Genomic DNA, 241,536 nt, shown 5'->3' with positions numbered 1-241,536 from the left:
CAATACACAGTATTTACACATTTCAAGGCAAGCTGATCTGGAGTGAATTTAGTGACTTAAAGTGACTTTGACAGGTAGTAGGAAAAAGTTATATTGAACTACCTAAGGTGCATGGACATTCAATAATAATAATAACATTGGTCCTAATGTGATTATGACTGTGCCACCGACACCCCCCCTCCCCCCCTTCCACCGCTGCTCCCCCGATCACTCAATGATGACTTGTACAGTCTGATGGCCTTGGGAACAAAAGAGTTTCTGAGTCTGCTGGTGGAGCAGGTCAGAGACAGCAGCCTGGAGCTGAAAACACTCTTCTGACTGATCGTCGTCCTGTGCAAAGGATGCTGTCTGTTGTCCAAGATGGAGAGAATCTTTTCCAGGGTCCTTCTCTCTGCTGCTGAAACCAGAAAGTCCAGCTCTGTGCCCGCCACTGAGCCAGCTCTCCTCACCAGTCTGTCATGCAGAATCCCTCTTTTTAATGCTCAGTCCCCAACAAACTACAGCATAAAAGAGAGCACTGGATACGACAGACTGGTAGAACATCTGTAACAGTTTCTTGCAGATGTTAAAGGGCCCCAGTCTCCTCAGGAAGTACAGACGACTCTGTACTTTCCTGTAGATACTGTCCGTGTTGTCTGACCAGTCCAGTTTATTGTCCAACTGCAGTCCCAGGAACTTATAGGTCCTGACCGTCTCCATGTCCATGCCCCCAATGGAAACAGGCTGGAGATGGGGTCTATTCCTCCTGAAATCTACCATCATCTCCTTGGTCTTGGAGGTGTTTAGCTGCAGGTGGTTTGAGTTGCACCATCCCACGAAGTCCTCCTCCAGGCCCTGTACTCCCCCTCCTGTTCACCCTCCACATATCCAACAGTCACAGTATCATCTGAGTACTTCTGCATATGGCAGAGCTCCTATTCATACTGGAAGTCAGATTTGTAGAGCGTGAACAGTACAGGGGAGAGCACAGTACCCGGTGGCACCCCCGTGCTGCTGACTAAAGTGCTTGATGTGCAGCTGCCCAGTCTGACGAACTGCAGCCTGTCAGTGAGGTATTCCCCAATCCAGGAAACCAGGTGTGGGACTGTACTGTAACAAACAAATTTCTCCTCAGGGATTAATAGAATATCTCTATTCTATTCTATTCTATTCTATTCACTGGAGTCCCAGATCCTCAGCTTTGTTACATTTTCCAAAATGATAAATGTCTATGACTTGGTTTTGCATCTGTTCTTGAACCTCTTCAGAACACGACAGCACGTGCTGCTTTTTGAGACACTTTAGCTACTTCACAATGCCAGACAGATTCTATTTAAGATGTTCAGATTCAGCAAGCCTGACAGTAATCTTAAGCGGCTGTAGCAGACGAAACTGAGCTCAAATGCCAAATGAATTTGGTCATTTTGTAGATTGGTTGCTAAGGGAACAATTACTTTTTATCATAAGGCAAGATGTTGCTGGACAGCACTTTTTTCTAAAATAAATAAAATCATCAATTAAAAACTGCATTTTGTTTTTTCTTGGGTTAACCTTATCTTATATTAAAATTAGCTTGATTATATAAAATATTCAAATGTGACAAATACTTTTTCACAGCACTGGAGATATAGTGAGCATAATGTTGCTCACTGGAGGTGATGTAATGATGCAATGAGTGAGCAGTGGATCTGACTGAGGAAGCCACAAACAGTATAAGCACCTACCTCTCAGTCAAACAAACCCTAATTTATGGCATAGTTTACTGTGAATAAGACCATTATTTTTAAAATGAACATGCTGTTTTCAAACAGTAAGTTCATAAAGTCATCACAAAAATGCTTGCTGAGGTAACAGATCAAGAGAATTAGGGTCATTTTCTTATTAACCATGCCTGACGAACGTTACTGCATTCGCCTCGATATCTGGCTGGCTGGGTAAGTATGTATGTATGTATGTATGTATGTATGTATGTATGTATGTATGTATGTATGTATGTATGTATGTATGTATGTATGTATGTATGTATGTATGTATGTATGTATGTATGTGGGTGTGTGGGTATGTCCGGTCAGATATCTCTGCAAGTGCTGAAGTCAGGATGATCAAACTTGGCACTGAAGATCAGTCTAAGGTCCCCTGCTCACTTGTGGAGTTACAGGTCAGCAGATCAAGGGAAGGGAAGGGAGATACGTAGGATGATCAAAATTGATACAGAGTATCATGCATGGGCATGGTTCTGCCCTCTGTTGGGGGCTCGTCTAGTTGACTTATATGCAATCTGACCTCTTTCTGCAACCAGAGGAGTAACCCCTGCTGGTTGTTAAAAAGAGTGCAGGTCTAAGGCTGAAATAAGGATTCAGTGAGAAAGTCAGTTTGTTGAGGAAAGCCTTCCAACCAGCAGGTTAACTTGACAGAATCAGTGACCATAGCAACTGACCCAGAGTTTGTGTAACCTCTCTCAAGGGAATGAAGACCTATTTATGCCATAGTTTGTCTTCGGGTTAATAAACTCTTAGTTTTTACTTAACTTTCTGAAATTGATCCTAAAAACAGAACACAAGTTCATAAAGCTAACTAAATAAAATTATTCAGGAGAACTTTCAGACACAATATGCTAATTTTGCTGTTTGTTGTTTTTTTTTTCTTTCTGTTTGTTGATTTTATCGCAGGGACAGACGTCCGGCATGACGTCAGTGGCAGAGGGGAGCGAGCGCCGCGGACCGCCCAGCTGTGTGCGTGCGTGCGTGCGCACGCGAGTTCGCTGCGCGTGTGGCTCTGAGGTGACAGTCTCGAGCCTTCACACAAGGAAGTGGAGGATATATCGTAGAACTGAAGCCACAGACGAACAGAAAACTTGATCGACTTGATCGTACAAGGTAAGCTCATCAGCAGGAACGCAGTGTTAATGGCAAATTTTGTCGGGGAACGAAAACTGCCGTTGGGGGCAGATGAACATTTGCTCCAGCTTCAAAATGCTTTAGCTAGCTGTCGTTACAATGTACAGGAAGCTAAGGCTTTGCATCAAGGTTGCAGTGTTGACAAGCTTTGTCTCTTTTCAGTTTGTACGCCACTAATGCGCGTCTATTTCGATTTTTAAATGTCCAGTATGTGCCATACAAGAGGAACAACTGAGAAAATGTATAAGTATGTATTTATGTATTAAGTATAAAATGCCCAGATTAGAAGGTCCGAACAGCCAATAAAAAAAAAAACCCGGATAGGAGTACTGTCCACGTTTTAGGTTTAAGATGCTCCACTCAGCCTCAACAAACACTGAAGCTGTGTTAGATCGTACAAAGGATTTATGAAAATTACTTCCATATCTGTCTCTGTAGCACGACTGTATTGGCTGTGTTGGATTTGGTTTAGACATTATTGCTGAAAAAAGAAACTCTGATCAAGCTGCAGTAAAATACATCCATAGAGCTGTGTTTGAAGTTACCATAAGGTGAAGCCTCAAGGGTTATACCATGAACCCAATTATGCAGATGTTTGTTGTGACTGTGATTATAAAAGTCAAGTGATCAAGGTTTCAGGACAGACGTGCAAAGATTTCTTTGTCGTAACATGGCCGTGTTCTCCTGTATCAGAAGGAGGAATATTCATGCCATTTCTGGCCCACCTGTTCAAAGCCAAATGAATATGCAGAGCACATCATCAAGCTGGTGTGTTTCACTGGGTTTAGATAAAGAGAAAAGGCAGAAATTTCGTAATTGGAGATGAAGCTTTGTGGTACAAATTCAGTGACTTGGTTGGTGGTCTTTTGAAGAGGTTGACATGTATGCATGTGTCTGACTCCTTGTCTGACAGTCATGTAGTAATGCTCCATCCCATGTTTTAAACCTATACACAACAAACAATTAAGTTAAACTTGACTTTATAAAATTCACCTGCTTATATTTTCAATAAGAATCATTTGTAAAGTCTTAAGTTTGGTGATAAAAAGTTAAAAATACAAGCTTGTGTACATATAAGTTTAAAGATGGTCATTCGCTACAGCTTCTAAGGTGCATTACACCAAGAAACAGTCAATCACCAAGCATTCTGTTCTGTGTATCATAATTGGCAATTGGAAGCTAAAGCTGAAGTACTGACAACACAATCTGAAGCTTAAATCTATTTACTAAATTCTCTTCAGTGTTATCAATTTGGTATCTCCCAGTCATCTTATTGGCAGCAGCCAAGACTCATTGGTATTATAGCACCTGGCAAAATGATTAAACAAACATGATTCCAGAGACAAAGCTGAAATAATTAAAACTGATGGCCACAACTTTTAGCTACAGCTACATCATCCATCATACATCCATCACTGATACAAAAAATGTAAGAATAGAAAATAAATGATTAGTTTTATTATTACTAGCTCAACTGTCGGCAACCTTACCTGCTCAAAGAGCCATTTGGACCTGTTTCCCACGGAAAAGAAAACAGTGGGAGCCACGAAACCCTTTTGACATTTAAAATGAAAATAACACTGCATATATCGTTTTTTTTTACCTTTATGCTATGTAGGACTTTTCCATGCTTATATAAATGTCAGGGATAGCATTGCCTGTTTTGACCACAAATTTGTCCGGTTTGAGGAGGTTTTCAATATTATTCCACTTGTGATTCTGAGCAAGAACGGCCTTCTGACAGGCAACATCTTCAAGATCAGCTGTCAAGCGCTTAAACTTGGACACACATATGTCTTTGTTGGCTATGTCGGCCAGTTCCATCTCAAGATAAGGTTGACTCACACCTGCCAGTGCAGATGTATTCAGTAGGGATGAATCGATGCTTAAGGGAGTGACAGGGAAGTGTAATGTGCTTTTTCTGCCTGAACTCACAGAACCGTTTCCCAAGTGATGTTTGCATTGCCATAATTACAGACTGCAAACACTCTGAATTTATCATGTTGTGAGCTTGTTTGAAATCTTAAATAGGGAAAGTGAGTCAGTGTACCTCTCTGTAAATTCTGGCAAACACTGTCATCTTGCGCTCAAATGCCAAAACCTCCTCTAATATTTGCAGAGCTGTGCCTCATTTCCTCTGAAGAGCTATGTTCAGCATGTTTAGGTGCGCTGTCATATCTACCATACAGTGTAGCTTTTCTAAGCCACTCTGGCTGTTCCTGGTCAAGAAAGATGAGTCCTTTGCTGCCCAGAAAAGTTTTCACTTCTTCCAGACATATGGCAAAGTGTTTCAGCACCTCGCCTCTGGACAGCCACCGGACTTCGTTTGTGCAGCAAGAGATCAGAATATGTGCTTTCCACCTGGTTCAGTAACCAGCAGAACTGACAGTGATTTAAACCTTTTGCTATTATTTTTTGGCAATCTGAACGATGGCATTCGTTACTTCTGCCCATTACGGAAGAAATGTTTGAGCACGCAGTGCTTCTTCGTGCAGGATGCCATGAGAAGTCAGCAACTTTTAGTCCAGTGACTTCTGCAGTAAAGCCATAAAGCCCTTCTGCGCTCCTGTCATACTTGGTGCTCCATCAGTAGCCACTGACACCAGATGGGAGGTGTTTTTTTCTTTGGCTCTTAAACAATCCAAGACAGCCTCCCAGATGTCCTTCCCCTGTGTTCGACCTTTTAGTGGTATCAACTCAGTCATTACTTCCTATGACCCATCGGATTTTACACATCGGCACAACAGCGGTATTTGTTCAATGTCACGGTTGTCTTTAGATTCATCGCAGGCAATTGAGTACGCCACACCTGAATTGATGTCTTTAATTTGAGGTCTGGTGATATTTTCTGCCATTTTTATGATTCTGTCTTTGACAGTCTTTGCAGAGAGGTGCATATCCCTGATTTTCTACACAATCTCACGCCTGTTTTTGAAGTCCATGAATAGATTTTCTGAAATCTAGATGAATGATTCTTTTATTTATTCCCCATCTGTGAATGGATTCCCGTTCCTGACTATTTCCTGAGCACCTACAAAACTAGCATATGTACTTGAATTTGCGGACTTCATCTACTTCTTGAAATGATTTTTGCTCAGGTCAACCTTCCGGATCAGTTCTGAAACAGCTTTTTTTCTCTCATCTTCATCCAGATATCTTTGAGGAAGGGCTTTGTGTTTATTGTGGAAATGTCTTGGGACATTTAACTTTTTGTTGTTGTCTCATCACATGTTAAGCATACTGGTGAACCAGTCTAGTCAACAGTGAGAGCAAATGAATCTGCTCATGTAGTGTTAAACATGCTGTTTTCTTAGATGTGTCCATAGTTGACCTATCTGAGGTCGAAAAGTTCAAGAAGTCACGTGCCACTGGGTGCTGCACATTGGCGGTTGTGAAACATATTTTGAGCAACAAAAAACTGTACGCGGTTTATTTTGATTTTATAAGATCACCATAATCTTCAAATTTAGAATTATATTTTAAAAACGAATGAACTAAATACAATACATTTTAATTAAATACGCATTGTTTATTTTCCAAAACCACAAGGAGTCACAGCAGAGGGATGAAAGAGCCGCATGCCCCGGAACTGCGGGTTGGTGACCCCTGTACTAGCTGATTAACAGTTATGTCTTAGAATTTAGTTAATAATGCCTATTCCAATTTTCTAGACCCACAGGTGGCATCTTCAGTTTATTTATTCAGTCCAGAAGCCAAATTAGTACGTTTACATGCACATTTTTTTCAAGATTGTAGATCAGTATTGCCTTTGCTATCGACATGCACACATGCATGATCAGGACACACCATGAACCTTATTGCAATGGGATAATAATGCACATTTCACAAACTCATGTACATAAAAAAGAGAAACAGCAGATCCTTAAATTTTAGTGGCCAGAGACTTTTATAATCTGTTCACTCAATCAGTGTCTTTGGTGAGTATAAAGTAAAAGAAAAAGTAAAAATAGTTAAAATGCATAATGGGAATTGTCTTTCACTGGGATAAGAAATGCAAGGTATTTGTGTTGCTGTTCTAATGCAGGGGAACCTTTTTGGCTGAGAGAGCCATGAAAGCCACATATTTTAAAATATATTTCCGTGAGAGCCATATAATATTTTTAACACTGAATACAACTAAATGTGTGTATTTAAGTAAGACTAACAATTTTAGAGTATAACAAGAAAAACACTCAGAGTGCAATGCTCTTCCAAGACTGTTCATTTCTCAATTTATGTATTCAGAAATCATGGCATCATAGAATCTGTCTATTTAATATAGTTTGGCCGTCAAACTAAATAAAAAATGACCTTGCGTGAGCACAGGCATGTGTTGTGCAGGCATACGTTATGTATACATACTGAATTGTGTGACCGAAATATGTAGCGAGTAGAGTGAATTGATACAAGTAACTGACATAGCCTTTACTTGTTGTCATGGTTATGGTGTTACCGTGCCGGCCGCTGTATGTTGCAAAGGGAAATCCTTAACAAATTCATGGATCCAGACTATAAGCTCCATCACTGCCAAAATCTAATGAGGTGGTTCTTGTGTCATTTCTGACCTTCCCTGAAAATTTCATCCAAATCTGTTAGTCTGTTTTTTAATAATGTTGCACACAGACAGACAGATTCACAGAGTGACAGACAAACGTACACTGATAGTCACATAACTCTGCTGCGTTCTTTGACGGAGTTATACGTCTCTGAATGTATTCTTTTTTTTAATGATGTTGTTATACTGAAGCTAACCAATAATAAATAAAATACTTCTCACCATTAATACAAAGGTGAATTCTTCTGTCCATTCGTGCTGAAATGTACGGTACTCCTCATCTTTTTTTTCTTTTCACCATCTTCTTCGTCAAACAGGTTTGCTCTGCATAAATTAGCTATTTGACTACTTGATTAAAAGGAGTGAAGTTTACTTCTTGACCTCACAATGACCCGTGTAGGCTACCGCATTATCCATTAAAAATTTTGAGTTTTGGTGTTGGCCCCTCTTGTACCACGAAGGACAGCTGGGATTGGCTCCAGCCACCTGCAACCCTGCACAAGAGTGGTAGAAAATGGATGGATTAAAATGCATGAGAATATTTTATATTTTTAACATTGTGATTTTTGTAACATTTTACTCTAAATTGTCAGTGGAAATATTCATTGCTTATCATGTTAAGCAATGTCAGCTAAGATTTACCTACGAGCCAGATGCAGTCATCAAAAGAGCCACATCTGGCCCGTGAGCCACAGGTTGCTGACCCCTGTTCTAATGTAATCAATGTTGGTGATTGCCAAAGTATGGCAAGAGAACATATGCACATAAATAATAACATCCTAAAATGAGTTATCTTACTGTAGCAGTTATAATTAGACTAGTAAATGTTCAGTGAAGAGGACAGACTGTATCATAATGTGCTTATACAAAAAATGTATTGCAACGATAAAATCACAATCTGGAATAATACGTCAGGAAATGACCTTCATTTGCTAGGATAGTGGTGCCTTGACTTAAAACATGAACTTTATGTTTTAACTGCTGTCACCCTCATTTCTCAACAACAGGGAATTAATCAGACTAAAGACAATTGGGTATGTGTAATTGGGTTTCAAACTTATCCCAAACAGTTCCATCTTGTTTTGCAGAACTGCATTAGCCGGTGAGCTGGTCGTTTTAATTTGTTGTTGTTGCTTCCCAGTGGTTTGGTAGCAAGTGACTCATTAGCATCCCAGATGCACCAATAGCCCTAAACACATAGCTGGAAAACCTAGAATTTATGGCCAAATGTAAAGTTTGTGCAAAGCATGCCACTGATTGTTAGCATGACTGAAGTCTTTGGTGCCACAATATTTTATGTAATGCCATAGACATAGGCTATCAGTCAACCAGCTAGCCCTCACATCGGCACAGGTTCATTCAATTTTTCACCTATGTAGTCTGGTTTGTGTCTGACTGGTATGCAAGCAGGACTGCTGATTTCAAATTCCATTTTCTCCTGATGCAGTGGACTTTAACCATGATGTAACAGTACCTTGCCTTTCTTATCATTGTACCTCTTCTCGATGTGGTTAGCAATTGTACCTCTTGAGTGGATATCCTGGTTAAGTTCAGTTTAGTAGTTTGTCACTGTCTATCCACCAATTTTAAAGGCTTCATACTTTTTTCCTCCATAAAACAAAGACTTAGGGCCTTTGAGATGGTACAACAAAGACATTGTACTTGATCTGTATTTGAAGGCTCTGTAATGTTCCTCTGCAGAAATATGTTTTTTGATGTTCATATTGCCTCACTATTTCCTACTTCACACCTCTTCTACCACTTCTGTGCTAGAATTTTTTTGAATGGCAAAAATGAGGTACACTGTCTTTCAGTATGTGAACTATGGGTAATGGTACACAGAATCATTGATAAAATAGTTTAAAAACCGCAATTAATGAATGAAATGGCTTAAATCTTCAGTGGAGCGACAAATGTAAGATGCCAAAAGCACTTTCATTAAAAGACTGTAATCAAAGTAGAACTCAAAATAATGCATTTTATAGGATTTATTCAAAAGACGTCAGTAAGACCATGTTGCATTGCATTGTGTTATTTAAAATTATATGAACAGTTTATATGTTCTATCCATTTTGGCTGCTTTCAACAGTTTTCTCATATCTGCTGTCCTCTTCTGTCTCCCCTTCACCCTCACTTTCAATTCAATTCAGTTTTATTTATATAACACCAATTGCAGTCAAATTGTCTCAAGATGCTTTACAGAACCCATATGCCTGAACCCCAGAGCAAGCCCAAAGGCGACAGTGACAAGGAAAACACCCTTTTAACAGAGAAAAAACCTTGAGCAGAACCCGGCTCTTTATGTGGGGGGACCCATCTGCCTGTTGGCCGGGCAGGTTGAGAGGGACAGAAGAGGTAGATGTAGATGGTAGAGAGGGGGAGGGGAACAGGGAACATAGAACACACAATCTGATACATGTATGATAAGACAGATGATACATACAGAGTAGAAGCTAACATTGAACCTGATTCATAGTTTACTGTTATGATGTACAGCTCTGGCAATAAATATACTACATATATAACTGGTAGGAAACTCAAAAATCTGTAGAAGAGCATATCAAGTAAAGTGAGGGTGATACAGAGTAGACTGATGGAAATGGGCAGCTGGAAGCAATGGGCTGGAGGAAGGTCAGCAGCAGCATCCCACAGTGGACATGATGGAGACTAGACCGGTTGGTAGGACAGCAACCGCAGACCTGAAGCATCCAGCTCTGGGACCAGGGACACTCTGAGAAAGAACACAGGCAGAAACAGAGTTAGTGTAATGCAATAACAGTATATATATTAAATATCAAGGTAGATAGTAGGGATGTGCGCGACTAGTCGTTTAATCGTTTAACCGCCCACTCATTTTCTAAACGTTTAGTATTTTACTAGTCGGTTTAACGCTGCATTAAGCATCATGCACCTTGTTCTTCGCGCCTCTGCCTCGGCTTCTTTGTAAACAGGCTGAGCAGCCAGGGAGAGAATTGCTCCTCCTCCCCTCCCCTCACACGCACACGTAGCAGGGGGCAGGGCCACACAGTTTGGGGAAGAAAGTTTGGAAAGGTAAAGTGGGAAAATGGCGACGCTCCCGTATAAGAAAATCAGCACCGTTTGGCAGTATTTTGACGCAGCAGATGACAACAAGGTCGCCTGTCGGCTGTCTAAGCAGAAACTCGCTTATAACCCCTCTATCCGGAGCAATGAGAAACCACATTCCTTGTTAACACCTTGATGTAGACCTGCAGGCGAAGATGGCAAGGCTGGACCCAGCGAGCATGGCGGTGGGGCAAGGCAGATGAGCATGAGAGCTTTTGTTCCAGCCAGACGCTGTGATGCTCACCGCACAGCAAAGATTACACAACTGATTTGTGAAATGACTGCCCGCGGTATGCTGCCACCGTCTTTTGTTGAAGGCATAGGCTTCGAAAAGTTAATGCAGTATATCGAGCCTGAATACACGGTGCCGACTCGCAAATCAGAATAAAAAAAAATAATTGCATTTTAAACTTTTAATTTAATATGTGTATTAAATTGCAAGTTTTCTGGCTTTATAGACTAGTCGACTAGTCGCAAATAAAATTTGCGACTAGTCGGTGGGGAAATTAGTTGAAATTCCCATCCCTAGTAGATAGAGAAGGACTCAGTGCGTCAAGAGAGGTCCCCCAGCAGCCTAGGCCTAGAGCAGCATAACTAGGGGCAAAACTAAGCGGCATCCTAGAGGAAGCCAGATGTTCCAAAGAAGACACCAGCTGACCCCCTCAGGATCCCCTGAGTTAGCCCTAACTATAAGCCTTGTCAAAAAGGAAAGTTTTAAGCCTGGTCTTAAAAATGGAGAGGGTATCTGCCTCCCGAACCCAAACTGGGAGCTGGTTCCACAAGAGAAGCGCCTGATAACTGAAGGCTCTGCCTTTCACTTTACTTTTAGAAATTCTAGGAACAACAAGTAAGCCTGCAGTCTGAGAGCAAAGAGTTCTGCTAGGATAATATGGTACTATCAGGTCTTTAAGATATGATGGAGATCGGTTGTTGAGAGCTTTATATGTCAGGAGAAGTGTTTTGAATTCTATTCTAGCTTTTACAGGAAGCCAATGAAGAGAAACCAGGCTTATTCCATCCCAAAACACCAAATATTCAGGAAGGTGGTTGCAGCACCATCTTCCATTTTACTGTGGGTGCTGGTGGTGGAAGATCATGATAAAAAGCTTCGTGTGCAAAATTACAGGCTTATACTCCCAATAACTTTTGAGTTATGGCATTTTCAAATTTTAATAATTTAGGCCAAAATGCCCTCCCCCCAATCCTCGCCTGGAATTTTTAGGTTTTAAAATGCTTATATCTCTGCTTCTAGGTATCACAGAGACTTGAAAGTTTTTTTCAAAACTCCCTACATGTTGGTGATGTCCTAGAAACAACACACACACTCAGGAGAAGTCTCGACAGAGCAGGGGGCTTGCCCAAAATGTATAAATTATTTGTAAAAACCACTCGCGAGTAGGGGTAAGGGTGTTAAAAATACTAGAAATCTTACAGATTAATGTCTTAGCACCATGTAGTATTGTTCTAGACCAGAATGACTTATAACTTATACAGGGGGAGCCCTCTAGGCAAATTGAGCATGATGCAGTGATGGCTAGATGTTGGGACTTTGCATGGCTATAGTAAGAGGATAGATGAGTTTCTGTGCAAATTTGCAGATCTCTACCACCTGTGCTACATTGACTTCAGGGTCCTTGAAAATTAGGCACTTTTCATGGGGGGCAATGTTTAGCAGTCCATATCTCTCTAAATAATGTGCCTCGAGGGCTCCCCCTGCTCTGTAGAGACTTCTGAGTGTGTGTGTTGTTTTAGGACATCACCAACATGTAGGGAGCTTGGAGAACAAATTTCAAGTCTCTGTGATACCTAGAAGCAGAAATACAAGCATTTTAAAACCTAAAAATTCTAGGCGAGGATTGGGGGGAGGGCATTTTGGACTAAATTATTAAAATTTGAAAATGCCATAACTCAAAAACTACTGGGAGTAGATGCCTGTAATTTTGCACATAAAGTTTTTTTTAAATCATGATCTCCCACCACTATCTTCCAAAGCCAAATTGAAAATGGTGCTGCAATCCCCATCTATGAATTCAGACGGAATTGGTCTACAGCAACCTTAAAAGAATGTGGTACATAGTCTGTTACTAGGAAGAGATTAATCAGATCCAACATTGAGGAATTAATTAAAGGTAAAGCCTCCTTGAACAGTCTAGTTGGGATAGGATCTAAAAGACATACCGATGGTTTGGATGTAGAAACTGTTGAAATTAGTTTAAAGAGATGTATAGGAGTGAAAGATTCTAAATATTCATCAGGTCTTACAGCCAATTCTAAAGCATCTGTGACATTTGCAGGAAGGGCCAGATTAATTTTTTTCTCAAATCATAGTAATTTTATTTGTAAAGAAGCTCATGAGGTCATTGCTGCTCAGAGCTAAAGGAATACAAGATTCAACAGAGCTCTGACTCTTTGTCAGCCTGGCTACAGTGCTGAAGAGAAACCTGGGGTTGTTCTTGTTTTCCTCTATTAAAGATGAATAATATGCTGTCCTGGCATTACAAAGAGCTTTATTTTTTTATAAATTACCAGGCTACTTTTCAAAGCTACATACACTTCCTCTAAATTAGTGGAATACCACTTCTTTTCCAGCTTTCGGGATGCCTGCTTTAAAGTTTGCAGCTGGAAATTATACCAAGGAGCAGGTCCTCTCTGAGATAGAACTTTCCTTTTTACAGGGACAACACGATCAAGTGTTGTACACAGTGAGGCTGAAGCATTATTAACAAAATAATCCACTTCTGTGGGGGTGAAATTAGAATATTTGCCTTCTATTTTATCAGTAAATGGTGCTGAATTAAATAGAGAGGGTATTAATTCCTTAAATTTAGGTACCAAATTGTCTGACAGGCATCTACTGTAATGATATTTATTTGTAACTCCTATACAATCTATTGTTGTAAATTGAAATGTTATCATAAAATGGTCAGAAAGAAGAGGGTTCTGGGGAAATACTGTTAACTGCTGGGTCTCTGTGCCATAAGTGAGAACGAGGTCAAGGTTGTGATTAAACCGGTCAAGGCAAATGGCCACCATCTGAACCTTTTTCTGCCAGAGGGTTCTTCGTCTTAAAAGGGATTTTTTTTCACACTGTCACTGAAATGGTTACTCAAAAGGAATTGTTTGGAATTATTATTCTTTTACTCTTTGTAATATTTTTTCTGCACATTTTTCCTTTACTTTTAAAGCGACATTATGACATTATAGTTTCGTTTTAAAGGCAAAAGAAAAGCAAATTTCTTCTTATTTTTAAATTATTAATTTGTCTTTATATTTCTGCTTTTATTAGCCTTTTCTTTTATGGATACATTTTTTGATTAATTTTGCTTTATATTGCCACTTCTCATCTACGTCTGTGACAATTACCTGTCCCTCTCAAACAGTCGCTGTTTCCTGTGATTTCGATGAAGGCGTGTAGCTACTAGCAGTCAGATTCTTTGTTTCTGGATCACAATGTAGGCTTGCAAAGTCATGCCCTCATCTATGATGACAATAAAGCTATTCTGAACACTACTTGCATGGTTATGATGCGCAAACATTGTTGAACGGCAGTGACGTACAGACGTTTTACAGTGACACAATGGCTTGGCTCTAGCTTGGCTCCTTGCCAGTGGAAAAGCAATCCGGTTCTTAGGAGGCAGGAGATTTGAACCAAGTAAGCTCCAGCACTGAACTAGCACCTGGTTCTTTTTGGTCGAAAAGGAGTATCAAAGATGAAAGAAGAAAATGAAACAAACATTAGGGAGCCTCATTGCTCGCTTGTAACAGCAGTCTGTCCTTTCTTTTTTAAATGGTCGCAGGTCTGAACTAGATGTTAAAGAGGGCTGGACTCATGAGGGACAATGGCCCCACAACCAGTGTCAAAATATCTCAAATGCAGATTTAACTTCCTGACAGATATAAAACATTACACTCCAGCCAAGTCTCTAACACGTAGTCTCTCAATTGTGCATGCTAATGATGCTCACATTCATGCTCTTTATATGCAAATGAGTTTGTTCGCTGTCCACTGGAAACTTGAGCACATTACATTAATGTGCTCTTTTCATTGATGTACTCTTTTTGCACTTGAACTGTCAATGCAGTTTTTCTGTTATTTTCAGCTTATGTGTTGCTCAAAAATGCACCTATATGTGTTCCTTTTTTTGCTTCTTCTCAACTCCATTGCCCTTCTCTCACCCCATTTTTCTCTTGTCACCTTTTCAGACTCCTGACTTTTCTATCCAGCCGCGCTGCTTCATATGAGAGCTGTCTCCCATTGATGCTGATTTCACAGCAGCTTCATCAGCGAAGGAGATGAGCTGAGAGAGCCCCACCATGTCTGCACATACCTCAGCGTCCTCCTTGGCATGAGGACATTTGTAATGCTGCACTCACATCAACTGCCTGTTAATTTGATAATTCATTATCTGCAGCCAAACATGGCTCCAGTCCCTCCAGGCGTCCTCATACTGGTGTCCTTCAACAGAGACCAATGGTAAATCTGAATCTGACTCTGACTGATTATGTGTGTCATCTAATCATTTACACTTTTGTATGAATTTTCATGTCTGACCATTTGTGAGTTGTTTGCCAACAGTTTCAGTTGTCAGTGGTTGACCTTGGGCAGTTAGAATGTGTGCTTTTCCCTTTTCAAAACTACTTCTACAAGGTGATACAATTAAATGTTATTATTTAGATATTTCAGAGAGATGGGATTGTTTCAGCTTAGCAATCCGAACATACACTACATTTTATCCAAGTGGGTGGAGCAGGAATGTCGGGCAGTCCACTTGCATAATATTTGCTTCTGTGGATGATGCATAGCAGCTAATTATACAGGAAATACTGCATTCTTTATAGGGTTTCATCAGGTATCGCACACCTTTTGCAGGGACTATATTTGGCTTGTGATTCAAACTAACTGTGAGATAGCCTGAGGCACATAGTTGCACCCAAAAAAAACCTTAAGGTGCACCTAAATTATTGTGAAGCAACTAAATGAAGAAACTGTATAAAGTTAGTTTGGGGTCCTGCTTTCACATTAACACCTCATGTAGTCCTAAGTCCATTTGTGATGATATAACAATAATTCACCTTTAGTGAGACACATGCCTCGTATACTCTGTGAATGACTAGATCTGAACTCCCTGCAGTACATACAGCAACCACTGGAGAAATAGGAGCCTGTTTAACAGGGCTTCTTACCTAGATCTTATCAGAATAAATTATAGTGCCTCTATATGCAGAGTGGTTCTTTAGACCAGTGTGCATGCTTGTGAAACCACCCATATACTGTACAACTTAAGACAGATTGAAGGCAGATTTCTGGCTCAGCTTCAAGTGTTTGCTCTCCAGCCAGATGATAGTTACTGTTCAACTCCTCATTACGACTAAATACACACACCAGGGTGGAACACAAAGCCAAATTCATTTCATAGTCAGTTCTGACCTCAGTTTCTGCCTCTGATGTATTACATTCGAGTCATTTATCTTTGTAGAATGTTCAGATTTTGTGTTCTGAGTTAATGAGCTTATTTGCTGTGATTTTGTCATGATATGAAGAGGAATGGCCTGACTCAGGTTCAGTTTGCACCTCTATTGTCTTACCTTACATTTCAGTCAGAAAACTAGGCATCTGAATAAATAAAAGAAGAAAAACATGCAGGTTACCTCTGGAAAAACACAGGACACTTGACAATTTTTGGTACAATTTTTAAGGTATTTCTTATAGGACTGTTTACAAGGCAATTTAGCCTTGTGCACAAAAACTTCAATGTTTTAGGGTAGAGAAGGATTAGTGAAATATCCGGTCAAGTGTTGTCAAATCACTTTCTAGGTTTTTGAATGATTGTCTGGTATTTATTTTTCTGAAATTGGGTGCTTGGCTTTGTAACTTGTATGTAAAGCAAGAGAGACACAAACTAGGTCCAAGCAAGACCCATGCTCTTTATGTGCAAATAAAATGAAAAAAGTTTCAACTATGTCTGAAAACAGCATATAGTTGAGTGTAAACATGGCAAAGATAAAGTAAACAAAATGATTTGCAAATACAAGTCAACATTCAACATTCAGGATATCCTGCATATGTGAAACCAGAGAAGGGTGTGACATTGAGAAATGTTGAGCAGTAAAATGTTGTGTTAGGGTTTTATGAGGAATACGGATGGGTCTGTTAGGTTTTTAAAAAAATGTTTTCTATGGTATTGCAGTCTCTGGAGATTCTAGAAAACTTACTAATGTTTACAAAATCAGTATCTGTACTGCTTAATGTAGCCGAGTTCAACCACATGTTAAATATCTTTCTCCTTGTGTGCCTAAATGTATTGTAACACATTTTCACTGTCATTTGATGTCTCTTGTAATTGTGATCAGCCACACGTGATCACATCACTTACAGAGTGCATCAAAGTTATTCTAGCTGGTTATAGTATGTGTTTCATGCATTTGATTGTTGTATAGTAGGATCAGGAAATATGAGCCCAGTAATGGTCTTTACACAACTTTGTGTATATGTTAATATTACACAAAAATCTCCAATAAATGCTTAGTTCCAAAGCATATTGGACTGAAACAGGTTCCCCTGCACTATTTTGCAATGGCACTATTGCCGTATCCTGGACTTTGCACTGCTCAAGACAATTGTTATTGGTTTAAAGAAATACAAACAAGCCAGAACGATTTTTTTCCCCCGTAGCAGAAATATATCTGACACAGTCAGATGACTCTCCACCACTGACATAGCACCATAGAGATTGGTTTGGCTATGCAAGAGTAACAGGGAACTGAAGGGAGACATTCATTTTTGTAAAATTCATCATTAAATGTAATACAGAACACTATAATTAACAAAAACTCAAAGCTGGGTTTTATTAATGTACGGCGTAACTTGAACCACACAAGCAAAGCGTTCACACACATGCTTTTCACCACTATACTCAATATACTCAAGGATAGATTATTTATCATATAAACAAGGACATAAGCAAGGCCGATAAATGTGACACAGGAGTAAATGATCTGTCAAACTATAGTCTAGTATACAACAGAGGTAGCCACACCCCTGTGCAATGCCACTTACACATGTGGACAAAATTGTTGGTATCTCTCAGTTAAAGAAGGAAAAACCCACAATTCTCACTGAAATCACTTGAAACTCACAAAAGTAACAATAAATAAAAAATTTATTGAAAATTAAATAATCAAAAACAGCCATTACTTTTGAATTGTTGATTAACATAATTATTTAAAAAACAAACTAATGAAACAGGCCTGGACAAAAATGATGGTACCTCTATAAAAGATTGAAAACTATTTGACCAGAGTGACATGATTAACTCAGGTGTGTCATTTAATTGACATCACAGGTGTTTCCAAACTCATAATCAGTCAGTCTGCCTATTTAAAGGGAGACAAGTAGTCACCCTGCTGTTTGGTGAAAAGGTGTGTACCACACTGAACATGGACAACAGAAAGCGAAGGAGAGAATTGTCCCAGGACATCCGAAAAAAAATTATAGACAAACATCTTAAAGGTAAAGGCTATAAGACCATCTCTAAACAGCTTGAAGTTCCTGTGACAACAGTGGCTCATTATTCAGAAGTTCAAGACCCACGGGACAGTAGCCAACCTCCCTGGACGTGGCCGCAAGAGGAAAATTGATGACAAATTGAAGAGACGGATGGTTCGAATTGTATCCAAAGAGCCCAGAGCAACCTCCAAAGAAATTAAAGGTGAACTCCAAGGCCAAGGTACATCAGTGTCAGATCGCACCATTCGTCGTTGTTTGAGCCAAAGTGGACTTCATGGGAGACGACCAAGGAGGACACCACTGCTGACAAAAACTCATAAAAAAGCAAGACTGGAATTTGCAAAAATGCATGTTGACAAGCCACAAAGCTTCTGGGAGAATGTCCTTTGGACAGATGAGACCCAACTGGAGCTTTTTGGTAAGGCACATCAACTCTATGTTCATAGACTCAAAAACCAAGCATACGAAGAAAAGAACACTGTCCCTACGGTGAAACATGGAGGAGGCTCAGTAATGTTTTGGGGCTGCTTTGCTGCATCTGGCACAGGGTGTCTTGAAAGTGTGCAAGGTACGATGAAATCTGAAGACTATCAAGGCATTCTGGAGAGAAATGTGCTGCCTAGTGTCAGAAAGCTTGGTCTCAGTCGCAGGTCATGGGTCTTCCAACAGGACAACGATCCAAAACACACAGCCAAAAACACCCAAGAATGGCTGAGAGAAAAGCGTTGGACTATTCTAAAGTGGCCTTCTATGAGCCCAGATCTGAATCCCATTGAACATATGTGGAAGGAGCTGAAACATGCCATTTGGAGAAGAAACCCATCAAACCTGAGACAACTGGAGCTGTTTGCTCATGAGGAGTGGGCCAAAATACCTGTTGACCGCTGCAGAACGCTCATTGACAAATACAGAAATCGTTTAATTGCAGTGATTGCCTCAAAAGGTTGTGCAACAAAATATTAAGTTATGGGTACCATCATTTTTGTCCAGCCCTATTTCATGAGTTTGTTTTTTTAAATAATTATGTTAATCAACAATTCAAAAGTGATGGCTGATTTTGATTATTTAATTTTCAATAAATTTTTATTTATTGTTACTTTTGTGAGTTTCAAGTGATTTCAGTGAGAATTGTGGGTTTTTCCTTCTTTAACTGAGGGGTACCAACAATTTTGTCCACGTGTGTATATGTAAAAAAAAAAAATCACAATTCATTAACCTTACAGTAATGAGATTGCATTCAAGTTGAGCTGTATTAAGTTTCATGTCAAATTCAAAACTAGATTTAGATTCCCTATGTCCCTACCTACTTGAATAGGAACTTAACACAACTTAAGTTTGTACACCATTCTTAAGAAAAACATTTTGATTGTTTTTCAACATTTTGTATGTCCCAGCTTTATTTTTGCTGACAGATTCAATCCTGCTCAGCATGGAGGATATCAGTATTGCACAAATTTCTGGAGAGATGTTGTGTTACTCTTTTGAGACTTTTTTACAACGGTTTTTGCTAAAGAGATTGTGTTGTGGTACCTTTCTCTGAAATTATCGTAAAGGTATTCTTGTGTAATTCCTGTGTGATTTTGGTAGAGGGCTTTGGATCATTGTCATGCTGGTATGTTCCACTTTTGCCCTGCTTATGCAGTTTGGGAATCTCATCAGCCAATGTTTTTGTAAATCCACAGACATTCTTCGTGTCATTCGTAAATGGCACCTAACCAACACCTTTTGCACTCATGAAGCCCCATATCATCACACTCCCATGTCTGTGCTTTACTGTTTGGACTGTGCATTCATTGCAGTAGTCTAGCTAGGTTAATGCAAAACATGCTGGATCCCGTCTAAGCCAAACACATTCATATTTGTTTTCTCTGACATTGTTCTAGGGGGATGGCCACTGTAGCAGTACAATACAATTTGGAATTATTTGACATTTAGGTGATATTGCAAATGATGTAGTCACTGCTATTGTATTACTGTAAATAGCTTTGACAAATAAGAATAAAGCAAAGCTTTGCAGACCAAATTATGATGTACTGAAAGGACATATAAAGAAAAGACAGAAATACAGACATACATAGAAAAAAATTATGACAGTGTTCCCACCTGTTTTGTGGAGTGTGTACCAAATAATTTTGAGAAAAATCAGATGATAGACAAAATATAATAGAAAAACTAAATATTCCACAGTGCAATTTAAACAGCCTCAGAAGTGTGTACTGTTGTCTCCAAGATGGAAGTACATGGTCATTCTGCAGTAAACATCCACTATGCAGATGTTTCATTTGGATGAAAATTTTGGGTTAGTTGTCTTTTCAGATGGTCTCCTACCATATTTACAGCTGTAAGGAAGGGTCCCTGGATTCTCAGCGTCTTGCTTCGAAATGTACCTGGCAATAAACAGTTTTTCTGCTCCTTAGTACGCTACACCAGCAAAATGGATAGAAATCGAAAATATTTCAACAGTTGGATGTCTTGTACAAACTATATGTACACTGCCTGGCCCCAAAAAAGTCACACAGTCTAATAGTTTTAATAGTGCGTTGGACGTTCTTAACCTGATTTTACTAGTGTTATAGTTTCAAAAATCTTCTTAGCTGTTTTTTGCTTGACACAGGCAGTTTGTTGGACTGCCTTTAGCTTTGAATATGGCACTCATTCGCTGTGGCATCATTTCGATAAGCTTGCGCAATGTCACAGCATTTATTTCTGTCCAGAGTTGCATTAATTTTCTACCAAGTTCTTATATTGATGATGGGAGAGTTGGACCGCTGCACGTAGTCTTCTCCAGCACATCCTAAAAATTGTCAGTGGAGCTATGGTCTGGACTCTGTGGAGGCCAATCCATGTGTGAAAATGATGTCTCATGCTCCCTGAACCACTCATTTACAATGTGAGCCTCATTTATCCTGGCATCGTCATTTTGGAACATGCCTGTGCCATCAGGGAAGAAAAACTCCACTGATGCAAAGACCTGGTCCTTCAGTATATTCAGGTAGTCAGCTGACTTCATTCTTTGGGAACATAACGTTGCTGAACCTGACCAACCCCAGATCATATCCATAGTCACAGGCTTGTAGGCATTAGGCATGAGTGCATCACTTCATCTGCCTCTCTTCTTACCCTGATACGCCCATCACTTTGGAACAGGGTAAATCTGGACTCCTCAGGACACATGACTGACCACATTTGCTCCTCGAAGATGATGGTTCACGAAGTTTTAATCATGCGTTGGACGGTTCTTAACCTGATTTTAGTAGTTTTATAGCTTCAAAAATCTTCTGAGCTGTTTTCTTTGCTTGATGCAGGCCAATAATTTGACGCTTCTGAGGCAGATTAACGTCCTTTCCTTGATCAAAGGATATGTCTTTTGAGATGGTTGTTTAAGAAATGAGAAGCTCCTCACTACATCAGTTATGGTTAAGTAACTTATTGTCAGCTGAAATTCATTCATCACTGCAGCAATTGTCGTGTGTGTGTGTGTGTGTGTGTGTGTGTGTGTGTGTGTTCTTGTACTTGCTACATTGTGAGTACCATTTTCTGCATTTAACTATCAAAGTGAGGACATTTTTACAAAGTGAGGACATTTTGACCGGTCCTCACTTTGAAACAGCCATGTTTGAGGGTGAAGACTTGTTTTTAGAGAACAGGTATGAATTGAGGTTTGGTTAGGGTTAGGGTAAGGATTAAGTTTAGGCAATCAGTTGTGATGGTTAAGGTTAGGGTAAGGCTCTAGGAAATGCATTATACCTATGGATGTCCTCACTAAGATAGAAGTACAAACATGTGTGTGTGTGTGTGTGTGTGTGTGTGTGTGTGTGTGTGTGTGTGTGTGTGTGTGTGTGTGTGTGTTCTCGTACTTGCTACATTGTGAGGACCATTTTCTGCATTTAACTATCAAAGTGAGGACATTTTTACAAAATGAGGACATTTTGGCCGGTCCTCACTTTGAAACAGCCATGTTTGAGGGTGAAGACTTGTTTTTAGAGAACAGATATGAATTGAGGTTTGGTTAAGGTTAGGGTAAGGATTAAGTTTAGGCAATCAGTTGTGATGGTTAAGGTTAGGGTAAGGCTCTAGGAAATGCATTACGCCTATGGATGTCCTCACTAAGATAGAAGTACAAACGTGTGTGTGTGTGTGTGTGTGTGTGTGTGTGTGTGCGTGTGTGTGTGTGTGTGTTCTTGTACTTGCTACATTGTGAGTACCATTTTCTGCATTTAACTATCAAAGTGAGGACATTTTTACAAAGTGAGGACATTTTGACCGGTCCTCACTTTGAAACAGCCATGTTTGAGGGTGAAGACTTGTTTTTAGAGAACAGGTATGAATTGAGGTTTGGTTAGGGTTAGGGTAAGGATTAAGTTTAGGCAATCAGTTGTGATGGTTAAGGTTAGGGTAAGGCTCTAGGAAATGCATTATACCTATGGATGTCCTCACTAAGATAGAAGTACAAACATGTGTGTGTGTGTGTGTGTGTGTGTGTGTGTGTGTGTGTGTGTGTGTGTGTGTGTGTGTGTTCTTGTACTTGCTACATTGTGAGGACCATTTTCTGCATTTAACTATCAAAGTGAGGACATTTTTACAAAATGAGGACATTTTGGCCGGTCCTCACTTTGAAACAGCCATGTTTGAGGGTGAAGACTTGTTTTTAGAGAACAGGTATGAATTGAGGTTTGGTTAGGGTTAGGGTAAGGATTAAGTTTAGGCAATCAGTTGTGATGGTTAAGGTTAGGGTAAGGCTCTAGGAAATGCATTATACCTATGGATGTCCTCACTAAGATAGAAGTACAAACATGTGTGTGTGTGTGTGTGTGTGTGTGTGTGTGTGTGTGTGTGTGTTCTTGTACTTGCTACATTGTGAGGACCATTTTCTGCATTTAACTATCAAAGTGAGGACATTTTTACAAAATGAGGACATTTTGGCCGGTCCTCACTTTGAAACAGCCATGTTTGAGGGTGAAGACTTGTTTTTAGAGAACAGATATGAATTGAGGTTTGGTTAAGGTTAGGGTAAGGATTAAGTTTAGGCAATCAGTTGTGATGGTTAAGGTTAGGGTAAGGCTCTAGGAAATGCATTACGCCTATGGATGTCCTCACTAAGATAGAAGTACAAACGTGTGTGTGTGTGTGTGTGTGTGTGTGTGTGTGTGTGTGTGCGTGTGCGTGTGCGTGTGTGTGTGATAATCTCAGGGAATCATTTTAAAACTCATAGTAGAACATTACAATGAATGCCTATGAAACTGATAATGTCATTTATTTCAGAGGTAATGTTTGGATTTGTTCATTACATTCTCAGTTTTCACTGCTGTCTTTTGCATGTTGCAGGTACAAAGCTCTTACCTTCGTCCTCACCTTCCTGCTCTACACCAGTTTCCATCTCTCCAGGAAACCTATTAGCATCGTTAAGGTAAGAAATACTCCTACAGAAATTTGTAGATGTCATTCATAAAGTCACTTTGCCTGCACTGCAACAAACACATCCACACCCCAGGCTAAAACCCAGAATCAGCTGCTGTTCACTGCGGCTTGCCACTGTTAGTAAGATATTGTGTGTTCATGTATTAAACATAGTTAAAGTGAAGATGAAAATAATAATACACTTTGATGATGTAAAGTGGAGCCAAGCCATGTAGAGATTTAACAGTGACCAACAGAATCCTAAACTAAATTCTCTGACAATTTACAGTGGGAGTAATTCTGCAATTCTGTCAGGATGGGGGTTATACATTCTGTGAATCGAGTGTTTTTGAGTGTACTTGTGTTTGAGTTTTAAATCAGCTGTACCAGAGGTTTGACATGGTGGTTGAAGTTAAGGTTATGATCAAAAATTACTCCCAAGTTTCTGACCGAGTGTGGCATGTTGGTTGATAGAGATCCGAATTAGGGGGTGATTTTGCAGAAAATGTGGCTAGGAATAATACTCAGGACTTTAGTTTTAGGTGTGTTGTGAGAAATTAGCAGCCATCTAGTCACTGATTGTGCTAAAGTAGTATTGCAGGGAATGCACTCATAGTTTTTCAAGTATATAACTGGTAGTGATCAGTTTAGCAGTGGGAGGACACAGGGGTTGACTGACGAAGAATGCAGAACCCTAACCCTACTGGCAGAGCAATAGAAGAAATTAAAGTTATACTTTTCATCGCTATGGCTAACACCGTAGCTGCCTGTTCTGGTTAGAGGGACAACAAAACAGCTAAATGGTCATCATTCCTTCTCACACATGCAACCACTTGAAATTTTGACTCACGCTCTCAAAAAGTGGTCGTGTATGCAATCATTATGGTCGCTTTCTGGAAGCCTGAAAGGTTATATTTATATAGTAGTTCTGAGCAAGTGTTTGCTTTGAGTTGAATTTCTTTAGGCAAGTCTGAATATGGGCTTGTTTAAAATAGTCCTGGACATGGCCAAATAATAGAGATGCATTTGCAATGGTAAGAACGCAGGGGGCGATAACTGCAAAAACCTTTTAGTAGTGTGTAGTCCTGTTCAAGTGGAAAGACAACACATACTGTTTTAAATTAAAGGAATCACATACAACTACTAATTCAGTGGTCATAACTAAACACTAATGGAAGAAAAAATAAATATAAATGCATGAATAATTCACCACTGGGTGTAGATGAGTGATAAATGATAAAGCAGCAGACACAAGTATGAAAGTTGTGTTATGGAACTCTGTGTACATTGACAAACACTATACTGTATGATTACTATAAAACACACATTTTAGAGGGTTGCAAGACCTGACTGAGTGATGAACTCATTTTGTATTGACAGAGTGAGCTTCATAAGAAGAACTGCTCATCCTTAAGTGAACTAGCCACCATTGCCTCCAGCAGCAGCCGTATCCAGCAGCCCTCCCTGCCATCACTCTATACAGACATAGACTGCGGCTGGAAGCCTTTTGGTTTGTATCTGCTTAACTTGAGACATTTTAGGGGTTTGTGTGGTTCATAGATGGTGAGGTTTGCACCAAAGCAACATGATGCCATGTTCTGCTGTTGTATAACTGTTCTTTATCACAGATGTTAGCAATATTTAAATGATATGAAAATACTAAACTAATATGAGCTATACAGCTGATTACATTTTTTAAATTAATATGCAAAACAAGTAACACTACATTGCAACATTTACAGCTTTTTAATTCGCACTGATTAGGTAAGAACTTGGCAGAATAAACCCTAATAAACACAACTGCAGATGAGTTACCCCTGATGCAATGTCTAATTTAACAATTATTCTTAATATTCTCAGATAAAAGCAACTACAAACAGCTGCTGGGAGCTATGGACTACTCCTTTTTGTGTGCCTATGCAGTGGGAATGTACCTCAGGTGAGTTGGCAGGTTTAAGAAGATAATTTTATTATCATTAGCACTGTAATTGGTACACTACAGCATGACTCAAAGATTAAAATGTAGCAAAACATATAATGCAAAAAAAAAAAAAAACATAAATACTACTAGCTTAAAAAGAAGGTGATTCACAATGTCCTTTCTACTGATTAAATTCAAACAAGTTCATTTTTGATATTCAAGCCCAGTAATGGTGTCCTACATTAAAACTTTAACTCAGTGTTAGGAACCGGTTGGTGAACCCGAGCAGAGAACACACAGCAGAGGCTGGGGCAGAATGTAACAGGCTTTAATAGTGTAACAGGGGAGTCGGAGGGGAGGCGAGGAGGGATGAGGGGATGGCAAAGAGAACCAGGAAGGGGAGGTGAGGAGTGGACTGATGACGGAGCGGTGGCGCCAGGGAGCAGACAGGAGCCCGGCGGCAGAGTACAGACAGGGGACTTGGGTTCCAGGAGGGAGAGAACGAGGCACGGAGAATTCTGGGACGTCAGGGCGGCTTGATGGCCTGATCGTTCGGGCGGGGGGCCGAGGAGGGGATCCAAAGCAGGGCACGAAGAATCAGGCAGAGCGGGTGGGAGTCTGGGCGGCTGGGTTGACTGTAACGGTAAGACAGGCATTGTTAGAAAGAGTGAAATGACTGAGGGGATTTCCAGAGGCAAGATGGCAAACTGACAGCAGGAGTGGAGCTTACAATCTGGCAGGGTGTGGAAGGTGAGTCCGGTCTTTATTGCCTGTGGTGTAATCACGGAGATGACACACAGCTGCCCGGATCCTGTGGAGGAGCTGATTGCTTGAGCGGAGACAGCCGTGAGGCTGCACTCCACTCAGCAACAGCAGGGAGAGCAAGAGGGGGAGAGAGAGAGGGAAAAGGGAGAGAGGGATGTCAGGTGGGGGCAGAGGAGGAGGAGGGGGCCCTGACACTGAGCGCTTGTTATTATTATTATTATTGTTTTCTAAAGTCTTTCTATCTGTTACATAGAAGATTCCATCACATCTCCAATCATCAGTTCTTATACAAAATAATTGATTATGTATATCTAGATATTGATGTGAATTTAAATTAAAAAAAAAAAAATCTCTTTATTGAAAATCACACCGCAAATACAACATCGACATTCACATCAATAAAATTACTACCGCAGGGTGATTCATTTTTCAATTAAAACAATACAGCCACGGCCATAAGTTTGAACACAAGTACCATGACGCTTGTGAATCTTAGAAAATACCACAAAATTGTCACTTACAATATACTTATGTTCTATAATAGACATCAAAACAGACATAAGTCATGCTGTGTCCAAACTTATGGCCATGGCTGTATATTGTAAGTGACAATTTTGTGGTATTTTCTAAGATTCACAAGCGTCATGGTACTTGTGTCCAAACTTATGGCCATGGCTGTATACCTGTAGAACATACAGGCAAACACAGTACCTGAGGTGTTCATTCACTTTACGCAAAAAAGAAAAGGGGGGGGGGGGGGGGGCACTTTCCAAATATTAGTAAATTACATGTGGAAAGAAAGAAAAACTAAAACATACGACTAAATAAAAGGTAGTAGGACAAAATCATGTAAAGGAGGGGCGCCTTAAAGAGATGTATGTTTTCCATAGTTCCCAATTATCTTCAAATCTAGTTTTCTGTAGCCTTAAAGAAAAAGTAATTCTTTCCATTACATAAATTTCGTAAGTGATATCGTACCAGTCCTCTATGGATGGGCTGCCTGGTTTGAGCCATTTCCTAGTAACTGCTTTCCTCGCTGCTACACTCAGTATCCCAAAAAGGTATTTAGTTTTCATATTCGTCGATGATGAGTCTGATATTCCAAAAAGAAGTTCATCCCAGCTAAAAAAACATTTTTGACCCAAATATAGCTCTTAATTCTGTTCAGATTTTCTGCCAAAATATGGTTATGACAGGACAAGTCCAAAACAAGTGAAAGTGATTGGCTTCTTTTGAGCCACATTTCCTCCAGCAATCAAAAGAGCCTGACTGATGAGATTTCTGAACTGGTGTAATAAAGTATCTGCAAAGACTCTTCCAAGCAAAAGTTCTCCATGGGGACGAGCTCGATATTTTCCACTGGAATTCACAGTATCTAAGCCAAACTTGTTCGGAAATACACGTATTTGTTTCTTGGTCCCACTTTTTTTAATATACATGGTGTTTGACAGTTTCGTCTCTTGTAGCCCTTTGTACAGCCTAGAAATGATTTTGAGTCCAGAATCTGTAGTATAAGCACAAATAAACACTTTCAATAACTTGTTATCAAACACTTTCTGACCATCAGGGATTAAAATTGTTTATGTGGTGTCGTACTTGAAGAAATCTGAAAAAAATCATTGTTATTTAATCTATACAGTGCTTTCAAGGACTGAAAATCATTCAATATGCCCTGATTAAAAAAGGTACAGTATGATGAGAGTCCCTTTTCAGCCCAGTCTTACAACTCACATCCATCTTATTTGGGGTGAAATCCAAATCGTATGAACACCATCCTAAAATCCTAATATCCTCAAGCCAACCCCTCTTAGAAATTACATGTAACTTGGTTTTTAGAGATAAAGTGACCCATTTGTTACATATTTCAATTATTTTTTTGATTAGTTTTTTATCTCCTAAACATAGGGCGACCATATTCTGTTTCTCTGAAACAGAATATGGTCCCCCCCATTTTTAGGGGTTTTCCGTGGGTCAGGGGGCTTTCTGTGCTTCTAACTCAGTTAAACAGATATTCTGAATTCCCCAGAAAAGAACACTTTACCTGGATATACAGAAAAATAGCCCAAAACACTCACAAACAGTTGCTTTATAAATATTTATTAATTAAAAACAATTCTCCTAAACAATATAATCAGTCACATACAAATATGGCATGCTCTAGTCTTTAATAGTTATTGACTCAAGTTGTGTAGGAACACATGTATTCAGATGTTTAACAAAATAAGAAATAATCATCTCTCTTACGTCTGACACTTACACCTTAGTTAGGAAAAGTGAGGTAGAGTACCATTCTTCAAAATAACCTCCCAATTATCAATTATGTAAAAATAGAAATAATGCCTCAAAATATTAAACAAAAAGAAAAAAGAGAGGTAGTCTATTCTTCAATGTTCAGTTAGCCCATTCTTCAAAATAATGTGTCTAATGGCAAATGAAAAAAATATAGAAATAATGCCTCAAGTCAACAGTCCTTTTTTCCTTCTTTTTCCTTTTCTTATTAGCCACAGAGACATAAGTCCCAGCTTTGCAGACTGTACATTCTGCCTCCCATTTGACACGACCCGGACGAAAACGGGTACTTTTTTCGCATTTCATCACTGAACTGACATTTGCGTTTCGGCATTTTCTTTCTGTTCGAGTGTTCTCTCGCAGTGTGCCTACCTGCCTGTCAGCCTGCGAGGAGTGAGTGAGTGTGGAGCGTCTCTGTACTGCTTTGTGAATGATTAATACACGTTCCGGGGTTCGGCTCAAACTCCGCCTCTCAGAGCGTGTTTCCAAAGGAACCATTCAACGTGAATGATAAATACACTGGTCTGTGACGCGCTCAAGCTAGGCAAGATCAAAAACCCGGACATTTGAAGGACTTTATAAACGCCGACCGGAAAGGCCGGACAGCCTCTCAAAAGAGGACATGTCCGGGCAAAAGAGGACATATGGTCACCCTACCTAAACATGCCTGAATTGGAATCTCCCCAGATATATTCTCCTATTTCTTTCCATCTGGCATGAAAATCAGAGTTACACAAACAAATTAAAATTCTCAATTGGGCAGCTAAATAATAGTGTTTTAAACAGGGAAGTGCAAGTCCCCCCTTATATTTCATCAGTTGAAGAGTTTGATATTTAATTCTTGGCTTTCTCCCTTGCCATACATATTGTGATATTAACTTGTCCCATTCATTGAAATGTACCTCAGATATTTCAATTGGAAGAGTCTGGAACAAATATGGTATCCTTGGCAAAATGTTCATTTTTACAGATTCAATCCGTGATTCAAAACTGAGAAATGGAATTAAATTCCACCTCTTAATATCTTCCTTTATCTTATTGTTTAATAAATTAAAATTTAAAGCATATAAATTTGTTAAGTCTTTCGGGATGTTTACTCCAAGATATTGGACTTGGTCTAGGTTCCAATTTAAATGGAAATGTGATTTTATGATATGGCTCGGTTGATAATTGAAACTCAAGATTTGTGATTTAGGGATATTTAATTTATAGCCTGTGACAGCACTGAGTGAATCTAGTATGGACCACAATTTTGGAATTGAGCTCTCTGGGTCTGACATATGAATTAAAACGTCATCAGCAAATAATGAAATTTTGTGCTCCTGATCTAGTAACTTGATGCCTGATATATTAGTGTCCTGAATAATCCTCTGACTTAAGGCTTCTATAAATACTGCAAAAAGTAAGGGACTCATTGGGCAACCCTGTCTTGTTCCTCTTTCAAGATCAAATGAGTTTGAAATGGCGCCATTTATTTTTATTGTTGCCTTTGGATTTTTATACAGTGCCTGTATGGTCCTAATAAAGGTTTGATGGAATCCATATTTTTGTAGCACTCTATACAGAAACTCCCAATTTACAAGATTGAAAAGCCTTTTCCGCATCGAGGCTCAAAAGTACAGCCTGGGTGTTATTTCCTATGATATGGTCAATTACATGTAATGTTCTGCGAATATTATCCTGGGTTTGTCTTTGCTTGATAAAACCTGTCTGGTCTAGGCTTAAAATTTGGGGAAGAATATTTTCCAGTCTTTTTGCTAAAATATTCTTGAATATCTTGTAATCTTGGTTCAATACACTTATTGGTCGATAGCTCCCACAATCGAGTCTATCTTTTCCTTCTTTTGGTATTAAAGAGATCACAGCCTCCTTCCATGAGGGAGGTGTCTCACCAGCTCCGAGAAAATGATTGAAAGTCCTTCTCAATACTGGGATTAAGAGGTCCTTCATCTCTTTGTACCACTCAGACGGAAAACCGTCTGGTCCTGCTGCCTTGTTAGGTTTCAAATTTGAAATTGCTGTTTTAATTTCTTCATCTGTTATTTCTTGGATCAAATTCTTATTTTGGTCACCTCTCACTTCAGTTAGCTTTATAAGGTCAAGAAAAATATCCATTTCTATTTTGTCTATTTTTGGCTGTGTATATAGATTTTTGTAATATGTTTCAAATGACTGTTGTATTTCTGTTAATTTATGACATATGGAATTTGTTTTAGGGTCCTTTATGTATTATCCTATCTGCTTCTTGTTTCTTTAATTTATAAGCCAATGATTTAGCTGATCTCCCTCCAGCTTTGTAATGTCTCTGTTTTAGAAAAATAAGCTTTCTTTTTATATCGTTCGAATAGATTTCATTTAATTCAGTTCTCGTCTTGTCCATTTCAATTTTTATTCTTTGATTTTGAGCCTTTTTATGGATATTTTCTAATTTTTTAAGTTTCATTTGCAGCCTATCCAAGTTTTCCTTGTTTTGCTTTTTCAAGTTGGAGCTATAGCCAATTATCCTACCCCTTAGAACAGCCTTTAATGCATCCCATAGAATTGGCGTGGACACCTCCCCGTTATCATTTTCTTCAAGATAATTTTTAATATCTGTTCTTATTTGATCCCTCATTTTGTTGAGAATCCCAGTGTTTAATCTCCAGTTTGTTCTCTTCTTGTCAGAATCTAATTGTATAACAATATAAACTGGGCAGTGGTCTGAAAGATCCATGCATCCAATACTGCAACTATGAACTCTACCCATATCCTTTTGAAACATGAAAAAGTAATCGAGCCTTGAATATATAGAGTGTGGATGAGAGAAAAAAGTAAAATCTTTCTTTGTTGGGTTCAGCTCTCTCCATACGTCTATGAGACCCAACTCTGCCATCATTAATTTTACATTTCTTATAATTTTTGTTTCCCCTGAATAGCAAGGTCTCGTAGTGTCCAGCGATGAATTCAGTCTAATGTTGAAGTCGCCACCACAGATAATTATACCCTGAGCCTCGGAAATAATCAGTTCAAATATGTTTATAAAATCTCCATTCTGATCCCGGTGGGGGATAAACATTTAAAATGGTGACTAAAACCCCCTCCAGGTGTCCCCGAATAAGTACAAATTTCCCATTAGTATCTTTCTTTTCATAAGTGCACTCAAAATTTAACTTATTGGAAATCAGAACAGATACACCTGTCCTAGTTCCATGGTTAAAAGAAGATGAAAACTCGTTAAACCCAAATCTTTTCAATTTTGCGTGTTCTAATTCTGTCAGGTGAGTTTCCTGGGAAGAGCTATTTCCACTTTCTCTCACTTTAATTTTGCCAAAATTTTGCTTCTTTTAATAGGATTACCTAAACCATTTACATTGTATGTAATAAATGTAAAAAGTTGCATTTGTGAATCTAGGACAATACGTTGAACCCCCTAAAACAGGTTTACCTGAGTGATGAATAACACCTCTTTTACCACAATTAACGGTGGCAAATAAAAACACATCAGACCTTAATAACATAATGGAACAAATGGCCATAAAGTAAAAAAACAACTGTCTCGACTTCCGAGTGTAAGGCCTGTAATATGGCCTTATGACTCTGATGGAGTGAGAGTCTAGAGCAGGGGTCGTAACCCGCGGCTCTTTCAGCCCTCTGTTGTGGCTCCCTGTAACTTTGGAAAATAAATAATCAGCGGGCTAATTAAATAAAATTTCTTTTATTTTTGATTGTTAATTTTTAAAATTTAATTCTAAATTTGAAGATTAGGATGATCTTGTAACATCAAAATAAAACGTCTTAATTTTTGTCTGTCAAAATATGCATCCCAGCCGTCAATCTCCGACACTCACTGGCCTGCGTGTATTCATTTGGAGTCCTGTTGATCTTCGGATCCCAGTCTTTGCTCTACATTCATTCAGCAGTGGCGGGTCACCATTCCTCAATCATAGCCGTCGCTCCTTCAAATTTCTTTCTTTTTTTATTGTCGCAAATGCACCACTGCCGCACGTTTCCGCCTTCACAGCAGAGTCATGCACTGTGTCAGGTACTCGTGAGTACTAAGGTAAACTACGGATAATTGTCTTGCTCAGTATCTACTCTTTGATATGTCAGGTTAATACAACGTTACTCGCGAGAGGACGGCTCGATGTCACGTCCAGCATCCAGGCAGCAGGTCAGAGTGTCGTCTTGGAAAATAGGGCAGCGACTTACCGGAGAATAGTTATTAGCTTAAGATAAAGAGATTTTACAAGTTAAATAGACATTCGCAAATTATTGATTTCCAGCTAACATTACGTAACATGTGAGGTCCAAGCACAAAAATGACATTAACCAAGTAAGATAAATATTAGTGGTAGGACACAATTTAAAAAATTTATCTATCTAATTAGAGGCTTTGTAATTAATTAATCACGACCGATTAACAAGGGCATAGAGGTAAAAAAAGCGATATATGCAGTGTTGTCTTCATTTTAAATGCCAAAAGGATTTTGTGGCTCCCGGTGTTATCTTTCTGTGAGAAACTAGTCGAAATGGATCTTTGAGTATTAAAGGTTGCCGACACCTGGTCTAGAGGGAAGGCCTCTTTGTCTCAAAAGAGGGCCCTCTCCAACCTCAGAGCTGACGCACATGTCCATCAAGTCCAGTAGAGGGTGTCCCGACATTAGTTTTAACCTCTACATGCCCATAACTTTGTCTATAAACAAAACGATTATGTCACGTTGGAAAAAAACAGAAACAAAAGCCTATAGCAAAATATGTACAGTACTGAAGAAAAACATGTTTCAGAGTAACTTCACATGATTCTATCAAGGGGAAACCTCAGTTACTTATCAGTGTCCTGTTGCCGGAATGCCTACAGCCGCTCCTTGTAGCTTCGCGCTGTGTTTGTTTTCCCTATTTCCTCGTTTTCGGCTGGTTCGCCAAGACATCTGGCTGATTTGGTCCAACAGGGAAATCGGCTTTTTCAGAACCGTTACCGGGAAGCCTCTCTCTGCCATGTTCTCCGTGGCCTCCTGTGCAGATCCATAGACCACTGTGCCATCCTGGTAGAACAGTCTCATTCTCGCAGGGTAGGGAGTTTGGAACTTTATATTTTTTTCTTTCAGCACAGCTTTTGCCTCTGCACATTCCCTCCGTTTCCTGAGCAACTCCGGTGCATAATCGTGGTCTAGTTGCACTCTTTTACCTTCAAAATCAAAACCCCTCTTCTGCCAAGCTCTCCTGATAATGTCCTCCTTCATCCTGTAGCTGGAGAACTTGACCACGAGTGATCGCGGAGGCGCGTCTTTTGGAGGTACCGATGCAAGCGCCCTGTGTGCGCGCTCAATATCAAGCACCGTAGTGGAAGGGAGTTCCAATCCATTCATTAATAAGTCCTCCACAAATGCTATCACCGATGACGAGTCGTTTTCAGCTCCTTCCATTACTCCATGTCTTCTGATATTTTCACGCCGTGTGCGCCCCTCCAGGTCTGTCAGCTTGGCCGCCATTTGCGTATGGACCTTCACCAGCTCTGACAAAACATCCTCCGCGGACTGGATGTGCTCCTCCGCGTCACTAATGCGCTCCTCCGCCTCCATCCATTCTTTCATAGATCTTATTTATGTCTTCTCTTACGGCGTTTAGTTGCTGAATAGAATCCTTTCTAAATTCTCGCAGCTCTTTCAGAATCGCGCTCAAATTGTCGTCACGGCTCTGCATCGTGTCAGTGACCGGCGGCTCGATGTCGTCCTCCATATTGCTGCTAGCTTGCGACAGTTGAGGTCTTCTTCTTCAACCTGTACTTTACTTTGTACCGTGTTTTTCTTTCCTTTCTGAGGCATTTTTGATCGCCCGCCGTTTTTCAATTCAGAGAATCGTGTCTACCAGTAAATTCGAGTTTTATCAGGCGGATTTTAGACTTTGTTGTTGGAAGCCTACCGTACTATGCTGCCATCGCCACCTCAGCTAGACCGGAAGCCTTAAATTTTTTTTTAATGATTTTTGCATTTTGGCTATTATTACTGTTAGTATGAGTGCCATTACTGTCAAGAAAGGAGGAGGAAAAAAAATAGCGCTCCGACAGATGTCCAGATGAAAATGCTTTAAAATGTCAGCGGCAGAAATTTGTTTAATATTGCAGGACAGGATCATCACTAATAATAACTTGTACAGTAGTTTAATTTAGAGCCAGTTTCACAATAATCCCTCAACAGGTTTTTAAGACATACTACTCAGTAAGTGACAATAGAAACCTAATCTCTTTAATGAAGACTATAAACAAAGTTTGCATCTAACAAAATATTTGATACATCTCTGTTTATTAGAGTAAGATGATGTGGTAAATTTAATGTCATTACTGTGTGTCCATGTAGCGGCATCATTGGAGAGCGCCTGCCCATTCGACTGTACCTAACAGTAGGCATGCTGACCAGTGGACTTTTTACCTGTCTGTTTGGACTGGGTTACATCTACAACATCCACAGTTTGGGCTTCTATGTATTTGTCCAGGTGAGATGCAGAATAATGCTTTTCAAGAATTAAATAATTTATTCACCTTTTGCCAGAAGTGTTGAAGCAAATCCTGTAAGGAACATTGAGTCAACTAGTTTTAAGACTGTAATGTAAACGGAGCCTGCAGGTTCACACACTGTATACACAGCAAACTGACTTGCCCAGGTTCATTTGCTAATTTTGGGCTTTTGACGTTAGTCAGCTGGGTACTGTGTAACTGCTGGAGCTAGTAGGATAAAATATCCTGCTCAAAGAAACCCTTTAAACAGATAAAGCATTGAAGATGGACGTGCACACAGATACATGAGGACAGGTTTAGGTATACAATGTATTAACACGACATCTACAATGTGTGCACAGGAAGTGGCAAAATATATGGTTAAATAGCAAGTAGTACTGTGAAATGATTCAATCTTCTGTAATGTTTCAGGTAGCCAATGGCTTGGTCCAGACTACTGGCTGGCCCAGCGTAGTGACCTGCATTGGCAACTGGTTTGGAAAGGGAAGGTAAGCTCTAATGATTCCTGACTGTAGTAGACTTACTGACACCTAGCAGCAGTCTTGAAAAATTACATAATGAACAGAACAAACAGTGTGTCAGGTAGCTAGATGTACCATTGCACAACAAAATGTTACACTTTTTAGATAACATTATAAAGTGCACAACATTTAGATTTTTAGTCCAAATGGAATTGTGCAAAAAATGCATAAAATTTCTGCTGATCTCTACACATCTGCTCTGTAAATCACTTGTCAAGTCTTCTCTGTACCTAAAAGAGGAAAATTTTTAATATATTATGTTTTTTGGCTGAATGGTTTTCTAGGCTCTTAACCAATGAGAATGCAGTTGATTTTCAATGTGGGTCAATAATTCCACTCAATTCAGTCTATTTTTGTTTATATAACGACAATTCACAATGTATGTCATCTCATAGCACTGAACAGATTAAGGTAAACACCTTACAAATTTAAACAGAGAACCCAGAAATCAAAGTTCTTTTTGGATTCCCTTTGAGCAAGTTGTCAACAGTAAGGAACCAAAAAAAAACCTTTAATGGGGAGGAAATAAAATGCCAGGCTCAGGGAAGGTGACTATATATCTCAACTGCTAGGGTTGTTGCGGCCAAGTCTAGATATAACAGGAGCTGTTTCCCCACTCTTCACTCTCCTAAGGAAGGCCTCCTGATGACAAATAAGCTTATTTACAACCAAGTTTATTTTTGTAGAGTTTGGGCAGAGTCCTGAAGCTAACAAAAAACTTTGTCACCAATTAAAATGAGGATCAAACCAAAGACCAGTCCCTCCAGGAATTCGCGATGTTGCGATCGCGCGAATTCACGCGAAATCAACCAATCTCTGTGAATTTTGCGCGGCCTTGCAATTTTGTCCAATCATCACAACTTTCCCGCAATTTTGGCCCGCCTCCCATGAGTTCCACCAATCATAGCAGCTTCCAGCGCAAACGTAATGCAAGTACGTCACCGAATTCACTTCCTGTTTATGGTTTGAAGATACAGACATGTGCGATACTAATGTCTCTCATTTACCAACAAAAATGATTGCTGAAGACCATGATCAACAATTAATTCACTGATGTTCTTCACCAAAGCGGAGCTAAACTGTTTTACAACTGTGCAATATTGTGGTGGAATACAAAAAAGAAAAAAATCATCGATTGATACACACTTTTTTTAACACGAAAGAACGGCTGAAATGAGCGGACAACAGACCAGACAAATCACCATGATGGAAACTTTTTCATCCAGATCCGTTAGAGAACTGAAAGAATGAGGTAAATTAGATTAATTACTCCACCAAAGAACACGGCGGAGTTATGTGACGATCAGCGTGTGTGTGTATGGAGCTAGAACAGTCTCATAACTCACAAATGCACACAGAGGAATTCACAAATGTATGCTGGTATTGATACAAAAATGTCTCAACACATAAATATTTTTTGATGCACACAAAAATGTTTGCCTTTTTGTAAAAAAAGTAAAAACAATCCTAAAATAAAGTTCACAAATGTTTTTCTGCATTCACAAACTGCTTTTGTGTGTGAATCTTTTTGAGACTCCCCTGCCGTGGTGTCGATCCACAAATGCATTTTTTTCAACACGGAAGTTTCTGTAGCCAATCAAATGTCTCCCTACTTTCGCCCAATCACAAAAACTCACCCCACGTGGGGGTGGGTGTACTGTTCAGCCAATCATATGAACGCATCCGCACAGGGTTATACTTGACCGGCTCATTGGCCTGAAGAGTGAAGCTGCCCATCGGAGTGACCATGGCGTCTGATGGGGACAATGTTTTAAGCATAGATATGAAGAGTAGATGCGCCAGCGTATGGCGTCAAATTTGGGTCAAAAGTCGCGCGCGCGAAATGCGTACCCCGCGCGAGTGGAAAAAAGTCCCCACGGGCGCAAAAAACACTCTGCGCGCGCGTGGAAATGTCTCTGCGCGCGAGGAGCCTCTTACACGCGTGTAGACATTGCTACTCGTCCATGTATGGTGCCATAATTATCCGTGGAGCTCTGATTTATGCGCGCGGGGAGAAGACTTTTGACCCTTTGTGGGCGTATACCAGTGCTCGCCACAACCTCCCTATGATTGGCTGTCTGCGACAGCAAGAACTCACCCCCCACGTGGGATGCCACTGTATACAAGAGAGGAAATGACACAGTCGGCTGGAGCCCCTTTGATGTTGCCGCCGCTGTTCTGCAGCTCCGCCGAACACACACAGAACCGAGCCCGGATCTCCAACTGCCGGTGGGTGAGTGTCTCCACGTATTTCTGGCTCTAAACAGGGGGGCTGTCAGCCTTTAGTACAGCGATTAGACGTTAGTTAGCTCCATTGCTAACGGCAGTTACCCAGGTGGACTGACCGGAATCGGCCCAGAAGCCCAGCGTGTCTACTCCAGTGATTCTGACAGGGAGTTTAAGAGTGATTCTATAATTAGGGGTACATTTCAAGTCCATGGGGTGTAGACACGCTGGGCTTCTGGGCCGATTCTGGTCAGTCCACCTGGGTAACTGCCGTTAGCAATGGAGCTAACTTTGCTGTACTAAAGGCAGACAGCCCCGCAATGGAGCACTGAGACCTCCCGTTAAGGGGCAGAAATACGTGGAGACACTCACCCACTGGCAGTTGGAGATCCGGGCTCAGTTCTGTGTGTGTTTGGCGGAGCTGCAGAACAGCGGCAGCAGCATCAAAGGGGCTCCAGCCGACTGTCATTTCCTCTCTTGTATAGACCTTTTCGCAGTGACGTCAGAGTCTGGGACACGTGACCATACCTTCCTTAGCAACGCACGCCGCCATTAAAAGAGGGGGCAACAAAGTCATTAGCAACTGCGATTTGACCGCCGAAACCGCGCAGTTTTGACCCGGAGAAAAATGTCTGCTGATTATTTCGGAAATCTTGAGCCAAAAGCCAAGCTACGGTATCAAGAAAAATTAGAACTGGTTAGTTTGCAGTCATGTCCATACCAAATTCCTCTGGTTTCATGGGGAAATGACCCTACTACGTGGCCAGATCTTCAATGGCACTCCATTTACGAGTACCGTATCAACAGCCCAGGCATCCACACAATGGAGAAGATGAAGACTTATAAAAGCCTGGACTCATACGTTTTCTTTGAGGTATGCTTATATTTATATGTTTTTGTGCATACAGGTCAATGTCAGAATGATAAATGCCTTGTAAGATACGGCTACACCAGCATTTCTATGCTAAGCTAATGTTAAGCTAACGGGGTGAGCCATTACACCTTTTGATTTCAAGTGGAAGTAGTGTATGTATATTAGTTAGATGTGCATTATCAAAACTAAGAGTCAGATACCTGTAAATGAGCTCTACCCACCCTAGGCCCAAGGGTATGAGGTGCTAACAATAATGAGGACAATGCTGCTGATTACAGCATAGTAGTTAGCAGAACAAAAGGGAGGAGAGAAGGGAGACTTGTTTGTTCAGTATTGAATTTAGGAGTGTTTAAAAATAGCAGTGTGAGTAGAAAGACCCCTGACTTTTTGTGGCTTTTTTCATCTGTGTGTAATAATGAACCCGGAAATGTGAGTCGCGCTGTGTACGTTGAAGCCGTGTATAGAGAACGGATGGATGGATATTCGTTGTTTGTCGGACAAATGTGTTTATATTACCCACTGTGGTAATCACATCTGAAAGTGGTTTATACCGGCGGATTCATGAGAATCTAAGCTTTCCATCGGCGTATAGTGTTTGTATAATCGTGTTTGCAGTTTCAGACATTTAGCAAATTGCTTATGCAGATCTCAAAGTGTACCGCGGGCGGGACACTGAAGCGTAACTGAAGCGCAACGGGTTAAGCTTATTAATTAATAATTTCAGAAAATCAGTTAAGGGGTAATAATTTCATGAAACACAACATACCATTGACGAAATGCTGACTGCAAACATAGGACCATTTTGATTGTGGGCTCCATGTGGTTCCATCATTGTTAATCCGCCTCAATGTTTTGAGCCATAAAGTCCTTTTCTGGCCCTTTCCAGTTGGAATTCTGTAAAAGGAAATGTTCTTGTTGCTCCATGAGTGAGAACTACAGCCAAAAACAGTGCAGGTTTTGGGCATATCTGCTTTTGGTCGTTAAAATTGGGTGGGAAAGGTGGGAAAGTACTGGTCGTCAAGGCAATAGCATACCCCTCTTAAAATGGCGGAATCGCGTTGCTAGGGGCGGTTACCGGCGGTGACGTTCGATGATGACATTTCGGAAAAAGGTCTATACAGTGGCATCCCACATGGGGGGGTGAGTTCTTGCTGTCGCAGACAGCCAATCATAGGGAGGTTGTGGCGAGCACTGGTATCCGCCCACAAAGGGTCAAAAGTCTTCTCCCTGCGCGTGTAAATCAGAGCTCCACGGATAATTATGGCACCATACACGGACGAGTAGCAATGTCTCCACGCGCGTAAGAGGCTCCTCGCGCACGGAGACATTGCCACGCGAGTGTTTTTTGCGCCCGTGGAGACTTTTTTTCCACTCGCGCGGGGTACGTGTTTCGCGCGCGCGACTTTTGACCCAAATTTGACGCCATACGCTGGCGGATAGAGGCAGACTGGAACAGAATACAGTTTATTTGCATTTACAATACACAGGTACATTGTTGTGTGTGTCCCTGAGTAAGTAACACTTCACCTTCATACAAAGTCATGGCTAGAAACCCTGAAAGAGGACCGTTTTGCACGATTTCTTTCTTGTACTTTGTACTCATCAGATTTAAAATGTTTGCTGCAGAGCACCAACTCATCACTTGCAGCAAACCCCACCCTCCTCAGAGCTGCTTCCCACTTCCTCCTCAGCCGAAAGTCTTTGGGAAACCTACATGGAGTAAGAACAATAGACAAAGAAGTAAATAAGTCTGTACACAACAACATATCTAAAAATATATCATGCTACTAAATTAAGGACAAAGAACAGCAGCACCCAATATACTGGAGACCAAAGCTATTTAATTTGATCAGTATAACATTGTTTAGTAACATTTCAATTATGTGAGAGCAGTCCTAAAGAATTGCCTGAAATCCCAATTGCAGGGGATTCTCAAAAAGATTCACACACAAAAGCAGTTTGTGAATGCAAAAATACATTTGTGAACTTTCTTAATTTATTTGTGGATTGTTTTTACCTTTTTACAAAAAGGCAAACGTTTTTGTGTGCATCAAAAAATATTTATGTGTTGAGAGACATTTTTGTATTAATACCAGTATACATTTGTGAATACCAGTGTACATTTGTGAATTCTTCTGTGTGCATTTGTGAATTCTTCTGTGTGCATTTGCGAATTATGAGACTGTTGTAGCTCCATATGTGTGAATCCTTCCTCTGTTACCAACATCACTCAAAAACGGACACAGGGATTTGAATGAATTTTTCAGGGTCGGTCAGAAATGACACAAGGACCAAGTGATTAGACTTCGGCAGTGATACGGCTTAAAGTTTGGATCAACGGATTTGTTAAGGATTCATAGTGGCATGGCGTCTGATAGTGGCATGGTAACCATGGCAACAAGTGAACACTACCTCAGCAGCCCGCTGACGATCACATGATTGTGATCCTACAACAAATCAACCACTGTGGACGTATCGGAAATGATACAAAGAACAATTGATTAAATTGTGGGGGTGCTTCTGTGTCCCATCAATTCCTGTCGCCCTCTGCATAGTTAGGTCACGTCATATTAAACCAGTGTCTGGCTGCTGCTAATGTCCCACCATGGTGGGCCAGCTTTTGTCGAAATGGGTTGGAACGTTAAATAATTAATTTCGGAATAAATATTGTCAATTACAGTGTTGAAACATGTTCTACAAGCTGGAAAAAATGCAGCTTTTTAGCAATTGTCACTGTCTCCCGCAATTTCATCACAACAAATAAGTTTAAAACATCGCAACTTTTATCACAATTTTTTAGAAAAGCTGCCGTGAATTCAGGCATTTTGGGCCGCAACAATCACGAAAAACGCCCGCGAAATCCTGGAGGGACTGAAAGACAGCACAACAGTGCTTGTGCTAAAATATTTATTTATAATATATTATCGTGTGTGTGTGTGTGTGTGTGTGTGTGTGTTTGTATATACGTATATACTACCAGTAAAAAGTTTGGACACACCTTCTCATGTAATGGTTTTTCTTTATTTTTATGACTATTCACATTGTAGATTCTTACTGGAGGCATCAAAACTATGAATCAACACATACGGAATTATATAGTAAACTGTGAAATATGTATGAAATAAGTCAAAAATGTCCTGGGTATGACATAAAACTGCATCCGGTGGCAAGGCTCACGTCTGAGTTGCCGCTGCTCCCGGGTCCTCTCTGACCCGGAGAGGTAGTACCTGATAGGGTGCCAGCTATGGCTTAAATAGTCCATCTGCTGCCTTGCAACTATCCCTTGGCTGGGAAAGGCTAGGAGAGAAGCCCTCCGACAGAAAACTTCAGCCTCTTGCTGTAAAACGGCAAGAAAGGGCATTCGGCTGTAAAAACCCCTGCTTCAACTAGTGTTATGGTTGATCGTAGTATAGTTAGTGTGAACAGGACCAGCCGCCCAGCTGCGGGTGTCATAACCGGTAGGGCTGGTAGGTGTGGGCCAGCCAGATTGTCAGTACGTGAAATGCCACATCAACTTCTACGCATTGCCAGCTGGAATCTATGGACATGGCAAATAACAGGGATGATTAGAGAAAGAGACTGCGAGATGCCAGAAGACCGTCCAACACCCTGGAAGGGGTTCAACGGACGTAAAATGCATGATGATGATGATGAAGTCAAACCATGTTTAATATTTTAGATTCATCAAAATCGCCACCCTTTGCTTTGATTACTGCTTTGCACATTCTGGGCATTCTCTCAATGGCCTTCAATGAGGTAGTCACTGGAAATGGTTATCACTTTATAGGTGTGACTTGTCAAGGTTAATTTGTGGAATTTCTTGCCTTCTTAATGGAGCTGGAACCATCAGTTGTGCAGAAGTTTGGTTGGTACACACTTGACAGCCCTATTTGATAACTGTTAGAATAACTCTTAGATAACTCTTAGAATCCATGCTATGGCAAGAACCAATCAGCTAAGTAAAAAGAAATGACAGTCTGTCATTACTTTAAGAACTGAAGATGAGTCGGTCTAGAAAATTTCCCAAAATTTGAATATATCCCTAAGTGCAGTCACAAAAACCATCAAGCGCTTTGATGAAACTGGCTCACATGAGGACCGCCCCAGGATAGGAAGACCAAAAGTCACCTCTGCTGCTGAGGATAAATTCATTAGTCACCACCGTCACACATTGCAAGTTAAAAGCCACACAAAGTTCTAGTAGCAGACGCATCTCTACATCACTTGTTCAGAGGAGACTGCGCCAATCAGGCCTTTATGGTCAAACAGCTGCTAAGAAACCACTACTAAGGAAAAGCAACAAGCAGAAGAGATATGTTTGGATCAAGAAACACAAGGAATGGACATTAGATCAGGGGAAATCTGTGCTTTGGTCTATAGACTCCAAATTTGAGATCTTTAGTTCCAATCGCCGTGTCTTTATATGAGGCAGAAAAGGTGAATGGATGGTCTCTGCATGCATGGTTCCCACCGTGAAGCATGGAGGAGGAGGTGTGATGGTGTGGGGGTGCTTTGCTGGTGACACCGTTGGGGTTTTATTCAAAAACTAAAGGCACACCGAACCAGTATGACTACCATGGCATCATGTAGCGACATGCCATTCCATCTGGTTTGCATTTAGTAGGACCATGATCTATTTTTCAACAGGACAATGACCCCAAACACACCTCAAGGCTGTGTAAGGGCTTTTGGTCCAAGAAGGAGAGTGATGGAGTGCTGCGTCAAATGACCTGGACTCCACAGTAACCTGACCTAAACCCAAAGCAGGCGGTTTGGTATGAGATGGACTGCAGAGTGAAGGCAAAAGGGCCAACAAGTGCTCAGCATCTCTGGGAACTCCTTCAAGACTGTTGGAAAACCATTTCATGAAGCTCATGGAGAGAATGCCAAGAGTGTGCAAAGCAATAATCAAAACAAGGGTAGCTGTTTTGAAGAATCTAAATTATGAAACATATTTTGACTTATTTCACAATTTTTTATTTACTACATAATTCCATATGTGTACATTCATAGTTTTGATGCTTTCAGTGAGAATCTTCAATGTAAATAGTAATAGTAGAGGGGATAAGTAGGGGAGATATGGCATGCTTAACACCTCTGACCTATAAGCAAATTGTAGACGGACCACATTAACCTGTGTTGCTGCCACATTCTCAGTTTTGATGATTTTCCCAAAGAATTTCACATCCAAGGAAGAACATTCCACATGCAAAGTCATGGATATATATATATATATATATATATATATATATATATATATATACAACAGCTTAAACTATCAGTGTTACTGCTACGATCAGGAGGAAACCACAACCTATCACCTGCTGCTGAGAGACAGTTGGTCAGGATGGTCAAGAGTCAGCCAAGAATCACCAAAAAGCAGGTCTGCAATGAATTAGAAGCTGCTGGAACAAAGGTGTCAATCTCCACAGACAAGCATGTTTTATACCACTGTTTTCCTTCACCATAACTGGAGGCTGTCATGCAAGAAGGAAGCCCTTCCTCTAAAAGCAGCTAAAAACTTATTTGAAGTTTGCTGCTTATCAGACAGCAATGGCCACAGCCAGTTTCAAGTCTTGAGGTTGTCTGTCTATACCTTTCACTTTTTCAAAGTGTTTTAAATTGGATGGTCAAGGTCGCTGTTACCTCACTAATGTTTTTGGGTATTACTCAAAAGTTTGTATGCTAATTTTGACAAAAAATCACAGAAAAAATGTAACACAGGTCCAGGACAAGACGTTGAAGTGATGACATTTTGTACCTTAAAGTCAAAGATAAACTTCTCTCTGACATCATTTCTGGCCATTACTTAACCGATAGCGGAAGCCTTTTATGGACTTAGCCAGGAGGGAGGAGAAGTAATTACTAACACTCTGACTGTTCTGTGTTGCTGAAATTCTGTTGCCCTATCTGTCAGGCGTGGACTCATCATGGGGCTTTGGAACTCCCATACCTCAGTCGGAAACATCTTGGGCTCTCTAATCGCAGGCTACTGGGTCTCCTCCAATTGGGGCATGTCCTTCATTGTACCGGGGCTTATTATTGCATTCATGGGTGTCATCTGCTTTCTCTTCCTCATTGAGCGTAAGTAATTACACCAGCAGAGGCTGAAAGCATTATGTTTTTGAGTTATGTATATGTCTGTTCATTGATCTATTTGTTCGTTGGTTAAATTCTTGTGAAAGTGATTCTTTAATGTCTGGAGGGAATTACTTCAACTTTGCCGCAAAGTTTTATGCAGAATCCAGGATGAATTTTTCAATTTTTTATTGAAATTCAAGTAGTTCAAGCCCAATAAATACATTGAAATGAAACAAAAGTAAGTGGTGCCAGAGGTTAAAAAAAGATAAGGTTACCCAAAACTGAAAAATAATATGCTTATCAGAATTATACTGAAGGCCTTTTTCAGGGAACAAGAAATGGGTTGACAACTTAAAGCTGTTCTGCAGTAATGGAGGTTGATCAAGCCTTGAAAGTTGGTGCTACCAAATCCTACAGGTGTATAGCAATATAACTTCCACTGCAAGCAGAGCTCTGCAATGTTTTTTTAGTTTAGCTTTAAGTTTCTAGTAATTAGCCTCACTCGCATAAGCCTGATGCTGTTTTCCCAATATATATCCAATGGATGAATTTGGAAACGTGAAACACCAAGGAGCAGCAATTTCCTTACTTTTTCGAGGGACAAATTGCTTGCGCTTCCTAACGCTGGTTGAGCTGGCATCATGATCCCTATCCCAAAGGAGCTAAGGTGAAGGTACTATGGCTGTAGAGCTGACACAATGGAGAAGGCTAGGCTACAGGCTAAGGCAGGGGTCGGCAACCTTTAACACTCAAAGAGCCATTTCGACCCGTTTCCCACAGAAAAGAAAACACCGGGAGCCGCAAAATCCTTTTGGCATTTAAAATGAAGACAACGCTGCATACATCGTTTTTTTCTTACCTCTATGCCCTTGTTAATCAGTCGCGATTACTTAATTACAAAGCCTCTAATTAGATAGATCCATTTTTAATTGTGTCCTTCCACTAATATGTATCTTACTTGGTTAATGTCATTTTTGCTCCTGGACCTCATATGTTACATAATGTTAGCTGGAAATCAATATTTTGCGAATGTCTATTCAACTTGTAAAATCTATTTATTTTAAGCTAATAACTTTTCTCCGGTAAGTCGCTGACCTATTTTTCCAAGACGACACTCCTCTGACTCTGACCTGCTGCCTGGATGTGACATCGAGCCGTGTTCTTGCGAGTAACGTGTATTACCCTATCATGAGTACTTTTGACTCAAAGACGTGTCTTTCTTGGAGTGGAGCTTTAATATACAGGCTTGCCATTCTTGAGTACAAAACGATGTGAAACTACAGGCGTTGCTTCTCCAGGAGTAAAATTTTAAAAAAGGCATGAAACGTGTGGGAATCGGAAGCTCGGTGTTCTCTTTGCGCTCTCATGCACAGGCACAGCACATCCGGTGGAGTGACACGTCAAAGTAAGAGCGGTAATTTCACAATAAAATTTTCTATATTAAAATGCATTGAAACGCACCTGAAAGGCAGAATAATGTATTTTCCAAAGTTACAGGGAGCTACGACAGAGGGCTGAAAGAGCCGCATGCGGCTCCGGAGCCGCGGGTTGCCGACCCCTGGGCTAAGGGCTCTAAGTGCAAGTTCTGTCTGTTATGATGGGAAATGTGAACTCACTGGTCAACAAGACAGGCAGAGCTGGTGGCTCTAGTGAAAAACGTGAGGATCAAATGGCAGGGCAATGTTATGTGATTTACAGGGATGTGATTTTTCCGTGAATTCTGGGAATTCCGCTTTTTTTCAGGGATGGGAATTTTCCACGGATCCACGGATTTCCGCCGATTTCATTTCAAGTTTGAACACTTTATTGTCGCTGATACTCCCGCGAGATGGTAACGACATTAACGATAGCTTGTTAACGACGATTGTAAACGGCCCAGCGATTGGAAGTCGCTGCACCGCCGCCGCCAGCGTAAACACGAGCGCAATGGTAGAGCTACCTGAATTTGCTACAATGTGGTGCGTTGTGTTCGGCCACTCCCTGTCACTATTGAGAGCAGACCATGACGCAAAGAAGACCGTCAAGCAGAGGGGTGGGGGATTTCCTCTGTTTGTCAAGAATCGCTGGTGCAATCCTGCTCACATGACTGTGAAGGGGTGACTTGTGGATGGAACATTGAACTGCTTGCGGTCAGTCTCCGACCATATTACATGGCCATGTTTACATCCTGCCCACTGTGGAGGCTTCCTCCGTGTGTGAGATGATACACACAACTATTGTGGGACTGCAGACTCAACACCCGGGTGCTTTCTGTGTGATCTCTGGTGACTTCAATCATATCATGCTTAGAGACACATTTGCTGGTTTCTTTCAGTGTGTTGACTGCTTCACCAGAAATAACAAGACTATCGACTTATTATATGTCAATGTAATGCATGCTGACAGTGCATCGCCTCTCCTCCCTCTGGGCAGGTCTGCCTCCAGCCACAGTATTCGCCATGGGTGCTGAAAATACCAGGCACCACCCGCACCTTGAGGAAGTGGAAACCAGAGGCTTCTGATACTCTCAGAGGCTGCTTCAAGTGTACTGACTGGAGTGTGCTACTGGCGGCACATAGGAATGATGTGGAGGGTATGACACACTGTGTCCCAGACTACATGACATTCTGCTTGGACAATGTTCTCGTCACCACAGTGTGCTGCTACCACAGCAACAAGCCCTCGAGAGCAGTGTTAAAGCTGCTGTCCGGAGTTTGAATCGCAGCGTCTCCCAAAACACTGGTGGTCCCTCCCTCCCTCCCTCTGATTTCGCCCCTTTATTTGTGCACGCGCGCAGTACATGAGAGAAGTGCCCGGAGTGCTGCAGCATCTCGCCTGTTTTGCTGTTTTCCCCTCTTCTACATTTAGTAAATAATAAAGGAATTACGTTAGAATGCTGTATTGAGTCTAACTTGTCCTAATACCAAAATAACATGAATCTGCTAGGACGAGCTAGTAAAGTTTCAATATGTGATTACGCTCGTGTATCCCTCTCGATGACGTTGTTTATCAAACTTAGTGCATTTACGCGTGTATATGTGTTACATTGTTTATTTATTTCTATCTAGAGTTCAGAATTGCATGACTCCTCTGACGAAGAGTATGTCCCAGACGCCCCAACATCTTCCTCCAGAGGTCGGGCATCTAAACGAAGCCGTCAGGCGGGCTATGGAGGCCGTGGTCGGGGAGCGAGGCGAGCACCCCGACCACGGCATCTAAACGAAGGCGTCAGCCGGGCTATGGAGGCCGTGGTCGGGGAGATACGCGAGCACCCCGAGCCAAAAAACGTCCTGCAGTCTCTTGGCCTGACAAGCCGTGGGATTGGTAACTTTTCTGGAAGTTGCTGATCCCTGATGCTCTCTCCTCCACAAGCAAAACAAATGTGCGCGTGGTTGCGTAGTGCGTAGCTCGCCCACCTCTGCATGGGCTTGCTTGCTGTGCGCATAACCGTTGATTGACAGCATGACAAAGCTGAAGCTCGAACTTGATTGGTCGGCAGCAACCGGCGCTTTTTGGAATAACATGGGGGTCTATGAGAGGAAGGCGGAGCTCAGGAATAAATTTTCATATCGCGTTATACTAACTTTATATTATAGTATCGAACTAGACTAACACATTTAAGCTTTGTTAAAAAATGATACATAAATTGAAAACAAACAGAAACTCCGGACAGCAGCTTTAAGGCTCTCCTCAACTAGAAAAAGAGGTCCTTCAGAGATGGTAACCAAGATAAGCTGAAGCACAAACAGGAACAGCTACGACACCAGATGAACGCAGCTCAAAGAAGATTAGAGGAGGAAGGTAGAGGAAAGGCTGTGCCAGAAAAATGTGAGGGAGGTCTGGAGTGGGATGAAGACATCTTGCTACATGCAGAAGAACAGCTCTGTGGCCAAAGGAGGCGTGATGAGGGCTGATGAACTGAACTGGTTCTTCAACAGATTTGACTGCCCGCTTCCCATTACATCACCAGCATCCCACAGCTTTGTTCACACCCCTGTGTCCTCATCTTCTCACCATCACAACCACTATCTTCTGTTGTTGCTGCTGCTGAGACTGGTGCGACCTTGGGTGCAACCTTATGGACTCCTGAAGACTGAAAGTATTATGGACTGATGAATCAATATTTGACATCTTTGGTTCATCACACAGGATTTTTGTACGCTGTTGAGTAGGCAAAGGGATGGTTCCTCAGTATGTGACAACTGTCAAATATAGAGGAGGAAACATGATGGTCTGGGGCTGTTATGCTGGATCCAGGGTTGGTGACTTGTACAGAGTGAGAGGTACCGAACCAAAATGGCTACCACAGCATTCTGCAGCACCATGCAGTATCATCTGCCCCTATTTGGTCAGGTGTTCATCCTGTAGCAAGATAATGACCTCAAAAACGAACAAGATGGTAAGCTTGAAAACATTAAGTGGCCAGCAGAGTCTTCAGACTTAAATTCCATAAAGCTGGTTTGGGATGAATTGTACAGGAGAGTGAAAGAAAAACAACCTACAAATGCCACACATTTATGGGAACAGAGTTGGGAAGAACTTTCTGAAGAATATTTGATTTCCGTTCTGGAAAGAATTCCACGAGTGTGTTCAGGTGTTATATCTGCCAAATGTGGCTACTTTAAAGGATCAAAAGTTTAGAATACATTTTGGTTTCTGAATTGATTTTTTTTTTTACTTCATTTGTTTATTTGTCCTGTACTTTAATTTCCGAGTACAATGAGACATTAACATGCTTAATTGACCAGCAGTGTATCTAATAAGATAGTCTGAAATCTCAAAGGTCCAGTTTGTGCCAACACATTGTAACGTGCATGGCAAGTTTTTAGAGGCTATTCTAAATCACCGTCATATTAACCTTATTGTATCTTTTTCCTTCTCCAGATCCTAATGACCTGAAAAGCATGTATCCTCAAAAGTCGTCTCCAGGCAATAGGGTGAGTACCCATTTTTTTTTGTGGAACAAAACATTTTCTTCCTTTTTTTCTTTCTTGAAGAGGCATACTTGTCCATGGTTGTATTTTCTATGTGTCACTAATTTTTTTGTAATCTGTAGTGCCTTACACTGCAGTTCCAACATGCCAACATGTTTATAACCTGGTACACAAAAAGCATTTCTAACCTTTTAAGCAATTGTTCCATTCACGACAACTGTGCAGGTTGCCTATTTTGATGTATCACACCAGTTTGAATTGCATTATGGTCAGAGTTCTGCATAATTTTGGGTTCAGATGCTTTAAATGACTTGTTGGTGCTGTCATGGGAAAATCCATGGCCCCACTGAACTATACCAATGCTCCGCGTATATGTAGATTAGCCCTTGTTTTTAGTTCAACCATACACAGACCACTACCAAAGTGATACTTAAGAGAACAAAAAAGCTCAGTGCTAAAGTGTCTCTTAGATTTTTAACCATTTATTTGAATTCTTTTTTGTTATTTGCTGTTCAACGCCCATGTCAGTCATTTCAATTAAATTTCATTTACATAGCGCAAATTCGCAGGATGTGTCATTTCAGAACACTTCACATAGTAAGATGAAGATCTTACTTAATATTCCCTTTGGAGTCCCTTTGACCAAGCATTTTGTGACAGTGGGAAAGAACAAAAACCTCAGATTTTCGACAGAACAATAAACACTTTGAGGTTGATGAGGCCAGTAACTGCAGATCATAGATGTGTAGCTCTAGTTCCAGAGATACAGCAGAGAGGACAGAGCACACTACTATGGGAGACAGTAAACACAAAGTTTGTGACATGTAATGGTGGTATATAATTGCATTGAAGAGAGACGAGGGTAGGGGGGAGGTGTGCACTGCATTATGGAAGTCCCCCAGCAGTCTACACCTATAGCATCATAGATGGCTCAGGTGATCCTGAAAGTGAAGGGCTCTGTTAGGATAACATGGTATAAGGTCTTGAAGATACGATGAAGCTTGGCCTTGAAGATTTTATTTGATCAGAGAAATATGATCTACTTTACTGGTTCCTGTCAGAACTCTGACTGCAGCATTTTGGAATAACTATAGATTTTTAAGATAATTATTGGGACATCTCAAGTCCAGACCATTTACCATTTAACTTGTTATGGAATTACTGAGCATTTACAAAAAAGTTCCAAATCCATGTTGTGATCATCTATGTCAAACGTAGCCCTGAGATGCAGAACAACTAGTAGAGAAACTAGTCCACTATCTGAGGCTATGAAAACATCATTTGTGACTTTTGTCATTCCTGTTTCTGCACTATAATGCATTGTAAATCCTGACTAAAGCTCCTCCAATTTATGTGTAGACGGTCACACAATTGACTTGTGATTACAGCAACCTTAAAAGCCTGTGGTTAGGGGCCTGTAGACTCTCATTGAAATCTTTCCAGGCAAAGCAAAATTCCTCTGAATTTGTGAAACACCACTGTCTTTCTTTTCTTCATAAAATCTGTTTTAAAATGCACAGCTGTGAATTATACAATCCAGCAAATTTTCTGTGATTCATTGCCTTCTTTTTCAGAGAGGCGACAGTTTCAAGTATCTAATGTAGTAAGTTTGGAGTTCTATCAACAAGATTATTCACTGTTGGGGGACTAATGTTAGAGTAGTTGCTCTGTTGTGTTGGCATAAGTCATTAAAGTAAATAAAAATAAAAGGATTTCCTTCAGTTTAGTTGCTACTTTATCAGATACATGTCTGCTGTAATGGAACCTTTTGGTAAATGCTCTGTAGTCTATAATTCATAATTAAATGGTCAATGGTCTGCACTCAGTATGTTTGTTCCTTTCCGATCCCACTGACAACTGTTTGCTCAAAGGGAATCTGAAGGTTGCTTTGGATTATTGGCTTCTCTGTTCAGGATTTGTCGGGTCTTCACCTTACTATGTTAAGTACTATGAGATGATATATCTTGTGAATTGATGCTATATAAAGAGAAATTGATAAGACTTTCATAGCACTTTTCTACCGTAGTGGTACTCAAAGCACTTTATAATGCGTTTCTGATTCACTCATTCATAAACACGTTCACCCACCAGCAACGACAGAGCTGTTTTGCAAGCCAACTTTGGGTTCAGTGTCTTGCCCATGGACACTTTGACATGTGGAGGGGTAGAGGATTGAACCACCAACCTTGTGATTAGTGGAAACCCACCTGAGCCACAGCCACCACAACTTCAAATGATCAGACAAACGATGGTCTGGAGGAAAATCAGATGTTTAATTTCTATACCATATCTCAAAATAAGTTCAAGGGTGTGTGTAAGCTCACTGTAGGCAGTGTTTAGGCAAGGTAGACAACATGCCATCTAATTCATGTGTTCCCTTGTGTTACCTCAAACCACACGTTTGAATTGCCTTTACTAAATAGAGCAGATATTTTGACAGTTGATTTGTTTTTTTAATCAGGTGGTGTTGTGTATATTTTGCAGAGAGAGAAAGTCATGGAATCTGGTTAGTGCTCTTGAGTAAATCAGGAAAATTTCTAAAGCTCCCTATACAAGAAAACCTTAGGAGATGATATGGTTTGTTTCACACATTTATTTGATGGTGTTTTAACAGCAAATCATAGCAAAGCCTCCACTTTTCTGTCACAATGGTGAAGACACATTGGATACTTGCACATATTACATTCAGGCACATTTGTAAAACTTCTGACAGGTTGCGTGAATACCATTCTTGTTTTCATAGCACCTGTCAATTGTCATTAGGCAGCGATTGAAAAGTCAGTTCTTGAAGTTGATAGGGCAGCGTAAGTATCTGAGAGATTGTGACAAAGCACAAAATTATCATTAGTAGACTGGGTCAGCAGGTCTTGTGATGTCTTGCCAGTATGCCTGGCTTAGTACCTATCGAAAAGGGTTGAATGAAGGAAAAGTGGTGAACCAGTGGCAGATGCACAAAACTTATTGATGCTTGTGAGGAATGACGACTGGCCCATGTGGTACAATTCCACGAAAGAGCTACTCTAGAACACATTGTCAAAATCCGTAGTGCTAGGTACTGGTCAGTGACCATGCTGACCTCCACTGCTGAAAGTGCCTACAATAGTTATGTGAGCCTTAGAACTGGACCATGGAACAATGAAGGACTGTAAGATGGCATAAGTATGACAAAATGACTCCATAGCACCCTCTACTAAAGTTGCAGCCCCCACATGTATGAAATTGGTAAGGCATGCAAACATGCAGTAATTCATTTCCACTGCCACCCAGTCCAGTAGTACATAGTTGCATCAACCAGCACTGACTGGCACCCCCAAAATGCATAACGGTGCGATGTTCATATCATTGCTACTTGCAGCTTTTATTTAGACATGAAACAATACATTTGTCGGCTGTTGTAACAGATTGACATCCTCAGTAAGGGCCTATGGGCTTCAGCCGAGAACCACAGTCAAAGAGGGGAAATTAGAAAGTGCAGAGACAAACTAGCTGTCAGGGCTGAGGCGTGTGGAGAACCCAAATGCAGACACACTAGACAGTCGGCCTTATTTTATGAAAAAAGGTTTATTTAAATAAAACAACGGCTAACTGAAAACAAGACTGAGATGGCTTCTATGACAAAACAACAGCAAACTAAAGAACTGAGGAAAATACTCACACACCAGGGACAAACTAACTGAAGGCCAAATGAAAATCACAGAGTCCAAAAATGTATCCAAACGGGGGAAAAACGGTGTAATCCTGTGAGCAAATAATCCAGGGGAAAGGAGGGAACAGAGATGGAAACAGGGTGAGTCCAAGACAAGATGAGCCAGCGACCACTGAGAACAATGGCCGGGCTTAAATACAGAGGGGCAACAGGTGAAATGACTCTGAGCTGATTGTGTCAGGTGACAGCAATCAGTAACCAAAAACAAAGAAAGCAGAAAGCAACAGACAGAGGGAGACAGAGAGACCAGACACAGAAGGGAAAAAACAGGAAAAAAATGACAATAAATACAGAATCCTGACACTAGCACATTTTTTGTCTTTTAATGGGATCAATTGACAGCAAAGAAAATATTGAATAACACGAGAGTTTGCCAAAAATGCCTCAAAAGTGAGCTGGAACAGATGTTTATATTAATGTGGTCATTTGTCCCTTCAACTAGGTTTCAACCAAAAATTGGAATGGAGTAAATGGCCACACCGAGGTATATCTGCAGTACAAGGGAAACAATAACCAGGTGTGTGTTCCTGTGTTTGTCTTAATGCATTATTTTGTGTTGTACATGTGACGCTAGCTTCTCTTAATATCTTTTGAATTTTTAGAAATCTGTCATGTGAAATAACTTTTTAAACTTTAGTAGAAAATCTACTTCTGATTTTTTTATGTTGTTCATATATTATTCAGCCAGTCACAGCAAGAAACATAATGTTAATACAACGATCACAGCATAACATTACGACCACCTGTCTAATATTGTATTGGTCCCACTTTTGCTGCCAAAACACTCCTGACCTGTTAATGTTATGCCTGATCAGTGTATGATGATGCTTTCAGCAGCATTATCAGAAAAATCCACCAAGAAACACTTATCACTGTTGGTGCATCTCTTGTGTAATTTATTGATCTTAGTCCAATAGACTCCAAGTTGAGAGATATTTAACTGAGTTTTATAGCCCCATTTTCAAAAAACTTTATTAGTTCATGTCTCATCTGCACATGTAAAAAAGTCACAATAAATGACTACATCTACAGATACATGTAAACATTTTGATTTGAAAGCAACCCCAGCATACATCTTGCTTAGTTCTTTCTTCTTTTTATGTCATATTTCACAAGCTCCCGAATATAAAATTAAAATGTCCAAAAAGTTTAAAAATGTAATCCCTCATTTTGCTTTACTACGCTTAAAATCTCTAATGATTACTGACATAGCTATATTACATATAACACAATCAATTCCTTATTTTTATATTATCAAAAAAACATAAGCAGTAAATGTCATCGTTTAATAGTTTAATGGCACTAAATGTACTTCATGAACTGTGCAATTTGTGAGGTTGTCAGAGGGTGGATTGCCATATCAAACAATGCAGCAAGTTTCATATTTACATGTTGTTATAATCCATTCAGGCCTACTACTATTGCGAGGATAGTGCTCTAAACGGAAAGGTCAGTTCCATCAGTGATTGCAGGACTTTAATGGTGATTTCAGTTTGAAGCCAAGTTTTCCATGCTGGGTAAAATCATTGTTTATCTGAATCCAAATGTCCCATCTCTTGACCTGGGAACTGAGTGTTCAGTCATATGAACCCTCATATACTGGCTGTCATCAAATCAACTCTGTGACACTAATTCAAAGAATAGGTCTGCGTGTCACTTACCACTATGATTAAAGGTGGATTTTTGGATATTCGTTCACATGGAAATTGGTATATTTGGATTCAGCCTCAGTTTTTTAACCTTTTGGAGAGAGCTGAGTTGGGTTTACCACATCCTTATTTATTTGGATGGATCAGTGCATATTAATGAATATACAATCTCATAATAGTAGTAGTAGTAGTTGGTCTTTCAAATTTTCACAAAGGCAAAATTGTTTTGATTATGTGGTAAACTCTGCCCACCACACCACACTGGTTAAATGGTCCTAGATTAATGTTGAAATAAATGGTGACACAAGATATAAATTATTTCTACAAATAAAGGAAGAATGTCACAATAGTTGGGGAAAAAAATCTTTCCTCTTCTAAGCTGCTTCCATTCCTTTGTTTCATTTGCTGTCACACTGCTGTCCTACAACTAGCAGAATGGCTGTTCAAAAAAAACTTCAACTCTCAGTGCTCCTGCATGAATTCCACTGATCAACAATTCTGTTGTTATTTGTAAAATTAATTCTGCAGCATAAATCGAAAGGCTGTTGAAAGGTACTGTAAATCCATTGGTCTTTGCTTCCCTGTGTTTGTCATATATGAGGTGGACTGGGTGCATGGGACAGAAGTCCTGTAACCCCAAATCTTTGCTTTGGTTATGTCTCTCTCTCTCTCTCTCTCTCTCTCTCTCTCTCTCTCTCTCTCATGTCTCTCTCTCTCTTTCTCGCCACCCCCCACTATCAGAGCAACGATACAGAGCTGCTGTTGCCCAGGGACAGTGTGTGTGTCCCTGTGCAGCCTGTTGTTGTGGTGAAGAGTGAATCAGAACCATCTGCTATCAGCTTTATGGGAGCCCTACGAATACCAGTCAGTTACACATACACACCCAAATCCTTCATGCAGTATTTATAACTATTTAGTGTTATATTTGACATGCGAGCTTATGTAGAGCCATGGTATACAACGAAGTGAATAAACTCCTGTGCAATATCACTTCAATGTCAAATGATTAAAAATTGTTTCACTGTATAGTAATTGCATGTACAGTAGGGTATTTACTTTTTTTAAAACTTTCTTTTAATTAACAGTTTCAATTTAATATCTTCAAAATACAGACCCTGCAGACAGAATTTGATGCAATATAAGCCTTTACACCTTTCATTACTGAAATTCAAATCTTTTAATTTTTAAGTACTTCTTGAGTACAGCTTTACTTTTGATTACATACTTAACCACTGCACAGTTTGTTTCAGCTGCTGTTAGCTAGATGGATTGTGTTGCTCTATCTTTTTTTTTTTTTTAATTACACTAATGTTGCAGTGGAGTCAAGTCAGGAAGTTATTTGGCCAAGTCATAGTTTTCACTTTTCTTTTTTAGAAATTCCTGTGTGGTTTTTGCAGTGTGTTTTATATCGTTACCATGCTGGAATATTCCTGTCCTTCGAAGCTTATACACATATATGCATGTCCCCTGGTCAGCCAGTGCTTGGGTATATAGATACAGACAATAATTATGCTATCTGTAAATGTGATCTATCCATCACCTTTTGCACCCATGCAGCCTCATAGCAACACTCCCACTTCTGAGCTTCACTGTCAGGACTATGCTTTTAGTTTTATAGTCCTTGCCAGATTCATATCAACATTTATCTTGTCATAATCCAATCAAAGAATGTGCTCTCAATATTCATCAGGCTTCGGTTTATTTCATTTTCTTAAGCAAAATTTAATCTTGCAGTTTGTACTAAAGAGCAAGCAAGTTTGTATTTTCTTAAAATTATCCATAGAGATTGATATGTTGATTTTACTTTGTGCTGTCTGAGCTGTCACAGAAACTCTGATTTCCAAATTGCCATTGATAACCTTTGGGGCACTTGCCTGTTTGTCTCAGTTTTCCATCTTTAAGTCTCACAATCAGACTTTTCAGTTCCTTTGAGATACATAGTCCATAGTTCCAAAGCTACCTAAGGCTACGTTCACACTGCAGGCTAAAGTGACCCAAAGCCGATTTTTTTTTGACCCTATGCGACCTGTATCTGATCTTTTCATGACAGTCTGAACGACACAGATCCGATTTTTTCAAATGCGACCCAGGCCACTTGGATATGTGGTCCTAATTTCGATAGGTATCGGATCTTTTGCCATGCGACTTCAGTCTGAACGGCCAGGTCACGTTTATCCGACCAATACGTCATTGGTACACGACAAACGTCACTATTCTGTGTTCAAGCAAAACTATTGTGCAGTAACAAGCACCTGTTGCCAGCCAATAGTGTGTGTTTGAGAGTGTTCAAAAGAGGCGCTCACATATGTACGTAAAGGTCGCCCTTGTCATCCAAAAATTCTGAATGAAGTCCGCATCTGTGAAACCTCTCACATCACTATCCCACCACTCCTGGCTGCGACTCCGCACCCACACAGTTCTCTAGACAGACTTTGCTGCCACTGCCGCACAAAACGCCAGGGCCAAAATCCTGCCTCTCTTCCTTCTTGACCTTCTCCTTAAAACGATTAAGTTATAAATATGCTGGCTCCGGCTGGACAACAACTTTAAAATGGCCAGACATGCTCTACTGTTAGCGTCCATGTTTACTTCCGTAAACACTGAACACGCTCTCTGCGTGTCGTTGTTGTGTCCTCTTCTGTGCTGCAGGACACTTTTGGGTCGTGTGAGGTTCACACAGGAGATCACATACAAGTCGCATTTAATTGGAAATGTGAACGAACTCGCAAAAAAATCGGATTTCACAAAAAAATTGGAATTGAGCATTAAGCCCTGCAGTGTGAACGTAGTTTAAGTTCTGGTGCTCAGAGATGACATAACCTTTCTCATGCAGTGACACTAATTGAAAACTGTAGGCATGCTAAAAAAATTTTCAGTAATCACAGGTTTTTTTTCATGTGTGTGACAGTGATCACAAGTGTATTCACTTGCATTAAGGTTCTGCATTGGTTCTACATTTTCAGTAAAGTCTTTATTTGGTATTTATTTTTATTTTTATGTTTAGAAGAGGATATTTATTTTTTCCTTGTCAATTTAGGAGTAATTGCAATTATTGAAAAGTAATGCAATTTTAAATCATTTGACATTGAAGTGTTTTTATACTTGTCTCAGGTTGTATATTGCATGAGAAATTCAATTTTGTTTTCTTAAGATCGAGCTTATTTTGCCAGATTTGCAGCATGACTCTGTTTTAGATTACAACAGTTTCTTTATGAGGTAATTATCGTAAAAATTTTGTAGTCGGGCAGTCCTGTGTTAATGTGTTTGATGTTTGTCTCTCTAGGGAGTGATTGAGTTCTCTCTGTGTCTGCTGTTTGCTAAGCTGGTCAGTTACACTTTCCTCTTCTGGTTGCCACTCTACATCACCAAAGCAGGTATGGACCAAACAGAATTACTGGTAGCAGCCTACTGTAGAAGGAAAATTATTCTGTTGATTGGGCAGCGATTCATTACATATCCTCATTGCCTTTTCTGTCCTTTTTATTTTTAATGTTTCCCCACAAAACTGTAACAAAGAAAACAAATTGATGTCACAAAAAGAATAGAATAGAATAGAATAAAATGTCATCTGACACCTTACTCTACTTCCTACTGACAATGCTTAACTGACATTATAAAAAGGCCTGAATGTGGGACTGGAAATTTTAGTTTAATACATCAAATACTTTCCCAGGTAAAGAAAGAAAGTGAAAAGAAAGAAAGTGGGAAAAAAAAGGAAGCCATGATGAAAAGCCCACCTTTGAGCACATCCATCCATTCTCTATACACCGCTTTATCCTCACAAGGGTCACGGGGGGTGCTGGAGCCTATCCCAGCTGACTCGGGCGAAGGCAGGGGACACCCTGGACAGTCTGTCGCTGGGCTACATACACAGACAAACAATCACACTCACATTCATACCTATGGGCAATTTAGAGTAACCAGTTAACCTCAGCCTCAACCTTTTCGGACTGTGGGAAGAAGCTGGAGTACCCGGAGAAAACCCGGACAGGGAGAACATGCAAACTTCATGCAGAAAGATCCCAGGCCCAGGCCGGGATTTGAACTGGGATCTTCTTGCTGCAAGGCGAAAGTGCTGACCACTACGCCACATCTTTGAGCACATGTTAACAAAAATAATTAGAATGTAGAAGTCAATTAGTAATTTTTTTTTTAACCACATGTAGTTGCATGTCAAAATACATTTAAAAAACATACAGAATACTTTTAATATGAAACATGAGGTCACAAAAATGACAAAAAAGTCATTTTTATTTAATTTTATAACTGATTGAGCAAGTATTACAAGCCAGACCACAAAAACAAAAATATTTGTAGATAGTCTAGTCCAGTTGGAACAGAGTTCAGAAGTTTCGAAGTGGTTCTCCAATAATAACTAAGAAAATATGTATATTTTTAATATGGGCATATTTTTCATTTTCTTACCCCATATTCTATGTTGGAGAAACAGTGAGTGAATTGTTACTTTTTCTATTATGCTGATTAAATTCATATGCTCATTTGAAAAGATGCCTGAAAGTAAACTCTTTAGCAGTTCATATACATGGACTAACACTTTAACTTTCTGTGGAGAATCCAGTCAAGTTCACTCCCAGTGGAACATGAAGCAAGAGAATCGATTTTAATTAGCCATTTTGATCAAGCAGTTTCCACAATGATTATCAGAATCCGCTTGCTTTTTAATATTAAATACTTGGCCACAAAAATGTAAAAAGAAAAAAAAAGTTCATTTTGTTGAAGTGTCATCACTGTTTGAACAGGTATTACAAGTTGTACCACAAAAACAAAACTTTTGCAGACCGCCTGATCCAAGTAGAACCGACTTCTGGAGTTTCAAAATGGTTCTTCACATACAAACGAAAAGAAGCATTTTCAAAGAACAAACTTTCATTTCAAATGTTATTTTAATTCTATACATGCGGTAGGTAAAATGATGTCTGGATATTTGTGTATTAGTTTTAGCAGTTTAATAGGAGTTTAGAAAATGAAAATGTAGAGATGCTGTTGGGCAGGTTATTACTGTAGTTATGTGAACATCTTTTAACGTCTTTCTGCCTGGTTATGCAAACAAGGGGATAAATAGCTTTAATAGATCAGACTGATCAAAGATTTTTCTCAGTATCTTAAGACAGACTCTTTCACAGTGCTGCCTACTTTATGAAAATTAATCTGTTAAGAGATGATGATTTTGATCTTTAAAAAAAAATCACTGAATTTAATTTGTCTTTCTGTATGCAGTGTGTGTTGCTGAAGCTTTTGTATTCATCAAATGCCATCCAATTCAAACTTCAGCTGTCATGACTTTCACATATAAATGATCAGAGTGGTCAGACTTGAGACTGTGTTGCTGCTACCAACTCTGTACAAGACAGAGTTGGACAGGACAGCAGGGACAATATTACTCATAGTGATGGTACCTAAATCTGTAGTAGTAGTAGTACTTATTGTTTAGGTTAGAGCAGGGGTGTCAAACTCCGTTCCTGGAGGGCCACTATCCTGCATGTTTTAGATGTTTCCCTCTTCCAACACACCTGATTCAAATGATCAGGCTCGTTATCAGGCTTCTGCTGAGCTTATTGATTAGCTGATCATTTGAATCGGGTGTGTTGGAAGAGGGAAACATCCAAAACATGCAGGATAGTGGCCCTCCAGGAACTGAGTTTGACGCCCCTGGGTTAGAGTAAGTCTCTATTGGCCTGTATTATGAGGCAAGTTCAACATACCCAGGATGTTTTTTTATTAGTATGCATCACTAAGCCTAGCAATCAAAGTCTAGCTATTTGTGTGTCTCAGCTAACCTGGATGCCAAGAAAGCTGGAGATCTCTCAACCCTCTTTGATGTGGGAGGAATTGTGGGTAGGTGTCTTCCCTCTCTCTCTCTCTCTGTGTTATATGTGTGTGTGTGTGTGTATGTGTGTGTACTTGTTTCTGCTATACCGGTGGGGACTTTGACTTGACTATTTGCTATAAAGGTGGGGACCTAAAATGAGGTGCCCACGGGTGGCAACAGCGTTTTCTTGGCCATATTATTGTTAATGTGTGTGTGCGTGTGTATGCATGTGTGTATGTGTGTGTGGCTTTTGCTACGGCTCACAGGAGGCGTCCTCATCAATGTGTGTTTGTGCGTACCAATGTACAACATGGTTACTGTAACATTATAGAAATCATTGCCTCTCTCTTTTATGTGTTTGTGGGGGCATATGTACTCACAGGAGGAATCTTGGCAGGAGTGATCTCCGATAAACTGGGAAAGAGAGCCACTACCTGTGCAGTAATGTTACTGCTGGCTGCTCCTACAGTAAGTCTCTGCACTGCACTGCAGCACTTATCCAGAAATATTTTCCAGTGTTTTGGAAGAAATGTGATGCTGATAGATTTAAAACATTGGAAGTTTGTCACTTTGACCCTGAATGTAACATCATTCCTTTGTTTTGATGAGCAAGTTATGAATGGTGGCTGACATTGTGAAGGTTTTGACCATCCTGTTTTGTTTGTCCTGCAGCTGTATGGCTTTTCCATGATCAGTAAATTCGGTCTAGGACCAACTATTGGTAAGAACCAGCTGCTACTTGTCAGCAAAATTCATTTTTCTAGTAAACTGTAGCTCCATTGTTTAGTAAGCTTTTATTACTCCTAAAATTCTGATAATTTTAATCTCTGGTAAACTTGTTGACATAACAGGCATAACATTATGACTACCTGCCTAATATTGTGTCTGCCCCCCCCCCCCCCCCCCCCCCCAAAAAAAAAAAAAAAAAAAAAAAAAAACTCCTCTGACCCAGTGGGGGCATGGACATCGGACCTCTGGAGATGCCCTCTGGCACTGGGATGGTGGTAGGGATTTCTGTGGATCCTGTGGGTCACAGGGTGGGACTTAGCTCGATCAGGCATATCATGGTACAGCCCAGAGATGCTCAATAAGATTTGGATCCCAGGTGAACACCTTTGCTCTGTTGTGTTCCCTGGGCCACTCCTGAGCAGTTTCTGCAGTGTGTTGGGGTACATTGTCCTGTGGAGGGTGGCAACTGACATCAAGGTCTGCTGTTGCCATGGGGGGGGGGGGTGAAGGGTTGGTGGGTTGCTTGACCTGCAATGTTTAGGTGGTTGGTACATGTCAAATATCAACATGAATGTCAGGACACCAGCAGAATGTTGCTTTATGGCGAGATGATCGATGTTATTTACTTCGCCTGACAGTGGTCATAATGTTGTGACTGATCAGTGAACGTATACTGTACAGTATTCACAGTACCAGTCAAAAGTTTGGGCACACCTTGTCATTCAATAATTTGTATTTATTTTAGTAATTTTCTACATTGTAGATTTATACTGAAGATGTCAAGACTATGAAAGAACACATATGGAATTATGTAGTAAACAACAAAGTGTTAAACAAACCAGAATATGTTTTAGATTTTTAAAGTAGCCCCCTTTTCCTTTGATGGCCGCTTTGCAAACTCTTGGCATTCTCTCCGTCAGCTTCATGAGGCAGTCTCCTGAAATGGTTTTGAAGTAACAGGTGTGCCTTGTCAAAGTTAATTTGTGAAATTTCTTGCCTTCCTATTGTGTTGGAGACCATCAGTTGTGTTGTGCAGAGGTAGGGTTAGTACACAGCAGATAGCACTATTTAACCACTTCTGTAATCCATAGTGTGGCAAGAACCATTCAACTCATTAAACAGAATCGACAGTCCATCATAACTTTAAGACATGAAGGTCAGCCGATCCAGAAAACTTTAAGAACTTTGAATATATCCTCTTCAGGCAGATTAATCTCTGCCTGAAGATCAACAGTGGTCTTCCTTCTGTCTCTAGTACTTCAAGTAGTAAGTAAGTAAGTAAAATTTATATTTATAGCACCTTTCACAGATACAAAATCACAAGGTGCTTTACAACAATAATAAAACAGGGATAAAAACAAAAACAGTAATTATAAAGGTAATGAATTGTTAATAACAGGGGAGCGGAAGCTAAAATAAAATGCCTCAAAACAATAAATAAAATAGAGCAGTTACAGGTCAATCAAAAGCCTTTCGGAATAAAAAAGTTTACAACTGCTTCTTAAAAGCTTCACAGGAGTCAACCGATCTCAGCTGCAGTGAAAGAGCATTCTACAGTTTTGGTGCAAGAGCTTGGAAAGCACAGTCACCATGGGTTTTGTCTTTGGAATGGGGGACAGCAAGTAATTTTTATTGGCCTGTTCTGAGAGCTCTATTCGGGGCGTGTGGGTGATGGAGGTCGGAGATATACCGTGGTAAAGACAATGAGGTGCAACTTCACAGTATTAACAACAACACTGATATAGTACAATTATCCCAGTACACATCACACATACATCAGGGGAGGCCCACCTGCTAGATGTGACACTGTCACAGAGTTGTTTGTTCTAAACTTAATCAAAAAGGTGTTTGTCTGCATGTGTATGTCTTCAGCGTTAAAATACACCGGGGTTTTGTAGATTTTGGTGGCTGTAGAAATACCATTACTGAAACCCAACTTAGGCACTTTGTCTTTTGCAGGGATGCTGTTAGTGTGTGGAGGCCTTGTGAATGGGCCATATGCCCTTATCACAACTGCAGTGTCTGCTGATTTGGTAAGTATGTTTCACTCTACTCTAATTCCTGTATAACTGTATAAATCATTATTATTCATTTAATCAGTACCATCACCCATCTCCCATTCCTATCCCTCCCTATCTTTTTGACCTTTAACTCCAGGGGACCCACAAGAGTCTGAAAGGCAATGCCAGAGCATTATCTACTGTCACTGCTATCATTGATGGCACAGGATCTGTAGGTCAGTAATGCTGATCAGCAAATATACTTTTTTCTGTTATATTTCATCTTATTCCCTCTCCAGATTTACACTGAAATTACATCTTGTCCAGAGCAGATATGTTGCAATACCAGAAATTTGGCAATTAAAATTTGGTCTGTACTAATGATATTATATGTAATATTATATGGATAATATTATATCCATTAAAACAGGTAAATGTATTTTAACACAAAAATATGCTGTATACAAAGTGTGTTGAAACACGTGAAATTATAAATAATGACAGTAGCTGCTACTAACATGAGCAGCCCAGCTCAAAACATGAGCAGTCGCTGTCTGTGTGAACATAGTCTATGGAGTATTGCCACAACAGTTGCAGCTGCCACAATTCGCATACAATAGGAGTACATTTCACAATGTGAATGTTGTGACAATTTATTTATATAAAGTTATAAACTTTTATAAACTATGGTACAATATACAACAGATACCATCATGTTTTCAGAATTTCTAGCTCTCATGACATCCATAGTCCTTAATTGAAATTTCCCCTAGAGGACGGAATACTTTTGGTCCATTTTAGAACTAATGCATTGATCTGCTGTTGTACTGTCAGATAGACAGTGACGAAAAGTTAAGGTTTGATAATTCCCACACAAGTTCTCAATCCTTATTTGCTTTATGTTTATTTTCTTTATCTTTGGTGTGTCATACTAAATGTCCATGTCCAGCACAAACAGGGGTGGGCGATCTGACAATATATTATCATTGACAATCTTGTTCAGAGGAATGGTAAAAGTTATGTACAGGGTGCCATTTGTATTTGTAAATATTTTATTTGAATGTTTAGTTCACCTGCTGATCAGCTGGCCACAGCCCATCTTGTTTTTCCTACTTGCAGGTTAGCCAGGTCACTGTTGTGGTGATCTTTGATGTCATTCAACTGCCTCTCCAATGAGTCACTTACAATGAATGGATTCTATCTCCACTGTCTCAGACTGCACCTGGTGACAGTAGTCCTGTTCTGTTCTCTGTTGTGAGCTAAAAGGTGTCAACCAGAACCTGCAGCAGATGACGAACTTGTGTGCTTCTACACCAACCTTAGCAAGGCTGCACAGCAGAGCAAGTATACCATAAGGTCAACTCATGATGAGTTATCCACCTACCATCTCCAGACAGTGAAGTGGAAATCTATCAGTGGGACAGAGAGACTCGCTTGAAGGCAACTGAATGACATCAAAGACTAACCTGGCATCCTCTTTCTTAAACAGGAGAGAGCTAGATGGGTGAAGAAAAGCAGTGAACAGGAGAGAGCGACATGCATGAAGAATACCAGTGAACACAAACATGCAGAAAGAAGCATCAAAGTGACATACAATAACGATACAAATTCCCACTGAGAACTTTTGCAATACAATCAGAGTGAAAACAGGATGCACAGATTTGAGTTGGGCCTTTAAACAAGAGTATACATAAGCAATAGTGGTGTGCAATACTGCAAGATTTGGTATCAGTTGGATACGAAGTAAATACAGGGCCAATATTGCCGATACTCCAGACTAGCTTTTTCAGCAGTCGCACTGGTGCGACAGATATTGTCAGTTAGTCACACCCACCTGATTCCACTTGATTACAGTCGGAACACTTCACTAGCTGAACATTTGCTTATTACCAGACACTACATTTACTGATGTTCCTTGAACACCTCACAAAGCAGATTGCAGTAGATGCTGTTCAGTGGCTGTGGTGCTCAGACGGTTGTGTGAGCAAAAATTACTCTGAAAAGAGTGACATAAAGTGTTCTAATTTCAAATTTGTCCTTGATGAAAGTGATGGATTTTATCTGCTTGTTGTTTTCTATGAGCAGAGAAAACAGCACACGTAACTGCACTACATCTTTTAAGAGCAGAGTGCATTTTTTAATTTTAAAGACCGTGGTCAATCGCTTTCATAAAGTGGGTTAGAAGCTAAAGTCATGATTGTGATTAATGATTATTTAATTTTGTAACCTTGCTGCAGCGCTAGTCTTTGTAACTGGCTCACCTGTTCACAGTATCTTCATGACTGCACTCTGATCATCGAGTGTGTCTCTTTTTCCCTCTCTGCCTTCTCTTTCCTCAATTTTGGTTGAGGAACGCAGAAAAGCTAAACAGCCCCTTTTACGCGTCAGGGAGGAGCAGACTGACGGAACCACAGTAGAAAATAAAGTTATACTTTCCACCACTATGATATATGATGTAGGTGGCTGAGCGTGCTTGCTAGTTTGTCTAGTGTTGCTGAGTCATGTGACGTTACAGCATGCGAACACAAGAGGGACGAGGAGCAAAGTGTGCTGTTCCACTCTGTGACAAGTGGGCTCAATTTGGACATTTCCACTTAGAGGTGTACTCACTTTTGTTGCCAGCGGTTTAGACATTAATGGCTGTGTGTTAAGTTATTTTGTGGGGACAGTAAATTTACAGTGTCATACAAGCTGTACACCGACTACTTTATATTGTATCAAAGTGTCATTTCTTCAGTATTGTCCCATGTAAATATATAATTAAATATTTACATGTGAAATGTGACGGGTGTACTCACTTTTGTGAGATACTGTACAGTCACTACATGGATTTTTTTTTATTAAACTTTTCCCTGCAAGTGGGACTAATGAGACTTTGGTACAAAGCACAGTAAAGAATCCAAGTTCCATCCATGCAACATATGCAAAGTCCACACTGAAAGACATCAGACCGAGAATCGAACTCAGAACCTTCTAGCTGTGAGGCAATAGTGCTAACCATTGCTGAACCATGTCACTTAGAACTCAAGTTGCAATTTAACATTTTTTAAAATGTAGGAACCCAACATGACCTCCAATCATTCAAACCGATTTAAGGGCTAAATTAATGCACAACAAGGATGTCTGGTGTTATTCGAAATATTACTTTCTCAACAAATCATGGGAAAAATGAAAATCAATGTGTTAGTCCTTACCCGAGTATTTTCCAATTACCCTACCTTGTTTGTAGCTCAGCTCATTGGTACGTTCTGGAAGTTCCCAAATGCTTCATTTATTAATCCGTTTTATGAAACAACTGGCCACTGTAGTTTAAATATATGTTGCACAAACAAGAGGAAATTAATTTGCTTGGAAATATGCAAGAAATCTGTATAGAGGGAATAGTTTTGGCTGCAGAATTTTGCATGAACTACAGTCTGTGTGTTAATGGTAATGAAAGGAGTGTGTCAGTCAGTAGAACAGTGTGGCTCACTGATGTGTGTTTTTAGACAACATTGGAGTTCTGGGTTTTATTACACAAGATTGTCATATGGATACATTTATTGTTGATTTAAGTCTGCAGCAAAATATGAAATATCACCAACCTTACCCTATACTTGTTTGAGGTGTTAAATGTAGTTAGGAATTTTTCAGCATATCTAAAATTCCTCTAGGATTCAACTTCTCTAGGATCCCTATCAATTTTTCATGCAAGTGTAAGGACATGCCCCAAGCAGAAATACATGATTCTGCCCGTTTCTGCAATCAGGAGCAGCACTGGGCCCCCTGCTGGCTGGACTGTTATCTGCTGGTGGCTGGGATCAGGTCTTCTACATGCTGATGACTGCTGACTTCCTTGCTCTGCTGGTAAGTGCTTTAAAACCTTACGCAACAGAAGTGTCTCAGTAACTGCTTTTGTCGACCTTTTTTCTGTAGCATGAAAATATATTACCGGAAAAAGCTCTAAAAGTGACTGTACAACCTGATATTTACCTTATATGTTTTTAAGATGAACATTACCTGTCCAGCAGCAGAGAGTAGTCAGACACAATTTCACACTAGTTAATGAACGAAGTGAACAATTTACCAGTGAAAGAGCTAGGTGTTTACCTTAGGAGTTAGTGGATATCAAAAATAGAGTTAAAAGGAATGTGAATATTGCACTTAATATTCTGCTTAAAGTTATAACGAGTTTCATTATAACATAATGTGTTTCATGTGTGGTTCAGATTTTTTCTGCTGCTCCCAAATTGCTATGAAATTGAGAAATGATCTTTAAATGCAGGCTGTTCTTACTTACTGCAGAAAAATAAATACACATCCTAATAGTTGACTGTGTTTGTGTGTGTATGTAGCTTTTGCTCCGGCTCGTGTCAAAAGAGGTGTTCTCATCTAAGTCCCATCCTATCTCTGCTGTAGAGTAAGTCTTATTTTGTTTTGATCATGATTGGTACTCATTGCCCTCTTGCTGTTTGCTCTTGCTCTCTATGCATTACTCCCATTTCACTACATAGTATTTCACTTTGATTTTTTAATTGAAATGTTAGGCTGCAGTATCAAAAACAATTTTATACTTCATTCATATTAAAAATAATCTACAACTATAATCACAAGTGTATACATTATAAACTACCATCATCTATATTTTATCAGGAGCACAGAATAGATATGTGTTCAACAATCAGGAAAACAAAATGTACCAAAGTATATAGCTGTATAGCTGTAGGAACTAAACCTAGTTGCAGGTTTATGAGTGTGAGTTATGAATTAAAACACTGGCATTGACGTGAAGCTCTTAGTGAAACATTAGTGAACATAATTTTTTAGCTCGCAGCACCACCACATGCTTTGAGGAAATGCTGCCTATAGTTCTTTTTGTAGCCGTGTGACTGCTGAAAGTAATTTTTCACCATGAAGCTCTATTCTCCAAACAACAGCTAATGTTATATCCATGACCGGAAACAACACTTCGTTACAAATATGAAATATGCATTTAAAGCAAAGGGGACTGTCTTATTAGTGGAGTATATTTCTTAAAGACCTCTGGGAAATGTTTTTCCCCTTATGATGCAGAATGTAAGCACAGCAGCATAACTCAGTTCACATGCTGTGTGTTTACATGGACCTGAGTTTTCCAGGTATGAGGCTTATCCTAGTTTGATCATATTGGAGATGCAAAGTTTAGATGTAACAGAAGTCAGTAACAAGTCATTTGCATGCAAGGTGCATGATCAATCTGTCTAAAATTTAAGTAAAATAATCACTCACAGATGGAGAAATGTTTGACAGCTTGTAGTTATTCTAGACTAACCACAGATGTTGTTTTTGCTAGCAGCCCACACAGAGTGTTTAATTACGTTATAGGCTATCATAGCCTAATGATTAAATGTAAGCATGCACCAGTTGTGCTGTTTAACTGGCTGTGTTCATCAATTCAATCTGAAATTCAGAACATCATGTGAACTGTTGATTAGAATTTCAGTTTCACTTTCAGAGCACATAGCAGCAAAATTTAGTGATTTGAAGGTTGCAGAAAACTCTATCTTAATTTCTTTTTACTGCTTCTCTGACTGAATGTTGGTGTTGGTGGTAGAGGAAGTACTTAAAGTTTTCGTCATTAAACTGTTAATATCACAGTAAAATACTGTCAAAGTCCTGCATTATTTATGCTCAAAAATTAAGAGTGAAAGAGGTTTTATCAGCACAATGTACTGATATTTACCTTATATTTTTTAAAGCAAAATTTTTAATTCTGGTATATTTGTGACAATGTCCACAGGGCTCCGATACCCATCCCTATTTAGGAGGGCACTGTATGACTGCAGTTGTTAGGCTTCGTGAGACTAGATACTATTCGGTGCAATTAGGTTTAATTTTCTTGGCTGTACAGGCCTCAAAGCCTTGGTGAATTGGAGTTATATGTCCAATAGTAACCTAGTTTATTTTGTTTGTCAAAACCAGAATATGACCTTATCCAGTTCTGAAATTCATATGTGTTCACATGCACAAGCACAAACTTTAAAAAAAACAATCATGCTCATGTTCACACTCGGCGTTATCACTCACTAAAACCTTCATTGAATGACTACATTTTTTGTTATTTTTCTGAGTAAATGTATTGAAACCATATATTTATTTACTTAAAAAAAAACTAGTGTTACCTCATAAACAGTGAGTTCAGTGTTACCAGAGCTTATTGCTCTTGACTGTAAAACTTAATTGCATCCAACTTATCAACATGACGTTAATGTTTGTCTCTACTTCACAGGTTGAAGGAACACTGAGCACTTTGACTGCACTGCCTCCGTACTCACGTGCGCACACACACGAAGTGCATTGAAACCACTTGTCTACATTTGACTTTGACTGTGGTTATGTCAAGAACTGGACTGGACATATTAATTCTCACATAGGTCCATAATGAACCAACACGTGTATCTATTAGCATGCAGACACACTGCTGAGGAGGAACTGAGGTTTAGGCTGGTTGACCAAACAGAACATCAGCAAATTTCAGACTGGGTTGTAGTCTGAACTTACTGTACTTGTTCTGTGCAAAAGAATGCACATGTAGTCATCTTTTTGTCTCCTTTTCAACTCTTGAACTCAGTTTGAACATGAACCAACTGTGTGTTTAATCTACAGATATATAAAACTGGCCTTACTTTTGATATTAGTATCGGGACTGAATATACTAGCAGCAATGTTTCTTTAAGTAGCAGTGTTTGAAATAGCAACTTCCACAGCTGTATTCTTATGGATTGTTCTCTAACTATGGATACCGTCTGTTCTTATCCTTACAAACTCATCAGACTCTGATGAGACATCTGTCACTTTACCAGCCAAGTTTACATCTAAACTAAACCATCTTAACAGGAACTATTCATAGATTTATACCTGGACCCAGCCTTTCAGTGAGACTATGGCACAATCTTCCCTGGATTCAGACCTGCAAATTACTGTGGTTTTGTGGTCTTTGACAGCTTGAAAAACAGCCAACAATCGGCATTCATGGGACTGAATATGAATATGGTCTTCAGAATTGGGGAGCCTTGCCAGATCTAGTAAAATTTGCCACAAGCATGTAGATTTTTGCAATTCAGAAATCTTTAGTTGTACAAAAGCATGAACCTTTTCTCACAACTGTTATTGAAGCATGCATGTAACCAAACAGTGATTTAAGATGGATTTATGTAACAGTCACTAATGACTTACTAAAGCAGACAACTATATTTGATTAGAAACAAATACATTTTTGTTGTTTATGCACTACATGTTAGCTAGCATGAGACCCTTAAGTAACCAAACTCATAAGGCTACTATAATAGTTTTCTGCTCTTTAATTCAGTGGCAAAAATACATGACAACATATATACTTTAGTTTTATTGTACTGCATCTTCTACTCCACCCAAGTATTTATTATCCATTCCAAAGCACTTGTACCATTGTGGTACTCCAAAGGGCCACCAAAACTGGCAACTCTGCTGTCAATGAGCATTAGTCCCATGTTTGTGCCCTGCACTGCCATTTGTGTATGAATAGTCTGGTGTATTTTAGAGATATTGTATATTTGACTTATGATTCAGTTATTTGATGTCATGCGGTACCACCTATTCAAGCATGGCAAGCCACATGAAGGTTATAACTTGAAAGTAGTTCCTAACGATATAGAACTACAAGAACGATGTTTCTCTTGGTCCTTGTTTTTGAAATACCGTACCTTCTTTTGTTCTACTTTCAACGTGCATACCTCCAGCTAAAGAAATATAAACAGATCTATCTACATGGATAAGTTTCATTAGAGGGATAAGAGGAAACACTATATGTTTGTCTGTAAATATGTGGACTGACCCTTTGGAAATGTTTATATCATCCCACCTTTAAGCAGGTGCTTTTAAACTTCCAGTACACTGTGTGTTTCCATGTGACATGACAGTCTCCCCACTGTGTCTCTGTTTTTACTATTTAAATTAATACTGACCACTATGACTGTCCTGTGTTTGTGGAAGTTGCTGTTTCAGTGTCACCTTTGCCTTACCAAAGAGACTATGGGATTGTAGTGTAATTTAAATAACAGACTACATATTTTGCAAATGATTTAACTTATTTCTGTTAGTTTTGTGGTGTTTGATTAGTTTTTTCCCTTAATTTTGTTATTAAATAAAGTCACCAAAGCTTTTTTCTTATATAATAATTCCGGGTATAATGTGTTTACCTGTGTAGGAGTCGGGGGACGAGATATTTTGAATGTATAGTTGGCAAATCTTATGGTTATATTTTACAGTGCAATGTGGACAAGTAAAGTTGTTGTTTTAGCCTTTGATGCGCAGTGTGGGTCTGGAGATACCCATTTGGATTTGGGTCACTTTTGACCCATGTTGCACATCAAAGGCTTAAAGCAATTCTTAGAATAGGATTTTCAGTACATTTAACTCTTCCAATTTGTGATCTTGTAAACATAAAAAGTCCCTTCAATCAAAGTTATGAAATGAAGACAACATGCAGCGCTAATATTAAGTGATTTTTTTTTCAGGTTTGTTTAATATTTATTAATGTATTATGTTATTTTTTGTCTATCATCAAAATACAGAAATCTGTTAATGTTACATGAATGTAAATCTTCAGTTCTGGGATCGTTTCCTTTTAATGGTAGAAGTATTGAAACCATATCCTGCTATCTTTACAACAGGGTCACATTTTGTGTACATTTGTTATGTGTCAGTGGTAGGCCTAGTACTTGAAACACTGTGTGCCTTGTTTGTTGTTTGTCTTCTTGCTGGGTTATGGATTTTTGTATTAAAAGAAATTATTGCAGATTTCTAAAATTTGGAGTTGATGAACTTCAACAGCATTCTAGGAACAAAATAAACTATTTGTTTTCTTCACTTCTTAGAGCTTGTGTTTTTGATGGATTTTTTTTTCTTGCTGCTCACTACTACAGACCAGCTAAATTAGTCTAATTCATGGCATGGAGTGGCCTTAAGTTTCAGGTGGAAGTGGCAGGTGTCATTTGAAAAGGTAAGCTCCTGACAGGCTGGAACCCACTCGGTGACACAGGCAGACTAGAAAACACATGCACACGCACATATGGACTGGGGAAGAGTGGGTTACAGGCAAAAACGATCGCTGAATTGAGTTGGGACTCTAATAATACAGTATGCTACTGAACGCAATCACCATCTGCTTTCACTTCGACCAAAGGTTTGATATAAAAAGTGATATAAGCTCAAGTTACAGTTAACTACACTAGAACTCACTAAACAAAACCAGAGATCTGGTATATCAAAACTTTCTTATGAGTATGAGGTACTTTTCTTGTATTATGAGATCTGGAGCTCATCTTTTCATGAAGAAATACAAAGTCATGATGATGACATGGAGCTACAATTATCAGGGTTCCAAATGGTTTCCTTTTGCATGTACATCGAAGGATAGGGCTTCATTCAACACTGCATGCTCATGTCTACATTAAAAAATAAGTTATGGTCCAGATGTGATCACTTCAAGTCCCCACAAGTACGAAAAACTGAACTTGGACAACCCCTGCACTGTTCTGTGCAGAGGCACATGCATTTATCTCAAAGGTAATATTAGATTTCGACAGTGTGAAGCAAATTTAGGTAGCAATGGAGTGTACTTTTCTGTGTTGCATTCCCCTTTGAGTTACAGTGGAACTGTTCATGTTGTGTAAGTCAGACCTTTGAAAAATCCTATAATGTAAGCTTTGGATGGACCTTTTCATAGTTAGGGATTGTAGATACAGACTACATAGTCACTCTGTGGCCAGCATCGACAGGATGAATGCTTCAAGCAATCAACAACTCGTTCATTGTTCATACGGTTTGCTACACTTGAACTCACAGATGTGAAAACAGCAGAAACAGCTTCATTTTTTTATGTCTGCTGTATCATCAAGGAAACAAGTAGCTTAGCTTAGCAGAATGATAACATAATAAAAGGAGGCAGAAGAAAATGCCTGAATTTAGAAAATGTCTTCCAAAAATGCTAAAGCTCACTAACAGGTGTGTTATATTGTAGTTGTCCATTTAAATCTGTACACCCGGTATTATCTAATATTACACAATAGTTCAGTGGTAATTTACAAGCCCTTACAACACATTAGATGACGTTAGTAGATAGCTTAAGAGTAGTTTATAAAAGTGTTAATAAACCATTTACAAGGTATTGCCAAATGATCCTGTAAATTCTTAATTCATGCATAACATACATTGTTATTACTGGCAAGCCTATGCTTAATGAAGATGTTAAATGCATGTTATCTAACATCTATTTCATTATTTACAACAACTTTTTTATTCTTGAATCCATTATGTGTTTTTTTTTAACAGAGTTCAGTTTTAATGTCTTTTGTATTGTGTAGTAATTGATTGGCAGTTGATGGGTATTTCTCATTTAAAAACTTAGAGAACTAATAGTAAATGTATTACTTCATAATTGTTTGAATCTTGGACTTTGCTGGATTTCCCTCCATAATATACTGTTTGGTGTTCACCTTACTATGTGAAGTGCCTTGAAAAAACTAATGCTGTGAATTACTGCTATATAAATAAAACTGAATTGACCTGAAATGAATTATCTCTGTAAATAAAGGAATATATTTTTAGGAATTTGTATTAATCTTTTGACATGTATATTGATGGGAGACTTACTATTCACAATTAGTGTGCGTTATGAACAAATTTGCCATTTAGAATGTTTTTTAAAAGTCTTATAAACAATATGTTAGTAATCCAATATTATCCTAATGTCTTGTTGTGGTGTGCAAATGTGTATTTAACCATTTGGTAATACATGCAAAATGTTTATTGACCCATCTCATTATAAAGTAGCTTTACAGAATCTTCCTTATCAGACGAGACAGTAGGTAATAATTGGGTGTTCATCGTGCCAAAGAGATTGAGACACAATACCAACAAGTTATGTGTGATCTTGGTGATGCTCATGATCCGATAAACAATCCTGACCTATACACACTCATCAACCACTACGCTGAAACCACTGGCCTACTGTTGTAGTGAATAACACTGATTGTCTCATTACAATGGCACCTGTCAGTGAGTGGAACATACTAGGTACCAACAGGCAGTTCTTGAAGCTTATGCATTGAAAGTAAGGAAAATGGGGGAGCAAAAAGATCTGAAAGACTTTAACAAACCCAAAATGTAAGGGCTAAGCAACTTGGTCAGAGCATGTCCAAAACAGCAGGTATTGTGGGGTGTTCCTGGTTTGCAGTAGTTTGTAGTTACCAAACATGAGCCAAGGATGGGTAACCACTAAACCAGTGACAGGAGCACATGCATCCAATGCTCACTAATGTATATGAGAAGTGAAGACTGTCCCATTTGGTCTAGTCACACCGAAGAGCTGCTGTATCACAAATACCTAAAACCCTTAATGCTTAATTGATTTAAAAAAAAAAAAAAAAAAGACAGAGCACACATTGCGCTGCAGCTTGCTATATGTGAGGCTGTGCGATAACAGCTTACTCAGAGTGACCCCTGTCCACTGCCATAGGGTAATGAAAGTAGGCTGCTTGTTCTTGTGTTTTACGTGGCTAGACATGCGCATGTGTGTTGTTTATCTGCAGAAGAGATAGCAACAAAATGTACAATGGAAGGAGGACAAGCCAGTGGGGGCATTGATCTGAGAAATGTTGTGCCAAAAAACCTTGAGTCCTGCATTATAGGGATGTTACTTTGACACGAAGCACCTACCTAAACATTGTTACAGACTGCTTATATCCCTTTATGGTAATGGTATTCCTTGGTTTGAGCATGATAATGTGCAAGGTCACCCAGCAAAAAGTGTTCAGGAATGGTTTGAGAAATGTGACAAAGAGCTACACTGGGCTTCAGTTCCTCAGAACTCTGTGACACAGGCAAAAACAGTGCAGTCTATAGAGGCTTCTCATAACTTGAATAGTCTGTGGATAATGTCTTGGTGCCTGATGCCTGTGGATTCCAAGTCTTGATGGATCAGGGCTGTTAAGCCAGGAGTAAGGGAACCTATAATATGAGGCAGACAGTTTTATGAACCCCATGGTGGGCGTGGGACCTGTAGAAATAGTCAGGGCTTCACCAAAATCATTAGGAGTCATAAATGTCTGTGCATAAATTCTGTGCAAAGTTTTGTGTCAATGAGGTTCTTGATCGACTGGGTCAACAGCACAATTATAAACTGAGCATATTTGAGTCACAACACTGCTGTCTTTATCATTACTGTTAGTCTTCAGACACAGACTTGAAAAACCCACATGTGGTATCTGAAAAATGAATATTAATGACCCATCGATTTCCTTGCAACTCATTCGGACACTCGTGCAGCTGTGTGTGTGACGTTTGTGCGTGTTGGTGAGTGCGCGCAGACCCTGTTGTGATTGAAGCAGGCGGGGACGCGCGTGGGCACAGGCTTTATGAGATGCGGTTACAGCGCGAGGTGACACAGAGCCGAGAGAGAGGGGACACTTTGTTTTAGTGTGTTTGAAGAGCAGACACACAGGCAGAGACGTGGGATGCTGTCGGACCACTGACACACCTTTTGCCCCTTTGTTTTTTTCAACGTCGGTGGGAGTAATACCGGAGCGGCGACTCGGAGCACAATAACCGCATAGCGACGCACCGACGCCGTGGAGAGAACAGGGGACGATGGGCTCTGCTTCGTCCTCCTACCGGGTCATTTACCTGGACGTGGACGGCAGGATTCAGAAGGTGGGACACATGCTCTATGTGGAGTAGGTTAGGCCAGCACTGTCAGGAAACAAACCTCGAAACACAAGAAAAATTAAACGACAGATCACAAAATGACAGCACTTCGGAAAGTAGTTAACCTTCGTCGAAAAGCTGACAGTTTAAAAATTGAGGAACTGCAGAATATCAGTTTCTAAATAAATGTTCATTTTCAAGAAACTGGAGCGAAAGTGGTCGGTTGAAAACTTAGGAGGTGGGGGTCAGTGCCCGCGACACAAACCTGAAAAGTGAAATTATGAATTACAAAAAACACTTATGAAAAGTGGCATTTTAAAATACAAATTAATAAAAGAAACAAATCTACACAAAGCGGTAAATAATTGCCCTAATGATGTGTTCTATTTTTTTTAAATGATATCAGTATTACTCATTAATGCGCAATAATGTTGAATTAACTTTATAATATATGATCTTTTTTTATCCAAAATGTATGTTCTTGTATTTAGCTATTTGCTTAATTACGTTGTTATTTTTTATAATTCTTTATTCATTGATTTTTTTTCCCCCCATATAACTCAGTGTGGAGTTCAACAGTTAAGTGGTATGAGATGAGAAAAAGGCATTGTGATAGCGTGATTAACTGTACTGTGAACTACAGCAACCTTTACAGTGGTACACAAACCAGCTGGGTTCAACTAACAGAGAACTTTGTTTCTTGCCCTTTGTTTCATAAGACCTTTACACAAACATTACTATGGCATTGCTATAAATTACCTGTAACTTTAAATGTGATACACTTGGAGAAAAAAAAAAACATTTCAGTGAGATGCTTGAGGCTTGAATTACATGTAGCAAGGTCTTCGTTTGTTGGTGTCTATAATTTACACTAAATTATAGTAAGTAAATTATACACAAAGGCGAGTGGACTTTTAGTCCAAGTACTGTGTCTGTTCATCACTGTAAACACAATGATACAGACTATTTTATCTGCTTAGAATAGTCTGCAGAAGTAGAGGGACCATAGATACAATATAAGTTAACACCTTTCACTATGCCCGCACTATTAGAGAATGTTTCCATCTTCTGTGTGTGTTTCTGTTAGATACAAGGAGAGTGCGATTGCTTACTATGTGGACTGGTGGCTATTTGCAGTCTGTACAGGCAGAATAAAACAATAAAGGTTTGTTTGGATGTTAACTCAGTTCTGCTCCACTGGTCCCTCTGAGGACTGCAGACCGGTGAGGTTGAAGAATAACTCAAGCACTGACCTCTAAATAAACTCTACATCCCACACAGCTCACTATATGTAAAACACATTCATTTCCCATTTCAATTAAAAGATCTAGGGAATATAATTACTTAAGAATCGACATGATAGCTACTGTACGCCCTTTGACACAGAGTTTTGTAAACAGTAATACAAATATAAAAGGAAACACACATACGTGTTGCAGCAAGATTGCAAACCAAAGCCCACTAATGAGCTGAGGGCTGAACTACAAAGCCCTCAGCTGAACTACAAAGCCAGTTCGAACTGACCCACACTACAAAGCCAGTGTGAGTCAGCTCGACAAAACTAAAACCTCAGTCAGAGTGGACAGGTATCACAAAGGTGGTTATCTGCTTTCTTTAGCAACTCTTTCTGCTTCAAACTCTGTCCACATTTACACAAAAGGGGGCGTTGAAAACGTCATGTGACTATTCTTCTGCACAGATGAACCGATCATGTTCAGCTGCTTCAGTCAACAGGTTGTTTTAATGGAGAACAATGAGCAATATAAAATGTATGACAGTAAAAGGCTGCGACTGGAAATGCAAGACAGAAATGCTGTTAGAAAAATGTTAAGCATGCTTTAATGTATCTATTTTACCGATCAATGCAGCTGATTATTGATAACTGACAGCTGCACAATGAAACTATTAAACTTTAAAGTTCATATATTTAAACATGATGTTGTATTGAAGTGCATTTAATCTGACACAGCCTCATAATGCAAGAAATCACTTTATTTTTATCAAATCAAACTGAAACTAATGTTACTGATTGAATATTCTCTGTAATAAATACCAATAAACTAATACATTTTCTAATCCATGTTCTTATCAGCTGCACGATCAGCAGTGTAAACGCTCTTGACAGCTAATCAGGACCAAACACAAAAACACATTTATATGATTTCTGTGTCACCAGCTAAATACATGTTGTGTACCCATGGCAACACAATGCATACAGTGCGTGAGACCGTCACTACACAGTTTCATTCAGTGGTTTAAGTAACATCCAGCTCAACATGTTTGCAGACACTATATTCTCCCTCAGCTGAGAATCTGTATGGCTCGTAAGAAAAAATCATCAGAAAACTAATTGGTTAAAAGGCGACATTTCTTACAGCTAATTTAGATCGGAAACTCTGAACAGAACCTGCTCCAGACCAGGTTTGCTCCACAGCATCAGTTACCTTGGAGATCTAGCCGTGTAAGAAGAGAGATACTTTTGTGATACTGAAAACTCTGACTTTCAGCTTAACATACCTTGCTAACCCATTAATCTCATTTTGTAGCACAAAATGAGTCCTCAGACAACAGTGATGTGTGACAACTAAACCAAAATAAACCATGAACTTTACTCAATGTTAGATCCACAATATTTATAAAAATGACTCAAACTTTTATGTATTCAAGACAAACATATTTTGGGTTCCCTTTGAAACTGAAGTTAAATATACATTTAATAAAGATAGACACTTGCGGTTTCTGTATTTTAAGTTTAATTTTGTTTTTTAAATATTTTTATCTATTGGGGCAACATTTTCCATAATTCATATAATGTTTTGGAATGCATTTCAATTTGCTGCAAACTTTCTATTTTGGTACAAATGATAAAACCATAGCCTTCTAATAGATGTATCTGAGAGAATATTTAAGAAGAATTCTAATGAAACTGTGCAACCTGCCATCTTATACTGTATTATAGATTTGCTATTACATTGATTCATTTTAAAACTGCTATAGTTCAGGTTAAAAAAAATAAGAGTTACGATTAATACCCTAATATGCAAAATTGCATTTCTTTGCTTTCTCTCAGTTCTTTACCATTAGGGGCCTATGAACTGACCTCATTCATCCTTTTATTCATCCATCTGTCCATATCATGTTTATATTGCTCAGGCTAACAGAATTATTTCAACTAAAGGGCAGGCCTAATTCATAGTCAGTCTCCACCACAAAGACCAAAGTCCCACCAGACAGTTAGTTTATGAAAAGCATGCATTTACAAATGTAAAACACATCTGTGGTTTTTTTAAGTAAGGTGCCATGATTATTCATAGACAGTCAAAGGCGGTGCAAATGTCCACTGATTTGGCCCATGAATGCTATTGCTGAAGGTTTTCACTCTAAGTCCCTGTGCTGGAATGCAGCAGTTTGTTTACATTGTCCAACCAATGAAGGAGAAGCAGCAGCTCATAAAAGTCCATATAGTGATGTTTTTACCCCAGTGACACATTAGATTTATTGCATTGTGTCTTCTTTATGGAGTTCACACCAAGTCTGTTTGATGCACAAAACACTTCAAACACATAATTTCCTTATGCAGACATAGGTCAAAGTTTCTGTACTGACTGTAAGTAGTGCTGAGCTGTTTCCTTCACAGTATTGTTGGTAGTTATTTTTGTTAGGCTGCAAATGCCTCCTGTGGATGAGTCCCTTTATAAGTTTTGCACAATATATTACCACTTGGACTTTAATTTAGGTTGTAAGATTAGATTTTAATGAGCTGCACGGTTGCTCAATTGTTAGCACCATCACCTCACAGCTCAAAGATCCCTGATTTGCACCCAGGCCTGGGCCTGGGATCCTTCTGTGTGGAATTATATGTTCTCTCTGTGCAGAATGAGTTCTCACCGGGTTCTCGGGCTTCATCCCACAGTCCAAAAACAAACTGAGGTTAATTGGTAATTCTAAATTGTCTGTAGGTTTGAATGTGAGTAGTTGGCTGTTGCTCTGTGATAGACTGGTGACCTGTCTAAATCGGCTGGGATAAATTGCTCTTTGCATTGTTTCAAATTTCAATTTTGATTTGAAATTGATTATGTGTTTAATTTCATGTTTTAGTGTTCAGCCCTAATCTAAAGAGGCTAATACTTGTGTGCAAACACACAAACATAAATGCAAATGTGCTTGTGTACAGTTGGAGTCATGTTTTGTTGCAGCCTGAGAGCAGCTGTTTTGAATTACAAATCTGTTGCATATTTAGTTAGGTGAACAGCAGCTTGCATTACAAAGCCATGTTATAAGTATGTCGTGAGCTCTGCTGTTCCCTGCAATCGAAGTTTGTTGTGTCAAACCCTTATTCAGATTAATTATACTCTGGTTTGTGTGTCCTGTTTGCGTGGTTAGGTTTCAATGTGGCATCTTATTAATTGGCATAATAGTGGATGAAGCTAATTTATGGTGTGGGACCATCATCCAAGGTGTGTACACAGCAACAGCAGCAGCATTATGTGGCTGAATATGCTAGAGTACAGTTTATCATTGAAATCATTCTCATCAGCTTTAAAGTAGAACATGATTTTGTCTAGCACTGTTAATACTGTGTAGAGTAAAAAAAAAAAATCATTCAACTCATCAGATTTGATAAAGTTGTGAAACATTGGAGTCAAAGAACTTCTGTACAGTCGTAAAACAATACTATAATTGTTGGACTGTGGGCTTTGTTTCTGCTTTGTGGCTCCATTTGAGGTCATTCCTTTTTGGTAATTTCAAAGAACAGACGCAGAGTATTTTACCTCATCTTTAGGTTCTTTTTCAGTAAAGTTTAACAGTTAATGAGTGATGATAAATGTATGGGCTTTTATGTAGGACAGCACAGAGAGTTACTGTCTACACAGACAAACTGAACTAATGAAACCAGAAGCACAGTTAAAACACTGAATAAATCACTGGCAGACAAAGAAAATACATGTAAGCTGCATACATTTACCATGAGGACTGTGTATGAAAAAAAAACAAAGATAAGAGTTCTAGAGTGTGAGATAATTAATTTTGCTATCTTATAAATACAGAAGATTAACTGACAAATGTTTTAGTTGGTCATTTAACCTTTTTTAAAAAAAAAATTTCAAGCAAAAATGCCAAACTTTAGATAAATTGATGTGAAGTGCTACTCCCTGTCCACTGACTTCTAGCAGTCCCTGTCTCTTCCACCTGTGGCATTCTGCCATTGGCAGACAGCTCAAGTGCTCTTTGACTTCTGTTTTCCTCTAAAAATATCCCTTGTTTTGCTCTCCTGGTAATATTTGTTACGCCTGCCCCTCACTGTCCTGCCTCCATACATCATGTTTTGCTGTGACTTTGCTGTATGTGGTCTTCCGTGTTGTCCCATGCAAATGCGTGTTTTATCTATGTGGGTCATCCCTCTGTGCATGCTGCAGTGTGACACAAATCATTTATCATGCTCAGTGACAGTGCTTGACCTTCCTCATAAAATGACAGCAGGAGGAGGGTCGAAAAACATGAAATATTTACTGCTACTACTCTGCAACATGCACATTCTTTAATTCGAGGAAGCGCCTCAAGCATGGTAAGCATGCACATTTAGACTCAAGAGATTCTCCTTATTGGCTGATTGCTCTACTTTCACATTACTGTAGTCAGAGGAGGAAGAAAAGCCAAAATATCCTACCGTAGTTTAATTAGAAGTACGAAAGTATAAGCAGAGGAAAAAAATGATTTGAAACGTAGGCTTACTCCAAATAAAGTTTTATTTCATTTATTATTCTTCCATTAGATCTGTCTCATGTAATGGAAAGACATGGAAAATACTCTACATTGTTTGCAACTTATGCACATATTTACACATCATAAAATTTAATGAATGTATCAAAGTTGAAAAACAAACTTTGCTCCTCTTTTTTATTACTGTTATTAATTCAAAATATATGAAATTTGGCTTTAGGGTGGTGCTGAGGCAAGATCAATTTTCATTTCTATCTCATTTTGTCAGACTGAGAACAGTACTTTAAAACCTTTCATACCTTTCTTTCTCTTTTCATTGCTTAATGCTACTTAATCTTCTTTGCCATAGTGAGCCACGCTGTTGCACTGACTAACACAGTCCCTCATTATCACAACATTATAGTTAACTGAGATTCAGTTCCTTGTACATGCCATGCCCAAAAAAAATCTGAGCTGGTCGCATGTATAGTACTTTTGGATAACAATCCCGTATCTCAACTACAACACTAAATCAGTCAGTGAAGACACAAAATGGTAATAATATATTTATATTCTTATGGCTGATAATACAGCAGCCTATCATTGGGACTTCATGTAAAAATGACAAACTGGCCTTTACTGGGTTAGTGAAAATCTTTGTGATACAGAACTAAATGGAAATCATGAACTCAGGAAAAGTAAATATAGTTCTGTGCACAAAACAGAGACACACGTTCAAAAACCAACAGAAGAAAAGTCCTTCTGTTTGGGACCTGCTTGAAAATCATCAACAAGCACATTTAATATAAACTCTGTTAGGCTCTTAGGTGAGGCAGGATAGACTTATTTAGCTGTAGTCTATCAGCTAGGCTTTGAGCTGAATGCTAACATTAGCTAGCAGTATGCAAACATGTATCGTACATGCTAATGTTAGCAGGTAATTTCAATGTTAACCTTCAGCCCAAAGTAATAAAAAGACACACACACACACACACACACACACACACACACACACACACACACACACACACACACACACACACACACACACACACACACACACACAACTGGTCAAACTTTTTAGAATGTTTTTTTTTTTCAAAATTCAAGCTGTTCAAGTCCAACGAATAGCTTGAAATTCTACAAAGTGGTGAACTGTCAGAGGTAACAAATAAACGTAAGGTTACCCAAAACTGAAAAATAATGTGCATTTCAAAATTATACAAAATTACCTTTTTCAGGGAACAAGAAATGGGTTAAAATCTGAAAGCTGCTCTGCAACAATGGAGGTTGATCAAGCCTTGAAAGTTGGTGCTACCAAATCCTACAGGTGTCCCAGCTTTTCTTGATTACTTACAACCTCCTTTGTCTGCATAAGAGTAGTGTTGGAACACACCATGGCACCATACCCTTGAGAGCATTATTTGAACAGTGTTGTACTGCAGGAAGTAGTGTGTTGTTATAAAAATGGCAAGGAAAAGGCAATTAACAATAGAAGAGAGACAGGCCATCATAACTGATGGACTTCCATGAACTGGACAGAAGAGTGAAAACAAAGCAACCTACAAGTGCCACACATTTATAGGAACTTCTGCAACAGCGTTAAGAAGAACTTTCTGAGGAATATTTTATTTCCATTGTGGAAAGAATGCCACAAGTGTGTTCAGATGTTATGTCAACCAACGTTGGTACTTTGAATGAATCAAAAGTTTCGAATACATTTTGGTTTCTAAATTGATTTTTTTCTCTCCATTTGTTTATTTGTTCTATGCTGTAATTTCAGAGTACAATGAGACATTAACGTGCATATTTCCAATAAAAAAACTAGAAAAATTGGAGTGTTCTAAAACTTTAGACCGGTAGTGTACATAATGTTTTATTTTGTCAGCTGCATGCCAGTTGTCGGGTCATTGATTATTAACATGAACTTCATGTAACAGGGTCTAAAAAATACAGTCAACATGGAAGTGACTTCATTTGCCTCTGATTGCAAAAGAGCTTGATTTCATCGAAGTCTATGAGAAAACAGCCTGATGTCTCACTTGATCTGTTATTTTGGTGAACATTTTCTCAATAAATGATGGACTCAATCACGTTTCAAAAGCAGTGTATTTTTTAGGTGATAGACTTGTGATTGTTAGGTCCCTATTACATGGCGGGGTGTAGTATCCCCGAGTTCTCAGCGAGATAAAAAAAAAAGAAACAAGATGGCAACAGCTTGAACAGTAGCTTGCAAACCAAACCGCTAACAGTTTTTCTGCCACTGTTTAATATATTAGAGTCAATGATCATAAATGATATTCTTGTCATAGGTGATTGTTTGTGTTCTCTTTCTTCAGGTGGTATTCAGTAGATTCTGTAGCCCCTGTGACATTAAGGAACTGTTCTGTACAGCCCTGGGTGTGCCAAGGTAAAACACACACATGCAGACACACGTTTGTCTCTCTAACCATGTGGAAAATGGCATGGACATAATGCATTCCCTAGCCCCTTAAAGTAGCATTAACCATCACAACTGAATGCCTTTACCATTACCCTAACATTAACCTGAAGACTAATTTATGCTTTTCACATCTGTGTCCACAAGGGTATTCCTGACAGAAATTTCATCCACCCAAGTCTGCGAGGGTTGGGGAGGGTCTTGTAATTGAAGTAGATGCTGCTTTGGAGGAGCTTTGTACATGCTTTTCATCGACAGTGCCCAAACACAGAAGAATGTCCTAATTTCTTCAGAAATCCTGTGTAATGTAATGTTCACACATTTTTCTGGATACGGTGATGCAGCGCAATCTGTAACCAGCTGCTGTTTCCTCATGTATTTTCTCTGTTGGATATGACATGAAATGCAGTAGCAATGCAGCAGATCAGCGTGGCTCTATTGTAGTTTAAACACAAGCCATGTCCAAGACCATCATTATTGTCATTGCTGTTGGACCACCTGATTTCACAACCATTTACCTGGTGCGGTAACCTTACGTGAGTCGTGGGTCATGTATGGGCCATTATCCATGTGAACTAGAGTGAATATAAAAATTTGAAGTTCTCCATTAGTCAGTTATAACTGAATGAACCTCTTGGATGAGAGGTCAAAAACATAAATGAGATGTCCACATGATTTCTATCGAAGCTCCTGGGATTACCATGACCTAGATAACTGAGAATCTACACAGACACTGACTTTTGTTGCTTGGAGATTCTATTGTGGAGCCTGTACTTATAACATATAAACTTTAAGTTTGTATTTTTACATCAGAACAAATACCTGACAATAAATTGTTCGCTCAGGGCTTTTTCAGAAACAAAAATGTTCCATCAAGTTTATGTGGGAGATGATTCAGAGCATCACACATTGTGAAAACATGAGCACACCTATTATGTGTGAGGCCACATTACAGGAGAGTTTAATACACTTCATGCTTGTTTTGATCTCAGTGAAGAGTCAGCTGTGAAGTCTACACCTCATCCAGAGAACCTGCCACTATTAGTAACTAGTGATGTATGAAGAATCCTGCTAAGGGAAATTTGAGAACAAAACTGCTGGATCTGACATTGTCACTAGCTGTGTATTAACGAAATGTGCCAGTCAGTTATCTAGTATTAATATTGAGATTCTTACCATATCATTGTTAGAAGAGACTGTTTCCATATGCTGCAAGGCATTCACCCCCATTCTGATGAAATGCTTGGAGACACTGCTTCTCCAGTAATTCAAAGACAACACGCCAGCCTACCTGGAACCTCGGCAGTTTGTATTCAGAACCAACTAATCCACAGAGGATGCCATCTCCACTGCTCTCTACTCCATTTTCACATACCTTTAAAACAACTTTTGAAATAGTTTTACTTTCTTACTTAATTCTGAGATTATTGCTACAATTCTACAATTTCATTTAGCAGATGCTTTTATCCAAAGTGATGTACATCTGAGAGTAGCGAAAACACAAGCAGGGATCTAGTCAGGAGAAACCTGATATCCAACCTGAATAAGTGCCATAAAACAAATTCAAGTGTGATAATAGGACTATGGTATCTGCAGGCAGTGCAGACATAACAGGATTTTTTTTCAGTCTGTAAAGTGCAAAGATGTTCATCGAAGACCTGGGTTTTTAGTCTTTTCTTTAAGGCTAAGAGAGACTCTGCAGATGAAACAGAGTTTGATAACTCATTTCACCACTGGGGAACCACAAAAGAGAAGAGTCTCGCTATTAGCTGGGACTGTTGTGGTGGTCGGATCAAGCGCCTTTTGTTAGCGTTAAGAGTGGGAGGAAGTGTAGACCTGAATGAGAGAGTTCAAGCAGGAGGAAGCCATTTTCATTGTAGTTTTGAATGCAAGCATCAGCGTTTTGAATTTTATGTGGGCAGCAACTGGAAGCCAGTGAAGTAATCTGAACAGTGGAGTGACATGAGCTGTTTTTGGATGTATGTTCAGACAGGAAGTGTCTGATCTTCCTGATGTTGTACAGGGCAAATTGACACAATGAGGCCACATGAACCTTGAAGGTTAGTCAATCATCGATCATGACACCCAATTTCTGGCAGACTTTGTGGTTTCAGTTGGGTTGATTCAAGCTAGATATTGATTCTTGTTGAATGGAGTGACTGACTGGAATGACAACAAGCTCAGTCTTGGAGAGGTTGAGTTGAAGGTGCTGTTTTTTCATCCATGCTGAGATATCTGCAAGGCATGATGAGATCCAGGCAGATGAGATTCCCCCCAGACGTGGTCGTCTGGTGGGAATTACAGGAAGAGCAGGGTATCGTCAGCATAGTCAAGGTAAGAGAAACTATGGGAGTGGATTATTGCACCAAGTGAGGTTGAATATATTGAAAAGAGGAGGGGACCAGGCACTGACCTTTGAGAAACCCCTGTGAAAAGGCTGTGCAGTTCAGACACTTCTCCCCTCCAAAATACTCTGAAGTATCTCCCTGAGAGGACATGAACCAGGGTAGGGATGAAATGAAATAGAAATGGTCTATAGTTTTCGACCTGGGTTGGATGGAGTGTAGGTTTTTTGAGTATTGGAGGGACTCAAGCTTGCTTTGATGCAGTGGGGAACATATTTAATTCATCCTCCACACTTCATCACTAAAGATTTTATTGTTGCTAAAGTGTTTATTTGTTAAATAATTAGTATTTTGTGAGTTGCATAAATGGACTACATCCACAATTTTTAATGACTGTAGAATAATTAGCTGTGGCTTAAAGAGGACTGTAAAATGTTATGTGAGAATTATGTTACTTTTCTGACAAATATTTCAAAGCTGCAATAATTTAATAATTCATTTATCTGGCTGCGTTTTTAGTTCCAATTATTTTGTACAACACAAGTGTATTGCTTTATTGTTCTTCTATGGTATTATGTTCTGTATTATTATTCATTTTGTCATTTATTACTTTAGAATAGCGTTACTTTTTTAACCGACGACTAAGGAAGGAAAAGATGGTTTTTATCTTGCTGACATGTTTCAACCACATCTGCAGTCTTCCTCAGAGCGTCATCTGATGTGTGATGACGTGTTGTTTTATCAGTGGATGGGCCTGACAAATCTGTCAGAATCTGTATTTAATCACATAAGATAAGATAAGATAATCCTTTATTACTCCCCGTGTCCGGGGAAATTTCCCATGTTACAGCAGCATACATCATACAGTAGGAGCAACAATAAACAATAACACAAGCAACAATAAACACAATAAACAACAATATAATGATAATCATAATAATATTCACAATATGTTTGAGAGTGTAGGATGGGAAAAGTGGCTTATGGAATGATGTGAAGTACAAGAAGACTCAAATAGTGCAAGAACTGTGCAGATTATGTGATAAAGGATGATGTGACAGAGTCCAGTTTATGTTAACATCAGCCAGTGATGCTGATGTTATAAAGTCTTATAGCAGATGGAAGAATGACTTGCGAGGACGACACCCATCCTTGCAGGATGGGTGTCTCAGTCTGCTGCTGAAAAAGCTACTTTGAGACTCCACAGTGTCATGCAGTGGGTGAGAGGGATTGTCCATGATGGATGTGAGCTTTGCCAATATCCTCACTCTCACCCACCTCCTCTATGGAGTCCAGGACACAGTCCAGCACAGAACTGGCCCTCCTGACCAGTCTGTTCAAATTCTTTCAGTGCTCCCTGCTCCCCAGCAGACCACTGCATAGAAAATAGCAGACGCTACCACAGAGTCATAGAATGTCCGGAGCCAGAGTCCTGCACACTCCAAAGGACGCTCAATCTCCTCAGCAGGTGGAGACAACTTTGGCCCTTCTTGTACAGGACCTCTGTGTTGTGTGACCAGTCCAGTTTGTTGTTGAGGTGAACACCCAGGTATTTGTATGAGTCCCACTATCTCAATGTCCATACCCCTGGATGTTCACCGGTGCAGTCTGAGGTGCCTCCTCCTGCAGAAAGTCAATAGTCATCTCCTTCGTCTTACTGGTGTTGAGCTGCAGATGGTTTCGGCTCACACCAGTTGACAAAGTCAGAGATGACCGTCCTGTACTCCAGCTCGTCCCCAGCAGACACACACCCAACAATGGCTGTATCATCAGAGAATCTGTGGAGGTGACAGCTCCCAGAGTTGTAGTGGAAGTCCGATGTGTACAGGATAGAAGAGAAAGGGAGAGCACTGTCCCCTGTGGACCCCCATGCTGCTGACTACTACATCAGACACACAGTCTCAAAGCCTCACGTACTGTGGTCTGTTGGTGAGGTAGTCGATGATCCAAGCAACCAGGGTGACAGTCTACTCCTGCTCCCTCAAGCTTCACCCTGAGCAGAGAAGGCTGGATTGTGTTGAAAGCACTGGAGAAGTCAAAGAATATGACCCTCACAGTGCTTCCGGTGTTCTTCAGGTGAGTCAGCGATCTGTGCAGCAGGTAGACGACTGCATCATCCACTCCAATGTTCAGTTGGTAAGCGAACTGCAGTGGGTCCAGATTAGGGCTCACCTGGGGGCATAGGTTCCTGAGGATGATCCTCTCCATGGTCCTTCATCAGATGAGAAAGTGAGGCCACAGGTCTGAAGTGGTTTGGCTTCCCTGGGGTTCCTGGTCTTTGAGACAGGAGACTCCTTCAGTATGGCCTTCAGTTCTGGGTCACCCAGGGTTTGCTGCTAGAGAAACAACCGTACTTTTCCTGTCGGTACGATGTTCTCTGCACAGAAGTTAATGTAGTCTGTCATATTGTCTGTCAGTGCATCGATGTCCTCCCCGTGTGGACCACACAGCACATCCCAATCTGTGGTCTCAAAACAGTCCTGCAGCACCTCAGTGGCCTCGTCAGACCACTTCTTCACATACCTTATGGTGGGGGGTTGTTTCTTCACCATTGGTATGTAAATGGCTGCAGTCTCACCAGGTTGTCATCTGAGGTGCCCAGCAGGGGGAGGGGTGAGGAGCTGTATGCATCTTTGATGTTTGCATACAGTAGGTCCAGGGTTTAACTTGTTAGGATTGTGGGGTGTGGAGAACCCAGGCGCAGACATTACAGACAGAACACTGGGAATGATAAAAAAGGATTTATTAAACCAACTCAAAACTACTACAAACTGAAAGCAGGGCTGGAGTGGACAAAGGACAAAACTAAACTGTGGCAAATGACGAGACTGCAAAAGGTACTTACATTCAAGGAAACAACTGAAGGCAAAAGCAAACTAAGGTCCAAACACACCACGGAGTTCAAAAGGGTAAATCCCAGAAAAGGTGAAACGTGACGAAGTTCAACAAACTGATGTAATCCAAAGCAGAGGAAAACGGGGGAGCGAGGTTTGAAACTGCAAGTGAGTCCAACTATGTGCCAGCAAAAAACTGAGGGAAAGGCAGGGCTTAAATAGGAGGGAAGGGGACCAGGTGATATGAGTGGAGCTAATTGACTGCAGCTGACAGTGATCAGTTAATGAGGTGACAGAGCCAGGGGACGAGCAACTGGGAGAGAGACAGAAGGGGAAGACAACAGACAGAGGGAGACAGAGACACACAAGCCCAAAAACACACACAAAGGACAATAACCATAACATTATTATCTCTGGTCTGGCAGGTCACGTACTGAGTGAACGTGGGGAGAGTGGCAGAGAGCGATGCATGATTAAAGTCTCCTGAGATGATAATAAGAGACTTAGGGTGAGATGTTTGCCGCTGGACACTTCACTGTGGATGAGTTCACAGGCTGCAGCCGCATCAGCCGAGGGGGGGATGTACACAGCCACAGCTATTACATGTGAAAACTCCCGGGGCAGATAGAACGGGCGCAGACTGACCGCCAGTAATTCTACATCCTTAGTGCAGAGCCGCTTTGAGGAAGACTGCAAACGCAGTGAAATATGTGAGCAAGGTTAAAAACTATCTTTTCCTTACTTAGTTGTCAATTTAAAAAGTAGCGCTATTCTATTTTAAAGGGTAATGCAAGAGATTACTTTGTGCTCCCTGACATTAATTTTACCTTACAGGTGACTTTAAGTAAAACTTAAACTTCTGTTTTCATGCAGAAACACTAATCTCTCACTGCTCGATTCGTCTGGAGCCATGGTATCCATTGACCCCACCATGCCACATAACACTGAAAGGTATTGGAAAACCAGCATCCCACCAATGTTTTTTTTTTTTTGAATAATTGATTGTTTGACAGAGCATTTTTTTAATCAACCAGCTGATACTTTGATTGAAAGACACATTCACTGATTGACTGTAAATCCCAGTGTGTCTCCTGCTCCTTCCTCTTGACCTGGTAACAGCCAACACGAGCTGCTATGAACTGTGATCTGTACAAGGAGCCAAACAGTTGTAACTGAATTTTTGAAGATGTTTTTGTTCCATTAGTTTTCCGGTGGTGGAGGTCTGGATTCTGTGCATTGTGTTCTGTGAAGGATGCAAACAGGACAGTTTCTTCCACTTTTTCATTGCTGCTTATGCAAATGCTTTTTTTTGGAATCCACAATCAGCAAAACAAACAAACAAAAAAAGATTTGGCTCATGTAACTCAAGCTGTATTTTCTGCAGAGAGGATTCCTGGCAATGTTCTAATTTCTGATTTCTGATTTGCTAGTGCAGTGGCTTTTTCTGAATGACTATATTCAATAGTCAATGACAGTTGCCACTGATGTGAGTGTCAAAAACAAGACAGGGTGGAGAACCACAAATAGAAATGTTTGTACCTTTCATTCTCCAGCATTTTTCAGAGAATATCCATGTTCTGGGATCATTCTAAGAAGGATTTGAAACATTTGCAATGGGCAAAACTTTTAGTTAAAGCTGCTGTCCGGAGTTTGAATCGCAGCGTCTCCCAAAACACTGGTGGTCCCTCCCTCCCTCTGATTTCGCCCCTTTATTTGTGCACGCGGGCAGTACATGAGAGAAGTGCCCGGAGTGCTGCAGCATCTCGCCTGTTTTGCTGTTTCCCCTCTTCTACATTTAGTAAATAATAAAGGAATTACGTTAGAATGCTGTATTGAGTCTAACTTGTCCTAATACCAAAATAACATGAATCTGCTAGGACGAACGAGTAAAGTTTCAATATGTGATTACACTCGTGTATCCCTCTCGATGACGTTGTTTATCAAACTTAGTGCATTTACGCGTGTATATGTGTTACATTGTTTATTTATTTCTATCTAGAGTTCAGAATTGCATGACTCCTCTGACGAAGAGTATGTCCCAGACGCCCCAACATCTTTCTCCAGAGGTCGGGCATCTAAACGAAGCCGTCAGGCTGGCTATGGAGACCATGGTCGGGGAGCGAGGCGAGCACCCCGAGCCAAAAAACGTCCTGCAGTCTCTTGGCCTGACAAGCCGTGGGATTGGTAACTTTTCTGGAAGTTGCTGAGCCCTGATGCTCTCTCCTCCACAAGCAAAACAAATGTGCGCGCGGTTGCGTAGTGCGTAGCTCGCCCGCCTCTGCATGGGCTTGCTTGCTGTGCGCGTAACCGTTGATTGACAGCATGACAAAGCTGAAGCTCGAACTTGATTGGTCGGCAGCAACCGGCGCTTTTTGGAATAACATGGGGGTCTATGAGAGGAAGGCGGAGCTCAGGAATAAATTTTCATATCGCGTTATACTAACTTTATATTATAGTATCGAACTAGACTAACACATTTAAGCTTTGTTAAAAAATGATACATAAATTGAAAACAAACAGAAACTCCGGACAGCAGCTTTAAGCTACCTCTACACAGTGGTAGCTATGGTCACCATTTCTGTAAGCTTGTTTGTGTTTGATAACTTATCTCAGGATAGTATCTAAAACTTCTATTTCATAAACGTCATCTGACTGTTGGTTATTTTCCTCGTAAACAGTGTGTAGGTGTGTTAGTATTTGTGTGTCAGCATGTTTGTCTGTCAACCTGCTTGAGTAGTAAGTAAGAGAGACAGTACAGTGTATCTGCATAAACGACGAATGGAAATGTATTTCAGTTTTACATCACTGCCGTCCATGCTAACCTGCATGTGTGTGTCCTTTGTGTTGAAGATCACCATATCGAGTGGTACCTGTAACTAGTGGACAACTTGCTGGTGAGTTTTGGTGATGACACACACTCATCACATAGAATATGTACATTAGATGACATAAAATATTAGAATGAAGTTGATATGAGTATATAGAAAATATCGACAATACGGGGAAATGTTACAATGTTTAACAGAGAGACAGCTACTGTGCTAAAATACCATAAATCTGCTGCTCTTTATGGGGAACATTTAAATTGATGATGATGGTTTGATTGAGTGCCCTTTGGATTGAAATTTTTCTTAAAATACTATCTTCGTTTTTAAATTCTTTAAGAAGAAATCTTCAATCTTTTGCTATTCAGCAAGGCATTTGAGGCCCCAGTTGCCACAGTGTGAGTGTTCAGTATGGTTTGGTGATTAACAAAATTAATTTCATTAACTCTCATTACAACTTTAGTTTGTCTGAATCCCTTAGAAATGTGAGTATTACCACAAAAAACGTCTAACCAAAAAGTTCAACCAGTCAACCAGGAGTCTTTAACAGACTATTCTGTTATTAATTCCATCAACACATATGTAATAAATCAGTCAACATTATTAGGAAATATCATACACATACACCAGTAAGCCACAGCATTAAACCATGGACAGGTGAAATGAATGCATTGTTCTTCTGGGAAACTTTGGGTGCTGACATTCATGTGGATGTTCCTATCAGATGTAAAGACATACTATCTGCCTCAACATTTGGTGTAAATCAAGCACAGCTTCCCTATGGCAACAGCACTCCCCAACACTACCTGCTGACAACAGGTCAGTGTGTCTTGCAAAAACTGCTCAGGAATGGCTCAAAGAACCTCAATATTTGTGCATCACACTGCTCATCTTTCCACAGAAAGTTTATTCTAGAGTGCTGGAAAGGATGATCCGATTGATTGTCGAACCTTAGATTCACGAAGAACAAAATTAATTCTGTTCCAGCTTTGAAACAGTGGACCGGCTTTTTACCCATGCACAGTTGCTGAGGGTTTATTGGAGTTTGGCCATTCAGTGCACATGTGTCGTGTGAAGGGCTACATAACCATGTTCGGCCTTTTCAAAGTTGCCCTTTGTCTCCAATCCTGTTCATGGACAGGATCTCAAGGTGAGCAGGGTTTCTGTTTTCTGAACCTCACGATCAGGTCTTTGGTTTTTGCAAATGACGTGATTCTGTTGGGTTAATCAGACAATGATTTTCAGTGTGTACTGGAATGATTTGCACCCAGCTTTCCTTGCTCTAAAACAGTGCCCCTCCTGAGTTGGGAATGAGTTGCTATCCCAATTGGAAGAGTGTATATTTCTAGTTATTTTGTATATTACTTTTAGAAAAATGGAGCGTGAGATGGACAGACAGATTGGTGCCGCATCTTCAGAAATGTAGGCTATGCAACACACTCTGTGGTGATGAAGAAGCTAAGCCAGAAGGAAAGGCATTCAATTTCTCAGTCAATCTACGTTCCAACCCACACCTATAGTCTCTACCCTGCTTAGCTTGCTGCCACTGTGACCTGACTATCATTGAACAGAAATAAATTTGCGGGTGGTAGTTGTAAGTATGAATAAAACCATCTGCTGTTTGTATGAAACAACCTATTAAGAGCACTCAAAATAAATTACAGCTGTCCAAAAGCCCTATGATGACAGGAGCTGCAACTGAAAAGGTAAATTAGGTTATGAAGAAATATTTTTTGGTTAATTACTGAAAGTTTGGCAAAATTGCATTCACTACAGCAATTTGTGGGGTTAAGGTTTGTGTTACTAGGTAAATGTACTCAAGTAAATGGAGTCACATAGTAGACTGTTCGAAATTGACTCTCATTTTTGTGTCTTGATTTGAATCTCCAGCTCTGGCATGGTGTTTTCCAAATCCTCAAGGCATGCATGCTCTTTAAATGAACAAAAGAAAGATTGTATATGGATCTGAATACATTTAAAGCTAGTACTCTGCAATCAGACACACAGACTGCAAAGCAGTTGGTCATACAGCAAGAAGGTTCAGGGTTCAAAGTTTATTATCATATGCACAGTAAAGAAACATGTTTCCCTGTATTGTGAATTTTTTTCTTTGCTCAGCACATCAAATACCAGACAATATAAATATAAAAGTACAAAATAGATTTTAAAAAATAAAATAGGAAAAAATAATAAAGGAAAATGAAATGAAATAAGCAAATAAAAGATAGGGAAAAAGATAAATATAGACAATGGACTGTACAAATACGGAGTAGTGCAACATAAGCTGTGTGTGCAAGTGTAGTCAGTGAGTATGTCCAATAATCAGCAGGTAATGTGTAATAGACAACAAACTGTCATGAGGTAGTCCATGATTACAGGCTTCTGTTTAAGAGCCTGACAGCAGTGGAAAAGAGTTCTTTACAGCCAGTTTACACAACAAAAGTTTTAGGATGAAACGCAAAGGTTTTGTTGCGCTGCGGCCTCCTGTTTACACAGAAACAGAGTTTTAAACAACCTACACCAAAAACTTTTGAATATGGCCTACAGAGTGAAAAACCATCAAGCGCTATGACGAAACTGGCTCACATGAGGACCGCCCCATTAAAGGAAGACCAAGAGTCACCTCTTCTGCTGAGGATAAGTTGATCCAAGTCACCAGTCTCACAATCGCAAGTTAACAGCACCTCAGATTAGAGCCCAGATAATGTCACACAGAGTTCTAGTAGCAGACACATCTCTACATCAATTGTTCAGAGGAGACTGGGCCAATCAGGCATTTATGGTCAAATAGCTGCTAATGAACCACTACTAAGGAAAAGCAACAAGCAGAAGAGATTTGTTTGGACCAAGAAACACAAGGAATGGACATTAGACCAGTAGAAATCTGTGTTGTGGTCTAATGAGTCCAAATTTAAGATCTTTGATTCCACCCACCGTGACTTTGTGCGATGCAGAAAAGGTGAATGGATGGTCTCTACATGTATGGTTTACACTGGGATGCATGGAGAAGGAGATGTGATGGTGTGGGGGTGCTTTGCTGGTGACACTGTTGGGGATTTATTCAAAAAATGAAGGCACACTGAACCAGCATGGCTACCACAGCGTCCTGCAACGACATGCCATCCCTTCCAGTTTGCATTTAGTTGGACCATCATATATTTTCAGCAGGACAATGACCTCAAACACACCTCCAAGCTGTGTAAGGGCTATTTGACCAAGAAGGAGAACGATGGAGTGCTGCGTCAGTTGACCTGGACTCCACAGTCACCTGACCTAAACTCAGTCAAGATGGTTTGGGATGAGATGAACTGCAGAGTGAAGGCAAAAGGGCCAGCAAGTACTCAGCATCTCTGGGAACTCCTTCAAGACTGTTGGAAAACCATTTCAGGTGACTACCTCATGAAGCTCATGGAGAGAGAATGCCAAGAGCGTGCAAAGCAGCAATCAACGCAAAGGGTGGCTATTTTGAAGAATCTAAAATGTAAAACATATTTTGACTTATTTCACACTTTTTTGTTTACTACATAATTATTCTGCCAAGGAACGTGATGGAGTTAAATGATGATCGGCTTACGTTTGTTCATCTGTTCGTCTGTTTGTCTGTGTGCAACATTAGTCAAAAACAAAATAACAGATTAGGATGAAATTTTCAAAGAAGGTCAGAAATGACACAAGGGCCACCTGATTAGATTTTGGTAGTGATGCGACTTATAGTCTAGATCCATGGATTTGCTAAAGATTTCTGTATCATTGCGAGACAGCGGCACAGAGTCACTGTAACTATGACAACAAGTGAATGCTGTGTCAGCTGCCTGTTGACAATCACATGATTGCAATTCTACTACAAATCCACCGTTGCGGACTTATTGGGACTTGTCCGTCAGAAATCAAACAACGACTTGGTGGAGTATTGCACTCTCTGAGTGATGTTCTTGTTCCATAAGTGTTCATTCATAGTTTTGATGCCTTCGGTGAGAATCTACAATGTAAATAGTCAAAAAATAAAGAAAACCATTAAATGAGAGGTGTATACGTGTATGCGCCAGATAATCAGCCCACCTCTACATGAGTGCCTGTACATCTTCTGGTCTGTGGATAGTGGTCATGTGGAATGTGCCTCTACAAAGTTACATCACTGACTACTGTCCTGGCATGCATACTACAGCGTTTTCTGTTTTTCCTCCGTTTCAACGTAAACGTAGATTTTTTTCACTCCATTGTAAACCCAACAAGGCAAAGGAAATACTTTTGTGTTTTTGGGTGAAACTTTGTCGTGTAAACGGGGGCTTAATTTTGTGGTCTGAATTTCACACTTCTGTACTCGACCTGGAGGTAGAGGTGTACACACGTGGACAAAATTGTTGGTACCCCTCAGTTAAAGAAGGAAAAACCCACAATTCTCACTGAAATCACTTGAAACTCACAAAAGTAACAATAAATAAAAATTTATTGAAAATTAAATAATCAAAAACAGCCATTACTTTTGAATTGTTGATTAACATAATTATTTAAAAAAACAAACTAATGAAACAGGCCTGGACAAAAATGATGGTACCTCTATAAAAGATTGAAAACTATTTGACCAGAGTGACATGATTAACTCAGGTGTGTCACTTAATTGACATCACAGGTGTTTCCAAACTCATAATCAGTCAGTCTGCCTATTTAAAGAGAGACAAGTAGTCACCCTGCTGTTTGGTGAAAAGGTGTGTACCACACTGAACATGGACAACAGAAAGCGAAGGAGAGAATTGTCCCAGGACATCCGAAAAAAAATTATAGACAAACATCTTAAAGGTAAAGGCTATAAGACCATCTCTAAACAGCTTGAAGTTCCTGTGACAACAGTGGCTCATATTATTCAGAAGTTCAAGACCCACGGGACAGTAGCCAACCTCCCTGGACGTGGCCGCAAGAGGAAAATTGATGACAAATTGAAGAGACAGATCGTTCAAATTGTATCCAAAGAGCCCAGAGCAACCTCCAAAGAAATTAAAGGTGAACTCCAAGGCCAAGGTACATCAGTGTCAGATCGCACCATTCGTCGTTGTTTGAGCCAAAGTGGACTTCATGGGAGACGACCAAGGAGGACACCACTGCTGAAAAAAACTCATAAAAAAGCGAGACTGGAATTTGCAAAAATGCATGTTGACAAGCCACAAAGCTTCTGGGAGAATGTCCTTTGGACAGATGAGACCAAACTGGAGCTTTTTGGTAAGGCACATCAACTCTATGTTCATAGACTCAAAAACCAAGCATACGAAGAAAAGAACACTGTCCCTACGGTGAAACATGGAGGAGGCTCAGTAATGTTTTGGGGCTGCTTTGCTGCATCTGGCACAGGGTGTCTTGAAAGTGTGCAAGGTACGATGAAATCTGAAGACTACCAAGGCATTCTGGAGAGAAATGTGCTGCCTAGTGTCAGAAAGCTTGGTCTCAGTCGCAGGTCATGGGTCTTCCAACAGGACAACGATCCAAAACACACAGCCAAAAACACCCAAGAATGGCTGAGAGAAAAGCGTTGGACTATTCTAAAGTGGCCTTCTATGAGCCCAGATCTGAATCCCATTGAACATATGTGGAAGGAGCTGAAACATGCCATTTGGAGAAGACACCCATCAAACCTGAGACAACTGGAGCTGTTTGCTCATGAGGAGTGGGCCAAAATACCTGTTGACAGCTGCAGAACGCTCATTGACTAATACAGAAATCGTTTAATTGCAGTGATTGCCTCAAAAGGTTGTGCAACAAAATATTAAGTTATGGGTACCATCATTTTTGTCCAGCCCTATTTCATTAGTTTGTTTTTTTAAATAATTATGTTAATCAACAATTCAAAAGTGATGGCTGATTTTGATTATTTAATTTTCAGTAAATTTTTATTTATTGTTACTTTTGTGAGTTTCAAGTGATTTCAGTGAGAATTGTGGGTTTTTCCTTCTTTAACTGAGGGGTACCAACAATTTTGTCCACGTGTGTAAATAGTACATACTGGCCTTGGGTGGGGTCCTTATGGACCTCTTCTGTGGACTCTGTGGTGATAGATGCTTTGCAGAGAGGGTAGGGGAGTCTTTGTGATCCTCTCAGCAGTTTTCACTACTCTTTGCAGGTGTTTGCGGTCCTTAGCAGTCATGCTGCCATACCACACACTGATGCAGCTGGTCAAGATGTTCTCAACAATGTAGCTGTAAAAGTTGCTGAGGATCTTGTTTGACATGCCAAACTTCTTTAGCATCCTCGGGAAGTACAGCCACTGTTGAGCTCTCTTGACCAGCCGTGTGGTGTTGAATGTCCAAGTGAGGTCCTCACTGATGTGGACGACAAAGTATTTGAAGCTTCTCACTCATTTCAAGCTCCTGGATGAACAGTGGACAATAAGTTCTCCTCTCCTTCTTCATGCCCACTATCCTCTCTTTTGTCTTGTCCGTGTTGAAGGTGAGGTTGTTGTCTTTACATCATGACATCAGACTCCCTCCTGTAGGCTGCTTCGACCTGCCAGTGATGCATCCTATCACTGCAATGCCATCAACGAACTTTAGGATGATGTTGTCCTTGTGGGAGGCAACACAGTTGTCGGTGAACAGGGTGTAGAGGATGGGGCTTAGAATGCATCTCTGTGGAGTGCCAGTGTTTGCCATAGTGACAGCTGAAGTCATTTTACAAATCATGACAGAGGCCTGCCAGTCAGAAAGTCTTGAAGCCAGTCACACAGAGTGCAGTGTAGCACAAATGTGGTGAGTTTGTGGAGAGCGACCATGGTGAAAATGTAGCTTTAGTCAACAAGGAGCATCCTGATGTAGAAGTCTTTATTTTCCAAATGGTGGAGAGAATAATGGAGGGAAGCAGTTTTGATGTCTGTGATGGGCTTGTTGGGCCTGTGGGCATACTACAGGAGTCCATGGTGTCCTGCATGCTGCTCTGAATGTGGTCCAGCACCACTCTCTCAAAACACTTCATAATAACTGGAGTGAGTGCTATCGGTCAGTAATAATTCAGTTGGATTATCTCCTCTTGGGAAGGGAGACGATAGTTGTGGTTTTGAAGCATGAGGGAACAGTGCTCTGGCTGAGGGAGAGGTATGAACATCAACCAGCTCGTTGGCATGTGCTATGGAAGTTGATATTCCTCAGGGCTTTGTATACCTAGCCTGTTGAGACTGTTGGTGGGGGTTAGGGTGGAGCAGGTGTGCCTCCTCTCTATGTTGTAACTTGAGGTCTAAAAGCAGGTGTAGTAGATAATGAAGACTGAAAATAATGTGCCCAAAGGGACATGTTCAATCAAGGTGTGTTCTCTAATTAGCATCACAGGTGTCTACAAACTTGTAATCAGTCAGTTGGCCTATTTATAGGGTTATAAGTAGTCACTGTGCTGTTTGGTGACATAGTGTGTACCACACTAAACATGGACCAGAGGAAGCGAAGGAGAGAGTTGTCCCAGAAGATTAGAAAGAAAATTATAGACAGGCATGTTAAAGGTAAAGGCTATAACACCATCTGCAAGCACCTTGACTGTGACTACAGTTGTACATATTATTCAGAAATTTAAGATCCATGGGACTGTAGCTGACCTCCATGGACGTGGCCGCAGGAGGAAAATTGATGACAAATTGAAGAGACAAATAACATGAATGGTAACAAAAGAGCCCAGAACAACTTCTACAGACATTAAAGGTGAACTCCAAGGTAAAGGTACATCAGTGTCAATTCATACCATCCATCATTGTTTGAGCCAAAGTGGACTACATGGGAGACGACCAAGGAGGACTGTGTGTGCTGCTGTGTGTGTATGGACAGATGAGACAAAACCGGAACTTTCTGGCAAGGCACATTAGCTCTATGTTCACAGACGCAAAAATGAAGCATATCAAGAAAAGAAGACTGTCTCTACTGTGAAACATGGACTTTCAAAATACTCTGCTATGTTCTAGGGCTGCTTTGCTGCATCTGGCACAGGGTGTCTTGAGTCTGTGCAGTGTACAATATAATCTCATGACAAGCAAGGTATTCTAGAGAGAAATGTGCTGTCCAGTGTCAGAAAGCTCGGTCTCTGTTGCAGTTCATGGGTCTTGCAACAGGATACTGACCCAAAACACACAGCTAAAAACACCCAAGAATGGCTAAGAGGAAAACACTGGACTATTCTGAAGTGGCTTTCTATGAGCCCTGATCTAAATCCTATTGAACATGTGGAAGGAACTGAAACATGCCATCTGGAGAAGGCACCCTTCAAACCTGAGACAACTGGAGCTGTTTGCTCATGAGGAGTGGGCCAAAATACCTGCTGAGAGGTGCAGAAGTCTCATTGACAGTGACAGAAACCGTTTAATTGCAGTGATTGCCTCAAAAGGTTGTGCAACAAAATATTAAGTTACCATCATTTTTGTCCAGGCCTGTTTCATGAGTTTATTTTTTTTAAATAATTCTGTTAAACCAGGGTTCAAAAGCAATGTCTGATTTTCATTGGTTAATTTTCATAGAATTTTTATTCATTATTACTTTAGTCAGATTCAGATTATTTCTGTGACCATTGTGGGTTTTTCTTTCATTAACCGAGGGGTACCAACAATTTTGTCCACATGTGTAGCATAGCGTTAGCTAACAGCTTAAAAGCCAGTAAGTAGCTGCAGAAATAACATAAGTGTACAAAATATTTGAGAGTACAGAACAACTGTTCATCACTCTGTCAGCTGCGTGCTGAGGCACATTTAAGGAGCAGCAATTTGGATGTAGAGGGGAGGGGGGTTTAATCAGTGCAGGACCGAAAAGTTAAAATGATTAACATTATTGTCCGTCTTCAGCAACCATCATGATGTCATGTCACTCTTAGTTTTACTTTGGCAGAAAATACTATAACGTGACACAGGCTGTAACAGCAACTCATTGTGTGTGTTGCTATGGAGTAACAGTAGTGTCGGACTATGTGACCATTTTATGTAAAATGCAACTCTGTCAAAGATAACATGTTTTGATATCTGAGAAAGGCGTCTCTGTTTTTTTTTTTTTTGGTTCACATGTGTCATGACTTCATGACCAAGAAAATAATGGAGTAGAGAATGTGATTTCATGTTAAAGGGCATCAGAGGGCTGCATAAATGCTGTTTTGCCAGTAACTTCACCTGTACTATAACCTACCTCTAACTTGTGACAACAAGAAGTACAAGACAAGATGGATTTCATAACTCATTTACAGACTGACTCTTTTAAGGCTATATAATTTCTCAGAGAATTAATGCTTTTTTGCTTGTTTTTGTACTTAAATATTCCTCTCTGTTGTAAAGTTAAACAAATACTAAAGGACAAAGTATTGTAAAACAGTAAAATGTTCTGCCTGTAATTCATATCTTTGTTGTTGTAAGCATTAAGGGACCAAAAAAGAAGTCATTGTATTCGTTATGTATTTTTTTAATTAATCAGCTGATTAATCAGTTATCAGAATTTTTTTCTGCCAAATATCGGAGTCGACATAGGCCTCAAAAAATCCTTATCAGTTTGGCCCGAGTTCATTCCATGATGGTGTGTCATCTGCATATCAGCTAAACTCCAGTTTACTACAGTACTCAATAATCTGATCACTAATTGTAATAGACATCCAATGTTTCCATTTGTTATCTGGATCTGACTTTAGAGCTAAATCTTGAAGACGACAAAATGCAAATTTTTTCTTACCTGTGGGTGATGCTTACCTTTGGTTGGCAATTTTTCAGATTTGACACCATCTGACAGCATTTCATTATAAGTTGAGAATCTTACTCACAGAAGTGCGGCTATGATAGCTTGAACTCTTATGTGACCTGTATCTTGTGTTAGTCCCATGGTTCCAGAGATTGATTCAGGAATCTGTTTCTGTCCTTCAATTTCCACAACCTGATTACATGAAACTCTTTCTGTTAGCTCTTTACAAAATTGTCAGACAGCAGTAGTAGTTGAGGTTTTGTATGAAGGTATTTCAGGTGCAAAATGTTTGAGCACCTGTAAGATCGAATTTGTAGTTGTGTACATTGAATTTGTATGTGTATCAGCAAATCTGATTTCCCACACTCTATGAGTTGTGTACTTGTAAAATAATTTCTTGTATGTGTCAATTTTTTTCTTCCCACAAATACAACACCAAAATACACATTCACAAAACCGTAATTCCAGGTGCAGAAATCACATTTACAGGTGCACAAATCCTTCTCTACAAGTCACATATTTCAACACTGACACACTCACATTTTGCACCTATTGTTGCAGCACACTAAGTGCAAAACATACTTGTGCACCTGTATTGTACGAAGTGAAGTTAAGTTGAGGTGAGAATTTGAATATGTGCAAATCTGAATGTGAACTTGTGCAATAAGTATGTGAAATAATTCACCACGAAAATGGCTGTGTCCTCTAACACACAAACACAAATTGCTACTTGCAATCACTCGAATCCTCCCCACGAGTCACACATTCTCTGTTTTCTACAGGTGCAAATCAGAAATCGTACTTCCGGTCCCGCTGAGATATTTGGTGCAAAACTACAAAACGATCCGATCTGTGTATAAATTCTATGCTCTGAGACTGACAAACTTTTCGGCCAGTCAGAGAGATGCTTTGCCCGCCCAGCCAATCAGAGGTTTTTATTCCATCTGAGGTCGCTTTACCGACTTCCGGGTGTGGAATTTCACGATGGCCAGAGTGTAGGCTTTGATTCTTCAACTTGATGGCAACACCTTTGACCAATCGCACTTTTTGCACTTTTTGCACTTTTTGCACTTACTACAGGTTTTTCCTTATGTCTGAATTCTTGCTTGTGTTGTACGTCGCTTTGGACAAAAGCGTCTGCTAAATGAAATTGTAGAATTGTAGAATTGTAGATTTCAATATACTAAGAGGAATGGATAAGTTATTTGAGTCACTGGGAAATGCGCATTATAGAGATTAGAGCAGACCAGCCGTCCAAAGCAAGAACTGCCTACACTCTCTCCATCGTGAAAAGAAAAAAATTGACACATACAAGAAATTATTTTACAAGTACACAACTAATAGAGTGTGGGAAATCAGATTTGCTGATACACATACAAATTCAGTGTACACAACTACAAATTCGATGTTACAGGTGCTCAAACATTTTGTACCTGAAATACCTTCATAGTTTTGTCAGTCCAGGTAATGCAGTTGCAGTATCCGACAATATAGTAAAATGAGAGAAAAATGGTAATGGGTTAACTGAAATAGCTTTGCAGTCTTTGCTTGTCAACATTGTGCCATTCCAGCTGAACTGGCTCAATTGATCACAAACAAGAATTCTTTAACAACACTTCTTATTGCCATTATTGACCATTGACCTGTAACCTCTGCATGAAGAACTGAATGTGAGTGGCACAATGAACAAACATATTTATTTTTTACAGTTTCTCTTAGCTGTTACTTTATTGGCCCATGGGGTTGAACTTTGACCACAATACTGGGACTTTAAGTTTAATTGCAAAGCTTTGTATGTGTGTGTGTCTCCTGTATATTCCCAGTGTGTGGCTTGTTACACATCAAGCTGCCAGCGAGTTTCTATTTTCTTCATGTCGTCTGCTTGTGTATGTGTGGAACAATAGTCATGCAGTCTGTTGACAGGGTATGTGTGTATGTGAGTATGTAACACAGCTCCACGCTTGCTCTCTCTTCAGATAAAGAGGAACTCTTTCAGAATGTACTGACACAAGTGGCAGAACAATTTTCAAGGTAAGCAGATGGCTGAATGTGTTCACACGGAAACAGATTGTCACTGAACTCACTGTTAACTTGTCAAACCGTAGCTGCTGTTCTACACACATATATTACATATGCACGTATTCTCAGTTTCATATAATAACAACTGTAAATCACTTGTTAGCTTCTACGTGTTACCTACCTTCCAGTTTCATGCTTTTAAATCACATTGTCCAATCTTAGATTTTTTGTAGTGTACTGTCCAGACGACAGAAAACCTTGTGTCTTCAAAACTCATGGACTTCTGAAAAAGCCTTATTTTGACAACAGTGCTGCTTTTACTTTAATGCCAGTGTTTTATAGTCTATCCTGATCTCAAGAGACTGAACTGCCTTCACTCTTACAGAAGCATGCAATCCTTCATTTTAAGAGATAAGGGCTTACGGTAATTCAGACGCTGCAATATATTTATGTTAATGTTTTTAACGGAGTTGCTGGGTAGGTTTAACAGTATGTTAGTACCTTCCCCTTGACTTTGTCTTTGCACATTTCACTCATTGTTCCCACTGACTCCAGAAATGATTTTCCCTTAGCTCTGTCATTACTTTTTGTCCAATCATGCATTGTGTGCAGGGAGTACTACAAGGTCACTCTAGTGTTGAGACTGTCAAGTGCAGTGGTACATAACAGCAGTACACTGGACATTGCTACAAATGGCCTAATACCATTACAACTGTAAATACTGTGTTTTTGAGGATATGAGACAACATTCTTTTTGCAGTAATTTTATTTTTTAAATAGTTAACACAGAATGTGTAATTTTAATTGCTTATTTTGTGTAAGAACAGTATGATTGGAAATAAAGATACAGCAGAGCAGGACAAGATGGTATGGAAGGATTAAATGTTTTATGTTTAAATATCTCAGATGCAAAGTCCAGTTTCAAATGAAGCAGTTTATACATTATTAAATACCACCAACAGCTGTAAATATCAATAGCAGAAAAGTGTAAAGATAAAATTCGATTTATTGTTGTAGAGGAAAAGTCTCAGATGCAGATCCTGTCTCTCCCTTTATTCATATCTCCCTTTCTATCTCTCTCCCATCTGTGTCCATCTGTCCACAGGGCATTCAAAATCAACGAGCTGAAGACCGAGGTCACCAATCGTCTTGCCATGCTCGAAAAGAGAGTAGAGCGTAAGTCTGCTACCACCTTTCCACTGTCACATTGATGCACCTTTGTCAGTTGGTAAGCTCTGTAAGAAGAAACATGTTTGCCCTAAAAAATAATTAGAGTCGTTGTTTCATCCTCGTTTTCACATCCTGGGGGCGAGGTGATTTATTCTTGACCCTCAGTCAGCTTACTGCTAAGCTCTTGATCGTAAATGTTATGTTCAAGGTGGAACCTGTTAAACATTAACTGGGTGGTTTAAAGGATGAACAAGTGCTTTAGTGTAAAGTGAAAATAACTGGGATTTACATACACATTGCATATGCCCAAAAATGAATGTATTTTGCGATTGACACTGTGGTAATGAGATAGTTGTACTTCAACTTAGCTTAGCAGTGGTATAATAAACCACAAAGTCCTATCATAGTTTTATTATTTTATTCTTCATGTACAACAAATGTACAAAGAACTGGTTTCTGTAGCAGCCATGTCATACTGACTTTATGTGTGCATTGGGGTTTTTCTCTAATTACACTGAAAGTAAATGCTGTATTCTTTCAGAAAATCTGTAAAATTGGTCAAAATCATCATAGTCATCATCAGAGTCAATCAACTGGAGGCAAGAAGCTCAGATACTGCAGTGCTTACTGTCAGCCCAATACTGTATGCTAAATGTAGAATTGACATTTATTTTCCTTTCCTTTGACACTTAAAGTGCAAAAAGAGACAAGGAACCTAGGAAGACGGTGGGAGGGGTATGACAGACATCAAGGGATCATAACCAGAGGCAAGGCAGTTGGTTGTAGTGTGCATATCATAACCTGTACAGTTAAACACAGTAGTCCAGTAAGGAGACTTACTATGTCTACTATGGCAAATGGCAAAGAGGAGCTAGTGACGAAGAAGTAGAGTTACTGTGATATAAAGTAAAAATATTTTATGAATATATCTTTAAGCTCCCATCATCTTGATGTGCAGCATCACAGTCTTTGGCATGTCAGCTCCACAAGACGTACCACTGTCCCAATGTAGGAAATAGAATTATCACTGCATTCACACTCATACTTGTTTTGTATGACAAGTTCCGTTATTTACTGATTTGTGTCACAATTAAACTTTGAGTCAGTTGGGTGTTAATAATCACGTAAAAAGCAATAATATACGTGAAAAGTAGTTAGGACTGATGAGAATGTCATTAGTTGTACAAATCTTTTGGTCATTATTTGATATTTGTTTATATGTAAAAGGAAACCTCTTGGTGGAAAAGCAAGGGAAGAGCTCATCTTCTAGAGACTATTGTTCTGCATAGAATGTCATTATTTCTATTGCATAGCACGCTCTCTTCCGCTTTTGATGTCGTAATGTGCTTAGACAATTAATATATCCATTGATAGTTGCAGCCCAATAAAGACGCATGGAGAATGATTATTGCCATTATCCATGCATCTTTTTAAACTGTGCTTCCCAAGTGAAATTCAGCAGATGACTGTGTCTCATCAGGTCTGCATATTGATTTCATAGGGATTACTGTAGCTTTGTATGTTGGGTCTTTTAAACTACAAAGAAAACCTTAGTGTTTAAGTACTGTATAGTAGTGCCTAGATTTTTGTCTATGATTAAGTGTACATTAGTGAGCAGACAGCACTACTGCATGGCTTCAGGGCATGCTGCCTGAGCTTGTGTTTCTCTACGGTTTATGAGGTCATGATCGGAGAAGCTGAAACCCAAGTTATGTGGTATTCTAACCCACCTTTAGAAGCTGCTGATCTCATGTTGTTATGAGAATTGACAGAACATTGACTGTATTTTACACGCAAGCAGAAAATGGTGTGTCGTCTTAACATAGCACATAGTGTGAGGTCATACACAACTGCCTTTTCTTCAGTTGAACAATATCAGCTTCCAAGTTTTTGGCATTTTATAAAGTGTGAGCAATAAGCTGTGACCTGCTCAGTGCACTTCTTCAGTTTACATAGTTTTGCCTGCTTGGCTGATAGTATCTTGGCGCGTCATGTAGATGTGTCAATTCTCCCAAGATAAAAGCCTGCTATAAAATTAGATCAATAAAGGTGTAATGATAGCCAGACCTGCTCTGCTGCACCATCAGTGTTCTTTTTTTAATTTTATAATGCAGTCTTAGTGTTCTTGACAGGCTAACTGCTACAGTAATTACCCACAAGAACATTTAATCAGTGATAGTTTTGTAATCATTACATCCTTCCTGGCAAGGTGGTGAATAAAGATAACGGTGAAGTTCAAAATGTGAGTGTCACAACGACTTAGTGTTTTGTCAGAAATCAGTGTTCTGATTTGTGTAGCTGTTCCCTGTTAGCACTGCAGGGCTCATCCACCATTCCTGAACAGACTGGAGGTTTTATGTTCACCTTTTGTGCTTTAATGCTTTTGTTCTTTGGCTTTAAATTTGTGTTTTGTAACACAGAGTAGAAATACAAAGTTTTGTACACACATGTACGCACTTTTAATTTAATACACATTCACATTTCTTGCCAAATGAAGGGGTAAAAAAGCATTGTGATAAATATAATAAACAATTGCCAAATTTCATCAAAGAATAACTAACCTTAAGCCATCTATTTTTTTTTAATTTCACTGAGAAGCCAACCCCAAATATCATCAGGGCAAGTCTCATCTATACCTGGCGCCTTGCCACCCAGGAGCTTCCTGACTACCTCACAACCTCTGCCGCAGATCTGGACGAGGCCTCTCCGGAGCCATGAGACTCTGTCTTATTCACAAAAGACTTGTTGGCCAAATTTACTTCTCAAAATGCTCCTTTTACCACATGACCACATGCTCAGTTCGGATTAGCACTCCTCATTTACTCTTACTACACATTGTGCGATTAGTATGTCTGGCAGCATTCCCTGCCATTTGATACAGTGCTCCAGAAAGAATCCCTTCCAGAATGGCATCCATAGGTTTCAAGAAGGTGGGGTACTCTGATCTGCTGTTTGGTGCATAAGCATAGACAACAGTCACAGCCTTCTCTTTAATGACATGTATTTGCAAGCTCTCTCTGTTATTCTCCAGAGAGAACTCGAACACAGGCGCACTCAGCCGGGGCCTTGTGGGTACCCTCACACCCGCAACTCTGGAAAAGAGTTTAGCCCTTTCCTAGGATTTGTTTCCCGAGTCTTGTCAATGCATGCAGGTAAACCCAGCTACAACTAGCTTGTACTGCACCAGCTCCAGTTTCTCACTAACTTCAGAGGTGACATTTCCCATCACTGCAGCCAATATACAATGCTGTGGCTCAGCACACACAGATGCTTGAACTTATCTGCTTCCTGACTTGCAATGGAGTCAACCTCTGCAGCTTGTCCAGAGGGTGGCAGACTGACTTAATGCTACTTCTACAGGCTGTGACAAGTCGAATCCCGTGAAGTAAAACTTGGACACCAGATGCTCACTGGTGAGCTCCCCTTCACATGCCTAGTTCCAGGAGGGGGTGTTGGCGTCCCTTTTGCTGGCATGGTCTTAAAGTTACTTTTCTACCATGTCATATAGGGGGCCTTTAAATGCCTCTTCATCTGGACCTTCCCCAAAGACCAAGTTGCCTTACCTCAATATACTTGTACAGGTCTGTTGCCCTTATCAACATAGCTACTGGGCTCAAAGTGACACACAAATCCTAGTAGCTTCAATGTAGTTGGGGGCGTGACTATGTACATCTTTTGTCATGTAAATTTGTCTATGGTGGAGAGACATGAGTTTGTTCAAATCAGCCCCTTCTGAACAAATACATTTTGAAGGAAGGCCTTTAATTCAGTCAGCCACAGACACTGAAGATGTTTATCACTGGAAGATAATATGTATTCGCTGAAACAAGCCCAGTTCTGGGTGTGTATACAATAGAAATATATTGGCTGAAGTCGGATATTTGTGTGTTTTTTCCCTTTAATCTGATTCTGTATGGTCCATGCCAAAGTCACTGGAGGATCAATGAACATCTATGTGAAAAAAAGGAAAACTTATGACATACCACTCCAAGTATAGTAGTACAGTATGGTGTGCACTAACAAACACCAGATTGCATGCTGTCACAGAGAGGTGCTACAGCTACACTACTGGATTCTTTATAACCAGCGTCTGATTCCTTTGTCTCTGCCGTGTAGTGAAGGTCACGTTCTGATGAAGCTAACAGTACCATGTAATCTGTGAAAAGCAGAGATGCAATCCTGAGGCTCCTCACCCTGGCTGCACTTTGAACACCGCAAACAAGATCGGAGACAAGAGGCAGCCCTGGCCCCAGCACCTACTGGAAACGTGTCTGACTTTGTGCAGAGAATGCAAATACAGCTCTTACCTCTTGGTTGTACAGTGATGGCTTGCATCAATGAGCCCGATACTCAGTACTCCCGCAGTGCCCTCACAGAGCCTCTTGGGGGATGTGAGCAGAAGCATTTTCCAAATCCTCAAAGCACATGTGGACTGCCTGGTCAAACTCCCATGACCCCCTCAGCAGATCTGCATTGTAAAGGCAAATCTCATCAACACCTAGCACTTTGCCACCGAGGAGTTTCTTAACTACCTCAACAACCTCTGCCACGGAGTCTTCAGGCTCTGCCTCCTCAGTTAAGACGACTTAACCAATTTAAGGATTTCCTCAAACTGCTCTTTCCACCACCAAACAATGTCCCCAGTCCAGGTTAGCAGTTCTACCCATTAACTGTACACAGCCTGGGCCTTCCTGTGGCATTGAACAGTTTGCCAGAACTTCCTCAAGACCAACCAAAAGTCCTTCTCCAAGCTTCTCCCACACCTAGAGTTGTGGCTTTCGCATCTGCCATAACTGCAGTCGTTTTGGCCGACTGGTACCTGTTTGGTACTTCAGAAATACCCCTGACCCAACCAGGTCTGAAAAGCCCCCTTCATCAGCCGGACAGCACCAGTGACCCTCTGGCCACAGCTCCTAACAGCCGCTTTGAACATGGCCCACTCAGATTCCATGTCCCCAACCTCCACCAGGATGCAGAAGAAACTCTTCCGGAGATGGGACTCGAAAACCCCACTGACAGGGACCTCTGCCAGACATTCCCAGGTCACCCTTACTACACGATTGGGTTCACTAAGTCTGTCCAGCAGCCTTCCCCACCGCCATCGGATCCAGCTCACCACCAGGTAGTGACCAGTTGACAGGTATACTCTTCTCTTCACCTGAGTGTCTGAGACATAAGTATTTTCCCCGTTCACTTTGATCACAGCTTTCAGTCTTTCAGGCATGGAATGTATGATGTTCTTGAGTGTGGAGGGTTTTCCTCGACTTCTGCACAGCTCTAAAGTTCAGCTGTTTCATGGTGGGTGGTGGTGGACTGGTAAAGATGCGACTGCTCAGGATTCCCCAACAGTTCTCAGTTGGGTCTGTCAAATATTTTCCGTTCAGCCACAGGCCCTGATTTTTTCCTCCTGGCCAAAACCTGAAGTAGTACCTGTTCTAGAATGTTGTTGGTATAATATTATGCATTAACAGTGGTACCTTGATGCACAATGTGCAGCTCTGAGAGACCTGAAGTGAACATAGCCACCCAAACCATACTATGGGCACTGAATTTCAATTGCTGTCAGAAGATTTAGTTTCTACACCTTAAATTCATATCAGCTTTCTGTGGTTGTGGCTAATTCATGAAATTGAACCGAGGCATCTTTCAAAATTCTGACTTGACAACAACCATGCAAGATACATCACAAAATCACAATGTAAAGTTTCCTCTGGTTTTAAGCATAGCAAATCAAATTTTCTTGTTAAATCCTCACTGTAAAGATTTCAGAGCATCAAGAGCACACTTGTACAAAATACACCTTGATATTTTTTATTAGAACGTTTTTTCAGTACCAAATGTCTGCATTGTCGTTGTAGTTTCACATCTGGCTCAGAACCACTTCACACAAGCATGCCAATTGCCTGAATACCTGGTTGCTACAGCAACAGCGTGGCACCCACGCTGATCTCCATCTTGTCATCGCTTTGGTCGCCATGGTCACCTATTCTAATGGGAGCTGAAGTGTTGTTGGAGGTGATCTTTTTGGTTTCAGCAGAGAGAGGTGGAATATTGAAAGAGAGGGAAGGTGCAAAGAGGACAGGAAACACGCCAAGGAGGATACAAGATTACACAAAGATGTGAAAGACCAGCTGCAGTCTGCTGTTCAATCTTATAAAAGATAGTTGTTAATATTAAAGCTAGTGGAGTTCAAACACGTTAAGTGAGTTAGCTTTGATGATTTCACAGTGAGACCATTAGGCAGCTGTAGGATCTGTTCCAATCTCCCATTAAAAACCTTCAGTATGACCAACTCCTCTCATATATTCTCCATATCCTCGCTGTTTCCTCTCAGTCTCTTCAATTTTGTTTTAGCAAAATTTATGGCACACTCAGTATGACTTCAGCATAAAGTTGTCATCGTATTTCTGTTTGGGCACTAATAGGCTGAAAGATTCAGTCTGCAAAATTACTACTCCACCCCATATCACTATATTTTAGATTTTTGGTTAGGGTTTCTGATTCTCTGCAGCTCCTCTCAGCTTTACAGAGCTTTTTAGTGAGCTTCAACTCATTGTATGTCTGTCTGGTCCATAGCTTTGAAGTTTTGGTTTACTCTCACCCCACTCATAGTATTATTTTCGCCCACAACTGTTTACATCTAAATACACATTAGCTGTACTATGTGCTGTACAAATGTATAGTTATAATTACATATAAGCTACAGCAGACAACTGGACATGTTGCCCCAATCCCTTATCAAGAAAAGTCATTTCGTAAAGTAAATCATATGAGGCCTTGTTAATTTTACACAAATGCCCATGAAAATTCATACATTTGAGATTAAGAATATTATCAAGAGGTTATTAATTTGAAAATGTTACCTTTAATAAGTCAAATTAGGTTTTGATAGATGACTCTGTCTGTGTCTGCAGTGGAGGGCATGAAGGTGGTGGAGATTGAGAAATGTCGCAACGACATCAAGAAACTCCGTGAGGAGATGGCATCCAGAAACAACAGGTGACAGCAACAACAAGCAGTTCTCTGCTCACTAATCCCTAAACCTTAATGTTCACTGAACCCTTGGTAATAGTCTAAAAAACACAGATGACAACAGTGCTGAACTGTTAGAGATAGCTGATCCTGCTTAGTGATTGAAAGATCTGGCTGTTTGGAAACTATTCCTACTTGTCTTCTCTGTTGTACTGCAGCAGAGTGCTGGTATGAGGTTTTCTTCATTCAACCAATCAATCAATCAAACTTTATTTATATAGTACTTTTCATATAGTTTAAGCAACACAAAGTGCTTTATAATATTTAAAAACATTAAAAACAAGAAAACCCATCCCTCCCTCCCTCCATGTATACATATATGCACACAGCTATGCACATACACACACACACACACACACACACACAGTCACACACACACACATGCACACTCACACACTCACACATGCACACACACTCTCAGCACTGACAATAGGGAGACATGACATGGCACTGATGATCGTGGAAAACGCCTCCACTGGGGCTGTCCACACCAGGAGGAGTCACAGGCCATGCCCACCGTGGGCGCCGACACCCGGACTCCCCGACCCTGACAGACAGGTGGACCTCCACACTGAGGTGGGGCCTCCCCAACCAGCCAGGCTGAAGAGACCCACAGAGAGCACCCCCAGCAGCAGACCGGATACACCCTCAGTGTGGAGGACCCCCCTGAAGAAACACTGGAGTTAAACGAGCTAAAACTTTACAGTGTAACATAGAATAAAAGGCCTGATGTAAGGATAAGTAAAAGGTGAAAAGTTAAAAGAGTAAAAATACATAAGATAATAAATACAGAATGATAATAACATGAGGATTTAAAAGGTTTGTTAAAAGCCCTATTAAAAAGGTGCGTCTTCAACCTTCTTTTAAAAATATCTACAGTCTCTGCAGTTCTGAGGCTCTCCGGCAGGCTGTTCCACAGGCGTGGGGCATTGTTTTTTCTCTTACTGATTGCAAACATGCATAGTACATAGTACTACACTTGTAATTTCATATTATTGCAATAATAGTAAGAATAGTAGTAGTTACTGCAGTACTGGCGTATATACCCAAACAATCAGTCTTCATTTTAGACTCTAGGAACATATGTAATGAACATATGTCACTGCTTTATGAAAATACATGGACTAAAGATGAATCAGTTAATTTAATTAAATATGATTGGATTATGAAAATAGTTAATAATTAAAGCCATATTCAGTGCATGTGGTATTCTGATTGTGTTTTGACTCGTGGTTCATATAGCAAAGTAGCACCAATGATAATGGAAACAGTTAATATTAATTAGACAATGAATAAGCAGCGTAAGCTCAATTATAAAGGTTAATTTGTGAAAGTTCTAGTTTGCAGCTCAAGCTCATTCTATTGATCGATGGTCTACTGCACAGTGTATGATATACAGGTGATTAAGCTTCAGTGTACCGCCGGCGGTACACCTACTAATTTGCATAGGAATTTCAAGAATGTCCGACGGGTGCAAACGCGATTATACAAACACTATACACCGATGGAAAGCTTAGATTCTCATGAATCCGCCGGTATGAACCACTTTCAGATGCGATTACCACAGCGGGTGAGAAAAACACATTTGTCCGACAAAAACAAATATTCATCCATCTGTTCTCTATACATGGCTTCAAAGCACACAGCGCGACTCACATTTCCGGGTTTATTATTACACACAAAAAAAAAGATTCCACAAAAAACGGCCATAATCCAACCTTTTACATCAGATGACACAAGCCAGTAAACTATTTTGTCCAAAACATGTCCTGAAGTCGGTATAAAATCCCCGAATCGGTCGTTTTCAAGGAAATGCACCTCCCGATGCGCGTCCAATATTCCCCGTATTTTTCGTAATTTTTTTTATTTAAAAATAGAATATTAGCGATTTTTTGTACTGAAAACGGCTGGAATTGACTGAAGCTTAAAGGGTTAAGTAATGATGTTAATTATTCTTGCTTTATCGTCATAGCCTGAAGCTAATTTTTCTCTTTCAGTAATTTCCTGGAAGACAATAAGAAGCTGACTCCTCGCAGAGACGTTCCCTCCTACCCCAAGGTGAGGCTTTTATACAAATTTTCTACCTCAAAAATGTAACATCACTGTGTTTCTGTTAGTGACCATTTCGGCCTTACGTGTGATGAAAAACCTGTAAAGTACAACTGAACATTTTCATCAGTCGCATCGGTGTACCTGACCTTAGACAGGTCCGTCTCCATGTCTCTGGGTGATGCACTCAGATAGCTCAAATTACTCACTTTGAACTTCAGTAAATCAGAATGCCTCATTTTCTCTTTTTAAATTAATTTTTGGTCAGTGTGTCTGAGTTGTCCTGCAATAACTGAATGGGAACTAGAAACTTTTTTGGGCCAAGCTCCCTAGCTAAAGTCTACAGATACATGTAAGGTATTAAGGTATCAGCAAATTGTAGCTTCAGGCAACAACATAGGCTACAGTTGCTTACTCTAAACTGGATGACTGCATGCACATCAGTCACTGACTATCACAAGGAATTTCTTTGTCTGTAAGAAACGGTAAGATATGATTTAAGCAAACATGCATTCCAATTATTCCAAAGAGTGCAGCCAAAGCATGGCTGGGAACGATGCCAGAGCATGATGTTCTGAAATAAAATGTTCAAGAATTAGTGTTTTCAAGACACTAATCTTGTATGTTCTTTTGCACGTAAATGTAGCAGCAATTATGCTATGAAAAGAAATGTCAATCATATATTGTGCAATAATCTTCAGCTCATTTTAACTCCAAAACACCTAGAGAACACACCTGAAAATCCCTTAAAACTAGGGCCAACAGTTATATTCATAAGTGTTGTATTATTTGATTGCTAGTGCGTCATTCAGAATTACATTTATTACATATTTAGTAATGGAACAAAACCATTTAAACCTCATTAATTGTGGTGGTCCTGTACAACAACTGAGCAAGAATTTAGGCACATAAAACAGTGGGTATGACATTATTTTCGCTTGTGAACATCAAAGTTTATGTAGTGGTGTGTAGATGAGTGCCCCCAAGCCAGACGGAGACAGACAGGGTTAACTGCGAGCTCTGTTGCCTGCAGTACATGCTGTCACAACAGACCATAGATGCCCTCAAAAAACCCGGCTTTGATGTCTGGCTGTGGGAGGCCAACGAGGTAAGACTGACCAGCTTGCTCAACCCATCTTACACAATTCTACTCTCTACTCTCCTGTCTTCTCCCTGCGCCCCATTCCCCTGTCTGCCCTGCTGCCCTTTGTGTGTGTGTGTGTTTGTGTATGTTTTCTTTGTGTATATAGTACCATCTGTCTAAGGAGACAGTAGAAGCTCTTAGATTGCCGACATTCGATGCTTGGCAGTGGGAGCCAAATGAGGTGAGACTTACACCCTGCATAATCCACTGATTCATTTTTTTGCTAAGGACAGACTACTTATTATTACTTATTAATAAACAGTGAAATTGTAAATAATGAATTGGTGATTGTGTAATTAATGATTTCCTATTTGTTTACTATTTTGTTCTTATTGTTAAGTATTTGTTCAAAAGCGGTAAAAAAGTGTTGCTGAATTTCAGCCACCTGACATTACCTGAGACATTGCTTGAGAAAACAGAAGTTGAAGACATGAGTACACATGCAATGTTAAAAATGTAATCCACAGATTTAGCATTGCATTTCTCAAACATTGTCTGACTTATAGTGAATAGTATACATAAGATTTAAAGAAGCTTAACAAGAAAAAAATTTTTATTCTTCCTTGGTAAATTATTTTACCTACATGACCCACAATGACCCCTAACGATTTCACTCGAGATTTGTGCTATACTAGTAGCACATAAAAGAAAAAAGGTGTGTATATCTCCCAGTATACAACAGAAGTAAGAACATCCCTGTTTTATGAACAATCAAAGATACCAGAACTGGCTCAGGTTTGAGTTTGTAGGCTGTGTCTATTTGGATATCTGCATTTACGCTCCACATTGAAGAATCACCAGTGATATTGAAAGTCAGACAAAGATGATAAAGTCACATACACAGCACCTTTTTAGACTGAACTAAGCTCTACAAAGTACTGTACACCTGACAGTTGGATTCAAGGTGCTTTGGCACATGGGAGGAGCCGGGGATTGAACAGCCAACCTTAACCTTACCTCAGCTGTACCCGCTCTACTATCTGAGTCATAGTTGCCTCAAGATAAGGAAGACATTTTTTTCAGCACAAAACTGTAAGATCAAAATCTGCTTAACCCGTTAAACTTAAGTGTATCGCCGGCGGTACACTTACTAATTTGCATAGGAATTTAAAGAATGTCCGAAGGCTTCAAACGCGATTATATAAACACTATACACCGATGGAAAGCTTAGATTCTCATGAATCCGCCGGTATAAACCACTTTCAGATGTGATTACCACAGCGGGTAATATAAACACATTTGTCCGACAAACAACGAATATCCATCCATCCGTTCTCTATACACGGCTTCAACGTACACAGCGCCACTCACATTTCTGGGTTCATTATTACACACAGATGAAAATATTCCACAAAAAAACGGCCATAATCCAACCTTGGACATCCAGACGAAACAAGCCAGTAAAATATTTTGTCCAAAACATGTCTTGAAGTTGGTATATAATCCACGAATCGGTCGTTTTCGAGGAAATGCACCTCGCGATGCGCGTCCAATATTCCCTGTATTTCTCGTCATATTTTTATTTACAAATAGAATATTAGCGATTTTTTTGTGCTGGAATTGACTGCAGCTTTGAAGAACAAGAAAAGAAGTATGATGACTATTGGGAGCACATTCTTTTTTAGGTGAATTTGTTCAACTCAGATGGGGTCTAGCCTGTTTTATATGAATCTGGCCAACTCTACCACAGTGAATGCAAGAGTGAAGCACAGAAGTGGGAGTGATGATATGCGACTGCATGAGTTTTTTGGAGATGATAGTTATGGATGCAGCATGAATGCCTATGAATATATCAAAATACTGGTTGACAAGTTGACTATAGGATAGGATAGGATAGGATAGGATAGGACAGTTTAAGAATGTAATTCTAAGAAAAAATTTACATAGGCTTCCCTCTGCAGACACTAAAGGCACTATACTACCTTTTCACATATGCAATAATGCAACCTTGCAAGAGATCCCTTGATAAGAGCTTCATCGTATTGGGATCAATCTTTTTATAGTGTGCATTAGGACTGAGCAGTTTGGGGAAAATATCTTTATATTCTGATTGACGCAATTATGTGTTACAGTATAATTTTGAAAAGATCTGCTTAAGTTCAGTTTTCACAGTGTAATTGATTTACACCAACATTAGGGCACCCAGATAGCTCAGCTGGCTGAGTGGCCGACCCATAAACAGATGCAGAGGCCTAGGTTTGATTCCAACTCACGACCCTTTGCTTAAGTTCTTCCCCTATTCTTCTCCCTGCTTTCCTGTCTGCCTCTCTTTTAACTTGTCAAATAAAGCCAATAAAAAGGAACCAAAAAATAACTAAAAAAAAAAAGAAAAAGATTTACACCTGTATTCTAAATACAGTATCCGAATCAGACACATATGTCCGTTGATGTGCCACAAGCTTTTAGGAAATGGCACATAGTATGTTCTTCGAGCAAGAGATGTTTTCCAGCAGGTTGTGCACTATTTTTATATGCTTTTTTATTCATTTGAAGATGAACAAATATTGAAACCGAAGATAGCATTCACAAAATGGCACTACAAATAGTTTACAAGCCAGAAATTCAAATTAAAGCTGCAAGCAGTGTTGGTCGGCTGGCCCATGCATGTCCACCAGGTGCTGCTAAAACTGAGAGTGAAAATTTTCAGCCAGATTGGACTACGTACAGCACTTCCTGTTTCATAGCGATAATTCCAAAATGGCCACCAGGTGTCACATGGATGTGATTAGGGCCGGACTCTGATGACACTTGTAAAATTTGAGACAGATTGGAGCATGTACATGCTAGTTAGACAGCACTTCCTGTTTCGTGGTGAGACATTCAAAATGGCCGGCAGGTGGCGCTATGACTCTGAGTGTATATCGACCTATGGATGTGATTGGGGCCGGACTCTGATCACACATGTAAAGTTTCAAGCAGTTTGGAGCATGTACAGGCTACTCAGACAGCATTTCCTGTTTCGTGGCGAGGCATTCAAAATGGCAGCATTCCGTGGGACACCATAGCCACGCCCTCAGACTGTTGCGGACCATTTTGATAACTTTTGATCACCCATGACTGGTGTACATCTGGACCAAATTTCAGCTCTGTAGGGGTTACACTATTTGAGTTAGTAAGTTTTGAAAATGTCCAAAAATGACAAAATATGAATCATATTTCAAAATTGCCGCATTCCGTGGGTTGCCATTTCCACGCCTCAGACTTTCGTGGAGCATTTTGGTAACTTTTGATCACCCATGACTGGAGTACATCCTGGCCAAATTTCAGCTTTCTCGGAGTTACGCTGTTTGAGTTTATAGATTTTGAAAAGTGCCCAAAAATAACACAAAATTGTCTAAAATATCATCCATAATTCAAAATGGCCGACTTCCTGTTGGATTGTGGGTAATGGTCCAAGAGGCTTTTTTGTGCGCCTTGACGAGTTAGATATGCATACCGAATTTCGTGGCTCTACGTGAAACCCTGTCCGGGGGCTGAATTTTCTTAGTTTTCTAGGGGGCGCTATTGAGCCATTTTGGCACGCACATGTGGCATTCCCTTAAAATATCAAATTTTTCACTGACCCTGATTTGTGTGGCGATTGTCATGTGTTTTCATATATGTTTAGGGGGTCAAAAAGGCCGATTTCGAGGCCAACAAAGAATAATAAATAAACCCTAGGGTTTCAATAGGGTCTTCGCACCATTCGGTGCTTGGACCCTAATGACAAAGGCTGTAATTTAGAATACAGGTGTAAATCTTTTTCTTTTTAGGACACACAGAAATAGATGGCTTACCTGTTCTTGTAGCACAGTAAATGTTTGAATTTGTCTATTTTCTTATTTGTGTCTGATTATTTAGTTACCTGTTCTTAGAGCACTTTATTTTTGTTGTTATTAGTTGAACTGAAATATAGTTTGCTGTTATAAACTATATTTTATTTTTGCACTGTAGCTGTTTACATAGTTATATTTCAGAATAAATAGTGCACATATTGTTAAAAGATGAATGAATGTTCTATTTTCATGTCTTTACTGATTAGTTGTTAAATAATATATTTGGACTATGCTGTAGTCAGATGAAGTATCTACCACCACCTACTGACCTTTATAGTATTACTATAATCTGCATTCTGAGTTTCTGAATGCAGATATCTTCATTTCTTATTAATTATCTAGATTGTACCTCGACCCCCGCCCAAAAGCAAAGAAGTTCCTATTTTTGATTATTTTTCACTTTAAGTCTTGCAGTGTGGCTGCAGTAACAAGCTTGTTGTGCCTGACTAACAATATGTCTTTGGTTTGGAATTATCTCCAAATCCACGTATATCGGTATTGGTTAATATCAGAATCGGAAATTGAGAGTTGGACAATATCAGCATATTGGTTTTCTTCAAAAAAGCCAATATTGGACATCCCTAAAAAAACTTATATAAATGATAGTAAATATAGTAATATCAATGACTAATAGTCATTCGGTGCCTGACCTGGCCATTGAATCACATGTGAAAATGTAGGCTTTGTAATGTATCTGTACGTAGTTTGTGTAGAGACAATAGACTGAACAAGAAAGATTTCTTTCTTGTACAGTCTACGGTACAAATGCCATGATGGCATGGTACATTACAATGTACAAATTTTTGTTAAAGTGTCCCTGCCAGTAAATCAACATGGACATTACCAGCTCATAGCAGTGAATTGAGATTAAACTATAATTATTCCAGGTCTGTTGAAATCAGTAGGATGGCAGTCAAAGCATGCTGCATGTTTTTTTTTCTCGCAGACTTCAGATTTATCCCTTAAGAGAGCTTTTTGCATTTTTTCTCCTTCACTCAAATTTACACAGGTTCTGTGTTTACAGTAAACTACTGGTTTGGCCCTCTGCACCTACAGATAGATAAATTGTCACACATTGCTTTACTACAAAACAGTAGAGAATATACTAATAAAATCAAAACATAAAATGTATAAATTGTGACGACCCTCCACTTGGACACCAGGTGTGTCTGTTCAGGAGTTGAGGGTCGTCAGTTGATTGAGCCACACCTAGGATCAAGTGGCTCAAACTGCATAAAACCTTGCTCACACCCAGCATCTGACGCTCTCTGTCAGGAGCTACTTCCTTCTGGAGCTCCAGCAGCCTGGTTTTGGTTTGGTTGGTGATCTTTAGTGGACCTTATTGGCTTGGTTTGTGTTACAATAAAACCTTTTTTAGTCGTCATCCTGGTGTTTTCTTCCTGTTTTTGTTGCAGCTTCAGAGCCAAGTTGTAATAATTGGGGGATTGTCTACATGTCTGGTGGTTGTGTTTCTGAGTTCTGTTGTTTCTGTAGCTGTACAGCGGTGGTAAGTTACTGGTTTTGTCCCTGTTAGGCTTCAGAGCGAACTCCCTTGGAGTCCATTGGGAGGTCGGTAGTATGGTGTGAACGTGGTTGGAGTAGTTGTCTCGGGAGCACGTCCAAACCTGCAGGTGGAGTCACCGATCCTCGGTTGTTTCGCTGGGCCTGCGAGAGTATAGTGCATAAGTACCTGCCACAAGTACCGCCTGAAGAGGCGGTACTTGTTAGATTCTGGTTGAGGCAGTTAGAGGGGCGGAGCTTCGGTGATGAGTCAGCTGTTTCAGCTGCAGAGGTTTAACTATTAGAGAGCAGTTCTGTGAATCATGTTTGTGACAGGTTGTTTAGTTGGTCTGACTGAGTCATGACTACTGTTGAGGCTAGTTTAGACTCTGGTGATGCTGTTCCTGGTGAAGCTGCTCTGAGCAGCTTGACCTTAACATTTGAGCAGCGTGAGAGATTGCTGCTGTTACAGGGCGAGCTAAAAAACTTGAGCTGGAGGAGCGCAGACTGAACTTGAGCTCTGCTGGTGTCGTAGGTCAGACTCTTAGGGGTTCATCTGGTCCTCTACAATCATTTGATGTATCAGCTAGTCTGCGTTTGGTTCCCCAGTTTTGTGAACGTGACCCTGACACGTTCTTTTCTCTGTTTGAGAGAGTGGCTAAGACCAGAGGCTGGTCTGACAATGAGAGGACGTTACTCCTGCAGTGTGTTCAAACAGGTAAGACTCAGGAGGCATATTGTGCACTCAGTATAGCAGACAGTAAGATCTATGCTTCGGTCAAAGCTGCTGTGCTAAAAGTGTATGAGTTAGTACCTGAGGCTTACAGAGATTCAGGTCCTGGGAGAAGTCTGGTCGCCAGACTCACATGCCAGGAAGCTGAGTACCCATTTCAATCGGTGGTGTTCTTCAGTGAATGTTCATGCATATGCTTCGTGTGAGTTAGTAATCCTGGAACAGTTCAAGGACTCAGTTCCTCCACACATTGCAGTCTATATAGGTGAGCATAAGGTGAAGACAGTAAAAGAAGCACCGACTCTGGCCGATGACTATGTGTTAACACATCGTGGTGGTTATGACTATAGACCTCAGGATGGTGGTAAACATATCAGTCAGCAGGTAAAAGTACAACAGACAGGTCTGTGTGCAGTCAGGCACAAGGGGATCAGAAAAACATCTGTAACTACTGTAGAGGCAGAAGACACTGGAAAGCTGAATGTCCATTAAAAGTTAATCCTGAAGGTGGACTGGTGGAGCCTGTTGTATTCGCTGCTCCTGGCAGGAGGTTAACTGTGTCCTCTCTCCTGATGTCAGTTCTCCCAGAGTTAAGGTGTAATCTGGTGCAATCTACAGTAGGTTACAGTCTGATTTCTTACCCATTCTGTCTGATGGTTATGTGTCACTGGTACATAGGGATGGTAAGGTACCAGTAAAAATCCTGAGAGATACTGCAGCGAGCCGCTCATTGATTGCGAGTTCTGTGCTGCAGTTCTCTCAGTTCACTACTACTAGTGGTAACATTTTGTTGAAAGGAGTGGGTTTGGGGGTGTTGCCTGTTCCAGCCAATAAACTGGTGCTACGCTGGTCTAATTCAGGGTGAGGTGACCATGGGGATGCGACCAGTTCTACCAGTCCAGGGAGTGCAGGTTATTCTGGGGAATGACCTGACTGGTACCTGTGTGTGGGCTGATGGTCCACCTCAACCTGTGGTAACATCTTCTTCTGTTGCAGAGAGGTTTCCTTGTGGGTGTGCAGCTACCTGGTTAGTGTGTGTGGTAGAGAGGCAGAATCAGCCTCTAAGCACAGTGGCATAGAGGATGGTGGGTCCTTCACTGTGGTCTGATCTTTTTTCTTCAGTTTCTCACAGTGACCTGGCAGCAGAACAATGAGCTGATCCTTCCCTCAGTGTGATGTTTGATTCTGTGCTCTTGGATGGGGAGAATTGTGCACAGGATTATCTGGTACTCAACAATCTGTTGATAAGGAAATGGATGCCAAATGGGAAAGGTTTCATAGGTGATCCTGTTTTTCAGATTGTTGTGCCTTCAGTAAGACATAAGATTCTGAGGAATTCTTATGGCCTATGTGGATATCTGGGGGTGTGTAAGATGTATTGTCACATCCAAAAGTACTTCTTTTGGCCTGGTATGAGGAGATGTCTCTCTGCATGTTAGGGCTAAAAGGAGTCAGTCCTCCCCTATGCAGATTAAAAATAAGGGCTCATATGACCATGAGGTTCATTGGTTTGTCAGTCTGCTTAAACCTAGGCCCAGCAGCATCAGTCCTGTGTAGGGGTGGAAAGGGGTGCAGGCTGCACGAACTGGTAAGTGAATACTGGCCACAGCCATGTCTTTGTTTTTACAGTTCAATTGTCCAGAGCCCTGACTGGTGAAATGTTCTTGGTGGATCCAATGAGTAGACCTCCTAGGCCCTGTCTGTTTTTTCCAACCCTAACACTCTTAAAACGGTTCTCCCGTCGCCAGGGGTTGCTGGGTGTAGGATTGGAAAGGCAAGTTGCCTCAGGGGGGTCTGCGCAGGATGGCCTGGACATTGTGTATCTGAAGTTATGGGATAGGCAGAAAGCATTTTGGTGACCATTTATCACAACAAGAGATTTTGTTGTATACTGTTGACGTGTGCTGTCTAAGATTCCCAAGGGAAGCCTCATCTTAAGAGGGGGTGTGTGACGAACCTTCACTTGGACACCAGGTGTGCCTGTGTGACAGGAGCTGCTTCCTTGTGGAGCTCCAGCAGCCTGATTTTGGTTTGGTTGGTGGTCTTTAGTGCACCTTGTTGGCTTGGTTTGCATTACAATAAAACCTTTTTTTTGTCGCCACCCTGTTGTTGTCTCCCTGTTTTTGCTGCAGCTTCAGAGCAAGTTGTAACAAAATATACCCCAAAGAAAAATTAATTAGAACAAAGAAAATGCTGTGTTTAGATGAAAAATTAGATGAGCAGTGCCAGTGGTGGATACTTCATTTAGACTGTTTAAAGTAGCTTTTAGAGTATAGATCAGCATGCTTGCTCCAACATATTTACTGTTGTTTTGTGCTCATTCTGACCTTGGTGACTTACGAAGTGCAGTAATAGCATACAATCAAATACAGAATGGTCCTTCAGCTTGTATTCATCTTCTAAATGTGGAGTGCTTATTACACTGCACTGTATTTTGATTAAAAAAAAGTTTCTGTTTAAATCCAAAATGGAGACCGCAAAATGTTTCATATCAGTGTATAACATTTATTGAATTTGTGATCAAAGATAAGACAAGAATCATTACATGGTCAACTTTTACTGCATACAGACAACATTGATATGCTCCTTTGTTCTTCCAGATGCTGAGCTGTCTGGAACATATGTACCATGACCTGGGATTGGTCAAAGACTTCAATATCAACCCCATCACACTCAAGAGATGGCTGGTGAGACCTGGACCAAGGACAGCATCCAGAATTAGAGTCAAAAACCATTTATTGATTCCAGCAGGGAACTTGCTTTGTTACAAATGCTCTAGACAGCAAAAGAAAATAAATACACTAAATTTAAAAACAGCTACAAGTATAGTAATAATTACACAGTAATTAATATAACATAATGTATGAGTGAAAATTTAAATACTGGTGAAATATAATGACAACCTCCACATTAAATGAGTCTATCCAGACCAGAATAAAGAAAAATATTTTCATGTCCAAATGCCAATAACACACTTTCAGTCTTTTTTTTTTGTTGTTGTTCTTTTCAGGATTTCTTTTTTGCACATTACTGTAATAAAACTTTTTTTTTTTTCTATTTCTAGCTGTGTATTCATGACAACTACAGAAATAATGCCTTCCACAATTTCCGCCACTGTTTCTGCGTCACCCAGATGATGTACAGCATGATCTGCCTCTGCAGCCTACAGGTACTGTAATCAGACCCTTGGAAACTTTACTGTGAGCTGAAGATTCTGTTCCACTAGATACTGTAATTCAGTGCAATTTTTTCTGGGAAATGTGAAGTGCGTAAAGTGATTCCCTTTTAGATCAAAACAACATACCTGTTCAGGCCAGGCTGTTTGCTTGGCTTTCAACATTTCTGCTTTTAGCTTTTTCACTAGCAGTGACTGAAGTGTCATCCAAATTCCTAACCACACATCCTTAAAAAACAAAATAAAAAAGAGAGATAAAAGAAGGAGACATAATTCACTTTAATACTCAACTTACATGGCTGTGAGGATAGCATAGCCTAAGACTACATCTAATGGTAATTTTTTTGATTAATGTAACTTATTGTTTTGATTGATTAATGTAGTATTGTTATTCCAAAGATTATTTTTTATTACTCAACATATAATTTACACATTGAAGACTTATTTCAATATTTCAACATTTTATTCAGTCATCTAATCATAATCATCTCATTTCCATGTAACTAATAATAATACAGCCTATTTATAGGATGTCTGATCAGAAAAATGTTGGATCTCAAATTCAAAAGGATTCATAGATTAATGTGATCACTTTACATCATAGCAATCCTTTCCCTGGGCTGAACCATTTTTATCTAAATATGTGACTTAAAGCCTAAAATGATGACAGACTCCTATTACTTCAGGAATATACAGCTAAGATACTCACTGGCAGATGTATATATCACGGATAGCCAAACATGGAGGTCTTTTTAACTGTTTTAACTTATCCTTTTTTGTGATTTTTATTACATGTATTTTGCACTGATGGAGATGCTCTAAATCTCATTGTACTTGTGTATAGTGACAATAAATGGCATTCTATTCTATTCTATTCTAGAAAGAAAACACAGCACAACGGAATTGAGTAAAAAGAGTTTATTTCACGAGGAATAAATCACAAATTGGATGTGCAGGGATTTGGGGTGGGGAACAGGGAAAGGGAAGAGACTAGAGGGAGAGTTTAATGGGAAACTGACTAGAAACTAAAAGCTAGAAAGAAACAGTACATGATAACATGAAATGCTCTAGCAACCTTTGGGGTAGAATAGGGGAAAAGTTAAACCAAAGAGCTGAGGCTAGAAGGGTGACCTGGAAATGCGAAGGTGACAGTAACAAATGAAGGTCAAACTACTCAGGTTTGCTATAAATCTAAGCACCTTACAGACTTAATCCTAAGAATATACACACACTGGATAGAAGAGTAACTGATCAGAACCAAGTACCACAAGGTTAGACACAGTATCGGTAAACTACAGACACTACAGCGCAACACTATGCAAGAGTAAATTACACCAAGCAGATCCACACTAGTCAGGTGATCACACTGAATGTCTGGAAACAGGGACAGCCATCACTAACATTAACCTAGGTATAAGACAAGTTACAAGCTATGCTAGCTGACAGCAAGGAGAGTGGTCTGGGAGTTGCGCGCAGAGGAGAATGGCTCTGGTATGTGTCCACAAGGACGTTTTTAAATGCGAGGTAACATGCCGTTTCCCAGTGCACACTTGATGGGCAAAGTCACATTTGGTCTTTCTTCACAATTGCTGAGGTGTTGGTGGTGGAAGTCTGGTTGTCCACCAGGTACACAATCAGGAACATTGCTAGCCGTCTCCAATGTGTGATGATGATGCATGTTGACCCTTCTAAAGTCGTGATGATAGTAGTAGTATGACATAAGCCCCTTAATGTTTTAGGACAAGCACCAAAATTCTAAAACAAATTGACACAAAGATATTCCTTAATTAGCTTCAGTGTCATAATTATATACAAATTTCACCCCAGTGTCTTGAATTTTGTTGTATTGTTTTGATGCATTACATTTATTATTATATTTTTAGGTATTTTTCTCTCTCTAAATTACAATGATGTTTCATCAGACTGGTGACCTGTCCAGGGTGTCCCCTGCCTTCGCCCGAGTCAGCTGGGATAGTCTCCAGCACCCCCGCGACCCTAATGAGGATAAAGCGGTGTATAGAGAGAATGGATGATGTTTCATTTTTTAAATATCAGTTTATTATTATTATTATTATTATTATCATTATTATTAATAATTATTATTATTATTAATGATAATAATAATAATACATTTTATTTAAGGTTTAAATCTAAAGGAGCTCTTCGCATATCGTGAGGCACATGTGTAGGAGAGGGATGAGTGTGTCCAAAAGGTTCAAACAGACTCCTGCACACTGTTTAACTTGCAGAGATACATTTAGATACAATGGTCTAGACTATTTGCCTGATGAATGTCCAAAATGTTGCACCAATAAGTCTCTCTCTCATCTGTCTCCCTTAACATGACAGCATCAGGGACGACTTTTCACTCGGGGATTCATTATCACATCTAATTAATTATTTTAAAACATCAGTAGTGATGTGCTATAACAAGGTCAGACACAAAACTCACGCACACACAAGTGCTGTGTGGCAGTTTGAGGGTGGAAAATGCAATTACACACACTAGTGGACATATGAACACAATGTTTTAGTAAAAGGTTACATGATTTAAAGAAGCGTGTGTGTGTGTCCATTTGTAGGAGAAGTTCACTCAGGTGGATATTCTGATTCTTATGACAGCTGCTGTGTGTCATGACCTCGATCACCCTGGGTTCAATAACACGTAAGCCATGCAAATCATAAGCACACACAATACAGCAGCACATTGGGGCTGTCTTCTTGTGGCTTGATCTGTCCCTGCTTTGCATTGTTCCTCCTGGCTCCTTTTCTTTGTTTTTTGTGCTTTTCCACTCATTACTCATTTCCACATCATTTCAAACAGTCCTTTTTTCTTTCATCCATCCTGTGAATGTTACTGTTCCTTCCATCTCTTGTCTTTCTCTGTATCTCTTTCCTCTTTTGTGTTGTCATCTTGTCACTGCCTCCATATCTCATTTCATTTCTTACCCTCTTGCATCCTCATGGGTTTCCCTGTGCCAGGTCTGTTTTATTTTCTTTGTTCTTCTCATCTGGATGGATGGATTGATTTTCTTGCCTTGCGCTCTCTCTCTCTCTTTCTCTCTCTCTCTCACACTCACACTTTCAGGTACCAGATCAATGCCAGAACGGAGCTGGCAGTTCGGTACAATGACATCTCACCCCTAGAAAACCACCACTGTGCTGTGGCCTTCCAGATCTTCTCTCAGCCAGACTGCAACATCTTCTCTAACTTCGACCCTGAGGCCTTCAAACAGATACGACAGGTAGTGCAGTGGCTGTGTATTTGTCACTTCAAAGGACTGAGCGATAAGTACAAAATGATTTCCATACTGATGAGGCCATCATGGCATCGTTATTTCTTTATTAGGTCTATGGTCCACATTTATGGATTTTGAGCAAATTGTACATCAAAGTAAAAAAAAATGATGAGCCTTTCAAATTCTTGTTTTATCCCAGTGTTTGTTAAAAGCTTTGTCTAATGTAATGTGTAATAAACACAGAATTACATAATTATTTTATGTGGCTTTGTATTTTCTTAATATAATGTGTACTGATGTTGACAATAATGATAATTATAATTATTCCCATGATATTTCCCAGACCTTTCATAAGTATGGTATTATAACAATAAATATATGATGGTTCTATCATTGATTTACTGTAAATTAATATCAAATGAATTAATCTCTCAAACACAGTTGTGCAGGTGAATGTTTTTCAAAACCAAGGTTTTCAAATATGCCAAATTTGACAATATTTTTGGATTCTTTTTTTGATTATTTTTTGTCCATGTGTGTTCACACCATAACAACTTCACACCCTCTTCAGGTTGTATTTTGTTTGTATAGTGTAAAATGATGAGAATATGAATATCAAGAATATTTCCAGCTGATGAATACATGCAGCAATAAAAACGTGGTCTGCAATGAAATATCATATATGTGTGAAAAGAAGTATGGAATGAAAGATGATTTTAAAAACTAAAAGCTGGCAAAAATTGAATTGATAGGACAACTGGACAAATAAAATTTAATACTGTCAAATGGAAAGACATGTTTATAAAGAGAGGAATTAAAAATAATTTACAAAGACAAGCATATAAACACCTGGCAAAGGAATCCAAGCTACCTTTGAGGTAGATCCACTACAGCAGGAGATGGACCATCAGAAGTTGTGATGGACAGATAAAATCAAATGTTGTCAAATAGAAACATAAGGTTGAACAGAAAAGGATTTACCATGATTTGCATGAGGTTAGATGCCGAATATATCAGTGCGATCCCTGATGATTATGAGAGGTGGTCATATATAATTTTTCTAGAAGCTACTAAACTGAAAAAGTTCAGTAATCAAGAAACTATTTTGCAATAGGATCACAGCTGCCATGGTAAATACTGTTGTAAAACCTAAATAAATGATATTACAGAATTATTCTGTATTCATCTGTACATGTCCCTTAAAATATGGTCAGATCTTCTAAGTTACAGTTAAGAAAAAAAAATTAACGGTCAAGGTGAATAAAAGGTAACCAGAGTCCGGAGTTAAATACCTAGAGTCCAGTCACTATAACAAAATTGGAGGTGTGTTACAGCAGCTTTAGCTTCATTTCACTGTTCATAAGTAACATCTGCTGATGTCTCGTAGACAAGAGCTCAAAAGACTTACGACCAAGAATTGTGGATAAAGCTGGGATTACAAAGTTATGTCAGGGAGTAAATTCATTCCTTAACTACAGTTTGAAAAAGGAGACAATTTCCTTCTATGTCTACTCTCTTCAGAATTTGCTGCCGAGATGATTCCAAAAGCACAAATCAAAATTTAACACTATCCATGAGTTTACTGTGCCATAACAAGGTAGTTTGGGGTTGTTGAGGCTGAATACACAGCATTACCTATAGCATAAAAAGGGCACTGCATACAGTGAAAACATCCTCTCAAAGTGAAGCAAGGCAGTGTCATAATTTGGGGATGCGTTGCTGCCTCACCAGGGAGAAAGTGAGTCCCCAAGTCAATGCATCTTCCAGGACAATGTCAGGGTGGCTGTCCAACGGAAAGTCGGTAGCAGCTGCGTGGTTTCAAACCATGAAAATCTTCCTTTTTAGATGCCAGTCAGAGCCCTGACCTTAGCCCAACATAGATGCTATGAAATCACTAAAGAAAGCAATTCACACTATAGACATCTTTAAGTAGATGTATGTGTTAGAAAGATCCTCTTCATGAATGTTTTGCAGGCCTGATCAGCAGCTACAGGAAACACTTGTTTGAGGTTGTTAGTGCCAAAGTAGGTTCTGGCTAGTAACCTTTAAGCGTCCCAGGCCACTTTCTCATGGTTGCACTTTACTAGCTAAACCCCCTCAATGCTGTCTGTTTCTCAATGCTCTCTTGAGTCCAAGTGACCACCTCCTCAGATTGCTATAGTGTTAAAGAGTAAGACTCTCCACCTGGTGGAACAACCATGTACTACAGCTAATCTACAATCAATTTTCTGCCATATATTAACCAATAAGGCACAAGACTGACAAACATATTTATTCGTTTAAATTATTAATCAATAATCAATTAATCATTTGTCATTTACACACATAATTTTCTTTTCCATAGTTTAACACAAACTAAATCTACAGAAAATCCAGGGATCCACAACTTTGAACATCATCCATAAATATAGTTGGCATGGTGAAATTTCTCAAGTTTTGTGCTTGTATGTACTGATGAGCTATTTCATTTTGTGCTGTTTATCAGGGAACCATCACACTGATCCTAGCCACAGATATGGCGCGACACGGTGAGATATTGGACTCCTTCAAGCAGAAAGTTGACAACTTTGACTACGCAGATGAGGAGCACATCACCTGTGTAAGGCCCTTTCATTCACAAAACAAGTCTGAGGATTCTGTCACACCAACAGTTCAGTTAAGCTGACATGAACCCAAAAAGTAAAACATGACAGAAGCATGATGCCATATGGACTGATGGGATGGTTTGGGTAATGTTGGTCTCTATCATCAACACTACATGGACAGACTTGGTAAAATAACTGCAAGTCTTGCTTCACTTGACTGCTTTATGTGTTTGTTGTCTGTGGTGTCAAAAAGAACACAAGAAGAAAGGAGTGACTGTCAGCTTTGAGAGCATAAACTGCAATCAGTCAGTAGTCATGTAATATGTAAAGTCCCTGCCCCCCCTCCCCCCATAATATTATTTGTTTAAGTGTTCATACACAGTTGTACATTGTTGTGATGAATATGGTAATACACAATAAAATGCTCATTTTGATACTTTATATTTTGATCATCAAAGGCATTACTTAAGCAAAATTTGAAATTGAAAATTTGAATACTGGACTTTTACTTGTAGGTAATCTTATGTGAACAAATTAATTTTGTGAGTTATGTGTTTAAAAACAGGCATGCATCCACCTTCATCATACCTGCTGCATGCTTGTTGCATTTACCAGTGACATAGTAACCCTGTGTTGGTGGTGAACTTTGTCCTTTGCCTCTGTGCAGCTGAAGATGGTGCTTATCAAGTGCTGTGACATCTCTAATGAAGTGCGGCCCATGGAGGTGGCTGAGCCCTGGGTCGACTGCCTGCTGGAGGAGTACTTCATGCAGGTGGGTCCAACATATCCTGTAGACACCTGTATTCTAGCTTCATTTATTTTAGTGAAAGGGCATGGCTGGTCTCTGATATCAGAAAGCACAGAGTATAATATTCTGATTGTGCTGCTCAGAGCGACAGGGAGAAGGCTGAAGGGCTTCCTGTGGCTCCGTTCATGGACAGAGAAAAGGTCACCAAGCCAACAGCCCAGATTGGCTTCATCAAATTCGTCCTAATCCCCATGTTTGAGACTGTGATGAAGGTGAGTGACGAGAAGTTGATTTTTGAGGGATCTCCTTACAGTGTGTAGTAGCTACCCGTCCTTTGTTAATTAATGTTTGTGGGTGGAAGTTTTAGAAAATAAACTAGCTGCTTCTCCAGGATACTGTCAGTGTTGTATCTGCTGTGTCTGGTAATATGGTGAACAAAGAAAGCAACATGAAGAAAAGAGAAGACTCCACCTTGAGGGATCTGCCATTTCTGACAGAACAGGTGAACAGAGGACGAAAAGGACAGTGATGACAGAAAATGACAGATTGACTTTTATTTTTTTTAAATGTACAAATTTGTGACATTGTCCATAGTTTTTCATTAAGTGTCACTTAACACAGACCACTGGTGGCAATGATAAAAGTACAGAATTAAAAAAAATACAAGATAGTTGACAACAAACAGAATGTTGGTGAGTACAAGCTATGGAAATACACAGGACAAAAAATAAACTTTATTAAGTTGTTTTGTATAGCGACATAACATTTCACCAACACATACGATAGACTCAGTGTAATATCATATGGTCTGGCACTGAGATCTTTGACCACACACACTTATACATTGTTGTTGCACAGTCACTTTTAAGATGATAGACAAGACTGGTTGAGGCAGATGACTTGAGTCTGGTTGTTCCACCAGAGTGTTGCTCAAAGGGGAATTTGTTGGGCTTCTCTCTCTAATGGTCTAAGCTCTTCACCTTACAATGTGAAGTGCCCTCACATACAGTAACTTAAATTAGAATTTGACTCTATATAAATTTAAATAAAAGGGACTAAATTGAGATTCCAGACCCCTGAAAACATCCCCCATTTTGCTACTCTCCAGCAATTTGTGTTGGAAATGATGATAGGTAGATTTAGTGAGATTTTACTGAATGCTTTGTAACACAAAATCTCACTAAATAATAATAATAATAAATAATATTGCACGCCCCACTTTTCAGGTTTTTATTTGTTAAAAAAAGTTTAAAATATCCAATAAATTTCGTTCCACTTCACGATTGTGTCCCACTTGTTGTTGATTCTTGACAAAAAATTAAAATTTTATATCTTTATGTTTGAAGCCTGAAATGTGGCGAAAGGTTGAAAAGTTCAAGGGGGCCGAATACTTTCACAAGGCACTGTAAATTCAGTAGAGAATAGAATAGATCTTTATTGTCACTGTTACAGAAAACATTGAAAATCAGTTTAGTATATAAAGTAGTTGAAACTAACTCCACATCAAGTAGCCACAACGGCACACTGCTTTAAGATAAGATAAGATAAGATAGACTTTATTGATCTCACAAAGAAGAAATTTACTGTTACAGGGCTCTTAGGAACAAAAAACAGAGGAGTGCAAAAGTCACGAAAGTGCAAGAACAAGATAATAAATATTGCACATAATAACAACTACACAGTAGTGTTATATAGTCTGATGGCAGTGGGGATGAAGGACCTGCGGTAGCGCTCCTTCTTGCACTGAGGGTGTCTGAGTCTCGTGCTAAAGGAGCTGCTCAGCTCCACTACAGTCCGGTGCAGTGGGTGGGAGCTGTTGTCCATGATGGATGAGAGCTTGGTCAACATCCTCCTCTCACCCACATCCATCACAGAGTACAGTGGGCAGCCCAGGACAGAGCTGGCCCTCTTGGTCAGCTTGTTCAGTCTCTTCATGTCCCGCTCTGTGCTGCCCGGGGTCCAGCAGACGACAGCGTAGAGGAAAGCAGAGGCTACCACAGTGTCATAGAAAGTCCTTAGTAGAGGTCTGCACACTCCGAAGGACCTCAGCCTCCTCAGAAGGTGGAGGCGACTCTGGCCCTTCTTGTACAGAACATCAGTGTTGTGGGACCAGTCCAGTTTATTGTTGAGGTGAACACCCAGGTACTTGAAACTGTCCACTGTTTCAATGTCCTGCCCCTGGATGTTCACTGGTGGATGTGGGAGTGTCCTTCTCCTGAAGTCGACCACCATCTCCTTCGTCTTACTGGTGTTGAGGCACAGATGGTTGCGCTCACACCAGTCCACAAAGTCCATGATGACCGACCGATACTCCAGCTCGTTCCCCTCGGACACACGGCCCACAATGGCGGAGTCATCGGAGAACTTCTGGAGATGGCAGCTGTCCGTGTTGTAGGTGAAGTCCGAGGTGTAGATGGTGAAGAGGAAGGGCGAGAGGACGGTGCCCTGGGGCGCCCCCGTGCTGCAGACTACCACCTCTGACTCACAGCCACGCAGCCGCACGTACTGTGGACGGTCAGTGAGGTAGTCAGTGGTCCAGGCAGCGAGGTGTCCATCAACTCCCGCGCCCACCAGCTTCCCCCGCAGCAGCGCCGGCCTGATGGTGTTGAAGGCGCTGGAGAAGTCACCTTTAGCTGAAATGCACTGCCAGTAACAACCCAATGACAAAACAACACTTTTGATACTTACTTTTGCTGATAATACTGATCGTTCTGTATGGTTACTGAAACAGTAACAGTAAGGGATCGAATATTGTGCTCGCTGTTATAAACTGTTACACTGTTTGTGTTAATGTCACTGTAACTGTGTGAAATCAACAAAGAAGGGTTTGCAGCAATGATACTGACACCAACACTGTTTGTGTATCAGCTGTTCCCACAGATTGAGGAGGCAATGGTGCAGCCACTCAGAGAATCAAGAGACCGATATGAAGAACTCAAACAGATTGATGATGCCATGAATGAGGTTGGGGGATTTGTACAAGTGTGTGGTTGCATTTAATTTGTCCTTGGTGCAGATTGTTACTGATAAAAAGTACTGTTCCTCTCAGGTGCAGAAAAAGAAAAGCGAGAACTTGACCATGGGAGGGAAGAAGAAGTAAAAAGTTTTGAAAAGGTAGAAACAAAACAGAAGCTGTTGCCATCAGTGTAAAGCCAGGTTTCAAGTCAGAGACTCTATATCAACAGTTTTCTTTATTAATCTATGTGTTTCAGCACCAGTGAGCATAGAGCACAAGAGTGAAGCAGTGTGACATAAACTGGAATTGTCAGATACGTTGGCCTGTTTGGGCTATAAAACCATTTCCATCTCTGTGCACTCCTCACTTTGGCCTAATGCAAAGCGGACCAGCAGGATGAATGTTCTGGGAAAATCAGGTAGATTTGTGATGGTGTGTGTTTGACACCGTGTTACACACGACTATAGACTAAAGGACCAGGCAGACAATTCAAGGCTTTTTTCCAGGGAATGTTTGTACAGCAGGCACTCTTTAAGTAACCAATATTTAGGTACATATCTTTCTCTTGTTTTTTATTGGAATTTTGCTGTTTTTTTACAGATTGTACAGATTTTTAGTGACTTTTGTTCTTTCCTACAAAAATAAAAGCATAACATTAATTACAAAATCCTGTCTGGCCTGTTAATATTTCTGCTTTCATTACTGAACAAAGTCATTACTTCAAACACTTTAAAAAATAATTCTGATCTGTTACAATGCCTGTTACTATATTATTTTTAAGTGATTGTCTGGTTTTTACTGGTTTCACTTGTTCACCCTTTGGGCTGTTGTAAAGGGCTACAAAAATAATCTTTGATTGATTGATTGAAAGCCTCTTCAGAATTCAGACTATTTCTGTTCATACAAATATACTGTATGTAAGGTGTTTGTGTATCATTTCCTAGATAATTATGGAAATTTTTAAGTGAGAAACTTTTTAAGGCCATATACACTCAGTGGTCCAGAGGCCACCATATGTGACAGTTAGTTTGGGTAGTTCAGTTATTTACAATTTTACATAGAAAGCACAAAATGAACTAACTTTTGAGAGACTTTAAAGATGGACAAAATAACTGCAGTGTGAGAGAGATTTGTATTGATTGTTATTGTTTATTCAGATGACAGCATAGTGATTTTAATGTTTACCCTCAGAAACACCAAAATAATTAAATGATTATTGATTCAAACAAACTTTTTATACAATAAGCAATAGAGTTGTTACTATTGTTATTATGAACAATATTAATAACCTTCTAGGAACTAGTGACACCTCACTGTGTCAGTATTGGAAGTTAAGGGCTCTGATTGGTGGACAAGTTGAAGTCATAGTTTTTGCCACTTTGGCAGCTGATGGTCAAGACTTGATGCAGTCAGAAGGAGGAATTTAGGTTAGAACATAGTGAAGAAACCCCTACAGAAAAATATCACAAGGGACTTGTAAGGTCTACAACTTTGATGTTTTGGCTCACTCTCATGATTTTCATTGCTTTTTCTTCTGCAGCACACAACAGACAGACATAATTCACAAGCCAGCTAGCACACCAGCTAAAGAGCCAGATGTTTTGCCGAGGTACTGATAGACACCACAGACTTCAAATAAAGATAGATGACCTGAGAGCTCCTTAATAAGTGAAGTTAGCCTCAGTGTCATTCTTTTATACATGTCAGTTTTATACCAATTTCTGCTAGACTATCTTGGATTTTCCTGAGATTTTTATAACATCCATCCATCCATTCTCTATACACCGCTTTATCCTCACTAGGGTCACGGGGGGTGCTGGAGCCTATCCCAGCTGACTCAGGCGAAGACAGGGGACACCCTGGACAGGTCGCCAGTCTGTCGCAGGGCTACATATACAGACAAACAATCACACTCACATTCACACCTACGGGCAATTTAGAGTAACCAATTCACCTAGGCATATTTTTGGACTGTGGGAGGAAGCCGGAGTGCCCGGAGAAAACCCATGCATGCACAAGGAGAACATCCAAACTCCATGCAGAAAGATCCCGGGAAGAGTCGGGATTTGAACAGGGGATCTTCTTGCTACAAGGCGAAAGTGCTAACCACTACAACACTGTGCAGCCCATTTTTATAACATGAATTATTTTTTTTATAAAAACATCTGTGGTATGCTAGCTAAATACATCAAATACTTTATGAGATAACTTTTCTCGCACTGAAATTTGATGCAATGTAGCCGCAAGGGGACACAAGCCAGTGTCTTATTGTGCCGGTCCCAAGCCCGGATAAATACAGAGGGTTGTGTCAGGAAGGGCATCCAACGTAAAACTTTGGCCAAACCAAACATGCGAATCAAATGTATGACTTCCATACCGGATCGGTCGAGGCCCGGGTTAACAACAACCGCATTGGTGCTGTCAACCTACAGGGTGCCGGTGGAAAATGGACGACTGTTGGTCGAAGGAGGGGAGGAAGGTGTGTTCGTAGGAAGAGAGAGAAGAGGAACACCAAGAGTCTAGGACTGAGAGTACGGACTTTGAATGTTGGAACTATGACAGGAAAAGATAGAGAGCTGGTTGACATGATGCAGAGGAGGAAGGTGGACATACTGTGTGTCCAGGAGACCAGGTGGAAAGGTAGTAAAGCTAGAAGTTTAGGAGCAGGGTTCAAGTTGTTCTACCATGGTGTAGATAGGAAGAGAAATGGAGTAGGAGTTATCTTGAAGGAGGAGTTTGTTAGGAATGTCCTGGAGGTAAAAAGAGTGTCAGAACGAGTGATGAGCCTGAAGCTAGAAATCGAAGGTGTGATGTTCAATGTTGTTAGTGGGTATGCTCCACAGGTAGGATGTGAGCTGGAGGAGAAGCAGAAATTCTGGTTGGACCTTGATGAAGTGACGCAGAGCATCCCTAGAAGTGAGAGAGTTGTCATTGGTGCAGACTTCAATGGACATGTTGGTGCAGGAAACAGAGATGATGAGGAGGTCATGGGCAGGTTTGGTATTCAGGAGAGGAATGCAGAAGGACAGATGGTGGTTGACTTTGCAAAAAGGATGGAAATGGCTGTAGTGAATACTTTCTTCCAGAAGAGGCAGGAACATAGGGTGACCTATAAGAGTGGAGATAGGAGCACACATGTAGACTACATCTTGTGTAGACGGTGTAATCTGAAGGAGATCAGTGACTGCAAAGTAGTGGTAGGTGAGAGTGTAGCCAGACAGCATAGGATGGTGGTGTGTAGGATGACCCTGGTGGTGAAGAAGGTGAAGAGGGCAAAGGCAGAGCAGAGGACCAAATGGTGGAAGCTGAAAAAGGAAGAGTGTTGTATGACTTTCAGGAAAGAGTTGAGACAGGCTTTGGATGGTCAGGAGGTGCTTCCAGATGACTGGACAACTACAGCAAATGTGATCAGGGAGACAGGTCGGAGAGTACTTGGTGTGTCATCTGGAAGGAAAGAGATAAGGAGACTTGGTGGTGGAATGAGGAGGTGCAGGAGTGGATCCAGAGAAAGAGGATAGCTAAGAAGAAGTGGGACACTGAGAGGACTGAAGAGAGTAGACAGGAGTACAGGGAGATGCAGCGTAAGGTGAAAGTAGAGGTGGCAAAGGCCAAACAAGGGGCTTACGATGACTTGTATGCTAGGTTGGACAGTAAGGAGGGAGAGACTGATCTGTACAGGTTGGCAAGGCAGAGAGACAGAGATGGGAAGGACGTGCAGCAGGTTAGGGTGATAAAGGATAAGGATGGAAGTGTTTTGACAGGTGCCAATAGTGTGATGGGAAGATGGAAAGAGTACTTTGAAGAGTTGATGAATGAGGAAAATGAGAGAGAATGAAGAGTAGAAGAGGTGACTGTTGTGGACCAGGAAGTAGCAAAGATTAGTAAGGATGAAGTGAGGAGGGCATTGAAGAGGATGAAGAGTGGAAAGGCACTTGGTCCTGATGATATACCTGTGGAGGTATGGAAGTGTCTCGGAGAGGTAGCAGTAGAGTTTCTGACTGGGTTGTTCAACAGGATCTTAGATAGTGAGAAGATGCCCGAGGAATGGAGGAGAAGTGTGCTGGTGCCCATCTTTAAGAACAAGGGAGATGTGTAGAGTTGTGGCAACTACAGAGGAATAAAGCTGATGAGCCACACGATGAAGCTATGGGAAAGAGTAGTTGAAGCTAGACTAAGGGCAGAGGTGAACATCTGTGAGCAGCAGTATGGTTTCATGCCAAGAAAGAGTACAACAGATGCAATATTTGGTTTGAGGATGTTGATAGAGAAGTACAGAGAAGGTCAGGAGCTGCATTGTGTCTTTGTAGATCTGGAGAAAGCTTATGACAGGGAGGAACTGTGGTTTTGTATGAGGAAGTCTGGAGTGGCAGAGAAGTATGTTAGAGTGGTGCAGGACATGTATGAGGACTGTAAGACAGTGGTGAGGTGTGCTGTAGGTGTGACAGAGGAGTTCAAGGTGGAGGTGGGACTACATCAGGGATCAGTTCTGAGCCCCTTCTTGTTTGCTATGGTGATGGACAGGATGACAGACGAGGTTAGACAGGAGTCTCTATGGACTATGATGTTCACAGATGACATTGTGATCTGTAGTGAGAGCAGGGAACAGGTGGAGGAGAAGCTAGAGGCATGGAGGTTTGCCCTGGAAAGGAGAGGAATAAAGGTTAGCCGCAGTAAGACGGAGTATCTGTGTGTGAATGAGAGGGACCCAAGTGGAAGAGTGAGGTTACAGGGAGAAGAGATCAAGAAGGTGGAGGATTTTAAGTACTTAGGGTCAACAGTCCAGAGCAACGGAGAGTGTGGAAAAGAGGTGAAGAAGCGTGTACAGGCAGGCTGGAACGGCTGGAGAAAAGTGTCAGGTGTGATGTTTGATAGAAGAGTTTCAGCTAAAATGAAAGGAAAGGTTTACAAAACTGTGGTGAGACCAGCCATTAATTTGGTCTGGAGACAGTGTCCCTGAGGAAAAGACAGGAAGCAGAGCTGGAGGTAGCAGAACTGAAGATGCTGAGGTTCTCTCTGGGAGTGACCAGGATGGATAGGATCAGGAATGAGTACATCAGAGGGACAGCACATGTTAGAGCCTTTGGAGATAAAGTCAGAGAGGCCAGACTGAGATGGTTCAGACATGTCCAGAGGAGAGAGAGTGAATATATTGGTAGAAGGATGCTGAGTATCCCACTGCCAGGCAGGAGGCCTAGAGGAAGACCAAAGAGGAGGTTTATGGATGTGGTTAAAGAAGACATGAAGGTAGCTGGTGTGAGAGAAGAGGATGCAGAAGACAGGGTTAGATGGAGGCAACTGATTCGCTGTGATGACCCCTGAAGGGAAAAGCCAAAAGGAAAAGAAGCACTGAAATTTGATGCAATGTTTGAACAACTGTGTCTCTGTTAGAGAAAAGGGGCTGGAATTTAATTTTTTAAAAATTTTAATACAATTAATTCAATATCTGCAATATAGGACAAGTAGATAAAATAATCTCTGAATATGGGCAAGTTGAAATATATAAAATAAACTGAAGCTGTCATTAAAAGTCCCATCTTTGAGCACATATTATAAAAATTGACAGTGCTGAAGTAAACTTATTATTTTCTGAACCACATCACAATAATACAAAATAAAACATATGGAATACTTTTAAATATGAAATAAAAGAAAAATGGGTAAAAAAGTTATTTTCATTGAACTTTCAGAACTGACTAATCAGGTATGACAAGCTGAACCACAAAAACATAAATTTTGATAGTCTATTCTAAGTAAAACAGGGTTCTGTTAGTAATATATTGTTTTAGTATTAATGCTTGATATGTTCATCTACCCACTGTTTGAATTTTGCTATCAGCTATACATGCACTATATTTAATGCCACAGCCTTGCACCATAACAGTAAGTTTATGAAATTATTTCAGTGTTAGCTTGTACTTTGTATGTATCATCAAGTTTACCATGCATGTATCCAATTGTGTGTTATATGTTTCTTGTTCCCCAACCCCCTCTACCTCTTCTGTCCCTCTTGACCCACTGGCCAGAAGCAAATGGGTCCCCCCATTTAAAGAGCCGGGTTCAGGCACATGGGTTCTGTAAAGCATCTTGAAACAATGTGAACTGTAATTGGCGCTATATAAATAAAATTGAATTGAAATTCAATTGAATTGAATATGGGGATACTTTACATTTTTAGACCCCACTCCATCAAACGCAGCACCTACAGGTCCTCTTCCTTTACTTTAACCATGCCTCTCCATCGTCCACACTACCCACATTCACACAATATGTCACCTGCCACACCAGAGGCAATAAAATACTGGATTTTCTACTTGAGAAGGGCCATGTGAGGGGGCATGGCTGCTAAAATTATGTAATTTGTCCACATGGAGCCACAAGGAACCTCGAAAATGTGTCAACCATAAAACAAGCTTTACTGCTTTACCACAGTTCTCCTACCATCACACCTTCTCTCCCCCACAGGGCCTCACACTCACAACCAGAACACAGCCCCCCTGCCCCAACGTGTCCCTATCAACATCCCAGGTGAAGAGAGAAGCTCATCAGTGGACTCGTTGCAGTTTGGCTATCAGCCTGGCATCAGGGTTGATGATGCAGTGATCTACCTCCTGCACAGATGCTTCTCTTACCTGGAGAAGATGAAGAGTACTGTGAGAATCTTGTTTTATGATTTCTCAAGTGCCTTCAACACCGTTAAGCCTGTGCTTATGGAGGGCTTTGTGGGTCAGCAGGAGGACTTTGAACTGGATGCGTTGTGGGATGGGGAGCTAATGGAGATTTTGGAGGACAGAGGTGATGTGTTCACAGAAGCGGGAGTGGGTGAAGAGGCAGGCAGCAGAGTTCTGGATATACTGAAGTTTATTGAGGAATTTTGAGGATGAACCATAAAGAAAGCTGTTGCAGTAATCAATTCAGGATGTGATAAGGGTGTGATGAGGGTTTCAGCAGCAGGGAAGGAGAGTGACTTGTGTGTGCGTTCTTGAGGTGAAAGAGGGCGGTCTGGGTGATCTGGTTGATGTGTTGTTGGAAGGTGAGGTTGCTATCAAGAATGAGTCCCAGATTACAGATGTGAGGTGATGGGGACAGAGTGGAGTTATCAGTGGTCAGGGTGAAGCTGTCAGTGTTTTTTGTGAGGGATTTGAGGCCGATGATTATCATGTCTAATTTGTTGTAGTTCAGTTGAAGAAAGTTATTTTGCATCCACGTTTTTATTTCACTCAGGCAGTTGGTCAGGGTGGAGCAGGTTGTTGGGGAGATGGATTTGGTTGAAATATAGATCTGAATGCCGTCAGCATAGCAGTGAAAGTGGAGACCATGTTTGCGGATGATATTGCCAAGAGGGAGGATGTAGAGGATGAACAGGCGGGGACCAAGCACCAAACCCTGAGGGACGTCTTGCAGCAGAGGACTGACAGAGAAGGGGCAGTTATTGATGCTGATGAATTGTTGTCTGTTTTAAAGATATGACCTGATCCAGGTGATGCTGAGTGATTCCAGGCAGGAGAGGAGGATGGAGTGGTTGATGGTGTTGTAGGCTGCAGTGAGGTCGAGCATGATGAGGAGGCCAGAGTCTGCAGAGAGGAGGATGTCGTTGGTGACTTTGAGAAGGGCTGTTTCAGTGCAATGAAAATGCTATGAAAATATCTGCAAATCTAATATTGTGACATTAGCCTTTTTTCAATTTGAGAAATAAGTAAACTAAGCTATGTCATACTAAGTTAGAGCCATTATACACTAACAGAGCACACTGCACATTGGCAAAATATGGAAAACTAAATATCTTAAATGTAATAACACACCAGCACAAGGTTTTAGAAAAGTAATTTTTCTTTCAAAATCAGGAGGATCCAAAAGCTCCATAATTGGTGTCGGCTTCATTCGCTGTGGGCAGAAGCAAGCAAGAGAGACCACGATTTGCAAGCTTGGCCTGAATGCCTGGGTTCAGCAGTTTGGAAAAAAGACCCTTCTTCTGACCCATTCTCCAAAACGGTAAGAGTGACAAGCTCATTGGAGAGATCAAGCTGGACTGGGAAGATGTTTGACTGGGAAGACATTTTCTGGCAGGTTCTCTCAAATAAAAATGATCTTCTGTCATCACTTATTACATATTGCAGCTGTAAGTACAGACTTATCCATTTGATCGTGTCACACATCATAAAAGCTCAGCATAAAGCTATAGATTTCACTTAGAATATAAGTCTTCTCATCATTTGTTGATTTACAAAATACTCCAAAAATATACTCCAATAATAATACAAAGAACAGCAGTATAAGTGAATGACTTCTCCAAATAACTGAAAAAAAAATCTGAGCTACCAATCTCCTGCTTTTTTCCACATAGCTCACATTAGGCTACTTGTTGTATTAGCTAACTAGTTGAAAACTGTTTAGCTTACAAAACGCTACTCTTAACTGAACAAAAAAAATGTCCTGATGCTTCAGTCCTGTAGAAACCTCTATATCAGGGATCCACTAGAAGTAACACTGTCCAGAAGGTTTTGGTTTCACTTTGTACAGCAGGAGACACATCCTTTGTGATTCTATACTACAGATGCTCATCAGCTGATTCAGCTCATAGACTGTATAAGGAGGATGAATGTAGCAACTGGCCTATAGACTATACAAAGAATATACAGATAAGATAGACTTTTCTGATGCAGTCTGTGGCAAAAACAAATATGTTATGTCACAGTAGCAATGTCCGCCTTTCTTATATAGTCTATGATTGAGTTCTGTGGATCTGCTCACTTTCACTCTTCATGATCCAAATATTTGGCAGTGTGACAGAATCTGAATTCTGCAAACTGAATGCAGAGTTGAATTTTAAGTATGTTCTTCAGTCTCACAAAGTAAAATTAGTTATCTAGTCCGCTTTTAAGTCACTTTTTCAATGACCAGTGGACTCAGGAACAGCTCTGCTATTGTGCATGCCAACTCACCTGAATGGAACAGAGTTGATGTTCTTAGTAAAACCTGAGCTTACACTCTAGTCAAAATTGCTGCTGTAGAAAAAGACCAAGGGAAACTTTACACTACTACTCGCCTGCCTTCTCCTAATTGCTACTCATGGAATGTGCTCGTGCAGGTAATTATGTTACCCTCCACAAACAGGATACTGCTCACACATTCTGCAAATCCAAATTTATGAGCTGCATCAACTCTGTACACGGAACGTAATGCTTCAGAAATAAGTAACAAGTACACATCGAAGAGCAGTTGCAAGTGTGAGAGGAGAGCATAATTTGCACACTCACAAACAGCACGTTTCATTCAATAATGATGGCAGGTACAGAAGCCTAAGTTCAATAGTAGCTGCAAAAAAAAAAAAAAAAATCTGACAAATTTTACCCAAACAAAAAATTCATCTACGGGGAACATGAGGTGATGCACACAATGCAAATACTCCACCAGCGCACAGTCAACTCAGATCTATCACTCAAAACATCAAGTATAAAGGAAATAATGGCGCTATCTTCAAGGTGTTCATTCAGACAGATGGCTTGGTAGGAGTTTCCGATGCCTCTCTCTTGGTCTTCTTATTGCCATTTGCCTTCTGAGCCATCGTCCTCTTCAGCTGTTGCTCCTCTAGTCTCTGCTGCTTCTTTTGCTTGTATTCTGCCACATTGTCAAAGCCCACTTTGTACAGGTGCTCAAAGCGGTTGTTCTTCCTTGTGGAGGCTGTTGTGTAAGAGAACATCAGCAAGAAGAAAGTTGGTGAGACAAACCACAGTTGCACACTTACAGTCAACATGCATACAAAACCTGTAACGGGAGGAGACATGAACTGAAAACTAGCTTCATACACGAGCCACTACTGATGGATGGCGTTACAATTAAATATACTCTACACTTGGCTCTTAAATTTATATTAGGCACATTTGTCCTATTTGAACTTGTCTTTTGAAAATGTGAAGAAGAATGCTGTATTAGCACATGATACACCATGAGATACAGGGATCCTTGTCTATGAAATTCTTCTTTTAAGTCATTTCAAGCTCATTTTAAAAAGATTGATGAGGACTAAGATTGTTTTAATGTTCTGCGTACAATACATGACTGGCATTTATATTATTTTTTGGAACCCTAACCCTAACCCTCATCAGTACACCTGAGGTCCATGTGGACCCCAGGTGTATATAACTTGTTAGATCTTTTTATTTACAAGTTGGATTTTTCAGTCCCTTTAGGTTGCTGTCACCCACCTAGTTGCCAACACATACACCAAAGCTTATTTGATTCCAACCAGGTTTGTGGTGTATATATAAAAAAAATCTTCAGGGTCCATACAGACCCCAGCTTGACTGCACCCATCCATCATCTATACATAGATCAATCCTGACTAGGGTTGCAGGGAGGCTGGAGTCTATCCCAGCTGACTTGGGGCGAAGGCAGGGGACACCCTGGACAGGTCACCAGCCTATCACAGAGCTACATATACAGAAAATTACAATTGCATTCACACCTATGGGCAATTTAGAATAATTCAACTCATCATATTTTGGGACTGTGGGAAGAAGCCAGAGAACCTGGAGATAATCTACTCATGCACAGGGAGAACATGCAAATTCCATGCAGAAAGATCCTGAGAAGGCTGGGGTGCAAACCGGGGATCTTCTAGCTGCACGGCAAAAGTGCTAACCACCACACCACTGTGCAGACCCCCAGCCAGACTGTGCATCTTTTATTACTTCCGCCAGGAGGTTATGTAATCATCGGAGTTTGTTTGTCTGTTTGTCTGTTAACAGCATAACTCAAAAAATAATGGACGGATTTTTACCTAATTTTTACAGAATGTCCGGAAGAGCAAAAGTAACAACTGATTAGATTTTGGAGGTGATCCGGATCACCATCTGGATCCAGGATTTTTTTGAAGGACTCTGTACAATTGAGAGAGATGGTGGCCATCTCTCTCAATAATAAATTTTTAAATTTTTGCAAATTTATTAAAAAAGAAAAACTGAAATATCACATGGTCATAAGTATTCAGACCCTGTGCTCAGTATTGAGTAGAAGCACCCTTTTCAGCTAGTACAGCCATGAGTCTTCTTGGGAATGACACAAGTTTTTCACACCTGGATTTGGGGATCCTCTGCCATTCTTCCTTGCAGATCCTCTCCAGTTCTGTCAGGTTGGATGGTGAACGTTGGTGGACAGCCATTTTGAGGTCTCTCCAGAGATGCTCAATTGGGTTTAGGTCAGGGCTCTGGCTGGGCCATTCAAGAACGGTCACAGAGTTGTTCTGAAGCCACTCCTTTGTTATTTTAGCTGTGTGCTTAGGGTCATTGTCCTGTTGAAAGGTGAACCTTCGGCCCAGTCTGAGGTCCTGAGCACTCTGGAAGAGGTTCTCCTCCAGGATATTTCTGTACTTGGCCGCATTCATCCTTCCTTCAATTGCAACCAGTCGTCCTGTCCCTGCAGCTGAAAAACACCCCCACAACATGATGCTCCCACCACCATGTTTCACTGTAGGGATTGTATTGGGCAGGTGATGAGCAGTGCCTGGTTTTCTCCACACATACCGCTTAGAATTAACACCAAAAAGTTCAATCTTGATCTCATCAGACCAGAGAATCTTATTTCTCATAGTCTGGGAGTCCTTCATGTGTTTTTTGGCAAACTCTATGCGGGCTTTCATGTGTCTTGCACTGAGGAGAGGCTTCCGTCGGGCCACTCTGCCATAAAGCCCCGACTGGTGGAGGGCTGCAGTGATAGTTGACTTTGTGGAACTTTCTCCTATCTCCTGACTGCATCTCTGGAGCTCAGCCACAGTGATCTTTGGGTTCTTCTTTACCTCTCTCACCAAGGCTCGTCTCCCACGATTGCTCAGTTTGGCTGGACGGCCAGGTCAAGGAAGAGTTGTGGTCGTCCCAAACTTCTTCCATTTGAGGATTATGGAGGCCCCTGTGCTCTTAGGAACCTTGAGTGCTGCAGAAGTTCTTTTGTAACCTTGGCCAGATCTGTGCCTTGCCACAATTCTGTCTCTGAACTCCTTGAGCAGTTCCTTCGACCTCATGATTCTCATTTGCTCTGACATGCACTGTGAGCTGTAAGGTCTTATATAGACAGCTGTGTGCCTTTCCTAATCAAGTCCAATCAGTTTAATTAAACACAGCTGGACTCCAATGAAGAAGCAGAACCATCTCGAGGAGGATCAGAAGAAATGGACAGCATGTGAGTTAAATATGAATGTCGCTGCAAAGGGTCTGAATACTTATGATCATGTGATATTTCAGTTTATCTTTTTTAATAAATTTGCAAAAAAATTCTACATTTCTGTTTTTTTCTGTCAATATGGGGTGCTGAGTGTACATTAATGAGAAATAAAATGAACTTTTTTGATTTTGGCAAATGGCTGCAATGATACAGAGAGTGAAAAATTTCCAGGGGTCTGAATACTTTCCTTACCCACTGTATGTAAAGTTTCAGGCAGACTGGAGCATGTACAGGGTAGTTATACAGCACTTCCTGTTGGGCTTTGGGCATGACTGCCATAGAGTTTTTTGTGTGTTACATATGCCTACCAAATTTCATAGCTGTAGGTTACAGGTACTGGCCATAGTTCCTGTTTGAAATTTTCGAGGTAGCGCTATTGAGCGATTTTGTCTCACAACTATGCAATTCCCCTACAATATCAAATGTTTTGCCAGTCCTGATGTGTATGCAAAACTTTACACATTTTTTTGATAATTTTAGGGCCTCGAAAGTACTATTAAAATGCCAGTAGAAAAAGTAAAAATAGTGCAGTAAAATAAACTCACCATTCGGTGCTCGGACCTTAAATATACAAATGTGTGACGTAAAAAGCGTTGCTACTCCAAATTATGCAGAACAGGAATGCTGTATATATATATAAAAAAGTTCAATGTGCGTAATGTATTAATTTTACCGCTCAGTGCAGCTACGATTTCAAACTGACAGCTGTACAACAAAACTATTAAACTTCATACAGTTGTTCTCATAAGTTTACATATCCTGGCAGAATTTGTAGAATATGTACCATTCTTTAATGAAAGTATGAATGATCAGAGCAAATACAAGTGCATGACAATAAATAACTTTGTCTGACCACTAATCCTAAATGAAGGAAAAGTTATTCATCAAATATATTTTCTACAAAAAAAGGACAATATTTCACTAATATTGCCAGGGTGAGTAAACTTGTGAGCACAGCCGTATATTCAAACATAATATTGTATTGCAGTGCATTTATGTCGGACACTGACCCTAATGCAGGTTATCATATTATTTTGTGCTCAAGTCAAAGTGAAACTGTTACTGATTTAACATCCTCTGTAATAAATACTAATAAACTTATCAGTTTTCTATCAGCTGCAGTGCCAAAAGAGTAAATGGACCACACACATTTATGCAATTTCTGTATGACATAAATGTGACACATTATGTAGGGTTCCCATTGCAACATGATGAATACAGCGTGTGATGCTGTAGTTAAACAACTTCATTCAATGGTTTTAGTAACATACAGCTCAACAGGTTCACAGATGAAACATATTCCATCAGCTGAGAATCTGTATTGCTCATAAATAACCGCCAGAAAACCCCTTGGTTAAAGGAAGATGCTTGATACAGTCAATTTAAATCTAAACTTGTAACCTGCTCCACAGCATCACTTACCATGGAAATCTAGTCAGGTTACAACAGTGCCACTTTGATGGAAAACTGACTTTAGACCCACTAGTCTCACTACATTGCACAGCCCTCAGGAAATGCACAGACCAAATGCATGGGAGTAAAGCCATGAACATAATTAAGACTAAATATTGTTCCAGGCTCACCAATGAGCTCCTCCGCATGTGCATGAGAATGGCCCTAACAGCATTCAGGCCTAGATTTAAAACCCTGGCAGGTCAAGCTACAGCTCAATCCTCTCACTAAGCAACAGAAAGTAGGGGAGTGGGAAATAAGAGGCAAAGAAAAACTGTGAAAGTGTTCAATTGTTAAGATATATTGAGAAATATATACTCTAACATTGATTAGGACTGTTCAGTCAAGATGTGAAAAAAAGCCGCTGCTAAATGTTTAACCTCAACCCTTTTCTGAAGTTTTGAGCTTTGTCTTAAGATGTACAGATACAACAAAAGCTATTTTATTTTTTTTCTCATTTTTAAATGCAACCCTCCTTTAACTTAATGAGAGAAGAACATTATACATATCTGCAGTCTTATACACTGATCAGGCAAGACATTATGACCACCTGGAAATATTGTGTTGGTCCCCCTTTTGCTGCGAACACAGCTCTCATCGGTCGAGGCAGGGACTTCACTAGACCCCTGAAGGTGTGCTGTGGTATCGGTCACCAAAATGTTAGCAGCAAATTCTTTAAGTTCTGTAAGTTGCAAGGTGGGGCCTCCATGGATCAGACTTGTTTGTCCAGCACATCCCACAGATGGTTGATTTGAGAGAGATCTGGGGAATTTGGAGGCCAAGTCAAAACCTCAAACTTGTTGTTGTGCTCCTCAAACCATTCCTGAACTATTTTTGTTTTGTGGCACGGCACATTATCCTGCTGAAAGTGGTCACAGCCATCAGGGAATACCGTTTTCATGAGAAGGTGTACAGGGTCTGCAACAATGCTTTGGTAGGTGGTACATGTCAAAGTACCATCCACAAGGACGGCAGGACCCAAGGTTTCTCAGGAGAACATTGGCCAAAGCATCACGCTGCCTCGGCAAGCTTGCCTTCTTCCTATAGTGCATCCTGATGGCATGTGTTCCCCAGTTAGACGACAAACCCAGCCATCCACTAGCCTAGCCACGCTAGACAACCCATGGCAACGAATTTAATTCTCTGCCAGGGTGGGTCTAGTTACCCTCCATAAGGCTCGAGGTTGGATGCTCCTAAAACTGGCCGGACGAATCACCATGAAGTGTAGAGTTAGAAGGCGGGCGTAACTAAGTGACGAAAGAGGCACGACGATTCTGACAGAAACAACCGGCGCACAATAAACAGTTATCTTTCGACTGGGCTTTGGCCACAGCCCTTAAAGATTTGAAACTAAAATTCAACTTGAAAGATAAACAAAGGACGGCACTGAAGTGTTTCACTGAGAAGAAAGACGTATTTGGACTTATGCCAACCAGATATGGCAAATCCTTAATATACCAGTTGGCTCTGCTGGTTGGGAAGCTAATGGGACTTAGCCACAATCCGGCGCTCTAGGAACTACGTCAGCCTATTCGTTGCGCTGATTGGTTGTATACCTACCCAATTGCTGCAGAGTGATTTGAAAGACAACCTTTTAGCCCGCCTCCCTCCCTGCCGAGCGTTCCTAGACCCTTGTGTCTTAAGAGCTGGGTCTAGCACGGCTAGGCTAGCCATCCACAAGATGTAAAAGAAAATGTAATTCGTCAGATCAAGCCACCTTCTTCCATTGATCTGTGGTCCAGTTCTGATGCTTGCGTGCCCACTGTTGGCGCTTTTGGAAGTGCACAGGGGTCAGCATGGGCATCCTGACTAGTCTGCAGCTATGCAACCCCACACGCAACAAACTGTGATGCACTGTGCATTCTGACACCTGTCTATCAGAACCAGCATTAACTTCTTCAGCAATTTCAGCAACAGTAGCTTGTGCGTAGGATCAAGCCACATGGACCAGCCTTCGCCAGTTCACCATTATTCCTTCCTTGGACCACTTTTGATAGATACTGCCCACTGCAGACCAGGAACATCCCACAAGAGCTTCAGTTTTGGAGATACTCTGACCCAGTCGTCCAGTCATTACAATTTGGTCCTTGTCACTCAAATCCTTACATTTGACCATTTTTCCTGCTTCTAACACATGAACTTTGAGGTCAAAATGTTCACTTGCTGCCTAATAAATCCAACCCACTAACAGATGCCATGATGAAGAGATAATCAGTGTTATCCACTTCACCTGTCAGTAGTCATAATGTTATGCCTGATCGGTGAATATCTGTATACTTAAATGTAAAATATTTTTGAATCATGCTATTTATTCATTATTCATTTATTTTTAGCAGTTACTGATTACATGCCGACGTTAATACAATTACTAGACTACATCGACATATATCACACTAACTCAAGTTAGACATAATGTTCCAGACATTTGCTTTAATACATTTTCTTTGACAGGACCTCTTTGAATTTTAGTTGGAATACCCCTGTACATGGAAAATTATTTCTGTTGCACAGCACACTTACTTCTGCTTTTGATGCTGTAACACACATGTCAAGAATGTAATTTGATTACTTGATTAAACTCCAGAATAATTAATAGAATACTCAGTTATTAAAATAATCAGTAGCTGCAGCCCTAAATGTCACTATTATCACTTTAAGAAGAATAGCCACATAATACACATTTACCACACATAATGCAATATGTGAATAATAATGTAATACATTTTGTACATCTTTACCAGCTTTTTATTGAAAAATGAAAAAAAATGAATTTATTGTTATGTTTAGATCTGCAGAAATTCTAGAAAATTCTCCCAATCAGCACACAGGGATGAATTACACCACCCCCACCACTACTTTGATGGTTGCAGACCTTGCACTGTTGAAACAAAAATGCTGCCGGATTTAGCCTGTGCCAGCAAACAAGATGTTTGGGAGAGGCGTTGTGTGGAGTCATATTACACCGTATGTTTATTTCTGTCTAAAAGAGCGCGAGTGGTATATGGATGAGAAGAGGAGGACATAGAAGATACGCAAACAAGAGGCCAAAGTCCCACATGGAAGTGTGTGTATGTGTCTGTCAAGCCCTCAGGAATAATGTAGGGCTGTGCAGTCATTTTGTTACCATATTACTACAGCTTCTACAGTCATTATGTGATATACATCAGCACAAAAAGCATTTTTACCACAGACAATCTTTGCAAAGGGAATGGCTGTAAATCAGTGTATACAGTTTTCTGAATGTTACAAATCTGCCAAAATGACTCTTATTATTAGTATTTGGTTTATTTTCATCTGAGTGCAATACCATGAAGAGTCATACGATTTTTGCAGTTGTAGTCACTTGTATTTGCAGGAAGTCAGTTAACTTAGTTGGGAAAAGATCTTGGTTGTTCATTATCATTATGGGCCCTAAGCTGGCAGAACATCTCATGGTGGAAGCTTGGAAAACGTTTTCAAGATGTACAATGTCTGCAACCCAGTATTCATTTCTCCTTTCAACTACATCCATAGCCTGTGTGTGTGTGTGTGTGTGTGTGTGTGTGTGTGTGTGTGTGTGTGTGTGTGTGTGTGTGTGTGTGTGTGTGTGTGTGTGTGTGTCTGTCTGTCTGTGTGTCTATGTTTGTGAGAGAGAGAGAGAGAGAGAGAGAGAGAGAGAGAGAGAGAGAGAGAGAGAGAGAGAGAGAGAGAGAGAGAGAGAGAGAGAGAGAGAGAGAGAGAGAGAGAGAGAGAGAGATAAAGTGACACGGACAGAAAGTGAGACAGAGAGACAGTTACAGAAGACTTACCCTCAAGAGACTCCCAGTGTGGCATGAAGGCTTCAATCACTCTGTTAAGGTCTGGGTTCTGAGTATCACACTAAAGAGGGCAGGAGAGCACACAGGTCAGTGAGTCAGCACTCACTGGATTAAGAATTATAAGAAAATGAGAAATACTGAAGAGCAACAACAGCAAATAATTGGTCAGTGAGCTTTTGTCTTACACTCAAATCAGACCAATAAAGAGGAACAGCATTTGTACTGATTTATAAGCATTACATTTTAATAAAAATAAATGCAGAGAGCATAAAATAGAGCATGCTCAATAGGCTAATATTAGGTTTAAATTTCACTGCCGAGATTCCTCAGACGAGAAACAAAAACACTCCACATGTTGGTCCAGAGTCTGCGCCTTGTCTAAAGTCACACCAAGATTTTTGAGATTTACAGACAAATTTAACATTATAAGGATTTAATAGCAGACAATAAAAAGCTAAGCTTTCCTTAAGGATAGCAGTGCTGTGATGGGGACCTGTGCTAATTAGCATTAATTTGCAGAAAAAGGGCTGGGCAATTTTATCTTGCATTCACGTTTGTGAATGCAAGATAAAATTGCAATTTCTATCTATGTATGAAAGTGAACATTTTGCCTAAAAGCTATGAGCATGTAAATGGGAATGTACCTGCCAGGTGCTTTGTCTGAGTGTGTAGACTTGGAGTGGCGCATCATTGGAGTCCATGACTACCCAGAGCTGTCCTTCCAAGTCAAAGGTCATGTCCAGGGGACAGTGAGGCAGGGACAGTCTGCTGTGTGGCACAAGAGTCTCTTTGCCTTCCTTGCACAGAGTGAAAAACTGAACTGTGGACATTCTGAGGACACACAGGAAACATCAAAGTCATCAGCTGATTACTGCAATGTTTCAGGAGACCAGTTCTTAACATGGAAGACTTCCTCACTGACTGGCCAGTTTGTGCTTTTTTAAGACACTGACCCACTTTACATGTCACCTACATGATGTATAGTATACACCAGGTATCTTTCAGCCCTCTGTTGTGGCTCCCTGTAACTTTGGAAAATAAATAATCAGCAGGCTATTTAATTAAAATTTCTTTTATTTTAGATTGTTAATTTTTAAAATTTAATTCTAAATTTGAAGATTATGGTGATCTTGTAACATCAAAATAAAACGTCTTAATTTTTTGTCTGTCAAAATAATAAAATTTTTGTCTGTCCGTCAATCTCCGACACTCGCCGGCCTGCGGGTATTCATTTGGAGTCCTTTTGATCTTCGGATCCCAGTGTTTGCTCTACATTCATTCAGCAGCGGCGGGCCACCATTCCTAAATCCTGGCCGTCGCTCCTTCAAATTTCTTTCTTTTTCTTATTGCCGCAAATACACCACCGCCGCACATCTCCGCCTTCACAGCAGAGGCCTGCATTGTGTCGGGTACTCCTGAGTACTAAGGTAAACTACGGATAATTGTCTTGCTCAGTATCTACTCTTTGATATGTCAGATTAATACGACATTACTCGCGAGAGCATGGCTCGATTTCACGTCCAGCATCCAGGCAGCAGGTCAGAGAGTCAGAGGAGTGTCGTCTTGGAAAATAGGGCAGCGACTTACCGGAGAAATTTATTAGCTTAAGATAAATAGATTTTACAAGTTAAATAGACATTCGCAAATTATTGATTTCCAGCTAACATTACGTAACATATGAGGTCAAGGAGCAAAAATGACATTAACCAAGTAAGATAAATATTAGTGGTAGGACACAATTTAAAAAAATGAATTTATCTAATTCGTAGTGTCTACAGATACGGACCCGTACCCACAGCCTGTGGCCTACGGATACGGCACTTTACCTTACCATAAATATTAATAAGACGGACATGAATATTAATGAGTCTGCTGATGAACGCGCGTTGTGATTGGCTGGTAATCCGACGTACATAAATATTAATGAGCCGGCTTGGTAATCCGAGTGATGAAGGCGCTTCCGTGATTCGAGGTGAATCTGCGTGCCGAGCCTGTCATGTCAGTCATCTGCTGTTCTCTTTTCTATCATGCATAATGTCTTATAAATATCATTATCTGACTTTTTCACGGACAGCGATTTGGGGGTTGAAATCGGCACTACTATTAAAAATAGCAAAACTTTTTATTCATGTGACCCTGTTCTAATAAAGCACAAACAGCAAACAAAACAAATGGCGGAACTAACAGCCAGCAAACTACAAGTATTTTTTTACCTTCAAAAGTAGCGACAGACTATTACATATTAACAACCTAAACAAAACCCTGACGTATTTTCTACGTCTGTCAACACAGACACTGCACGTCAGTCACTTTAATGTTAGCGGACTCTGTTGAATGGCTAAGTTACATAACCACAAACAAATCTCACAATATCACAGTAAATCGAGTTTGTGGTTTTTTTTAATTCATGCCGAATTAAAGAGCTGCTCCTCACCATTCACGGGTGTTTGTTTCATATTCGACATCCTTAACTTTATCTTGTAAATTAGCGTCCGAAATTAAATGGGAACATTTGCAATGGAGTTCGTCAGCCGCTTCCACCACTGAACGCGGTAAACTAATTAATAGGAACTGGACTTCAAACAATTTAGACACGGCATCTAAAAGCGTAAAAACTGCAATGTCTAAAGTGTGAGAGAAGACGGTGTATTTTTGGTTAAATTATACAATGTTCGCCGTCAAAGTCATTCATATAAACTGCCTGTAATGTGCAGCAAATAGTAGTTAACCGGCGCCAGCTCTTCAGTGACCTTAACGGGTCCATACCTCTAGTACAGATGCTACGGGTACGGGTCCGTACCTGTAGCATCAACCTATCTAATTAGAGGCTTTGGGTTCTGTAAAGCGTCTTGAGACGAGTTGACTGTAATTGACGCTATATAAATAAAATTGAATTGAATTGAATTGAATTAATTAATTAATCACGACTGATTAACAAGGGCATAGAGGTAAAAAAGCAATACATGCAGTGTTGTTTTCATTTTAAATGCCAAAAGGATTTTGCGGCTCCCGGTGTTTTCTTTTCTGTGGGAAATGGGTTGAAATGGCTCTTTGAGTGTTAAAGGTTGCCGACCCCTGGTATACACTATACAGCCTGGTAAACTCTGCATTAACCTTGTGCCACTACATTTAACGATCAGAAGCAAAAATAGTTTTATGCCATCAGAGGTGTCACTGTCCTATGAAAGTTAAAAGGTTTGGATTCACAGTGATACTGGAAAAATGTTTGGAATATAATAAACACTGGGGACCTGACATCACTACGTTCACTCATTCCCCCTGGAAACCATTTATACATGGTTGTTTTGTACTTTCTAATTTTCATCTTCAATAATCATTCTTGTGCTGCTGTCTTGACCAGGACTCTCAGAAAGAGTGAACTGGTATATCAATGAGACCTTTCTGGCTAAATAAAGAAGAGAAAATATAAATACATATAAAAATTTTAAATATAGGGTGTAACTCACTGAGGCAATATGTATCTAGATGTGTCAGTATAGAAAAAGTAAAAAGAGTAGCAGTCAAAGTTTGGTCACACCTACTTATTTAAGAGCTTCTTGCTTTCTAGAATAAAACAGTAGACACTGAAACTATGAAATAACATATAGAAGAATGCAATGAGAAAAAGTCTACACAAATCAAAAAAATGCTCATGTTTTAGGTTTGTCAAAGTAGGCTCTGTCTGTCTTGATGACAACTTTGCACGGTCATTGTCATTTATTGCAAAAAAGTCTGACACATTAGTTTTTACTTTTCACGGTTTACGTTACTGTAAACCTCAAACAGGCAATCTGAAGACATACGAGTCTCTGACATACTGTGATTAGTATTTTTTTTTAAATACTATTTTTAAGGAATAAACATATGTAATGAAAGCAATCCATAGATTTCTAGATGCTAAAAATAGTCAGTTTTTGTCAGTTGTCTTTATGTAACACAGGCGGATAGCATTTCATCTGCACTGGCTATAATTTTACGAATGTTTTCTTTATATCTGGTGCACATGCATGAAAATCTACATGCATACGTATGCACAGTCCATTTCATACTCTTCAACTTTTTCTGTTTTGTACTTTACAAGGCAAACCATGTCACCATTCATAGACAAAAAACAGTGCAAAGAAAAATTATGTTGCATCTTTGTAGAGTGTTGAACTGAGAAGTGAGCATCCTAGTAAACAACAAGCTAGGAGTTTAAACAACGAATGAACTTCTAATCGAAACTACAAGGTACAAAAAACATCTGTAGGCCAGAGGTGAAAGTGTAATATTTCATTATCTGCCTATATGTAAATATGAAGATTATCTGAACAGCAAAGTGAGCAAAGTGAGTGGCTAAATGCTGAGGCGGCATTTAGCCACTATGGCCCCCACCTCTGGAACAGCCTGCCGGAGAACGTCAGGACTGCAGAGACTGTCGATGTTTTTAAAAGAAGGTTAAAGACTCACCTTTTTAATCAGGCTTTTAACTAACCTTTTACGCCTTCTTATGTTCTTATCGTTACTTATTTATTATCTTGTGTATTTTACTGTTTTAACTTTCCATGCTTTACTTATTTATGTATTTATTTATTTTATTTTATTTCTTTTGACTCCAGTGTTTCCAGTGTTTACGACAGCGTAACGGGCCGTTACGCTGTCGTAACGGCCCGTTACGCTGTCAGTTTAAAAGATTATGCTGTGATTAGGGCCGCTACGCTGTTATTTTGACAGATCAGGATTCTCGCCAGCGCATTTCAAAGATTACGCTGTTGTTATGAGAGTGTGTGGCTCCGTCATGAGAGAGGGAGAGAGAGCAGCGTGTATGTGTGTGAGAGAGGGGGAGAGCGAGATGTCCGAGCGACTCGGCAGTCGGTTCAGTAGAGGAGGAGCGAAGGTGTGTAGTTGCTGGGTTGGCGGTACTGTGCGGTTCAGCCACTGTTGATAGACAATAAAGGCTGCAGTGTTCTTCGATACGGCTGGGGTCCTGTGTCTTTGCCTCTACGGCTGCTGAGGAAGTGAAGGGGGTTAACCCCGGGTTTCCTGACCACGGTCGGGGGCCGAACAGGAAGGGTTAACACTGTGATTAGGGCCGCAACGCTGTTATTTTGACAGATAACGCCATGTGCGCTTCTTTTTATCGACGGGGTGCCTATCTAGGTTAATTTATGTCTCCCCACCGCAGCCATACTTTCCTGTCAATTGACCCGTTCCCGTCTATTGCGCGTGCGGGAGGACCTGCCGTTACGCTGAAAAAAAATCCTGGTAAGAACCCTGCACACTGGGGGCTGTGTCTAGTCTGCTGCTGGGGGTGTTTGTCCACGGGTCCCCTCGGCTCGGCTGGTTGGGGGGGCTCCCCACCTCGGTGTGGGGTTCCCCGTGTCTGTTGGGGTCGGGGGGTCTGGGTGCCGGCGCCTCCGGCGGGCATGGTCCTGGAGCTCCTCCCAGTGTGGACGGCCCAATGGAGGCGTTTTCACAATCGTCAGTGTCATGCCATGTCTCCCTACGTCAGTGGTGAGAGTGTGTGTACGCGTTTATCTATACCGGTGGGGACTTGGTGGGGACTTTGACCTGACTCCACGCTATCTCGGTGGGGACTCGTGTCACGGTGGGGACCAAAAATGAGGTCCCCACAGGGGGGAAACAGTGTTTTCTTGGCCATGTTGTTGTTACTGAAAAAAGTAAAAGTGCAAAAACGTTTCTTTAGGGTTAGACATTGCTTTGGTGTTGGTTAAGGTTAGGGTTAGGGTAAGGGTTAGGGGTTAGGTATGAATGGGAGTCAATGGTAAGTCCCCACGGGGATATAAGAACCAGACATGTGTGTGTGTGTGTGTGTGTGTGTGTAGGTGTGTGTAGATGTGTGTGTGCTTGTGCAGTTGTGCGCCTATATGGAGGGAGGGTGGGATGGGTCTTTTTGTTTTTAAATGTACAGCATTTTGCATTACATTCTTTGTATGAAAAGTGCTCTATAAATAAAGTTTGATTGATTGATTGATTGATTGATTGACTGACTGATTGATTTTAGACATATACCTCCTGTCAAAAGTTTTAGGACAGGTTCTAATTTATTTGAAAGACAATGTGTCCTAAAACTTTTGACAGGGGGTGTACTTCCAAGGAACTTCACGTTTTCCCAGAAGGGTTTTATATTGTTGCCAAGTGCTTGCTCATAGGGAATTTAAATAAAATATCAGATTTGTTGTATTTCTCTTTTTAAAATTTGCAAATTTGTACTTTGTGAAATGCTTTGAGATGACATATGTTGTCAGTTTGTGCTATATAAAAAAATCTTTAAACTTAATAAACTTAATTGAATTGAATTATGTACAGTTGTGTGTTCACAGGTCAGCACCAATGCAAATGACAAATGACTGACTGGCACAGCAAGTTACACTCACCTTTCACACTGCACAGCGACATGGCGTCCATCAGGGGAGCTAATGATTCGGCACACAGTTGGATTCTGGGGAATAAAATGAAGACAGAGTGATGAAGCTCTTATAATACATTCTTATTGTTCATTATGTGAAATTTTACTGCCTGTTCTTCTCCAGCTGATTGAAAGGGCAGACCTTCATTACATAGAATAAGCTCAATTACAACAAGCTCTATTTAACAGAAGTGGCATGCTTACACAGTTGAAGAAACTCACACAATATCTCAAACTCAGAACTTGAAAAAGGACACAGACCATTTTCTCTGCAGTTTTTCTTCAGCTCGACTGAGAATTTTAGCATCTTTCAGTTCTTTGAGTTTTATAACCTACACCTGTATTTGTTCTGGGCCTTGTTTCCCATAGAATAATAGACTATCTAAGAAGGTAGGAGTGTTTTGTGTCCCCAAGTGTTTCTGCAGAAATGTTACATGTCTATATGCTTCCCAAAGCAGTAAAAATCATTGTACAAACACGGTGTTATGGGTTAAATTATTAAGGCCAGACAACTGGCTCGGAGTACCTAAGAAACAACAATGTAAACTGTGGCAATCACCTGCCAACAGTGGTCTGAAGGACAAACCATTAACCCTGGTAACAGGGTGTTGGGGGGAAGTCCTGGAAAAAGTCTGATCTATGGCAGTTCCAACTCTTATATACATGGTTTAATAGTATTTTGGTGTTGGACATCTTGGAAAATTATAGCCCTAAAATACCACATCCTCAATATTGTATCTATTAATATTCTCTATGAGCTTATAGAATTAATTTATCTATAATCATTATGTAAGTGTTTTCCATTTATGTTGTTTTTTGGGGGAAACCCCTAGCTCTCTCATCACCAGATGCATGTAATGTGAATGCTGATGAAATACCATTTTTTCCAAGCTAACAAAGCCAAGTAATAAATAGAACAAAAAGTTCTAGTAAAGTTATAAAATAAGACAACACTGCATATTAACATTTTGGATTCAAAAATTTCCTTTTTTTTCCATCAATTTCTGAACATAACAGAAAACCAATATGTTATTGTTTGGAAGCCACTGTCCCTGTGTGCCCTCCGTCCCATAAACAGACCACAGCTAATGGTTCCATGAATAAACACCTGAAGAACATCAGAGAGAAGGATAAATCAGCTAATCACCTCTGAATTACAAAAGGCTATACATCCACTTTTAAGACAACTGATAACCTTTACAAGACAGTATAGAAGTGAAATGTAATGATCTGCTCACATAGACAGGATGTATTCAAAAAAGAGATTTAAAATAGGTTTAAAAAGTTGAATAAGTCCCATCAACTGTGGTGCAAACACTAAAGAATTTATTTATATACTCTCTCTGCATTAGAAGTTCTGAACCATGATTAAAACCTGAATCAATATACACTCCCCTCCAGAAGTATTTTAACAGTGAGGCAAATTCCTTTAATTTTTGCCGAAGATTGAAAACATTTGGGTTTATTTCAGGTATTGACATCTGGATCTGATACCCAACTTAGAAGAAAGCAACTTTTACTCGAACCCATCCATTTTTCATGTGAGCAAAAGTATTGGGATGTTTTGTTGCCCTGGTGTGTCCTATTACATTGATTATTCGAACAAAGAAGAAGCAACCACTCATTAGCAAGAAGAATAGGAAGGCCAGTCTGGAATTTGTCAAAAATTACAGAGATGAGGCTCAAAAATTCTGGGACAAAGTTTGATCTACTGGTAAGTCAAAGATGAACCTTTACCAAAGTGATGGAAAGGCTAAAGTTTGGAGGAAGAAAGGATCTGCTCATGATCCCAAACATACAAGGTCATCTGTGAAACACAGTGAAGGTAATGTTATGGCTTGGGCTTGCATGGCTTCTTCTGGGATGGGCTCATTAATCTTCACTGGCGATGTAACACATGATGGCAGCAGGAAAATGAACTCAGAAGTCTACAGAAACATTTCATTTACCAATTTAAAGAAAGATGCAACCAAACTGATTGGGAGATATTTCATGGTGCAGCAAGATACTGACCCAAAACACACTGCCAAAACAACAAAGGAGTTCATCAGGGGCAAGAAGTGGAAGGTTTTAGACTGGACAAGTCAATCTCCAGACTTAAACTCTATAGAGCTGCACTTCACCTGCTAATTAGGAGACTGAAGGGAGTAAACCCTCAAAACAAACAACTGAAAGAGGCTGTGGTGAAAGCCTGGAAAAGTATCACAAAAGAAGAATGCAAATGTTTAGTGATGTCAGTGGGCCACAGGCTTAATGACGTTATTGCAAGCAAAACATTTACAAATGTTTACAAATATTTATAAATATTAAGTCTTATTCACTTTAATCTATTTTAAGTCCATCTGTTTCTGTCCTTCAGTTTGTCCAGCACTAAAAACTGCAAAAAATAATGGCATTAGTCTCAGCTGTGCTTGTGTTCAGTGCTACTTAGCAATATTTACCAAATGCCAGCAACGTCTCAGTTGATCCTGAGGACTGGTTTTGGATTTGATCCAGACATACTTTAACAGATTGCCCTAAATAAAGCTGGTCAGAATGTGACACTGAACATGCATTGTCCCCCTTAGCCTGCTGATGTTGCTGCTACTCTCCCTAATAACAACTGCTACAACTGAAGCACTTCAATAAGTATGAGAGTCAGTATTTCAGTGTGAGAACTGGTATGGTTACTCTGATAAAAGATTACGTTCTGACAACCTGACTGGCAAAATTTGGCAAGCTCTGATCTCAATAAATCCATTATTAACCACATCAGCGGGGTTACTGCATTCGCTTCGGTATCTGGCTGGCTGGGTAAGTATGTATGTATGTATGTATGTGTGTATGTGTATGTGTGTGTGTGTGTGTGTGTGTGTGTGTGTGTGTGTGTCAGGTCAGATATCTCTGCAAGTACTGAAGTCAGGATAATCAAACTTGGTACTGAAGATCGGTCTAAGGTCCCCTGCTAGATTGTGGAGTTAGAGGTCAGCAGATCAAGGTCAAGGTCACAGGGGTCACTTAGCACATTTCTTGCATATTGCATCATTTGTACAGGGAGGGATATACGTAGGATGAGCAAAATTGATACAGAGTATCATGCATAGGTGTGGTTCTGCCATCTACTGACGGCTCATCTAGTTTTTCATGTATTCTTTTTTTTTTAACAAATATAAAAGTGCAAAACCACCCAAATCTCAAAAGTCACTGGTGGGAGCTTATATCAGCTGTCTTGGTATTGGTATGGTCCTTGACTAATACTTACTAATCCCAGTGCATTCTCTCTGTCTTGATTAATGGGCTCCAGAATAATGAGCGCCTACGCTGCGCCAGGTAATAAATGTAAGGGGTGGACTTCTGCAGTGTGCTGATATGTAGTGGACGCCATGACACACTGAACTAATCGAAGAAAAAGCCACTATGCAATAAGCTGCCTACTGCACACTGTTGTGTACAAAAGTATGAAAAGGGGCTAGTGGTTGATTACTACTGACTATTGCACAAATAGGCATGCTGAGAACAACCTGCTAGATGTCAAGCAGAATGGTGTGATAGTGAAAATGTCTAGTTGCAACTTACAGATTTCTCTGGAACCCTGGATAATATTTTATTTTGTCACTTTTCTGATGTGAACACACGATAATACAAATCAGCTACTAAACTGTCACAGCCTCCTCCCCGGTCTGCATCTGCCCCGACCTCCTTTTTCCCCTCATTCTTTTGCTCTCCCTCTTTCCGTTCTCTCTTTCCCCTCACCAATCTGGTCACACTCCTGTCTGTGCCACTCTCCTGCGACTGTGACTGATAAGCTCATGAAATCACCAGGAACTCCAGACAGTTACGGATCAGCACACCTGAATCATAACCAGCTCCATAAAACCCAGCCCTTGACTCCACTCCTTGCGAGATGCCACTGTCAGCTTCAGTATCAGCTTGCTGTAAGTCGGTCAGGCCATGGTTGCATGTTTTGCTAAGTTCTCTGTCTGATCTGTTTTAATTCCTGTTTGCTCGCTCACAGTTTTGTGACAGGACTGTTTGGCTCTGCCTGCTTTGTTGTGCTGCCACTGCGGCTCTCTATCCCAGCAGTCCTAAGTGGATTTGGACCCCCTTTCTGCTCTGCCTAACCCGGCCGCTTGCTGGGTACCTGGACCCTGCCCCTGCCTCTCCCTGACAAGGACCAGCTTCATCACTGGCTCACCCCACTGGCCGCTGCACATCCAGCAGCACTGGCGTGTGCCTTTTGGACTGCCAGTCCCCAGGAGCCTGTGTGCCCCTCCCTTCCTGTATTAAGTCTTGTTTTAGTTTGATACCTCACCCCTCCACTTCTGTTTGTTGAGTTTTGTTATTATAGCAATAAAATCTGTTTAATCTGGACCTGTCTCTGCCTGCTGCTCTGTGTGCTCTCACTTTGGGTGCAGACAACACCCCCCCACCCCAGTACCGTGACATTAAGCAGTACGTAGTATAAAGTGAGACACAGTATTGTACTTAGTGCTGCAGGCAAACTGTAGTTACCTTCTCTTTGTCAGCCTCACAGTTTGGTGTCTCTCCAAACTGTCTGAGGTCCCAGCTCTGCAGCCTGCGGCCGGACTCATACTCCCAAAGCTTCACTGTTCCATCCTGATAAACAAACACACCACAGATAACAACAAAGCTCAACTGGACATTGTTTTTTATTTGTTCATAATAAAAGCTCTGGGACCTTCAACACTGTCATTAAAGTTTTAATTTACAAGACAGCTGCATTGCAAAGAAGTTACCATATTTTTTTTGCCTGTAAATCTTTTTTTTCTGGTTTTGACTACTGCCACTCCTTAAAAAGAGTGAGATTTTAGAACACCCCCTCCATCTGCTGACAAGCACAAGCCTTATGAAGGTGCTGATTTCCTTTTCCAGCAGGATTTTGCACTTGAAAAAAAAATGGTTTGTTAACCATAGTATTGCTGAGCTTGACTGGGCAGCCAACTCACCTGGCCTGAATCCCATAAAACCGAATATGGGGTTTTGTCAAGAGTAAGACGAGAAATGCCCAACCCAAAAATACCGATGAGCTGAAGACCACCATCAAAGCCACCTAGGCTTCAGCAACACCTCAGCAGTGCCAAATGGTGAATGCCCCCATGTCATGCCGTATTTATGCAGTATTTTAAAGTAAAGGAGCCGGAACCAAGTTTTGAGAGTATAAATGAACATACTTTTCAGAAGATGAGTATCACTGCATTGTAAATCTTGTTTTGATTGACCTGCAGATGCATTCTAATAATTTGAGATGCTGCATTTCTACATTTTAATAAGTTTTAAGCCAAAATCATCAAAATGAAAACAAAAAAAGACTAAAATGTACATTTTTAAATAAACTACACACAAGAAGAATCTTTTCCACAATGTTCTATTTTTTGTTTTTTTAGATGCACTTTTACATGTTAATGTAACTTGAGGAAATGCACACATACCCCTGATCCAGACAGCAGCCAATGTGGATGTCCTGATGGGATGTGCAGGGCACTGACGAACCTGAGAAAAAGCAGAACAAAACATAAGGAGCAACCTGGAAACCTGCTGTATTGTATTGAAACTTCTCAGGTCACTTTAGGTTCGGGTGCTTACTGTTGATGTCCCAGGCAGAAGGACTGGATGACATACGGAGACCTGAAGTGGCTAACTCTGATCTTCTCATCACGGTCAGCTGTGATGATGTACTTGTTGTCCGGCGATATGGTCTGGAAGACAGCCGAACAAGGCAATCAATCTGTCACGCACTTCTTTAAGGTTCTTTCTTGTACTTAACTTAAAATTTACACTTGTGCTTTGAGTGTGACAAAACGTTCTCATCACAACATCCACTTATAGACATGCTAGGTTAGTGTTGTGCATATCGGTCAAGCACATTTCATTTCCCAGTCACAGTGCCAGGGCTGCGTATCAGTGCTGGATTGCAGTTTTAAAGGGAGCAAACAGCTAGTGACTTGTGATGTGATTTTGACAGAAAGAGTATGGGATTAGAATCACTGACTTTACCTTTAAACTGACTGTACACAGCCAGTGAGGGTGGAAATTCATGATGTTGATTCTCTATGAGGGTACAGGAGATGCTACAGTAAAATGTAATTTCATGTTTTGATAGCAGAGTCACTGCAGCACCTTTTCTATTTGGATTCTGCCAGTAAAGTTCAAGTAAAATACAGAACAGTACACCAAAGTGAGTACACCCTGGTGCAATATCATATTGTTCAAAATGGTATCACCTTACAGGGTGACCTGGTATCATGCACCTAGAAGATCCCCAGTTCGCATCTTCCTGTGCATGTATGGGTTTTCTCCGGATTCCTCTCACAGTCAAAAAACATGCCATGGTTGATTGGTGATTTTAAATTGTCTGTAGGTGTGAAAGTGAGTGTGCTTGTTCGTCTATCTGTGTAGCCCTGCAATAGACTGGTGACCTGTCCAGCGTGTCCCCTGCCTCCCCCCTCCCCTCCCCCTTATCTTACTTAGTGCTCAGTTCAGATAAAGTCATTATTGTGGGTCATGTTGACATTGACAGTGACAGCCTTACAACTGCATTTAATTCATTATCAAACTCAATTGGCTTTTCTCCATGTGTAAATAAACCAGCTCTCAGTTTTAATCGCACCCTTGACCTTGTTCTGACTTCTGACATAGAAACTAAACAGCTCGTAGTACTTCCCCAGAACCCTCTTCTGTCTGACCATTTTTAATATCATTTCAATTTACAACAATGGATTGTACAGCAGTTGAGAATAAATATCATTACAGTAGATGTCTGTCTGACCAACCTGTAACCAAACAAAAATTTTAATTTAAGGAAGTGACAGCATCACTATTTACTTCAGCACCATTTACGGATAATTTGGAGGTCAGATATTCTAAGTTTACCCCACAGAAATGGATTATTTTGTTAATAAAGCTGCAGCCTCACTGTGCTCTACCTTTGATAGTGTTGCACCTTTGGAAAAGAAAGTTATGTCTCAGAGAGGACCTGCTCCTTGGTATAATTCCCAGCAACGGACTTTAAAGCAGGCATCCCGAAAGCTGGAAAGGAAGTGCCATCCCACTAGTTTACAGGAAGCTTATGTAGCTTAGAAAATAGTCTGGTGGTTTATATATAAGTACAAAAGCTCTTTGTAATACCAAGACAACATATTGTTCATCATTAATAGAGAACAAGAACAACCCCAGGTTTCTCTTCAGCACTGTAGCCAGGCTGACAAAGAGTCAGAGCTCTGTTGAGTATGGAGCCCCTAAGGTGCCACGGACGAAAAAAAAATATAACTCGTGCTCACGAGATACTATTCGTGTGCACGAGATACGAAAGCGTGCTCACGAGATACGTATTCGTGCGCACGCAATACCAAAGCGTGCGCTCGAGATACTTATTCGTGGGCACGCTTTAGCTTAAACGTGGTCACGTTTAAGTTAAAACGTGAGCACGATTTGTTAAAGCGTGTGCACGCTTTAAGATAAAACGTCAGCCGGCGGGAGGACGACTCAGATTTGGTAAATATCCCTGTGCGCACTGACCGTGCAGAGCTGTCTCTGCGGCTGAGGCTGTGCCGAGCTGTTCGTGGTCCTGAATGCTATACTGACCTTTTGACCAGAGCTGTCCATACTCCCCTTAGTTATTCAGACAAGCAAATCAAAGTAAGAATAACTTTCCACAACAGAAAACAGAGCACAGAGCTTAAAATAATGTTTTAAAACAAAATAGGTATACTTCATGTTGCGGGTTAACTTAAAACAGCATGTCTGGAAATAACGTGATGCCTAACTAGTTACTGGGAAAAATCCTAAATAATATGCTCCTGGCATGAGAGCCGTTATATAGCCTATTCTCCACAGTTATCACAAACTGAGTGAAATTTGCAATAATTTTAAGCGCGCGCGCATGCGCGAGAGAGAGAGAGAGAGAGAGAGAGAGAGAGAGAGAGAGAGAGAGAGAGAGAGAGAGAGAGAGAGAGAGAGAGAGAGAGAGAGAGAGAGATTTGAACCGAACTCATCTCCAGGTTCACTCCCCTCTCACCTCAGACCCACCTGCCTCCATATTACGTTGTCTACAATAAATTCCCTTTATTGCTTCCATACCTGCCTCGGTGGTGTGTTCCTCTGCACGTATAGCATTCAGGACCATGAACAGCTCCGCAGAGGACTCCACACGGTCAGTGCGCACAGGGATATTTACCAAATCTGAGTCGTCCTCCCGCCGGCTGACGTCTTATCTTAAAGCGTGCACACACTTTAACATATCGTGCTCACGTTTTAACTTAAACGTGACCACGTTTAAGCTAAAGCGTGCCCACGAATAAGTATCTCGAGCGCACGCTTTGGTATTGCGTGCGCACAAATACATATCTCGTGAGCACGCTTTCGTATCTCGTGCGCACGAATAGTATCTCGTGAGCACGAGTTATATATTTTTTTTCGTCCGTGGCACCTTAGGGGCTCGGTAGTTGAGCCTTGTATTCCGTTAGCTCTGAGCAGTAATGACCGCCTTTACAGGTAAAATTGTTACATCAGAGGAAAAAAAAAAAATCTCGCCCTTCCTACAACTGTCACAGATATATCATTGAGTGCAGTTGCTTTACAATTGACTGTAAGACCTGATGGATATTTAGACTTCGTCGCTCCTACTGTAGACATCTGAGGTAATTTCAACAGTTTCTTCATCTAGACCATTGACATGTCTTTCAGACCCTATCCCAACTGAAAATTTTACCTTTACTTAATTCTTCAATGTTAGATTTGATTAATCTCTCTCCAGTAACAGGCTTATTACGACAGGCTTTAAAAGTTGCTGTAAGCAAACCTTGTTTGTCTACTCTTAATCCAAATGTTTTAGCTAACTATAGACTTATATCCAACCTCCCATTTCTCTATGAAATTCTTGAGAGAACTATTGCAAATCAATCAAGTGAACAGTAACAAAGGAATAGCTTGTTTGAAGAGTTTCAGTCAGGCTTCAAACTGCATCATAGCACAGAAACAGCTCTGGTGAAAGTCACTAATGACCTTCTCATAGCGTCAGATAATGGACTGGTCTCTATACTTGCTCTGGTCGACCCAAGTGTGGCATTTCATTTCAATTCAATTTTATTTATATAGCGCCAATTACAGTCAAATTGTCTCAAGACGCATTTGACACTATCAACCACAAACTTACAGCGACTAGAATACTCTATTGGCATTAAAGGGACAGCACTGGACTGGTTTAAATCCTATTTATCAGACAGGTTCTCGTTTTGTGAACGTCAACCATGACTCTTCTTAGCATAGTAAGGCCAATCATGGAGTTCCTCAGGGTTCTGTCTTAGGACCAATACTGTTCACATTATACATGCTTCCTTCAGGCAATACTATTAGGAAGTACTGTAGTAATTTCCATTGTTATGCTGATGACAGTTATATTCTTCTATGAAGCCAGATGAAACCAATCAGCTAGCCAAACTGCAAGATTAGATTAAAGACATAAAGACCTGGAAGACCTGTAATTTCCTCCTGCTGAATTCAGACAAGATTGAAGTCATTATATTTGACCCCAAATATCCTAGAAATTCGCTTTCAAAGCATGTAGTTACTCTGGATGGCATTACATTGGCCTCCAGTGCTACTGTGGGGAACCTCAGAGTTATTTTTGAAGATTTTTGTCTTTTAACTCGCACATAAAACAAGTCTGGAGGACTTCTTTTTTTTCACCTGAGAAATATATAAAAATCAGGAGCATCCTGTCACAGAGTCATCCAGTAAAACTACCGGAAGTCCATGCATTTGTTACATACTTCCAGGCTTGACTATTGCAATTCCTTATTATCAGGATGTCCCAATAGCTCTCTGAAAAACCTATAGATGATCCAAATAAAACACTGCAGCTAGAGTACTGACAGGAGTTAGCAAGAGAGATCATATTTCTCCTACACTGGCTTCTCTTCAATGGCTTCCTGTGAAATCCAGAATAGAATTTAAAATCCTTCTTTTGACGTATAAAGCTCTTAACGACTATTCTCCATCGTATCTTAAAGACCATATCATCTTAACAGAACTCTTTACCCCACTCTTTTCTGCGTTCAGTCTACCTGCATTCACAATTAAATAAATATCCATAAAAGTGCTTCACAGCTGATGAGATGAGACCTAGCATACTTGTAACAAATAACATCTAACAACAACTACTGTGCAGTTTACATACTTCAACAATTGTATTTCTTTACAAGTTACATTGAGTTTCTTTTCAGTGTCAGCCATCTGTTGTGCTTTTGTGTTGTTGGTTTACTGTCATGGCTTGTTGGACTGTGAACAGGCATCACTGACAACTATGCACAACATGAACAAGATGGGGACCCACTCACAGAGCAACAGCCCCAGAGTGCAACTGGGGAATTAAAACGTCACAGTGAACACTGAATGGTCTGTCATTTAGTGCATGAGCACAATCACAGATGATAAAATTAGGCATAAGAGATTGCTGTCTAAAAACATTAAAAGACAAAATTGTGTGGAAAAGGTAACAGCAAATTTGCTGTGAGTCACTGATGCTAAGAACACTCAGTAAACACAGCTGCAACAACATAAGTTTTAAATGCATTACTGAATGAAGAACGCAGCCTTAAATTCACTAGTATTTTAACTCACTGGTATGTCTCTTTGTGCTGTGTCTCATGCTGAAGATGCCCAATATACATAAAGGTAAGGCAAGTGATTGTCATGTCTGAGTGAAGCTGTTACAAAGATTAGCATACCTCAAACATTACAATAAGTGACCTCTAAATGAGACTTTATTGGCTCGATAAAAGAAAAAATGTTATGTAGTCTATGTCTACAAAAGGACTTCAAACTTATTTTCCAAATATGGCCATTGACATATTGCACAAACTAGATATGACACAGTCAATTTCTATGGGCTGCAGAGGGACACAAGGCGTGGCTGAAAAATTGAAAACAATTAAGTGGACTTTGTGGTGAAAAATGTTCGTCAAAAATATTAATTAAAAAAATCTGCCAATGTGACCATTTAACTCTGAATGTGGATTTTTAAACAGTTGCAGATATTGTTTATTCTCTTGTAGACAGAAGTGACCGTGCTGCCTCAACAGTATTTATGTTGTGGGGTTTTCTTACCACAGCTAGCAACATGGACAGGTGGCCCATCTTCAGCTTGCCCTCCCTGTGTGGCTCCACAACTGAGAAAGAGTACACATCTCCAGATTTGTCAGCTACCAGCAGCTCGTCCTCAGCCTGACTAAATACCAAGGACGTACATCTCCTCACCACCCACCTGTTTAACATGCATGCACGCACGCACACGCACGCGCACACACACACACACACACACACACAATTTTTGTTTTTTCTGTCACATCTGTAAAGTGCATGAAGCTGCTGTGGGTGGAGATGAGAGGTTAAGTCATACGTGATGTTGATGAAACGCCATGATGGCTCACAGTGAAACAGAGCCAGTCTCTTGGTGTCATCAGTCAATGCCACCAGATTTCCAGATGGAGACACGGCAAAGGCGAGGACTTTGTCACTTCCAGTTTCCTCTGTGGCACCGCCCTGACTGATGACAGAGCAGAAAAGCTACAGCTGTCAAGTTACTATTCATATTTCTAGTATATTAGATCTGCTTCTATTCTACTATACATTTGTCTGAATGTATTTTCTTTGATTCTTTTTCTTTGTCTTTTAGTATGCACTTTTCTACTTCTTTGCAAATGCACTTGACTGACTTGACAGCCAGTAACCATCAAACTGTTTTTACCTGCTGTTGTCGTCATCCTTTATGTTCTTTGGCTTCTTCTCAGCAGTGCTGCAGTCAAACACAAACGGTTCTCTGCAATAAAGGATAGAAGACCTAACATGTTCAATCTGGATGGTGTCACTTTTATAGGTAGTGTATATTTTTAACCAATCAGCCAATTTGGTTTACTTTTACCAAAAGTTGACTAGAAGCTTACACTAAAAATCCAGTCAGATTCGTAATAATCAAATAACATTTCCTTTTTCTCTGTATATCAGAAAACAAGAGGGAGGAAAAAGTCCATCACAATTTACCTGAGCTCACAACTTCAAACATTTTTGTTTTATCTGACCAACACTCCAATCTGCACAGATATTGTGAAAGTAAAGAAATTCAGCAAATCCTCAGACTGTGGTTAATCTGGATTCAGTCTGAAATTGCTTTCTACCCTTAAGATAATTAAATAGTTCAAGTTTAACCATTTTCCCAATGTTAGACTTCAAAGTCTAACAATGTCAAATTGGCTAAGCATGTTGTAAATAACTGAAAATATTACTATTCCAACTTTAGAGTATTGTCTCCAGATCTGCCAAATTACCTTTAAACATATATCCAAAACACTTTGCATACGTTTCCAGTGATAAACGTGAAAAACACATTCTCACTTTTCTACATTTAAGCGCAATTTCGAATCTGATAGAAACTTGGATGCAACCGAGACATATTTCCGTGCTCTAACGTTGGTCAGTAACAGCCAGTTGGCAAACACGGCTGGCCAGCAAAGACACATTAACCATTTGCAAACAGCTAATAAAATATGAGGAACACTTGTAAAGTAATTCAAACCTGGTCTCTTTGCTGTGAATTGCTACGAGTTTCTTGTCGCAGGTGAAAACAAACCACTCTCCACAGAACGCCGCAGAAGTCATGATTGTGTGACATGCGACGGCAGCCCACGCGGACGCGGACAACCGTGTTTGGTCGCGCGCAATATACGTCACCGAACACAGCAAAAACACACGCCCCCTCGAGAAAGTACAGAATGTTCAGTGTGGACCAGGCTGTGGAAAAGAGGGTGTTGTGTGGAAATTACACACGTGTGGCTCTCAGAAACAATACTATACTAATAAGCTTATGCCACTGTAGCTGCAATTCTTGACGTCAAAAACTACTTTCACTATTCCACTATCAAATTCAGTATGAAAAATTGATTGTGTTTATGAAAACCCAGAGATGTACTCGCTCCACATATTCACAGTAGATATAACAACATATCACATATTCACATTTCGCATTGACAAAACAGCCCTAAAATCAACATTGCACCAACCACGACGTACTACAAAAGTAACGTTTTAACGACCACGCACGCAGGGATTTTGTCGGGGAGGGGGCGTTGACTGTCGCATCCATGTGTTATATAAAAGGCAATACATTCCGACAGAGCTGTGTCCATACTGCTGTGAGCTTCCTCTGACGCTGAGCTGCACTATTGGAGTACAGAATAGTCTCGTTTATAAAAAGGTATCAATCAATATTTACTTTCATTTATAACTTGCACCGGGCTACGTTTGTTGTACTGGGACAAGCGAGGAGATTATTGGAGCTTTTTTTTTTCTATTTGCTGCTGTTTCCTTGCATTATACTAATATTGCCACCTACAGAGTAAAGATGTTTCATCGCTGTTAACTCTGATTTTTCATGTATGTTTGTGTATATGTTGATGCCCACTTCAGACAGGATTGTACAGGAACATGGCTGCTTCCCTGCTGAGGATAGGACGACTGAGCTGTATCAAGGTAATACAGTTTTAAGCTATCAACCTAAATGTGTTACTTTATTTCGTGCCACTTTTCGAATAATGGTCTGTAAATTCCATAGTCCGTGGCTTCTCAACTGTTGGTCGCGTTTTTACTTTTATCTTTTACGGATGCAGAGTTGAGCAGAATTGCAGTCCGTAACTGAAGCTAGCACTTAATTCTGAAACTCCATACTGAGTCTTTAAAAGGGATGATTTTAATTAAGACAGAAACTGCTGATACTTCGGTACTCTACAGAGAAACAAAAACTTGAATCAGTTCGTACATACTGTTAGTTCGTTAGCTGCATGCTTCAGTGGAGCAGGTTTAAACCAGACACAGGCCTGACATCTGAAGCTCTCTGCACTGAACTGCAAAGAATTTGACTGTCCGAGTACAGCACAGTCAGTGTTGGCATGGCAGTTTTGGGAACTTTTTCTAAGACACTAAGTTGTATGAGCATAGGCTTGTTTCTGCAACGTTAGCAAGCTTTCAAAAACAGATAAAATATAAATAAACTTTAAACTATCTGTCCTTTAAATGGCACTGCACATGATAACTTGAAAGAGTGTCATTTGTGTTAAAACTGATTTGCAGTCTGTCCTTTCTAACCTTTTTCACCCTAATGACATGCTGTAGATACAAACTCATGCTGTTCAGTCAAATATTGTTCAAACCCATACAACTTCCTATCCTTCAGCTGCTAAAATTTCTAATGATACTCAAAATGACATAGTTTTGGTTAAATGTGTGTAAGTGTTACACAAGATGTGTAAAATCCATGAATATGTTCCCTTTATCAATCAGTCAGTCAGTCAATCAATGTCTTTCTTGTGGTCTTTCTCCAGAGGTGGCCATGGCAGCCTCAGATTAACATCTGGCCACACAACCAATAGTGACGCCTGTTAGGGCCATGTATATACTCCTAGAACTAGAGTTGTATGCTAACCCTGTCTTATTTTTTCAGAATTGATCCAGTATATTAAAGTAAAGGCAGTAATATATGAATCATCATGTAGCAGTTATGCCTGAAAAAACAAAGGCCAAAACTGAATTACCAAAAAAAAGACAATTTGGTCTACAGTGATGTGCCATGCTAAAAAAATATAGAAGTTTTTGTCACCCTAGTGTGAGTAATGTTCACAGCCTTGCCACCTTGAGGCATATGAATCCCAGGTCGTTATTGGGCCATTAGTTATGTGAGCTAGAGTGACTATAAATTTTGGAACTCCCCATTTGTCGACTAGAACTGAAGAAGCCTCTTGGATGAGAGGTGAAACGTCTTCGAGACCTGGATGGCTGAGAATCTACACAGACATCGATCAATATTGTTGCAAAACACAATGACAATACAAATATTCTATTCTGTTAAATTTAAACTATTGAGTAGTTTGAGTTGGTCACATTGCCTAGAACTGGCCTTTTTGAGAAAACTCATTACTGCTATGCTTAGTAAGTAATATGACTGTATGTAATGTGTATGTGGTTGTCTTGTTAGTGTTTGCAGGCTGAGAGTTGGATTACTCTGAGCAGAACACCCACAGCTGTAGCTTTCAGCACAAAATCTGGGGGATCCAAGAAGTCCTCAAAAAAGAACAACACAGGTAGGCGTCTGAGAGTGTCTCCTGCTGTCACAAGCTGTGGCTGAGGCTTTATAAGCTCTTGAATGAAGCAACAACTGTGGTACAAATGTCACTGATCTTGTCACGGAATAAACATATCAGGCTTTAATATAATGGTAGTCTGCATTATTTATCTTTTTGACTACAAAGAAACCTTTAGACAATCTCCACATTACTATTCATTGCTAGTGTAACAGCTGTGGGTTTTTTTCGATTTTGTTTGAAAGAGTTGGTCACCATTGTCTATGTTTTGGCCTAAAGCTGAAGGCTACAAGAATATTCATCTTGTGCCATCAAATTTTAGGTTAGGGCACCTCCCTACCAGCCATTAAAAGGTTGTCTGACAATAGTGTGATGAGATCAGCCATTCGCGTCCTGTTTACAGAGGTACTTAATTGTGTGAGCTGTTTCAGATGTCTTCTTTAAACTCGGACATTGTTGCAGACTTAAAGAAGACCATTATTCTTGACTGATCTGCTGCTGTCATTTGTGTTTTATTCTTTTACCTGACTGACAATCGTCTCAGAGCTTTCTTTAGTTTGACTTAACGTTTTGAACCTGACGTCCTAAATTCTTGTCAATATTCACACCTTTCCTCTCAAAGTCATAACTCAGTAATGCCAGTGTGACTAGTTTGGAACTAGTTACATTTACGTATCACTTTGAATTAGGGACAAGTCACAACTAAACCATATACTAACTTTACATTAACAGATAAGCACATAAGCGACAGTACTTTGAGTTGTGTCAAGTGATTTTAGGATGAAATTTTCCAAATTCCGCACCAATACTTGTCCTAATACGTCACAGAAACCACTAAAAAACAGACTTTTCTAACTCATTTTGTTCAACAATTATATATCCATTAGGCTACAAAATGTCCATGATAATGAAACTCTACTGCAATCAGAATGGATACTAACTGCTTAAAGATGATACCCACAGCAATCAATCTATTCCAAGATTTTTGAATTTTTAAAGTTTGTTCCAGCTGTTTGGAATTATTCCCTCCAAGGTTGTTAAATACCTGCAGCACAAGACAGCAGTAGGACCTATATGTACATCTCCAAAGAGAGGAATTAGGTTTAACTACAAATTATCTCCTATGTGGAGAAAGGGTTGATCAGGATGGAAAGTCAGGTCACTGTGAATTTTCTTTCTTCACCTCAGGCAGGTGAGCTGGCACATAGTCACAGTTTATAAGCTATAGTAAAATTGTCATTAGCTGTCCTCAGTTTGAGTCCTGAGCTTTCAGTTTCACTGTTTAAGAAATCAGAAACAAAGTGGGATTTTAGTGATTTGGACACTTTGAGCATCTGCTATTCATTTAGTTTTAGTATGTTATTGCATTATGTATCACTTGATGTATATTATTTGTGTGAATGACTACAATGCCGTCACTTTAATGGATTTAAGTAGTCATTTCTGATGTCTGAAAGAAGAAATTTCAAAGATCTTTTGACCCTTTGCTAATAGAACCAAAATGCACGATTTAGCATATATGGTAAATCTGTGTAGATATGTTTTCATTCAAATTATTATCATTATATTAATATTATTGTTATTATTATTATTTTTCAGTGACACTTGCACCACAGTTGATTTTCACTTCTGGCTTTCTTACACCTGTTATTAAGATTATATCACTGACTTACTACCCCATAGGATTCCACTTATCTCACTGGAAAGATTTTATGGTCAGTGGTAAAGTTGTTCTGTTATGCTAAGAGTTCTTGAAGCTTTCTTATAATAAATGTGCTGTAGCTCTGACTATTTCATAGACTTGGGATTTGTTGTTGTTTTTTTGTCTTGTTTTTACCTTCCAGTAAACCTGTACCAGATACTACCCTGCAGGATGTCTTCTGTTTCAAATCTTGGGTTATTTAATTTGTGTAATATTTGACATTTTGCCATTCAAATATATATATATTTTAAAAAGTAATGCATTCTGTCTGCTTGCCCTCCTCCTCCATCCTAGAAAAAAATGAGGCTAAAACATACTTCGATTTAGAGAAACTTGTTCAGCACAAGCCGTATGAGTTTCCCAAGAAAGAAGTTTCTCCAACAGTAGCAGCTGCTGCAGCTGCAGCTATGCCAGCTGCCACTCCAGTTACAGCTGCAGAGCCCACACACGCTGCTGTTGCTGCACCTGAGACTCTGACAACAACCACTGCAGAAGAACCTGCTGCCCCAGTGCTTGAAGCCACTCCTACTGCTGAAGCTATCCTTGAGCCTGCTTCAGTAGCTGAAACCACACCGGTTGTTGAAGCGACACCTGCTGTTGAGTTGATCTCTGAATCTGCTGCAGCAGTGGAAGTTACACCTGTGACTGAAGTTGCATCGGAGGCTGTACCGGTTGTTGAAACTGTCGTTGAAGCTGTTGCTGAAGCTGTACCAGTTGTTGAAACTGTCGTTGAAGCTTTTGCTGAAGCTGTACCAGTCGTTGAAGCTGTTGCTGAAGCTGTACCAGTTGCTGAAACTGTCGTTGAAGCTGTTGCTGAAGCTATACCGGCAGTTGAGGTTGTTGTCGAAGTCATTGCTGAAGCTGCTGCATCTACAGCTGAAGATGCCGCTGCTCCACTAGCTGCACCCGCAGCTGAAACTGCACACCCAGAAGTGGTACCAATCCCTGAAGCTGCTCCAGCAGAACCTCCAGTTGAAGTGGCCCTTGAAGCCACAACTGCTAACACTCCCATAGAAGTTGTTCCTGAAGCCCCTGCTGCAGAAACTGTGCCAGCTGTTGAAGCTACCACTGAACCTGTCCCTGCTGAAGCCCCTGTAGAAGCTGCCCCTGCTGAAGTGATCTCGGAGCCTGTGACTGACACAGCACCTGAGTCTGTGGTCGAAACAGCCTTTGTAGAAGCAGCTGTTGAGGATGCAGCTGAAGCTTCCGCCCCTGCAGAGAGTGCCGTGGAGTTGGAGGACCCTGCTCCAGTTGTAGCTGAAGCTGTAGGAGAGGAGCTGCCGGCAGAGGCCCCAGCTGAACCAGTTGAAGCGTCTGAGGGTACACACTACAAGCACCCCCTCCCCAATCCTTCTCTTTTCCTCTGTGGACCCTGCAGTCTACCTGTTGTCATTTTCATCACAGTGTATATAAATATATGCAGTAGTGCAGTTGTTAGTGATGAGGGTAATGATAAACATTAAAAATACTCACCATCACAAACACACTTTTTTATTTTAGCCTCACACCACCTGTTCCTAACACCTCTGTAGTTTTAGGTGATGCATTTTTAACCTGTAATAGTTAAACACTACCTTTCCCTCATTTAGTCATACTTACCCTGCTCCCCTGAGGCTGGGTCATTTTTCTTGCACTTTATTTGGTTGTCTAATGCTTTGTGCTTCTTATGCCATCTGTCACTTGATGCATGCACTAATGCTATAGCATTTTAGCTTGAGACTTTTGATATGCTATATCTTGGCCCCGTTTTTCTATTTTTTTGTATTTGTTTTGTTTTTCACTTAATACAATTGTCAGCTGACTGCATGTATTTCTTTTGTTTTCTAGTATTTCTTTTACACCTTCCTGAATAAGTCGGTGTCATTAGTTTTTCCCACACTTACTAATCTATATTTTAGTCAAAAATACAGAAGATTTTTATGATCAACAGTCACATTCCCAGCCTTCTTTCCTGAGATGGTCCAACACAACAGAAAAATAATCCTGTTTCCTAGTTTTGTGATGTGGTGTAATGGGACTGTTCCTAATTTTGTATTGGTGAATGGTAAACAACAAAGATAATGTTAAAGGTACCTTTTCCACTGGTGAAGGAGAATGTTAAGGTTGCAGCCATCACCTGTCATCTTGTGTTTTCTTTATTTATATATTTGTTTTTACCTCAAATTTATTTTTTCCTCCTTCCCTTACACTTCTCACACATATTTTGAAGTTGCATAGTAAGTGTGATGTCAATAGATGCTTGATCCAATTAATTTTCTTTATGGATAAAGTGTAAATGGATATTTTCCTTCCTCTATAATTCATAGTGAATGCATCTTAGTTGCTGTGTGTGAATTAAAACTTGAAGATTTGAAATTGATTCTTTGGACTTGCCTGTGCAAGTGAGTGTGAGATTTGAATTAGGCTACTTTGCAGCTAGACTGTTGGCAACCTATATTTTACAGCAATGCTGTAAAAGTGTAGTGCAGCATGACCTTTCACTGCGACCTTTTAACCTGTTAACTGACCTGACCTTTTACATATTTTCCCCTATTTGACCTCTGTAGCTGTCTACTGTTTACCACACTGAGGTGCTGTCTTGTGGATGAAGGTTTACTGTTAAAAAGTGATTTATTTGTTGTTGTCAAATGAGCAGATGATTTTCAGTTACATGATTTTGGTTTATGTTGAATTTTTCTTGAAGAGAAATCTAATTATTTGATTTCTCCCTGTTACTCTCAGCTCAAATGGACCCAATTCAGAAGCTTTTTCTGGACTCCATACGCCAGTACTCTGCAAAAAGCCAGTAAGTGTCACTGCCTTTACAAAGCCAGTTAAGGTTCATCTATGTTTGTTTGTGAGCACATGGTCTCAAAAACTTAATCAGGCTGTCACTCTGTGTTTCTGTGATCTGCACTGCAAATTGCAGTGTTTCAAAGTTCGCATTTCGATATCATACAGGGAATCAGCCACTTGCATGAATTGTGTTACAGGTGATGTTATGTGCACAATTAATGAGATTGTCATTATTGATTTAATGACTTTATGAAACTGTGATGATGAATTTAGATGCACAAATGAATCACATTAAGCGAGAAACCATCTCACTACAGAAGCTTTTTGGATGAGAGGTTAAACATCCCAAAGTACCTAAAAAAAAGAGAGAGAGACATCTCGTTGCCTTTTTATGATTAATATTGTTTTTCAAACTTTACAGATAAACATACAGAGGCAGAATGAAGGTAAACATACATCAGTAAATATTGTAAGCATCCCGCATTATAATATGCACACATACTTTCACATGCACATACACAATATGTATTGTATATCTGCAAGGACACAAAACAAAGAAAATCAAAAACGGACAAAAAAAACTCCAACCAAAAGAGAAATTTTATACAAACATACATATTACACTGGTGCTCTCAATCCTGAATTTAGCCACATCACTATATTACAGTTACTAATCCATCAACTTTATCTTGACCTTATGATGAAACACTACTGTCCTCTGTCCATATACACACGTGGACAAAATTGTTGGTACCCCTCAGTTAAAGAAGGAAAAACCCACAATTCTCACTGAAATCACTTGAAACTCACAAAAGTAACAATAAATAAAAATTTACTGAAAATTAAATAATCAAAATCAGCCATCACTTTTGAATTGTTGATTAACATAATTATTTAAAAAAACAAACTAATGAAATAGGGCTGGACAAAAATGATGGTACCCATAACTTAATATTTTGTTGCACAACCTTTTGAGGCAATCACTGCAATTAAACGATTTCTGTATTTGTCAATGAGCGTTCTGCAGCTGTCAACAGGTATTTTGGCCCACTCCTCATGAGCAAACAGCTCCAGTTGTCTCAGGTTTGATGGGTGTCTTCTCCAAATGGCATGTTTCAGCTCCTTCCACATATGTTCAATGGGATTCAGATCTGGGCTCATAGAAGGCCACTTTAGAATAGTCCAACGCTTTTCTCTCAGCCATTCTTGGGTGTTTTTGGCTGTGTGTTTTGGATCGTTGTCCTGTTGGAAGACCCATGACCTGCGACTGAGACCAAGCTTTCTGACACTAGGCAGCACATTTCTCTCCAGAATGCCTTGATAGTCTTCAGATTTCATCGTACCTTGCACACTTTCAAGACACCCTGTGTCAGATGCAGCAAAGCAGCCCCAAAACATTACTGAGCCTCCTCCATGTTTCACCGTAGGGACAGTGTTCTTTTCTTCGTATGCTTGGTTTTTGAGTCTATGAACATAGAGTTGATGTGCCTTACCAAAAAGCTCCAGTTTGGTCTCATCTGTCCAAAGGACATTCTCCCAGAAGCTTTGTGGCTTGTCAACATGCATTTTTGCAAATTCCAGTCTCGCTTTTTTATGAGTTTTTTTCAGCAGTGGTGTCCTCCTTGGTCGTCTCCCATGAAGTCCACTTTGGCTCAAACAACGACGAATGGTGCGATCTGACACTGATGTACCTTGGCCTTGGAGTTCACCTTTAATTTCTTTGGAGGTTGCTCTGGGCTCTTTGGATACAATTCGAACGATCCGTCTCTTCAATTTTGTCATCAATTTTCCTCTTGCGGCCACGTCCAGGGAGGTTGGCTACTGTCCCGTGGGTCTTGAACTTCTGAATAATATGAGCCACTGTTGTCACAGGAACTTCAAGCTGTTTAGAGATGGTCTTATAGCCTTTACCTTTAAGACGTTTGTCTATAATTTTTTTTTCGGATGTCCTGGGACAATTCTCTCCTTCGCTTTCTGTTGTCCATGTTTAGTGTGGTACACACCTTTTCACCAAACAGCAGGGTGACTACTTGTCTCCCTTTAAATAGGCAGACTGACTGATTATGAGTTTGGAAACACCTGTGATGTCAATTAAATGACACACCTGAGTTAATCATGTCACTCTGGTCAAATAGTTTTCAATCTTTTATAGAGGTACCATCATTTTTGTCCAGCCCTGTTTCATTAGTTTGTTTTTTTAAATAATTATGTTAATCAACAATTCAAAAGTGATGGCTGTTTTTGATTATTTAATTTTCAATAAATTTTTATTTATTGTTACTTTTGTGAGTTTCAGGTGATTTCAGTGAGAATTGTGGGTTTTTCCTTCTTTAACTGAGGGGTACCAACAATTTTGTCCACGTGTGTAAGCATGGTGGAGAAAAGATACACTCACTCCACCCTATCAAAAGCCTTCTGGGCGTCTAACGAGATGGCAGCCATGGGATGGGCTTCGTTTTGTATCGCACATATGATGTCAATCAAGCATCTGACATTGTCAGCCGTGCATGGAGTTAGGATGAAGCCGACTTGATCAGGATGGATCAGGGATGTTTCTATTTTGTCTAATCTATTTGTCAGGATTTTGGACAAAATTTTGCGATCACACGATGTCAAACATTAATTTTTGCACTCTAACTTTTTCCTTTTAACTGGATGATTAAGGCCCTTCACATTCCATGTTGTAAGGCTTAGATAGTTACTGCTAGCCGCTATAATATGGAATCAATGAAAATATATGCTGTAGCTCTGGAAGATCTATCACCAAGTGCACCAAAGGAAAAAAATAGACACACACAAACACACACAAGTACGTGGAACCATATTGAGAACATAACTTTGGATGACACTCTGTCATCAATTGACATCTTTTATCTGGATGTCAAAACAAAAACTAGAAGGTCCATGACTCTGTAATTCGACGTCCACCCTGCACAGTTACTGCCATTAATGCCCCACAGTGCAGTGTACAGGGAAACCTGCTCTGCTCCACAGCATGTCAAAAATGGGAGCGGCAATGGGTGAACAAAGCAACGGCTAGATAGGAACACAAAAATGAATTTTCCAAGAATAAATACCCCTTGATTAGCTCGGACAGTTCCGATGTAAAATAACACTCTGGAAAAAAAAAAGGTAAACAAAGGAGGAATTATTTTAAACCAACATGATGCACAATGTAGAATAAATGAGTGCTGAAAAACTGGTCTGCATCACACTAGGGTGCGACAACTAAAAAAACTAAGTAATAAAAACAGATTGGTTTTCAACAGCTTGAGTCCCAAGGTTACATTAAAGTAAGGTTGTGCCAGAACATGAAAGTGAGCCTGTTAATTAGAGGTGTGGGAGACACATGGAGAGGGCATATGATTCCAAGAGCTGGATGTGTTGCTCCAATCTGTGTATGTAATCGAGTGCCTTCTTTGGATCCTTGAATTCATGACAGCCCTCCGCTGACTGGATGATGAGCTGGACTGGATATACCAAGGAGAACTTAATGTGGTCATCATGGAGCAGATTCTTGCTCTCGTTAAAGCAGAGATGCCTGTCAATCACGCACTTGGAGTGTGGAAACACCATTATGACATGGCCATCCCAAGCCACTTTCCCTCGATGCGCTCCCAGCCCTGGAACGTCAATAACCCAACAATGAGAGCCTTGGACTGCTGATGGCCTCCTATCCCTGATCCTATGTGGTGATCTCCAGCCATCTGGGAAATCATTTCCCAAATCTTTGGTATAACATTACACAGGAACAGTTGCGTATCATTTTTCTCACACTTTTCCGGCAAGGGAAGCTGAAAAAGCCTAAGTTGTTCATTCTCTTTCAATTTTCAATGTCATTGAGCTTCTGTCTGAGCTGTTTCTATCTCCTCTCTTGTTTGGGGTAGGCTCTCCTGGAGCTCTTGATTTGTGTCCTCCAAGAATGCTAAACTTCCCTCAACGTGGTTGAGACGCTCAAAAATTTCTGTCAGCTTTATTTCTGTGGCCAATGCAGATCGCTTTATGTCCTTTAGCCTCTTATCTTTGGCCTCTGATGTGTCTTTAATAAGTTTTGATAGCCTGGGGAACTCCCTCACCACCTCGCTGTCGGTAGTAGCAAGTGCTCCTTTGCTAGCTAGCAGCATGTCCACGTTGTTAACCCTTGTAGCTTGTTCACTAGCCCTGGTGTTAACTGTGGTAAAACCTGAGAACATCTTTGAATTTCTGGATTTCTTTTCGCCTCCATGGGGCATTTTGCTTTACCTTGTCAGAAAAGTGCGTGTAGCCTTGAAACTCTGGGCCTTTGCGGAGTTAATTAAACATTTATATGCAGGGTGAGCGGAGCAAGAATTTCAGGCAGACATCTCCTGCATCTCATGACTCCCTTGTCTAGTTGCCTTTTACTGAAGTACTTTATAATACCATGACCTGGATGACTGAGAATCTGTACAGACATCTCATGCTGAGTTTTGTCCTGTCTCAATTCAATCTTGACAGAACATGTCTTGGCACCCATGATAGGTAACTAGTTAATTACAATGTACAATAGACGTGAGTGTACCAATGTACATTACGATTAAAATGTCAGTTTTGATTGAAAATTATATCACCTCTCAGTAAGTTTACTTTTTCTTAACTGCAGTGTGCATTGTGGTACTCCGGAGCCTGTTTATTCCTTCTAAAGATGTAAATCTTTCATATGAGGTATAAATACATACATCTATTTAAAAGAAAGTCTTAGTAGTTTAAAGTCTAAAACAGCAGGACACTGCAATTAGTACATCATTATTCAAAAAGCAGCAAACACTTAATTTGCTTGAACCACTTTCAGTTACAGATGAATAAATGGTGTACGTAGGATTAGATTAAATTAAGTTGATAACTAAAACATCTTAAGTGTGACATTTAATCAGGGAGAAAATTCTGAAGTGCCTTGCTGATTGTAGATTTTTGTTCTCCTGTAGAGCTACTGGGGGGTTAGTTGATGCAGGTTCAGAGTATGAGAAGGCTTTGGCAGAGGAGATAGCGAAGCTTCAGAGACTCTATGGTGGTGGTGACCTGACATCTTTCCCCGAGTTCAAGTTCACAGGTAAGTCAACAGCAGTGTGAACACCCGTGTTTGATATGTGCAGTATACACAAATCAGCCACAACAATAAAGCTACTGACAGATGAAGTCAATAACCTTGATTTTCTCATTACAATATGATGTTGTGCTGGAAAACTTTGACTCCTGGCAATCATATGGATGTTGCTTTGGTATGTGCAACCCATCTAAACAACCTAGCACCCCAACATTGTACTCAGCTGTGGCAGTGGTCTACCCCAGCAAAGACAATGTGCCCTGCTACACAACAATGAAGGTAGTGTCTACAGATACGGACCCGTACCCGTAGCCTGTGGCCTACAGATACGGCACTTTCCCGTATCATAAATATTAATTAGACGTACATGAATATTAATGAGCCGACTGATGAACGCGCTTTGTGATTGGCTGGTAATCCGACGTACATAAATATTAATGAGCCAGCTTGGTAATCCGAGTGATGAAGGCACTTCCGTGATTCGAGGTGAATCTGCGTGCCGAGCCTGTCATGTCAGTCATCTGCTGTTCTCTTTTCTATCATGCATAATGTCTTATAAATATCATTATCTGACTTTTTCACGGACAGCGATTTGGGGGTTGAAATCAGCACTACTATTAAAAATAGCAAAACTTTTTATTCACGTGACCCTGTTCTAATAAAGCACAAACAGCAAACAAAACAAATGGCGGAACTAACAGCCAGCAAACTACAAGTATTTTTTTACCTTCAAAAGTAGCGACAGACTATTACATATTAACAACCTAAACAAAACCCTGACGTATTTTCTACGTCTGTCAACACAGACACTGCACGTCAGTCACTTTAATGTTAGCGGACTCTGTTGAATGGCTAAGTTACATAACCACAAACAAATCTCACAATATCACAGTAAATCGAGTTTGTGTTTTTTTTAATTCATGCCAAATTAAAGAGCTGCTCCTCACCATTCACGAGTGTTTGTTTCATATTCGACATCCTTAACTTTATCTTGTAAATTAGCGTCCAAAATTAAATGGGAACATTTGCAATGGAGTTCGTCAGCCGCTTCCACCACTGAACGCGGTAAACTAATTAATAGGAACTGGACTTCAAACAATTTAGACACGGCGTCTAAAAGCGTAAAAACTACATTGTCTAAAGTGTGAGAGGAGACAGTGTATTTTTGGTTAAATTATACAATGTTCGCCGTCAAAGTCATTCATATAAACTGCCTGTAATGTGCAGCAAATAGTAGTTAACTGGCGCCAGCTCTTCAGTGACCTTAACGGGTCCGTACCTCTAGTACAGATGCTACAGGTACGGGTCCGTACCTCTAGTACAGATGCTACGGGTACGGGTCCGTATCTGTAGCATCAACCAACAATGAAACCTATTCCCCAGTCTCCCCTGATTTCATTTCCTGTCCTAAGTAAATTGGGCTTAAAAGGTCAGAGTTTGGGTAGCACAAGGGCCCTACACAGTCTACACAATATTAGGCAGGTAGGTTTACAGGTGTTAAACAGGTAGGTTTAATGTTATGGCTGATGCGTGTACTTTCTAGTCTTAACAACACTTGAGGCCTGTACTACGAAGCAGGATATCAGATTATCGAGGTAACTTCAGGTTTACATCCGGGCTTCAGTACTACAGCCGTGGTTCACTTCTTATCGGGGTACATCACCATAGCAACCTTTGATGAACTCCTAACCTGCTCCAGACCATGTATGAAAACTCCTCCAACTGACCAGTCAGTTCTGTTGTGGGGGAAAAAAATGTCATCAGACATGACCCAGCAGAGCTAGGCGCACAGATAGTATGAGGGGAAGATATGAGTTTTGCGAGCTACAAGCGACTGCAAAGCCATTTCATTGTTCTGTTTGTATTGGTTAAGCAATGTAATCCCAAAACAAAAGCTAATCAGAAGACACTGAAGCCTTATAGCCTGATTGTTGATCTTAAAAGATTTGCAATAAGCGTGTTTATCAAGTTTAATTGTTATTTTACATTTGTACTTTTTACTATATTCGTCCTCCCCATCACTATGAAAATGGTTTGACTTTTATTATTTCATTTCTTTGTTAAATTATCTGTCTTTCTGTATGTAGCCTAAAAGGCTAAGCAAATTATACACAAAAGAACAGCAATATTAATAAACATATTGGTTAAACATTCACACATTCTGCAGTTGCATTGTTTTCTTTAACTCCTCATATTGATTTAGGATTATATTTGTACTTCTTGTGAGAAATGTTGTACACACTTTATAGCCTTCTATACAATGTAAAAGTCAACCCACTTATTGGTTTGAATTATGTTAATGTTAACTCTTTGCTTGCTCTCACCAAGCCAGCAAACGAAGCAGTCAAACTGTGTATCTAAACAATATATACATTCAGAACAAACGGTTGTAATTAGTCTAATGTGCTTGTGCCCTAATAATTTGGTAGTGATATCAATAAACATGTTAACATTTGCATAGTCTGAGCTCTTTGCTGCTTTCTGTTGTGCTTGAGCTTCTCCAGCTGTGCTACTTTTAGTCTGTATTACATGTTTAAAACCATCACATTTCTCTAATATTATAGTGTTTGCTCTTTTGTAAATTATACCTCTCTGGTGCCACAAGACCTGTCCATGTTTGCAATTAATCATTTGCCAACTCTGCCTCTTTCACATATACACATTCACACGCAGGTTTAGAAACTCTGGTTTGACATGCTGAGTTAATAACCAGCTTCACGTAATCACTTATTCTGACCACATTTGTTGACTTGCATAAAGTGGATAAAGAAAAGATACCCTGGATATGTTGAATTGGCTTCGTAGTACAGCGCCCCTGGACTGAGTTTTTTCATAATAATGGTGGAGTCTTTCATCTAAAGATCATAAAATGTTAACAGCACCACTTTCTGTGTTTTAGAGCCCAAGCTGGAAGAAGTTTCTCAGAAGTAAACATCAGCACTTTTCAACTGAACTTTTCTACTCTCGCCTTTTTAATGTATATCTATGCTCTGTTGTGAAGCAATATCAGTCTGCATGATGTTGGCTAAACAAACCCTTACCTGTTGTGTGTGAAGATAAAACTCTTTCTATATATTTTATGGGAATAAAGCTAATGTACATTTTAGGCATACAAAGTAAACTTAGAGATGTGAAATATGCTTTGTGTAGAATCATCGTGGCTGATGTGAGTGTGACGAAAACAATAAATTCCAAGTCATATTTGTTATATGTACACCTCTTAATCTCTTTCCTCTTAATCTCTTTTCCTCATAGCTATTTCCAATCAGCATATTTTTATCCACTTAACTGACAATGCAGGAACAGAAAGTAGAAAGCAGAAAATATTTAGATTGTGTACTTTTGTTAGGCTAACTAAGCACATTTTCAGATCTGAGATCCTGTTCAGTCATGCTGATGAATGATGCTCTTTATTCAATCACTAGAATGCATTTCATACTTAGGTATGTGTTGGTAAGTATTTGATATTGAGATGTAATTTACAGTGTAGTAGCTTGTGCATTTTGTATGGGAAAGGGGAGGACGGGCCGAATATTCAGATCTCAAAATGAATATTTGGATACTGCCGTAATGACCAGATATTCGGGTCCAGCCCTAGTTACGATTCACAACATTTCGAATTTGTTTCACAGATGTGAAACAAATTTGCATCTGTAAAAACACTGTCTCTTAAGGTAAAGTTAAATGTTAGAGATCATTAAAGTTAATTAAAAATAATTACTAGAACAATAATAATAATAGTGCAGCTGTTTATAGGTCTGATTAGATATCCTGTAGCAAACAGGATTTATTTTAAGACAATGGTAGCAAGCACTGAAGTCATGACATCAAGTACAGTTTTAATTGAATATTATTATTTTAGGATACTTTTTTTTGGTCGTAGATATTATATTTTTTGCTCTACAAGCTGCAGCATAGGTGTTGATTAGATGTAAATGTGTATGCGATTATAACCCAATAATGAAATCTGCCAGGTGAAAAGTAAAGTGCTGCATTGTATTGCTTTACTTGCAGTACTTTCACACATACACAGTTGTTATGATGAAGATCTCACAGTCTTATGTGTGCGGTCTTGTTATAAAATAACTGATCTGCTGACCACACAGGGAGAAGTGGTTGGGATGAGGACAGGGGTGTGGAGTGGGATAGTAGGACAGCAGATAGCACACAAACAACCAAAATGTCACCATAAATCAGAATCTTGAACCCCTTTCACTTGTGCTCCTCATCCCATTTCACTAATTACACATCTTACACTCAACAAAAATATAAACGCAACACTTCTGTTTTTGCTCCCATTTTTTATGAGATGAACTCAAAGATCTAAAACTTTTTCCACATACACAATATCACCATTTCTCTCAAATATTGTTCACAAATCTGTCTAAATCTGTGATAGTGAGCACTTCTTTACTGAGATAATCCATCCCACCTCACAGGTGTGCCATATTAAGATGCTGATTAGACACCATGATTAGTGCCCACAATAAAAGGCCACTCTGATATGTGCAGTTTTTTTTTATGGGGGGGGGTCCGCTCCTCTTCATTGGCTGTGCGAAGTTGCTGGATATTGGCCGGAACTGGTACACGCTGTCGTATACGCAGATCCAGAGCATCCCAAACATGCTCAATGTTTGACATGTCCGGTGAGTTTTCCTCTTTTTTCCATTGTGGTCATATGTATATATATATATATATATATATATAGACATATACACATACAGTGGTATGCAAAAGTTTGGGCACCCCTGATAATTTTCAAGATTTTCCTTTATAAATCACTGGTTGTTCGGATCAGTAATTCCAGTTAAATATATCATATAGCAGAAGAACACAGTGATATTTGAGAAGTGAAATGAAGTTTATAGGATTTACAGAAAGTGTGCAATAATTATTTAAACAAAAGTAGGCAGGTGCATAAATTTGGGCACCTTTGTTGTTTTATTGATTTCAATACCTTGAGCACTAATTATTGGAACACGAAATTTGTTTTGTAAGCTCACTGACCCTTGACCTACATACACAGGTGAAGCCAATCATTAGAAAGGGTATTTAAGGTGGCCAATTGCAAGTTGTTCTACTCTTTGCATCTTCTCTGAAGAGTGGCAACATGGGAGCCTCAAAACAACTGTCAAATGATCTGAAAGCAAAGATTGTTCAACATCATGGTTTATGGGAAGGATACAAAAAGCTAGCTCAGAGATTTCAGCTATCAGTTTCCACTGTGAGGAGCATAGTGAGGAAATGGAAGACCACAGGCACAGTTCTTGGTAAGGCCCGGAGTGGCAGGCCAAGAAAAATCTCTGATAAGAAGAGGCGAAGGATGGTGAGAACAGTCAAACTCAACCCACAGACTAGCTCTAAAGACCTACAACACGATCTTGCTGAAGATGGTGTCACAGTGCATCGTTCAACTATTCAGTGCACTTTGCACAAGGGGATGCTGTATGGGAGAGTGATGCGGGAGAAGCCTTTTCTGCGCACATGCCACAATCAGAGTTGCTTGAGTTATGCTAAAGCACATTTGGACAAGCCAGCTTCATTTTGGAATAAGGTGCTGTGGACTGATGAAACTAAAATTGACTTATTTGGACATAACAATGGGCGGTATGCATGGCGGATGAAGAACACAGCATTCCAAGACAAACACTTGCTACCCACAGTAAAATTTGGTAGTGGTTCCATCATGTGGGGCTGTGTGGCCAGTGTAGGTACTGGCAATCTTGGTAAAGTTGAAGGTCGCACGGATTCCAGTCAGTATCAGCAGATTCTTTCAAACAGTGTTCAAGAATCAGTGACAAAAGTTGAAAAGTTGGACAATGACCAGACAACAACCTTAAACACTGCTCAAATTCTACTAAGGCATTCATGCAGAGGATCAAGTACAACATTCTGGAATGGCTATCTCAGTCCCCAGACCTGAATATTATTGAAAATCTGTGGTATGATTTAAAGCGGGCTGTCCATGCTCAGAAACCATCAAACCTGACTGAACTGGAGATGTTTTGTAAAGAAGAATGGTCAAAATATTTCAACCAGAATCCAGACCCTCATTGGAAACTATAGGAAGCGTTTAGAGGCTGTTATTTCTGCAAAAGGAGGATCTACAAAATACTGATGTCATTTTTCTGTTGGGGTGCCCAAATTTATGCACCTGACTACATTTGTTTAAATAATTATTGCACACTTACTGTAAATCCTATAAACTTCATTTCACTTCTCAAATATCACTGTGTTCGTCTGCTATATGATATATTTAACTGAAATTGCTGATCCAAACAACCAGTGATTTACAAAGGAAAATCTTGAAAATTATCAGGGGTGCCCAAACTTTTGCATACCACTGTATGCGTGTGTGTGTATATATATATATATATATATACACACACCAAAATAGGACCAAAATGAAAAAAGAGGAAAATCCAACCTTTAATTCAAATGCATTTATTCGGGGGGGGGGGGGGGGGGGGAATCACATATTAACAAATAATTCTTTTACATTAAATCATGTGTGTCACCATTATTAGCACCCCTGATGTTAACACTTTGTACAACCCCCTTTTGCCAACACTGAACGTGTTAGCATTAGCTTAGCTACTTAGCTTCGACTACATTTGCATCCCTACATAGCTTAAAGGTTAAACACATGCACCATATGTTGATGATAATGATAATATCTATGTTTATCTTTATAGTTAGTCGATATATATATATATATATATATATATATCAAGTTTCATTATATATATATCAAGTTTCATTATATATATATATATATATCGACTTTCATTATATATATATCAAGTTTCATTATATATATATATATATATATATATATATATATATCAACTTTCATTATATATATATCGACTTTCATTATATATATATATATGCCGTTTAGGAAATTATATATATAATGAAAGTCGATATATATATAATGAAACTTGATATATATATAATGAAACTTGATATATATATAATGAAAGTCGATATATATATAATGAAACTTGATATATATATAATGAAACTTGATATATATATAATGAAAATTGATATATATATAATGAAACTTGATATATATATATAATGAAACTTGATATATATATAATGAAAATTAATATATATATAATGAAAGTTGATATATATATATATATAATGAAACTTGATATATATATAATGAAACTTGATATATATATATATAATGAAAGTTGATATATATATAATGAAAGTTGATATATATATATAATGAAAGTTGATATATATATATATATATAATGAAACTTGATATATATATAATGAAACTTGATATATATATAATGAAAGTCGGAATATAGAATGTTCAGATTTTCATTCCATCTATTCAAAGTTTCATTCCATATATTCAGACTTTTTCCTACTGAGCCCTGGAAGGACATGGCAAACAAAAACAGGAACCTTATTGGACATTTGCTCTTCAGATGAGCTCTTCTGTGATTATCTATCTGTCTTCATGGTTGTCACAGGGAACAGCGACTACGTTTGAGAAAACAGGTAATTTTTAGAGATGTTTTGATTCTGAACACTGAACGTGTTAGCATTAGCTTAGCTACTTAGCTTCGACTACATTTGCATCCCTACATAGCTTAAAGGTTAAACAACTGCACCATATGTTGATGATAATGATAATATCTATGTTTATCTTTATAGTTAGTCGATATATATATATATATATATCAAGTTTCATTATATATATATCAAGTTTCATTATATATATAGATCGACTTTCAATATATATATATCAAGTTTCATTATATATATATATATATATATATATATATATATATATATATATATATATATCGACTTTCATTATATATATATAATTTCCTAAACGGCATGTATGGCATGCCGTTTAGGAAATTATATATATAATGAAAGTCGATATATATATAATGAAACTTGATATATATATAATGAAAATTGATATATATATAATGAAACTTGATATATATATAATGAAAATTAATATATATATAATGAAAGTTGATATATATATATATAATGAAACTTGATATATATATAATGAAAGTTGATATATATATAATGAAAGTTGATATATATATAATGAAACTTGATATATATATAATGAAAGTTGATATATATATATATAATGAAAGTCGATATATATAATGAAACTTGATATATATATAATGAAAATTGATATATATATAATGAAAGTTGATATATATATAATGAAAGTTGATATATATATATATATAATGAAACTTGATATATATATATATATATAATGAAACTTGATATATATATAATGAAAGTTGATATATATATAATGAAACTTGATATATATATATATATATAATGAAACTTGATATATATATAATGAAACTTGATATATATATAATGAAAGTCGGAATATAGAATGTTCAGATTTTCATTCCATCTATTCAAAGTTTCATTCCATATATTCAGACTTTTTCCTACTGAGCCCTGGAAGGACATGGCAAACAAAAACAGGAACCTTATTGGACATTTGCTCTTCAGATGAGCTCTTCTGTGATTATCTATCTGTCTTCATGGTTGTCACAGGGAACAGCGACTACGTTTGAGAAAACAGGTAATTTTTAGAGATGTTTTGATTCTGAACACTGAACGTGTTAGCATTAGCTTAGCTACTTAGCTTCGACTACATTTGCATCCCTACATAGCTTAAAGGTTAAACAACTGCACCATATGTGGATGATAATGATAATATCTATGTTTATCTTTATAGTTAGTCGATATATATATATATATATATATATATATATATATCAAGTTTCATTATATATATATCAAGTTTCATTATATATATATATATCGACTTTCATTATATATATATCAAGTTTCATTATATATATATATATATATATATATATATCAACTTTCATTATATATATATCGACTTTCATTATATATATATAATTTCCTAAACGGCATGTATGGCATGCCGTTTAGGAAATTATATATATAATGAAAGTCGATATATATATAATGAAACTTGATATATATATAATGAAACTTGATATATATATAATGAAAGTCGATATATATATAATGAAACTTGATATATATATATAATGAAACTTGATATGTATATAATGAAAATTGATATATATATAATGAAACTTGATATATATATATAATGAAACTTGATATATATATAATGAAAATTAATATATATATAATGAAAGTTGATATATATATAATGAAACTTGATATATATATAATGAAACTTGATATATATATATATAATGAAAGTTGATATATATATAATGAAACTTGATATATATATAATGAAAGTTGATATATATACACACGTGGACAAAATTGTTGGTACCCCTCAGTTAAAGAAGGAAAAACCCACAATTCTCACTGAAATCACTTGAAACTCACAAAAGTAACAATAAATAAAAAATTATTGAAAATTAAATAATCAAAATCAGCCATCACTTTTGAATTGTTGATTAACATAATTATTTAAAAAAAACAAACTAATGAAATAGGGCTGGACAAAAATGATGGTATCCATAACTTAATATTTTGTTGCACAACCTTTTGAGGCAATCACTGCAATTAAACAATTTCTGTATTTGTCAATGAGCGTTCTGCAGCTGTCAACAGGTATTTTGGCCCACTCCTCATGAGCAAACAGCTCCAGTTGTCTCAGGTTTGATGGGTGTCTTCTCCAAATGGCATGTTTCAGCTCCTTCCACATATGTTCAATGGGATTCAGATCTGGGCTCATAGAAGGTCACTTTAGAATAGTCCAACGCTTTTCTCTCAGCCATTCTTGGGTGTTTTTGGCTGTGTGTTTTGGATCGTTGTCCTGTTGGAAGACCCATGACCTGCGACTGAGACCAAGCTTTCTGACACTCGGCAGCACATTTCTCTCCAGAATGCCTTGATAGTCTTCAGATTTCATCGTACCTTGCACACTTTCAAGACACCCTGTGCCAGATGCAGCAAAGCAGCCCCAAAACATTACTGAGCCTCCTCCATGTTTCACCGTAGGGACAGTGTTCTTTTCTTCGTATGCTTGGTTTTTGAGTCTATGAACATAGAGTTGATGTGCCTAACCAAAAAGCTCCAGTTTGGTCTCATCTGTCCAAAGGACATTCTCCCAGAAGCTTTGTGGCTTGTCAACATGCATTTTTGCAAATTCCAGTCTGGCTTTTTTATGAGTTTTTTTCAGCAGTGGTGTCCTCCTTGGTCGTCTCCCATGAAGTCCACTTTGGCTCAAACAACGACGAATGGTGCGATCTGACACTGATGTACCTTGGCCTTGGAGTTCACCTTTAATTTCTTTGGAGGTTGCTCTGGGCTCTTTGGATACAATTCGAACGATCCGTCTCTTCAATTTGTCATCAATTTTCCTCTTGCGGCCACGTCCAGGGAGGTTGGCTACTGTCCCGTGGGTCTTGAACTTCTGAATAATATGAGCCACTGTTGTCACAGGAACTTCAAGCTGTTTAGAGATGGTCTTATAGCCTTTACCTTTAAGATGTTTGTCTATAATTTTTTTTCGGATGTCCTGGGACAATTCTCTCCTTCGCTTTCTGTTGTCCATGTTCAGTGTGGTACACACCTTTTCACCAAACAGCAGGGTGACTACTTGTCTCCCTTTAAATAGGCAGACTGACTGATTATGAGTTTGGAAACACCTGTGATGTCAATTAAATGACACACCTGAGTTAATCATGTCACTCTGGTCAAATAGTTTTCAATCTTTTATAGAGGTACCATCATTTTTGTCCAGGCCTGTTTCATTAGTTTGTTTTTTAAATAATTATGTTAATCAACAATTCAAAAGTAATGGCTGTTTTTGATTATTTAATTTTCAATAAATTTTTATTTATTGTTACTTTTGTGAGTTTCAAGTGATTTCAGTGAGAATTGTGGGTTTTTCCTTCTTTAACTGAGGGGTACCAACAATTTTGTCCACGTGTGTATATATAATGAAAGTCGATATATATATAATGAAAGTCGATATATATATAATGAAACTTGATATATATATAATGAAAATTGATATATATATAATGAAAGTTGATATATATATAATGAAAGTTGATATATATATATATATATAATGAAACTTGATATATATATATATATATAATGAAACTTGATATATATATAATGAAAGTTGATATATATATAATGAAAGTTGATATATATATATAATGAAAGTTGATATATATATATATATAATGAAACTTGATATATATATATAATGAAACTTGATATATATATATAATGAAAGTCAGAATATAGAATGTTCAGATTTTCATTCCATCTATTCAAAGTTTCATTCCATATATTCAGACTTTTTCCTACTGAGCCCTGGAAGGACATGGCAAACAAAAACAGGAACCTTATTGGACATTTGCTCTTCAGATGAGCTCTTCTGTGATTATCTATCTGTCTTCATGGTTGTCACAGGGAACAGCGACTACGTTTGAGAAAACAGGTAATTTTTAGAGATGTTTTGATTCTGAACACTGAACGTGTTAGCATTAGCTTAGCTACTTAGCTTCGACTACATTTGCATCCCTACATAGCTTAAAGGTTAAACAACTGCACCATATGTTGATGATAATGATAATATCTATGTTTATCTTTATAGCTGGTCTTAAGGCTAATTACGAGGCAGAGGTCAGCTGCTGCCTGGACACATCCATGATCACGCCACTGGTGGGACACAATCGTACTGGATTTCAGCTGAAGGCTGCTGTTCTGTCCAAACTGAGACATTTTTATTGTGACATACCCTCCACTGTTGTTAGCTTTTGATTCAATAATTTTTTTTGAGATGAGGAAATCACTATTGCATGTTTCTAGTTAAATACCCTACTTTTATGATATATCACTACAGCATGCACTTTTTATATTTTCCATCAATTTCACCCAAAAGTTGAATAACTATTTGTGAGCAGTGTATGTAGACACATAATAGAAGCACATTTCAATAATATGTCTGCTGCAGTAGTGCAGTTTATCTACCTAGATTGGTGTAACAGTAAAAAAACAACAATATATGCTACTGATGTTTCTGACTAAAATCTGCTTGAAAAGCACAACTGCTTATCTGTCAAAATGTGTGTAACAAAAGTGTGCACTGAACACTGAATAAAGTCTCTGTAGATTATAGACAAAATTTGCATCTCTCATCACAAATTTCTGTTTATTCACCCAAAGTGCATGGGTAAAATACAAAACAGGTGAAGTACTAAAAAAGATTTATTTTCTAGAAAAGCCAATAGTCAACAATGCAGTTTAATTCTGGGACAGTTGCTCCAGCACCGACACCATGCGTCCCATCAGTGCAACCAAGGTTTTCATTCATCTTCTGGATGTTCTGGAGCATGGCAGAGGTCACGTCTTGGTGTCTTCCGATCTGTTCCAAGAACCGTTCCTCTGACCTCTCCAGATACTGCAGAGGATCCACAGCAGCTTCCTGGTTCCCTTTTCCTGCATAAAAGCATCCAAAAAGTACTAGTTGTCAGTAATTATTTTTCTATTTTCATAAACACAGTTAACTTAAAGTAAATGTTCTATTTTGTGATTTTAGGATGGGTCAAAAGATAACATACTGATCATGTTGATGTCTGCATAGTCTAAACAGATCTTACTTGATTTGGTCTGTAGAGAGGAGGACGGCGTGGAGGAGCTGCAGGACGGAACCAGTAAGCTGCAGACTAGTGCTCCTGGTAACTGGACCTCATCATCCAAGGCCGACAACTAAATAAAATGAACAAGACATGCTGTTGATAGCATCTGTAATACAAATGATTTTATCCATTAACTGATTTATTGCTTTGTCCATACAATGTTAGAAAGTGTTACAAATAATACCTGTAATAATTTCCAACAGTGATAAATGCCTTGTTTTATTTTACAACAAAAAACACCAAAAGCATCTGTGTATAAGAAATCAGTGCATTGGATTTCCACATCTGCAAAGCTAGAAAATCACACATCAGAATTTTACCTTGAAATTATGAAAATAGCTGCAGATTACCAGTACTCTTTACTTCATTGTGTTAACTTGATCATTTGAATCAGTTTTTTAGACTTGTATTACTGATACGAAACATAATCAACACATAAATTAAAATGTGTTCGCAAAGAGTTCACTGGTTATTCAAGGAAAATTTCAATGATAACCATATAGTTCAGTAATATGATTAATGGGTCATTGTGTAACAGCGTGGGAGGTTCTGAATACAGGTCTTGGACTGAAATATTGCTGCTGCTTTCCTCCGGTTTTATAAGGAGTTGTTTCATAGCTTGTTAGCTTACCAGCGGCTAACTGGCTAGCAAACAATAGTTCAACGCCAACCTCTAATCAGTGATCCGGTGTCCGGACCGCGTTAGCTGGCGGAACGTTCATAATACTGATGTGGGACTGTTGTAGCTAGCGTATTCATAGTAGGATAACAGCAGGATGTTGGAGAAATAAAACTTACCATTATCAGGATCGCTGGTCTGCATGGCAGACTCTTAGCGCATCGCACTGCTTGAATGTCTGTGTATTTCAGGCCGATTTCAAAATAAAACTCAATAAAATTCTCGTCCGGGTGAGTGTCCTTCATTGTCGCTTCGCCATACGGACATGTCCCTTCCGGGGCTCGGTAGGAAAAAAAGATTTGATATATATATAATGAAAGTTGATATATATATATATAATGAAAGTCGATATATATATATAATGAAACTTGATATATATATAATGAAAGTTGATATATATATAATGAAAGTCGATATATATATAATGAAAGTTGATATATATAATGAAAGTCGATACATATATATATAATGAAAGTTGATATATATATAATGAAAGTTGATATATATATAATGAAAGTTGATATATATATAATGAAAGTCGATATATATATATATATATATATATATCAAGTTTCATTATATATATATCAAGTTTCATTATATATATATATCAAGTTTCATTATATATATATCGACTTTCATTATATATATATCAAGTTTCATTATATATATATATCAAGTTTCGTTATATATATATCGACTTTCATTATATATATATCAAGTTTCATTATATATATAATTTCCTAAACGGCATGCCATAATATATAATGAAAGTTGATATATATATATAATGAAAGTTGATACATATATACATATATATATGGTTTTTTTTAACTGATGATTTAGATATTGCTTTAATCATTTCTTTTGCTAGTTTGTTTTGTTTTCTTGTATTAGTTGGTTTATTTGTTTTTTTTTGTTGGTTGCTTTTGTGAGTGTATTTTGTTTCCTGTTTTGGATTTAATTCATCATTCATTGCTCTGTTCCTTTTCCCCACACCAGTTATGGTTAGTTTGGGCATGTTTTATCAGTTTTTCTTTGTCTTCTGTTACAGGTGCTGTGGCTTACTGCGACAGTTTTTCCCTGGTGGTGGTATTGTCTTCACGGTCCCCTTCTGTTTGATTTTGCGTGTGTATGATTTGCAGTGTCACGGGTGATTACTTTGAGGATTCTTCTCCCCTTTTGGTTGTCCTGCCGAAGGGTAAGCCTCAGCCCAGGTTTTATTCCTTGTTGCCCATTCTTCCTTTTAGTTGATATATGTTAACTGGTGTGTTATTTTCCTTTTTTTTAAGATAATTTGTTAATAAACATTGTTAAATTGGACATGTCTCCCCCCTCCTGTGTAATGGAACTCGTGTTGGCCGAGTGACTGGAAACTTACCAGAGCTAGATTTCCTGGATGCTAGACCCAGATGGCGTTGTCGAAACCATAGTTGGTCTGATTAAGTACAAAGATCCCTTCTAATCTCGCCACACACACAAATGCAAATTTCGCTTGGACCAGGTCGGCTATGTAGGCCACATCTTCACAAGCGAAGGCCTGAAAGCAGACCCATCCAAAATAGCAGCAATCACTGACATGCCAGTCCCCACTGATGGTACTTCACTGCAACGGTTCCTTGGCATGGTCAATTCTCTTGGCAAGTGCATTCCAAACTTCAGTGACATTGCAGCGCCACTGAGGAAACTCACGCACAAAGAGACTGCATGGTGCTGGTTTCAGCAGCATCAGGAGGCATTTGACTGCCTCAAATCTTGCCTATCTAACTCACCCGTACTGGCTTACTACGATGTCAGAGAGCCGGTCACACTCACCTGTGATGCATCATGCTATGGACTTGGAGCCGCTTGTATACAAAATTGCAGACCTGTTGCTTTTGCATCTCGCATCCTCACTGAGACTGAAACACGATATGCTCAAATAGAGAAGGAACTTTTGGCTGTTGTGTTCGCATGCACAAAATTCAAACACTATGTGTACAGAAAGCCCATAATTGTGGAAACAGACCACCAACGTCTGGTGCCTATTCTCAAGAAGCCCATTCATGCAACACCTGCCCGCCTTCAGAGAATGTTACTCCAGCTGCAGAGCTACGACATCAGCTTGGTGTACAAAAAAGGAAAACGTATATATTTAGCAGACACTCTTTCAAGACCTCCAAACACACAAGATAGCCAGAGCCCAGCTGAAAGTGATGCTTTTCAAGTCATGTCTGAGTTATATCTCCACAGCCCATCTGGAGGAACTCAGAAAGCACACAGCAGAGGATAAGACACTGCAAATCCTCAGTGCAGTTATCTAGAAAGGATGGACAGACAAAACCAGCTGCAGCCTGCTATTGAATCCTTCTTTCCTTACAGAGATGAAGTAACAGTTGAGGATGGAATTGTGATAAAAGGCCATAAGGCAGTTATCCCCCTGTCTCTGCGTAAGGAATACATAAACATTGTACACAAAGGTTACCCAGGTATAGAAGAAACCTAACGCAGAGCGAAAAGCGTAATTTTCTGGCCTTCACTATCAAACGACATCACTACAGAATTGCTGCCGTGTGCAACAGCACAAAGCCTCATCAACAAAAGGAACCTCTCCACCCTCATGCAGTTCCAGATATCCCATGGTCCACAGTGGCTACAGGCATTTTCGAATGACATGGTCAACACAATCAGGTGCTTGTGGATTCATATTCTGGATGACCCTCTCAGTTCATGGAAAACCACACACACTAATTTCTGACAATGCTAGACAATACACCTGTCAGCAATTTAAAGACTTTGCCAAACAGTGGGATTTTGTCCACACCACCAGCAGCCCTGATTTTCCTCAGTCAAACGGCCTAGCCGAAAGAGCAGTACATAGTGCTAAGCAGCTGATGGAAAAATCTCAGAGACAAAACTGACGTCTTTCTTAACCTACTGAACTTGAGAAACATTCCCCGTGACCCGACACTAGGTTCACCTGCTGAACGCCTAATGTCACAATAGACATGTGCAGCCATCCCTGTATGTACTAAACTACTGAAACCACCTCCAAGGGACACCCAGCAAGTCCACACCCAACTACTCAACAAAAAAGCCACTCTGAAGCGCTACTACGACGAGTCAAGTCACCCACTGCAGCCTCTGGCAGAAGGACAAGTGGTCCGAATGCAAACGGCAACAGGATATGACAAGCTAGGAACTGTCAAAGAGATAGGTAGAGAGCCACGCTTCTACATCATCCAGTTCAATGGGAAGACATATAGGAACAAACTGACGTCACATTCTCCCTGTTGCAGAGCCGCCACCATCACTGCTCCAAACAGAGGAATCAGACTCCCAAGACACTGGCTCTTCCACAATGGACTCTATTCCACCTACAACACATACACCTGAGTCAAACCCTATACACTCACATAGTATGTCCCCTTTACAGCCCAAACCTATCACACACCTCCCCGCTAAGAACAAAAATGCTCAGTACACAACACATTCAGGTTGCACCTGTAAACCCAACCCAAGATACCTGTAATGAAGGACAAAATAATGCTTTGTGCACAGTATGGTTTATGTGGTTACCAGTATTTTGAGGAGTTGTGTGTATTGAACAGTCGCGCTACCTTCAATCTATGCACTTGGAAATGCACTATGTTTATTAGTGATACAAGGACTTACCTGTTAAAGTGATATGTTTATCCACTTTAAATTTTTTCATTACAGTTTTAAGCTTTCTTGTTTACTTGAAAAGTCTGTGTCGTAAATAGACACCTGAAGTTTTGTTATTGCTGTTCAGTATATGAGATGTGAGCTAAAAGAAAAGGATGTAGATCATTTGACTAAATGACTCCGTACTTATGTATCTGATGTTTGTTGCAGCTCAGCCAATCATTACACACTGTTATGCGCGGTCCAAGGTTGTCATGTGACCAAGATGTCGTCTCTGGAAGCTATGCTGTAGCTTATGAGTTTAGCTAATAAAGCGGAACGTTTTGCAACAACGTGTGATCTTTGACTCACACAAAGGAACAAGTTTCAACAATGGTGTTTATGGAGATCTGCCAAACACCACAAGCTCTGGACACAGCCGCTATGCTGGATGCATTTCACCTGACACACGCGGACAGGACAGAGGAGAGCAGAAGAAGAAAGGAGGTGGGCTGGCAGTGTTTGTGAATGATAGATGGTGGGCACATTTCTGTTAAGGAGCAAACCTGCTGTAAAGACACTGAGCGGTTAGCATGCGACTGTACTACCTGCCACTGGAGTTCTCGCGCGTTATCGTGATAATTGCATACGTTCCCCCATCCGCTAACACCAAAGCAGCCTGTGACATCCTCCACTCTGCTGTGAGTAGGCTGCAGTCACAGCACCCACAGGCCCTACTTCTTATTTCTGGTGATTTCAACCATGTGCCTCTCCGTCCTCCACTTTACACAGTATGTCACCTGTCACACCAGAGACAATAAAACACAGGACTTATTGTATGCCAACACCAAGGAGGCATACATCTCATCACCATTGCCTCTTCTGGGGAAAGAAGAACACAACATGGTTAATCTCCAGCCCGTGTACAAACTCTTTGTATACAGGCAACCTGTTGTGACCCGCACAGTAACGAGATGGTCTGACGAGACTGAAGAAGCCCTGAAAGACTGTTTTGAAACCTCAGTGTGGGAAGAACTCTGTGTTCCTCATGGGGATGACATTGACAACTTGACACACTGCATCACGGACTACATACACACGTGGACAAAATTGTTGGTACCCCTCAGTTAAAGAAGGAAAAACCCACAATTCTCACTGAAATCACTTGAAACTCACAAAAGTAACAATAAATAAAAATTTATTGACAATTAAATAATCAAAAACAGCCATTACTTTTGAATTGTTGATTAACATAATTATTTAAAAAAACAAACTAATGAAACAGGCCTGGACAAAAATGATGGTACCTCTATAAAAGATTGAAAACTATTTGACCAGAGTGACATGATTAACTCAGGTGTGTCATTTAATTGACATCACAGGTGTTTCCAAACTCATAATCAGTCAGTCTGCCTATTTAAAGGGAGACAAGTAGTCACCCTGCTGTTTGGTGAAAAGGTGTGTACCACACTGAACATGGACAACAGAAAGCGAAGGAGAGAATTGTCCCAGGACATCCGAAAAAAAATTATAGACAAACATCTTAAAGGTAAAGGCTATAAGACCATCTCTAAACAGCTTGAAGTTCCTGTGACAACAGTGGCTCATATTATTCAGAAGTTCAAGACCCACGGGACAGTAGCCAACCTCCCTGGACGTGGCCGCAAGAGGAAAATTGATGACAAATTGAAGAGACGGATCGTTCGAATTGTATCCAAAGAGCCCAGAGCAACCTCCAAAGAAATTAAAGGTGAACTCCAAAGCCAAGGTACATCAGTGTCAGATCGCACCATTCGTCGTTGTTTGAGCCAAAGTGGACTTCATGGGAGACGACCAAGGAGGACACCACTGCTGAAGAAAACTCATAAAAAAGCGAGACTGGAATTTGCAAAAATGCATGTTGACAAGTCACAAAGCTTCTGGGAGAATGTCCTTTGGACAGATGAGACCAAACTGGAGCTTTTTGGTAAGGCACATCAACTCTATGTTCATAGACTCAAAAACCAAGCATACGAAGAAAAGAACACTGTCCCTACGGTGAAACATGGAGGAGGCTCAGTAATGTTTTGGGGCTGCTTTGCTGCATCTGGCACAGGGTGTCTTGAAAGTGTGCAAGGTACGATGAAATCTGAAGACTATCAAGGCATTCTGGAGAGAAATGTGCTGCCGAGTGTCAGAAAGCTTGGTCTCAGTCGCAGGTCATGGGTCTTCCAACAGGACAACGATCCAAAACACACAGCCAAAAACACCCAAGAATGGCTGAGAGAAAAGCGTTGGACTATTCTAAAGTGGCCTTCTATGAGCCCAGATCTGAATCCCATTGAACATATGTGGAAGGAGCTGAAACATGCCATTTGGAGAAGACACCCATCAAGAGAGACAACTGGAGCTGTTTGCTCATGAGGAGTGGGCCAAAATACCTGTTGACAGCTGCAGAACGCTCATTGACAAATACAGAAATCGTTTAATTGCAGTGATTGCCTCAAAAGGTTGTGCAACAAAATATTAAGTTATGGGTACCATCATTTTTGTCCAGCCCTATTTCATTAGTTTGTTTTTTTAAATAATTATGTTAATCAACAATTCAAAAGTGATGGCTGATTTTGATTATTTAATTTTCAATAAATTTTTATTTATTGTTACTTTTGTGAGTTTCAAGTGATTTCAGTGAGAATTGTGGGTTTTTCCTTCTTTAACTGAGGGGTACCAACAATTTTGTCCACGTGTGTAAATTTCTATGTGGAGAACCCAATACCCACCAGGATAGAACGGTGTTTCTCCAACAAACTATGGATTAACCCAGACATATAGGCTGTCCTTAAGGAAAAAAAAGAGAGCCTTTGGATCAGGTGACAAGGAGGAGCAGAAGACTGTAAGGAGGGAATAAAGGAGAAAGATCGGGAGGAAGGATCAGTACAAGCGGAAGATGGAGGAAAAGCTACAACAGAAAAACACCAGTGGAGTCTGGAAGGGCCTAAAGACTACTCTCAAGCAGCAAGGTGCCCGACTCCCAGGCTGTGGGTGACCAGAAGTGAGTCAATGATTTAAAGCTTCAATAGGTTTGATCAGGCTCCTGCCCTTCGCCCCACCCAGCCGCCCCTGCTGCAATCCCTGTCTTCTGCATAGATATACATCTTCTGCACCTCCAGGACACTGCCCCTCCCTCAACCACACTTCTCCTTTCACAACCTTCAGCACACAACCACCCCCTATTGCTTCTCCTGCCAAATGTCCTCCCCCACCATCCACAACGTCAAAACACCCAGCCCCCTTCCTCCAGCTTTTCCCTCACATCAACCCAGGTAAGGAACAAGCTCAGGAGGATGAAGATGAAGAAAGCTGCAGGTCTGGACGGCATCAGCTCCAGGCTCCTCAAGTCCTGTGCAGACCAACTGTGCAGATAGTTGAGCACATGTTCAGCATGAGCCTGAAGCTCAGGAGAGTACCACAGCTGTGGAAGACGTCCTGGGTGGTACCAGTGCCCAAAATATCGCATCCCGAGGACCTCAGCAGCTACAGGCCGTGGGCGCTGACGTCTCATCTGATGAAGGCTCTGAAGAGGCTGATCCTTGCCCATTTCCGCCCTCGAGTGAGTTCATTTATGGACCCTTTGTAGTTCGCCTACCAGCCTGGCATCGGCGTGGAAGAAGCTGTCATCTTCTTCCTGGACAGAGCTCTGTCCCATCTGGAGAAGCCTGCAAGTACTGTGAGAATTATGTTCTTTGATTTCTCCAGTGCTCTTAACACGATTCAGCCGGTTCTCCTGAGGGACAAGCTGAAGCTCGCACCACCTCTCGGGCTGGATACTGAACTACCTCACAGACAGACCACAGTTTGTGAGAACTTCATGTACAACTCAGCCAGCTGTCATCTGCAGAAGTTCTCTGATGATTCTGCGATTGTTGGTCTCAACTTAGATGACGATCGGGAGTACAGAGAATTGACGCAAGACTTTGTGTACTGGTGCCAGTGGAACTGCCTCTGGATCAACTCAGGGAAGACGAAAGAACTGGTGGAGGACTTCTGCAGGCGCAGTCTCACACCCCCAATATCCATGAACATCCAGTGCATGGACATTAAAAGAGTGGACTCATACAAGTACCTGGGGGTTCACCTGAACAATAAACTGGACTGGTCAGACCACTCTACCGCACTTTACAGAAAGGGTCAAAGCAGACTCTATCTACTGGGGAGACTGTGGATTTTTGGGGTACAGGGGGCACTCATGAAGACCTTTCATGACTATGTGGTGGCATCATCCATTTTTTATGGAGTGGTCTGCTGGGGCAGCAACATCACAGCTGCTGAAAAGAGGAAACTTGATCAGCTGATCAAGAAGGCCAGCTCTGTCCTGGGGAGCCCCCTGGATCCAGTGCGTGTGGTGGGAGCATAGATTGTATATACAGTCTATGGGTGGGAGAAAGGAGGATGCTAGTCAAGCTAGCATCCCTGCTGGACAATGTCTCTCAGCACACATCTCATGGCACTCTGAGAGCACTGGACAGATCCTTTAGTGACGCACTGCGTCACCCCAGGTGTGTGAAGGAGCATTACTGCAGGTCCTTCCTTCCTGATGGTATCACACTCTATAATAAGCACTGCTCTCAACAGACCACACACACACTCACTTAATGACAGTTAGCAAACTGTCATATGCAGTAAACCCAAGTGCAATTCATTTGTGTGTATATTCTCAAATTGTGTGGTTTTTAGTATCCTGGTGTATATTTTATCGTATTTTTTCTTATTTATATTGTGTTTATATATATTGTCTATATCTTATGTCCTTAATTTATAGATGTGTTCTCTTGATTTTTTTCTTACTGTCACTTTGCTTCTGTGAAATTGCAAATTTCCCCTTGTGGCACTAGTAACGGGTATTCTATTTTATTCTAAACCCCTGGTTTGTAACAACGGAAAGCATATTCTGTCCTAGATCTCAACAACACAAAAAATGTCATAATGAGAAGATTAACTATGAAGAAAATGTACTTTCATCATTTGACTTTTTTCACAGCAGATATTTGGACTTGTCGCAGGTGGAATAACTGATGAAGTCCATAAAGGTTCCTCATAAACTCTGACTGACAACCAGCAGCACAACAGCAGCAGCTTCATGAGGAATCCAGCATTAATACACCTCTGATTTAAACTGGAACCAGTTCGGATACCTACAACTTTATTAACATCATTAAAACTCTAAAACTGTTAGTATTAAACATTCACACTGAAAGTTTTTGCTGCTTAATGTAGTTCCAACAACTTCACTGGCTCCCAATCACACACCGCATCATCTACAAAATCATTCTCCTAACCTTCAAGGCCTTCCATAACCTTGCTCCCCTGTACCTAACTAAACTCCTCCACATTAACACACCCAGGACTCTCAGATCATCTTCCACCCTCAACCTCACCATCCCTCCTGCCTGCATGACCACCATGGGCTCCAGAGTCTTCAGCCGCTCTGCCCCCCGCCTCTGGAACTACCTTCCACCTGACATCCAAAACATCAACACGCTGGGCATTTTCAAATCCCATCTCAAAACATGCATATTCAAACAAGCATACACTCTTTGGCTTCCTTCCTCTTTCTTCTTCTGTTGTTTTAAAAACTGCTAAATTTCCTTCTTTTAAATTTTTTACATCTTTAAATTTTACATTGTTTATTTGAATGTGTTTTAACTCTGTTTACTTTGTACGGTGTCCTTGGGTGCTCTGAAAGGCAACTATAAATAAAATGTATTATTATTATTGTTGTTGTTGTTGTTGATAGACAGGGATCATTTCAGAATGCTTTTACCATCTGATAAAGGATTAATAATATGCTGCCTGGAGTTCACTATCATCATATGGAGCTGGGTTGACAGGATTTATTATCTCACAGAAGCACAGCTAGCTGAACACTGAAATTGACATCACATATATAGGTACTACAATATTGATGTTAATACCATTTATTGTACAATTAATGCATGAGTTGTGCTTGACCTTTTAAGGGAGAGAGACATATTCAAGCATCAACCTCAGCGGTTTACACACACACACACACACACACACACACACACACACACACACACACACACACACACACACACACACACACACACACAGACACACACATACAGACACACACACACACACAAGAAGTTTTTGCTATGCCTCACTGTATATTCACATTTCCTTATAAGGTAACAACTAACTGCATTGAAACAGTTTATTTAAAGTGAGAAACCATAAATATCTTTCTTATGGGATACCATCAGTGGCCAAATCACATCACAGCTAACAAAGGAATAGAACTGACAGATAGAGAGCGGGAAGTGGTTGCAAGTAGGGTTCTTTTCACAGGGTGTGACTCTTTGAGATTGGATGGATTGTGTGCCAAGAGATATGGACATATCTGTGCACCAACCGAGGGAGAACTGAGTCTAAACCATGGTTCATCCCCACCTTGTAGCCATTTACATTTCATTATTTGAACTAGAAAAGCACTCAGAGAGTGCAGACCTCCGCCAAGGATAGAGAGGAAAACAGGAAACCCATGCAGTAAAGGATCATGAGCTGGAATCGAACCTGCATCTCTGACACAGTGCTGTTTATGAATCACCTTCTTAACCAGTTGAGCTATCTGGACACCTTGCTCCAATTTTTTGGACGACATACTAACCTATGATGTTTTTGCCATATTTTGGACCACATACTAAAACACACTAAAAAATTCAAAGTGATCCAGAATCCAGCATCCTTTCCGGATTGCCACCAAAATTAAATCAGCTCCTCCTCTTACCATAGTCTACATCCCCTCAAAATTTTATCTGAATCTGCCCAGACGTTTTTGAGTTATCTTGCTGACAGACAGACAGACACACACACACACAAACGCCGGGTGTCACATAATCTCCTTGGCTGAGGTAATTATATGTATATGTTTTGTATCCAGTCACATTGCAGCATATAGAATAAAATGTGTTCACATTCAGATTTCATCCTTTTCTGGTCGATCTTTCAAACAGAAGAGATCCTTGTACAAGATTTTTTGAGTTCTCACATTGTACATAAAATGGTCATTGGTACTGCTTACAGATGAGTTCAAGCGTAGTTTGTTTCTCATTTTAGCAGGTTAACAACAGCTCTGCTGTGCAAATGAAAACAACAGAAATTTTTATAATGTTTAACAATAGAACATTTCAAAACAAACGTTTATTTGTTTGATAACGTTAAACTAATAAAACGACTACTCACGTTGTGGCCGTCTTCCATCATGAAGATAAATGCTGCTACTTTGTTTGTCATCACCTCAGCAGGAAACACAAACACCAGAGACCCGAGAAGAAGCAGGCAGCCCCGAAAGTGCAGCCTTTCCCTTCTTTTTTCCACCCTGTAAAGATTGTTCACCAGTCTCAGCCTGAAAGGGGCTTCAGTCTACTCAAAATCCTGCAAATTGCCATTTGTGCTCCAATACTGTCATCTTGTGAGCACTGCATGAACACATTACATTTAATGAATACACCTATTACATTGTACACAATCTGCTTTTTTTCTCAGTAAGTAACTAGTAGCCTACAAAAATATCTAAATTTTAATGTCGATAGCAAAAGCCAATATTTTTTTGTCAAGCCCAGTTATGACAATGTTAATTTTGAATCACAATTCATATGCTGAATGGGGATTTTTTTTCCCCCTAGCATGTACATGTACATGTAGGGGTTTGAATAAGAAATTAATGGAATGGTAGTGCCAAATTCAAAGCAAACTTTAAGGCAAATGCTGAACGAAACATTTCGGTCCCATACTGTTCCAGGAGAAACCCTTCAAATACATTTTCTCTGCTGACATTTAGTCTAAAGAGCCATTACAAATAGTATAAAAAACAAGGAAAATGAAGGACTGTACCAAATCCCTATTGCTTTTAAATTTTTACAAAGTGACAACACTGTGCAAACAAGTGTCTGTTGGGTTTGTCATGCATGTATCATTGTGGAACTTTTGTCATCCCCTCCCCACAACCCCCCGTGGTGTTTCCGATCGGAACTTAGCATTGGGAACACAAAATGGCGGCCTCCATGTTACGAGTAGGACGACTGGGTTCTCTCAAGGTAATAACATCTAAATTGCCTACTTGATGTTCTAAATGAGGTCCGCTTGGACGTCATACCTCCAAAGACATTACCAAGCCGTTTATTCTATATAGTTGAGGTGAACTGCTTCGCTGTCGCTGGTTGCGTCGTTCGTAGACGGTGGGCTCGACACAGCTATGACTCTGTGGAACCTGCACAAGTCAGGCTTGTTAAGTTACTTTAGAGTTTACAAAGTGACACTGTTTACCTTAACGAACTGAATAAAGCATGAAAAAAAACACGTACATCTGAATGCTTTTTGATATTATTAATTAACATTTACTGTTTGAACTATTTGCATCCTTCCTGTTCTAGCTCGTGTGCCATGATTAGCAACCAGCAGTGAGAAATATTATTTTTGGGACAACTGCACGTGAATAAAGTAACCTGTCAAAAAATATCCACTCTAGCTAATCCAACAAATGAAATACCTTCATCACATGTATTTCTAATATCATTTAAAAGTCGAATTGTCACAAAGTAGTTGTTTATGTGCATCTGTCAAAATGGCCGCTGCACAAATAATATAGCCAATGCGCTATGTTATAAATCAATTCACTTTCATTTGAAAGCAATATCATCTTTCATTACATCAATTAAAGGAGAAGATCACAATACCGTAGTATTCCAGCTGTTACAATCACAAAAAGTTAGAGCACTGAGATAATTGACTTGCGGTCACTATACCCACCCGAAGCACAGTCAGAGCAACTGTTACGTGGAATTTTCAGGTGATGAAATGCCTGAGTACTTACTGTACTGATGCATCTCAAACAATTAAGTTATCCTGAAATTGTCCGTAGGTGTGAATGTGAGTATGATTGTTTGTCTGTATATGTAGCCCTACGACAAACTGGCGACCTGTCCAGGGTGTCCCCTGCCTTCGCCCGAGACAGCTGGGATAGGCACCAGCACCCCCCGCGACCCCAGTGAGGATAAAGCGGTGTATAGAGAATGGATGGATTTCTCATCTTCCACTTTGCAATACCCCATATGGGGCTCTGTGTGGTTCAGATCAGGGGTTCATAAAGCTTGTCAGGAGATCGAAAGAGGAAGTGTTGTAAAATCTCCTGGTAGACGCTGGGTTGATTTTGGACTTGTTAAAGCACAGAGGACCAACATTAGCAGATGACATGACACCTCAAATCATTGCACACTGTGGACACTTCACACTGGACTTGGATTCTGTGCCTTTCCACTCTTCCTCCAGACTCTAGAACCTTGATTTTAAAATGAAATGCAAAATTTATTTTCATCTGAATAAAGGACTTTGGATCCATCCAGTTCTTTTTCTTCTTTGCCCAGGTAAGATCTTCTGATGCTGTCACAGGTGCAGGAGTGGTTTGATATGAGGAATACAGTAGTTGTAGCTCCTTTCCTGCAGACATCTGTGCTTGGTGGGTCCTGATGCACTGACACCAGCCTTAGTTCTTGTGAAGCTCTCCCAAGTTCTTTAATCAGATTTTTTTGACAATCTTCTCAAGACTTCGGTCATCCGCTTGTGCAGTTTTCTAGTCAACCTGGCATTAATATGCTTCTATATAGCACTCTGCCAACAGTCAGCCTTCTCAGTGAGGACCTTCTGTGGTGTATTGACCTTGTGGAGGGTGTCCATGATCCTCTTCTAATTAACTTTCAAGTCAGCATTGTTTCCTATGATTGTGGTTGTGTGAACTGAATGAGACTGATAGATGTTACACATGTTATTTGTACTGACTGAACAGCAGTTTACTCAACCTCAGAATTATATTTTGTAATATTTTAAGAACCAGGATTTCTGATTGTCATAAGCTATAAGCCATAATGACCAAAGCTTCAACAAACAAGAATGTTTATGTTTCATCTTACATGTAAGGAGTCTACAAAATATAAAATTTTCACTTTCTTAAATAACTGATTGAAAATATTAAACTTTTTCACAACATGCTGATTGTTTGAGAGGTACTAGTATATGACTCTTTCTTCTGTTGATAGAGTGTAACGCTAATAGTGGTGAATAAAAGATTCATATGATACAATAAGATTAGATCAATAAATATGTAGGATGATGTCTGGGCAAGATAATCCTAGGAAAGAAATTATTCATGCAATCACACATACTTGATAGAATATGAAGGTATTTGTGTAGCTATGAAAGTCTTCCTGCAGGAAAACTTACTTTTGTATTGTTTTGTAATGCTTATTAAACAGCAATATTGTTTACCAGTATTTAGCTATTTTTCTTTGCAAAATTTTCTTTATTGGTTTTTTGGAGGTTTGTAGAGAGGACTGAAAAATGACTGGAAGTTTTGTACTGTACTCATACCAAAAACTGTCTTTGCTCTTCTGCAGTGTCTCCAATTGGAGAGCTGGGGAATCTTGAGGAGTCGCCCAGCTGCTTTTTTCTGCACTCAGGTTGAAGAACCGCCAAAACCAGCAAAAAAGGCAAAGGCTGCAGGCAAGAGTAAGGACATTTGATTCTGTTCACTGTATGAAGTTTGACATGTTGGGTTTTGCTGGCTGGTTGCTTTTTTGTGTAACCATAGTGTTGCATACCTAGAAAAGGTATGCAACACTATGGTATGTGCGTGTGTATATACACTACCACTCAAAAATTTAGACACACCTTCTCATTTAATGGTTTTTCTTTATTTTCATGATGAATTACATTGTTGTTTCTCACTGAAAGCATCACAACTGTGAATGAACACATATGAAATTATGTAGTAAACAAAAAAGTGTGGAATAAGTCAAAACATGTTTTATATTTTAGATTCTTCAAAATCGCCACCCTTTGCTTTGATTACTGCTTTGCACACTCTTGGCATTCTCTCCATGAGCTTCCTGAGGTAGTCACCTGAAATGGTTTTCCAACAGTCTTGAAGAAGTTCCCATATATGCTGAGCACTTGTTGGCCCTTTCGCCTTCACTCTGCAGTCCATCTCATACCAAACCATCTGCATTGGGTTTAGTTCAGGTAACTGTGGAGGCCAGGTCATCAGATGCAGCACTCAACTACTCTCCTTCTTGGTCAAATAGCCCTTACACAGCCTTGAGATGTGTTTGGGGTCATTGTCCAGTTGCAAAGTAAATGATGGTCCAACTCAATGCAGATTGGATGCAATGGCATGTTGCTGCAGGATGCTGTGGTAGCCATGCTGGTTCAGTGTGCCTTCAGTTTTGAATAAATCTCCAACAGTATCACCAACAAGCAGTCCCACACCATCACACCTCCTCCTCCTCTATGCTTCACGGTGAGAACCATGCATATACAGACCATCCGTTCACCTTTTCTGCATCTCACAAAGAGACGGCAGGTGGAACCAAAGATCTCAAATTTGGAGTCCTCAAACCAAAGCACAGATTTCCACTGGTCTAATGTCCATTCCTTGTGTTTCTTGGCCCTGACAAATCTCTTCTGCTTGTTGCTTTTTCTTAGTAGTAGTTTATTTGCAGCTGTTTGACTAAAAAGGCCTGATTGGCACAGTCTCTTCTGAACAATTGATGTAGAGATGTGTCTGCTACTAGAACTCTGTGTGGCATTTATCTGGGCTCTGATCTGAGGTGCTGTTAACTTGCGATTTGTGAGGCTGGTGACTCGGATGAACTTATCTTCAGCAGCAGAGGTGACTCTTGGTGTTCCTTTCCTGGGGTGGTCCTCATGTGAACCAGTTTTGTCATAGCGCTTCATGGTTTTTGTGACTGCACTAGGGAATGCATTCAAAGTTTTTGAAATTTTCCAGGCTGACTGACCTTCAGTTCTTAAAGTAATGATGGACTGTTGTTTCTCTTTACTTTGCTGGTTGGTTCTTGAAAATAATATGGATTCTAACAGTTGTCAAATAAGGCTGTCAACTGTGTCCCAACCTGACTGCACAACAGAACTGATGGTCCCAACTAGGGCTGGGCGATATGACAATAGATATCGTCTGGACGATAGAAAATGTCTATTGTTTTATGTGAAGATCCTATAGTTTATATTGCAGTGTCGCAAAACACGCTTTATGGCAGTATTTTACGTCACTGACGTGCCTTACAGCAAGCCCAGGCACGCGGCTAAAACATAAAATAGCTATGGAGGAAGACGGTGGACTCGACTCGACTCAGAAGAACAATCTAAACAACAAGATGACGAACAACCACCTCAAACCGACACGCTTGTACCTAAAAGAGGGGGAACTTCTGTCATATGGCGGTGGTTTGGATTTAAAAAGACCGACAAGGATCAGACTACCGTACTTTGTAAGGTATGCCGCTGCCCGGTCCCAACAACAGACTTGAATAACTGTTTTTATCACCTGAAAAAGAATCATGACAAAGAATACAGAGAGAATTTCATTCATGGAATTTACCAAAAATATGCTATATCGTCATGTATATCATATCGGGATGGGTCAGTGACGTTTTCTGGTTTCAAAACACAAAAAAAATAAAAACAGCAAATAATGTAACTTTTGACTTTTAAACTATGCATCAACATGTCTATTTTATTTTTCATCAATGGCTCCTTTCAAAAAATATCACCAAATTTGTTTTTCTCTGTATTATATGTAACAAATCGCCTGAAATGTCATTTGGTCTAACAGCACTTGTATCTAAAATATTTTTAAATGAATATCAGAAATATTAATTTTTGGATTCTGAAATGCAAATGTTGTTTTATTATTTATAGTTATTACTAAAGCTATTTACAGATTTTGACAATAAATATGATTTACAGATGTTTTTGCGATACATTGTATACTATATATCATCTCTCGCCACTAAAATATATTACAAAAAATGCAAATTTGCTTCAAATAAATTCAAAATGTATGGTATGTTCACTTTTTCCCTTTGCTTTCTCTATGTGGTTCAAATGTACAAATAATTATGAATTTAATCAAAAATAGTTGTGTTTGACTAAATGACATACAGTGTTAGACGAAATGACCAAACTATTATAACAGCAATAAAAGATAACACAAATATTGACCAAGTATTTATTTAAGAATTTATTGATTCAGAACAAGTAAGTTTATCTTTTAACAACTAAAAAATTAAAATGTTTGCAAAATTTTTTGAAATGTATAATTTTTTTTTAAATAACAATTAACTTTTTTTTTTTTTTCAAATTCATGTATTCTACACAAGAAAACAAATGCTTAGCTTATATTTTAAATAACTAATGTTCAACAATTCATTTGGAATGATAAAATTAATCTTTGAATATTTAAAAGTTTTTTTCTCTCTAAAAATTTACATAAACGATTAACAAAGCAACATTTGCCTCTTACACAGTGAACCAGATACTGAACAGGTTATTTTAATCAAACTGAAAGAAACCGATTCCAGTCCTCATCAGATAGCCTGGAGCTTCGACTCGTTAAGGGCTCTGGCTCTGAGATTCTTGCTTTTAGATCTGACCTGAAGTAGAAAATAACGTCAGCCACTTGAGGCCAAACAAAGTTGTTTCTTCTTCCTGATTGCTGCATGCAGGACACTTCGACTTCTTCACCAAGAACTTTCAATACTTGCCCCACAAATGGCTTTCCTTCATATGACACTATGACCATCTTTCCAGCTAAGTCTTCATCACTGTCCTCTTTACTGGAAAAGGAGCTGACTTTCATTTCAAATTCACAGGGCTCACCACACTCACAGACAACTCCATTACGATGGCAAAAACATGACACGTCTCTGAAAGAGATTTTTCCTGGAGTAGTAGCACTTGCAGTCACTTGATGAATTGCCAAAGTGCCTTTCACAACAGGTAATTCTTCTGGCACTGCTTCATCAATTAAGGAGATATCCTCTTCTGATATCCAGAAGAATTCCACATTGGAATCTGACTTCTTCAGAAACTCAAATAAGTCTTTTGGATTTTGGAGATCACCTCCCTGTAGAACAAAGGTGTCTGCCCCTCTTTTAACGGATCCACCAACGCCATCTGGAGCGCCTTTGCCGTGGGACTTTTCTGAGTAGTTCCAGGTGATGTTCTCAATTCCACGCAGAAACGGTAAGGTGCTCATGAGGTAGAAGTTCTTTCTATTACGGTATTGAGTCAATGGTCCATCGCTCATGAAATGTAATGTTTTTATTTTCTTGTTGCTCAGGACCTCATCAAACACAGGCTTCAAGTGTGCCCATACAGCACGCTCATCATGACGTAGGCTATTAGAAATTGTTGCATAGGCCTTTGTATTTTCAGCTGTATAGACCATGCATGTGTGCACGGTTGCCTGTTGCCTACTTCCTCCAAAATGAAACGCCTGAACTTCAACATTCATTTTACATGCATAGTTCTCTGAAAAATCCATGTGGACTACAGCTTCATCATTTTGAAGCGTGTTCTTGAGGAACCTGCATTGCTCTGCCTGGTGTATCCAAATATAGTGATGTTTAGCCAGGGAGTCCAGCTTCTCATTGAAGATTTTTAAGAGATCGCCCCAGGTTCCAGTGAAAGCCTTCTTCACAAAATGGGTGTACGTTTTTCCTTCTGTGGAAACACGCTCCTTGGTCCATTGGTACCATGAAATAGTTTCAGAGTTGTTTGGTACTGCTAACTCTATATCATTGTAACAGCACTTGGCACACTGCCGAAACATACACTTCTTGTTCTTCAGATCACACACAATATGGGACAGGGCATCAGTCATGCTTTTGCTTCCCAAAATGCCATTTTGAAACATTTTCTCGATAAGTAAAGTGAGATTTTCATGGTCATAGCAGGCACAAGTATTGCGATCTCGACTTTTAGGTTCGGTGACATAGAATGGGCGCAGACGAACAAACTGTCTGTATGATAATTTACCAGCTTCTTGACAATATTCTTTGTGAAGTTCTTTCAGTGACTTCACAAGAACTCGACGTTGCTCCTTGACCTTATTCAGAGAAATTGTATCTTTCTTGCCGGGTAAGAGTCGGCTGTTCTCATCACGTGTCAGAAATTCCTTCACACTTTCTCTTTTTCCATAAATCTTTTTTTTGCTTGACTTTTTGTCTTTCTTTGTTTTTTTCTCTTGTTTTTTAATACGCTCCATTTTCTTGCTCAACTGAGCTGTTCTTCTTTTTGCTTTGTAAAGTTTCTTTTTCAGCTCTTGTATTTCCTCTCTAAGTTTCTGTTTTTCTCTATCATGACGAGTCTTCTTTTTCTTTTCTTTCACTGAAACATCTGGTGTAGAGGAGCATTTTGGCTTTTCAAATGACAAAGATGGCTCCTCAGATGGTTGCTGTGTAGAGTTTCGGGATGAATCAGATGATTTAAGACACATATTTGATGGCGTCTGGTGAAGCTGAAAGGACATTTGAGATTGTTCTGGTTGGTCAAGGCAGGGGAGATCTTCTATTGAATCCACTGACTGTAAAGTGAGATTGCAAACAGCTTCTTCCTGTTTTAAACGTTTCCTGTGTTGTCTTTGATTGTGTGCCCATTGTGTCCTTTTGTCTTGAGCTTTTGATGCAGGCAGTTGTGAGATTGGAATGTAATTATTGTGTCCAGCTTGTTTCATCTGTTGATACCTGCAAAATTTGCATATAGTTATTTTATTTATTTTATTGAAGCAGATAATCAAATTTTTACGAAAACGGTTAAAATATTTATCAATTACAAACTACAATGTAGTTTATTTATTTACTGTTGTTTATGAAATTATGTATCAATACCTTTGCCTTCTGTTCTCCAGCATTTTCTCTCTAGCAGCAGGATCTGCATTGATCTTTGCATAGTAACGTGCAAATCGTTCTTTGTTGGATAGAGGCATCTGTTAAAATGTAAAAAAAAAAAAAAAAAGGCTTTACTACTTGTCATAGATAACAATTCTTTACATAAGTTAATATTATAAAATATTGTAATTTATACTAACAAAGCACTTTTACTTTAGTAGATTTGTTGCAATTCTAGTTATATTCTACTTCAGTAAGAAAATGGAAGAAGACCTATTCAATATAGGTCTTCTTCCACTATAAACAGCAAAGCTAATGCTAACATAATATGTAGGTTGTACAATATAAATCTCTAAATCAAACTCTTTGGGTCTACCCTAAGAGATAGATTAAGAGACAAAACTTGATATATATATATATATATATATATATATATTTTACAGAGTTTCATAGATGTGGCTACAACTGCTATGTGTAGGCTAATGCTAGGTTACATGCTATGCTAATGCCTGAAATAGCTTCAAAAACAAGGATTGTGCTCTGTCAACATTGCAAACATTAAAAAAACATAAATAGTGTTATTTCTGTTACCTCTTCGATGCCGTTGTTTAGTCTTGAGTGTGGGAGCTGGTCTTTTACAAAATTATTCTTCAAGCAAAAACAGACATGTCTGCTATGCTGCTGTTAGTGCCTTGGCTTAAGGGCTATGGTCAAGTTGATCAATGGTCCTTCGAGCTACAGTATATTTTATTAAGTATAAATGGGTGAAAGCACAAATGATGCAAACGATGAACTGTGATTTTTTTCATAGTAAAGTAAATATATATTTTTAATTTTTGTTATGGCCCAGTTTCCGTTTCCTTGTCAAAGTAGCACCTGAACCCTGTCATATGAAAAATATGTATATTAAATATGTTTTATTTTATTTTATTTTTTCTGAAATAAAATACCAAAAATATATGTTGTAAATATTGATAATAAACCACTTTATTATCATTTGATCTATCAAAATATCAATAGCACAAATGTTTGACCGAATGACTTATCGTTAGACCGAATGATGATTTTCCATATTTTCATTCTGAATAGGCAACAAATTGGCTGCTATGAGCAAAACATTACGCTAGCATCTTTGTAATATTTTCACTTTAATACCAAACTAATTACAATTATAAAAAAACAATATTAAATACTTTTTTTTTGTTAGACCAAATGACACGCTGATTTGTGACACATTCGATTTATCTCTGAAAACGTCACAGTAACATAATTTAAAAACAAAGTTTTAAACCTATTTCCAGGCTGTCAAGCCATCTGGGTTCTTCTGAATACTGACGTCACACAGCCCTTGGCCTGTGACATCATATTATTGCTTAAAATAGCCCTTTATTATTGTTTGACAATATGACATCTATGGAAATTGCCTTTCAAGGACAAAAGTATATTGGATTTTATTCACACATTTGAACATTTTCCTCTTTATGCAATTTAACACCATCTTGTCAAGACTCATAAAATTATGCCCCTCAAAAAATTATTTTTTTTATACATTTTTATTGTTTTTATTAACAATTGACTTAAGTGAAAACAAATTAGGTTCGTTTGACGATATGACATTTTGGCTCTTTATGACACAACAAAAATGCTATAATTATATAATTTATGCAATAATCTAAATGTACACTTTAATTATGATGGGCTTTTAACATTTTTACCAATTTTACATTTTCTTCTCCATAACAAAAACATCTGTGGCTCAAAGACATAAAAACATGAACGTCACGTCACTGACCCGGATATAAAATAAGCTATATCGGGATATAAAATTTTGGTCATATCGCCCAGCCCTAGTCCCAACTCCATTAAGAAGATAAGGAATTCCGCAAATTAATCTTGACAAGGCACACCTGTGAAGTGAAAACCATTTAAGGTGACTACCTCATGAAGCTCATCCAGAGAATGCCAAGACTGTGCAAAGCAGTAATCAAAGCAAAGGGTGGCTATTTTTAAGAACCTAAAATATGAAACATGTTTTGAAATACTTCACACTTTTTTGTTTATTACAGAATTCCATGTCTTCATTCATAGTTTTGATGCCTTCAGTGAGAATCTACAATGTATTATTGTAGATTTATAAGCAGCTTGATTTATCAAGCTGCTTATAAAGTTAGGTCATTACATTCTCAGTGGCATTTAAGGACTTAAAGAGTCACCCATTGCAGAGTCCCCATCTACATACTATGATAGTACAAACCAGGTTAACATTGTCGACTGTGTAAAGAAAATTCTGAGGTTTGTTTCTAAACACATAATACACATCGGAAAATAATTGTTGCAAATATGCGAAAAGCCTGTGAACAACACCAATCAGCCACAACATTAAATCAGCAGTTTAATATTGTGTGGATGTCTGATGCTTATTAAACAGCTTTGAGCTGTTTAGGTCTGAAGTCCAAAGATCTCTGTAAGAGTCCTGTTTGGCACCAATATATCAGCAGCAAATCCTGAAAGTTGTAAGGTTGAGCCTTAATGATTCATACAGTCAGGTCCATAAATATTTAGACAATGGACACTGACACAATTTTCAGCATTGCAGTTCTGTAAACCACCACGATGGATTTACAATGAAACAATAAATATGTGCTTTAAGTGTAGACATTCAGCTTTAATTTTAGGATATTTGCATCCATATCAGGTCAACGGTGTAGAAATTTCAACACATTTTGTATGTACCCTTCACCTTTTTTAGGGACCAAAAATAATTGGACGAAGTAGCATAATCATCCCTTTTAATATTTGGTTGCAAATAGTGTGCAATCAATGACAGCCTGAAGTCTGGAACCCATAGACATCACCAGATGTTGGGTTTGGTCTCTGGTTTATGCTCTGCCAGGCCTCTACTGCTGCTCTTTTCACTTCCTGCTTGTTCTTGGGGCATTTTCCCTTCAGTTTTGTCTTCAGCAAGTGAAACATTCAACTTCTTTGAGTTAAGAAACTCTTTGGTTGCTTTCTCAATATGCTTCAGCTCATTGTCTATCTGCACCATGAAGCACAGTCCAAAGAGTTACGAGGAATTTGGCTGAATATGAGCAGATAATATTGTCCGAAAAACTTCGGAATTCATTCTGCTGCTTTTGTCAGCTGCCCCATCATCAGTAAATATAAGAGAACCAGCTCCATTGGCAGCCATACAGTGGGTACGGAAAGTATTCAGACCCCTTGAAATTTTTCATTCTCTGTGTCATTGCAGCTATTTGCCAAAATCAAAAAAGTTTATTTATTTCGAACATGAAATTAACAGACAGCTGATGCAGCTTATACAAAATAAAACCGCAGCTAAAACAATGCATCACATAAATTTACAAATCATACATGTTCGAAAGGGAGTGGGAAGAAGACAAAACTTATTTAATCCCACCCCGAACAAGATTACTTTATTAACAATTTATTTCTATATAACCAAAAATTAAATGGCAATAATATACAGCTATCCAACACACCACACACATCATTAAATAAATATTAAATCATTTGGCCAATTACTCCTACTGATTTCTTTGTTCTTTATACTTTCCAAAAACTTTTTATTTATATCTCTGTTTAAACTGGACGATATTGAGGCTTTGCTTCAGTTCTGTATCCAAATTGTTCCACAGTCTCGACCCCTTGACTGTGACACAAAAGCCTTTCCTCGTCGTCCTATATTTTGGAATGATAAAATTTAATTCCTTACGTAATCTATGGCCACATGTTCGATCTTGAAATTTATTATGTAAATTGTTGGGTAATAATTTTTTTCTAGCTAGAAATAAAAATTGAGCCAGTTAAAATTCCACAATGTCATACATTTTTAGAAGTTTGGATTTTAGGAATTATGGGTTTGTGTGTTCCAGAAAGTGGGCCTTTGTGGATTAAACGAACAGCTCTTTTCTGTAGTATGAGTAATGGTTTTAATGTACTCATATATGTGCTTCCCCACATTATAACACCATAATTTAAATAAGGAGAAATCAGAGAACAAAATAGTAAATGAAGGGATTTGCTATTTAAAAAATGCTTCGCTTTGGCCATAATTGAAATACTTCTTGATATTCTAATCGAGATATATTTTACATGTTGTTTCCATGTAATTCTGTCATCAATTATGACTCCAAGGAATTTTGTCTCATGCACTCTCTCTATATCTGTACCATCAATCTGAATTGTATCGTGAGCATTAAAGCTACTATTACCAAATATCATTACTTTACTTTTATTTACATTTAGTGATAATTTATTTTGCTTGAACCATTTGCTAATTTTTTCAACTTCCAATGTGACTTTCTGTAACAATTGCTGTAAATTATCTCCTGATGCAAAAACATTTGTATCATCAGCAAATAAAATAAATCTCAGAAATTGAGATGTTTTACAAATATCATTAATAAAGAGATTAAAATGTTTAGGACTCAGTACTGAACCTTGTGGAAGGCCACAGTCACCAACTTCAAGGCAATTTGACTGATGTTCACCCATTTGCAGGGATTGTTTTCTGTTTTTTAAATAACTGCTTACCCACTGTAAAGCAACTCCTCTGATACCATACTGTTCAAGTTTTCTAATTAACATTGTATGATTAATTGTGTCAAAAGCTTTACTTAAATCAATAAATAACCCTACAGCGTATTTCTTCTTATCTACTGCCCTAATCACTTCTTCCAGTAAATCAAAAAGTGCATGTGATGTTGAGCAATTGTTTTGAAACCCATACTGATAGTCAGAGATTAATTTACTTTTTTCAATAAAGCTGTGAAGTCTTCAAGACTTCATGGGCTTTGGTGTTTCCTTGTGACGGATGTAGTATAGATGTCCATCTGTAAAAAAAACATACATTGGTTTATTAGTTCACAAAGTCCTGAGTACCAATGAAGCTGATGTATCTGACACTGGTGAGGGATGATAATCTATATTGTGGGAGAAGCTTTGTTTGTGCAATGTCACTGTTAGAACTGCATCCATTTATTTGACCACCACTGAAGACCTCATGAGGATCAGCTTGGAGGGGCCATGGCTTGAGGACTTTGATCCAAGTCCTGCAGTGGACCGCTGGATGAACTCAGCCAAGCGTGCCAGGACGACTTGAATACAAAAAGATGTGGGACAGGGATGTTCTCTGTGTTAAATGTGAATGTTAATAATAAAATTTTGCGATTCATAGTGAAAATTCATAGTGCTCCTAAATTTTGTTCTGTGCTCCTAAATTTTTTCATTTAGGAGCACCCCCCCCCCCCCCCCCCCCCCCCCCATCTTCCACTCGGGCAGACCTCCCCCACAGTTTAAAAAAATCCTGGAGGAAACCCTGATATATGATATGATGTCAACATCAGCCAGTGATAATGATGTCATGCACTCTTACAGCAGATGGAATGAATGACCTCTGATAGTGCTCCTTCTTGCTGAGTGGATGTCTCAGTCTGCTGCTGAAGGAGCTGCTTAAAGCTCCCACAGTCATATGCAGTGAGTGAGAGGGATTGTCCATGATGGATGTGAGCTTGGCCAACATCCTCCTCTGACCCATCTCCTCTATGGAGTCCAGGGAGCAGTCCAGGACAAACCTGGCCCTCCTGACTAGTCTGTTGAGTCTCTTTCTGTCCCTGTTTGTGCTCTAGAGAAGATTCAAAGCAGACCAACTCATCAGTGGTGGTGGTGGTATAATGTTGTGGGCATGTACAGTGGGTACGGAAAGTATTCAGACCCCTTGAAATTTTTCAGTCTCTGTGTCATTGTAGCCATTTGCCAAAATCAAAAAGTTCATTTTATTTCTCATTAATGTACACTCAGCACCCCATCTTGACAGAAAAAAACAGAAATGCAGAAATTTTTTCAAATTTATTAAAAAAGAAAAACCGAAATATCACATGGTCATAAGTATTCAGACCCTGTGCTCAGTATTGAGTAGAAGCACCCTTTTCAGCTAGTACAGCCATGAGTCTTCTTGGGAATGACACAAGTTTTTCACACCTGGATATGGGGATCCTCTGCCATTCTTCCTTGCAGATCCTCTAGTTCTGTCAGGTTGGATGGTGAACGTTGGTCTTTTGGTGTTGCTGAGCTCACCAGAGCATCATTTCTTTTCAAGGATGTACCAAGCAGTTGATTTGGCCACGCCTAATATTTTTGCTGTCTCTCTGATGTTTTGTTTTGATTTTCCAGCCTAATGGTGGTTTGCTTCACTGATAGTGACATGGACTTCATATTGAGAGTTGACCTCACGAGATTCCAAGCGCAAACACCAGACTTAAAATGAACTCTAGACCTTTTATCTGCTCCTTGTAACTGAAATAATGAGGGAATAACACACACTTGGTCATGGAACAGCTGAGCAGCCAACTGTCCAATTACTTTTGGTCCCTTAAAAAGGTGGAGGGTACATATAAAATGTGTTGTAATTCCTACACCGTTGACTGATTAGGATGTAAATACCCTCAAATTAAAGCTGAAAGTCTGCACTTAATGCTCATCTTGATTGTTTCATTCCAAATCCATTGTGGTGGTGTATAGTAGCCTGGCCGCACTAGACAACCCACGGCAACGAATTTAATTCTCTGCCAGGGTGGGTCTAGTTACCCTCCATAAGGCTCGAGGCTGGATTCTCCTAAAACTGGCTGGACCAATCACCATGAAGTGTAGAGTCAGAAGGCGGGCGTAACGAAGTGACGATTCTGACAGAAACAACCAGCGCACAATAAACAGTTATCTTTCGACTCGGCTTTGGCCACAGCCCTTAAAGATTTGAAGCTAAAATTCAACTTGAAAGATAAACAAAGGACGGCACTTAAGTGTTTCATTGAGAAGAAAGACGTATTTGGACTTATGCTGACGGGATATGGCAAATCCTTAATATACCAGTTGGCTCCGCGGCTCCGCTGGTTGGGAAGCTAATGGGACTTAGCAACAATCCGCCGGTGCTCTCGGAACTACGTCAGCCTATTCGTTGCGTTGATTGGTTGTATACCTACCCAATTGCTGCAGAGGGATTTGATAGACAACCTTTTAGCCCGCCTCCCTCCCTGTCGAGCTTCCCTAGACCCGTGTGCCGTCAGAAACATGGGTGTAGCATGGCTAGGCTAGGTGTATAGAGCCAAAATGCTGAAAATTGTGTCTGGGTCGAAATATTTCCAGACCCGACTGTACTTTTTCGTCCAACATATTCCGCACATGCTCATTTAAACTGGGATCTAGGAATCAGAGTCAATGAGACCCTTACAATGATAATTTTTTCTGCTTCCAACAAATCAATTTCGAGAACTGACCGTTGACGTGCAGCCTAATATATCCCACCCAGTGACAGATGCCATTGTAATGAGATTAAAGTTATTCACTTGACCTGTTGCTTTTAATTTTAATGTTGTGGTTCATCAGTGTATGTGATACTGGATTGTGGATTTGGATAATTAAATGTTTTTCACTATTTTGTCTTGGTGATTTTTTTGGTTCGGTCTTAAGTCCATGTTGGAGTCCTACATTTTCATGGCCCATTATTTAATGGTATTAAACTAGGGCCCACTAGGGTGGTTCTCATGCTTGATTGGGAGTTACTACACCTACTACTGCCCACAATTTGCTAGCTAGAGATGCTTATGTCCAGCAAATGTAGCTTTCCTGGATGTCAGTATTTGCAGAACAGTCAAGTCTCCTCCTGTAAATTAACTAAGAATGATGAGATGATAAGGAGGTGAATTCATTGAAGAGAGAGCTGAGATTACTGCTGGTGTACAAGCTGTCACTCAGGTCTTTCGTGGACATGCCATCAGCATTTCACTGCAATTCTGCTTTTTTTTCACAGTGTTGAAACCTAATTTTCTAAACTTGGTGATTTGTTTTAAAAATTCACATTTTATTGATGGTTATAACCAGTTTTTGTGTTGTTACAAAATTCAAACAGTTTTCTTTTACTGCTCTTGACATGGACTAAAGTTTCTGTATTTGAAAATTAAATGTTGTGCTTCTGTTATGTAAAAAAAATTTAAAGGAAAATTCCTGGAAAACAAGATGATCTTTTGACTTGAAGTGTTTTTTTAACTGTCCATGTCCCATTTACCATTTTCCTCAACAGCAGAAGCTCCAGATGAGAGAACAGCCCTGTTAACGTACAAGACCACAGTTGCCTTCCCAGTTAGACTTTTAGAGCCTAGAGTTTTTCCAGCACAGTCTCTAGGTGTAACTGGACCAGTGGTTGGCTCTACTGCTGTTGCAGAAACAGCAGTAGCTGCAGCAGTTGCAGGCACTGCCAGTGAAATAGATGTTGCAGAACCTGCAGCTGCCTCATCAGATCCACCTCCTGAACCAGATGTTGCTCAAGTTATTCCTGACAAAGCTCCACCTGTAGTTGACACAGCTCTGTTAGCTGTTAAACCCCTGGTTGAGACAAGCAGTAAAAGCTCAGCACCAGATAACACAGCCTTCCCTGATGCTAGTGATGCGGCAGCAAATGAGTCCTCCTCCTCATCGTCAGGGGACTCCGAATCTGACTCGGACTCGGACTCAGACTCAGAGACTGAGAGTTCAGAAGTGAAGGCTGATACCAGAATCTCTCCACTAGAGATGTCAGAACCCACTGTGAAAAAAGGGGCAGAAGTCCACAAGGTTACACGCGCAGAAGTGACAGAAGAATCCAATGAAGCTCAGGGACAACCTGAAGCTACTCTCACATTTGGTGTTGATACTATACAAGAGGCAGCTGCAAACTCAGAAACAGCTCAAGGTACCAGGAAGGCACCCACTGTTAGTTCTGGTGAGTTAATTAACTCAGCACCTGAGATCTGCACTACTGCAGAAGATGTTGAAGAGGTCACCCGTCCAGTAGCTTCAGCTGAATCTGCAGTGGAAGCTGCTCCAGAAGTGATTCAAGATAAAGCAGATGATGCAATTCCTGCTGTTGTTGTGACCAAGGTTACGACTCCAGAAAATGGCCAGAGTGATAGTCCCACCAGAACAACAGAACCTGCCTCTGCTGAAGCTACTACACAAGCTGGAGACAAGTTTGCAGATGTTGTTGAAGCTGCTGCAAAAGCTGTTGAAACCCCTGCAGAAACTTCCCCCGCAGAAGCTGAGCCAGAGATTATAGAAGCTAATGCCAGCCCCACTGAAGAGGTAGCTGAGACTGCAACTGAAGTTTCTGCCCTTGCAGAGAGTGCTGAGCAACTGGTGGACTGTGCTCCTGTCGTAGCTGAAGCTGCTGAAGAGGAGCTGCAGGTGGAGGCCCCTGCTGAACAGTCTGAGGGTACACACAACACTACCCTACCCCCTAATTCTCTATTTCTCCCTGTTTTCTTTGTAGATCTTTGAGCCGCCACAGATGATCATACTTTTCTCTCTATTCCTTAGAACACATTCTGTGTGTACTAATAAGTGTTATCCAAGCATCAACTCTCTCACATATGCTCTTTGGGTTTGTGGCTTTTATAATATCCTCTTGGAATTCTTTTAAATGTCCATTTTTCTGTTTGTTTATATCACTGTAATGCCTAACCTCCCATTGCATTGGTTTCCAGTTTCACATTTTTGCATGAGGTATATGTAGTGTACATGTTTAACTGAGCTTGCAGCGTTTTTTAATGCATTCCTTTTTTCCTCATTTTCCGCATTGTTCTTCTTTTTGAGCATTGCTTGCATCCTGTCATTGACACACTAGAACAGCTACAGTCTGTTATTCAAGATTAATGATCATGGTGCTATTGCTTGTTGCATACTGGTATACTGGTCCTGCCCATATTTTGGCTTTCTTCTCTTCCTTTTGTGACTCAGGAATCTCCCACCTGTCTTTTTTTAAAAAAAAATCTCTCTAGACTTGTTTCCCAATCCATCTTTACTCCCAAAATATTTCACTCATATTTTTATTATTTTGGCTCATCTTTGTTTTTAATGCCTCTGTGCGCATGAAATGTGGGTTAAAGGTGTCAAGTTAATGTTGATGTTACAGGTAATAGTGGCACTGTTTGGTTTGGTTTTTCCAGGGTAAGCTATTGCTAACAGTAATGTGTCCCTGACAGAAACATGGATGAGCAGAAACTGGAAATGGTTGGAGTCAGTGGAAGTATTTCAGGAAACAGGATTACAGATATTTTAAAACCCCTCTAGGGCTAAAGTCCTTAACAATCAAATAACTACACTTTTGGTAAAATTTTCTGTCCAACACTTTGCTGGGTAATCCTGCTTCTTGGAGTAACTCCCTCCTCACCATTGTCATTGATTTTACCCCTTGGTCATTTCTTTTTATAACCTTGTACATCTCTTCTTTACCTGGAAATCTATGGGATAAGCATGACATTAAATAATGAAAAATGTAAATGTCTTGAAATGTGTTCCTCTGATTATGGATGTGACATTATTTCTGATGCACTGTTTATAACTTCACTGTCACAGCATGCTAACTGGTTTTCTAGAAAAATTTAGATGTTAAAATAAATCAATATTTAAGGATATTTTGCACCTCTTTTTAATCAAGAGTATCAAAGCCCATGTTTCCAATACACTGCGATTTTGATGCCCTTTTTAAAATCTGTTTCATGCATGTCTGCCAGTATTGTTATTTCTGTAGTATTGGCTGACTTTATTGTCTTTATTGTCAGTTTACTTTCACATTTTTCCTCTCACAAACATGATCCTTGGGGCATTTCACACCAGTCTGTCTCCACACTCTGTTGGGGGGTAACTTGGCCTGCTGCCATAGGAAATGTCCCACCATAAACCAGCTTTTGTCAGCATGTGTGGATATGTAAATGTTCTCTCCCCTCAAAAATATTTTGAAATATTTACAAAATTAGCCACAAGTCCTAATATTAGCCTTTGCTGCGTGAAGATCAGTAACAATGATGACACAGGATTACACCCAGTGTTGCAGTTGGCTTACCTTGTGGATTTTCTGTTTTGATGCATGCACAGCAGTAAAATTTTTATTACTCATTTTTGTACAGGACTTACATGTCATTTTGCTTCTTTCCCTTCTGCAGAGGCTACAACAACGGTACACGTAGAGCCTGAGGAGCATTTTGACAACAGTACGTACAAAAACTACCAGCACCACAGCTATACCCCCTACACATTTGCCGACCTGGATGTAGAGATGGCCAAGTTTCGTCTCCCTCAGCCGTCCTCTGGCAGACCCTCACCCAGACACTAGAAGAGCTGTCCTGGCTGAAACAAATTGCTTGAAGATGATTGTGGTGTTTCACTTTATGTATGATCATCCCCAGATCTTCATTAAATTCTGTTGTTAAAATATCATATTAATAAAGTACCAAATGAATAATGAAGCCTGCTTTGCGTGTTGTGATTCTGTTTTCTCTTACATAAAGGAAAAGGCATATGAAGGGATAGGCTAAGATCAAACACTTCTTTAATGCTGTTTTTCTGCCTTGGGTTTGGGGGGGGGCATCATTTGAATAAAGCTGAGTGTGCAAGTGGTTTATCTGTGCTTCTATTTTAATGATCACAATTTTGACTCTCTTTGCTTGCACGTAATTCTCTAATTATCATGGGTATCCTCGTTTTTAAGGAATAAACAATCACCATCTGTCATGTTTTTGTGCAGATTATGAAACGATATGAACCAGGGAGCGTAAAGCTGGAGATATAATTCGAGAATGTGTGGAAACTGGGCCAGTGAATAGCGTTTGTCAAGCAAAAAAAAAAAAACAGCAGGGTGCAGAGGGACTCTCAGGCAATAGGACGTCATGTCTCCGCCCACTTTATACATATTCATGAGCCAAGCGCCCCTGCGTGCCCTTGCGCGATGACGCAACGCGACAACTGCGGGTCCCGATTGCTGCAGCCGCTTGTCAGTGTGACGAAGATTGGCACTCAGGTAAGCTGTCACTCAAAATCCCTCTTTTTCCGTTCCCTATCAATCAAACAATCTGGGCCGCACGCAAAAATGCCCCGGGGCGAGGAGCACGGACCTAGTCAGGGTAGCGGAGGGTGTTTTAAGAAGGGTGGCAGAAGCAGCACAGCTACGGGGGAAAAAAACTATACAAGGGAGGGGGGTAAAAATATGTCGGCATTTTGGGGGCAGAGGAGGATTGTGGAAAAGCAAAGGGCGAGAGCTAGAAACGAGGCCCGACAGCTGTAACGTTAGCGTGTAGGGGAGGGGAAGGAGAGGGCAGCTGTCCCCGCATGAGTGATTGACTGATGGGGGAAGGATTTGAGGATCAACCGGGCTAGCCTGGTGTGCAGTCTATGCTTAGTATTGTTGCAGTCGAATTACTATACACAGCTGACAAGACATACATATTAATTTACAATGTTAATTGTTAACGCTGAAGCGAGCGGTGGTGTCTTATTTCGACAAAAGCTCCATTCGTATCAATTCGCAGCAGGGTCTCTTTTTTTGTACCTGGCTAGCTAGATTAGCTTGTTTTTGGCAGTGATTCCCCTCGCTAAATATGGCGCTTTGCATTTTGGCTATACAGTACGAGCATGAATAACACTTTAAAGTTAACAGTTAGCTACCTTGCTAATGTTAGCTCGGCCGAACGATTGCCTTAGGTTAACCACAGATTGGGTGCGCAAGCTAACGCTAAATGTATAAATGTAGCTAAATATCGAGGGAAAACAAGGTTTGTTTTAACTGAGGTACTGAGTTTACGAACAATGTTGTCCCAGTTAAAGGATAGTCGGCCAATGTTAGCCCAAAAGATTTGTTAAACTTTTATCTTCCCTTGCCGCCTCGATCGGTGTCTGGAGCTAACGCAGGCTAAAAAGCTATGTCGTGGTGGGTGTGTTAACAGCGGTTGAAGGGTAACGCTAACATAAGCTCACTATTATCATTATAACATACCTTAGGTTCTCAATGTCAGTCTCCTGTCGTTTTTAAGAGTGGCCCATATAAGCTATATGGAACTAAATTAGTAAACCCTGACCAAATGATTCTTGTCCGAGTTTTGTTTTGAGGGTCCCACTATGTTACCTTGATTTGCCCAGATGTGTATGCATTTACGGCATGTAACTTTTAATATTTGTAATATATTTCTATTGTTGTCTTCGTCTTGTTGTAATGTTAGTATATATTTGTTAATAAGAATGTAGACTTAAAACTTTAGACCCATCTACTATAAAGTTATTAACAATTTGGAAATTAGCTTATTCTCTCTAATGTAAACATACCAACCCAGTAAACAAAGCTAGTAACGTTAATAACCTTTTATTCTCACGTCAAAACTGTCAAATTATTTAAAAGTCTTGTGACTGCAGGCAGTCTAATTGAAACTATGTGCACTGTGTAGGTCGGCCACCTATCCCTTCTCTCTATAATGCCCCAGTGTTTGCAGCGTCTGCAGTGAACGTGATGGCAGCCCAGTCGGTTTCCATAGACAAGTACCCAAAGGGCGAGCAGCAGGTGGGTGAGAGGGAAACATTTGGTTTGGGAAATGGAGGCCTTCACAACCTGCCCCTACTGGGCGACCTGCACTTTTTTTGTGCTTGTTTGCTAAGTAAAAAGGATAGTGTATTTAGTCTGCCTGGATAGCCAAACAAAGGGAAGATTTTCTCAATGTAACACTAGAACACAAACGACATTAATGCTGTTACTTCAGTGTGAGTGATGCGTTGGTGATGAACTTGTCTGTCTGTGGCAGACCACGACAAAAATAATCACTATATGGGAGACAGTGATGTATTATAAATCTGTAATTGTTCCCAGCATTTTTATGTTTGTGCTTATGTCAATTGCTTACAAAAACATATACTATACAAGGGCCAAGTTTGGGGGTGTTGAGACCTGAGAACAATCTGTGACTAATGACAAGTTGTACACCCCAAGCAACTCCTTATTTTTAGGCTATGTGGTCTCCCATCACATCATTGGAATTTGATTTATGCTGACAGGCATTCTATGTTGTTGGTAGACAGACATGGTGTGAAAATGTGTGACAGTAAAGGAGAAGAAACTTGTCTCCTGAGTAATGAGTCTGCTTCCAGTGGATCTTTGCAGAAACATTATAGTGTGTCTTATTTGCATCAGGTGAAGGCATAGGTTAGGGATTGCATTCTCATTTGCCTTTAGGTTATAACACCAGATTTAGTCATTTTTAGGTCTTCACTGAGATTATAAAGTAGCACTTTCTGGTTGCAGTCTAGTCGCCGCATGCCTCCAAAGTTATGTCAAGAGACTAGAGGGTATGAGAATTCAGATGCATATTTAAGTGAATGTCTCCACCACAGAGGCATAAGTCATTTTCCAGTCAAAAGTATAATAAATGCCCTTAAGTGCCAGCAGACTGATAAATTCTCTCCCAAATGAGGGAGCTCATGACACTATCTTGTTGATCAAAGCAAACAAGTCTTCATTCTCCTAGCTCCTATCCTGGCTTTATCCTCATGACGTTGCAAAGGCTGTTTGAAGCAAGGCTGGGTATTATGTTTTGCCGTCTAGCTACACTAGGTCTTCAAATGATGTCTTTGTATTTCTCATTCTCTGCCTTTCTCTTCATCTTTCCCATCAACTTCTGTCTGCCTTTCTCACATTTGTTTTCCCTCTCACTGCAGATGCAAGGTGTAGTGAAAGTAGACAGCGATTCGGAGCAGAAGTTTATTGAGGGGACATTGGCAGAGGTGCCCAGCCCAGCACCCACAGAGCCACAGACACCCATGGACGCAGACAAAGCATCCATTTATCGGTAGAGATACTTCTGTATATTTGTTGTTGAGAGAATGAGAGAAACTTAAAAACAGACAGAGGCTTTGTCGTTTTCATTTAAAACACCCTTCTACTCCTAAATCTGTCTTCTTCAGCTGGGAAACTAAACTGTGACTTGGAAGCATCACATGCTATCTATGAAATCCTACCCTCTATTCATGTGACTTTCTTATTGCTCTTTGGGATTTGAAATTGTGGCAGAGTGTGTTAACAACTGCTGCTTATTTGTGTATTTTATCTTTGTTGTTGTCTGAACTTGTGCAAATTTTTGTAGCATTTTGATCCCACATATTCACACATATGACACAATTTTTTTTCTTTGAGTTTTCATAATCATGTTTTTTTTAACCAGAGAAGGTGTCAAAAAAGGCGAGAAATAAAGGTGTAGCTCAGCAACGTGTGTGTGTGCGTGTGTGTGCGTGTGCGTGCGTGCGTCTGCATGCCTTTCACAGGCATCCCCTGTTCCCTCTATTGGCCCTGTTGTTTGAGAAGTGTGAACAGTCTACACTGAGCTCTGAATGCATCACCTCAGCAAGCTTTGATGTGGACATTGAGAACTTTGTCCGCAATCAGGAGAAGGAGGGGAAACCATTCTTCAGTGAAGACCCTGAACTTGACAACCTGGTGAGGCATCACTAACTGAGGTCTGAAAGTTTTGAAATTTCGGGTTGTTGTTTTGCTTTTATGCTTCCCTCAAACGCTACAATTACTGTACAATGAACTACAAATTGAGTTTGCATTGTGATGCAGTCTGCAGCATATATGGAGTTGTTCAAATAGAACAGCTTCCTGTAACAAGGACTAGGTGCACTACAAAGTGGGAGAGACAAACGTTGTGGCCCACAGCTTCATCTTCACACCAACAGCAATTTTGATGTTGGTTTTAAAGTAGTTTGAGTCAGACCTGGGTAACAGAGTCAAGTTTCTCTGTTAATTATTCTGCATCTGTTGAACCCTCAGCTCCTACTTTATATCTAGGTAATATTTACTTGTAGAGCTAATAAGCAAATGACAAAACGATGGTTTTAGTTTTGATATATGACAAAATGAATAACAAAGGTTACACACATATTTACTTGTCTTTAGCCTTTGACCTCCGCAGCATGGTGACATGCTGTCCTGTCAAATCCTTTTGTTTTCCATCAATTAGAATTCATTACCTTGTAAGAATGACTTTATATCACATTTTGTGTCATTGCACTGGCAAATTTGGCTTTGTGTTTTAACTCAGGTATTTGAGTGCAACATGGGAGACTGCTTCATCTAAACCTGACCTCTGAGGGTGCAAGTGTCCCTTAGCTGGCCAAGATTGACACAAATACCAACACAACCTGGCATAGCTATGTTTTAGATTTTTGCGTATACATGTATGTTTGGTGTTTTAGCTTTTGCTCTTGATGGTCAAATCACTGTCTAATTCATCTACTATATGCTCTGGTTGACCAGTAAACATCCAAAAGAATTAGTACCTAAATGTTCAGTTTGCTTCACAGGGAGGTGTAAAACAAGGTGAGTACAGATACTTCAATATAATCAGATGCAAATACAAGCAATACTACATCCAAAATGTAACAAAATTCTGAAAAGAAGTAGGATAGAAGTGGACGAGATGCAAAATGGAACAGCTACATCATTTGTCTGAATGCTTAGTCATAAGATTTATAAGAGGAAAAATGGAAGCACATTTCAGACTGTGAGAGACTATGGTGCATTGCCATAAACCTTGTGTGTTTTCTTTCTGTAGATGGTGAAAGCCATCCAGGTGCTGCGAATCCATCTGCTGGAGTTGGAGAAGGTGAGTGATCTGTGTAAAGACTTCTGCAGCCGCTACATCGCCTGCCTCAAGACTAAGATGAACAGTGAGACCCTTCTGAGTGGAGAGCCGGGAAGCCCATATTCCCCTGTACAAGGCCAGGCTCAAAGCTTTTCACCCACCAAGACTCAGGTATGTGCAAAAGTGACCTGTAGGCATCATTGCAAAACAAATTTAGGTCAAGAATCAGATACCACAAATAGCTGTACTGTGCATGCTGTTGTATATTAGCAAATTAAAAAAGTAAAGTAAGGTTACAAAACCTATCAATGTTAAAAACTCGTACATATGACTCAGGCCTATTATGTATGCATGCTCTGTTACACAGACCCCCAGTTCCATCTCGGGGACCATCAGCCCCCAAGGTCAAATTGTAGTGCCAGCATCAGCCCTGCAGCAAGGAAATGTTACTGTGACAGCTGTCAACCCAACCCAGGTGGTCGCAGGTATGTCGCCATGGCATACAACCCCTTCCTCAGGTACTGTACTGTTGTGACTGCAGCTGAGATATTGTCATGCATCAATGTGAAGCGTCTCATTGTTGCAGCCAGCACTTTAACACTTTTCAGCTCTGCAGTTTATCATAATCTGAATTTATGTACATGTGTTGATTCAGGTGGCACAGTGTACCAGCCAGTCACAGTCGTCACTCCTCAGGGCCAGGTGGTAACACAGGCTCTTTCTCCTGGGACAATACGCGTCCAAAACAATCAGGTAGTATAACTTGTTGTCTGTCCTGTATACATTTATCCCACTGATTTAGTATAGTATTCTCGTCCTTGCTGGAAGGCAGGTTCTGTGGTCCTGAGTGAGGCACATAGACTTGCTGATGTCATCTGTTATTGCCCGTTTGTGACTGTGATGGTGGTCTGTTGTCTAAGTCGGTGGCTTAGACAGCATGGAGGCGTGACAGGAGCCCATAACAGAAATTTTTACTGGTATTCACTGGTGTAAATTTCCAATGTTTCAGTCTGCATATAAGTATCTTCTCAAAAGCTTTTAATCGGTTAAAATCTTGTTGCTAGATATGCTTAACATGTACAAAATGCTTGCATTAAGCAGTTTTACAAAGTGGCCTCAGTGTCTCTGCTTTAAAATTGTAAACAGATAATTTGTAGTTTACTGAAATTAACAGTGTTATAGATAACCATTTTATAGGTGTGAATGCTTTGATTACATTTCTTGATTACTCTTTAAGTCTGCATATCTTTTGTGATGACATCTCGTGATTCATAACAAGCAAATAGAAAATGCATTTCATGATTTTATATACTCTGAATTAGATGGGGAAAATAACTTGTTATTGTTCTGAACAAATCTATTCTGGTACTCAAGCATTACATGTTGAATGTTTTCAAAATGTGTTTTATTGACAATCTCAAAATACACTTGACATTTATGGGATATGATTACTCAACTGCAGTTGACTTAAGAATGCATGTCTTCGTTTTTGTCAGATGTTATGTTTGTTGATAAGAGTAAACTTTGGAGGGATTTTTGCGATTGCTGTGTTCACTCATTAATGCAAATGATTTGAACTTTTGACGTGAAGTCCATATTCACACTGTAATTTTAACACTTTGTTCCTGTTGATGAATTTAGAGAAAGATGGCTAATTGGACATCTGTGTTCTCAGCTTCAGCTGCAGTTTCACCAGGACTTGAACCTCTTTAATCATGATGACAGCTCAACCAAGAACAAGCGGGGTGTTCTACCCAAACATGCCACCAATGTCATGCGTTCGTGGCTCTTTCAGCACATTGGGGTGAGTTTGGGGGCATCACATCTTCTCCATGTGTATCACCCTTTTTAAAAAAGACTACTGATGCATTTTTTTCCTGTTCTCTGATGCAGCATCCCTATCCTACAGAAGATGAAAAGAAACAGATTGCCACTCAGACAAACCTGACACTTCTGCAGGTCAACAACTGGTGAGTTTCCAAGTGGCCCACTAGGCACTGCCCCATACCAATTAACTACACCATCTTAAGTTTATTATCCCCCACCTCCACGAAGTGGAAAAGGGGGATATAGGTTTGGCCTCCGTCCATCCGTCCGTCCGTGCGTCCGTCCGAGATGAAGGGGACAGCTTTTCTTGGAAACTATTACAGCTAGGATTACGAAATTTAGTGTGTAGCTTCACACCATGGACACCTTGATCAAGTTCGAAAATGAGACCTGTGCGATAATATTTAACAGACTTATGGCCCTTTATCACTGTTTTGGATATAAACTCGTAGACATCACATGTGGCGGGGGATATTGATGACCATGTCATGCACTGTTTTCCAAACGCTACTGCTTCGCCATACTTTCACCTACAGACTTCATTTTAGTCTTAAAAAAAGCCCCAACTCTCTTCTTTTCAGGCATGTACATATTGTGATGGTGGGATTTATGGTTTTCCATGCAGGAGCCTCCAAAAACCCCTAGGTTGAGCAAAAAATCCAATGTTAGAGCATGTGCTCCTCTGGTACAAGTGTGTGGAGAGGGACAAACTCTGTCCAGTTTTTTTTTTTTAACTTCAATCGCCATCCTGACCAAACAGTACATACTACAAGAACAATCCTTTCACAGACTATAGTAAAGACTCTCTACATTCATATGAGTCCGACATTGTTCACCTGGCACATTGTTACGTCACGCGCCAGCCCTTAATTGACGTGGGAACCTGAATCGCCCTCCATAAGGCTCAATGCAAATTTAGGCCTTGTGCTGCTTCACATACAGTGATTTTAAAACTGCCGTTTCTCGGTCATTTTTCACTCTACAGCAACATTAAACATACCGACCTCTTCCGTGACTCATCCTGCCACTCACCATCCGGTTACTTTTGAGCTAGCATTCACAGTTAGCCCGTAATTAGCGACAGAATGCGACTGCAGCTGACAAGCTGTAAACTGCTGCAGGGGCGGCACTAGGTTTTCAGGACAGGGGGGGCTTAGCCCCCAGGAGATGCTCACTATGTGAGTGAACATTTAATTTTACAGCTAACAATTTAGTATGTAGCCTCACATCATGGACACCTTGATCAAGTTCGAAAATGAGACCTGTGCGATAATATTTAACAGAGTTATGGCCCTTTATCACTATTTTGGATATAGACTCATAGACATCACATGTGGCGGGGGATATTGATGACCATGTCATCTTGTTTACAGTAACGTTGGTGATGCCATTAACTTTTTTAACTATTGTAGAAATATAATTGGTCAGTCACTTATTTGCATTCCATACCAACAGGCCCAAAGTGAGTAAACTTTACCTTATGTCAACTTAGTGTATCATTTTGTAGGCTGAAAGAAAATAAAAGTAAAGCTTTTTTTTAGTGAATACCAGCACATACATCCTTTCCAAATATCTTCTGTAATTTAACACGAACAACAAATGTGTGGTTCAGATCTTGGTGTCTTGGAGAACAGCTTTCTGACTAGACCAGGGGTCGGCAACCCGCGGCTCCGGAGCCGCATGCGGCTCTTTCATCCCTCTGTTGTGGCTCCCTGTAGCTTTGGAAAATAAATAATCAGCAGGCTATTTAATTAAAATTTGTTTTATTTTAGATTGTTAATTTTTTAAATTTAATTGTAAATTTGAAGATTATGGTGATCTTGTAGCATCAAAATAAAACGTCTTAATTTTTGTCTGTCAAAATACGCGTTCCAGCCTGTGATGTAATGAGTGTTTTGTGTAGAAGAACTCCATAACCCAGCATGCCACGGGGGCAGAACCAGGAAGTCGCCGGACATTGATTCACGTGTAGATCAGCTGGATGTAAGAGACACGCGAGTATATATTAAGTATTGTTGTGGTCATAATAAAAGTTAAAAGATCAGCAAGCATGCCTCGCTCAGTATCTACTCTTTCATATGTCAGGTTAATACGACGTTACTCGCGAGAGCACGGATCGATGTCACGTCCAGCATCCAGGCAGCAGGTCGGAGAGTCAGAGGAGTGTCGTCTTTGAAAATAGGGCAGCGACTTACTGGAGAAAAGTTATTAGCTTAAGATAAATAGATTTTACAAGTTAAATAGACATTCATTTGCAAATTATTGATTTCCCGCTAACATTACGTACCATATGAGGTCCAGGAGCAAAAATGACATTAACCAAGTAAGATAAATATAGAACACAATTAAAAAAATGAATTGATCTAATTAGAGGCTTTGTAATTAATCACGACTGATTAACAAGGGCATAGAGGTAAAAAAGTGATATATATACAGTGTTGTCTTCATTTTAAATGCCAAAAGGATTTTGCGGCTCCCGGTGTTTCTTTTCTGTGAGAAACTGGTCGAAATGGCTCTTTGAGTGTTAAAGGTTGCCGACCCCTGGACTAGACCCACAGTTTCAATTAAATCGCAGTGAAATGTATTTTATCACAAGACACATTCAGGATTTTGTTGCTTTTTAGCTACCTTTTTATTTATCTGTTTCAGACTGAAAGAAACAAGTTTGTTGCCTGAATCTAGGAGTTTGGGGTAAAGATAGTCAGCACAAATTCCAACCAGTACCGGAAAGAGAAAACCAACCTGCATCATCTTGTGTCTCCAGGTTTATAAATGCACGGAGACGGATCTTGCAGCCCATGTTGGATGCCAGCTCCTCTGAGACACCCAAAGCCAAGAAGAAAACGCCTCAAAACAGGCCACTGCAGCGCTTTTGGCCGGACTCCATCGCAGCAGGCGGAGGGAGCCAGCAGCAAGTTACCATGCCAGATGGTATGCAGCAGAAAACCTCATCTACAATTAAAACCGATTAATTAAACCCAATGAGTCACATAGTAAGGCAGCTATTTCTCTGTGGGCATGTTTTTAGATGCAAGGGAGAGAAAGGAGTGAAAACTAATTAAAGGAGAACAATTAATTAGTGACAGCAACAAATGTTCTTTCCTGAGCTATTTTTTATCACAGTCTCACCAAATATTTAGACAATCAAATTCTGGTCTACGGAAGTCCCAACATGGGAACCACATCTCACAAATTTAAAACCGGTTTTGTTCTGCACACTGGTCATCCAGGATATCTGCAGGTCTTTAAAAGCATTGAACTAAAAACATGATTTCTAAAACAGGACTCAGTTTTGGGGTCACAGTTCAATGTCTTTTCAGGACAGCAAAGAAAGGAGAAGAAATGCTTTAACTGCCATTTATTTTGGAAAAAATAAAACATTGAAAAGTGTGTTATTGGCCAGCTATGTGTCAGTTGAAGCAAGTGTAAAATGAATGAAATACAGATGTTCTTTAAGACTGGTACGTCATATTCCGAATTGACCTAAAAGAACTATTAAAGCCAGCAGTACAATTTGAGCTTTAGAAGTCTGCAAAGTAAAGCTATCTTTCTCTCTTTTGTAGACACACAGCCATTTGGTTTGAATCAACTTTATTAGAATTGTCACTGGACAGAATCATCTTGGGCTTCATGTTTACACATGGTGGCTGTTGATTGACCCACATAGTATTAGCAGAGAAGTTACAGATTCTGGCTGCATGAAAGCTAGTAATAAATGTTTACGAAAATTTGCATATTGAATGCTCAATTTAATGGCTAAGCTAGAACATTTTGGGTGAAACCTCTAGAATGTTCAGTTTTAGACTGAAATAGGAATAGACTTCTGCTACTGTTACAGATAGTACCAAACTGAGCAATTACCAACTTAACACCCTGTCCTGATTGATTTGTGGCTAATACATGTAGATCCCTATTTAGAGATGTATCATTTCTAAAAGTATTATATATTGTCTCACCTACCCTTCTTTTTGTTGGATCATTAAGTTTTGGAATACTCCTGCCAAATGACAGAACTGTCCTGCTTAATTCTGCAAACAGGTTGCATAAAACTAACATGTCTAACTAGCCAGTGATTGAACCTGTCTATTAGTCAGAGTAGCACTGTAAACTACTTCTAAACTGTTAAAACCTGCCTGTTAAAACAGTAAAGCGATCAAAGGAACAGCAAACAAGCAATGTGTAGTCCAGAACAGTATTGATGAAAGGTTGCACCTTCTAATTGCAGTTTTTAAATAGTAATTCTCTCTAGTCATTTCCTTATTTTCAGGTACAATGGTGACCATGAACGTTGAGGGCCTGCAGAGCCTGACATCAGACGGCGCCACGCTGGCAGTACAGCAGGTTATGCTGGGAGGCCACAGTGAAGATGAATCAGGGGACAGTGGAGATGAGGATGATGACACAGATATGGCTGGGCTGGGCCTGGACAACAGCGACTCGTTGCAGTAGAGGACACAATCCCTCACACACTGATCTACACATTCACAAGACATGCATAAATAGGTCTACAGAACACAGGTGCAGGAGGTTTACATAGAGCACAAAAGCACAGGACCTGCCGGAAAATGGTCCTAAACTCTTCCAACCCTTCATCCTGCTGAACTGCTGTATGCTTTGTGTGTGTGTGTGTGTGTGTGTGTGTGTGTGTGTGTGTGTGTGTGTGTGTGTGTGTGTGTGTGTGTGTGTGTGTGTGTGTGTGTGTGTGTGTGTGTGTGTGTGTGTGTGTGTGTGTGTGTGTGTGTGTGTGTGTGTGTGTGTGTGTGTGTACATCAGGAGTTTCATTTCAGAGACCGTTTATTTTCCCATTAAATTTAGTTGAGTGCACTTTTTTGTATATTTAAGCTCAAAAAGATTAAATCAAACGGAAAAAATAAGTGTTAAAAACACATAAGGCAAATTTTTATGCCGTCTTAGTAAATCTTGATTGACTTTATTTTTCCTTCCTTTCTTTTTTTTTGCCGCTGTACCTTTTCCCCAGTTGAATTATAATTTTGGATGCCAACACAGGTTGTATCTGTAAGGGTTTGTCTTCACTTTTTGCATGCTTGTGTTTTGAGTAAATGTACACACTCTTACAATTTATTCCATGGCTCTCCAACAGGCTCCCACCGGCCAAACAGAGAACAAGTGGAAAGATTGAAAAGAAAAAAAGAGGAGAAATGCTTATTTTTATATACAGACATGAAATTTGTGTGTTTTGTTTCATTTTTGTGTTCACTTGTTTTGTAAGGAATATTAATGTACAGATATTAATGTACAGATTCATAATTGAAGCTAGCAACCCTGTTTTTCAGGGTTATGTGAAGTTTTCTAAATAACATAAAAAGGAATTGAATGCTCATGAAAATTGCTATTCAAATTGGTTTTAACTTACAATACTAACAAGGCCTTATCTGTTCTTTTCTAGAGATTTCTAGCTAAGAAGCACATAAAGAAAATCCGACCCTTGGAGAAATTGGTCAAAAAGACACTAAACTACGCAACACTTTTGTGCTCTGTAAAGCATTGTTAATACTTTTATTTTGTGTACTGCAATACCCCAGTTGTCTGAAGATGTTATCTTACACAGTAATGTGACTGCAGTGCTTCAGCATTTTAGAAATATACAGTTCAAGTTTTACTCACATTGTGTATACCATACATCTTTTAATCATTTTTACAATAGTTGCGTAGGCACCACTTTCTCAAATCCACAATTCAGAACACTATGCTAAATCACATGGTCCTGAGATGGAAAGCCCTGGTAGGGCAGTTCCTCAGTGAGATATGTAATCTATCATCAAGAGGCAGTGTATGTTTTGCTCACATTCAACTTTTATTTATGTACATGTATATGCTACTGCATTGAAAACAGAGAGCAGTTGGAAAGCTAGTCCTTGTTTATAGCCTGCCTGAAGGAATGAGAGTAAGCGCTGTACCCTCTGTTGGCCCCCCTGCCACTACAGACGATGTAGTGAAAAATCTGAAATCTCATTAGCAAAATGTTGATATTACTGCACAAATTGGGGTGCCTCTTCTTTAGATAACTGTAATAATGTACTGTACAACAGTTTTCTGTTAATAGATGCAGTAATCTTTTTTTCTATCCTTGTAAAGTTGAGACCCGGTTGATTTAATATGGCCTGAGGGTTTAGTGACTCTGGGTGGGCCTTTGTTGAGCTCTCGGTTCTTCACTTGTGTCTGTCTTGCTTTATATGAAGCGTTGTTCACTTTTCTCTTGTTTGTTTTGCCTTAGAGCTTTCTATTTTGGAATAAATGATGCCCAACTCTCTATTGCCCGCTGTCTCTTTACTCTGCTCCGTCAGCTTTGCCTCCAAACAGGATTGTACTGTTGGGTAGTACTTCAGTTTGTCTCTATAGGTATCTTTTGTTTTGTTTTATTTTTTTAGAAGTAACTTGGTGATTCAGTTGTCTTTGCTCAGATCAGGTGCACTGCGAGCCTCTTCTTTCTGAAAAACAAATGGGACAATGCTAACACATAAACATAGAGACAAGTATTTTGGGTTACTCAGTCAAGTCTCTGGTAAGGTTTATCACTATTGGCTTAATGTGTTTGTTTTAAACACATCCATAGTTCCATCTTTACAATTATGCATGACTAAGCATTGCTTTTAAGCTACATTTTCTAGTAGCGTTTCTAAAACCTCTACACATGTAGGAATTTGTGAAAATGTCAACAAAATGATGCATAAGACATCTTTCATATTTATTAGAAATGAAACCATTGCATTTTGGGTTTGGATATGTACAGCCATGGCCATAAGTTTGGACACAAGTACCATGACGCTTGTGAATCTTAGAAAATACCACAAAATTGTCACAACACAACTCCTGAGAACTATATTAAGTTTCATATTTAAAAAAACATCAAAGGAGTTTGGTGTCATTTTGTTATTCTTACCAAATTCGGTTGTGAAAGTACTGCATTTTTTTTGTTATTTTCTTCTAATATGTTTTGGGAACAAAGTTGTTCCAATTGTTGGAATTTATTGATAATATTATATCCCTTGTTGATTTGATGACTAAACTGGTGCTGTCAAAAAATATTAGTTATGTTCTGTCATAGACATCAAAACAGACATAGTAAGTCATGCTGTGTCCAAACTTATGGCCATGGCTGTACAATATGTAAGCAACTTTGAATACATCATCTTGATAATCACATCTGGTCTGTGTGTTTCCTCATTTACACCTGATAAAATGTTATCTTTGTGTCAGTTGTGCCTAGAATTTGATTTAATCTCACCATGCAAATTAGTTGAGTGTGTTTGACTGACTTGTATTGTTACTTCTACTGCATGCAATGCATGCTTAAGTTAGGAAAGAAAGGAGAAGTGACCCTTCAACTTGTGGCAGTTTTCTTCAGAATGTGACTGAGATCGAACCACAGTACAAGACCACCTCTAAATGTGGTCCTCCTGAACTGATTGTATTGATATTGTGTGTACTTTTTTAATTTTAGGTTTTCTAGAATATGACAAATTAATCGATTTCAAATTGCTTTGTGAAAATAAAAATTGCAAATCACAAAGGTTGCAAGTTAAAATAGAAGTGTGACTACCAAATTAATCTAAAGCTGTTTGGCCTTCGACTTTAAGAATACTGTTCCCAATGAAAATGGTGGTGGAAGCATCATGCTGTGGGGCTGTTGTGCCGCCTCAGACACAGGGAACCTTGTTCAGGTGCATGGCATTATCCATCCATCCATCCATTCTCTATACGCCGCTTTATCCTCATTAGGGTCGCGGGGGTGCTGGAGCCTATCCCAGCTGACTCGGGCAAAGGCAGGGGACACCCTGGACAGGTCGCCAGTCTGCCACAGGGCTACATATACAGACAACAATCACACTCACATTCATACCTACGGGCAATTTAGAA

The 241,536-nt window shown here is 39.8% G+C and overlaps 7 protein-coding genes and 2 long non-coding RNA genes across 24 annotated transcripts; 6 read left to right on the top strand and 3 right to left on the bottom strand.

The window, feature by feature from the left end:
- Window positions 1–2,711: 2,711 nt before the first annotated feature.
- slc37a1 (solute carrier family 37 member 1) lies at window positions 2,712–72,278 on the top strand. The gene is made up of 20 exons (XM_022210186.2): window positions 2,712–2,855; window positions 14,719–14,989; window positions 23,348–23,429; window positions 24,800–24,929; window positions 25,280–25,358; window positions 34,727–34,862; window positions 35,296–35,372; window positions 44,423–44,589; window positions 49,450–49,502; window positions 53,648–53,722; window positions 55,596–55,718; window positions 58,138–58,228; window positions 60,648–60,710; window positions 61,067–61,152; window positions 61,357–61,405; window positions 63,373–63,446; window positions 63,571–63,649; window positions 67,162–67,259; window positions 67,748–67,812; window positions 69,661–72,278. Exons 2-20 carry the CDS (start codon window positions 14,862–14,864, stop codon window positions 69,674–69,676), a joined length of 1,671 nt encoding a protein of 556 aa, XP_022065878.1. The 5' UTR covers window positions 2,712–2,855; window positions 14,719–14,861; the 3' UTR covers window positions 69,677–72,278.
- On the top strand, window positions 20,729–23,315 carry LOC127537134 (uncharacterized). 3 transcript variants are annotated; one of them, XR_007946629.1, is made up of 3 exons: window positions 20,729–21,737; window positions 22,037–22,411; window positions 23,072–23,315. It is a non-coding gene; the product is annotated as an uncharacterized LOC127537134 (long non-coding RNA). The 3 variants fall into 3 exon arrangements; XR_007946628.1 differs by having other exon boundaries at window positions 21,471–21,737; window positions 22,082–22,411; window positions 23,027–23,312; XR_007946627.1 differs by having other exon boundaries at window positions 21,471–21,737; window positions 23,027–23,307.
- A 2,574-nt stretch (window positions 72,279–74,852) lies between the features above and the next one.
- Window positions 74,853–134,762, top strand: pde9aa (phosphodiesterase 9aa). Of its 6 annotated transcripts, none has more exons than XM_022210188.2 (19): window positions 74,853–76,121; window positions 84,155–84,225; window positions 90,308–90,385; window positions 92,285–92,328; window positions 103,907–103,961; window positions 105,055–105,125; window positions 112,034–112,118; window positions 114,149–114,209; window positions 115,234–115,308; window positions 123,993–124,079; window positions 124,457–124,561; window positions 127,150–127,232; window positions 127,656–127,812; window positions 130,292–130,405; window positions 131,059–131,163; window positions 131,283–131,411; window positions 134,008–134,103; window positions 134,189–134,253; window positions 134,352–134,762. In XM_022210188.2, the coding sequence occupies exons 1-18, from the start codon at window positions 76,059–76,061 to the stop codon at window positions 134,237–134,239; spliced, it is 1,530 nt and encodes a 509-aa protein (XP_022065880.1). In that variant the 5' UTR covers window positions 74,853–76,058; the 3' UTR covers window positions 134,240–134,253; window positions 134,352–134,762. The 6 variants fall into 6 exon arrangements, with proteins under 6 accessions (XP_022065880.1, XP_022065879.1, XP_022065882.1 ...); XM_022210187.2 differs by lacking the exon at window positions 115,234–115,308 and adding an exon at window positions 115,451–115,525 and having other exon boundaries at window positions 74,855–76,121; XM_051958942.1 differs by lacking the exons at window positions 74,853–76,121; window positions 84,155–84,225; window positions 115,234–115,308 and adding exons at window positions 84,403–84,557; window positions 93,247–93,409; window positions 115,451–115,525.
- Window positions 134,763–140,935: 6,173 nt separating this feature from the next.
- wdr4 (WD repeat domain 4) lies at window positions 140,936–170,683 on the bottom strand. Its single transcript, XM_022210185.2, has 11 exons — window positions 170,535–170,683; window positions 169,710–169,781; window positions 169,362–169,508; window positions 169,070–169,226; window positions 163,550–163,662; window positions 163,396–163,456; window positions 162,458–162,562; window positions 157,935–157,999; window positions 152,202–152,388; window positions 151,549–151,618; window positions 140,936–143,773 (listed from the first exon to the last, which is right to left on the bottom strand). Exons 1-11 carry the CDS (start codon window positions 170,615–170,617, stop codon window positions 143,583–143,585), a joined length of 1,251 nt encoding a protein of 416 aa, XP_022065877.1. The 5' UTR covers window positions 170,618–170,683; the 3' UTR covers window positions 140,936–143,582.
- A 367-nt stretch (window positions 170,684–171,050) lies between these two features.
- Window positions 171,051–185,838, top strand: si:ch211-140m22.7 (uncharacterized protein LOC570370 homolog). 3 transcript variants are annotated; one of them, XM_022210184.2, is made up of 7 exons: window positions 171,051–171,212; window positions 171,425–171,487; window positions 172,986–173,091; window positions 175,088–176,113; window positions 177,515–177,578; window positions 182,512–182,636; window positions 185,530–185,838. In XM_022210184.2, the coding sequence occupies exons 2-7, from the start codon at window positions 171,443–171,445 to the stop codon at window positions 185,559–185,561; spliced, it is 1,398 nt and encodes a 465-aa protein (XP_022065876.1). In that variant the 5' UTR covers window positions 171,051–171,212; window positions 171,425–171,442; the 3' UTR covers window positions 185,562–185,838. The 3 variants fall into 3 exon arrangements, with proteins under 3 accessions (XP_022065876.1, XP_051814924.1, XP_051814925.1); XM_051958964.1 differs by lacking the exon at window positions 185,530–185,838 and adding an exon at window positions 177,990–178,014 and having other exon boundaries at window positions 182,512–182,601; XM_051958965.1 differs by lacking the exon at window positions 175,088–176,113 and having other exon boundaries at window positions 171,053–171,212.
- An 8,988-nt stretch (window positions 185,839–194,826) lies between these two features.
- LOC127537144 (uncharacterized) lies at window positions 194,827–195,769 on the bottom strand. Its single transcript, XR_007946641.1, has 2 exons — window positions 195,302–195,769; window positions 194,827–195,140 (listed from the first exon to the last, which is right to left on the bottom strand). It is a non-coding gene; the product is annotated as an uncharacterized LOC127537144 (long non-coding RNA).
- Window positions 195,770–207,607: 11,838 nt separating this feature from the next.
- ndufv3 (NADH:ubiquinone oxidoreductase subunit V3) lies at window positions 207,608–226,677 on the top strand. Its single transcript, XM_051958993.1, has 4 exons — window positions 207,608–207,739; window positions 210,092–210,203; window positions 224,553–224,645; window positions 226,375–226,677. The coding sequence occupies exons 1-4, from the start codon at window positions 207,695–207,697 to the stop codon at window positions 226,542–226,544; spliced, it is 420 nt and encodes a 139-aa protein (XP_051814953.1). The 5' UTR covers window positions 207,608–207,694; the 3' UTR covers window positions 226,545–226,677.
- LOC110972534 (uncharacterized) lies at window positions 212,846–215,736 on the bottom strand. The gene is made up of 2 exons (XM_022222916.2): window positions 215,384–215,736; window positions 212,846–215,239 (listed from the first exon to the last, which is right to left on the bottom strand). The coding sequence occupies exons 1-2, from the start codon at window positions 215,479–215,481 to the stop codon at window positions 213,049–213,051; spliced, it is 2,289 nt and encodes a 762-aa protein (XP_022078608.1). The 5' UTR covers window positions 215,482–215,736; the 3' UTR covers window positions 212,846–213,048.
- A 429-nt stretch (window positions 226,678–227,106) lies between the features above and the next one.
- Window positions 227,107–239,929, top strand: pknox1.1 (pbx/knotted 1 homeobox 1.1). Of its 7 annotated transcripts, none has more exons than XM_022219855.2 (11): window positions 227,107–227,228; window positions 228,646–228,758; window positions 229,907–230,037; window positions 230,510–230,681; window positions 231,802–232,002; window positions 232,199–232,349; window positions 232,487–232,584; window positions 233,507–233,635; window positions 233,725–233,801; window positions 236,423–236,589; window positions 237,926–239,929. In XM_022219855.2, the coding sequence occupies exons 2-11, from the start codon at window positions 228,708–228,710 to the stop codon at window positions 238,105–238,107; spliced, it is 1,359 nt and encodes a 452-aa protein (XP_022075547.1). In that variant the 5' UTR covers window positions 227,107–227,228; window positions 228,646–228,707; the 3' UTR covers window positions 238,108–239,929. The 7 variants fall into 7 exon arrangements, with proteins under 7 accessions (XP_022075547.1, XP_022075548.1, XP_022075546.1 ...); XM_022219856.2 differs by lacking the exon at window positions 227,107–227,228 and adding an exon at window positions 227,235–227,588; XM_022219854.2 differs by lacking the exon at window positions 227,107–227,228 and adding an exon at window positions 227,235–228,134.
- The last annotated feature ends 1,607 nt before the right edge of the window (window positions 239,930–241,536 follow it).

The sequence above is a fragment of the Acanthochromis polyacanthus genome, chromosome 14 (genome assembly GCF_021347895.1).
Source record: "Acanthochromis polyacanthus isolate Apoly-LR-REF ecotype Palm Island chromosome 14, KAUST_Apoly_ChrSc, whole genome shotgun sequence".
NCBI classification, from domain to species: domain Eukaryota; kingdom Metazoa; phylum Chordata; class Actinopteri; family Pomacentridae; genus Acanthochromis; species Acanthochromis polyacanthus.
The sequence above is the reverse complement of the archived record's forward strand: the minus strand, read 5'-3'. Positions and strand labels throughout refer to the sequence as shown.

What these genes read in the sequence shown, in the direction of transcription:
- slc37a1 (XM_022210186.2), top strand. Translation starts at nt 14,862, where the DNA reads ATGAGGACATTTGTAATGCTGCACTCACATCAACTGCCTGTTAATTTG. An exon ending in CGGTCTAGGACCAACTATTG is followed by an intron (nt 61,406 to 63,372) that starts GTAAGAACCAGC and finishes TGTCTTTTGCAG; the next exon opens with GGATGCTGTTAGTGTGTGGA. An exon ending in TGATGGCACAGGATCTGTAG is followed by an intron (nt 63,650 to 67,161) that starts GTCAGTAATGCT and finishes TTCTGCAATCAG; the next exon opens with GAGCAGCACTGGGCCCCCTG.
- pde9aa (XM_022210188.2), top strand. Translation starts at nt 76,059, where the DNA reads ATGGGCTCTGCTTCGTCCTCCTACCGGGTCATTTACCTGGACGTGGAC. An exon ending in CCTTCAAACAGATACGACAG is followed by an intron (nt 127,813 to 130,291) that starts GTAGTGCAGTGG and finishes GCTGTTTATCAG; the next exon opens with GGAACCATCACACTGATCCT. An exon ending in TGGAGGAGTACTTCATGCAG is followed by an intron (nt 131,164 to 131,282) that starts GTGGGTCCAACA and finishes TGTGCTGCTCAG; the next exon opens with AGCGACAGGGAGAAGGCTGA.
- wdr4 (XM_022210185.2), bottom strand. Translation starts at nt 170,617, where the DNA reads ATGACTTCTGCGGCGTTCTGTGGAGAGTGGTTTGTTTTCACCTGCGAC. An exon ending in AAGGATGACGACAACAGCAG is followed by an intron (nt 169,509 to 169,709) that starts GTAAAAACAGTT and finishes CTCTGTCATCAG; the next exon opens with TCAGGGCGGTGCCACAGAGG. An exon ending in GTCGCTGTGCAGTGTGAAAG is followed by an intron (nt 152,389 to 157,934) that starts GTGAGTGTAACT and finishes GTGTGTCCTCAG; the next exon opens with AATGTCCACAGTTCAGTTTT.
- si:ch211-140m22.7 (XM_022210184.2), top strand. Translation starts at nt 171,443, where the DNA reads ATGGCTGCTTCCCTGCTGAGGATAGGACGACTGAGCTGTATCAAG. An exon ending in CAGTACTCTGCAAAAAGCCA is followed by an intron (nt 177,579 to 182,511) that starts GTAAGTGTCACT and finishes GTTCTCCTGTAG; the next exon opens with AGCTACTGGGGGGTTAGTTG. An exon ending in CCCCGAGTTCAAGTTCACAG is followed by an intron (nt 182,637 to 185,529) that starts GTAAGTCAACAG and finishes TCTGTGTTTTAG; the next exon opens with AGCCCAAGCTGGAAGAAGTT.
- ndufv3 (XM_051958993.1), top strand. Translation starts at nt 207,695, where the DNA reads ATGGCGGCCTCCATGTTACGAGTAGGACGACTGGGTTCTCTCAAG. An exon ending in GACGACTGGGTTCTCTCAAG is followed by an intron (nt 207,740 to 210,091) that starts GTAATAACATCT and finishes GCTCTTCTGCAG; the next exon opens with TGTCTCCAATTGGAGAGCTG. An exon ending in GGCAAAGGCTGCAGGCAAGA is followed by an intron (nt 210,204 to 224,552) that starts GTAAGGACATTT and finishes CTGCCCTTGCAG; the next exon opens with AGAGTGCTGAGCAACTGGTG.
- LOC110972534 (XM_022222916.2), bottom strand. Translation starts at nt 215,481, where the DNA reads ATGCCTCTATCCAACAAAGAACGATTTGCACGTTACTATGCAAAGATC. An exon ending in CTGGAGAACAGAAGGCAAAG is followed by an intron (nt 215,240 to 215,383) that starts GTATTGATACAT and finishes CAAATTTTGCAG; the next exon opens with GTATCAACAGATGAAACAAG.
- pknox1.1 (XM_022219855.2), top strand. Translation starts at nt 228,708, where the DNA reads ATGGCAGCCCAGTCGGTTTCCATAGACAAGTACCCAAAGGGCGAGCAG. An exon ending in ACCCAAAGGGCGAGCAGCAG is followed by an intron (nt 228,759 to 229,906) that starts GTGGGTGAGAGG and finishes CTCTCACTGCAG; the next exon opens with ATGCAAGGTGTAGTGAAAGT. An exon ending in GACAAAGCATCCATTTATCG is followed by an intron (nt 230,038 to 230,509) that starts GTAGAGATACTT and finishes TGCCTTTCACAG; the next exon opens with GCATCCCCTGTTCCCTCTAT.